This window comes from Muscardinus avellanarius (assembly GCF_963383645.1).
Source record: "Muscardinus avellanarius genome assembly, chromosome: 15".
NCBI lineage: Eukaryota > Metazoa > Chordata > Mammalia > Rodentia > Gliridae > Muscardinus > Muscardinus avellanarius.
The window spans coordinates 67,855,407-68,143,764 of record NC_137801.1 but is presented as its reverse complement, the minus strand read 5'-3'; the positions used below and the strand labels follow the sequence as shown (position 1 = coordinate 68,143,764).

Here is a 288,358-nt window from a genome sequence, read left to right as displayed (position 1 = left end):
GTTTGTTCCTATCTTTACTTGTAAGGTGTGTTTCTTGTAAGCAGCAGATGGATGGATTCTGGTTTTTAATCCATTTTGCCACTTTATGTCTTTTTATTGGGGAGTTGAGGCCATTTACATTCAGTGTGATTATTGAGAGATAATCTTTAATTCCTAACATGTTAAGATTTTATTTCTGTTTGTAATACTGTTTATTCTTCTTTGCTTAGTTGTCCACTGGATGGAAAATCTTGTTTCTCTGGTTCTGGCATGTATTACCTATTCTTTGTAGTTAATCTCTTTGAGTATTTTCTCTAGTGCTGTTTTTTTTATTTTCATTTATTTTTATTGGTGCATTGTAATTATACATCACATTGGAATACAAGACTTGAGAGGATATAGAAGCACACATCATCCAATTAGCCCTCATCCAGTCCCCATCCCATTCCCTCCCCCTCCCTCGATCTCATGCTTGTTTGGTGATTAACTTTGATACATATGTTTATGTACCTCCTGCTTTTTAAAGAGGCTCCATCCTCCCCTATTCCATACCCTGTGATTGGTCACTTTAATTGCTTCACTATAGGGCCCTTTCTATAGCTCAACCACTTCCTGTTGCCCCTTTCCTCCTAGTTATTGTTGATTAGGGGAAGCATCTGGTTTTAATTTTCTGCGATATTTCTCTGTGCATGCCGCATTGCAAATACCAATCCCACTCTTGACGGCTCCAGTTGTGGCCTGGCTACCTGGTGGACTGATCCAGACCTCGCTGGCTCAAGCAGCAGCCTTGCCTCATGGGAGGCCCCGATTCTGGTCTCGCTGGACCTGAAACTGGCCTAACCCCTCAGCTGGTTCCGATCCCGGCCTCGGAGGCCCCAGCACTGGCCTTCCTCATGACAGGCTCCAATGCTGGCCGATGGCCCCGGCATCGGCCTAACCCCTCGGCAGGCTCCGATCCAGACCTCGGAGGCCTCAGTAGTGTCCTTGCTTCATGGAAGGCTCCGATGCCAGCTGCTGGCCCCGGCACTGGCCTAACCACTCAGCAGGCTCCAATCCCAGCCTCTGAGACCCCGGCACCGGCCTTGCCTCGCGGCAGGCTCCAATGCTGGCTGCTGGTCCCAGCATCGGCCTAACCCCTCGGCAGGCTCTGATCCCGGCCTTGGAGGCCTCAATAACGGCCTTGCCTCGTGGAAGGCTCCGATGCCGGCTGCTGGTCCCGGCACCAGCCTAACCCCTCGGCAGACTTCAATCCCGGCCTCGGAGGCCCCAGCACCGGCCTTGCCTCACGGCAGGCTCTGATGCCGGCCTCGCTAGCCCCAGCACCGGCCTAACCCCTCGGCAGGCTCCGATCTCGACCTCGGAGGCCTCAATAGCAGCCGTGCCTCACAGAAGGCTCCGATGCCGGCCGCTGGCCCCAGCACCAGCCTAACCCCTCAGTAGGCTCTGATCCCGGCCTTGGAGGCCCCAGCACCAGCCTTGCTTCACAGCAGGCTCTGATCCCAGCCACACTGGCCCCAGCACCGGCCTTGTCTCACGGCAGGCTCCGAACCCGGCCTCGCTGGCCCCAGCACCGGCCTAACCCCTTGGCAGGCTCTTATCCCGGCCTCAGAAGCCTCAATAGCGGCCTTGCCTCACGGAAGGCTCCAATGCCGGCCGTTGGCCCCAGCACCAGCCTAACCCCTCAGCAGGCTCTTATCCCAGCCTCAGAGGCCCCAGCACCAGCCTTGCCTCACGGCTGGCTCCAATGCCAGTTGTTGGCCCCGGCACTGGCCTAACTCCTCGGCAGGCTCTGATCCTGGCCTTGGAGGCCCGAGTAGCGGCCTTGCCTCACAGCTGGCTCCGATGCCGGCCATTGGCCCTGGCACCGGCCTAACCCCTCGGCAGACTCCAATCCCAGCCTCGGAGGCCCCGGCACCGGCCTTGCCTCACAGCAGGCTCCAATGCAGGCCACTGGTCCCAGCACTGGCCTAACCCCTCGGCAGGCTCCAATCCCAGCCTTGGAGGCCTCAATAGCAGCTGTGCCTCACAGAAGGCTTCGATGCCGGCCGCTGGCCCCAGCACCAGCCTAACCCCTCAGCAGGCTCTGATCATGATCTCGGAGGCCCCAGCACTGGCCTTGCTTCACAGCAGGCTCCGATCCCGGCCACGCTCGCCCTGGCACCGGCCTGACGCCTTGGCAGTCTCTGATCCCGGCCTCGAAGGCCCCAGCACTGGCCTTGTCTCACGGCAGGCTTCGAACCTGGCCTCGCTGGCCCCAGCACCGGCCTAACCCCTCGGCAGGCTCTTATCCCAGCCTCGGAGGCCCCAGCACCGGCCTAGCCTCACGGCTGGCTTCGATGCCAGTCGTTGGCCCTGGCACCGGCCTAACCCCTCGGCAGGCTCTGATCCTGGCCTCGGAGGCCCGAGTAGCAGTCTTGCCTCACGGCTGCCTCCGATGCTGGCCATTGGCCCTGGCACCGGCCTAACCCCTCGGCAGGCTCCGATCCCGGCCTTGGAGGCCCCAGCACCGGCCTTGCCTCATGGCAGACTCCGATCCCGGCCTCACTGGCCCCGTCACCGGCCTAACCCCTCGGCAGGCTCCAATCCCGGCCTCGGAGGCCCCAGCATGGCCTTGCCTCACAGCAGGCTCTGATGCCGGCTTTGATGGCCCCAGCACCGTCCTAACCCCTCGGCAGGTTCCGGCCCCAGCCTCGGGGCCCCAGCACCAGCCTTGCCTCTTGGCAGTCTCTGATGCTGGCCGCTGGCCCCGGCACTGGCCTAACCCCTCGGCAGACTCCAATCCCGGCCTTGGAGGCCCCGGCACCGGCCTTGCCTCGCGGCAGGCTCCAATGCAGACCACTGGTCCCGGCACCGGCCTAACCCCTCAGCAGTCTCCAATCCCAGTCTTGGAGGCCCCAGCACTGGCCTTGCCTCATGGTAAGCTCCAATCCCGGCCTTGCTGGCCCCGGCACCAGCCTAACCCCTCGGCAGGCTCCGATCCCGGCCTCAGAGGCTTCAATAGCTGCCTTGCCTCACGGAAGGCTCTGATGCTGGCCGTTGGCCCCGGCACCAGCCTAACCCCTTGGCAGGCTCCGATCCCAGCCTTGGAGGCCCCAGCACCGGCCTTTCCTCATGGCAGGCTCCAATCCCGGCCTCACTGGCCCCGTCACCGGCCTACCCCTCGGCAGATTCCGGCCCCGGCCTTGGGGCCCCATCACCGGCCTTTCCTCATGGCAGTCTCTGATGCTGGCCGCTGGCCCCAGCACCGGGCTAACCCCTCGGCAGGCTCCGATCCCGGCCCCAGCACTGGCCTTGCCTCACAGGAGGCTCTGATTCCAGCTTCACTGGCCCAAGCACTGGCCTAACCCTTTGGCAGGCTCTGATCCCAGCCTCGGAGGCTCCAGTAGTGGCCTTGCCTCACGGCAGGCCCCGATGTTGGCCATTGGCCCCGGCACCGGCCTATCCCCTCAGCAGGCTCCGATCCCGGCCTTGCTGGCCCCAGCACCAGCCTTGCCTCACGGCAGGCTCCAATCCCAGCCTTATTGACCCTGGCACCGCCCTAACCCCTCGGCAGGCTCCGATCCCAGCCTCGAAGGCTCCAGCACTGGCCTTGCCTCATGGCATGCTCCGATCCCGGCTTCACTGGCCCCAGCACCGGCCTAACCACTTGGCAGGCTCTGATCCCAGCCTTGGAGGCTCCAGCACTGGCCCTGCCTCATGACAGGCTCCAGTCCCAGCTTTGCTGTGTCCGTCGCCGGCCTCACCTCTCGGCAGGCTCTAATCTGAGCACCCTCTTCACCCAACCATTTGTCCCACGTTCTCGAGGGTGCGTGGTGGTAGCATTCTGCCTCTGGGGTCATTACTTCAAAGGTTCCAGGTGTAATGCATCAGATCGCTGCCTCCCCTGAGTAATAGCCACTGCCATTGCCACTGCCTCCACCATTTCAAATCTTTCCCAAGCTCTTTTACCACTCTGAATGTTGTCTAGTGTTCCTAAGCATGTGCGATGGTAGCATTTGACCTTTGGTGTAATTTCCCCCTCCCCCAAAAATAAGGTTGGTAGGTTCCAATTTCTGCTTCTCCTGAATACAAGTCTCCACCGCCAACGCGAAGACTGCTTTCAGCACCGCCTTTCTCCTTGGTCTCCGCTAAAGTCTCTCTCCTTATAGGTGATGTCCAAGATTCTTAACAATGTAGAGAAGAAGCAGTCCTCCTTAGCGGGGAATTTTTCCAATAATTCCAGTTTATTTGGATAAGTTTTGTCTGCTTCTCTAGTATCCTGGCATCTTCCATGGCCTTCTTGACCCCTCTCTGATATTTTCCTTTTTTCTTTTTCTTTTCCTTTTTTACAGGGTCCTTCCAGGTGGGGAGGGGGTCGCCTAGGGGTGCCCCGCCAGTGCCTACCCACCCGCCCAGGGTCGGGGCCAGGGGCCCGGATCACAGCATCCTTCCGGGTGGAAAGGGGGTCACCTAGGGGTGCCCCGCCAGCGCCTGCCCACCCACCCAGGGTCGGGGCCAGGGGCCCAGACCACAGGGTCCTTCCGGGGGGAAAGGGGGTCACCTAGGGGTGCCCCGCCAGCGCCTGCCCACCCGCCCAGGGTCAGGGGCCTGAACCACAGGGTCCTTCCGGGTGGAAAGGGAGTCGCCTAGGGGTGCCCCACCAGTGCTTGCCCACCTGCCCACCCGCCTAGGATTGAAGCAAGAGGCCCGGACCACAGAATCCTTCTGGGTGGGAAGGGGGTCGCCGAAGGGTGCCCCGTCAGCTCCTGCCCACCTGCCCAGGGTCAGGGCTAGAGGCCCGGACCACAGAGTCCTTCCGGGTGGAAAGGGGGTCAGCAAGGGATGCCCCGCCAGCACCTGCCCACAGGCCGAGGGTCAGGGCCAGGGGCCCGGACCATAGGGTCCTTCCGGGTGGAGAGGGGGTCGCCTAGGGGTGCCCCAGCAGCGCCTGCCCACCTGCCCAGGGTTGGGGTCAGAGGCCCGGACCACAGGGTCCTTCCAGGTGGAAAGGGGGTCAGCTAGGGGTGCCCCACCAGTGCCTGCCCTCCCGCCCAGTGTCGGGGCCAGGGACCCGGACCACAGGGCCCTTTTGGGTGGGGAGGGGATTGCCTAAGGATGCCCCGCCAGCGCCTGCCCACCTGCCCACCCGCCCAGGGTCAGGGCCAGAGGCCCGGACCACAGGGTCCTTCCAGGTGGAAAGGGGTCAGCTAGGGGTGCCCCGCCAGCACCTGCCCACCTGCCCACCCTCCCAGGGTCGGGGCCAGAGGCCTGGACCACAGGGTCCTTCCAGGTGGAAAGGGGGTTGCCTAGGGGGTACCCCGCCAGTGCCTGCCCACCTGTCCTAATGCTGGTTTTGAAGACATAAATTCCTTCAGCTTCTGTTTGTAATGGAAGCTTCTTATTTCCCCATCTAATTTAAAACATAGTTTTGTTGGGTAGGAAATTTTTGGCTGGAAGTTGTTTTCTTTCATAGTTTGGAATATGTTACTCCAAGCCCTTCTGGCTTTCATGTCCTGGTTTGGGAAGTCTGGAGTGATTCTAACTAGTTTTCTTCTGAATGTCACTTGGCCTTTTGTTTTTGTTGCCTTTAAGATTCTCTCCTTGGCTTCCACACTGGTCATTTTGACAATTATGTGGTATGGGAAACTTTTTCTCTGATGTTGTCTAAAGGGAATTCTATAAGTTTCCTGGACCAGTGTATGGACCTCTTGCTCTGTTTGGAAATTTTTATGCTATTACTTCTTTGAAGAGATTATTGATCCTGTTGGTTTCACGTTCTTTTCCCTCCTCTATTCTGATTATTCTTAGGTTAGCTCTCTTAAAATGGGCCAATATTTCTTCAACGTCAAATTCCTGCTGATGGATTTTTTTCCTATGTTTTAAACCATGAGTTCATTTTTGGAGTGATCATCTTCTAGGAGCGAGATTCTTTTCTACATGTGGTCCATTCAATTGTTTATAGTTTGAATTGAGGCCTTTACTTGAATGATTGCATCCATTATTTCTTTTAGACTCTCTCTAAATTCTTTTCAAGGTCCTGTATTATTTCTATAGTTATATTCCTGATTTGATCATCTGGAGATCTCTGTATTTCTGTGTTATCAGGTTCTGATATTGTGGGGTTGTGGGCCTTCACTGCTCCACTGTTGTTCCTCTTTCCCATGATTTCAGAAGTTTGTGCCTTCTTTGGGTTCTTCTCCGGGTCACTACAACTTCACTTATAGTCCTCTGGATCTCAAGAGTTTGTGGTAATCTCAGCCGCCACTATCCTTTTCTGGATTGCATCATAAAGTCTCAGACCCAGGGAGTTAATCAAGGCTGCGTGAGACCATGGGGGTGCTGGGCTGGGCGTTTTCCCATGGGGAGCTGTGACTAGGGTGTGATATCTCTGCCACTGCTACTCCTTCACTGGGTTGGACTGCCAAATCTCAGACCCAGGGAGATTATCAAAGCTACACAAGTTCTTGGGGGTGCAGTGCTGGGATTTCTCCTTTAGGGGCCACAATCTCACTTATGGTTGTTGTGCACGCTGATCTGGAGCTGTTGCAGGCATGGTGAAATTGCCGCTGCTGCTGGCAATAAGGGGCTGCTGCCATGCCCTTGCCTGTGAGGCTGGTGTATTTCTTTTCTGGGTTTGAGCTCTATTCTGAATCCCTGGAGGGCGTGATGAGCTTGGCTCCTGCAATTTTTAGACATTCTTTGCACTGAAATTACTGCTGAATTATACCCAAGTGATCTGCAAATGCTCACTTCAGCTCCTTGTTTACCTTTCGAAACTCTCTGAAGCCTTGTGCTCTGAGGCAAGATGGAGCTGGTGCGGCATCTGCTGCCACACTGCGGGCTGGTTTCTTTTCTGGTCTCTGGTTGTTTTTCTAGTCTTCTTTTTCCTCTCTTCCTGTATTTACAGTTTTTATTTTTCTGCTGATAGTGTTTTATTGCTATGTAAAGTGCTGATTTTGTGGCAATAGAGATTGAATGTTAGCAGGACTCATAAATGCTGCTTTTTTTGATCACCTTCTTCCCAGAAGCCCTGCCAGGTGCTCTTGTGAGCATTCTGTACCCTGTACCTGGGGGCCAATCTCCGGCTCAGATGCTGACTTGATTCTGGGTGGATCCCATTCTATTCCTGCCTTTTCTGATATACTCTGTACAGGTAGCTCAAGTGATGAACACACAGACACACATGCTCACACACATGCATCATGTAACTCTCCACATGAAAGCATATCTGTGGCCCCTATTGCTCCTGGTATACAGTCCAAGCTGTAGAACCTTCCCACCAACCTGCATGGTCAGGCCCCTGCCATCCTCAGCTACTTCTCCCTGGCAGCTGTGTCATCCCTCCTTCCCCAAAAGCTTCATCATAACTTCCTCATGCCTCAGAGTCAGCCTCCTGCTCCCTCAGCCTGAAAACTCCTCTGCTTGAAGAGCATAACTCTCCCTGGATTTGGCCAAGCAACCCTCCCCAATCCAGGAAGCCTCATCACCCTCTCTGCAAGCAGCCTGGTACCAGCCTCCCTTGCTGTCCCTCATCACAGCTGGAGGGCTGTGCCTCTCATGTGTGTGTGTGTGTGTGTGTGTGTGTGTGTGTGTGTGTGTGTGTAGAGAAGCCAGAAACATGACGCCAAAGTATCAGACTCAAGCAGTTGAGACAGGTCAGTGGCCTCAAACTCAAGGCCATGGCTTCCTGGGCTCCTTCCCTACCCCACCCCATCTGGTACCCAGGGAAGGACTCCATACTGTTCCTCCAAGTTCCTATTCACCCACAGGAGAGAAATCCAGGTCCTTTGTCCCACATCTCTTCTGAAAAGCATCAGTGCCCTCTGGTAGCATGGCTACACACCTTCTCTCTTCTGATTCCAAACACTTGGGTCCCTTTAAATACTGATATTACAGGCATGCACCACCACCTCCTTATTTATATTAATGCCTTTCAATTCCAGTCAATGACCATAGCTCTCCTGCATTGTTCTATTGTCTCTCCTCTGAGGGCATTATCACTAACTTTTGGAATCTATGAATTCTAAATTCATCTAGAAAACCTGCCATACCACATGGTTGTAGGTGAAGGAAAAAGGCTTTTTTTTTCTGGTACTTGGGATGAAACCCAGGGGCATTCTACCTCCAAGCTACACCCCCAACCCTATTTTTTAATTCTTTATTTTGAAACAGTCCACTAAATTGCAGAGGGTCTCACTAAGTAGCTAAAACTGGCCGTGAACCTGTGAACCTCCTATCTCAGCCTCCCAAGCACTAGAATTACAAGCATGTGTCACCATGTCCAGCGGGTAAAAATATCTTTATGACATGTGATAGATTTCCTACTTTGGACACAAGTTATGCTTCTCACTCCCCATGACTTGGAGGTAGGGTGCCACTGCCCTTGCTGATTCTATTTCAGAAAGGGTGCCCAGGTCCCTAAAAGACTGATTATGGGTATGAAGCCTGCAAGAGGTTATTAGCTCTTAAGGTTTGCATACATCTCACAGGGGAAGCATTTACAGTGACATTTTTCTAGTGACAGTAATCTAAAAGGAGAGCAGATGTTTTCATCTTTAAAAATTACTTTTTGTTTTTGCAATATTGTGATTGAACTTGGGGCCTTGGACATGCTAGGCAAGCATTATACCACTGACCTTTATCCCCCGTTCTTTCTATTTTTATTTTATTTTATTTATTTATTTGTTTATTTGTTTATTTATGGTTATGGGGATGGAACCCAGGGGCATTCGACCTCCAAGCTACATCCCTTGCTCTAGTTTTTATTCTTTATTTTTATTTATTTATTTATTTATTTATTTATTTATTTATTTTGGTGGTACTGGGGTTCCTGGAAACCCTCTACCTCTGGGTTACACTCCCAGACCTATTTTTATACTTTTATATTTGGAAACAGGGTCTCCTGTTTTTCTTTCCCCTTACTCTGCTTCTGAGACCAGTTCTCTGAGACTCTTTCATCAGACTACTAAGAATTCCAGGTAGTGTTCATCATATTTTTGTTGCTATGACAAAATGCCTGATATAATAAACTTATAAACATTTAAGTGTCTCCTGGCTTTGGGGGTTCCATTCACAGCCACTTGACCCCATCATTAGGGGCCTGTTGTGAGGAGGAAAGCCATTGTGGGGACTGTGTGTTAGAGTGAAGCTGCTTGCCTCACTGGCCAGAGAGCAGGAGAAATGAAGAAAGGGCCAGGTCCCAAGATCCCTTCAAGGACATGCCCCCAGTTAGTGACTGAAATTCCTCCAACCTGGCTCTACGTATAAAAGCTTTCACCATCCGCCAGTAGTTTTACACACACACACACACACACACACACACACACACACACACACACACAGCTTCACTAAGTGAGGATTTGTTTTTTTTTGGGGGGGGGGTCTGGGGATGGAACCCAGGGGAATTTGACCTCCAAGCTATACTCCCTGCCCTGTTTTTTATTCTTTTATTTTTGAAACAGGTTCTCACTAAGTTGCAGAAGGCCTCACTAAGTAGCTGAGGCTGTCCGCGAACCATGATCCTCCAGTCTCAGCCTTCCAAATGCTGGGATTGCAATCATGTGCCACCACACCCAGCTACTAAGTGAGGATTTGGACACTCCATATCCAAAGTGTGACATAAGGCCAACACCAAACTGTGAATATCAGTACTCAGCAACTGCGTGAGACCCTGCTTCCAACTAAAAATACAATAGAGATGGGGTATAGCTTGAGATAGAATGCTCCTGGATTCAATTCCCATCCCCACAACAAACAAACAGTAGAGGGACAAGTTCTCCTAATTGGACACACACACACACGCACACACACACAACACATACATCTTGCTTGGTGTTTTGTATAAAATTCTGTATTTCTTTTAAGAAAAATAATACCTCAGAGGAAGTGAAATGAACTTGAGCTAAGCTCATTCAAGATGCTAGATTGTCCCTTTGCCCTGCTCCTGGCCTAGGCCTCATTAGTAACAAAATGCTGTCACAAGTCAAGATCCGAATCATAAAATTCTTATATCCAGGCTACATGATACCCTCTTATTATTCACTTTAGTGGGATATCCCCAAATTATCCCCAATTAGAGGTCAGATGCCCATGAGGTTCTAGGACCCCTCCCATTTTTTAGTAATGGACAGTGAACTAGAGATCTGGAAATGAAGACATTTCATAAATTATCTAGTTTGAAAACCTCATCCTTTTGCAATCACAAAATACTTGAAGATTTGAAACAAAAAGGGAACCCAGAAATTAGCCTCAAGAACACCAGCAACTTCACCAGGGCAGCAGAAGGGTGTCAGAACTCAGCTAGCGCACAGCTCCCTGAAATGTGAATTTTGGCATCAGGAGGGTTGGGCAGTGAGGCTGCCTTCGGGTTCAAGTGCAGGACCTTTGCACCTCCTCACTTGGCTTTGGAGTTCCCAACATTGCCATGACTGCCCAGCCTACTCAGCATCTGTGTTTGTCTCTATTCACCAGCAACTCAGGCCAGAAAGGACTTATCTCCCACCTGGAGACAGGGAGGCCTGATTGGACAGCGTTCTTCCACATATGTAGTTTGCACTATGATTTTGGCCCTTTGGTAATCAGCCTTTCATCACAGTAACCAAAAATACCTACCAGGAACTGTTTGGGGAGGACAGGTGTAGTTGGGCTCATGATTTCAGAGGCTAGTCCATGGTTTGCTGGCTCCTGTTCTCTTGGCCTGGGTGAGGCAGAATATCATGACAGAAGAGCAGGATGGAGGAAAGAGGCTCAGCTCAACTCAGCCAGGAAGCACTGGGAATGCTGGAGCATATATCCTCATCCTTCAGCTGGTGGTGAATGAGGAAGTCTACAAATTCAATCAGAGCTAGAGAGTCTTATATCCTATGATGTGAGTGTTGGAAGGAAGCTGACCCTCTACCCAGAGCAGCAAAAAGCCACAGGTTCAGCCCACCTGCAGGTGGACTCACCCTGTCTCTCTTCTGGACTTGGCAGTTTCAGAACTATTCCATCATTTTTCCTTAAGCCAGGGCTTGGCCATACCTGCAACCTGAAAGTTGTGACACATTCAGCATCCTACCAGAGTAATTCATGATTTGGATGTCCTTCAAGCACTTTGTCCTGGGCCTCACCAGGTGTGTGGCAGAAGGGGAGGCAGCCACACCTCCAGCACCTGTTGCCTTTATGCTAAAATGCAGGGTCTGGCATGTGTTTTCTTGAACAAATTAACAACATATATAAGAGCAATAAAGAGCTTACCATCAAAAAAAGCCCAGCATATAATGGTTTCCCAAGTGAATTTTATAAAACCTTTATAGAAGAGCTAAATCTGACACTCCTCAATCTATTTTGTGAAATAGGAAGTAGCAGGACTCTCCCAAATACATTATATGAAACCAACATCACCTTAATACCAAAACTAAATAAAGACAGCTCAAGGAAGGAAAACTTCAGGCTTATATCTTTGATGAACTTGGATGCGAAACTCCTAAACAAAATACTAGCAGCACACATTCGAAACCACATCAAGAAAATCATACCCCATGACCAGGTAGGCTTTATCCCAAGAATGCAAGGCTGGTTCAACATATGAAAATCAATCCATGTAATTCATCACATAAAAAACAAAACCAAAGACAAAATCACCTGATCATTTCAATAGACACTGAAAAAGCATTTGACAAAAGCCAATGTCCATTTATGCTAAAAGCACTGCTGAGAATAGGAATAGAAGGAACATAACTCAACATTATAAAGGCAATCTACAATAAGCCCACAGACAACATCATATTATGTGGGGGAAAACTTCAAGAATTTCCCCTAAAAACAGAAACAAGGCAAGGATGTCCATTATTTCCACTTCTCTTCAATATAGTACTTGAGACTCTAGCCAGAGCAATAAGGCCAGAAAAGGAAATCAAAGGAGTACAAATAGGAAAAGAAGAACTCAAGCTTTCACTATTTGCAGATAACATGATACTATATTTAGAAAACCCAAAAAACTCAACCAAAAGGCTTATAGAACTGATCAACAAATTCAGCAAAGTGTCTGGATACAAAAATCAATCTTAAAATATCAGAAGCTTTTCTGTACACCAGCCATAAATCCACTGAAAAAGAAATTCAGAAAACACTTTCACTCAGGATTTCCCACCAAAAAGTAAAATACTTAGGAATAAATTTAACCAAGGAGGTAACAGACCTCTACAAAGAAAATTATAAAACATTGGGAAAAGAAATAAAAAAGACCTTAGAAGATGGAAAGATCTTCTATGTTCATGGATAGGCAGAATACATATCATCAAAATGGCCATCCTTCCAAAAGTGACCTACAGATTCAATGCAATACCCATTAAATTAACAAGATCATTCCTCACAGACATAGAAAAATCAGTTCTTAAATTAATTTGGAACAACAAAAAATCCACAATAGCCAAAGTAATTCTCAGCAACAAAAACCATGCAGGTAGAATCACAATACCTAACTTTAAATCATACTACAAAGCCATAACAACCTGGTACTGGCATAGAAACAGATACATAGACCAATGGAGCAGAATAGAAGACTCAGAAACAAATCCACACACTTACAGCCAATTGATTTTTTACAAAGGGACCAAAAGCATACACTGGATTAAAGACTGCCTGTTAAAGAAATGGTGTTGGCAAAACCGGTTAACAATATGCAGAAAAATGGAAATTAATCCCACTTTCTCACCCTGCACAAGAGTCAATTCTACATGGATCAAAGTCTTGGAAATTAGACCAGACCTTGACGCTCCTCGAAGAGGACATGTGTTCAATGCTGAAACACATAGGTACAGATAAAATTTCTCAAGACCCAAAAGGCACAAGAAATTAAAAGGCAAATCAATACAAGGGATTTTATGAAAATGAAGAGATTCTATAAACCAAAGGAAACTATCAAGAACTTCAACTGAGAGCCAACAGACTGAAAGAAGATTTTTGCCACCTACTCCTCTGATAGAGGACTAATATCTAGAATATAGAGAGAACTCAAGAAGCTCAGCACTAAAAAAACAAATAACCCAATCAAAAAATGGGCAAGTGAATTAAATAGACACGTCATAAAGGAAGAAATTCAAATGGCCAATAAATGCATGAAAAAATGTTGACCATCATTAGCAATCAGAGAGATGCAAATCAAAACTACCCTGAGATTTTACCTAACTCCAACTAGAATGGCATCATTCAAAACACAAACAACAACAAATGCTGGCGAGGATGCGGAGAAGTGGCAACTCTAAAACATTGTTGGTGGAATTGCAAATTAGTGCAACTGCTTTAGAAAACAGGGTGGAGGATCCTCAGAAGAATGGGAATGAACTTACCATATGATCCAGCAATACCACCTCTTGGTATCTACCTTAAAGAAAGGATATCAAACTACCAAACCAATATGTGCATATCTATGTTCATACCTGCACAATTCACCAGTGCCAAACTATGGAACCAGCCAATATATCTATCAACAGATGAATAGATTAAAAAACTGTGGGATATGTACACAATAGAATTTTACTTAGCCATAAAGAAAAACACAATTACATCATTTACAGGGAAATGGATTGAATTGGAGGACATTATGCTAAGTGAGTCTAGTTAGTCACAAAAAATAAAAAAATTGGATGCTTTCCCTAATATGTGAAAGCTAGGGACAAATATGTCATAGGAGGTACTCTAGATGAAGAAGGAGATTCTATTGATGAGCAAATAAAGCACCCTGAGGGGATGAGAGAGGGGAAGAGGGAAATTCTCTAATGTACATGATGTACTTTAACAAACATATCACTAAGCCAAGTCAATCACTAAGCTAGTCACTAAGTCATTCACTAAGCCAAGTCAATCACTAAGCTAAGTCAATCACTAAACCAGGTCAATCACTAAGCATGAGAAGGAGGGAGGAGGAGGGAATGGGGCGGGAATTGGGTAAGGGCTAATGGAGAGATATGTGCATGTATGTCTCTACCATCTTGTATCCCATTAAGACGTATGACTACAATGCATCAATAAAAAAATTAAAAATAAATATTATAGTATCAAAAAAGAGCAGATGTCATCAATTGGTTTCCTTCTTTCTCTTTAATGCCACTACTCTTGGAATAACAGTGACTCTAAAATGCATAGTCAAAAGCCGAGCGTAGTGGTGCATGTTTGTAATCCCTGTGCTTGGGAGGCGGAGACAGGAGGATCACGCAGGCTCGAAGCCAGCCATGCGCACTGGCTTAGGAGACCCTGTTTCTAAATAAAAATATAAAATAGGTCTGGGAGTGTAGCCCGGAGGTAGAAGGGCTTCCAGGAACCCCAGTACCACCAAAATAAGTAAATAAATAAATAAATAAATAAATAAATAAATAAAATTTATAGTCACTTTTTTTGGTGGTACTGGGGTTCCTGGAAACCCTTGTACCTGCGGGCTACACTCCCAGACCTAATATATATATATATATATATATATATATATATATATATATATATATATATATATATATATATATATATATTGGAAACAGGGTCTCTTAAGCCAGCGAGGCTGGCTTCAAACCAGTGCGATCCTCACTGTCTCTGCCTCCCAATGCGGGGATTACAAGTGTGCACCACCATGCCCGGCTGAATAGTCACTTTTTATGATCAGTTCCTTATGGGCAATAAGTTAAAAAACAAATTTTCAAGATAATCTGTGACATCTATCTAATCTAAGTGTAATAAGTAAGTGACATTGTTAAATAACAAAGGTCAGCAATAAAAGTTCTTATTGGGAACTACAAGGGTTCCCAAGGAGGGAGCAGCTGCAAATTTCATCTGGTCAAGAGTAATCAGAAAGTCCAGCAGAGCAGGCAGGACTACACTGAGTCTTTAAGAACGAACACTGCTTTCATGGCATATTAGAATTTGGTCAAGTAGGGCAATAGGTCAGTCAAGATGGGGCTCAGGGTGTGAATCTTGCATCCATTTTGCCAAACACCTGCCTGTGGGGTTAGCATGCTTACTGAAAAAAGCAAAACAGTTCCAGTTGGAGGCCAGAGCTGCCTTGGTTTGTGTTCCCGCCTCCCACCTGGGGCTGTGGGTAGGATGCGTCAGCTTTCTGGATTTTGCCATTTGAAAAATGAGGCCATTGCTGGGCATGGTGGTGCATGCTTGTAATCCCAGTACTTTGGAGGCAGAGACAGCAGCATTGCAGGTTCACAGCCAGCCTCAACAACCTTGTGAGGCCCTCTGCAACTTAATGAGACCCTGTTTCAAAATTTAAAAATTGGGCTAGGGGTTTAGCTCCAAAGTAGAATGCCCCTGATTTCAATATTTAGGAAAGAAGGAAGGAAGGAAGGAAGGAAGGAAGGAAGGAAGGAAGGAAGGAAGGAAGGGAGGAATCCAAAAGTTTGGCTCAGCCAAACCAGCATCTTCACAATACAACAAGACTTCATCAGAAGGAGGCAGAACCACAGCTGCTTTCAGCCATGGACCATGGAGTTAAAGTACAAGAGAGGGTGCACGAGCCCCTTGCCATGCTCTGGGGAAAGAAGTGCTGAGCTTTGGCTCTAGTGGAGGGCCATGGTAAACCCCCTGCTGTGCTTGCTAAAGGCAGCCCTAGCCCCACCCACCCAGCAACTGTCTTCATCTTCCTTCACCCTCAGCTCCAGCACAGGCAGGGTTTATTTCCTCCCCGGCAGCAGGAAGGCACTTTTAGTCAACACTCTCTTGACATGCTGTTTGCACCAGGTCTTAAAACTTGGAAGCTCTCAATCCCAGAATGAATGCAGTAGTAGGGTCCCCTTAGACTTTGGCACTGAACAAACCAAAGAAGGACAAACAGATCACTTCACATTGTACAGCATTGTACACATCCTTAGTGTCAGAGTTCTGCACTTATAAATGGTGACATCAGTAAATCGCATGTGCTCTTCATTCTCTTCCAAGAACAGCAAGAAAATAACTGTCAGAGGTTCATAGCTCCTGCATCTCACTGTAGAAGCTGCTAACATTGTTTGAGCTCTGGATGGTCGTGTGGTCAGCATGAGAAAGGGACCAAAGAAAAGCAAGTCAGCCCTCATCGACTAAATGTGAGGCATGGAGTCAAAAGATATGACAGAGGTGCCAAGCATGGTGGGGCACACCTGTGATGCCAGTACTTGGGAGGCTGAGACAGAAGGCTCAAGGATTGAAGCCAACCTCAGCAATTTAGGGAAGCCCTCAGCAACTTAGCAAGACACTGTTTTATTATTTTTTATTTATATATATATTTTGGTGGTACTGGGGTTCCTGGAAGCCCTTCTACCTCCGGGCTAGACTCCCAGACCTATTTTTATACTTTTTATTTGGAAACAGGGTCTCTTAAGCCAGCACAGCTGGCTTCAAACCTGCGCGATCCTCCTGTCTCCGCCTCCCAAGCGCGGGGATTACAAGCGTGCACCACCACGCCCGACGACCCTGTTTTAAAATAAAAAGGGAGGACTTCCGGGAAGATGGCGACCGAGAAAAGCGGGGCTTAAGAGCCCCGCTAACAACAAATCTCCATTACCACAAAATCAGCGCCTTTCAAAGCCAGAAAACAACATCACCAGAGAAACAAAAAAAATCGCCAGGCTCCAGAGAGAAAGCGGACTGAGAACAGAGCCACAGAGGAGATCCTCACGCCCAAGGACGCGGCTTCACGCCCGAGGACGCGGCAGCAGTGCCATACTGCTGGCGGCACTGGCGAATTCACGGGACGGACACAGCAAGCCGAGGGGAGCCGCTGCGGAAAGGCAGGCGGGATTTCTCGGCGCAGAGGGCATCTAAAGCTCCCAGTGGCTGAGCTCAGCACACGCTGCAGGGATGCAGAGTGGAAATCAAAACCAAGAAAAAAAAAATGCCAGCCCCATAGCTGAGGGCGTAGCAGTGGCGCCATATTGACAACGGCGGCAGCAGCACCAAATTCACCGAATTCAGTACAGCTACATCTGCGTACTCAAGAACAGTGAGTCAAATTGTGGGCCACAGCGGAGAAATCCCAGTACTGTACTCACTGGGACTTGACCCAGTGGGAGAGGGGCGGTGGCAGTGATATCACACCATAGGAGAACGTGCAACCTGGCACCCCCCACAGTCTAAAGCAGCCTCTATCGACTCTCTGGGTCGGAGACTCTGTGATACAACCCAGTAAAGGAGTAGTGGGGTCTGCGATACTACTGACTCGAGATCCAGAGCACCTTAAGTGAAGTCATAGTGACCCAAGGGAAGAACCCAGAGAAGGCACAAACTTCCGAAATCATGGGAAAGAGGAATAATACTGGAGCAATAAATGCTCACAACCCCACAACATCAGAACCCGATAAAACAGAAAATCAGAGATTTCTAGAAGATCAAATCAGGAAAATAACTGTAGAAATAATAGAGGTGCTTCGAAAAGAACTCAGAGAGAGCCAAAAAGAGATAAAGGATGCAATTAATGAAGTAAAGGCCTCAATTCAAAGCACAAACAACCGATTAGACCACATGGAGAACAGAATCTCGCTCTTAGAGGATGATCATTCCAAAAATGAACGCATAGTTTCTAATCTAGGAAAAAATATCCGACAGCAGGAATCTGATATTGAAGAAATATGGGCCCATTTTAAGAGAGCTAACCTAAGAATAATTGGAATAGAGGAGGGAAAAGAAAGAGAAGCCAAAGGGATCAACAATCTCTTCAAGGAAGTAATAGCAGAAAATTTTCCAGACATAGAGCAAGAGGTCGATACGCAGGTCCAGGAAACGTATAGAACTCCCTTTAGTCAGGATCGGAGAAGAGGATCCCCACGCCACATAATTGTCAAAATGACCAATGTGGAAGCCAAGCAGAGAATCTTAAAGGCAACAAAAGCAAAGGGCCAAGTGATATTCAGAGGCAAACCAATTAGAATCACTCCAGACTTCCCAAACCAAGTCATGAGAGCCAGAAGGGCTTGGAGTAACATATTCCAAACTCTGAAAGAAAACAACTTCCAGCCAAAAATTTCCTACCCAGCAAAACTTGGAGAAATAAGAAGCTTCCATGACAAACAGAAACTGAAGGAATTTATGTCTTCAAAACCAGCACTAGAGAAAATACTCAAAGAGATTAACTATAAAGAAGAAATAGGTAACACACATCAGAACTACAGAAACAAGATTTTCCATCCAACAGACAACTAAGATTGGTTATCTGTGGAGATTCATTACTTATGTTAGTCTTTTACCTATCTGTAAAGGGTATTGTTTGCCTTTATTGTTGTTAATTTTTAGGATTTCTAGTTGGAATATTAATATACCTTCAGATATACCATTTGGAAATATTTTATCCCATTCTATTAGTAACTTTTAACTCTGTTTACATTGTCTTTGGATATACAATATGTTTTTTATTTTTTAGGGAGTTTGTATACTCTTCTGTTGCCTGTGCCATTGAAATCATAACCAAGAAATCACTGCCAATTTCAATGTTGTGAGGTTTTATGACCCAGATTTTCTCCTAAAAGTTTATAGTCTTAAGATTTATATTTAGGTCTTTTATCTATTTTGAGTTAATATTTGTATATGGGATTAGGTAAGGGTCCAATTTTATTCTTTTCCATGTAATTATTATTTTTCAACAATATTTAGTTAAAAGATTATTATTCCCACCACCAAATGTTCGTGGAAACCTTGTCAAAAATTACTTGACAATATAGGGAAGAATTTAGCTCTAGGCTTTTATTTAACTCCAATGGTTTATATATCTGCCTTTAGAATAGTACTACACTGTTTCAATTATTGTAGCTTTATATGGTTTGAAATCAGAAAATATACATCTTCTAGCTTTGTTCTTTTTCAAGATCGTTGTGGGTACCTAGAGTCTATATTCCATATTAGGATAGATTTTTTTTCCTGGAAAATAAATATATAAATATATGATAGTTTCACCTAAAAAATAGAAAAAAAATATTCTCTGGTAAGAAAGAAAGCAAAAAGAAATATTGAAATGTTATCTTTAAGTCATCAAAAGCTTGGTATCAGACAAATGAAACTGTTATGTGAAATTATCATTTTTAATTTTTGATAAATTGCTATAATACTAGATGTCAACTACTAAGCCAAGCATGGGAGGGAGGGATAGGGAGAGAATGGGGTGGGGATCGGGTGGGGGCTGACTGGGCAATGTGTGCATGTATGTCTACAAAAGTATGTATCCCACTATGATGTATGAGTACAGTGCACCAATTAAAAAAATTATTATTTTATCACATAGAATAAATTTTTAAAAAGTTAGCAAAAGTAAGCTAAAATATAATGGAGGGAGTGCAAAATAACATATACTGGTTCTAACTATCCAAAACTTAATCTAGCATGTAAAACAAAATTACTTTCTTTATTATCCAATCATTCCTCTTCCAATAATTTTAGCTCATTTTTATTATGTGATGCCAGAAAATGTCCAATAAAAATGAAATATTGAAAAAAAAATAAAAAAAATAAAAAATAAAAAGGGCTGGGGATAAAATTGGGAGATACAGTTCCCTTGAGTTCAATCAGCATTATTAAAAAAAAAAAAACAGGGTCCTTGTAGCCACAGTTCCAGGTCTAGCTGTGGTCTCCCAGGAAGTATAGCTGTGGTCTCCCAGGAAGTCAGGGTAACTTGATGAAGGCCATGGTCCAATTTTGCTCATACTAACTCAGAACATACATTTTTCTGGAAACAAATGGAGGTGACAAAATGATCTCACTTATTTCAGAAATCAGTAAGAAATTCACACAGTGTTCAAAGGCTGACACTTCTAACATATTCTCAAGTCTCCTCCAGATTCTTTCCCCATCGCCCATCACCACAACCTCCACCTCTGCCACCAGTCTGTCCCATGGTACGCTCAACCACAGAGGCAGGTACTCAGGGTATTTGCACTCTGTGGCTTTTTCCTCTTCTCAGGTCTACTTAATGTACAGTGTGCAGCACCTCCAGCCCAATGCCTGCCCACTACGAGGCACCAAAACCATAGGTGGTGGAGGACATGGCACAGCCCCTGGGTGTGGGTCCTATAGTGCCTGCCTGTGTCCTTATTGAGGAGCTGCCTCCTTGGGCTCCAGAGACTCCTGTCCTATGAAATGCCAGTATTCTCCACCTCCACATGATCCTGTCTTTCCACTGTGCTGACAAATTTTGACAAAAAAAGAACCCTTTTAAGATAACACCACGCTGGTTCCTGCAATGAAATGTCCTTTAGTCTCAGAAAATATAAATGAAATTGAGACTGCCACAGGGCCTAGTGTCACTCTGCTTCAGGAAGACATGAGAGAAGACAGCCGGGGCCTCCTGGTTGGGGAGGAGCAGGCAGATGGCAGAGGTGGAGCTGAAGTGGGAGGGAGGCTGCCTTTCCCTAGAGGAGAGAGAGGTCCGTGGAGAAGGCATTTTGCCCCCTTTTCCTTTTTTCCCAGTGACACAGGTACTCAGCCCAAGTATGAAGAAATTTGATGGAACTACTCCCAGCAAGCACCAGAGAGCTCAGCCCACTGTCTTGCACAGGTGCCCTGAGGCAGCCCAGCAGGTGGACTGGAGGATTCCTGAGCCAGTGACTGGAGGAGGAGAGGGGTCTGGTCCATCAGGGAAATGTTTGAATAGGTATGAGCAGGAGATGTCATCAACTGGTTTCTCTCCAATGCCACCATGCTTGGAATAACAATAACTAAAAAATGCATAGTCACCTCTCACAATCAGGTTCCTATGGGCAATAAGTCAATAAAATAGTTTTTCAAGATAACCTGTGATATGTTATCTAACTGTAACTGGTAAGTGACATGTTAAACAAATAACAAAGGGAAGAAATAGAAGTGTTTAGTGGGAACTACAAGGGCCCCTAAGGAGGGAGCCGCTGCAAATATCACCTGGTCAGAGGTCTAGCTGGAGCAGGTGGCACTACACTGTCTTTTTTTTTTTTTTTTTTTTTTTTTTGGTGGTACTGGGGGTGGAACCCAGGGGCATTTCTACCTCTGGGTATATGCCCAGACCTATTTTGTACTTTATTTGGAAGAGGTTCTCACTAAATTGCTGAGAGTCTCACTAAGTAGTTGAGGCTGGCTTCGAACCTGTGCAATCCTCCTGTCTCAGCCTCCCAAGCGCTGGGATTACAAGCTTGCACCACCACGCCCGGCTACACAGAGTCTTTAAAAAAGAACATTGCCTTTGTGGCATATTAGAATTTGGTCAAGTATGGCAATAGGAAAGGCAAGATGGGACTCAGGGGGTGAATTTTACATTGAACCTGCCAGATAGCTGGCTCTCCCCAAAGATAGCGCTTTACACTCATTCACAATTCACCCAACACCTACCTGTGGGGTTAGCATGCTTACTGGAAAAAAAGCTAAACAGCTCAGGTTGGAGGCCTGAGCTGCCTTGGTTTGTGTCACCACCTCCCACCTGGGGCTGTGGGTAGGATGCCTCTGCTTTCTGGATGTTGCTATTTAAAAAATGAGATCGTTTCTGGGTGTTGTGGTAGATGATTGTAATCCCAGTACTTGGGAGGCCAAGACAGGAACATCACAGGATTGCAGCAGCCTCAAAAAACTCATGAGGCCCTCTGCAACTTAGTGAGACCCTGTTCCAAAATTTCAAAATTGGGCTGGGGGTGTACCTCAGAAGTAAAATGCCCATGAGTTCACTCCTCAGTAACACACACACACACACACACACACACACACACACACAGTACTGGAGTCTGCACATTATATCTTTTGATTTGTCTATAGACTCAGGATTTAACTAGGGAATTTACTGAAGAAGAAATAAATATGGGGCAACTGAGAAAAGCGTGGCTTAAGAGCCCTGCTAACAACCAATCTCCATTACTACAAAATCAGTGCCTTTCATAGCCAGAAAACATCATCACCAGAGAAACAAAAAAATCACCAGGCTCCAGAGAGGAGGGGGACTCAGAACGGAGCTCAGAGCCACAGAGGAGATACGCCAGCCTCACGCCTGAGGACACAGCAGCAGCGCCTTACTGCCGGCGGCAGCGGGGACTTCACCGGATGGCTACGGCTACAGACCAACGCACTCAACAGCCCACCAGGCTCCAGAGAGAAGCGGCAGACAGCGAGCCGAGGGACTCAGAGCAGAGCTCAAAACCAGAGAAGAAATAGGCCAGACTCACGGCCGAGGGCACAATAGTGGCACCATATTGCCACCGGAGGCAGCAGCAGCGAATTTACCGAGTCCACTACAGCTCCATCTGCAAACTCAACAACTCAAGTGAGTCAAATTGCGGGCCCCAGAGGAGAAATCCCAGTACTGCACTCCCAGGGACTTGACCCAGTGGGGGAGTGGTGGTGGTAGAGAAACACACCATAGGAGAACGCCCATGCTGGCACTCTCCATAGTCTAAAGCAGCCTTGATTGATTCCCTGGGTCTGAGACTCTGTGATACAACCCAGTAAAGGATAAGTGGAGTCTGAGATACCACAGACTCGAGATCCAGAGCACCTTAAGTGAAGTCGTAGTGATCCAAAGGAAGAACCCAGAGAAGGCACAAACTTCTGAAATCATGGGAAAGAGGAATAACAATGGAGCAAGGAATGCCCACAACCCCACAACATCAGAACCTGATAAAACAGAAATTCAGAGATTTCTAGAAGATCAAATCAGGAAAATAACTGCAGAAATAATAGAGGTGCTTCGAAAAGAGTTCAGAGAGAGCCAAAAAGAGATAAATGATGCAATTAATGAAGTAAAGGCCTCAATTCAAAGTACAAACAACCGATTAGACCACATGGAGAATAGAATCTCGCTCTTAGAAGATGAGCAGTCCAAAAATGAACACATAGTTTCTAATCTAGAAAAAAATACCCGACAGCAGGAATCTGACATTGAAGAAATATGGGTCCATTTTAAGAGAGCTAACCTAAGAATAATTGGAATAGAGGAGGGAAAAGAAGGTGAAACCAAAGGGATCAACAATCTCTTCAAGGAAGTAATAGCAGAAAATTTTTCAAACATAGAGCAAGAGGTCGATACACAGGTCCAGGAAACTTATAGAACTCCCTTTAGACAGGATCGGAGAAGAGGATCCCCACGCCACATAATTATCAAAATGACCAATGTGGAAGCCAAGCAGAGAATCTTAAAGGCAACAAAAACAAAGGGCCAAGTGACATTCAGAGGCAAACCAATTAGAATCACTCCAGACTTCCCAAACCAAGTCATGAGAGCCAGAAGGGCTTGGAGTAACATATTCCAAACTCTGAAAGAAAACAACTTCCAGCCAAAAATTTCCTACCCAGCAAAACTTTCTATCAAATTAGATGGAGAAATAAGAAGCTTCCATGACAAACAGAAACTGAAGGAATTTATGTCTTCAAAACTGGCACTAGAGAAAATACTCAAAGAGATTAACTACAAAGAAGAAATAGGTAACATACACCAGAACCAGAGAAACAAGATTTTCCATCCAACAGACAACTAAGATTGGTTATCTGTGGAGATTCATTATTTATGTTAGTCTTTTACATATCTCTAAATTGTACTGTTTGCTTTGATTGTTGTTAATTTTTAGGATTTCTAGTTGGAATATTAATATACCTTCAGATATAGCATTTGGAAATATTTTATCCCATTCTATCAGTAACTTTTAACTCTGTTTATATTGTCTTTGGATATAAAATTTTTTTTATTTTTTAGGGAGTTTGTATACTCTTTTGTTGCCTGTGCCATTGAAATCATATCCAAGAAATCACTGCCAATTTCAATGTTGTGAGGTTTTATGACCCAGATTTTCTTCTAAAAGTTTATAGTCTTAAGATTTATATTTAGGTCTTTTATCTATTTTAAGTTAATATTTGTATATGGGATTAGGTAAGAGTCCAATTTTATTATTTTTCATGTAATTATTATTTTTCAACAATATTTAGTTAAAAGATGATTATTTCCCCACCAAATGTTCGTGGAAACCTTGTCAAAAATAACTTGACAATATATGGAAGAATTTAGCTCTAGGCTTTTATTTAACTCCAATGGTTTATATATCTGCCTTTAAAACAGTACTACACTGTTTCAATTTTTGTAGCTTTATATGGTTTGAAATCAGAAAATGTATATCTTCTAGCTTTGTTCTTTTTCGAGATCGTTTTGGATATCTAGAGTCCATATTCAATATTAGGATAGATTTTTTTCTAAAAAATAAATAAATAAATATATGATAGTTTCACTTAAAAAAAGAAAAAAATATTCTCTGGTAAGAAAGAAAACAAAAAGAAATATTGAAATGTTATCTTTAAGTTATCAAAAGCTTGGTATCAGACAAATGAAACTTATGTGAGATTTTCATTTTTAATTTTGGATAAATTGCTATAATACTAGATGTCAACCACTAAGCCAAGCATGGGAAGGAAGGATGGGGAGGGTATGGGGTGAGGATTGGGTGGGGGCTGACTGTGTGATGTGTGCATGTATGTCTACAAAAGCTTTTTTGCATCCCACTATGATGTATAAATACAATGCACCAATAAAAATTTTTTAAAAAGAAATAAATATGACTTTTGAATATACCAAAAAATAATCAATATACATGCAAAAATAGCTCATACTAAAAACTTTAAAAATCAAAAAAGACACAAGACTCACTTTTTATTCTGTAAATGAATTCAAACAATAGGACTTGAAAGCTAAGCTTTGTCATTTTGCAGTCAATGTGCCTCTATCCAGTTCCTGTGCTGCTCAGAATATACGAAGTGCGTATCTGTTGTGTAGTTATTCAACACACATTCACTGAGAACCTAACAGGGCCGGGGACCTACACCAGCTGTGACAGCAAAGCTGAGGGGGTAGGACATGGTCCAGAACTCCTAGCACATGTGCACAAGAGACCAAAGTCAACCACAGAGAAGATGCCATGTGTGCCAGATGGGAGATTTTGTCACCTAAGCAAATAGAAAGAGTGGTGTCCGGGTGCCCTCGACCATTCACGATGCCCTCACAGGATAGTTAACTAATGCTTCCAATGTGAATGGACTTTGTCTTCCTTCTCTGCAGAGCCCAGTTCCATGATATGTGGAATATGATTAATAAATGTCCAGAAGCCAGCCAATGAGGTGGCCCATGAGGTCTGATCTCCATAGGTAGAGAAGGCTGTGGAACAGGCTCTCCCAATCTCAGTTGGAGGCTGACAGCTGAGACCACGGTGCACACTCCCAGGTCTGTGGTGGCAGGTGAGAGGACTCGGGGGCAAGTCGGGGGTCTCAGGTGGGCCTGCTGCCCCGGCTCCTCATGGGGATCTCAAGCGGGGGCTGCTTTGGCAAGCGTCCCTTTGCCTTCATAGCAGCCTAAATCTTTACAATTGGGTGGGAGGAGGCTTGGCAGGAACTTCATCTATAGAATACAGGATTAGCGCCGGGCATGGTGGCGCATGCTTGTAATCCCCGCGCTTGGGAGGTGGAAACAGGAGGATTGCGCAGGTTTGAAGCCAGCCGTGCTGGCTAAAGAGAACCTGTTTCCAAATAAAAAATAAAAAACACATAAAATAGGTCTTGGAGTATAACCCAGAGGTAGAAGGGCTTCCAGGAACCCCAGTACCACCAAAAAAAAAAAAAAAAAAGGAATACAGGATTAGCCAGGTGTGGTAGCACACGCCTGTAATCCCAGTACTTGGGAGGCTGAGACAGAGTATCCCAGGTCTGCGGCCAGCCTTGCTACTTAGTAAAGCCCCCTGCAACTCAAGAGACCTGTTTCAAAATTAAGAATAAAAAATAGGCCCAGGGGGTATAGCTTGGAGGTAGAATTCCCCTGGACTCAATTCCCAGTATCTACACACACACACACACACACACACACACACACACACACACACTTCCTCAACATGGAGCCTGGAGAGGACTCAAAGGGCTGGGATGAGAGGTCTGGCATCCATGGGGGCCAGTAAAGGGCAGTGAGGGAGGAGGGGACTGCACTGCATTCAACACCGCTGGGTTGGATTTAGTCCTTTAAATCCTCAAAACATATCTAGAAGGGAGGTGTTATTTTACTATGTTCTGCAGAAAAGATATGCAGGCCTCTGGGTCTCAGACTGCCTTTTCCAATGTCCTGGGCTGGCTTAAGCCACAGGGCTTCATCTTATTTAGGCAGGGTTCAGAGTCTTTGCAGAGCAGCCCAAAAAAGGGCAGAAAGCAGTCAAGGCCTTCTCAGACACCTGCCAGTGTGCTTTTGGAAAAATATCCGACAGAAACAAAGCCAGCTCTGTGTTCTGGTCCCTGGGGTGGGGGGAGCTGGGAGAGTGGCATGTGGGGGGTGGTGGTCTTATGGGGACCCCTGAATATATCCACCCCTCAAGGAATTGGCTGGACAGATTCATGTGGGCTGGCAGGGCTGAAGGGAGGCCTGTCACAGTGAACACCAGAATGGTGAGTGCCCCAATCTGCCATCCTTGGAGCCAGCCTGGACCCAGCCTCTGCTGGGTATGTGTTGGTGTCACTGGGAATGTAACCCGGGAGAATTCTATCTCTGAGCTCTACCCCAACACTTCCTATTCTTTGTTTTAAAATAATAGGGTTTTACTAGGTTGCTGAGAATCTCACTACTCACTGAGACTGCCTTCCAACCTCTGAGAGGTTCCCCTGTGGCTGATATGGATGCCAGAGGGAACAGGGTGGGGAATGTTGGTTCCAATCTTGTTCCCTGCTGGGGGATACCCCAGGGACAATCCTCAGGCCTTGGAGAAATGGAATTACAGAGGACATGCCCTACTAGCCCAGAGAAGCCTCCATGCACGGGAAGAGAAAAGCTGATGGTTTCCTCGCTGTCTTCTGCTCCTCTCAGAAGACCCAGAGACTCAAAGGCAGAAAGAATCATGGCAGTAATGCCATGGACATGCCACACCAGGCTCTCCTGACAAACGATAACCAGTGTCCATTCCAGGACTCGCCAGCTCCACTGGTCACACAGCATTTCCCAAGAACTGTCCAGATACCTGCCCACCTGCGTTACCACGTGGCTGCAGTAGAGGAACAGGGATGCTTAACTTTATGACAGGGAGTAGACGTGCTCTTAGTACCTCAGTTAAGCGCTTTCCTCTCCTAGAGACCCAGATGAAGGGCACCAAGTCCCTTGATGATTCCATTCTAAAGAGGGCGCCCAGGTGAGAACACAGTGCCAGGTGTAACGTGGGCATCAGGCCTATCAGCTGTGAAGGCTCACACACAGCAGAAAGAAGCATTCACAATGAGCGCCTTTCTAAAGAAAACACTGAGAAAGAGGGAAGGAGGACACCTACTCATGGTGCTTGTGTTTGTTTGACGGGTGCTGGTTGAACTCTTGGCCTCATCACCCTAAGCAGTTCTTCCACTGAGCTCCATACCATTCCCTTCATTTCACTCAACAGGGAGACTGCAGCCTCTTGAATTCTTTTCATTTCTTCTTCCACCCTCATTATTGTGGTTTCTTCTTCTTTTTCTTCTCCTTCTCCTTCTCCTTCTTCCCTATCTTCTTCTTCTTCTTCTTCTTCTTCTTCTTCTTCTTCTTCTTCTTCTTCTTCTTCTCCTTCTCCTTCTCCTTCTCCTTCTCCTTCTCCTTCTCCTTCTTCTTCTTCTTCTTCTTCTTCTTCTTCTTCTTCTTCTTCTTCTTCATCACCATCATCATTTTTTTTATTGTATTGGGGGTGGAACCCAGGGGTTTTCAATCTCCAGGCTATACTCCCAGACCTTCTTTATACTTTATTTGGAAACAGGGTCTCACAAAGTTGCTGAGAGCCTCACTAAGTAGCTTTGAACCTTTGTGATCCTCCAGTCTCAGCTTCCCAAGCGCTAGGATTACAAGCATGTGCCACCACGCCCAGCTCATTACTGTGATTTCCAGGGCAGCCTTCTGAGACTCCTTGCCCAGGGCACTAGTACTTTTGGAGCCAAAAAACTGCACAGGCAAAAAACTTTCATTCTTACTACGTAGCAAAAAGTAAAGATCAACTTTGATGTATAATAGTTCCAATGGTTTGTTCTTAAATCCTAACCTGAAATGGACTCTACCTTAGATACCTTCTGGTGCTGAGCTGTTCACTGTCTCTGTTTCCTGGTTTAGGCCAAGATGGCAACCACTCACCTTCACAAGCCAGGTCTGCATGGCCAAAGCCTTCCATCCAGCTACATCTCACTCCTTATTATTCACCTTGGCATGACCCTTGGCAAATGGGCTCTGAGACCCCTCCCATAATACAGTAAATGTGGTGAACTCAGAGAAGGAAATCTCCAAACTGGAAGCCATCACACAATTGATGAAGGTTACTATTTGGACCTTTTAATTCAGAGACACATTTGAAGATGTGATTTAATATATGAATACAGAAATTTGGCTCAGCCAAACTGCATCTTCACAATACAATGCGACACCATCAGAAGGAGGCAGAACCACAGCTCCCTTCAGACGTGAAGCATGGAGTTGAGGTGCTGGAAAGGGTGCCCTGCCCCAGGGGTTGAGGGGGAGCCCTTGGGTTCTAGTGGGGGAGCCATGGTATCCCCCCTGCTGTGTTTGCTAAAGGGAGCCACAGCCCCACCCACCCAGCACCTGTCTTTGTCTCCCTTCACCCTCAGCTCCAACACAGGGTTTATTTCCTCCCTGGCAGCAGGAAGGCACTTTTTTTTGTGGTACTGGGGTTCCTGGAAGCCCTACAACCTATAGGCTACACTCCCAGACCTATTTTATATTTTTATTTGGAAACAGGGTCTAATAAGCCAGTGCACGCGGCTGGCTTCGAACCTGTGCAATCCTCCTGTCTCTGCCTCCCAAGCCCGAATATTACAAGCATGCGACATCACGCCCGGCAGGAAGGCACTTTTAATCAAAACCCTCTGGACATGCTGTTTGCACTAGTTTCTCCACCCTGAAAGATCTCAATGCCAGAATGAATGCAGTAGTGGTATCCCCATAAACGTGGGGTGGAACCTCCCACCCTGGGGCACTGAAAGAATTAAAGAAAGACAAACTGTAGGATCACTTCACACTGTACAGCATCCTGAATGTCCTTAATGGCGTTGCCCTCCAAGGCCAGGTGCTCTTGTGAGCACCCTGTACCCTGTACCTGGGGACCAACCTCCAGCTCAGAGGCTGACTTGATTCTGGGTGGATCCCATTCTATTCCTGCCTTTCCTGACCTCTGCACATTTAGTTCAAGTGATGCAAACACACGTGGATCATGTGGTTCTCCACATTAAAGTGTACCTGTGGCCCCCATTCCTCCTGGAATAGAGGCCAAGCTGTAGAACCTGGTCACCAACCGGCATGGTCAGGCCCCTGCCATCCTCAGCTACTTCTTCCTGGCAGCCGTGTCATCCTTCCTTCCCCAAAAGCTTCATCATAACTTCCTCATGCCTCAGAGTCAGCCTCCTGCTCCCTCAGCCTGAAAACCCATCTCTGCCTGAAGAGTGCAACTCTCCCTGGGTTTGGCCAAGTACCCCTCCCCAGTCCAGGAAGCCTCATCACCCTCTCTGCAGGCAGCCTGGCACCAGCCTCCCTGGCTGGCCCTCATCACAACTGGAGGGAGGCTGCCTGTCCCCCTCCTAAACCCACACCCAAGCCTTCTGAGCAACTCCTTCAATGTAAGACTCACCTGGGCCCAGTCTCTGCTTCATTCCAAGAGCCTGCTCAGACCAGCCCAGAATTAGGCAGAGATACATAGGAGAAATGATACCGGTGTCTGTGTCACTCTGCTTTAGAAAGAAGTGCGGGGAAAGAACGCCAGGACCTTCCTGGACCTAGAGGGATGGCCAGTGGCAGAGGTGGAGCTGAGTCGTGGCAGGGAGGCCGCCCTTCCCTGGAGGAGCTAGTTCTCAGAAGAGATGCCATATAGCCCCCTGTTGCTTTTGCCTCTCTCAGTGATGCACCTGCTCAGCTAAGTAATGAATAATTGAGACGTGCCGGCTCCCATGAAGCACCAGATGTGCATTTTACTTGGCCCAGGTAAAGCCTGGGCAGGGAGACTCCCAGCGTGAGATTCCTCATTGCTGGGTCCAAGGACCTCAATGGCAATCACACAGCCCCCAGACTCAGGAGGGTGGCCAGGACCAGGTGCGCCTCCAAGAGGGTCAGATGTGCTGGCCTTATGGAGATGCTGACATCTCCATAAGGGGACAGGAACAGGGGCGACAGGCCTCCTGGAGTGAAGTCACCTGGCCTAGGGAAGACCTGATTCCCCCTGCCGCTCATATTCATCTCTTCCCCAGAGAGGAATGAACTTTTGGCTCCTGCTTTGTTACATACAGCTCACTGAACTTAGCAAATATGACTATCAAACATTGAGGAATCAGCCAATGAGTGGCCACCCAAGTCCCCTCCCAGAGGCAGGGCAGACCTCAGACATTCTCTTCTGGGTATCAGGTGGAGGCTGAAGGCTGCAGCCACCCTGAATACTCCGGCTCTGGAGCAGCAGGTTAGAGAACATGAGTGCAAGGTTTCAGATCTAAGAGTGGGCTCAGGGTCCCAAAGCTTCCTGGGAGCTAGAGGCCAGCTGGTTTGGTGCTTGGCCCTTTGCCTTCTCAGCAGCCTAAACATTTGCAGATGGGGTTTGAGCTTTGCAGAAACTCCTGCTTTGAAACACAGGGTTTCTGCAATGTACTTTCCCTGGAGACACAAGTTCCCACTGACATAGGGCGTCATTTCAATGTACCAAAAGTTCACCGGGTCCAAAATAAAGGAAAAAGGGTGAGGGGAAGGGATGTATACATCACTGCTTGATTGTTGTTACTCTATTAAATTTCAGAACAACCTCAGAAGGCAGGTGTTATTTTACCCATTCTACAGATAAAGACACAGGTTCAGAGGGGTTAAGTGACATGATCACCAACACAGAGCTGGAAAGGGCAGGAGTCAGGGCTCTAATCCAGTGTTTCTGACACTATACCTTCTGTGCTGGAAGCCTGCTTGCTCTTGGGTGACATTGAAGGCATACACTTTAGCAGGGTCTCCAAAATGATGGGATGGCTATAGCCAGCCGGACCATTACCTGGTTTCCTTGTCTTCCCCAGGGCTGCAGGGAGGTATGCATGAAGATCCAGCTGTCACTTTTGGACACTGAGACGGCAGACACAGAGACTCCCCATGGCTCCTTGTCACATCCGCAAATACCAGGAGAGCGACCGCCAGAGGGTCCTGAGCTTGTTCTCCCAAGGAATGGAGGAGCACATCACCACTTCCTACCGCCACATGCTGAGGCAGGCCCCCATGCTCCTGTTCCTGCTGGGAGGACCACTCGCCCTTCTCCTGGTCTCGGGCTCCTGGCTCCTGGCTCTCCTCTTAAACGTCGCCCTCCTCGTCCTCCTGTGGCTCCTCACCAGCAGCCCCTGGAGGAAGTATGTGGATAAGTGTTTGCACACAGACCTGGCTGACATCAGCACAACCTACCTGAGAGGGGGTGGCTCCTGCTTCTGGGTGGCTGAGTCTGGGGGGCAGGTGGCAGGCATGGTGGGTGCTCTGCCAGTGGAGAATGCCCCGCGCGGGAAGCAACTGCAGCTCCTTCATCTCTCGGTGGCCAGGGAACACCGAGGGGAGGGCGTGGCTAAAGGCCTGGTCAGGACTGTCCTCCAGTTTGCCAGAGACCAGGGCTACAGTGAAGTTGTCCTTGAAACAAACAGTGTACAGTATGCTGCTCTGGCCCTCTACCTGCGCCTGGGCTTCCAGAAGACAGATGAGCACCTCTCTAACGTGTTTTTTAGACTAGCGACTACTTCCTCAGTCTCTCTGACATACCGCCTCCCTTCTGCTCAAGAAGGGGACCTGTGATCTTTTTTTTGTGTATCAGTCAGGAATAGATTGACTCTCCTGTACTAATAAACACACCTTGACATCTCAGTCAAACCATTAAAAACCCATTGCTGGTGAACATCTGAGTCCAACATGCTTGATAAAATGGAGTGGATACTGGGGTCCTGCTGCATCTGTCCTTTCGGGGTACCTGTCTTTCATTTGTCTACCACCATAGTAATGTTGCATATCTAACAACCAAGACAAGAAAATACATCTTCTATACACATAAAGCAATATACATAGCATACCATACACTGGGTATTATGTATGGCTAGTCTACAATTTAGACTTTGCTCATTGATATTTAGTATGTAATATATACTATTATTATTATTTAGTGTATGATAGACATGCTTTGCTTATGAGTGTGGATCACCAGCGTCTGCCTGGCTGACCTGGACAGCTCCCTGGGTTGAGCACGCCTGGGCGTATATCCTGGGTTGGCTGAAGGACTGAGGACACTGGTTTCATCCTGTCTCTGCAGGCCAGCTTGGGCAGGGTTTAAGGTCCTGGAAGAGCAGCTAAAACAAGAGCAGAAACCAGCAGCAGCTTTTCCACACCCTTACAGGTGTCACGTGTGGGATCATCCCAGCCTCGGGAGGGAAACAGACGTGACACAGCCTTGTGAGAGGGACTGAGGCAGTGATGCTCCATCTGGGCTCCTGTGTCTACTGATGGGAGGAAGGAGGGCTGAGCTACACTGAGGACATTTTCAAGGGAGAGCTGGATGTGGTGCAATCCTCCTGCAGCAAGTAGCATACATTCTCATGGACCAGCAGGGTCAAGGGGAAGCCTGGCATGGTGCCTCCTTATACCTGCAAGAAGAGCACAGGGGCAGGGGAGTGTCCCAGATCTGCCTGCCACACTTGGGATGCAGCTTGGACCCAGCATATGCCCCCAGGTGCACAGGAACTCCAGAATTTCATGTTTGTCTCAGTGAGTTGGAGTGTGGCCAATGCCTAAGATAAGCTGAGTGGCTGGTTGCTGAAATCTGAATGGGCCCTGTTCTTCAGGCTGCCCTGTTGTAACCTGTTGTGTTCCTGACCCTGTCATTGGTTTGAGGCCTGGCCAGTGCCCCAGTCTTGTTTCTGGACTGGCCTTGTCTGGGTGAAGAGCCTCCAGCAACATGACCCCATAGTATCAGGCCCCAGTGTTTGAGACAGGTCAGTGGCCTCAAACTCAGGCCATGGCTTCCTGGGGCCCTTTCCACACCCCACCCCATCTGGTACCCAGGGAAGGGCCCATGCTCTTCCTCCAAGTTCCTATTCACCCACGGGGGAGAAATCTAGGTCCTTGGTCCTACATCTTTTTCTGAAAACCATCAGCACCCTCTGGTGGCACAGCCATAGGCCTCCATACTTCTGATTCCAAACATTTGGGTCCCTTTAAATACGAATAGGAAAACAACCAAGGATCTGAAGTAAGCAGCTGCAAATCATTAGAATTGTAAGCTATCATTTCCCCTTGCGAAACACTGGCTACAATTTCCAGCAGGGCCGGCCAAGCTCACCACACCCTCCAGAGAGATCCAGAGAGGCACTCGACAAGCTCGACAATACTAGAAAAGAAACCTGCCTGTCTTGCAGCTGCGGGCGCCACAGTGGCACAATCTTGCCTCACGGCACCCGACTCCAGAGATGAACTGGAAAGCAAGGACTTGTAGTAAGCAGCTGCAGATCATTGGAATTGTAAGCCATCAGTTTCTCCTGCACAGACACCGGCTACAACTTCCAGCAGTGACGGCTGAGCTCACCACACCCTCCAGAGATCCAGACTAGTGCTCAGCAACACCGTAAGTGAAGCCACCATCCCTGTGGGAGAATGCCCAGTACGGTACCCCCAGGGACTCACTGAGCTGTGATAAACTCCCTGGGTCTAAGACTTTGCAGGTCAACCCAGTGAAGGTAGGGATAGAGTCTGCTGTTGGACATAGTATAGGCTCAGACAGACTCAGGCTCTGCATCAGTAAAAAGTGTGGGAGGAGACCTACACTTAACGTTAGATCCAAGTAGTAGGATCTCCGGGATTACCACAGACCACCCAATCATGGTGAACAGGGAGAAGTCAGACTAGACCAACCCTGGCTCTGGAGAACAAAGACTCTTCAATTACTTTTGGTCTCAGAGGCATCTGTCACCTACAGAGGCAGGGAGAGATAGAGACTCTACATTTGTGGAAAATGTGGAGGGTGCTTTACACTAGATCCAACCTCATTGACACCCTATCTGCATAGTCTGAGAAAGACTCAGAGAACCAGGCTTGCAGCAGGAAAAGTGCTAGTGGCACTTGGTGTCTTTGCAGAGAGAGACTACAGAGGACCAGTCTACTGAATACTTATATATTTGGTGGGTTGCATTATTTTGTTTTTGCTTTGTTTGTGTGTGTGTATGTGTGTCTGTGCATGCATGTGTGTGTGTGTGTGTATGTGTGTGTGTGTGTGTGTGTGTGTGTGTATGCTTGTTTGATTCCTCTATTCCCAACCCCTCTCCCAAGCTTCTTCTCTTGTACATACCTACTCTCTCTCTCCATCCCTTTGTGCTGGTATTGGAAAATTGCTTTGGTATTAATTTCAAAAATGTATAAACGTAGTCAAGGCCTGGGTGCTGTGCAGGCACTCAGGCAGGGAGGGAAGGCAACTGTTACAATGCAGAGTTCCCCTCTCTCTTTACCTTTCATTCTAATGATTAACCTACAGTAAAAGCCTTAAAGACAATTAAAGCCTTTAGCCCTAAAACTATATAGAGGCAATCAGTGCCTCTGTTTTCCTCCTCTCCTCTGTGACCTAACCTGGGTATAGGAAAGGTAAACTTCAGGTCCTGTTTTGAAGCACCTGATGGAGACTGAGCCTGTATTGATTGTTAGTAAGAGCTATATTAGTTGCTATTAAGAATAAGCTTTCATACTGCAAAACAATAAAATCCTTTTCTCTGCCTCTAAGCTGACAGCCAAGAGCAGCAGTCAATAGCAACCTCGTTCAGCTAAAATATATCTGTTAGCCCAGCTAAACATGGAATGTTAAACACTAAATTCTCATGGTAATTTAAAGTTAAGAGAACCCTATATTAATTGCCAAGCACACAAAACAGTTATAGCCCAAAACCTCCATACTTTAAAGACAAGTTTTCAACATAATAAATAACTTCTAGCAGATAGAGATTTTTAAAAAGGCTAAAAACTTCCCAAGGACACAGTTGTCTTCTCTACAAAGTAGGCACATACCTTGTAACCCCTGACCTTGTTAACCAAGTCATAAATCTAACAAGAAAGGCTTGCACCATGGAGATAATCGGTGGGCCTGCAGCTGCATTGGGTAGGGGGAAGTAAAAAGACTATTGGCTAAGCAGGATGGGAGAAAGTAGATAATGAATCCTTATTTTAAAAAAAATTGTTCTATGTTCAAAACTTTAGTGTCTTAATTTCAAGGCACTCCATTGCATCTCTCTAGTGCAGTGCTTTGTTCTGTCTCTTATTTCTACCTTTGTAATAATAAAAATTGCTTAAGCCTGCAGCAGTATAGTTCTAGCTATTTTTTCTAAACTAGTTAAGAACAAGAACCCATGTCAACATCTGACACAGTTACATGTTTTCCTTCTCTTTCTTTTTTCTCTCTGTACTTTTTCTTTGTCTTGTATTAAATTCACTTCATACCACTTTACCAAAAAATTTATATTGGTTACTAGAATACCACTAAATATTTACCATCTCTAATCTCTACTATATAATACTTTACTAAACTCATACTCTCATTCTATTTGATCCTATCTGCGCCTTTACCCTATTCCTGCATTTAAAACTTCACTTCCCTCCACACTCAACCTTCACTGTTGAATACAAAACAACTTGCCCTTGGATATACAAGCTGACACCTAGAGACTGAGAGAAATCTACCAAAAGCAACAGATACAAACTTCTAAAATCATGAAAAGAAGAAATAACAAGGAAGTAAGGAGTACCCACAACCCCACAATAACAGAACCTGACCACGCAGAATTGCAGAAGGTCAAATCAGGAATGTAACTGTAGAAATAATACAGGACTTCCAAAAAGAAGTTATAGAGGGTCTGAAAAAAATAAAGGATGCAATCATTGACATGAAGGCATCAATTCAAACTATAAACAATCTATTAGACCACATAGAGAACAGAATCTCACACCTAGAAGATGAACACTCCAAAAATGAACACGTAGCATATGACTTAGAAAAACAAATTTGACAGCATGGGTCCAAAATGAAAAATTATGGGCCCATTATATTTACTTTATTCTATATTTTTTTATTTTGAAATACTGGGGATGGACACAGGGGCATTCTACCACCAAGCTACATCTCCAGCTCTATTTTTTATTCTTAATTTTGAAATAGGGTCTCACTGAATTGAAAAAAGCCTCACTAAGTAGCTGAGGCTGGTTTCAAACCTGTGTGATCCTCCTGTCTCAGCTTCCTAAATGCTAGGATTACAAGCATGTGCCACCGTGCCTGACTTTGGGCCCATTTTAAAAGAGCTAACCTAAGAATAAATGACATAAAGGAGGGGATAGAAGGTGAAACCAAAGGAATCAACAATCTTTTCAAAGAAGTAATATTAGAAAACTTTCTAAACATAGAAGAGGTCAATACACAGGTACAGGAAATTTTTAGAACCCCCTTTAGACAAGATCAAAGAAAAGATTTGCCATACCACATAACAGTCAAACTGACAAAGGTAGAAGCCAAGGAGAAAATCTTAAAGGCAATAAAAACAGAAGACCTAATGATATTTAGAGACAAAACAATTAGAATCACTCCAGACTTCCCACACCAAGTCATAAAAGCCAGAAGAGCCTGGAGTAACATATTCTTAACTCTGAAAGAAAACTTGCAGCCAAAAATTTTCTATCCAGCAAACTATCTCTCAAATTAGACAGAGAAATAAAACTCTTCCATGACAAACAGAAGCTAAAGGAATTCATATCTTCAAGGCAGCACGAGAGAAAATACCCAAAGAGATTTACTGCAAAATAGAAATAATTAATACATGCCAGAACCAGAGAAACAAAAATTTCTCCCCAGCAAACAACTAATAATAGAAGAACAAACACTACCTCAAACAGAAGTTAAATCTCAATATGTCAGGAATTAAAAACCATCTCTCAATTATCACACTGAACATAAATGGCCTCAACTCCCCAATAAAAAGACATAAAGTGGCAAAATAGATTAAAAATCAGAATCCATCTATCTGTTGCCTGCAAGAATCACACCTTACAAGTAAAGATAGTCACAAACTAAAGGGAAAGGGTTGGAGCAAGGTAATTCATACCAATGGAACTTGAAGATAAGCAGGAATATCAACTATGTTATCAGACAAGTTAGACTTCATGCCCAAGTTTATTAGGAAAAAAAAAACAAAGAAGGTCATTTTTACTGGTAAAAGGAACAATCCAGCAAGAGGAATTAACAGTAGTTAACATTTATGCCCCAAACACAAGTGCACTACTTTCATAAAACAAGCTCTTTGTGACATTACATAACACATAAGTCCCAATACAATAATACTGGGAAGCTTCAACAGCACTTTTACACCATTAGACCAATCTTCTAGACAAAGGTCAATAAAGATGCCTCAGATCTAAACAACACCATCAACCAAATGAACCTATTAGTCATATACAGAATATTTCACCTAAGTAAACTAGCAGATTTTACTTTTTTTTCAGCTGCTCATAGAACCTTCTCCAACATACACCACATCCTGGGCCACAAAGTGCGCATTAGCAAATTCAAAATATGTGACATATTTCTCTGTGTCTTTTCAGACCATAATGGAATGAAACTAGAAATCAACTCTAAGAAGACCTAGAGAAACCACGTATATATGTAGAGACTGAATACCACACTGCTGAATGAAGAATGGGTCATAAAAGAAATAAAGGGTGAAAACAAAAAATTTATAAAAACTAAGAAAAATAGAGATGAAACATATCAATACCTCTGGGACACTTTGAAGGCAGTATTAAGAGGAAAATTCATAGCACTGAGTGCCCACATAGAAAGAACAGAAAATCACCAATAACCTAATGACACACCTCAAAGCCCTTGAAATACAGGAACAATCTAATCCCAAAGCCAGTAGAAGGCAGTAAATTGTTAAACTCAGAGCAGAAATCAACCAAGTAGAGAATAAAAAAAATAAAGAAAATCAACACCAATAGCTGGTTTCTCAAACAAATTAACAACATATATAAACCACTAGCCAACTTAACCATAAAAAATAGAGAATAAGCCCAAATTATGAAGATAAGAGATGAAAAAGGAGAGATTACCACTTGCAGTGTAGAAATCCGGAGTATTATCAGAAACTACTTTGAAAAACTATACTCCAACAAAATGGAAAATCTGGAGGAAATTGACAACTTTCTAGATAACTATAACCTGCCTAAACTGAGTCAAGAACATATAAAAAATTTAAACCAACTAATACCAATCAAAGAGATTGGAAGAGCAACAAAGAGCTTCCCGTCAAGGAAAAGCCCAGGATCAAATGGTTTCCCAAGTTAATTTTAAAAAACTTTAATAGAAGAGCAATCCTAACACTTCTCAATCTATTTCATGAAATAGAAGGTAACAGGACTCTTCCAAATACATTCTGTGACATTATCACATTAATATCAAAACCAAATAAAGACAGCTCAAGGAAGGAAAACTACTGGCCTATATTGTTGATAAACTTGGATGCAAAACTAATAAATAAAATGCATCAAAAGCACATCAAGAAAATCATGCACCATGACCACATAGGGTTCATCCCAGGAATGCAAGGCTGGTTCAACATATGAAAATTAATCCATGTAATTCATCACATAAACAGAACCAAAGACAAAAATCACATGATCATTTCAATAGACATTAAGAAAGTATTTCACAAAATCCAACATCCATTTATGCTAAAAGCACTGTAGAGAATTGTAATAAAAGGAACATACCTCAGCATCATAAAGGCAATATACAGCCAACATCATATTAAATGGTGAAAAACTGCAAGAATTCCCCCTATAATCAAGAATAGGACAAAGATGTCCATTATCACCACTTCTACCAATATAATACTTGAGGCTCTATCCAGAGCTATAAGACAAGAAAAGGAAATCAAAGGATCACAAATAGGAAAGGAAAAACTAAAACTTTCATTATTTGCAGATGACATGATACTAAGAAGACTCAACAAACTCAACCAAAAGCATTTTAGAACTGATCAAAAATTCAACATGGTGTCTGGATAAAAAATAAATTTAAAAAATCAGAACTGGGTGTGGTGGTGCACGTTTGTGATCCCAGCATTTGGGAGGTGGAGGCCAGGGATTGCAGTTCATGGACAGCCTCAGCTACTTAGCAAGGCCTTCGCAACTCAATGAGACCCTGCTCCAAAAATAAAAAGACTAAAAAATAGGACTGAAGGTATAGTTCAGAGGTAGAATGCCCCTGGGTTCCATCCCCAGAAAAAAAAAGATCAGAAGCTTTTTTGTATACAAACCATAAATACACTGAAAATGAAATTCAGAAAACACTGCCACTCAGGTTATCCCACCAAAAATATAAAATACTTAGGAATAAACCTAAAAAAGGAGGTAAAAGACCTCTGCCTAAAAATTATAAAACATTGAAAAAAGAAATTGAAGAAGACCTTAGAAGATGGAAAGATCTTCCATGTTCATGGATAGGCAGAATAAATATCATCAAAATGGACATATTTCCCAAAGTGATCAAAGATTCAACACAATACTCATTAAACTACCAAGGCTATTTCTTACAGACACAGAAAGATCAGTCCTTAAATTCATTTGTAACAACAAAAAATCCAGAATAGCCAAAGTAATTCTCAACAACAAAAACCATGCAGGAAGAACCACAATACCTGACTTTAAACTATACTACAGCCGGGCATGGTGGTGCACACTTGTAATCTCCGTGCTTGGGAGGCAAAGACAGAGGGATCGCACAGGTTAGAAGCCAGCCACGCTGGCATAAGAGACCCTGTTTCAAAAATATAAAAAAGGTCTGGGAGTGTATCCCAGAGGTAGAAGGGCTTCCAGGAACCCCAGTACCACCACCAAAAAAACAAACTATACTACAAAGCCATAATAATAAAAACAGCATGGTACTGGCACAAAAACATATACATAGACCAGTGGAGCAGAATAGAAGATTCAGAAACATATTCACACACTTACAGCCAATTGGCTTTTGACAAAGGGGCAAAAGACATACACTAGAAAAAAGATAACCTGTTTAATAAATTGTGTTGGCAAAACTGGTTAACCATATGCAGAAAAATGGAAATAAACTCCACTTTCTCACCCTGTACAAGAGTCAATTCAAGATAGATCAAAGAGTTGGAAATTAGACCAGGGACCTTGAAGCTTCTTGAAGAGGGCATAAGTCCAACACTTAAATACTTGAATAGGCACAGGTAAAAATCTCTCAACAAGACCCCAAAGGCACAAGAAACTAAAAGGTGGATCAATACTTGGGATTGCATTAAACTGAAGAGCTTCTGTACAGCAAAGGAAACTATCGAGACCTCAACTGTGAGCCAACAGAATGGGAGATTTTTGCCACCTACTCCTCTGACAGAGGACTAATATCTAGACTATACAGATAACTCGAGAAACTCAGTACCAAGAAAACAAATAACCCAATCGAAAAATGGGCAAGGGAACTAAATAGACACTTCATGAAAGAAGAAATTCAAATGGCCAATAAATGCATGAAAAACGCTTAACATCATTAGTAATCAGAGAGATGCAAATCAAAACTACCCTGAGGTTTCACCTAACTCCAACTAGAATGGCAGTCTTTCAAAACAACAAATGCTGGGCAAGGATGTGGAGAAGTGGCAACTCTAATACATTGTTGGTGGGACTGCAAATTAGTACAACCACTTTGGAAAACTGTACAGAGGATGCTCAGAAGAATGGGAATGAACTTACCATTTGATCCAGCAATACCACTTCTGGGTATCTACCCAAAAGAATGGAAAGCAAACTACCAAACTAATGCATGTGCATCTAAGTTCATAGCTGCACAATTCACCATTGCCAAACTATGGAACCAGCCAAGATGTCCATCAACAGAGGCATGGATTATAAAACTATGGGATATGTACACAATGGAATTTTACTCAGCCATAAAGCAAAACACAATTACCTCATTTACAGGGAAATGGATGGAACTGGAGGACATTATGTTAAGTGAGATTCGTCAGTCTCACACACACACACAAAGAAATTGGATGCTCTCCTAATATGTGAAAGCTAGAGAGAAAATGGATCATTTGAAGAACTCTAGATGAAGGAGATACTATAGATGAGCAAATAAGGCGACCTAAGGGGATGGGAGGGGGAAGAGGAAAATTCTCTAATGTTCATGATGTACATTAACAAACATAGCAAAGTCAATCACTAAGCCAAACATGAGGAGGGAGGGGAAGGGAATGGGGTGGAAACTGAGTAAAGGCTAGTTGGGTGATGTGTTCATGTATGCCTCCACCATCTTGTACTCCACTAAGATATATGATAACAGCCAGGTATGGTGGTGCACACTTGTAATCCCAGCATTCGGGAAGTTGAGTCCGGAGGATCACAGTTTGCAGACAGCCTCAGCTACTTAGCGAGGCCCTCTGCAACTTAATGAGACCCTGTCTCAAAAAATAAAAGAATAAAAAACAGGGCAGGGGGTATTGTTTGGGGATCGAATGCCCCTGGGTTCCATCCCCAGACCTGCAAAAAAGAGAGAGAGAGAGAGAAAAAAAAAGATAGATGATTACAATGCACCAATAAAAAGGTAAGAAAAAAAAAGAAAAAGGAAAAAATAAATACCGGTATTACAGGCATATACCACCACCTTCTTATTTGTATTAATGCCTCCCAATTCCACTCAATTACTACAACTCACATGTATTGTTCTAGTGTCTCTCACCTGAGGGCATTTCCACTGACTTTTGGAATTTATTTTATTTATTTATTTATATATATATTTTTATTGAAAGTAAATGTTGTACATTTAATCTGTATTTGGTGCCCACTCCCCCCTCGTTTTCCCTTCCCCCCTCCCAACAATTAATACCCAGGCTAACCTTGCTATATTCATACTTTTACACCTATTTAGAAGTAGCCCCTCATCAATCAAGTTCAGCCTCCTTCCTCTCTTAGCTTTCCATTCAATCTTGGCTGAGATTTCCCTTCCATTATCTGGAGTCCCTCTGGTATCCCCAATGCTCACTCATTTGGGCATATTAGGGGAAATATATGTCCCTTCTCCTTCTGTGTTTGGCTGATCTCACTTAACATAATGCTCTCCAGGACTTCTTACAAATGACATGATTTTGTTCTTCTTTATAGTTGAATAGAAGTCCATTGTGTGTATTTCCCATAACTTTGCATTCCATTCATTTGTTGATGGAGACCTAGGTTGTTTCCATATTTTGGCTATTACAAATTATGCTGCTATGAACATAGGTATGCATATGTTGCTGTAGTTCTCTGTTTTCAACCCCTTTGGAAAAATACCCAGGAGTGGTAAAGCTGGATCGTATGGTGGATCTATTCCCAGTTTTCTAAGGAATCTCCACACAGATCTCCATAGTGGCTGAACTAGTTTGCACTCCCACCAGCAATGTAAAAGAGTTCCTCCTTCCCCACATCCTTGCCAGCATTTGTTGTTGTTTGATTTCTTTATGCTTGCCAATCTGACTGGGGTTAGATGGAATCTCAGCGTAGTTTTGATTTGCATCTCCCTGATGGCTAATGATGAAGAACATCTTTTCATGAATCTATTGGCCTTTTGTATCTCTTCTTTTGTAAAGTGTCTATTCAATTTGATTGCCCATTTCTTGATTGGGTTGTTTGTTTTGCTAGTGTAGAGTCTTTTGAGCTCTTTGTAAATTCTGGATATTAGCCCCCTATCGGAGTGGTGACTGGTAAAGATCTTCTCCCATTCTGTAGGCTTCCTCTTTAGGTTACTGATGGTTTCCTTTGATGAGAAGAAGCTTTTTAGTTTGATGCCATCCCACAGGTTGATTCTTGCTTTAATTTCCTGAACTTTGGAGGTTTTGTTGAGAAAGTTACTGCCTGTGCCTATATGCTGTAGTGTTGAGCCTATGTTCTCCTCTAATAACTTCACAGTCTCAGGCCTAATTTCTAAGTCTTTGATCCATCTCGAGTTGATTCCTGTGCATGATGAGAGGTAAGGATTTAATTCCATCTTTCTACAAATAGATAGCCAGTTTTCCCAGCACCATTTGTGGAAAAGGCTGTCTTTTCTCCAGCGTATGAATTTGGCCCCTTTGTCAAAGATTAATTGACTGTAGGTGTGTGGATTTGTTTCTGTATCTTCTATTCTGTTCCACTGGTCAGTATATCTGTTATTGTGCCAGTACCATGCTGTTTTTACTACTATTGATCTATAGTATAGTTTGAAGTCTGGGATTGTGATGCCTCCTGCGTGATTCTTATTGCTGAGAATTGCTTTGTCTATTCTGTCTTTTCTTTCTCCATATAAAGTTCATGATTGCTTTTTCTAGGTCTGTGAAGAATATTGTTGGTATTTTAATGGGAATTGCATCGAATCTATAAATCATTTTTGGCAGAATGGCCATTTTGATGATATTTATTCTGCCTATCCACGAGCACGGGAGGTCTTTCCATCTTCCAAGGTCTTCTTCAATTTCTTTCTTTAATGTTTTATAGTTTTTGTTGTAGAGGTCTTTTACATCTTTGGTTAGGTTTATTCCTAAGTATTTTATTGGTTTTGAGGTTATAGTGAATGGAATTGATTGTTTTATTTCTTTCCTTGTGGATTAATTGTTGGTGTAAAGAAAAGCCACTGATTTCTTTAGGTGTATTTTGTATCCTGCAACTTTGCTGAATTTTTTAATCAGCTCCAGAAGTCTTTTGGTTGAGTTCTTAGAGTCTTCTAGATAAAGGATCATGTTATCTGCAAATAAGGATAATTTTAATTCCTCTCTTCCTATTTGAATTTCTTTGATTTCCTTCTCTTGTCTTATTGCTGCGGCAAGAGTCTCAAGGACTATATTGTTGAGGAGTGGTGATAGTGGGCATACTTGTCTTGTTCCCAATTTTAGCGGAAATTCTTGCTGTTTGTCCCCATCCAGTATAATGTTGGCTTTGGGTTTGTTATATATTGCCTTAATAATGTTGAGGTATGTTCCTTTTATTCCAATTTTCTGTAGTGTTTTTAACATGAATGGGTGTTGGATTTTGTCGAAAGCTTTTTCAGCATCTATTGCTATGACGATGGGTTTTTTATTCTTGATTCTATTTATATGGTGAATGACATGTATTGATTTGCATATGTTGAACCAGCCTTGTTTTTCCTGGATGAAACCAACTTGGTCATGGTGTATTGTTCTCTTGATATGGTTTTGAATGTGTATGGCTAGTAATTTGTTTAGAATTTTTGCATCTATGTTCATTAAAGATATTGGTCTGTAGTTTTCCTTTCTTGAGGTATCTTTATTTGGTTTGGGGATTAATGTGATACTAGCCTCAGAAGGAATTTGGGAGAATTCCATCTCTTTCAATTTCCTGGAATAAGTTATGCAGTACTGGTATTAGTTCTTTACTGGAGGTTTTGTAGAATTCAGCTAGAAATCCATCTGGACCTAGGCTTTTCTTTGATGTAAGAATTTTTATTGCCATTTCTATTTCATTGTTTGCTATTGCTTGGTTTAGGCTTGCTATGTCCTCTTGGTTCAGTTTAGGTAGGTTAACTGTGTTTATCGATTTCTTCCATGTTTTCTTGTCTATTGGAGTATAAATTTTTAAAGTAGTTTCTGATAATCCTTTAAATTTCTTCACTATCTGTGGTGATGTCTCCTTTTTCATTTCTGATTTTAGTAATTTGCATTGATTCTCTTTTTCTTTTGGTTAGGTTGGCCAGGGGTTTATCAATTCTATTAACCTTTTCAAAGAACCAGCTTTTTGTTTTGTTGATCCTTTGAATTGTTTTTTTGTTCTCTATTTCATTTATTTCTGCTCGAATTTTAATAATTTCCTGTCTTCTGCTGGAGGGGGGGGAGGAGGGGGAGGCGGAGGGGGAGAAGGGAGAGGAGGAGAAGGGGGAGAAGGGGGAGGAGGGGGCGCTTCTGCTGGCGAGGACACGGAGTTACGGAAGCAGTCCTGGAAAGTAGGTCAGTGGGTCAGCTGTGCAAACCTGCACAGAGAGGAAGTCCGTCTGACACCTGCGAGACCCAGACACCTCCACAGCCAGGGCGGAAGAGGAGAAGGATCTAAGGGTTCTGAATCCCAGGGAGAAAGAAAGCTAGAGGGAAAACCCATGCGGAGAGGGGTGTAGCACAGACAGGAGCAGAGACGTGCCCAAAGATGCAGGGCTCACCCTATGGCTTCAGGCTTGATGCTTGTGGCTTGGAGATTGCTTGTGGCTTGGAGATGCTTGTGGCTTGAATTGGATTGTTGCAGTCTTTCTAGGTCCTTGAGTTGTGCCAGTAGGATCTGAACTTGGGCACTCAATGCGATAAACTTTCCTCTTAATACTGACTTCAGTGTCCCATAGATTTTGATAAGTTGTGTTTCTGTTTTCATTTATTTTCAAAATTTTCTTTATTTATTTCCTAATTTCTGCTCTTACCCATTCATCATTCAATAGTGTATCGTTCAGTCTCCACGTATTTGCATAGTTTCTTTTGGGTTTCCTGTTTTGGATTTCTACTTTAATTCCATTATGGTCTGAAAAGATGCAAGGAATCATATTACATCTTTTGAATTTGCTGGTGCTTTCTTTGTGTACCAGGATGTGATCTATTTTAGAGAAGGTTCCATGGGCTGATGAGAAGAATGTGTATTCTGTAGTTTCTGGATGAAATATTCTGTATATGTCTATTAGGTCCATTTGGTTTATAGTTTTTTTTTAGTTCTAAAGAGTCTTTATTAATCTTTTGCCTTGAAGTTCAATCCAGTGGTGTGAGAGGCGTATTAAAGTCCCCCGGAATTATTGTGTTTGGGTCTATTTGAGATCTGATGTCCCGAAGGGTTTGTTTTACAAACATGGTTGCATTCACATTTGGAGCATAAACATTTACTATCATTATATCATCTTGGTGTACTGTTCCTTTTAATAGAAGGAAGTGCCCTGATTTGTCTCTTCTGATGTGTCTTAGTGTCAAGTCTGTTTTGTTGGATATCAGGATTGCTACCCCTGCCCTTTTTTGTTCTCCAGTAGCATGGTATATCTTATTCCATCCTTTCACTTTCAGTCTGTGAATGTCTTTGGCTGACAGGTGAGTTTCTTGCAAACAGCATATATTTGGGTTATGTTTTTGATTCACATTGCCAGTCTATGTCTTTTGATTGGTGAGTTAAGTCCTCTGACATTAAGAGTTATTTGAAATATGATTTTTGTGTTCTGTCATCTGTTTGGTAGCTTTTTCTTTCTTCTTTACTTAGAAGCCCCTCTGATCACTTTCCTCTCTTCTCTGGTTCTGAAGTCTGCTTCTTTTTTCTTCTTTATGGTTTATCTTTAAGTATTTTCTCTAGTGTTGACTTTAAATTCATACATTTTTTGAGATTTTGTTTATCTTGAGACACTTTTATTTCTCCGTCGACTTTGAATAGTAGTTTTGCTGGATAAAGCAGCTTCAGTTGGAAGTTATTTTCTTCCAAGGTCTGGATCACGTCATACCAGTCTCCCCTGGCATTCATGACCTGGGTTGTATAGTCTGGGTGATTCTTATTGTTTTGCCTCTATATGTCACCCAACCTTTTGTTCTCACTGCTTTTAAGATCTTTTCCTTGGCCTCTATGTTAGTCATTTTGACTATTATGTTGCGTGGGGAGGTCCTTCTTTGACCTTGTCTTAATGGTGTTCTGTATGTCTCCTGAACATAAAGATCTATCTCTCGTTCCATGTTTGGGAAATTCTCCAAAATTATTTCTGTGAAGAGATTACGGATGCCCCTGGTCTGTACCTCTATCCCTTCTTCAATGCCTTTTATCCATAAGTTAGGACATTTCATGTGGTCCTAAATTTGCTGTATGTTTAGGTTTTGTTGCTGTAATGACTTCTGTATGCTATTGACTGTGTTTTCGTTCTTGGATGAACTGTCTTCTAACAGTGATATTCTACTTTCCATTTTATCTAATCTCCAGGATTTCTTTCTATTGCTCACTTCATTTCATTAATTGACCCTTTCATTTCATTCCAGACCTCTTTCTGATTCTTTCTTAGTATTTCTAACTCATCTTTCATCTCTTCTAGACTTGTTTTAAATCCTTTCATCATATTGTAGATCAAGATTCGGAACTCGGGTGTACTCATTCGAGTCACCTCTCCATGCCAATCTGGGATGGAGCTTTCCTATTCTCTGTATTTCTATCTTTTAAAAAAATCTTCTTTAAATCTTAAGCAACTGTCCAAGCTATGCATATTTATTCTTAGCTTAGGACAAGAACCCATGGTAATTTTCTGTTTTTCATTGTTTTTGAATTTTATTATGGGTTGGGGGAAAGTGTGTCCAGGACCCTAGCAGGGGTCCCTGGGAAACAATTTCCCCAAGCCATATTCTCCCAATCTGTAACATATTTGGCGCCCACGTGGGGCTGATTTTGTTTTGGGTGCCAATATGTAACATATTTGGCACCCAACATCTTGGGGCAACGTGGGGCACGTGGCTCTGTATTTTTTTACGGGACTTTTTGGCCTGTGTGTGGGCAGCAGCAGTTTTAGCTCCAGCTGGTGAGCTGTTGAGCTTTAAAACAGCAATAGAGGAGCCTTTGCAACACAGCATCTCTGAAAGTGACTTCCAGGGCATCTCATCAGTGGTCCTAGTAGTGCACCCCAAAGGTATGTACCTTCCTGGAGTGATAAGGAGTTCCCCCAGAATGACCGTGATCGTCCGGCATCTGGGAGGCAATTCTGGCTCATGGGGAACCCCCGACCAAGGAAGTAGACCACGGTCGAATCCCCTCCAGGAAGAAACCCCTTTAAATAGTGTAGGCTTGATAGTCCCAATGAGTGCCCATCCATTCTGTCCACAGCATGGATGGGACACTCTTTAAAAGCCCTATACAGTTTATATATAAAAAGAAATGCCCATGGCCCACCTTCAGAAAGATCCGCAAACAGGAAATGCCAGCCAGCACCCATTTCTAAATAGCAGTGAGATTTTTGTCCCCTTGGCAATTGGAAACAGGTTCTAGGAAGATAAGCCAAAGGAGAGTAAACAGACAGAAAAAGTTCCCCAAACAGGAGACACAAGCCAGCAAATGATAGTAAGGTGTTTTTTTTTTGTTGTTGTTTTTTGGTGGTTAGAAACGGGTCTAGGAAGCGTGGCCATTAGCAACTGCGGCCACATGCACCCTGTTGGTCGCTATGGCAGGTCGTAGTCACCGGCAATTAATGGAAGCCATAATGGGTAAGTTTTTCCAAAAGCTCAAAAAGAAAAAGAAAAAAAAACCTAGTAAAAGTTTTAACCAGGCAGGTCTGCTGGGTCAATGGCCACACCCAGGAGTCCTTGTCTGGCATTCAATAGGCAGCTACAGCTCCATTTGCATAAGAAAAGCCCTCAGGGCGGAGGCAGCTCAGTAGGAGGCCACACCCAGCTGCTGGCAGCTTGGGATTCTTAGGCCTCTCAGAAATTGAAATAATTACAAGGAAGCAAGTTAATAAGATTTTTTGAAAATGGCAATCTTTTCAGCTAGAAAACTTCATTGAGAGAAAGGACAGGCACAGTGAAAGCAGCTGCAAGGCAGGAGGGAGGTGACTTTTAACTCCAAGCTTGTACTGGCTTTCTGGTGGACAGTGACGCCACTAAACTGCTCCATGCGGTCCACGCTGGACGCTCCCAGCTAGACCACTGGCTTTAGGAGTAATATCCTAAATGCTAGGCAAATCCATCAGTTTTTGAGTGGTAAGCTCTGGGGAGGCGGAGGCGACCCTGCCCAGACAGGCCACTAAAACCCCACCCTTTCTCTCTCAAGGGGATCCCAGAAGTGTTGAATCTACACTCACATGTGTTCTCCAAAGTGGAGGAAAAAGCTGGATCCCAAACGCAAGAGGAAATGTTTCCTTGAAAAGAAACTGGCCATTTCTCACCTTGCCTTGATATATTGGTTCTTTGTATACTTACTGATGTATTAATTCTAGAAAAAATTGTAAGAGTAGAATGTAGCCAAAAAAAAAAGTATAAAATGCTTGCCCAAACTGAAAGTAAATAGAGCAGCTTCACCCTCCATTGCGTCTGTGTTCTCTTTCTCCACTGAACTTCGCCAACTCCTCACTCCACTGCTCACAGACACCTGACTCTTGCTAGGGCTGGACCCCAGCAGGTGGCGCCAGTGTGGGACCCGAGTGGTCAGACTCTCGTTTTCCGGTGTAAGATAGGTTGCTTACCCAGGGTGCTGCAGACCTCTTGGTAGAGATAGACCAAATCAGGATGGGTAATAACATAAGAACATAAGAATCAAGACATGGGCCATGCTGAGTCTAAAGAGAGAGGACTCTATTGATATTATGAAGCATATGTTAAAGAAAAGAGATATTGCTGTGTCTACTAGACAGCTGAGACAATTCTTTCATTTTTTACAAGAATGCTCTCCTTGGTTTCCTGAAGAAGGAACTTTAAACTTAGAAACATGGAACAAGTTAGGAAAGGAAATGAAACTATACTAATCATGGATGCGAAAGGGTCAGTGTAGATGCTTTTTCTTTGTGGAATCTTTTGAAAGATGCTTTAGACCCAACTCATGAAGCACTTTGTTTGGATACTAGAGTAGCAACACCAGAGCAGACTCCATTACTATCTTCTGGTACAAAAAACTCTGTATGTAAAACTACTAAAGAGTCAGACTCTGACACTTCTTCCTCTGATTCAGACCACCTTTCAGAGGAGGATGAGCAGGAGTTAGAGGAAGCAGCAGCCCGCTATCATAATGACTGGCTGGATACATTTCTTAAAGCCTCTGTGCCACCTATGCCACTGAAAATAGTGAAAAGATGAAAACCGTAAGTATAGCCGAAAATTCCTCCTTTTCGCTCTCATTTTCTAGGGACTGTAGCAGAGGCAAGAGAGCAAGGAGATTTTTCACTCTGCTGTCCAGTGATCATATCTGAGGGTGAGGATGTCCCTCATTGGGAACCTATTCCCTTTAAGTTGATTAGAGAACTGAAAATGGCTGTTAAAGATTTTGGTGCTGTCTCCCCTTAAACCACTCGGTTGGTGGATTCCATAGCATCTGATTGGATTTCTCCATTCAACTGGCAACAAACTGCTAAGTCTTGCCTCCCAGCAGGGCAGTTTTTATTATGGAAAGCTGAATATGAAGAACAGGCAAGATGAGTCATACAGAAACAGTTTGTGCAAAAAACTAGAGGATAGCTTACTATGTCTATGTTGATGGGCACAGAAGAATATTTTTCTCCTCAAGCACAGTTAAAATTGTCTAAAACCGCTTTGAAAGAAGTTTTGTTGTTATTGTTGTTGTTTTTTTTTTTTTTTTTTTTTTTTGCAGTAGCGGCATGGCAATCTCTTCCTCTTTCTGATTTTAAACAATCCTTTTTAGCTAATATAAAACAAAAATCAGATGAGCCTTTTGAAGATTTCTTGGCTCGCTTGGAAGATAATGTTAATAAAGCCATTTCTAATTCGGAGGCTGCCGCTAATCTTATTAAGCAATTAGCCTTTGAGAATGCTAATCCTACATGTCAAGCTTTGTAAAGATCAGTAAATCAGGAACAATAGCAGACTACATAAGAGTATAGGCATGGATACTACTCCTGCTCATATACAGGGAATAGCCATGGCGGATGCATTACAGAGTCAGACTTATTCTCAGCTTATAAGGCATTACAGGCAAAATAAGAATAACCCTAAGGTGGATCAAAATAAGGGGTGTTTTTCTTGTGGTCAGCGGGGGCATTTTAATAAAGAATGCTCCCTCCGAAATCCCAGTGCTGCTCAAAATCCCCAGCAACCTAGTACTTTATGTCCTAGATGCAAAAAAAAAAAAAAAAAGTTTTCACTGGAAAAGGGAGTGTCGCTCTTAATTTGCCAAGGACAGCACTCTGCTTCCACCATTGATCCCATCCTCTGCCCCAATGCAAAAAAATGGGATGAGGGGCCCTCCCCGGGCCCGACACAACTATGGTGACACTCTCAAGCCCCGCCACAAGCCAATCCCACAACACAGTTGCCAACCTGGCCAGAGCCACTCTAGGAAGCACAGCATTAGATCTTGCTGCCACTGAACATGCTATACTCGCTTCTGACTCAGAGGTTCTATTAATGCCTACTGGAGTCTTTGGTCCTCTCCCTGAAGGCATGCTAGGATTAATTATAGGTAGGATCTCTGTGTCCTTGCAGGGTATTTTAGTGTCTCCAGGGGTAATAGACTCTGATTATATTGGGGAAATAAAAGTTATGCTTCAACTTCCTCATAAGACAATTCAGATTTGGCCTCATCAACGTATTGCTCAACTTTTGCTTCTTTCTTATAAAGGACCTAATCCAATTATAAAACAATATAGAGGAGACCAGGGCTTTGGCTCTACCAACTATGTAGCATGGGTAGAAAAAAATCAAAACTCACAGACCCATGAAAGACATCTTCATAGAAGGAGTGTCTTTCTCAGGATTATTAGACACTGGAACAGATGTATCCTGCATTGCTGGGAAAGATTGGCCTTCATCCTGGCCTACCGTCAAAACCCCTTCAACTCTGGTAGGATTAGGTATGGCTCCCAATGTTGCTAAAAGTTCTTCTATCTTACATTGGCAGACAGAAAAGTTAAAGGGTGACTTCCGGGAAGATGGCGACCGAGAAAAGCGGGGCTTAAGAGCCCCGCTAACAATCAATCTCCATTACCACAAAATCAGCACCTTTCATAGCCAGAAAACACCATCACCAGTGAAACAAAAAATCACCAGGCTACAGAGAGAAAGTGGACTGAGAACAGAGCCACAGAGGAGATAACCGGCCTCACGCCCGAGGACGCGGCAGACGCGGCAGCAGCGCCATACTGCCGGCGGCACCGGCGAATTCACGGGACGGCTACAGCAAGCCAAGGTGAGCCACTGCGGAACAGCCAGGCGGGATTTCTCCGTGCAGAGAGCATCTAAAGCTCCCAGTGGCCGAGCTCAGCACACGCTGCAGGGATTCAGAGTGGAAATCAAAACCAAAAAGAAAAACACCAGCCCCACAGCCGAGGGCGTAGCAGCGGCACCATATTGCCACCGGCGGCAGCAGCACCGAATTCAGCGAGGCCAGTACAGCTACATCTGCGTACTCAAGAACAGTGAGTCAAATTGCGGGCCACAGAGGAGAAATCCCAGTACTGTACTCCCTGGGACTTGACCCAGTGGGGGAGGGGTGGTGGCAGAGATATCACACCATAGGAGAACGTGCAACCTGGCACCCCCCACAGTCTAAAGCAGCCTCTATCGACTCTCTGGGTCGGAGACTCTGTGATAAAACCCAGTAAAGGAGTAGTGGGGTCTGAGATACTACTAACTCGAGATCCAGAACACCTTAAGAGAAGTCATAGTGACCCAAGGGAAGAACCCAGAGAAGGCACAAACATCCGAAATCATGGGAAAGAGGAATAATACTGGAGCAATAAATGCCCACAACCCCACAACATCAGAACCCGATAAAACAGAAATTCAGAGATTTCTAGAAGATCAAATCAGGAAAATAACTGTAGAAATAATAGAGGTGCTTCGAAAAGAACTCAGAGAGAGCCAGAAAGAGATAAAGGATGCAATTAATGAAGTAAAGGCCTCAATTCAAAGCACAAACAACCGATTAGAACACATGGAGAACAGAATCTCGCTCTTAGAAGATGAGCAGTCCAAAAATGAACGCATAGTTTCTAATCTAGAAAAAAATATCCGACAGCAGGAGTCTGATATTGAAGAAATATGGGCCCATTTTAAGAGAGCTAACCTAAGAATAATTGGAATAGAGGAGGGAAAGGAAAGTGAAACCAAAGGGATCAACAATCTCTTCAAGGAAGTAATAGCAGAAAATTTTCCAAACATAGAGCAAGAGGTTGATACAAAGGTCCAGGAAACTTATAGAACTCCCTTTAGACAGGTTCAGAGAAGAGGATCCCCACGCCACATAATTGTCAAAATGACCAATGTGGAAGCCAAGCAGAGAATCTTAAAGGCAACAAAAGCAAAGGGCCAAGTGACATTCAGAGGCAAACCAATTAGAATCACTCCAGACTTCCCAAACCAAGTCATGAGAGCCAGAAGGGCTTGGAGTAACATATTCCAAACTCTGAAAGAAAACAACTTCCAGCCAAAAATTTCCTACCCAGCAAAACTTTCTATCAAATTAGATGGAGAAATAAGAAGCTTCCATGACAAACAGAAACTGAAGGAATTTATGTCTTCAAAACCAGCACTAGAGAAAATACTCAAAGAGATTAACTACAAAGAAGAAATAGGTAACACACTCCAGAACTAGAGAAACAAGATTTTCCATCCAACAGACAACTAAGATTGGTTATCTGTGGAGATTCATTATTTATGTTAGTCTTTTACCTATCTCTAAAGGGTATTGTTTGCCTTTATTGTTGTTAATTTTTAGGATTTCTAGTTGGAATATTAATATACCTTCAGATATAGCATTTGGAAATATTTTATCCCATTCTATTAGTAACTGTTAACTCTGTTTACATTGTCTTTGGATATACAATTTTTTTTTATTTTTTAGGGAGTTTGTATACTCCTCTGTTGCCTGTGCCATTGAAATCATAACCAAGAAATCACTGCCAATTTCAATGTTGTGAGGTTTAATGACCCAGATTTTCTCCTAAAAGTTTATAGTCTTAAGATTTATATTTAGGTCTATTATCTATTTTGAGTTAATATTTGTATATGGGATTAGGTAAGGGTCCAATTTTATTCTTTTCCATGTAATTATTATTTTTTAACAATATTTAGTTAAAAGATTTTTATTTCCACCACCAAATGTTCGTGGAAACCTTGTCAAAAATAACTTGACAATATAGGGAAGAATTTAGCTCTAGGCTTTTATTTAACTCCAATGGTTTATATATCTGCCTTTAGAATAGTACTACACTGTTTCAATTATTGTAGCTTTATATGGTTTGAAATCAGAAAATATATATCTTCTAGCTTTGTTCTTTTTCAAGATCATTTTGGGTGCCTAGAGTCCATATTCCATATTAGGATAGATTTTTTTCTGAAAAATAAATATATAAATATATGATAGTTTCACCTAAAAAATAGAAAAAAATATTCTCTGGTAAGAAAGAAAGCAAAAAGAAATATTGAAATGTTATCTTTAAGTCATCAAAAGCTTGGTATCAGACAAATGAAACTGTTATGTGAGATTATCATTTTTAATTTTAGATAAATTGCCATAATACTAGATGTCAACTACTAAGCCAAGCATGGGAGGGAGGGATAGGGAGAGAATGGGGTGGGGATTGGGTGGGGGCTGACTGGGAAAAGTGTGCATGTATGTCTACAAAAGTATGTATCCTAATATGATGTATGAATACAGTGCACTAATAAAAAAAATTTAAAAAAAAGTTAAATGGTACTTTTCAGCCTTATGTTATTCCTGCTTTACCTTTTACCCTTTGGGGAAGAGATATACTAGCTCAGATGAATTGGTCCTTACTCATGAGCTCCCCTCGCCTTTTCTGTAGGGGCCATTGCAATTGACAGGCTGATACGATAACCTGGAAAAGTGACAACCCCGATTGTGTAGAGCAATGGCCCCTAACCAAAGAAAAGTTGGCGGCCACCGGTCAACTAATACAAGAACAACTAATGGCAGGACATATTAAAGAAAGTAGTATACCATGGAACACTCCCATATTTGTAATAAAGAAAAAATCAGGAAAGTGGAGGTTACGACAAGATCTCAGAGCTATAAATAAAATTATGAAAACAGTGGGAGCATTACAGCTTGGTCTTCCTTCCCCTGTGGCTGTTCCAAAGGGATATCATGTTTTAGTAATAGATTTACAAGATTACTTTTTCACCATCCCGCTGGCTGAACAGGATCATCCTAGATTTGCTTTTAGCTTACCTTCTCCAAATTTCCAAAGACCTTATCAGAGATTTCAGTGAAAAGTTCTCCCTCAAGGCATGAAAAATAGTCCAACATTATGTCAAAAATATGTAGATAAGGCATTGTTAGCTGTAAGAGATAAATTTCCTGATCTATATTTAGCCCATTATATGGATGACATTCTCTTAGCTCATTATAATAGTGTTAAATTACAACAGGCTTTACAACACATGGTCTCATCCTTGCAGGAGTAGGGACTTGTTGTGGCCCCAAATAAAATACAAACTCAGCCTCCTTTTAATTATTTAGGAAGAGTATTAAATATTCAAAAGGTGACTTCTTAAAATATACAAATTAAAACAGATAAATTAATAACATTAAATGATTTCCAAAAACTTTTGGGAGATATTAATTGGATCAGACCCTATTTAAAATTGACTACAGCAGAGCTTAAGCCTCTTTTTGATATCTTAAAAGGTGATTCATCTCCAAATTCATCTCATCAATTGACTGACCAGGCCAAATTAGCTCTTGTCACAGGTGAAAATGCCATATCATTGCATTTTCTCTCTCAGATAGATTATTCACAAGAATGGTCTTTAGTCATTTTAAAGACTACTCATTCTCCTACAGGATGTCTTTGGCAAGAGCAGCCCCTTCAGTGGCTGCACTTACCATCTACCCCTAAGAAAATTAATATTTCTTACCCCACCTTGTTGGCCAGTTTAATTATTAAAGGCCATCTGCGGAGTAGGGAATTATTTGGACAGGAAATGCATAATATTATATTGCCCTATAATAGTCAACAATTAAATTTTTTATTACAAAACAGTGATGACTGGATTGTAGTTTTACAATTCTTTACAGGAGTCATTCTTCATCATTTACCTAATGATCCTTTGTTACATTTTATGACTTACCATGAATGTGTTTTCCTGTTAAATATTCTTTACAGCCTTTTAGATGGAGCTCTTCTTGTTTTTACTGATGGATCCTCTAATGGAATTGCTGTTACTATTATAATGGATTCTCCCCCTATAGTTCAAAAAAACAAAAGAAACTTCTGCACAAAAAAACGGAATTAATTGCTATGATAACTGCCTCTTTCCAAGGTTTTTGAAGCTTTTAATTTATATACAGATTCTAAATATATTGTAGGACTTTTTCCTGCTATTGAAACATCCACCTTATCTAGTTCTTCTTCATTGGTAGCCAATTTACAGTCTTTACAAAATTTAATCAAACAAAGACATAATAAATTTTTTGTGGGTCATATTCGAGGTCATCCTGGATTACCTGGACCTCTCGCAGATGGCGATGCTTCTGCAGATGCTTATACTAAATCTCAAGTGTTTAACATCATAGACCAAGCTGCAAATGAACATAATCTTCATCATCAAAATGCAGCAACTTTACAAAAACAAGTTCTTATTTCTTGTGAGCAGGCAAGACAAATCGTGAGAGCTTGCTCCACTTGCCCTACCGTTATCCATGTTCCTGTTATGGGTGTTAATCCTCGAGGATTGTGGCCCAGTGAACTTTGACAAATGGATGTCACTCATGTTTCCACCTTTGGATGTCTCTCCTTTGTTCACGTCCCTGTTGATACCTAGTCTCATGTAATCTATTCCTCAGCTCGAACTGGAGGCCTTTAAAGACACGGCTCAACATTTAAAGGGAGGTTTTGCTTATATGGGTATGCCTATTCAAATAAAAACTGATAATGCTCCTGTTCGTGCTTCTAAGGCCTTTCAAAATTTTTTTTCAGTGTTTCACATCTCCCATTCCACAGGGATTCCATATAACCCCCAAGGACAAGCTACTGTTGAAAGAGCTAATCAGCTTTTAAAACCTCGGTTCCTCAAGCTTCAGCATTCTGAGCTCCAGCATAGCTCTCCTCATCATTTATTACAACATGCTCTTTTTGTTTTAAATCATCTTAATGTTACGGCTGATCATGTTAATAATCTATTCCATAATGTTTCCCTTGCATTGGCTACTCAAGGACAAATTGATAGAAAATTAGATGTTAGAATTACTGCACTGGATTTGATTACCTATATATAGGTAATCAAATTCAAAACATTAAAACCCAATTAACAACTAGGTGTCATGCTAATTTTAATGGATATGTGTAACTCCTTAGCCCCATAATGCTTCTTTGCATTCATGGTCCCAAATACAAGCACATTTATTAGAAATTTAAAATAATAGTGATTTGGCTCCTGATATTCACATGCTTCAAAGTCAGATTCGAGATATTACTCAGGTTCGTTTAAAAGTTGACTCTATAGCTTCATTAACAGATAATGTTTTTGCTGCAATAAAAAATACCATTTCCACCAATACTTGGTGGCCTTATTTAATTAATGCTGACATAGGATTCTACATATTATTTCTTGTCTTCTCTTTCCAGTCATCCCCTGAATAATTCAAAAATCTGTCAAAGAAGTCTCTATTCAAGTTAAAGCTTTGAAATTAAAAATAAAAAAGGGGGCAATGCTGTGCCTTCTTCCCAGTCTAAAACTGAGCAACACTCGTTTTAGCAGGAATGCTGCACGGCAGACATTCTCTGGAACATGTGCACGGCATCTCCTTCTGGGGAATAGGCATGGGGATTTGGGGATTTTTTGGAATTGGCCTTGTCACCAAAAAGATACTTGAGACTTATGTTATAAATGGCCCCAACTTGTTTAAAACAATGCAAGATTTACTCCCTGAAGCTGTAACATTTATGTATGAGTTGCACCTAAATTTCCAAATGACTGATCTAACAAGAATTTTATAAACTCAGGCAATAACAAGCAGAACAAGCCTTCAAGGCAACTGATCCTCCCCAGGCCTTTCCCAAGCAAATATTAACAATACACCTAAAACAGAACCAAGACAAGTTGTTCCCACCATCATGAATTCTAAAACGCCAGCATATTTAATCAGAGGTAGGCTATGGTGGAGTGGCCACTGACCCCCAGTAACCCTGCCCCCTTTGGTTGTACAATGGATACATGGACAGCAGCAGAATAGATGGGTACCAGGCACAGCTTGGGGACATGGGAAAGTATGAAATGTTCCTCTCCTTAGTAGTGCCTATTGATTAAAAGAAATGATGTGTATCAATCAGAGAATATAAAGCTTAGCATAGGATATTATTTTGATATTATATTAGTAGTTCATAATAAACTTCTCATCTTTTCCTTGGTTGCTTGTAAGAGGAAATGTTCCCTTGAAAAAGAAACTGGCCATTTGTCACCTTGCCTTGATGTATTAGTTCTTTGTATACTTACTGATGTATTAATTCTAGAAAAAATTGTAAGAGTAGAATGTAGTGAAAAAAGAAAGTGTAAAATGCTTGCCCAAACCAAAAGTAAATAGAGCAGCTTCACTCTCCATTGCGTCTGTGTGCTGTTTCTTTGCCAAACTTCACCGACTCCTCACTCCACTGCTCTTGGACCCCTGACTCTTGCTAGGGCTGGACCCCAGCAGAAAAGAGATTTTTATCATTCATGACGGGGTAGATTTTCCACTTTGGACCCAAGTCAGGCTCCCTCTTCCCTCTCAGACAGGGAGGTAGAGTGTCACTGCCCTTGCTGATTCTATTCCAGAAAGGGTGCCCAGGTCCCTAAGAGACTGGTTCTGGGTATAAAGCCAAAAGAGGTTCATTAGCTCTTAAGGTCTGCATACATGTCACAGGGGCAGAGGAAGCATTTGCAGTGACAGTTTTCTAGTGACAGTGCTCTAAAAGGGACAAGCAGATGTCTCTCATCTTTAAAAAAATATTTTTACTTTTGCAGTATTGCAGATTGAACTCAAGGCTTTGTATATTCTAGATAAATATTCTACCACTGCCCTATATCCCCTGCTATTTTTATTTTTATTTTAGTAAGGTTCTACCTCACTTGCACAATCTGCCCTCAGACTTGGGATCCTTCTGCCTCAGACTTCTTATCAAGTATGAGATATCACCAGCATTGTGCCACCATGCCAGGCTTCTCCCCCTCAAAAAAAACCAGAAAGAATAATTCATTTTAGTTTTTATTTTTCTTTCTTCATACTCTGTTTCTGAAATCGGTCCTCTGAGACTCTTTCGTCAGACTATTAGGAATAAACTTATGAACATTTAAGTTGCCTCCTGGCTTTGAGGGTTCAGTTCATGGCCACCTGCCCCCATCATTTGGGGCCTGTTGTGAGGTGGAAAGCCATGATGGGGACCATGTGGAAAAGTGAAGCTGTGCTTGCCTCACTGGCCAGAGAGCAGGAGAAATGAGGAAGGGGCCAGGGTCCCAAGATCCCCATCAAGGACATGCCCCCAGTTAGTGACCGAAACTTCTCCAACCAGGCTCCACCTATGGAACCTCCTACCACCTGTCAGTAGTTCTACCAAACAGAAACCATGCTTCACTAAGTGAGGCTTTGGACACTCCAGATGCAAAGAATGGCATATGTTCAACACAAAACCGTGAAGGGCTCAGTGTGGTGGCACACACCAGAATCCCAGATAAATAAAATAGGGTTGGGGGTGTAGCTCAGAGGTAGAATGCTCCTAGGTTCAATTCCCATCCCCACAACAAACAAACAAAGGGTCAAGGGTCAATTTCTTTTAACCTAATTACATACACAAGCACACAAAAAGTGCTTGCTTAGAGATTTGTATAAATCTCTGTATTCCTTTTAAGAAAAATCATACCTCAGAGGAAGTGAAATGAACTTGAGCTAAGCTCATTCAAGAAGATGCTAGATTGTCCTTTCGCCCTGCTCCTGGCCTAGGCCGCATTAGTAATCAAATGCTGTCACAAGGCAAGATCTGGATCATAAAATTCTTACATCCAGGCTACATGACCATCTCTTGTTATTCACTTTAGCAGGATATCCCCAATATATCCCCATTTAGAGATCAGATGCCCATGAGGTTCTAGGACCCCTCCCATTATAGTAACTGACAGCGAACTAAAACTCTGAAAATGAAGACATTTCAGAAATGATCTAGTTTGAAAATCTGTCTTTGCTACTGCAAAATCCTTGAAGATTTGAAACAAAAAAAGAATCCAGAAATTAGCCTCAACATCAGCAGCAATTTCACCAGGGCAGCAGAAGGGTGTCAGAACTCAGCTGGCACACAGCTCCCTGAAACATGAACTTTGGCATCAGGAGGGTTGGGCAGTGAGGCTGCCCTCGGGCTCAAGTGCAGGACCTTTGCACCTCCTTGCTCGGCTTTGGAGTTCCCAAAATTTCCATGACTGCCCCAGCCTACCTATAATGTGTTTGTATCTATTCACCAGCAGCTCAAATCAGAAAGGATTTATCTCCCACCTGGAGATAGGGAAGACTGTTAAACAGCGTTCTTCCACCTATGTGGTTTGTGCCAGGTCTTGGGCCCTGTGTTAGCTTTTCATCACAGTGACCAAAATACCTACCAAGGCCTGCTTAGGAGAGGACAGCTGTAGTTGGGCTCATGGCTTCAGAGGCTAGTCCATGGTTGGCTGGCTCCTCTCCTCTGGGTCTTGGGTGAGGCAGGATATTACAACAGAAGAGCAGGACGGAGGAAAGAGGCTCATCGCACCAAAGCCAGGAAGCACGGGGCTGCAAACAAGGACAAGACATGGTCCTCGAGGCTGTACCCCAGAGACTCCTTTCTCCAGCCATGCCCCACCTGCCTGTAGTTGTCACTACCACCTCCCAGTTAGTTCATCAAAATTACTAATCTGTTAAATGGATTGATCCACTAATGAGATCAGAGCCCTCACGGTCCAGTTAGTTCACCTCTGAACATTTCTGCATTGCCCAAAGCATGAGCTTGGGTGGGGGGAAGTTCCAGATCCAAACCCTAACAGGCCCACTCCTCCAACTGAGTCCTGTTGTTTCGCTTGGATTTGGGTGGAACCTGACACCCAGGGCTGGACTAACCAGGGGAAAGAAGGACAACTGGTAACCTCAGCGCTTGTTGTGTGGCATCACGACTGCCCTCACTGCTCCTGAGCTGTGCACCTAAAACTGGTTACATTAGTAAACTCTAGGTTCTCTATATTGTGGAAGTTGTCAGAATCAAACCACAGTCATTTTTTGTCAATACCTATCAAAAATAATTATATTAATAAATCAAGTTGTTTGATTATAAAGGAGAGATCTTGTGGGTATGTGCTAGATCACAAGAAACAGTTGCTGGTGACCCTGCTAGAGGTGCAACTTGCACAGAAGTCACAAAAATCTTCTACAGCAAATACTTATTTTATTTATTTATTTATTTATTTATTTATTTATTTATTTATTTTTGTGGTACTGGGGATGGAACCCAGGGTCATTCTTCCTCCGAGCTACACCCCCAGCCCTATTTTTTATTCTTTAATTTTTGAAACAGGGTCTCACTAAGTTGCGGAGGATCTCACTAAGTAGCTAAGGCTGTCCACAAACTGCAATCCTCCGGTCTTAGCCTCCCAAATGCTGAGTTTATAAGCGTGTGCCACCACGCCTGGCTTCTGTAAAGATGTCTGTCCAATGACTGATGATTCAATCTGGGAATGGCACCAATTCTGGTCACCGGTCCTTGAACCTCCCGAATTTTCATCCTTGGCTCAAGAATTACTGTTTCAGTAAGTTTTACATAACCATCCTCATTTTAGCTTAAGAATATCTCCTTGACTCAAACATTTGAATACACACATGGTCCACTGTGGCACACACATCTTGTTGCAGCACACTGCTATTCCCCATGAAATTTAATTCTTAAGAATATGCCTCCGTATGCTACTTTATCACCATAGAAAAAAGAAAGTGGTTCTCCCAGAGATGTACCTCCCACAGCATCTCACTGTGGATGCTGCTGTCATAGTTGAAGCTCTGAACTAGATGAGGATGTGGTGAGGATTAGAAAGAAGCCACAGGAAGGGGGGTAAGTGATCATCGACTGTGTGACTTGGGGTCATAAGAAGGGACAGAGGTGCTTGGGGTCACCAGCTCCAGGTCTGTCAGCACCGCTGTGGCCTCCCAGGAAATCAGGGCAACTCTTGGGGGCCAAGGTTCAATTTAGCTCATATGAATGTGGAACATGTATTTTCTCTGGAAACCAATGGAACTAAGTGGTGCAAATGATCCAGTTGCTTCCTGAATCAATGAGGTTTTTTTCTCAGATCTCAGAAGTCCTACAACTGTGATATGATCTCCAGTATCATTCTAATTCTTTCCCCATTGCCCATCAACAATACACCAGTTTTTCTTGTCTATCCCATAATTAGAGAGGTAGAGACTCAGAATATCCACATTCTGGAGCCTTACCCTCTTTGTAAAGCCAGTTGTGTAAATTTTACATCACACAAAGCCCTCTCAGCTTCATGGTAACCACCCTTGTAGCTCACATGTGACTCACTCCTCAACTCCTGAGCTCATAATGGTCCTTCATCTCTACTAGAGAACTGGTACCTTTTCTAATTCCTTAATAAAATTCTAACTCTCAGGGAAAAAAGTACAGATGCTACACAGAAGCATGTATCTAAAAGGCTGAATGAAAAACCAGTTTGAAGCAAGCCATGAAACAGAGCATATAGGGAGACAGAGGGCAGGGCCAGCCCACAAGCCTCTTGCTCTTCCCCTTGACCTGGGTTTCTGCCTGGTTAATATTACACAGACTACCATTAGGAGCACTGACCTGCACCCTGGAGACCTCTGCTCCCTTCTTGGAATTCCTGTTCAAGCCTTTAAACACAATATTCAAATGTACCCAGAACAATGTAATAAATGGCCAACCCATGGGCTGGCCATTCAGAATTGATGTTAAAAGTTAACCTGGGGCTCTGACCAGAAACCTAAGATCCCAAATTTCAGTAGCTCCCACCAGAGGTCCTGTATTCAAGTGGCCAGGCCCCAGCTTCTTTCCAAAGCAGCACCTTCAGGCAAATTCTCATCTTTCCAAATCTGGCCTCTTCTTACTATCCTCACAGGCACTCTTGCCACACACCTGGCCCTTACCTCTGACCTCTTCCTTGTCCCCATCCCCATGGGAATCAGTCAAACTCCTGCCATTTATGCCTCCAAATGCCCCTCCCAATGGCCCAGATCCTGATGGCATCTCTCATGTCCAAATTACCACTACATCTTCTGGGCCTCTGGTAGACCAGATGACTCCTTTGTGAACACTGACCAAGGTTCCTGCTTATAGCCACATGGCCATGGGATACAGGATAATGGCCCCCCAAAAAATTTCTTTCACCACTTAAAAATCAAAACATTTTCCTCCTGCCAACTCAACTGTGAGCCAGGCCTCCTGCCTTGGCAGTCGGTATAGGCTCTGTTTAGTTCCCACCAACCCTTTGGGCCAGGTGTTCCTGAAGTACACAATCCACACACCTCCACCTGGGGCTTCTCATCTCATTCCAGTACTTACCTCTTAGGGGCACTTACTGCCATTCCTGCTTCCCCAGTTTCATTCTCTATGTACAACCAGAGCGATGTATGTGTACACACACACACACACACACACACACACACACACACACCTTGGTCATGCCAATCCCCAGCTTAAAGCATATTCATACTGTTGCGTCTATGTTCTGGTAAATGGGCCCAGGCTGCCCTTGATTGGCCAGGCATCTGCTGCCCTCAACAACTCCCTCCTTTACCTGCTCCATGGTGACCATGTCAATCATCTGTCCCCCAAAGCTGTGCCTTCCTCCTGGCTCAGAGTCAGGCTCCTGCTCCCTCAACCAAGCGTCCTCCCTCGGTGTGGCTTCATCAGCCTCTCTCCCAGAAGCAAAAAGAAATATTGAAATGTTATCTTTAAGTCATCAAAAGCTTGGTATAAGACAAATGAAATGGTTATGTGAGATTATCATTGTTAATTTTGGATAAATTGCTATAATACTAGATGTCAACCACTAAGCCAAGCATGGGAAGGAGGGATGGGGAGGGAACGGGGTAGGGATTGGGTAGGGGCTAACTGGGCATTGTGTGCATGTATGTCTACAAAAGTTTTTTTTTTATCCCATTATGATGTATGAATACAGTGCACCAATAAAAAATTTTAAAAAACAAATGCATTAGTAATTATAATAATAAGATGAAAGATGATAGAAACATTGCTTATAGCTTTTAACTTGCCTTGCTGTTTGTGATATCTTTTGATTGCAACAGCTCTTTGAAAAACTTATCCATTAGTTGTATTTTATAAAAGAAAACAAAGTAAAGCATTGTATCTACTTCATTTATAATTGTATAAACCCTTAACATGATGTGCCGGGGTCCAGCCCTAGCAGAGTCGGGTCTGTGTGAAGGTGAGGGGGAAAAACCGAGGCCGATGAGAGAAGATGACACACGATTCAGATTCGATCTTCTCCATTTTATTCAGGATTTCTTACAACTTTTATACTTCTTTTGTTAGCAGAAAAGCAAGTGCATAGTCATGCAAGCAGGATCTTCAAGGACAGGAAATGTTATTATTTACATACATCAGGGCGGGTGTCAGACCTTTAATTAGTCACCGTATGCTTTGTCTCACTTCACAAGGCTGACTCAAACCTAATCTGATACAGTGGCTCAAACTAAGGTCAGTTTGAACTTAATATTTGGCCCAATAACTTTATCCTTGGGCCTTGCTGTCTGAGTCTCTCACAAGCCGCTGCCCATCAGTTTTAGTCAATGTTTATACATAAAATTCCAATTATACATATTAATCCAAATAATCCTAAAATAATTTTATGAAAGAAAGGAATGCCAGACATACTTCATGGGGGATCTACGCCTTTGCGGAAGCCCTGATCGAGCTTTCTCAAGATCTACATGAAATTGCTGTGGCATTTCTCCCTTTATTCGTTTTTAATTTGAGCATTTCTATTTTAATTATTGAGGCTTTTATTGTTCGGGTGGCGAGGTGGATGAGGACTGGAAGACATAAGCAAAGAAGGATGATTACTATGCTAAACATTCCCAAGGAAGCTGCATAGCTCCACCAACAATGTACATTTAAAATTGACTGGGCCGGGCAAGGTGGCGCGTGCTTGTAATCCCCGCACTTGGGAGGCAGAGACAGGAGGATCGTGCAGGTTCGAAGCCAGCCACGCGCGTTGGCTTAGGAGACCCTGTTTCCAAATAAAAATGTAAAAATAGGTCTGGGAGTGTAGTCCAGAGATAGAAGGGCTTCCAGGAACCCCAGTACCACCAAAAAAAAAAAAAAAATTGACTGGAATTTAGATACAAACTGAGAAGCTAGATCAGCAGTAGAACTAACATCTAAATGTGCTTTACTAAGTATTTGAATCTGTTCTTGTAACATCTTTAAATCAGGGGCCAATTGTGTATTATTCCATATTCCTAAGAGATGTGCTTGAACTTGTTCCCAAGTATACTCTGAATGATTAAAGGATAATGGAGTAACACAAATCCATTTATATTGAGCATGGCATTCAACTTGAAATCTAGTTTTTATATTTTTTATTTGATTACCTAAATAAATAACAGTTTCTTCCATCACTGACAATCTAGTTTCTAACTTTCTATCTATGATTTTTTGAGTAGCTAATGCTAAAGAAACATTATGAGACAAGGAATTAACATGATGAACAGTTTGTATATTAGTAACTAAAGCAGCGGAAGAAAGGGTTAAGGAAGTAATTATTGAAATTAGTGCTGTTATTTTTAAAATCAAAGATGCTGAGCAGCAAAAGTGAGTCCATGGCCATCCAAGGTGTTTCTATAGATGTTTATCTAGAATATTATCTGGAGCATCATCTGGAACTTGACAGCATAAGTCTGTGAGAAACAAAACTCATAATATAGTGTTAGGAGCCTTATTATTCATGAGGAACCATATAGATTTTTACAAGCAATTTGGTGGGTTGTTTTTGAAACAGTTGGCTTTGAGGCTGTTGACTTCAGGCAGCTGTGATAAACTAAAGTAGCTAAACCAATATTTTGTTTTAATACTGATTTATATGTAGATATTCATAGAAAACAGAAACAGGAAAATATTTTAATTTTACTGTAAACTTTTAAAATAATTTTTAAATATAACCATCTTATCACATGCATATTCCTTTCATAAACTTAATCCTACACAGTCATTCTTCAACATGCTCAGACTTTCTGCAATTTGCTTAACCTTCTGATTTTTTTTTTCCATTTGGGACAATCTTAGAATGAACTTTTTATCATGCAAGACACTTTTATTTTTTTCCTTTTCTTTTGTCTTTCCTTACCAAAATTTTTATAACTATATACCTTTTTTACATCTTTCTTTCATTCCTACATACTGGTTTCTTTCTGTTATAATTCCCTTCTTTGAATTTATATTTTAAAATAATTTTGTACACTTTGGCAAAATAAGAAACAAATTAACATCACCAATCTAAGTTTTACACTGGCTTGGACTTTAAAGAGTTACAATTTTTCTTTTTAGATGTTTACATTTTAGTCAGAACTGACAGAAATATCAATGTTTTAAACAACCTTGAACAGCAAAGTTTGGAATTCAAATGTGATTTTGTTTACCTTATTTCTGTTGTTGAGACACCCCAAAGGTTAAACTTAAAAGCTGATTAATGGGAGCTGGAGTCCCAGAAACACAATAAATATATTTGTTGAAATGCATCTTATTTTTTAGATTAAACATAGTAGCCAGGTTGTGAAATCTATTAATATATCCATCAAGGTTTTTTGCACATTGACCCATTTTTATATTAGACTACACATACTGGTAACTATAACTAATTTTATGCAAGCTAAAGTATTGACAAAAATCAGATAGCTTTAGATTTTATAATTTTAGGGAATAACATTAATAAAAATAAACTTGTTACCTGACAGATGATTTATTTTTATATAATAATGAGACATTTACTCAGTTAGGAGAAACATATTAATCAGGTCTTAATGCTGATTTTTTTAATTAAGATAAAAAATCTTATTGGTTAGCTCTCATATAAAACTCACACATTTTTAACTTTTAACTTTTGATCTTTTAGCACATTTAGATGATTCTAGATATATAATATATTTAGTTTTCAGATGTAAATATAGCTATGATTACTTGTACATATCTTATATTTGGTTGTTGATGTTTAGCTTTTTATTTAGACACAATTTGTTTATTTATATTTACCCATTAACACATCCCTTTTAATAATTAGCCAATAGATTAAACTATCATTTAAATAAAATAAATCCTCAGAAGGACATTACAATTTAAACATCTATTATCAGAAAGCCAATGATAATTGTCTTAGCCTGAAGAAAACTAAGTGTGTTCATCTTTAGTGACAATTTTGAAATTTCCAACAAACTTAAATCTTTAAAAATTTAAGCCACATGAACTAATATGTAATAAGAATAAACTTTTATACGTAGGCAAGGCAATAAAATCCTCTCTCTCTGCCTCTAAGCTAATAGCTAAGAGCTGCAGCCAGTGTTGACCTTGGTCAGCTAAAATTTGGCTGTTATCCCAGTTGAACTTCAGAAACACAAACACTGTTACTTAGAAGAAGTACTATATTTTTATAATAGTTAGGCTAAAGTTAAAAGATAAAAAGCAAGCTGTATTAATTCAATCTTAATTACCAATTACACAAAAGAGCTTTACCTCACAATTTTTATATATATATATATTTTTTTTTGGTGGTACTGGGGTTCCTGGAAGCCCTGCTACCTCTGGGCTACACTCCCAGACCTATTTTTACATTTTTATTTGGAAACAGGGTCTCTTAAGCCAGTGCGCGCAGCTGGCTTCGAACCTGCGCGATCCTCCTGTCTCTGCCTCCCAAGCGCGGGGATTACAAGCGTGCGCCACCACGCCCGGCCAATTTTTATATTTTAAAGAACTATTTTCCTGTATATTTTTTTTTATAAACTGAGCTTTTGACATAAAAATTACTTTTAGCAGATAGAGATGAACAAAAGGCTAAAACTCACCAACGACACAGGTGGACAGTACATGTCCCAAACTTCAAAGTGGCAATGTGTCTCCTGACTTAACATGTAACTCCTGACTTAACATGTTTTACCATAAATGCAATACAAAAGACAAAAATAATTAGCGGACTTGTAGTTACATTTGGAAGAAGAAAAACTTTTTGCCAAGCAGGATGAGAGAGCAGAGATAACTAAAAACATAAACCCATGTTGTAATCTTAAACTGTATAATTTTCAAGGCTTATTTTTATGAGAGAGGAAGGTTTTTTGTTCCAAGGCTGGAAGATGCTTTTCAACAGTTACCCCCAAGAAGGAATTTGTTTAACTCTGTTTCTGTTGGGCTTTTTGAACAAAGGAGAGACTAGGAAGTTATACAGCTTTAACACATACATATTATAAAACCTGAACAGAATGAGTGGATTTGTGTGGCGCTGTTCTCAAGTGCCCCTGACGAAGGGAGGAGGGAAGGAACTAAGGAAAATTCAGAGTGGGGGGGAGGATGATGAGAGCTCCCGCAGATCTGGACCTAGAAAAGAATCACAGGCAAGATATTCCCAGGAAAAGAAACAACAACAAAACAGAATGTGAGTGAGTTGTCTGAGCCTGTGGTGGTGAATGAAAATTAAGACTAGTAAATTTGTGTGGTGTGTGAAGATGGTCAGCCATTGTCCAGAAGGTCTGTGGATATGGGCGAGGTGAAATGAGAGGCCCGCTGCAGCAATGTAGCATAATGGTGAATTAATTGATCAGGAATCCACAAAGGTGTTTGAGCATCCTGTGGAAAAACAAAGGCATGCACTTGGCCAATGGTTAATAAAATATCAGGTGTTGTTTCAGAAGAGAGCAGAGGTGCTTGCTCCCAGGAAGCCACTCTAGTGGCCAGAAAAATTGCCCCATGAGTTATATTTAAGGCATCTTTTAAAAGATTCCATAGCGGAAAAGCTTTTGAAGGGACTCTTTCTGGTCCATGATTAGTATAATATAGTTTCATTTCTTTTTCTAACTTGTTCCATGTTTCTAAGTTTAAAATTACTTCTTCAGGAAAATAAGAACATTCTTGTAGAAAGGAGAGAAAGTTCCTAAGTTGCTGAGTAAAAACTGAGATACCTCTTTTCTTATGCTTAGCAATATCATATGCAATATCAACGAAGAATGTCCCATCTTTAATGTCATTGCCCGTCTTTACCTGTTCTACGCAACAGGGGGTCTGCAGCACCCTTGAGCAATCTGCCTGGCTCCCTGAAAATGAGAGAGACTACTCACCAATCTTACCCCACGGTAGGCACCATTCTGCCGCGCCGTTGGGCGCCATTCTGCCAGGGTCCAGCCCTAGCAGAGTCGGGTCCGTGTGAAGGTGAGGGGGGAAAACCAAGGCCAATGAGAGAAGATGACACACGATTCAGATTCGATCTTCTCCATTTTATTCAGGATTTCTTACAACTTTTATACTTCTTTTGTTGGCAGAAAAGCAAGTGCATAGTCATGCAAGCAGGATCTTCAAGGACAGGAAATGTTATTATTTACATACATCAGGGCGGGTGTCAGACCTTTAATTAGTCATAGTGTGCTTTGTCTCACTTCACAAGGCTGACTCAAACCTAATCTGATACAGTGGCTCAAACTAAGGTCAGTTTGAACTTAATATTTGGCCCAATAACTTTATCCTTGGGCCTTGCTGTCTGAGTCTCTCACAAGCCACTGCCCATCAGTTTTAGTCAATGTTTATACATAAAATTCCAATTATACATATTAATCCAAATAATCCTAAAATAATTTTATGAAAGAAAGGAATGCCAGACATACTTCATGGGGGATCTACACCGTTGCGGATCCCCTGATCGAGCTTTCTCAAGATCTACATGAAATTGCTGTGGCAATGATGGAAATAAACTTGAGTTCAAGATAAAAAAAAAGAAATAACGCAAAGTTTATCTCTGAAATAAACCAACAGACAGAAAATTAGGGAATTCATAAATATGTAACAATTTAAAAACATGATTGTAAATACTCAATGGTCAAAGAAGAAATCACAAGGAAAATTAGAAAATACTTTGAGATGAAAAAAATACCAAAATATGGAATGTAGTAAAGACAATGCTAAAAAGAAAATTCTATCTGCAAAAGCAGTGCTGAGCTGGAAGGATCACAGGAGGCCCTCTGCGACTTATTAATACCCTGTTTCAAAATAATAAATAAAATATAGGGCTAGGGGTATACCTCCGATGTAGAATGACCCTGGGTTCAAACCCTAGTTCTACAAAATCACAAAAAAGCAGTGCTCAGAGGTAAAATTATAGCTATAAATACCTACGTTTAAAAAATAATCTGATTTTTAAGAAAAGTAGTATTCAGAGGGAAAGTTATAGCTATAAAAGCCTATATTATTAAATAAGTTATAGCTAAAAAGCTTTATTAAAAAATAATCTGACTTACGCTGAAAAAGCATTTGACAAAATCCAACATCCATTTATGCTAAAAGCACTACAGAGAATCGTAATAGAAGGAACATACCTAAACATCAAAAAGGCAATCTACAACAGGCTCACAGACATCATCTTGTTAAATGGGGAAAAACTGTGAGAATTCCCCCCTAAAAACAAGAACAAGACAAGGATGTCCATTATCACTTTTCAATAAAGTACTTGAGACTCTAGCTAGAGCAATAAGGCAAGAAAAAGAAATCAAAGGAGTACAAACAGAAAAAAAAAACCTCAAACTTTCATTATTTGTAGATGACAATGCTACAATACTTAGAAGACCCCACAAACTCAACCAAAAGGCTTACAGAACTGATCAACAAATTCAGCAAAGTATCTGGAAACAAAATCAATCTTTAAAAAAATCAGAAGATTTTCTGTATACCAGCCATAAATCCACTGAAAAAGAAATCCAGAAATTTCTTTTTCACTCAGGATATCGTACAAAAAAATAAAATATTTAGGAATAAACTTAACCAAGGTAAAAGACCCCTACAAAAAATTATAAAACATTGAAAAAAATCAAACAAGACTTAGAATATGGAGATCTTCCATGTTCATGGATAGGCAGAATAAATACCATCAAAATGGCATTCTTCCAAAAGTGATCTACAGATTCAACACAATACCCATTAAATTATCCCAAGGTCATTCCTTACAGACATAGAGAAATCGATCTTTAAATTCATTTGGAACAACAAAAAAAGCAGAATAGTCAATGTAGTTCTCAACAACAAAAACCATGCAGGAATAATCACAATACCTGATGTTAAAGTATACTACAAAGCCATAGTAATAAAAACAGCATGGTACTGGCACAAAAACAGATACATAAACCAATGGAACAGATTAGAAGACTCAGAGACAAATCCATATACTTATAACTAACTGACTTTTGACAAAAAGGCAAAAAACATACACTGGAAAAAAAATAGCCTATTCAACAAACGGTGTTGACAAAACTGGTTAACCATATGCAGAAAAGTGGATATAAACCCCACTTTTTCACCCTGCACAAAAGTCAATTAAAAATTGATCAAAGACTTGGAAATTAGACCAGAGACCTTGAGGCTCCTTGAAGAGAGCATAGGTCCAACACTGCAACACACAGACACAGGTAAAAACTTTCTCAACAAGACCTCAACACCAGAACCAGAGAAACAAGATTTTCCATCCAACAGACAACTAAGATTGGTTATCTGTGGAGATTCATTATTTATGTTAGTCTTTTACCTATCTCTAAATTGTATTGTTTGCTTTTATTGTTGCCAATTTTTAGGATTTCTAGTTGGAATACTAATATACCTTCAGATATAGCATTTGGAAATATTTTATCCCATTCTATCAGTAACTTTTAACTCTGTTTACATTGTCTTTGGATATACAATATGTTTTTATTTTTTAGGGAGTTTGTTTACCCTTTTGTTGCCTGTGCCATTGAAATCATATCCAAGAAATCACTGCCAATTTCAATGTTGTGAGGCTTTATGACCCAGATTTTCTTCTAAAAGTTTATAGTTTTAAGATTTACATTTAGGTCTTTTATATATTTTAAGTTAATATTTGTATATGGTGGTAGGTAAGGGTCCGATTTTATTCTTTTTCATGTAATTATTATTTTTCAACAATATTAAGTTAAAAGATAATTATTTCCTCCACCAAATGTTCGTGGAAACCTTGTCAAAAATAACTTAACGGACTTCCAGGAAGATGGCGACCGAGAAAAGCGGGCTTAAGAGCCCCGCTAACAACCAATCTCTATTACCACAAAATCAGCGCCTTTCATAGCCAGAAAACACCATCACCAGAGAAACAAAAAAATCACCAGCCCCAGAGAGGAGGGGGGTCTCAGAACGAAGCTCAGAGCCACAGAGGAGATACGCTGGCCTCACGGCCGAGGACACAGCAGCAGCGCCTTACTGCTGGTGGCAGTGGCGAGTTCACCAGATGGCTACGGCTACAGACCAACGCACTCAACAGCCTACCAGGCTCCAGAGAGAAGCGGCAGACAGCGAGCCAAGGAACTCAGAGCGGAGCTCAAAACCAGAGAAGAAATACGCCAGCCTCACAGCCAAGGGCATGGCAGTGGCGCCATATTGCCACCGGCGGCAGCAGCAGCGAATCCACAAGTCCACTACAGCTCCATCTGCGTACTCAACAACAGTGAGTCAAATTGCGGGCCCCAGAGGAGAAATCCCAGTATTGACTCCCAGGCACTTGACCCAGTGGGGGAGTAGCGGTGGCAGAGATATCACATCATAGGAGAACGCCCAACCTGGCAACCCCCCCCCATAGTCTAAAGCAGCCTCTATTGACTCCCTGGGTCTGAGACTCTGTGATATAACCCAGTAAAGGAGTAGTGGGGTCTGAGATACCACAGACTCAAGATCCAGAGCACCTTAAGTGAAGTCGTAGTGACCCAAGGTAAGAACCCAGAGAAGGCACAAACTTCCGAAATCATGGGAAAGAGGAATAACAATGGAGCAATGAATACCCACAACCCCACAACATCAGAACCCGATAAAACAGAAATTCAGAGATTTCTAGAAGATCAAATCAGGAAAATAACTGCAGAAATAATAGAGGTGTTTCAAAAAGAATTCAGAGAGAGCCAAAAAGAGATAAAGGATGCAATTAATGAAGTAAAGGCCTCAATTCAAAGTACAAACAACTGATTAGACCACATGGAGAATAGAATCTCGCTCTTAGAAGATGAGCAATCCAAAAATGAACGCATAGTTTCTAATCTAGAAAAAAAATCCGACAGCAGGAATCTGACATTGAAGAAATATGGGCCCATTTTAAGAGAGCTAACATAAGAATAATTTGAATAGAGGAGGGAAAAGAAAGTGAAACCAAAGGGATCAACAATCTCTTCAAGGAAGTAATAGCAGAAAATTTTCCAAACATAGAGCAAGAGGTCGATACACAGGTCCAGGAAACTTATAGAACTCCCTTTAGACAGGATCGGAGAAGAGGATCCCCACACCACATAATTGTCAAAATGACCAATGTGGAAGCCAAGCAGAGAATCTTAAAGGCAACAAAAACAAAGGGCCAAGTGACATTCAGAGGCAAACCAATTAGAATCACTCCAGACTTCCCAAACCAAGTCATGAGAGCCAGAAGGGCTTGGAGTAACACATTCCAAACTCTGAAAGAAAACAACTTCCAGCCAAAAATTTCCTATCCAGCAAAACTTTCCATCAAATTAGATGGGGAAATAAGAAACTTCCATGACAAACAGAAACTGAAGGAATTTATGTCTTCAAAACCAGCGCTAGAGAAAATACTTGAAGAGATTAACTACAAAGAAGAAATAGGTAACACACACCAGAACCAGAGAAACAAGATTTTCCATCCAACAGACAACTAAGATTGGTTATCTGTGGAGATTCATTATTTGTTAGTCTTTTACCTATCTCTAAATTGTATTGTTTGCTTTTATTGTTGCTAATTTTTAGGATTTCTAGTTGGAATACTAATATACCTTCAGATATAGCATTTGGAAATATTTTATCCCATTCTATCAATAACTTTTAACTCTGTTTACATTGTCTTTGGATATACAATATGTTTTTATTTTTTAGGGAGTTTGTTTACCCTTTTGTTGCCTGTGCCATTGAAATCATATCCAAGAAATCACTGCCAATTTCAATGTTGTGAGGCTTTATGACCCAGATTTTCTTCTAAAAGTTTATAGTCTTAAGATTTATATTTAGGTCTTTTATCTATTTTGAGTTAATATTTGTATATGGTGTTAGGTAAGGGTCCAGTTTTATTCTTTTTCATGTAATTATTATTTTTCAAAAATATTTAGTTAAAAGATAACTATTTCCTCCACCAAATGTTCGTGGAAACCTTGTCAAAAATAACTTGACCATACATGGAAGAATTTATTTCTAGGCTTTTTATTTTATTCCACTAATTTATATATCTGCCTTTAGAGCAGTATTACACTGTTTCAATTATTGTAGCTTTATATGGTTTGAATATAGAAAATATACATCTTCTAGCTTTGTTCTTTTTTGAGATTGATTTGGGTTTCTTGAGTCCATATTCCATATTAGGATAGATTTTTTTGTGAAAATAAATAAATAAATATATGATAGTTTCACCTTAAAAAAGAAAAAGAAATATTCTCTGGTAAGAAAGAAAGCAAAAAGAAATATTGAAATGTTATCTTTAAGTCATCAAAAGCTTGGTATCAGACAAATGAAACTATTATGTGAGATTATCAACGTTAATATTGAATAAATTGCTATAATACTAGATGTCAACCACTAAGCCAAGCATGGGAAGGAGGGATAGGGAGGGGACAGGGTGGGGATCAGATAGGGGCTGACTGGGTGATGTGTGCATAAATGTCTACAAAAGTATTATTTTTATCCCATTATGATGTATGAATACAGTGCACCAATAAAAAAATTTTTAAAAAAAGAAAAAATGCCCAACATCATTGGCAATCAGAGAGATGCAAATCAAAACTACCCTGAGATTTCACCTAACCAACTATTATGGCATCATTCAAAACACAAACAACAACAAATGCTGGCGAGGATGTGGAGAAGTGGAAACTCTAATATACTGTTAGTGGAATTGCAAATTAGTGCAACTACTTTGGAAAAGAGGATGAAGGATCCTCAGAAGAATGGAAATGAATTTGCCATATAATCCAGCAAAACCACTTCTTGGTATCTACCTTAAAGAAAGGATACCAAACTACCAAACCAATGCATGCATATCTATCTTCATACCTGCACAATTCACCAGTGCCAAACTATGGAACCAGCCAATATATCTGTCAACAGACGAATGGATTACAACACTGTGGGATATGTACACAATAGAATTTTACTTAGTCATAAGGAAAAGAACAATTACATCATTTACAGGGAAATGGATTGAATTGGAGGACACTATGCTAAGTGAGTCTAGTCAGTCACAAAAAATAAAAAAATTGGATGCTATTCCTGATATGTGAAAACTAGGGACAAATATTTCATAGGAGGTACTCTAGATGAAAAAGGAGATTCTATAGATGAGAAATAAGGTACCCTAAGGGGATGGGAGAGGAGAAGAGGAAAATCCTCTAATGCACATGATGTACTTTAACAAACATATCTAAGTCAATCACTAAGCCAAGCATGAGAAGGAGGGAGGGATAGGGAATGGGGCGGGAATTGGGTAAGGGCTAATGGGGAGATGTGTACATGTATGTCTCTATCATCTTGTATCCCATTAAGATGTATGACTACAATACACCAATAAAAAATTAACAATAAATATTATAGTATAAAAAAAGAGCAGATGTCACCAACTGGTTTCCTTGTTTCTCTCCAATGCCACTACTCTTGGAATAACAGTGACTCTAAAATGCATAGTTACTTTTAATAATCAGTTGCTTATGGGCAATAAGTTAAAAAATTAAATTTTCAAGATAGCCTGTTATATCTAATCTAACTGTAATAAGTAAGTGACGTGTTGAACAAATAACAAAGGTCAGCAATGAAAGTTCTTACTGGGAACTACCAGGGCTCATAAGGAAGGAGCTGCTGCAAATTTCATCTGGTCAAGAGTAATCAGAAAGTCTAGCTAGAGCAGGCAGGACTATACTGAGTCTTTAAGAAAGAACACGGCCTTCATGGCATATTAGAATTTGGTCAAGTAGGGCAATAGGGCAGTCAAGATGGGGCTCAGGGGGTGAATTTTGCATCCATTTTGCCAAACACCTGCCTGTGGGGTTAGCATGCTTACTGAAAAAAGCAAAACAGCTTCAGTTGGAGGCCAGAGCTGCCTTGGTTTGTGTTCCTGCCTCCCACCTGGGGCTATGGGTAGGATGCCACAGCTTTCTGGATTTTGCCATTTAAAAAGTGAGGCCATGCCAGGCATGGTGGCGCACACTTGTAATCCCAGCGCTTGGGAGGCTGAGACAGGAGGATAGCACAGGTTCAAAGCCAGCCTCAGCTACTTAGTGAGGCTCTCAGCAACTTAGTGAGACCCTGTTTCCAAATAAAGTATAAAATAGGTCTGGGGATGTAGCCCGGAGGTAGGGAGCCTCTGGGTTCCACAACCATTACTACCAAATAAAAAAACAAAAAAAGAAACAAAAGAGTGAGGCCATTGCTGGGTGTGGTGGTGCAAGCTTGCAATCCCAGTACTTGGGAGGCAGCATCGCAGCATCACAAGTTCAAAGCCAGCCTCAACAACCTTGTGAGGCCCTCTGCAACTTAGTGAGACCCTGTTTCAAAATTTAAAAATTGGGTTAGGGGTACAGCTCAGAAGTAGAATGGCCCTGATTTCAAATCTCAGTAACACACACACACACACACACACACACACACACACACACACACACTGCCTGAGTCTGCGCATTCTTTATATCTTTTTACTTGTGTAAGGACTCAGGATTTAAGTAGGTAGTTCACTGAAGAAGAAGAAATAAATACAGCTTTTGAATATACCAAAAAATAATAAAAATCCATGCAAAAATAGTTGGAATGCACTTGGAATGAATTCTCACCTAGGTAACTTCTGGCGCTGGGCTGTTCATTGTCCCTGTTCCCTGGCAGCCACTCACTGTCACAAAGCCAGGTTTGAATCCTCAAAGCTTTGCATCCAGCCACATGCTCATTCCTTATTTACCTTGGCAAGACCTGCAGCAAATGTCCAATTCCAGGCCAGACTCCTCTGGAGCACCGAGACCCCTCCCACAGCACAGTCATGGAAATGAACTCGAACAAGGAAATCTCCATACTGGAAGACAACATGCAAATTATCTAGTGTAATCATTTGGACCTATTGGTTTATAGACACAGCTGAAGATGTGATACAGAAAATGAACCCAGAAACTGGATGTGATGTGATCCTAGTACTTAGGAGGCTGAGACAGGATTGCATGTTCAAGCCAGCCTCAGCAACTTTGCAAAACCCTATTCAAAATAAAGAAATAAAGAGGTTTGGAAGTGTAGGTTAGAGGTGAAATACCCCCGGATTTAATTCCCAGTAAAAAGAGAGAGTGGAAGGAGAGAAAAAGAGAGGAAAGAAAGAAAGAAAGAAAGAAAGAAAGAAAGAAAGAAAGAAAGAAAGAAAGAAAGAAAGAAAGAAAGAAGAAAGAAAGAGAAAGAAAATGTTGAACCCAAAAGTTTGACACAAAAATCACATTTTATTCTGTAAAAGAATTCAAACAATGGGACTTGAAGCCTAAGCTTTGTCTTTTTGCAGTCAATGTGTCTCTATCCAGTTCCTGTGCTGCTCAGAATATACGAAGTGCGTATCTGTTGTGTAGTTATTCAACACACATTCACTGAGAACCTAACAGGGCCGGGGACCTACACCAGCTGTGACAGCAAAGCCGAGGGGATGGGACATGGTCCCGGACTCCAAAGTCTATCACAGAGATGCCATGTGTGCCAGATGGAAGATGCTGTCACCTAGTCAAACAGGAAGAATGGTGGCAGGACTCTTAAAAGGTGCCCTTGACCATTCACAATGCCCTCACAGGATAGTTAACTAATGTTCTCAATGTGAATGGACTTTGTCTCCCTTCTCTGCAGAGCCCAGTTCCATAATATGTGGAATATGATTAATAAATGTCCAGAAGCCAGCCAATGAGGTGGCCCATGAGGTCTGATCTCCATAGGTAGAGAAGGCTCTGGAACAGGCTCTCCCAATCTCAGTTGGAAGCTGACAGCTGAGACCACGGTGCACACTCCCAGGTCTGTGGTGGCAGGTGAGAGGACTCGGGGTCAAGTCGGGGTCTCAGGTGGGCCTGCAGCCCCGGCTCCTCATGGGGATCTCAAGCGGGGGCTGTTTTGGCAAGTGGCCCTTTGCCTTCTTAGCAGCCTAAACCTTTACAGTTGGGTGGGAGGAATCTTGGCAGGAACTTCATCTTTAGAATACAGGATTAGCCAGGTGTGGTAGCACACGCCTGTAATCCCAGTACTTGGGAGGCTGATACAGAAGGATCCCAGGTCTGCGGCCAGCCTAGCAACTTAGTGAAGCCCTCTGCAACTCAACAGACCTGTTTCAAAATAAAGAATAAAAAATAGGCCCGGGGTGTAGCTGTGTAGCCCGGAGGTAGAATTCCCCTGGATTCAATCCCCAGTACCTCAACACACACACACACACACACACACACACACCACATTTACCCAACATGGAGCCTAGAGAGGGCTCAAAGGGTTGGGATGAGAGGTCTGGCATCCACGGGGGCCAGTAAAGAGCAGTGAGGGAGGAGGGGACTGCACTGCAATGCCACTGGGTTGGATTCAGTCCTTCAAATCCTCAAAACATCTCTGGAAGGCAGGTGTTATTTTACTCTGTTCTGCAAAAAAGATATGCAGGCCTCTGGGTCTCAGACTGCCTTTTTCAGTGTCCTGGGCTGGCTGAAGCCACAGGCTTTCATCTTATTCAGGCAGCATTCAGAGTCTTTGCAGAGCAGCCACACAAAAAAAGGCAGAGAGCAGCTTTCTCAGCCACCTGCAGCGTGCTTTTGGAAACATTCCCGAGACAGAAACAAAGCCAGCTCTGTGTTCTTGTCCCTATGGGGGAGGGGGGAGCTGGGAGAGTGGCGTGGGGGATGTTCTCATGGGGATCCCTGAATATATCCGCCCCTCAAGGAAGAGGCTGGACAGAGTCATGTGGGCTGGCAGGGCTGAAGGGAGGCCTGGCACGGTGGACACCAGATTGGGAGAGTGCCCCAATCTGCCATCCTTGGAGCCAGCCTGGACCCAGCCTCTATCCCCAAATGCTCAGGGACTCTGGAATTTCCTAAGTGCCTGAGCCCGACAACATCATCCTGGGAGCCTCTGACGCAGGGTAAGTGGCACGGGCAGTAAGAGATGAGCAGGACTGTCCCCTTTCCAGCAACTTCATCTCTCAGAGTGGGGTGCCCTGGGGGATCTCACTGACTCCCTCAGCCAGAGGCTGAGCCCCTGCTTCCCAGGAGTCCAGGCCCCCTCCACCAGCTTCCTGTGACACTAGAACAGAAGGTCCTCTCCCACCCTGGCTTCTCTGCACTGAGAGCAGGAGGGCCACAGTTTGCCCAGTCCTGCCAAGCAGCTTTGTGCATTTCACCTACATGGAGGCCTTTGCCATGATCACGGTGGTTCCCAACATGAGTCCCAAGCTGCCTGTGCCTCTCTCTGCCCCTGCCCGCCCATGCCCCTCCATGTACCACTGGCCCTGCTGGCTACCTGCAGTCCCTCTGCCAGCACCCCTCCTGCAGGACTGGAGCCCTGTTGCTCCTCTGAAAACTCAGGCCCGAATGCGGCTGGTCCCTCTGCTCACCCGCACCCCCACGGTTCAGGTCGGGCATCTGCTGCCTGCAGAGCTGCTGCTGAGTGACAGCACCTCCTTCATGGTGGGGACTCTGCACAGCATCTGGGAGGCAGGGAGGAAGAGGCCATGCAGCCTCTGCACTCTGCTACCCCCAGCGCCCTCCCTCAGCAAGGCCAGGGCCTAGAGAAGCCAGTCTCAGTGGGCAGGGGGCTGGGCAGCACTTGATCTGTGGTGCTTTGAAAGGTTCATTCAGGAGCAAGAAAATGCTTTTCCTACTCCTAGAGCACAGGGTCAGACCCTGCTGGGCTCAGAGCCGAAGGGGCAGAGAGAACTGAGAGGTACTCTGTGCCCTAGTGAGGGAATGGAGGTGTTCCTAGCACCAGGGAAGGCCATCCAAAGGCTTCAACCCTTTCACTGGTGGAGCTCCCTCCCCAGCCAGGGCCTCAGCCTCCAAAACCAGAGCCAGGCCCTCAGCCTGGCCTCCCTGCCCCTGCTCTGCACTTGCTCCCCAGCCCAGACACATACACATAGGGAAGACAGTGGGCAGATGGGCTAGGAGTGAGTTGCAGAGTGTGTGTGTGTGTGTGTGTGTGTGTGTGTGTGTGTGTGTGTGTGTTGGTGTGTGTGTGTTGGTGTCACTGAGAATTTAACCTGGGAGCATTCTACCTCTGAGCTTCACCCCAGCCCTTCCTTATTTTTTTTTTTTTTAATAATAGGGTTTAGCCAGGCGTGGTGGCGCACACTTGTAATCCCCGCGTTTGGGAGGCAGAGACAGGAGAATCGCGCAGGTTCAAAGCCAGCCGCCGCGCTGGCTTAGGAGACCTTGTTTCTAAATAAAAAAAAATATATAAAATAGGTCTGGGAGTGTAGACCAGCGGTAGAAGGGTTTCCAAGAACCCCAGTACCACCAAAATTAAATAAATGAATAAAAATAATAGGGTTTACTACATTGCTGAGAATCTCACTACTTACTGAGACTGCCTTCCATCCTGTAATCCACCTGTCCCAGCCTCCCACATACTGGAACTACAGGCATACTCCACCATGCCCAGCTGAATTGCTTTGTTGTTGTTGTTGTTGTTGTTTTGGTGTTGTGGATAGCACTAACTGAAAAGCTAGTCTCACATCAGAGCATGGTGGGAAAACCAGCCCCTCCAGCCGGCTGTGAGGGAGGGGTGCTGGAGCCATGGCAGCAGCAGGCAAGGCTCTGGCTCAGTACATTCGCCTACACCCTGGGCCAGGTGGTCCAGAGAAAAGATGATTCCATGCTGAGCATCCTCTAAGGAGGCTGCTTTACTGCTCCTCTGGAAGGGCCAAGCTATGTGGCCCTGATGTGCAGCCACAGCAAGTGTCATGAAGCAGGGATGTTTGAAGGGGACAGCTGCCCAGACAGGTGCTCCCCTGATGCAGAAGACACAGGCGACGAGAGGCTGAGGTGCTGTTGCTATGTGGGCAGAGGAGCTGAGGGTGCCAGCACAATGATCTGGGCTGGGAGGTCAGGGCTTGGCCACACTGTCTGGAGTCCAGGTGCAGACCAGTCAGGACAGGAAGCCATATCCCAGGTGCTGCTGTGGCCAGGTGTCCTGCAGACAGCTACAGCTACAGCTGCTCAGGGGACAAGAGCCCAGCAAATTTTTCCTCACAGATGCCTGGGGAGTCCTGGTCAGTGGGACTGAGGAAGGGCGAGAATGCTGAGACACACACAGGCCACACAGTCAGGCCTGCACTGTGCCCTGTTCCTCTCCTCCTCCTGTGGCCTCACACCCAGAAGCCTAGGTCCTGCCTTGGCCTCCAACAGGCAGGGGTGCTATCTGTGTTCCTGAATGGGGCATGGCTGATGAAGTGCCTGTGTTTGAGGAGGAGATATGAATGTGACCTCAAAATATCAGCCCCAAATATTTGAGACAGGTCAGTGATCCTAAGGCCACGGCTTCTTGGGACCCCCGCACCCTTCTCCATCCACATCGCCACCTGGTATCCTAGGAAGGGCTCCACGCTCTTCCTCTGTGTTCACGTCAACTGTTATCCAGACCGGGTCCCATCAGAAACCCAGGACCTTGGTCAATCCACAACTGTCCCCCAAAGGGTTGCACCCTCTGGCCATGAGGTCACCAGTTCTCCTCGAATGCGACTCCAAACAGAGGGTCCTCTTCTGGGAAGCACCTGAGCAGCTGGCCAGGCCTGAGGAGCAAGAGGGCACAGGGTGGCCCTAGAAAAAGGTACCTGATGCCTGCCCAGGAGACTCAGAAGAGAAAGTGCTCCGAATTCCTCTTCCCAGATGGTACGGAGTCCCGAGAAGCCTCTGAGAGGCTCCTCTGTTGCTGATATGGATGCCAGAAGGGAACGGGGTGGGGAATGTTGGTTCCAATCTTGTTCCCTGCTGGGGGATACCCCAGGGACAATCCTCAGGCCTTGGAGAAATGGAATTACAGAGGACATACCCTACTAGCCCAGAGAAGCCTCCATGCATGGGAAAAGAAAAGCTGATGGTTTCCCCGCTGTCTTCTGCTCCTCTCAGAAGACCCAGAGGCTCAAAGGCAGAAAGAATCATGGCAGTAATGCCATGGACATGCCACACCAGGCTCTCCTGACAAACAATAACCAGTGTCCACTCCAGGACTCACCAGCTCCACTGGTCGCACAGCATTTTCCTAGGACTGTCCAGATACCCGCCCACCTGCGTTACCACGTGGCTGCAGTAGAGGAACAGGGATGCTTAACTTTATGACAGGGAGTAGACGTGCTCTTAGTACCTCAATTAAGCACCTTCCTCTCCTAGAGACCCGGATGAAGATGTGCCAAGTCCCTTGATGGTACCATTCTAAAGAGGGCGCCCAGATCCCTGAGAACACAGTGCCAGGTGTAACATGGGCACCGGGCTTATCAGCTGTGAAGTCTCACACACAGCAGAAAGAAGCAAAAAGCACAATGAGTGCCTTTCTAAAGAAAACACTGAAAAAGAGGGAAGGAGCCGGGCGTGGTGGCGCACACTTGTAATCCCCGCACTTGGGAGGCAGAAACAGGAGGATCGCGCAGGTTCGAAGCCAGCCCCGCGTGCTGGCTTAGGAGACCCTGTTTCCGAATAAAAATGTAAAAATAGGTCTGGGAGTGTAGCCCGGAGGTAGAAGGGCTTCCAGGAACCCCAGTACCACCAAAAAAAAAAAGAGGGAAGGAGGACACCTACTCATGGTGCTTGTGTTTGTTTGATGGGTGCTGATTGAACTCTTGGCCTCATCACCCTGAGCAGTTCTACCACGGAGCTCCACACCATTCCCTTCATTTCACTCAACAAGGAGACTGCAGCCTCTTGATTTCTTTTCTTTTCTTCTCCCACCCTCATTACTGTGATTTCTTCTTATTATTTTTTTTTTTTGTGTGTGTGTGTGTGTGGTACTGGGGCTGGAACTCAGGGGCTTTCTACCTACAGGCTATACTCCCAGACATATTTTATTCCTTACTTGGAAACAGGGTCTCACTAAGTTGCTGAGAGCCTCACTAAGTAGCTGAGGCTGGCTTTGAACCTGTGTGATCCTCCAGTCTCAGCCTCCCAAACACTAGGATTACAAGCATGTGCCACCACGCCCGGCTCATTACTGTGATTTTGAGGGCAACCTGCTGAGACTCCTGGCCCAGGGCCTAGAACTTTTGGAGCCAAAAAAATGCACAGGGAAAATACTTTCATTCTTACTACATAGCAAAAAGTAAAGATGAACTTGTTAAGTATTTTGTATAAAAGTTCAAATGGTCTGTTCTTAAATCCTAACCTGAAATGGACTCTACCTTAGATACCTTCAGGTGCTGAGCTGTTCACTGTCTCTGTTTCCTGGTTTAGGCCAAGCTGGCAGCCACTCACCTTCACAAGCCAGGTCTGCATGGCCAAAGCCTTCCATCCAGCTACATCTCACTCCTTATTATTCACCTTGGCATGACCCTTGGCAAATGGGCTCTGAGACCCCTCCCATAATACAGTAAATGTGGTGAACTTAGAGAAGGAAATCTCCAAACTGGAAGCCATCACACAATTGATGAAGGTTACTATTTGGACCTTTTAATTCAGAGACACATTTAAAGATGTGATTTACAATATGAATACAGAAATTTGGCTCAGCCAAACTGCATCTTCACAATACAATGGGACACTATCAGAAGGAGGCAGAACCACAGCTCCCTTCAGCCATGAAACATGGAGCTGAGGTGCTGGGAAAGGGTGCAGGAGCCCCCTGCCCTGCACTGGGGGGTTGATGTGCTGCCCTTGGGCTCTACTGGGGGGGACCATGGCAAACCCCCTGCTGTGTTTGTAAAGGGAGCCACAGCCGCACCCACCCAGCACCTGTCTTCATCTCCCTTCAGCCTCAGCTCAAGCACAGGAAGGGTTTATTTCCTCTCCAGCAGCAGGAAGGCACTTTTAGTTAACACTCTCTGGACATGCTGTTTGCACCAGGTCCTCCACCCTGGAAGATCTCAATCCTAGAATGAATGTAATAGTGGGGTCCCCCTTAGACTTGGGGGACCTATTCAATTATTCAGTGCCTCCTACTCTGGGGCACTGAAATAACCAAACAAGGACAAACTGTAGGATCACTTCACACTGTACAGCATCCTGAATGTCCTTAATGGTGTCGCCATCCAAGGCCAGGTGCTCTTGTGAGCACCCTGTACCCTGTACCTGGGGACCAACCTCCAGCTCAGAGGCTGACTTGATTCTGGGTGGATCCAATTCTATTCCTGCCTTTCCTGACCTCTACACATTTAGTTCAAGTGATGCAAACACACGTGGATCATGTGGTTCTCCACATTAAAGTGTATCTGTGGCCCCCATTCCTCCTGGAATAGAGGCCAAGCTGTAGAACCTGGTCACCAACCGGCATGGTCAGGCCCCTGCCATCCTCAGCTACTTCTTCCTGGCAGCCGTGTCATCCTTCCTTCCCCAAAAGCTTCATCATAACTTCCTCATGCCTCAGAGTCAGCCTCCTGCTCCCTCAGCCTGAAAACCCATCTCTGCCTGAAGAGTGCAACTCTCCCTGGGTTTGGCCAAGTACCCCTCCCCAGTCCAGGAAGCCTCATCACCCTCTCTGCAGGCAGCCTGGCACCAGCCTCCCTGGCTGGCCCTCATCACAACTGGAGGGAGGCTGCCTGTCCCCCTCCTACACCCACACCCAAACCTTCTGAGCAACTCCTTCAATGTAAGACTCACCTGGGCCCAGTCTCTGCTTCATCCCAAGAGCCTGCTCAGACCAGCCCAGAATTAGGCAGAGATACATAGGAGAAATGATAACAGTGTCTGTGTCACTCTGCTTTAGAAAGAAGTGCGGGGAAAGAACGCCAGGACCTTCCTGGACCTAGAGGGATGGCCAGTGGCAGAGGTGGAGCTGAGTCGTGGCAGGGAGGCCGCCCTTCCCTGGAGGAGCTAGTTCTCAGAAGAGATGCCATATAGCCCCCTGTTGCTTTTGCCTCTCTCAGTGATGCACCTGCTCAGCTAAGTAATGAATAATTGAGACGTGCCAGCTCCCATGAAGCACCAGATATGCATTTTACTTGGCCCAGGTAAAGCTTGCACAGGGAGATACCCAGCGTGAGATTCCTCATTGCTGGGTCCAAGGACCTCAATGGCAATCACACAGCCCCCAGACTCAGGAGGGTGGCCAGGACCAGGTGCGCCTCCAAGAGGGTCAGATGTGCTGGCTGGGAGATGCTGACATCTCCTGAAGGGGACAGGAAGAGGGGCGACAGGCCTCCTGGAGTGAAGTCACCTGGCCTGGGGCAGACGTGATTCCCCCTGCTGCTCATATTCATCTCTTCCCCAGAGAGGAATGAACTTTTGGCTCCTGCTTTGTTACATACAGCTCACTGAACTTAGCAAATATAACTATGAAACACTGAGGAATCAGCCAATGAGTGGCCACCCAAGTCCCCTCCCAGAGGCAGGGCAGACCTCAGACATTCTCTTCTGGGTATCAGGTGGAGGCTGAAGGCTGCAGCCACCCTGAATACGCCGGCTCTGGAGCAGCAGGTTAGAGAACATGAGTGCAAGGTTTCAGATCTAAGAGTGGGCTTAGGGTCCCAAAGCTTCCTATGAGCTAGAGGCCGGCTGGTTTGGTGCTTGGCCCTTTGCCTTCTCAGCAGCCTAAATATTTGCAGATGGGGTTTGAGCTTTGCAGAAACTCCTGCTTTGAAACACAAGGTTTCTGCAATGTACTGTCCCTGGAGACACAAGTTACCACTGACATAGGGCGTCATTTCAATGTACCAAAAGTTCACAGGGCCCAAATTAGGGAAAGAAGGGTGAGGGAAAGGGATGTATACATCACTGCTTGATTGTTGTTACTCTATTAAATTTCAGAACACCTTCAGAAGGCAGGTGTTATTTTACCCATTCTACAGATAAAGACACAGATTCAGAGGGATTAAGTAACATGACCACCAACACACAGCTGAAAAGGGCAGGAGGCAGGGCTCTAATCTGTTCCTGACACTATACCTTCTGTGCTGGGAGCCTGCTTGCTCTTGGGTGACAATGAAGGCATACACTTTAGCAGGATCCCCAAAAACGATGGGGTGGTTACAGCTGGCCGGACCATTACCTGGTTTCCTTGTCTTCCCCAGGGCTGCAGGGAGGTGTGCATGAAGATCCAGCTGTCACTTTTGGACACTGAGACGGCAGACACAGAGACTCCCCATGGCTCCTTGTCACATCCGCAAATACCAGGAGAGCGACCGCCAGAGGGTCCTGAGCTTATTCTCCCAAGGAATGGAGGAGCACATCACCACTTCCTACCGCCACATGCTGAGGCAGCCCCACATGCTCCTGTTCCTGCTGGGAGGACCGCTCGCCCTTCTCCTGGTCTCGGGCTCCTGGCTCCTGGCTCTCCTCTTAAACGTCGCCCTCCTCGTCCTCCTGTGGCTCCTCGCCAGCAGACCCTGGAAGAAGTATGTGGATGAGTGTTTGCACACAGACCTGGCTGACATCAGCACAACCTACCTGAGAGGGGGTGGCTCCTGCTTCTGGGTGGCTGAGTCTGGGGGGCAGGTGGCAGGCATGGTGGGTGCTCTGCCAGTGGAGAATGCCCCGCGCGGGAAGCAACTGCAGCTCTTTCACCTCTCAGTGGCCAGGGAGCACCGAGGGGAGGGCGTGGCTAAAGTCCTGGTCAGGACTGTCCTCCAGTTTGCCAGAGACCAGGGCTATAGTGAGGTTGTCCTTGAAACAAGCCGAGTACAGTATGCGGCTCTGGCCCTCTACCTGCGCCTGGGCTTCCAGAAGAGAGACGAGTACTTCTACAATGTGTTTTTTAGACTTGCGGCTATTTCCACAGTCCTTCTAACGTACAGCCTCCCTTCTGCTCAGGAAAGGGACCTGTGATCTATTTTTTTGTGTATCAGTCAGGAATAGATTGACTCTCCTGTACTAATAAACACACCTTGACATCTCAGTCAAACCATTAAAAACCCATTGCTGGTGAACATCTGAGTCCAACATGCTTGATAAAATGGAGTGGATACTGGGGTCCTGCTGCATCTGTCCTTTCGGGGTACCTGTCTTTCATTTGTCTACCACCATAGTAATGTTGCATATCTAACAACCAAGACAAGAAAATACATCTTCTATACACATAAAGCAATATACATAGCATACCATACACTGGGTATTATGTATGGCTAGTCTACAATTTAGACTTTGCTCATTGATATTTAGTATGTAATATATACTATTATTATTATTTAGTGTATGATAGACATGCTTTGCTTATGAGTGTGGATCACCAGCGTCTGCCTGGCTGACCTGGACAGCTCCCTGGGTTGAGCACGCCTGGGCGTATATCCTGGGTTGGCTGAAGGACTGAGGACACTGGTTTCATCCTGTCTCTGCAGGCCAGCTTGGGCAGGGTTTAAAGTCCTGGAAGAGCAGCTAAAACAAGAGCAGAAACCAGCAGCAGCTTTTCCACACCCTTACAGGTGTCACGTGTGGGATCATCCCAGCCTCGGGAGTGAAACGGACATGACACAGCCTTGTGAGAGGGACTGAGGCAGTGATGCTCCATCTGGGCTCCTGTGTCTGCTGACGGGAGGAAGGAGGGCTGAGCTACACTGAGGACATTTTCAAGGGAGAGCTGGATGTGGTGCAATCCTCCTGCAGCAGGTAGCATACATTCTCATGGACCAGCAGGGTCAAGGGGAAGCCTGGCATGGTGCCTCCTTATACCTCCAAGAAGAGCACAGGGGCAGGGGAGTGTCCCAGATCTACCTGCCACACTTGGGATGCAGCTTGGACCCAGCATATGCCCCCAGGTGCACAGGAACTCCAGAATTTCATGTTTGCCTCAGACCTGATTCTGTCACCCAGGTCACCCCGACACTCAGTGAGTTGGAGTGCGGCCAATGCCAAGGAGAACAGGATTGGCACCTTTCTCCCCATTCACCTCTAACTCGGGGTCCCCACAGGGCCCTGGAGCCTTCTATTGGTCCCCAGACCCAAAGGCCGAGCTCCTGATCCAAGGAGTCCTGCTGCCCCTCAGCCAACAACTTCTGACCCGTGGGCAACATTGGAGGTTCTCTCCCCCACTGGCATGTCTCCTCTTGATTGAGGGGTTAAGGGGCCACCTCTTTCCAGTCCTAGCCACCTTCCTTCTTATGGGCCCACATGGGTACTCTTCTCACACATGGATACTCTTTTCCCTGCTCAACAGAAGTTCCAGGCACGGGTGACAATGTTCCCAGGACCCCGGTCTCAACTCAGTCCTCCTCCGGCCTTGCCTTTCTCTATGTCACTGTTCTTGATAACTATCAACAGTCCCCTGTCAGTAAAGACATTCCCCTCCATCAGGCCTGCCTCCCTTGTGATTTTATTAACTTAACCATCAACACACAGGTCCTGCTCATCCCACCTCCCTACCGGCCATCCACATCACACACTGCTGCCTCCTGAGCCTTGTCTCCAGCTTCTGGATCAACGGTGGGGTCGTAGGTCAGAACTGGGAGCTGGGAGGGGTGCTGTTCAGGCTCTCTCCTGCTCTGCTGCCAGTGACTCCCCTCACCCAGAGGGCCAATGACTCCAGGTGCAGCTCCAGTGCCCTGGGTAAGGAAGCCCTCAATGCACTGCAGGTCTCTAAGCTCCGTGTTCCCGTGTCCCACAAGTCTTCTCCTCACCCACACCTTGATTGGATCAGCAGTCACCATTTTCAGGTTAGGGGCAGGGATGACAAGCTTGGAAAGATAACTGGTGTGTGTGTGTGTGTGTGTGTGTGTGTGTGTGTGTGTGTGTGTTAAACCCAGGAACAATTCTACCTCCAAGCTTTACCCTACACATCCTTTCATTGTTGTTTTTGAAACAGGGTCTCCCTAGGCTCACTAAGTTACTGGAGCCAGACTTAAACCTGCAATCCTGTCTCAGCCTCCCAAGTACTGGGATTCAAGGTCTGTGCTATCATGTCAGCTGGAATAACTTCTTTTTTATTTTTTTTTAGTGGAATTGAGGATTGGACCCAGGAGTTCTACCTCTGAGCTACATTCCTAGTCCCATTTTTTATTTTTTATTTTGTTTATTTTTATTTTTTTAGTACTGGTGTTCCTGGAAACCCTTCTATCTCTGGGCTACACTCCCAGTACCTATTTTTATACTCTTTTATTTGGTCTCCAGCGCAGCTGGCTTCGAACCTGTGATCCTCCTGTCTCTGCCTCCCAAGCTCAGGGATTACAAGCATGTGCCACCCCACCAGCTGGAAAGATAACTCCTGAGCAGGGAGGAGCCAGCCCTCCATCCTGCTGTGTTCCGGACCCCATGGGGTTTAGGCCATTGCTCCTGGCAGTGTGGCCTCCCAGGCCAGCTGCCATGCCTGGATGCCTAAAAAAGAAGAGTGGACACAAGGCCCATTATGCACCCAAGACTAATGTTAGCACATGCGTGCTCATCCTGGCCACTTTCTTCCATATGAAGCAGGGAGGCCAGCCTCCAAGAAGGATGAGGAGGCAGCAGTCCCTGTGTCTGCTCTCTACTTTCACAGGCTTGGATGGAGGGGCTTCCCACCCTGACTGGATCCTTCCTCCAATCAAGACCAAATCCCCAGTTGGCCCACGAGCTATCCCAGTCCTCCTTAAGGGACTCCAGGAGGGTGCCATGCTGCGCAGGAGCCTCGCTGATGCCTGTGCACTGAGGAGGGGGCAGGGTTCAGAGAGGGCTTGGAAGCAGGAAGATAGAGTGTAGAGTGGACCTCTGACTGTGCCAATCTAAAAGATCAGCCAGATGTTCTGCCACAAGTAAACTGCAAATCCAAGGAGGTGATACAGCATCCCCCTATTTGGGGATAATGGACAGTGAGGGCTGATGGCTTCTGGGTATAGGTTTTCTCTTTAGCTGCTAAGAGTGTTTGGAGATTGGATAAAGATGGTAGCATAACACAGTGAGGGCACCAAATGCCACAGACATTTATCCTTTAAGCTGATCAATTGGTGAGATATATAGATTTCTTTTTTTTTATTTTTTATTGGTGCACTGTATTCATACATCATAGTGGGATACAAAAAAACTTTTGTAGACATACATGCACACATCGCCCAGTCAGCCCCCACCCAAACCCCACCCTATTCCCTCCCCATCCCTCCTTCCCATGCTTGGCTTAGTGGTTGACATCTAGTATTATAGCAATTTATCCAAAATTAAAAATAATAATCTCACATAACAGTTTCATTTGTCTGAAACCAAGCTTTTGATAACGTAAAGATAACATTTCGATATTTCCTTTTGCTTTCTTTCTTACCAGAGAATATTTTTTCTTTTTTTAAGTGAAACTATCATATATTTATATATTTGTTTTTCAGAAAAAATCTATCCTAATATGGAATATGGACTCTAGATACCCAAAACGATCTCGAAAAAGAACAAAGCTAGAAGATATATATTTTCTAATTTCAAACCATATAAAGCTACAATAATTGAAACAGTGTAGTACTGTTCTAAAGGCAGATATATAAACCATTGGAGTTGAATAAAAGCCTAGAGATAAATTCTTCCATATATTGTCAAGTTATTTTTGACAAGGTTTCCAAGAACATTTGGTGGTGGAAATAATCATCTTTTAGCTAAATATTGTTGAAAAATAATAATTACATGAAAAATAATAAAATTGGACCCTTACCTAATCCCATATACAAATATTAACTCAAAATAGATAAAAGACCTAAATATAAATCTTAAGACTATAAACTTTTAGAGAAAATCTGAGTCATAAAACCTCACAACATTGAAATTGGCAGTGATTTCTTAGATAGGATTTCAATGGCAAAGGCAACAAAAGGGTAAACAAACTACCTAAAAAATAAAAGCATATTGTATATCCAAAGACAATGTAAACAGAGTTAAAAGTTACTGATAGAATGGGATAAAATATTTCCAAATGCTATATCTGAAGGTATATTAATATTCCAACTAGAAATCCTAAAAATTAACAATAAAAGCAAACAATACAATTTAGGGATAGGTATAAAACTAACATAAATAATGAATCTCCACAGATAACTAATCTTAGTTGTCTGTTGGGTGGAAAATCTTGTTTCTCTGGTTGTGGTGTGTGTTACCTATTTCTTCTTTGTTTTTAATCTCTTTGAGTATTTTCTCTAGTGCTGGTTTTGAAGACATAAATTCCTTCAGTTTCTGTTTGTCATGGAAGCTTCTTATTTCTCCATCTAATTTGATAGAAAGTTTTGCTGGGTAGGAAATTTTTGGCTGGAAGTTGTTTTCTTTCAGAGTTGGGAATATGTTACTCCAAGCCCTTCTGGCTCTCATGACTTGGTTTGGGAAGTCTGGAGTGATTCTAATTGGTTTGCCTCTGAATGTCACTTGGCCCTTTGTTTTTGTTGCCTTTAGGATTCTCTGCTTGGCTTCCACATTGGTCATTTTGACAATTATGTGGCGTGGGGATCCTCTTCTTCAATCCTGTCTAAAGGGGGTTCTGTAAGTTTCCTGGACCTGTGTATCGACCTCTTGCTCTTTGTTTGGAAAATTTTCTGCTATTACTTCCTTGAAGAGATTGTTGATCCCTTTGGTTTCACCTTCTTTTCCCTCCTCTATTCCAATTATTCTTAGGTTAGCTCTCTTAAAATGGACCCATATTTCTTCAATGTCAGATTCCTGCTGTCAGATATTTTTTTCTAGATTAGAAACTATGCGTTCATTTTTGGATTGCTCATCTTCTAAGAGCGAGATTCTACTCTCCATGTGGTCTAATCGATTGTTTGTACTTTGAATTGAGGCCTTTACTTCATTAATTGCATCCTTTATCTCTTTTTGGCTCTCTGAATTCTTTTTGAAACACCTCTATTATTTCTACAGTTATTTTCCTGATTTGATCTTCTAGAAATCTCTGAATTTCTGTTTTATCAGGTTCTGATGTTGTGGGATTGTGAGCATTCATTGTTCCATTGTTATTCCTCTTTCCCATGATTTCAGGGGTTTGTGGGTTCTTCCCTTGGGTCACTACGACTTCGCTTAAGGTGCTCTGGATCTCAAGTCTGTGGTATCTCAGTCACCACTACTCCTTTACTGGGTTGTATCTCAAAGTCTCAGACCCAGGGAGTCAATAGAGGCTGCTTTAGACCATGGGGGGTGCCAGGTTGTGCGTTCTCCTATGGTGTGATATCTCTGCCACCACTACTCCCCCCACTGGGTCAAGTCCCTGGGAGTCAGTACTGGGATTTCTCCTCTGGGGCCCACAATTTGACTCACTGTTGTTGAATATGCAGATGGAGCTGTAGTGGATTCGGTGAATTCGCTGCTGCTGCCACTGGTGGCAATATGGCGCCGTTGTCATGCCCTCGGCCGTGAGGCTGGCGTATTTCTTCTCTGTTTTTGAGCTCTGCTCTGAGTCCCTGCAGCGTGTGCTGAGCCCAGCCACTAGGAGCTTTAGATTCTGCCTGCTCCAAAAAATCTGCCGAATCCCGCTAGGCTCTTCTGCAGCGGCTCACCTCGGCTCGCTGTCCGGGCTCTGCCGCAGCGGCTCACCTCGGCTCAGGGTCCGCAGCTCCTCTCTGCAGCCTGGTGGGCTGTTGAGTGTGTTGGTCTGGAGCCATCCAGTGAGCTCGCCACTGCCACCGGCAGTAAGGCGCTGCTGCCGTGTCCTCGGCCGTGAGGCTGGCGTATCTCCTCTGTGGCTCTGAGCTCCGTTATGAGATCCCCTCCTCTCTGGGGCTGGTGATTTTTTTGTTTCTCTGGTGATGGTGTTTTCTGGCTATGAAAGGCGCTGATTTTGTGGTAATAGAGACTGGTTGTTAGCAGGGCTCTTAAGCCCCGCTTTTCTCGGTCACCATCTTCCCGGAAGTCCGAGATATATAGATTTCATCTAAAAAAAGTAGAAGAAAAGGTTTAAATGGCTATAAAATTCACATGGAGGATTGAAAGCTTAGAGAGACTGAAGATGTAGGAGGGCTTTCTCATGGGGAGGAGGCTGCTGTACCCAGAGCCAGTGAGTGGTGCTATTTGAGTCCAGCTCCGCAAATTAGACAGGTTCAGAGAGGTGAAGACACATGCTAGAGGCATAGCAAGGATTCAAGCCATGGTCTGTTAGACCACAGAATTCATCTGCAACATGCAGCATTCCCTCACAGAATATCCTGTTGTATGGAGCCCAAGGCAGAGACGAGCACAATGTAAAACTGCAGGCCCAAAGGGGATTCTGTGCAAAAAGGAAGACTTTGACCCTTCATTTGCAGATTCACACTAGACCTGTCTCTTCCCAGCACCTGCACTAGTTGGATTCCACAAGCTGCCTGTCTGTTGTGTAGTCGTCCATCAACACACATCTATTAAGAACCTACTAGGGGTCAGGCCACCTTCTGGGAGGTGAAGATATAGCAGTGAACCAAAAAGAAAAGCATTTCTGCTGGTGGCATGTACTAAGGTAAAAAACACACAAACACACACAAACACACACACACACACACACACACACATTGGGGACAAGCTAGAAGATTATGACAAATCAAGAGCCAACAAGGGCCAGGTGTGGGTAGTTCGTTAGAGGGTACTGTGAGTAGCACTGAGAATCGGCGGGCCTGGCATAAGGCAATGATGGAAAAGTCAGCCCCTCCAGCCAGCTGCCAGGAGGGTGCTGGGGGCCTTGGCAGCAGCAGGCAAAGACTCTGGCTCAGTAGACTGGCAGACAGCACTCGGCCCACTGACGGCTCCAGCTACAGGTGGTCAGATGGACCAGATGTGTGAGAGAGCAGGACTGAGTCTTCCTAGCAAGGCTAGTGGGGAGGGGGTCCTGGAGAAAACCATACAAAAGGACAGAGAAGGAGGATTTCAAGACACTGGCTCAGCAAGATAAGCTGAGTGGTCGGTTGCTGAAATCTGAATGGGCCCTGTTCTTCAGGCTGCCCTGTTGTAACCTGCTGTGTTCCTGACCCTGTCATTGGTTTGAGGCCTGGCCAGTGCCCCAGTCTTGTTCCTGGACTGGCCTTGTCTGGGTGAAAAGCCCCCAGCAACATGACCCCAAAGGACCAGGCCCCAGTGTTTGAGACAGGTCAGTGGCCTCAAACTCAGGCCATGACTTCCTGGGGCCCCTTTCACACCCCACCCCATCTGGTACCCAGGGAATGGCCCATGCTCTTCCTCCAAGTTGCTGTTCACCCACGGGGGAGAAATCCAGGTCCTTGGTCCTACATCTTTTTCTGAAAACCATCAGCACCCTCTGGTGGCACAGCCATAGGCCTCCTTACTTCTGATTCCAAACATTTGGGTCCCTTTAAATATGAATAGGAAGAGAACCGAGGATCTGAAGTAAGCAGCTGCAAATCATTAGAATCGTAAGCTATCATTTCCTCTTGCGAAACACTGGCTACAATTTCCAGCAGGGCCGGCCAAGCTCACCACATCCTCCAGAGAGATCCAGAGAGGAACTCGACAAGCTCAACAATACCAGAAAAGAAACCTGCCTGTCTTGCAGCTGCGGGCACCACAGTGGCACAATCTTGCCTCACGGCACCCGACTCCAGAGACAAACTGGAAAAGAAGGACTTGTAGTAAGCACCTGCGGATTATTGGATTTGTAAGCCATCAGTTTCTACTGCACAGGAACCTGCTACAAGTTCCAGCAGTGACGGCTGAGCTCACCACACCCTCCAGAGATCCAGACTAGTGCTCAGCAACACCGTAAGTGAAGCCGCCATCCCTGTGGGAGAATGCCCAGTACGGTACCCCCAGGGACTCACTGAGCTGTGATAAACTCCCTGGGTCTAAGACTTTGCAGGTCAACCCAGTGAAGGTAGGGATAGAGTCTGTTGTTGGACATAGTATAGGCTCAGACAGACTCAGGCTCTGCATTAGTAAAAAGTGTGGGAGGAGACCTAAGCTTAATGTTAGATCCAACTAGTAGGATCTCCAGGATCACCACAGACCACCCAATCATGGTGAACAGGGAGAAGTCAGACTAGACCAACCCTGGCGCTGGAGAACAAAGACTCTTCAGTTGCTTTTGGTCTCAGAGGCATCTGTCACCTACAGAGGCAGGGAGAGATAGAGACTCTACATTTGTGGAAAATGTGGAGGGTGACCTATGCTTAACACTAGATCCAACCCCAATGACACCCTATCTGCATAGTCTGAGAAAGACTCAGAGAACCAGGCTTGCAGCAGGAAGTGCCAGTGGCACTTGGTGTCTTTACAGAGAGAGACTACAGAGGACCAGTCTGCTGAATACTTATATATTTGGAGGGTTGCATTATTTTGTTTTTGGTTTGTTTGTGTGTATGTGGGTGTGTGCATGCATGTGTGTGTGTGTGTGTGTGTGTGTGTGTGTGTGCTTGTTTGATTCCTCTATTCCCAACCCCTCTCCCAAGCTTCTTCTCTTGTACATACCTACTCTTTCTCTCCATCCCTTTGTGCTGGTATTGGAAAATTGCTTGGTATTAATTTCAAAAATGTACAAACGTAGTCAAGGCCCGGGTGCTGTGCAGGCACTCATCAGGGAGGGAAGGCAGCTGTTACAATGCAGAGTTCCCCTCTCTCTTTACCTTTTATTCTAATGATTAACCTACAGTAAAAACCTTAAAGACAAAGCCTTTAGCCCTGAAACTATGTAGAGGCAATCAGTGCCTCTCTTTACCTCCTCTCCTCTGTGACCTAACCTGGGTATAGGAAAGGTAAACTTCAGGTCCTGCTTTGAAGCACCTGATGGGGATTGAGCCTGTATTGATTGTTAATAAGAGCTGTATTACTTGCTATTAAGAATAAGCTTTCAGCCGGGCGTGGTGGCGCACGCTTGTAATCCCCGTGCTTGGGAGGCTGAGACAGGAGGATCACATGGGTTCGAAGCCAGCCTCAGCTACTTAGTGAGGCTTTCAGCAACTTAGTGAGACCCTGTTTCCAAATAAAATATGTAAACTGTCTGGGAGTATACCCTGTAGGTAGAAAAGCCCGTGGGTTCCACCCCCAGTACCACCAAAAAAAAAAAAAAAGAATAAGCTTTCATACTGCAAAACAATAAAATCCTTTTCTCTTCCTCTAAGCTGACAGCCAAGAGCTGCAGCCAATATCGACCTCGTTCAACTGGTACCATTTGTCTCACACTTTTCTCCATTTCTATTGGGATGCCAGTATTTTTGTATCATGGTGTTCTCCCATCTTTACCATGTGTAGGTTTTCTGTGTCCCCAGTGTTCATTTCTGCTGGAGTGCTTATGTGCTTGGGCTAAGAGTGGTACATTGTCTCTCTCAGTGCTAGTAACACTGGATTCTGGTGGTCCTGCCTCTTGATCCAGGTATAGCTATCATGGGCTCCTAGTGTTCTCTACTTCCATGTGGATGCCTGTGTGCCTGGGCACCCAGTGGTGTTCCAAATGCCCTGCAGTTCATGCAGACTGAGCTTACAGATGACCTCCCTTCCTATGGGCTATTGGTACCTTTGGGCTACCTGTGGTCCTCCATGTCTATTGAAGTTCTGTTTTCCTGGGATCACAACCAGTCCTCAATCTCCATCAGGGTGCTGGTATCATGTGGACACGACCCTTTTTCATGTGACCCTAAGTTCCCCCCAGCTATGAAAGTCACACATCTAGCATTTGGAAAATGTGAGAGAGCTCAAGACTAACCATTTAAATGTCTGCTGTCATTAGGAATGCTGGAGCATACGCCCTCATCCTTCAGCTGGTGGTGAATGAGGAAGTCTATGAATTCAATCACAGCTAGAGAGTCTCATATCCTATGATGTGAGTCTTAGAAGGAAGCTGACCCTCTACCCAGAGCAGCAAAAAGCCACAGGTTCAGCCCACCTGCAGGTCGCCTCACCCTGTCTCTCTTCTGGACTTGGCAGTTTCAGGAGCTATTCCATCACTTTTCCTTAAGCCAGGGCTTGGCCATACCTGCAACCTGAAAGTTGTGACACGTTCAGTATCCTACCAGAGTAATTCATGATTTGGATGTCCTTCAAGCACTGTGTCCTGGGCCTCACCAGGTGTGTGGCAGAATGGGAGGCAGCCACACCTCCAATACCTGCTGTCCTTTGTGCTAAAATGCAGGGTCTGGCATATGGCAGAGACAGTCACTTTGTGTTGAATGAAAAAATGAATCAGCTCTGAAAGAGAAAACCCAGGCTTCTTTAGAGGGCCTTTCTCTCACTTTAGGGGGTGGCCCATGTTATCCATTAAATGTACATTCTCTAATTCCCTAATAAAATTCTAACTCTCAGGGGGAAAAGTACAGATGCTACACAGAAGAATGTATTTAAAGGGCTGAATGAAAACCCAGTTTGAAGCAAGCCATGAAAATGAGAGCATTCAGGGAGACAGAGGGCAAGGCCAGCCCACAAGCCTCTTGCTCTTCCCCTTGACCTGGGTTTCTGCCTGGTTAATATTACACAGACTACCATTAGGAGCACTGACCTGCACCCTGGAGACCTCTGCTCCCTTCTTGGAATTCCTATTCAAGTCTTTAAACACAATATTCAAATGTACCCAGAATAATGTAATAAATACCCATGGGCCAGCCATCCAGAATTGATGTTAAAAGTTAAGCTGAAGCTTTGACCAGAAACTTAAGATACCAAATTTCAGTAGCTCCCACCAGAGGCCTTGGGTCCAAGTGACCAGGCCCCAGCTTCTCTTTCAAGGCAGCACCTTCAGGCAAGTTCTCATCTTTTCAAATCTGGCCTCTTCTTACCATCATCCTCACAGGCACTCTTGCCACACACCTGGCCCTCACCTCTGACCTCTTCCTTGTCCCCATCCCCATGGGAATCAGTCAAACTCCTGCCATTTCTGCCTCCAAATGGCCCCCCACTGCTGATGGCCCAGGTCTCACCATCCTGATGGCATCTCTCAGGTTCAAGCTACCACGATGTCTGCTGAGCCTCTGGTAGACCAGATGGCTCCTTTGTGAACACTGTCCAAGGTTCCTCCTTCCAGCCATGTGGCCATGGGGTGCACAGTAATGGGCCAAAAGAAATGCCTTTGAGCACTTAGAAATAAGTGCCTTTTCCTTCAGTCAACTCAACTGTGAGCCAGGCCTCCTTCTTTGGCAGACGGCATAGGCTCTGTTTAATTCCTTCCAATTATCTTGGGCCAGGTGCTCCTGCAGTGTACAATCTACACACCTCCACCTGGGCATCTCATCTCATTCCAGTACTTACCTCTTAGGGGCACTTGCTGCCATTCCTGCTTCCCCAGTTCCATTCTCTATGTACAGCCAGAGGGATGTATGTTTACACACACACACACACACACACACACACACACACACACATGCACGCATGCACGCACGCACACACACGTACACACACACATCCTGGTCATGCCAATCCCCAGCTTAAAGCACATCTATCCTCCTGTGTTCTGGGAATAGGGTCCAGGCTGCCCTTGATTGGACAGGCATCTGCCACCCTCACCAACTCCCTCACCTGCTCCATGGTGGCCATGTCAGCCATCCTTCCCCCAAAGCTGTACTTCCTCCTGCTCCCTCAGCCTGAGAGACTTCCTCTCTGCCTGCAGAGCCCAACTCTCCCTGGGTCTTGGCCAAGCGTCCTCCCTAGGGGGCCTCATCAGCCTCTCTCCCAGCAGCCCACACATCAGCCCCTCCTTCTCAGCCCACATCACAGCTGGGAGCACATCCTCCTGTCTCCCTCACCCCCAAAGCTCCTGAGCAGCTCCTTCAGTGTAGGACCCCAGGGTGCCCAAGTCTCTGCTTCAACCCAAAGGCCCACTCAGCTCTTGATTAGCCTGAGCTAAATAATACTACAGATGCCACAGGGGCCTAGTGTTGCCCTGCTTCAGGAATACACCAGAGGAGACAGCCAGGGCCCTCCTGGTTGGGGAGGAGTAGGCAGATGGCAGAGGTGGAGCTGAGGTCGGAAGGAGGCCGCCCTTCCCTAAAGGAGAGAGAGGACCGTGGAGAAGGCATCTTGCTCCTTTTGCTTTTGCCTGTGCCAGGTGACACAGGTCCTCAGCCCAAGTATGAAGAAATGTGATGGCGCTGCTCCCAGCAAGCACCAGAGAGCTCAGCCCATTGTCCTGCGCAGGTCACCAATGCAGCCCAGCAGATGGGGCCACAGAATTGCTGAGCGGCTGACTGGAGGAGGCGAGGGGTCCAGAGACTAACTATGGGGAACCATCAAGAAACCATTTTTCTTTGACCAGATAAAGTTCTGGCAGAGAAAAGTCCAGCTGTGAAGGACCTTATTGCTGAGCAGGGGCCCACGACAAGAGAGCCCAGAGTGAGTGACACAGACCCCAGGTTCCTGTCCAGTGTATGCAGGGGACCAGGGTGGGCCTTGGAATGCCAGGTGTTCTCGGTGAGAGATGCTGCAGCCTGAAGGGAGCGAGATGAGGAGGTGGGCATTCTGGTGTGATAACCCCTGCGCTGTCCCACAGCCTGCCTCCCACTCCAGGGACATTCTCTGGGGATCACAAAGGTGAATGTACTTGGACTCCCTCTCCTGTCACAGGGCAGCTCCTTGACTCTGGAGTTTATGATTACCAAAGTTCCAGAGCCAGCCAATGACGTGGTGACCTAGGTCTATTCCCCAATTGTGGGGCAGGCCCTAGACATTTTCTTCTGGATGCCAGTCTGAGGCTGGGTGCTGAGGCCGCCCTGGGCACTCTCAGGTCTGTGATAGCAGGTGAGTTGACATAGGGGTGCAAGGATGGGGTCATAGTGTGGGGCTAAGGGCCTGGGATCTTCCTGAGGACCTCGACTGGGCTTTTTGTCACTCCAGGATTCTAAACCTTTATGATAAGGGGAAATGAGGCTTTTCTGAACCTTCTGCTTGGGAACACACAATGTCTGCAATGTATGGACCCTGGAGAGGGCTCAAAGACATGGAGACTAGAGATCCAGCTGCCTCTGGGTGCCATAGCAATGTACCAAGGAGATCAGAGAGCCTGTAATTGGGCAATTAGAATGGAAAGGAAGACACTATATGTATTAGTACTTCATACAAGTTATTTTACTAAATCTTATTAAACTAGGAGGCAGATGTTATTTTATCTTGTTATACAGATGAAGCCACACAGGTTTAGAGAGTTTAAGTGATACGCCCAAAGCCACACAGCTAGAAATGAGAGGGACCAGGGCTCTAATCAGGAGCTGTGGGGACACTCACAAGACTTCTTCCCTCTTTCCAGGGCTGCCAGGAAGCCGTAGAAGCAGGATTTGCTGCCTCTCCTGTATCTTGGGATATCAGGCCCAGAAGACTCTCCATGGCTCCTTATCACATCCGCAAATATCAGGAGAGCGACCACAAAAGGGTCCTGGCCCTATTCTCCAGTGGGATGACTGAGCACATCCCTGCCACCTTCCGCCACATGCTGAAGCTGCCCCCAGTTCTCCTCTTCCTACTCGGGGTGCCCCTCGCAGTACTCCTGGTCTCCGGTTCCTGGATCCTGGCCCTCATGTCCAGCCTCATCCTCTTTGTTTTCCTGTGGCTCCTTGCTAAATACACCTGGAAGAAGTATATGGTCATATGTTTGCACACAGACCTGGCTGATATCACCAAATTCTACCTGAGTAGGGGTGGCTCCTGCTTCTGGGTGGCTGAGTCTGAGGGGCAGGTGGTAGGCATAGTGTGTGCTCTGCCAGTAAATGACCCCCCCTTGCAGAAGAAGCAGTTGCGGCTACGTCACCTCTCGGTGGCCTTGGAGTGCCGAGGGGAAGGGATAGGGAAAGCCCTGGTCGAGACTGTCCTCCAGTTTGCCAGGGCTCAGGACTACAGTGAGGTTGTCCTTAGCGTCAGTGTCCTGCAGTACGCTGCCCTGGCCCTGTACCAGCGCATGGGCTTCCAGAAGACAGGTGAGACCTTCTTCGCCTGGATCTCAAGGCTAAGGAATACTCCCCTGATTAATTTAACATATCGCCTCCCTTCCACTCAGAAAGGGAGCCTGTGACCCGTTTCTGTTGTGTACCAGTCAGGATCCAAATGAGTCTTCTGTAGTAAAAAGCAAACCCTGACATTTCACTGGTTAAGCAATAAAAGCTCCTTCTTGTGCACATCTGAGCCCCTCATGTTTAATGGTGGGCAGGGGAGGCACTGGGAGCGCTGCTCCATCCAGGCTTGCTCCTCTTCCTCTTCTTCTTCCTCTTCCTCTTCTTCTTCCTCTTCCTCTTCTTCTTCTTCTTCTTCTTCTTCTTCTTCTTCTTCTTCTTCTTCTTCTTCTTCTTCTTCCTCTTCCTCCTCCTCCTCCTCCTCCTCCTCCTCCTTCTCCTTCTTCTTCCTTTTTTTTTTTGGTGGTACTGGGATTTCTGGAAGCCCTTCTACCTCCAGGCGACACTCCCAGACCTATTTTATATTTTTTATTTGGAAACAGGGTCTCTTAAGCCAACGCATCTGGCTTCGAACCTGTGAGATCCTCCTGTCTCAGCTTCCCAAGCACAGGGATTACAAACGTGCGCCACCACGCCCGGCCAGGCTTTTTTGTCTAGCACCTGGTAATGTTGCATTACACACACACACACACACACACACACACACACACACACACACACACCTACCTTTATATAGCATTTGAGTCTGTGGACCAGCAGTTTCTGCTGGGCTTGGCTAGGAGGCTCTCTGGGTCTCAAGTTGCCTTTTTCAATGCCCTGGGTGGACTCAAGGGCCAGAACAGCTGGGCTTCATCCTGTTCCAGCTCAGGCAGGCTCAGGGTTGTTGCAGAGCAGCCAAAGCAGAAGCAGAAAGGAACGAAGGCTTTTCCACACCTTGGCAGGGGCCACATGTGGAGCCTTCTCTGTGATAGAGTTCTCTTGATCCTACTTGGGGTAGGAGTCAGGGAGCAGAAGAGTGGGAGGCAGTTCTGTGTCAAGGACTGAGGCAGGCACCTGCTTCACCTGCCCTGGTCCCTGGTCTCTGCAGAAGGTAGGAAGGTGGGCAGGGAGGGAGTAGGGGTTTTTTCACAGGGAGACCTGGAGATGGGCAGCCTTTGCAGTGCCAGCAGGATTCTTTCCTATGAGCCAGCAGGTCTGAGAAGAGGCTAGGCATGGAGCCTTCGTGTGTGTGTTCAGGAAGAGGACATAAGAGAGGGGACTATCCCAGATCTGCCTCCCTTGGGACCTGGCCTGGTCTCAGCCTCTGTCCCCAAAGGTTCAGGGACTCCAGATTTTCACAGGTGCCTCAGCCCTGATCACAGGTTTCTGCGAACCTACATTTCTTCAGGGCAATGAAGATGTTTTGGTGTCTGACACAGATAGTGGCTACAAAATATTATGTGTGGTATCAAATGTCCCAAACTTGTATACTCTAAACTGGTTTATTTTATTTTATTTTTGGTGGTACTGAGGATGGAACCCTTCTACCTCCGGGCTACCTTCCCAGACCTATTTTATATTAACTACAAAGAAGAAATAGGTAACACACACCAGAACCAGAGAAACAAGATTTTCCATCCAACAGACAACTAAGATTGGTTATCTGTGGAGATTCATTATTTTTGTTAGTCTCTACCTATCTCTAAATTGTATTGTTTGCCTTTATTGTTGTTAATTTTTAGGATTTCTAGTTGGAATATTAATATACCTTCAGATATAGCATTTGGAAATATTTTATCCAATTCTATTAGTAACTTTTAACTCTGTTTACATTGTCTTTGGATATACAATTTTTTTTTTATTTTTTAGGGAGTTTGTATATTCTTCTGTTGCCTGTGCCATTGAAATCATAACCAAGAAATCACTGCCAATTTCAATGTTGTGAGGTTTTATGACCCAGATTTTCTTCTAAAAGTTTATAGTCTTAAGATTTATATTTAGGTCTTTTATCTATTTTGAGTTAATACTTGTATGTGGGATTAGGTAAGGGTCCAATTTTATTCTTTTCCATGTAATAATTATTTTTCAACAATATTTAGTTAAAAGATTATTATTTCCTCCACCAAATGTTCGTGGAAACCTTGTCAAAAATAACTTGACAATATAGGGAAGAATTTAGCTCTAGCCTTGTATTTAACTCCAATGGTTTATATATCTGCCTTTATAACAGTACTACACTGTTTCAATTATTGTAGCTTTATATGGTTTGAAATCAGAAAATATATATCTGCTAGCTTTATTCTTTTTCAAGATCGTTTTGGGTATCTAGAATTCATATTCCATATTATGATAGATTTTTTTCTGAAAAATAAATATATGAATATATGATAGTTTCACCTAAAAAAACAGAAAAAAATATGCTCTGGTAAGAAAGAAAGCAAAAAGAAATATTGAAATGTTATCTTTAAGTCATCAAAAGCTTGGTATCAGACAAATGAAACTGTTATGTGAGATTAACATTTTTAATTTTGGATAAATTGCTATAATACTAGATGTCAACCACTAAGCCAAGCATGGGAAGGAGGGATGGGGAGGGAATGGGGTGGGGATCGGGTGGGCGATGTGTGCATGTATGTCTACAAAAGTTTGTATCCCACTATGATGTATGAATACAGTGCACCAATAAAATAAAATTAAAATAAATAAATAAATAAATAAATTTTGCTAATATGGGTATTTGTGTAAGAAGTTTATTTTAGGAACAATTATGCAGGAAACATGGTCTTGTGACCTGGTGGTCGACTAGCTGACTGGGCCAAATGGTAAGGTAAACACATCTGCTTTGTGCATTAGAGGAATAAAGAGGGCAATTGTGGGCCAACTGTCTACTGCTCCATATGTCTAGAGAAGGACCATAGGGAAGAGAGGGCAGTGCCTGAAGTGTCCTCTCTTCAGCCAGTGTCTTTCCTCTGCCACAACCTTAACTCAGGGGAATGTGAATAGGAGGAGGGGCTCATGCTGCTTCAAACAGCTGCCAAATGAGGTAGAGAAGCACCTGCTGGAACATGTGAGCACCTCTGTCATGGTTTAGATCTGGAGTGTCCAGTGTCCCCCAAAGCTCATGTGTTGGTGACATGGTCCCAAAGCAGCAATGCTCAGGGTTGGAGCTGATAGAAAAGTGGTTGATCACGAGGGTTCTGGCCTCACCAGTGCATTCATCCATTGAAAGCTGAATGGACTGGGAGGTAGTGGGAACTGTAGGCAGGTGGGGTATGGCTGGAGGAAGTAGGAGCATGCCTACTTATTTTGACCCTGGTTCCTTCCTTGCCCACTCCCTGGTGTTCCCTGGCTGCCACAGCTGAGCAGTTTTCTTCTGCCATGCCCTGCTGTCCTGCTACACCTCAGGCCCAAAGCAGTGGAACTGGCTGACAATGAACTGAAGCCTGTGAAACGATGAGCCAAAATAAACCTTTCCTCTTCTAAGTTATTCCTGCCAGGTATCTTGGTCACAGTGAATAACCACAAGTCCTTTGGCTGTGGACCTAGGAATAGACACTGGGACAGAGCCCTGGCTCTGATAGAAGGTTGTGGCTCTGGGGAGTGAGACTTGGCAGGAAGATTTGTACCAGTGGAACTCAGTCCAGAGGACATTGTGAGAGGTCAAAGAGGGAGAGTAGATCTATTGGGTGCAACATGGGGTCCTCTTCTCCCTACCACTGAAGATGTGAGTGCTTCGACTTGGAAGCACTGGATGACGATGTCGGGTAACCTGGGCATCTCTGATCGTGAACTCTAGTTGAGTAGGAGGGCAGAGGAAGTGAAGCTGCTCCACGCTCCCACACTGCTGCCCACTGTCGTTTTCTCTTCTGTCCCTTCTTTGTGACCACTTGTCTTTTATCCATCTTCTTTGCTACATTATGAAGATGTTGCTGGTAACCTTCTTGGGCAGGTGGTTGGTGAGTACTTTTTATCAGACTGCACACTTAGAATTGCTCGATTGTAGAATGAATACAAACTTCGTGTGGCCTGTGGATTTGTGACATGAAAAAGCAGCCCAACATTCCCTGCCATGCTTACCTACCTTCTCTGATGGGCTTACCTGTCTCCTTGGCTCCTCAGTTGTAGCTTGTGTTGCTGAGCTGCCATGGAGGCTGAGAAAGTCTCCACCATGTGTTTGCACAGCTCTAACTCCCCAGCTTTTGGTGTGGTTAGATTGATTTTGGGGGGGGGGGTACATCAATATTTTGTATTTATGTCAAGCTAAGCAATATAGTAAAACTATAATTACCCTTTCCTGCAAGTTTTTACTTTGTAGTCTATCCCTTGGAGTTGACAATTTTCTTTTTGCTGTTTCTATTTTCTATGTATCTATTTCTATTCCTAGGTATATTCTGGGTTCTGGGGTTAATGCCTGCCTGTCAAAAGATGGCACTGTTGTATGTGTCTACTGACCATGAAAGAGCTGCTCCCCAGTTTCCCACCTCAGCCTCTAAGTTAGGGACCAACAGTGGCCATGATCTGAAGCACCTTCCACCTTTTCTTAGTTGGGCCTTGGCTTGTAAAACAAAGCCGGGTAGGTTCTTTACATTTAGCCCCATGTGCCTCATGCTTACAGTTCTGAGCTTAGGTTACAGTTCTGAGCTTATGTAAGGAGTGGGTATGTGTGGTTAGGCTTTCATGTGTGGAACGATGGTGAGGCAGGACGAACACCGTGAAGAGACTGGATAGAAACTGCAGGAATATGTACAACTGGCCATCCCTCCGCGGAACATGCTGGAACTTTGGACCCCAAGCCACATGCAGAAGTCTAGAAAGTTGGGCTGACCTTTAAAGGCAGCTCTGCTTCTTTAAATCAAGAGTGAAGTCTTGCATCTGACCACTGCAACCCAAGTAAAGCTACCAAAATTGGAGGGGAGAGTTCCAGGGACAGAGAGAAACACACCTTCATATGTAGAGATTTTACCCCAATGCCTAAAGAGGAGACCACTTGGACAACTTAGTATTTCTGGGCCAACCACAACTCTGAAAGGTAGGAGAGGAGCAGATAGGCTTAGGGCTATTTTAAGGGAAAAAAAAAAAATATATATATATACACACACACGTGTGTGTGTGTGTGTGTGTGTGTGTGTGTGTGTGTGTGTGTGTATGTGTGTGTGTGTGTGTATTTATGCACCTTGTGACTGTAATTCCCATTAAGGGTGACAGATAGATGAGGATCTTCAGCTTGGGGAGTTGCCAAGAGGCAAAGGCCGCAAAGATGAGACAAGAGTGTCCCCTGGAGGTCAACAGTGTTAGTTTTACTTTCCCAAAGCTCTATTTTGATTTTCCTTATACATGTATCTTCAACCCCCAAGAGTATTTAATGAGAAATTGGGAAAGGGCTATATATACAAGGCTTCAGAGGCAGTAAAAACAAAACTAACACTGTAGGCTCAAATCACTCAGCTCCCAGGGCTGGGGATGTAGCTCAGTAGTGTCCCACTTGTCTAGTACATGTAAGGCATTGATCTGGGTTCAGTGTTCAGCACTGGGAAAGAAAATCACTCAGCTCCCAAACAGGTAAAGATGTAGCCCATGTTAACATTTTGGCTTGCCCTTTCTCATTGCCCAGAACAATCACGTGGGGTACACAAAATGCCCGTGAGTTGACACTGCGCTTTCACACACGCCCTCACCCAAACCGCCTGTGCTGGGGCTCACCAAAGGTCTATGCTCAGGGCAGGTAGAAACAGAAGCTGTCCTTGGGGAAGAAGAGTGGCCGAGGAAGCTAAAGGAAAGAGGGCCGAGAGTTCTCAGACTAAGAACTAGGTCTAGGAAGAAGCAGCTCAAGAGTGACTCCCAAGAAACTCAGAGCAGGGCTAATGTTCAGCCTTGGCCTGGGCTCCTAGCTTCTGTGTAACCACAAACTCCAAGTGGGAGGCTCACCATCCTGCCAGGCCCGGGCAGAGAATACTTTGAGAGAAAGGTCCTGGGTGAGGAGTGGGTATGTGTGGTGGGGTGAGCAGGCGGACGGTTGCAGGAGTGGCAGCATGGACTGGTGACTCGTGGCCAGGTAGGTGCTCAGCCAAAGTGGATGTATGGAGAGAGTAAGAACCACCCCGTGTCCTGAAGGCAAGACACTGGAAGAGTCACACTCAGCTGGAGGTCTCTGCATACAAAAGGGCATGAAGCCTGCAGCACTTCGTGTCCATTCTGGGCTTTGATTTTGCACCCTGGCCATCCCCCTAGATGGTGGCCTGAGGAAATACTGCTGTAATGAGAGGGCAAGTTGTGGATCTCCTGTTTAAATCCACCTCACTGAGTTGCTTCCAGGTTCCCTCAGTGCACAGCAGTAGCATTCTTGGGGCACGTTCTGGCTGGAACTGAGAAGAGCTAGCTGCTAGCTGCCACCAGGACTTCTCAGGCCTTGATCCTATGTATTCTGGAAAGATGTTTGAACAATACAACCCTGGGCCTCCCAAGTACTGGGATTCTAGGTATGCAAAACCATGCTCGGTTCTGAGCCCTGACTGTTTAAGCTCAGCTTGAATCTTGGAAAGCACTCCATTATTTCTCACTTTGTTTGACAAATTAGAAATGAGATGCTAATGCCAGGCATGATGGTACACACTTATAATCCCCGCGCTTGGTAGGCAGAGACAGGAGGATTGCGCAGGTTCGAAGGCAGCTGTGCTGGCTTAAGAAACCCTGTTTCCAAATAAAAAAATATAAAATAGGTCTGGGAGTGAAGCCCGGAGGTAGAAGGGATTCCAGGAACCCCAGTACCACCAAAAAAAAAAAAAAAAAAAAAAAAAGAAATGAGATGTTAAGATAAAAGGCATGGCTTCAAATATTTAATTTATAAATATTCTTTACTTATATCTAGGTTTCTAATAAAGATGATGAGCTAGCCTGAAGGGAATTTTGTTTATCTTTTTTTTTTTTTCAGTACTAGTGATTAAACCCAGGGGCATTCTACTTCCAAGCTATATCCTTGGCCCTATTTTATTCTTTATTTTTGCAACAGGTTCTCACTGAGTTTTGGAGTGGCTCACTAAGTAGCTGAGGCTGGCCACAAGCCTACGATCCTTTCTCAGCCTCCCTGAGTACTGGGATTACAAGCATGCACCACCATGCCTGGCTATACTTAACTTTTTTTTTTTTGCCGTACTGGGGATAGAACCCAGAGGGCATTCTACCTTTGAGCCACACCTCCAGTCCTATTTTTTTATTGTTTATTTTTTGAAACAGGGTCTCACTGAGTTGAAAAGGGTCTCACTAAGTAGCTGAGGCTGTCCACAAATTATGATCCTCCTGTCTCAGCCTCCCAAATGCTGGGATTACAAGCATGCATCACGGCGTCCAGCTAATCATTCTTAATTTGACTCTGTCCTGCCCTGGTTTCCTTGCAAACCCAGGTTTTGAGATAACCAGTACTATTCTGAATAGTAATCTCCCCTAAGACATATAAATACTATCTCATTTTATAGGTTGCCCAAAGTAGTAAATTACCTTGCCCACCAAGAAAGGGAAGACATTCTCTCTTCCGCCTCTTCCTGGCTTCCTTCAGGGTTTGGATGCTTGTGCTTAGGGTAGCATTGTTCTTTGATATGGCCTCTGGGAAGCCTTTGGGGGAGGCCCCTGGCCCTGAGCACCTCTAGTGCTGGGGGTCTGTTGAGTTCACAATGAGAATGTTCAGAGTACCCTACCCTCTCAACTTTGGGCCTGAGCTATAATTCTTCGGGAGAAAAAAATCTTCCTATACTGTGACCCAGGCACTGGGTTCGGGCTTTATGTAAATTAGCTGACTTATCAAATCATCTTTTTCAGAAGCTGTTCTCTAGATTGTAAATAGTGATTTTATGTGTGATGATGAATAATTTGAGGCTTCAAATCTGCAAACAGAGAGTGAGTGGAGGAAAATCCAGTAAATAAAACTGGTAGCCTTTCTTCCCAGCCCCCAAAGCCAACCCCTGGGGCAAGAGGAGAGAGGCTGAGAGGAGGCTCTGGTGCCCTACGTACACTGGAGGTTTCAGTGCACCCAGTGGATATCCTAACCAGACACGCTGCACAGAGCCCACAATGGGGCTCCTACCACCCCTGACAGAGCCTCTTAGCACATGATGTTGTATTTCTAAAGAGAAAGAGGCCACATTTAATTCTAAAAGTGTGATTCCCTTGACTGATGTGTTTAGACATATCAAGGCAGACACTGCACAATTCCCTGCTCCTCTCCAGATGGGAAAGAAATGACCCTCTGTTGCTTGCTTTACTATAAGTCAACCAAAGTTATTTATTTCTAAAAGTATAAAAACACATACAAAAAGTGGCTCACTCTTAGTTAGATTTCAGAAATAATGTCACTGTAACGCACAGCCCTGTGGGACAGGCTTCTCCCACAGGAAGGACTGCCTCCAAACCAGCAGTCATTCTAACCACCACTCTGCCCCACACTCCAGAAGTTACTATTTCTAAGTTTCACAAAGACAAGAGAAGGTTTATTAAAACAAACCCATAAAACTAAGAAGTGTGCTTTTCTGTGTTCATAAAATACAATTCCAAGGCTCTGAAGAAAATAATTTTATGTCAGTCCCAGGGAACTTTTCTTCCTAGGAGTTGATTGGTCACTTTCTGTGGAATAAAAAGCCAGGAAAGAAGTCAGGTAATTTTGCCATTAAAGGCAGACAGCCACTCTCTACCCTACTACTATTGCTGAAGAGAAACATGTAGCTTTACCCAAATCTTGTTAAGTGACTCAGTTATAGAAACCATGGCAACCAGGTCAAACATAGGTCTTGGAGTATTTAGGAAAGATGATCTGTGGACAATACCTATTATCTCTCCACAGATACAAGTAATCTTTAGTCCAGATAGACTAAATCCATCAGCTCACAGTGACCTCTAGGAAAGGCCCCGCAGAGCCTGGGCCTCCCCTGTGAGGCAGCAGCCAAGGGCTCTAGGGCACACTCCAGATGCTGCCCCAGCCCCACACTGGTCTGGGCAGGAGGATCTGCTCTTTTGGTTTCTGACTTTCAGAATCCTTTGAGTTACACTGAGGAGGTCTGGAGGGAAACAAGAACAGTGAAGGACCTGGCCCTTCAGGCCTAGTAGTCGGTCTGGTTTCTCAGGGAATTCACTGGTAGCAAGACCTCAGCCCCGTGAGGCTCTTGGACTTGCAGCATCACCACCTGCACGGGCTGAGGCCTCTGGCCTTCACCCACAGACACCTCTTAGGCAGCCCCTGGACCTCCTCCAGTTTATTTATACAGTTCTGGAGGTATGTGCCTTATCCCTGAGGGGCATAAAATCACTGCCTGCGTCTCTGACAACTGATGTTTTGGACAGTTCTACCGTGATATCTAAAATGCCTGTGTGAAATTTGGTTTCATCCCAAATGCGTGGAAAATGTCTTATGCAATTAAGGCTGAGGAACGATACTGATGTGAAACCTGACTCCAGGGGCCTCGTGTTTGAAATTACAGCACAGAAACAGCACATTTTGAGTTCATTCCACTTCTCAAACGTGGTTAATTCTGAGTGAATGTTCAAGTAAGACTGTTTCTCTCCAATTCTCTTTCCCTGATGAGCTTAATGCATCCTGCTCAAGACATAGTACTGACTCAACTGACCTTTTTGTATAGCTGAGCCCGCAGCCGGTAGGACTTATACTCCAATTTCCTCTTCTCCTCTTCTCTCTTTTTCTGTACTTCTGGAAGTTGCTCATAAATCCTTAGAAATAGTACCGGTGGAAAGACAGAAGGCAATGAGGTTACCGGGCACAGGGGCACAGGATCTCTTCTCACCACGCCGCTCTCCAGGCCTCAGTCCCTCAGCCCAGCCCTGCTGTGCACTTAGCTTCCTGCTAGACACTTGGCATAAAGAACCCTGTACAAGGGGTGCTTGGCATCAGGAAGGGACAGATAAATAAAAATATCATAAAACCTTGCTAATAGCAGTTACTTTCAGGAAAAAAGTGAGACAAGAAGGGAAAGAATGAACTTCTGTTTCCCACTTTATATATAAAATGTATATAGGTATTACAAATATATATTTTTTGTGTGTGGTACTAGGGATTGAACCCAAGAGCATTCTTCTGGGGGTGGAACCCAGGGGCTTTTCTACCTCCGGGCTATATTCCCAGACTTGTTTTTATATTTTATTTGGAAACAGGGTCTCACTAAGTTGCCGAGAGCCTCATTAAATAGCTGAGGCTGGCTTCAAACCTGTGTGATCCTCCTGTCTCTGCCTCCCAAGCACTGGAATTACAAGCATGCACCACCATGCCTGGCTGAACCCAAGAGCATTCTAACTCCAAGCTACACCCCCATTCCTATTTTTTATTTTAAATTCTGAAACAGGGTTTCACCAAGTTGCGGACAGCCTCACTAAGTAGCTGAGGCTGGTCGCAAACTTGGATCCTCCTGTCTCAGCCTCCCAAGTACTGGGATTAAAAGCATGAGCCACCACACATGGCTAACTATTATATTTTAAACACAAGGAAAATGATGAAAAAGGAAAATATCTACAAAATGCTAGTTACAGGGAAAAATAACTTATTTTGATGGAAGGAAGGATTGAGAGAGATTAGGCTTGAGTTGAAAAAAATGTGTTTTTTTTTTTTTGGTAGGGGCTGAGCCCAGGGTTATTTTACCTCTTAACTATACCCTCCTCCCATATCCCTTCTTCAAGTTTTACTTGAGACAGAGTCAAGTTACCAGGCTGGCCTCAAGCCTGAGATCCTCTTGTCTCAGACTCCCAAGTACTGGGATACAGGCATATGCCACAACATCTGGCTCTGAACCTTGACTTTTTTAAGTTCAATGTCTTGGACAGAACTACATTATTTCTCACTGTATTGGACAAGTTCCTAAAAATGGGATGCTAAGATAAAATACATGGCTTCAATAAATATTTTAGTTCAGAACAATTTTTATTAGCCAGGCATGGTGGTGCATGCCTGTAATCCCAGTACTTAGGAGGCTGAGACAGGAGGATTGCAGGTTCAAGGACAGCCTCAGTAGCAAAAGGAGGCCCTCAGTAACTTAGTAAGACACTGTTTCAAACTAAAAAAAATACAACAGGACTAGGGGTGTAGCTCAGATGAATGCCCCTGGGATTAATCCCCAGTAGCCCCCTTCCCACTCCCCACAAAGTAAAAATATTCTTTACTCCTATGTGGGTTTCTAATAGAGATGAGCTGGACTAAGGCGTGTAAATTTGTGGGGAGTTTTCATCTAATGCATATGCCTCACTTATACCATATCTGTTATCCATTTTTTTTGATAAGTGAGATTCTATTGTCAAAACATCCTTGTATTATTTCGACTTGAACACACTGCATTTATTCTTTCAAAATTACTCTTGTTCCTTTAGCCTTACCGTTTAGACCTCTGGATCATTTCCTTCTTTCCAATAGGCTTGTTTTTCTGGGTAGACAGGAAGACTAAGCAAGAGAAGAGTTTTAGAAGATTTTTTAAATCTTTTAAGAAGATTTGTAGTGGACAGTAACTTACTATGGAAAGGTGTGGCATTCTAGAGCTCTGAGAGGGTTTGCTGGACTTTGTGCCCTAACGTGAGCCTGCAATCCAGGCTGGCGAGGAACGGCCAAGGCCGAAGCCAGGATGGGACTGGGGTGATGACAGCATCCAATGAATCCCATCTTAATTAGTATAATTAAGAACACAGACTTTAGACCCAGCCTACTTGCATTCAAATCCTACGTCTTTTACTTATTAGATATATAATCTGGGGGAAAATAATCTGTTTGCCTTGGTTTTCTCGCTGTGAAATAAGAATATGAACAGTATCTACCTTAAAGAAGTTGTAACGGTGTCTGGAAGATTTAAGGGCTGGGTGTTTATTATTGTTGTCACTCTTACTACTGTGAGGTAAGCTAAGTCAGAATTGTCCCTCACCTTTATAGTTTTGGTACTGACTTGCTCATGGACACAGAGCCCTTTTATTAAAAAAAAAGAAAAAAGAAAAGAAAAGCCACTCCCACTGCAGTCTCCTCCTGAAGTTCCAAGAGCAGGACCAGGGGAGCTGGGCTTACGTGGATCACAAAAGTGCTGAAAGCCAACTTGGGCCAGTTCTTCTAGCTCAGGAGACTTGAGTCTCAGCACCCTACAAGTCATGTTCGTGCTCCTAACTGGCCTGGCATTCCGCAGTGCGTGCCAGCAGCTGTGCCTTCCCTAGCCACTGGCAGGAAAGTGCCACGAGTGTACCTCTCCTGTGCAGGGGGCGCGTGGTGTTGAACAGCGTGTCCCGCTCACTCTGGAGCATGTTCTGCAGCTTCCGCTCCTGGACTATCAACTTTAGGCGCTTTATCCGCTCCCCAGAGCGGGAGATGAAGTCAGGTCTGTGAAAGTGAAGTGATTCCTAAGGAGGAGATAAAGTTCCAACATCACATTAATGATGCAGTCCAAGTGCCCAGGAAAACAGGACCAGCCTGGAAGGCCTGTTTCTTTTCTTTTTTTCCTTGTGGTACCAGGGATTGAATCCAGGGGTGTTCTACCTCTGAGCTATGCCCCCAGCCCTATTTTATTTTTTATTTTGAAACAAGGTTTCACTAAATTGCAGAGGGCCTCCCTATGATACTGAGGCTGGCTTCCAACCTGCGATCCTCCTATCTCAGCCTCCCAAGTACTGGGATTACAAGCGTGCACCACTGAGCCCAGCTGGGGTGTTTGTTTCCAATGCTAAGGAAATATCCACAATCAAAGAACACTCTGACACCTCTCTACAAGGGATAACTCCAGGAGGAAATCAAAGGGATAAAAAAAAATGTTTTTAAAATAAGCCAAGAACTATGATTGTGGAATCACAACTATCCTTAATAGCGAATGGACAGTGCTCAGCCCACTGTACTATTTTAAATTTCTCTTCAAACAAATTTATTTTAAATTCCTTTTTAAATAAGTATTATTAAATAACATTTCCTTTAGCCTTCAAAGAAAAGGCTTGGTGAAAGCTGCAGATATAGTTCAGTGGTAGAGTGCTTGCCTGACATTTACAAGGCTCTGGGTTTGATCTCAGCATGAGAGAGAGAGAAAGAGAGAGAGAAAGAGAGAGAGAGAGAGAGAGAGAGAGAGAGAGAGAGAGAGAGAGAGAAAAGAAGAAGAAGAAGAAGAAGAAGAAGAAGAGGAGGAGGAGGAGGAGGAGGAGGAGGAGGAGGAGGAGGAGGAGGAGGAGGAGGAGGAAAGAGACCTGGTGCCTTTTGTGTCCTGAGTTAAGCAGGAACAAGCCTTACCTAAGGGGTGGAACAAATACAATGCCAACACAGACACCAGGCCTCCAGGTACTCCACAGGCAGGTGCCCTCAGCCCTGGACAGCCCTGCCATAGTACCTCAAATCCTGAGGGCGAAGAAGTACTTTAGAAGGTTAAGAGTAAGCCGGCCGGGGTGGCGCACGCTTGTAATTCCCAATGCTTGGGAGGCTGAGACAGGAGGATAGCACAGGTTTGAAGCCAGCCTCAGCTACTTATTGAGGCTTTCAGCAACTTAGTGAGACCCTGTTTCCAAATAAAATATAAAAAAGGTCTGGGAGTATAGCCTGGAGGTAGAAAGCCTCTGGGTTCCACCCCCAGTACCACCAAAAAAAAAAAAAAGAAGAAGGTTAAGAGTAAGGCAGCCTTTAGTTCATGGGGAGGTACCAGACGCTTATGAAGTGAAACAAACTGCTTCACTGTTGTTGTTTTTCTTTTAAAAATAAAGTGATATGACTAAACCTCAGAACGCCAAGTCACAGATGATAGCTTCTTTGGGTTTTGCCCTTTCTCCCCCTAACACCGGCTACAGTTAACCTCATGTCACTGTACCTGCAGGGTGGCTCTCACAAAAGGCTTCGGTGGGCCTCGGCCGTCATCTCCGCCTGGGCCTACCAGAGACACCCGGCTGGCCGTGCACTGTCCCTGCCAGTTCTGTTCCCGCAGCGGCTCTCTCCAGGGCTTGGTTTTGGTTATTGGTTCAAACCAGGAAATACCAGGGCCATAAGACTTGGGCAGGTTTTCCTTCTTAGATCCAGACTTTGCATTTTCCACAGGAACAAACCATGAAACTCCTACAAGAAATATATTTCAGAAGAAAAAAATTTGTGTGATTTTTACAACCCCACCCAGGTCTCATCAAAGACACATGTATAATATAGATTCCCAGGGGGCTCAGCTGTAGGAGCTCCTGGGGTGCCCTTGAATCTGTCTTACTTGTAGGTATGACTGTAAGAATGTAGTTCCAGATTCTGGAATTTTGCCAAAGTGGTGGCCAGGCAAATGGAGTCAACACAGTCATTCAGAAACAAAGAATCTTAGCATCACACGAGATTTAATTCATTGGTTTTTCTGCTATAAAGCCTAGAAGTAGAAACTGACCTTCACAGGGATTCTGCCTCTTCTTCCTTAACTTCTTGTCCCCAAGAAAATTGGTAAAGAGCTTTTTCTCTTCAATTTTTTCTTCTGACCAAGAAGTCACATCGCTGTCCTCTTCTAATCTAGCCTCACTAGAACTTGGAGTTGGGAAAGTCACTCCAACGTCACGAGTGTGTTTCCTGGCACCATTCACGATCTCCAAATTACCTGAGTGGAAGGATCACAGATGTCTCTGGGAGTATTCTTAAAGCTCAGTTGACAGGTTTACTGAATAGCGAATCTTTTTTTCTTCTTTTTGCTTTGTGGTACTAGGGGTGCACTCAGGGGCCCACTACCACTGAGCTATATCCCCATCACTTCTCTTTTTTTTTTTTTTATTTTAAAACAGGGTCTTACTAAGTTGCAGAGGCTGGTCTCAAACTTTTAATCCTTCTGTCTCAGCCTCCCAAGTACTAGGGGATTACAGGCATGCACTACCATGCCCAGAAGTAGATGAAACAGTTTAATAATTTAAAGACATGCTGCCCTTTTGGAGGTACATGGAGGAAAATGAAAGAAAGAAAGGAAAAGAAAGTAGAAAGATGTAGTAATGCAGGGAAGGAGAAGAATAAAGAGAGAGAATTTTAATTTCTAAGACAGTTTAAATACCAGAAAGAAGAACAAATAGGGTTTTGATGGGTAAAGGATTTCAGTTCTGATCCCAAGTGAAAAATAGAGTAAATACTTATGAGTCACCCAAGTAAGGAAGAGGTTGATAGCAATAAAGAGAGTACTTGACAGGAAGAAAAAAAGACATCAAGAAGGTTTACTTAATTTTGCTTTATAAAATTAAAAGGTATAGAAAGGCATAAACTGAACATCCTCCTTCCCACTCTTGTTTTCCATTCAGTCTGTTCACAACCCTGTGATTCCAAAGAATTGCTTTTGCACATTCAAGCAATTCTCTCCCCTCCTTTTTTTTTTTTAAACACATGTAGGGGTATGCTATATACTGTTCTGTACTTTTTCTTTTAAATTATGTATCTTGGAGATTTTCCAATGTTATCAAAGAGAACTTCCTTATTCTATGTAGGATTTCCTTGTATGAAAGTACAATAATTTATTTAACCACTCAGTCACTGAGAGATACCTAAGTTCATTTAAATTTTCTGCTATACCAAGCAGAAAATTGTTGATTTTCTATACTAGTAGTTTTGCACATTATCAAGCACATCTATAGGCTAAACTCTAAAAGCAGACATTTTGAATTCTGAAATAATTTTTAGGAGAAACTGCCAAGATGCTTTTTTCACAGGGATTGTAACAATTTACACTACCATTACAATGTATGAGGGTATTCATTTTCACATATTCTTGCTCATAAACTTGAATTTTTTCCAATTTAGAGATGGAAATTACATTTCAATATACAGGTAGTTTTAACTCATTTCCTTTATTATGGATGAGGATGACTATCTTCCACATTTTATAACCATTTTTATTTCCATGAAAAAGTTTAGATTCAAGAGATTTACCTGCTTGTACACCCTTATTTAACACGTGCACATTTTGCCCATTGCCAAGAACAGAGTTCAAGCTCAAAAAACTACTGGCAGATGAAATAGAATCAGAAGAAATCATACTGTTTTCCACCTGAAAAAAAAGAGAGAGACAGAGCAGGAGAGAGACCACATTATATTTACCTCATCGATGGTACAGTTATCCATAAGGAAAAAAAGCCTCTATGTCCCCCAAAAGTCCTCTCTAATCTAACTCATATTGTTTGGGTGTTGCTGGAGGAAGGTTGTGAACAATGTAAACATGCTACTACATATCTGTGACAGGGAAGAAAATGCTGTCGTAGTTGGAAAAGGCCAAGCTGATGCAAGAGAGTAAAACAGAAACAAAAGCCTAAGTATTTTCGGAGGGCTTGAAAAAACTTGATGCTAGCCAAACCCTAGCCTGATGCATCTTCAGAATGGAATTCTTAATTGATACCTGTGTATAATTTCAATGCAAGATAAAGGTCTGAAGACAGCAAGAGTGACGAGCAGAGAATGTTCTCCAATAAAAGAATATATGCAAACACCAAAGAGCTGCAGGCCCCAAGAAGTCCTGAATGAGTAGTGTATTGCAAAAACACACAAGAGCCCCAAAGTCCATTTTAGTTATGTTAAGAGCAAGCAGAGTGATGAAGAACTAGGGATTGAATGGGGGATGCTGCTGGGTGGCAAAAGGTCATCCAAATAGAGCTGGAACAAATAAAAATATAAAACAGTATTTCTTAAAACTTGCTTATCATAAAAATGTCCTGGGAGATGGTAGTCTAGAAAAATCAATTGCAATCTACATTTTTAATAAATGCCAAGTGATTTTTTTTTTAACTTAAGGGTGTTTTGTAGAGGTGAACTGAAGCCCAAGTCAGGAAAAGTATCTACTGAACTATTTAAACTACCTTCCAAGGATCCCAGGAAGCTTGAAACAGAATCTAAAGAAAAAGGAATCACTTAGAGACAGGAAATACTGGAGACAGGAGATACTTTTATTTTCCAAAAGGTAGTCTTACAAACTGGTGAGTTTGACACTGGCTCACTATAAATCTTAGAATTGATCACCAGTCCGGCAATTTGTAAGCACTTGAGAGTAAAAAAAAAAAAAAAAAAAAAAATCAAATTTCAGCTAGGACTCAGTAAGGCAGGCAGAACAGGCCCTACCAGGTTAACCTCATTTCCCTAGTGGATGTGGTCACTTGACTGGCAGCCCAAAAGAATGTGTAATAGAATATAGCCAGATTTAAACATAATGAACATAATGACAAAACATCTCATGGCATGCTTGAGAGCAAGATAGAGTTATATGGGCTGAATGCTAAGTTCGTAGAATCTGATTAAACCAACATTACCCAAGAATTACTGTCCATACAGAGAGGCCTTTACTGAGTGGTACATCTTGCATTTGAAGACAAATATTAACTAAGCATATGAGGTATTCTAGTCACTGTCTTTGGCTAACTATTCCTTCTTAGTATTTTACCTTATCAGAGTCTTAGAGACAGGGAAAACAGGAGGATCTCTGTATGATACGCATCTAGGAGTGGCGTGAATGGCTATCAGGATCCCAAATAATAACAGGAACGATGGACCAAATCAAATCAAAGAATGTTGAGTAGGGGTAACTGTAAAGGCCTGTACATTACGTAGGAGGGATGGTAGCAACTCAGATGTAGGAGAGAAAGGTCTGGGTCTGGGATCCAGAAACCTGAGCCAGCCTACTCTCTTCCCTTTATTAGTTGTTTCTCAAACCACAATTTCTTTGTACCACTTTTCCCACTAAAAGGAGGGGCAAATCTTTATTTCTGAAATTATACAAGTGTTAGAAAGAACAAACGATTTAAGTGGTAAGCTATAAAAAAAAAAAAAAACGGATATAAAACTATGAGACTACTAGGATGCTATGAAAAACCAAGATGCTCAAGTACAGAAAGGACAGTGGGGAAGATGTGGCTGCCGGGCAATGCGCCACCCTTCTCTGCAACTGCGAAAGAGAAAAGTATGGTAGGTGTTAAAAAGAACTGACTTTCTAGACATCTGGTTAGGTGAAAAATTCTCAGATATAACACCAAAACCACAATGCATAGAAGAAAAGCATTTTAAACTGAACTTCATTAGTCATCATTTGCATTTCAAAAGTGTGTGTGTTTACGCACGTGTGCACATGTGCACACACGTGTTACTGGAGATTGAACTCAGGGGTGGTGTATCTTAGAGCTACACCCCTAGCCTGATTTTATTTATTACTTGGAAACAGAGTCTCGCTAACTTACTGAAGCTGGCCTTGGCCTGTGATCCTCCTGTCTCAGTCTCCCAAATACTGAGATTACAAGCATGCGCCACTAAGCTCAGCTTCAAAAGACACCTTTAAAATGAAAAGATAGCAACAAACTGGAAGAAATTACCTGCAAATCACACATGTGATAAAAAATAATTGTAAACAGAATATTCAAAACTTTTACAATTCAGTAAAACAGCTGACCTAATTTAAAAATAGGCAAAAGATCTAAAAAGGCATTTTATCAAAAAACATAAAAAGAGTGACCAATAAGATAATGAAAAGACATCCAGCATTAGCAGTCATTAAGCAAATGCAGATTAAAACCACAAGATACTACTTTATAACCATTAGGATGACTATAACCCAAAATATGAACAAGTGTTGATAAAAATGTGGAGAAACTCGAACCCTACACTTATTATGCATGGGAATTTAAAGTGAAATAGCCACTTAAAAAAACACTTTGGGCTGGGCGTGGTGGCGCACACTTGTGTGATCCCCGCGCTTGGGAGAGGGAGACAGGAGGATTGTGCTGGTTTGGAGCCAGCCTCGCTGGCTTAAGAGACCCTGTTTCCAAATTTAAAAAATATATAAAATAGGTCTGGGAGTGTAGCCTGGAGGTAGAAGGGCTTCCAGAAACCCCAGTACCACCAAAAAAAAAAAAAAAAAAAAAAAAAAAACTAAAACAACAACAACAACAACAAAAAACATACTTTGGAAGTTTCTTAAATACTTAAAAATTTAACATGACTCAGTAATGACACACCTAGGTAAACACCCAAAAGAAAAAAGCACGTTATGTATGTACACACATTTTTTTTTTTCTTTTTATATACTGGGAATTGAACCCAGGGGCAGTCTACTTCCAAGCTATACCCCCAGCCCTATATTTTATTCTTTACTTTGAAACAGGGTTTCACTAAGTTGCAAAGGGCCCAAGTAGCTGAGGCTGACCATGAACCTGTGATCTACTGATCCTAGCCTCCTAAGTACTGGGATTACAAGTGGGTGCCACCACACCTGGCTCACAAAACTTTTACATGAAATGTCCATAGCAGCATTCAAATTATCAAAAGAAACAATCCAAATGCTCACCAACTAGTAAATAAAATGTGGCATGCCCATATAATGGAATACTATTCAGCAATAAAAGGAACCACTGATACATATGATGACAGGGATGAACCCTGAAAACAAGAGCCTCAAGAAAATAAGCCAGACGCAAAAGATCAGATTGTGTGGTTCTATTTATATGAAATGTCATAAAGAGGCAGACTACCAATTTCCTAGGACTGGAAATGAGGAAAGATTCCAAACAAGTACAAGGGACCTTTCTGAGGTGATATAAATGTTCTAGAAGTGTAAAGAAGTGATGATTGACCGGGCGTGGTGGCGCACGCGCACGCTTGTAATCCCCGCGCTTGGGAGGCTGAGACAGGAGGATCGCGCAGGTTCGAAGCCAGCCTCAGCTACTTAGTGAGGCTCTCAGCAACTTAGTGAGACCCTGTTTCCAAATAAAACATAAAATAGGTCTGGGAGTATAGCCTGGAGGTAGAAAAGTCCCTGGATTCCACCCCCAGTACCACCCCCACACACACAAAAGTGATGATTGCACAACTTTTATGTAAGAAACTAGTAACATTGCCTCTGGAAAGGAGAGCTGAACAGCAGTAGGAGGGACACTCTTAATCAAATATTTTTATACATTTTTAACTTTATGACAGTATTATCAATTCAAGAGATGAGAATAAACAAAAACCTGGAGGGAAGAGTGTGGCCATAAAGATGTAATGAGCTCAACAGTGCGTTCAGTAGGACTCAAATACATGTTAGGCAATAGGAATGGTCTATCCCGGCTCAGGATGGAGATACAGCTCAGTGGAACAGTACTTGCCTAGCAGGTCCTTAGGACCTGGGTTCAATCTCTAGTACTGCAAACAGATAAAAATTAAAAAGAAATGTTCCATCTTCAGAAATGAAGGTGCTAAATTGGCTCAGTCAACATGCTCTCACTACCTGAACCACAACACACTTAGTTCAGGGACATGCTTAAAAACAGGATATCAATGAACTCAGACCCCAGAAAACTGCTAGATTTAGAAAACCTGTGAGAAATGATTCAGGGTACAGAAAAACACATCAGGGAGGGAAGAGGGGCCCTGAGAAGACTAGACTTATTCCCCATGCCTTCAGAGAGCTATTTTTGGGAACAGAGCCAGAAATCCAAATGTGAGTTTGAATCTTCATAATTAAAAACATTTGACCGAAGCCAGCCGCACTGGCTTTAAGAGACCCTATTTCAAAAATATAAAAAATAGGTCTGGGAGTGTAGCCCGGAGGTAGAAGGACTTCCAGGAACCCCAGTACCACCAAAAAAAAAAAAAAAGACAACTGGAACCTTACAACAAATGAAAGGGCTCATTCAGGAGCAAAAAGAGAAGAGTGGCACTGCTGAAGCAGACGCTAGTGTGTTCTTCAGTGCAGACGCAGCAGAAATGTTGATCTGATGGAGGTGAGCAGGATCATAGACCTGAGGTTCCTTCCAGGCCTGAGATTCCGTGAACCTCCTGCAGTTCCAAAATACATGACCAGCCATAGTATGCTCCACAAAGCATGAAAAAACACATATTGTGTATTAGATGAGGAGCCTAGTAGGTGTTTTTATTTTTAATTCAAAGTCCTCTTTATTAATTCCATCATATAAAAAATAGACATTTTGTTTGCTTTTATAGAATTGATGTAGAATGCAAGAGCATTATACCTCTGATTTATATCCCCAGCTTTTTTTTTTTTTTTTAAACTTTTTCAGAAACAGGGTCTAAGTTGCTGAGGCTGGCCTCAAACCTGCGATCCTTCTGTTTCAGCTTCCCAAGTTCTGGGATTACAGGTGTGTGCCTTCATGCCCAGCTAAAGGAAGACTTCCCCCCCCCCCAGTACTGGGGGATGGAACCCAGGGACATTCTACCCCCAAGCTACACCCTAGCCCTATTTTTTATTCTTTATTTTTGAAACAGGCTCTCACTGAGTTGCAAAGGGTCTAAGAAGATGAGGCTGTCCATGAACCGCAATCTTCCTGTCTCAGCCTCCCAAATGCTGGGATTAAAAGAATGTGCCACCACATCTAGCTAAAGGGAGACATTTAAAAGTAGAAAATAGTCTAAAAATAAATTCCCTCTGAACAAAATACCTTTATTCAGACCTATATGATGATTAAAATCAAAAGGACAGAAAAGAAGTGTTAAGATGTGGAGAAATGAAAACCCTCATACTTTTGCTGATGGGGATGCAAAATAGAATAGGTGCCTTGGAAAAGAGTCTGGAACATCCTCAAATGGTTAATGCCAGAGTTAACACCTGATCAAATTCCACACCTAGGTATATACCCAGGCGAGGTGAAAAATAGTCACACAAGAAATTTGTACATGAATGTTCACTGCAGTTTTGTTCATAATAGCCAAAAAGTGGAAATAACCCAAATGTCCATGAACTGATGGCCAAATATGATATATTCACACAATGGAATGTTATTTGGCTATAAAAAGTAATGAATACATGCTATCATATGGTATGAAAACATGATAGATGAAAGTCAGTTACAAAAAACTACATTTATATGAAATATTGAGAATAAGCAAATCCATAAAAATAAGTAATTAGTTGTCTGTGGACTGGGGCAGGAGTGAGAGTTTGGGAAAATGAAGACTGTTGATGTATATAAAATGTTTTTGGATAGTGTAAAAAATGTCCTAAAATTAGGTTAGAGTGATGACTGCGCAATTCTATAAATAAAAACTAAAAACCACTAAACTACGCTTAGGCTTCTAAGTAAATTTTATGGCATGTGAATCATTGAAAAAACTCTAAAAGTTTATTCATGTATGCAAACAAATAAAAGTGGGTTATAAAGTTTTGTTTGGAGCAAAAAGCATACAATTGTTCTATGGTTGGGTATCTCCTATGTTACTGAAGCAGGGATATAGAAAAATGGAAGATGATCAATAGTGTTACTTTTATATAATAAGAGAGAGATAATCCTACCAAAAATGTGGGCACTTGATGCCATAGGTATGGTGAGGCACTACGCTCTGGAGCCAGAGCCCAGTGCATATAGTGAAAATCATGCAACTGTGCCATGTAATATTGACTTCTGTCCACTGATTCACAATAGTCCCAATGTACCGGCCTGAATTTTATCTGATAATTTGTGCTCAGGACTTACCATGGGATAGAACACCTTTATTTTTTCTTTACTTTTTAATTTATTACATTTGCTGCTGGTAAACCACAATAATCTACTTTCCTTAGTCCGTGGAGTGTCAGTCATCTCCTCATCCCTCAAAAATCTGAGTTTGAGCCGGGCGTGGTGGCACATGCTTGTAATCCCCGCGCTTGGGAGGCTTAGACAGAAGGATTGTGCAGGTTCAAAGCCAGCCTCAGCTGGTTTAAGAGACCTGTTTCCAAAAAAATATAAAATAAATTTGGGAGTGTAGCCCGGAGGTAGAAGGCCCCTGGGTTCCATCCCTAGCACCACCAAAAAAATAAAATATAGAAAAATAAAAAATCTGACTTTGGATCAGTCCACTCAGTTCTTTGCAATTAGGCTTCCACATAATGATTCAAGTGACTACAAATTAACTGAATTTATGAGCTACTATGGCTTAAGCTTTCTATTGTACTCAGTGGGGAAGCTTTCTGTTGGCATCAATTTTAACTTCTATTATTATGAGAGTAAGCTCACCTACTGATGGCTTATTCTATATTCAGAAATTAAAAGCCACTGTCTCAAAGATGTTTCAGAACTTTTGTTGTACATGACTCATTCTCATATTTAGTGATTAGAAACATCAAGTAGATCCAGAAAATAAAAGGATATAATCTACAGCACCAAAAGTATCTTGTGAAAACTTTTTAGAAATGTCCAAATCAACTGATAATTCTTGTTTTCTTTTTCTTTTTTGGACGGGGTACTATGGATCAAACCCAGGTATATTTTACTTCTGAGTTAATACCCCCCAATGCTTTTTGTACTTTTTTGTTTTGAAACAGGATCTCTTTAGGTTGCTGAGAGTGTCCCTAAGTTCCTGAGGCTGATTTTGAACCTGCAATCCTTCTGTCTCAGGCTCCCAAGTATTGAGATTACAGGCGTGCTCCACCAAATCTAGGATATTTGTAGTTTAATAATTAAGGAGTGACACAAAGTGTCTTTATAATAAAAGCTAACATTCTGACATATATTTAATTGCTAGAGACAAGAAAACAACTTACAAAAGCAGGAACTCAGTGTGGTAACTATCAATAATCTTAAAAAATTAGAACTTATTCATCAAAATGGCCATTCTGCCCAAAGTGATCTATAGATTCAATGCAATTCCCATTAAAATACCAGTGACATTCTTCATAGACCTAAAAAATCAATCATGATCTTTGTATGGAGAAAGAAAAGACCCAGAATAGCCAAAGCAATTCTCAGCAATTAAGAACCATGTAGGAGGCATCACAATCCCAGACTTCAAATTATACTATACAGCAATAGTAGTAAAAACAGCATGGTACTGGCACAACAACAGGTAAACTGACCAGTGGATTAGAGTAGACGATACAGAAACAAATCCACACATCTTTAATCAATCTTTGACAAAGGGGCCAAACTCATATGCTGGAGAAAAGACAGCCTTGTCAACAAATGGTGCTTGGGGAATTGGCTATCCATTTGTAGAAAGAAGGAACTAAATCCTTACATCTCACCATGCACAAGAATCAACTCGAGATGGATCAAAGACTTAGACCTGAGACTGTGAAGTTATTAGAGGAAAGCATAGGCTCAACACTACAACATATTGGCACAAGCAGTAACTTGTGCTAAACTTCTCAACAAAACCTCCAAAGCTCAGAAAATTAAAGCAAGAATTAACAAGGGGGATGGCATCAAACTAAAAAGTTTCTTCTCATCAAAGGAAACCATCAATAACCTAAAGAGGAAGCCTACAGAATGGGAAAAGATCTTTACCAGCCACCACTCTGATAGGGGGCTAATATCCAGAATATACAAAGAGCTAAAAAAAACTCTACACTAGCAAAACGAACAACCCAATCAAGAAATGGGCAATTGAACTGAATAGACACTTTACAAAAGAAGAGATACAAATGGCCAATAGATACATGAAAAGATGTTCTACATCATTAGTCATCAGGGAGATGCAAATCAAAACTATGCTGAGATTCCATCTAACCCCAGAGTGGCAAAGATAAAGAAATCAAATAACAACAAATGCTGGCGAGGATGTGGGGAAAGAGGAACTCTTTTACACTGTTGGTGGGAGTGCAAACTAGTTCAGCCACTATGGAGATCTGTGTGGAGATGCCTAAGAAAGCTGGAAATAGGTCCATCATACGATCCAATTCTACCACTCTTGGGTATTTTTCCAAAGGGGTTGAAATCAGAGAATGACAGTAACATATGCATACCTATGTTCATAGCAGCACAGTTTGTAATAGCCAAAATATGGAACCAACCTAGGTGCCTATCAACAGATGACTGGATTGCATAATTATGGGAAATACACACAATGGAATTCTATTCAGCTATAAAGAAGAACAAAATCATGTCCAAAAAGATGGAAAGTCCCGGAGAGCATTATGTTAAGTGAGATCAGCCAAGCACAGAAGGAGAAGGGACATATGTTTCCTCTAATATGCCCAAACTATGGAGCATTGGGGATACCAGAGGGACTCCAGATAATGGAGGGGAAATCTCAGCAAAGTCTGAATGGAAAGATAGGAGAGGAGGAAGGCCGAACTTAATTAATGAGGGTCTACATCTGAATATGTGTAAAAGTATGAATATGGTATGGTTACCCTGAACAATCATTGGTGGGAGGGGGAAGGGAAAACGGGGGCGGGGAGGAGAGGGCACCAAGTATAGTTTAAATGTATACCATTTATTTTCAATAAAAATTGTATTAAAAAATAAAGTATGTTCACCAGAAAAAAAAAATTAGAACTTATGTATTCTTGCAGGTATGGTAGATCAGGCAACTATGAAAAAAAATCTCCCCATTAAATTGTAAATGCATTTTCCCTGCATAATAGGGTTAAAAAAAATGTTTGGTTCCAAATGTGTAAAGACTGTGGATAAGAAAACAATCCTGGGTGATGCCAAAATTCAAAATATGGCTATGAGAAAGAATGGCTAAAATGAAATGGAATTCACTTTGGCTAATGGTCATCAAAGCTGAGGTCAAGAAACTAACAAGATAAAAATTCCCAGATAATGGCATAGCTTTGGTAAGAAGAAGAAGAAAAAAAAAAAAAAAAAAAACTAGGGCTAAAATAATTAACACATGGGAAAAACCACAGAGTTCACAAATGAACATAAAAATCTTGTAAATGATAGTAGAGCTATATGGCATGGGTTCCAAAAGTTTTCTACCAAGTCTGGAAAATTATGGTCTGGAAGTAGCCCTGTTGTATTTTTTAATTCTTTTCATTCTCGCAAATGTCTTTTTTACTTTAATATCTATGAGAATTATCATTACCCTTACATGGATGACACTAAAATCTGTATTTCACTCATGAGGCCTCATACACATAACTTAGTAGATATTTTCACTTGGATGTTCTGATTCAACTTCAAGCTTAATACATAAAATCCCTTTCTTCATATTTCACTCAGAATTAGTTTCTTATTCAGATATTTGCATTTTAATAAGCTGTCTACACATTATTCAGTTGTTTTGGACTAATATTTCAAAAGAAATGTGATAATTAACAAGTACAACTGATTAGGTTCCAGCTTAAAAGAACATTAGATTTTTTAATAATTTAATAATATTACTTTATTTAAAATCTCCATTGATAAGCAGCTAAGGTTTGTTTAATACTAGGGAGTGAATGCAGGGGCATTCACTGTGTGCTTGGTCTGGGTTTTTGTTTTTACGAGCTAAGTATTTGAAAATAAAATTATATCTACACACTTAAAATACATATGCCTTATACATGTAAAGGCATTGCTTCTCTATCCAAAAAATGTATTAAGACAAAAAAAGGAGAAGTACTGAGGTTGGGACAATGTTCCATTATCCTGTAACAAAGAAATCTGGTACATGCTAGCCCATGAAAAAAATGTGTAATACAATAAAGATCAGAAATAATACAAGGCACTCAACAACCCACCAGGCTCCAGAGAGGAGGGGCGGAGAGTGAGCTGAGCACACCCTGCAGAGACTCAGAGCGGAGCTCAAAACCAGAGGAGATATACCAGCCTCACGGCCGAGGACGCAGCAGCAACACCTTATTGCCGGCGGCAGCGGTGAATTCACCGAAGGGCTCCAGACCAATGCACTCAACAGCCCACCAGGCTCCAGAGAGGAGCGGCGGTAAGCAAGCAGAAGTGAGCCGCTGCGGATCAGCCGGGCGGAATTAGGCAGATTTTTCAGCACAGGGAGCATCTAAAGCTCCCAGGAGCCGGGCTCAGCACACCCTGCAGGGAGTCAGAGCAGAGCTCAAAAACAGAGAAGAAATACGCCAGCCTCACAGCTGAGGGCATGACAGTGGTGCCATATTGCCACTGGCGGCAGCAGCAGCAAATTCACCACGTCCACTACAGCTTCATCAGCGCACTCAACAACAGTGAGTCAAATTGTGGCCCCCTAGAGGAGAAATCCCAGTACGGCACTCCCAGGGACTTGACCCAGTGGGGGAGTGGCAGTGGCAGAGATATCATACCATAGTCACAACTCCATGCAGAAAAACGCCCAACCTGGCACCCCTCCATGGTCTAAAGCAGCCTCGACTGACTCCCTGGGTCTGAGACTCTGCAATACAACCCAGTAAAGTAGTAGTGGGGACTGAGATACCACAGACTCGAGATCCACAGCACCTTAAGTGAAGTCGTGGTGACACAGGGAAGAACCCAGAGAAGGCACAAACTTCCGAAATCATGGGAAAAAGGAATAACAATGGAGCAATGAATGCCCACAACCCCACAACATCAGAACCTGATAAAACAGAAATTCAGAAATTTCTAGATCAAATCAGAAAAAGAACTGTAGAAATAATAGAGGTGTTTCTAAAAGAATTCAGAGAGAGCCAAAAAGAGATAAAGGATGCAATTAATGAAGTAAAGGCCTCAATTCAAAGTACAAACAACCGATTAGACCACATGGAGAATAGAACCTCGCTCCTAGAAGATGATCACTCCAAAAATGAACGCATAGTTTCTAGTCTAGGAAAAAATATCTGACAGCAGGAATCTGACATTGAAGAAATATGGGCCCATTTTAAGAGAGCTAAGCTAAGAATAATTGAAATAGAGGAGGGAAAAGAAGGTGAAACCAAAGGGATCAACAATCTCTTCAAGGAAGAAATAGCAGAAAATATTCCAAGCATAGAGCAAGAGGTCGATACACAGGTCCAGGAAACTTATAGAACTCCCTTTAGAAAGGATCAGAGAAGAGGATCCCCACGCCACATAATTGTCAAAATGACCAATGTGGAAGCCAAGCAGAGAATCCTAAAGGCAACAAAAACAAAGGGCCAAGTGACATTCAGAGGCAAACCAATTAGAATCACTCCAGACTTCCCAAACCAAGTCATGAGAGCCAGAAGGGCTTGGAGTAACATATTCCAAACTCTGAAAGAAAACAACTTCCAGCCAAAAATTTCCCACCCAGCAAAACTTTCTATCAAATTAGATGGAGAAATAAGAAGCTTCCATGACAAACAGAAACTGAAGGAATTTATGTCTTCAAAACCAGCGCTAGAGAAAATACTCAAAGAGATTAACTACAAAGAAGAAATACATTGTCTTTGGATATACAATATTTTTTTTTATTTTTAGGGAGTTTGTTTACCCTTCTGTTGACTGTGCCATTGAAATCATATCCAAGAAATCACTGCCAATTTCAATGATGTGACGTTTTATGACCCAGATTTTCTTCTAAAAGTTTATAGTCTTAAGATTTATATATAGGTCTTTTATCTATTTGAGTTAATATTTGTATATGGTCTTAGGTAAAGGTCCAATTTTATTCTTTTTCATGTAATTATTATTTTTCAAAAATATTTAGTTAAAAGATTATTATTTCCTCCACCAAATGTTCGTGGAAACCTTGTCAAAAATAACTTGACAATATATGGAATAATTTAGCTCTAGGCTTTTATTTAACTCTAATGGTTTATATATCTGCCTTTATAACAGTACTACACTGTTTCAATTATTGTAGCTTTATAAGGTTTGAAATCAGAAAATATACATTCTAGCTTTTTTCTTTTTCGAGATCATTTTGGGTATATTCCATAATAGGATAGATTTTTTTTCTGAAAAATAAATAAATAAATGTATGATAGTTTCACCTAAAAAAAAAAAAAAAGAATATTCTCTGGTAAGAAAGAAAGCAAAAAGAAATATTGAAATGTTATCTTTAAGTCATCAAAAGCTTGGTATCAGACAAATGAAACTGTTATATGAGATTATCATTGTTAATTTTGGATAAATTGCTATAATACTAGATGTCAACCACTAAGCCAAGCATGGGAAGGAGGGAAGGGGAGGGAATGGGGTGGGGATCAGGTGGGCGATGTGTGCATGTATGTCTACAAAAGTTTTTTATTGGTGCACTGTATGAATCCAGTGCACCAATAAATAAATTTTTAAAAAAAGAAAATAATACAAAGTTTATCTCTGAAATAAACCAACAGACAGAAAATTAGGGAATTCATAAATATGTAACAATTTAAAAACATGATTGTAAATACTCAATGGTCAAAGAAGAAATCACAAGGAAAATTAGGAAATACTTTGAGATGAAAAAAATACCAAAATATGGTTTGTAGTAAAGGCAAAGCTAAAAAGAAAACTTTATCTGCAAAAGCAGTGCTGAGCTGGAAGGATCACAGGAGGTCCTCTGCGACTTATTAATACCCTGTTTCAAAATAATAAATAAAATATAGGGCTAGGGGTGTACCTCAGATGTAGAATGTCCCTGGGTTCAAACCCTAATTCTACACATACACAAAAAAAGCAGTGCTCAGAGGTAAAGTTATAGCTATAAATACCTACATTTAAAAAAATAATCTGAATTTTTAGAAAAGCAGTACTCAGAGGGAAAGTTATAGCTATAAAAGCCTATATTATTAAATAAGTTATAGCTATAAAATCCATTATTAAAAAATATTCTGACTTACGCTGAAAAAGCATTTGACAAAATCCAACATCCATTTATGCTAAAAGTACTGCAGAGAATCGTAATAGAAGGAACATACCTAAACATCAAAAAGGCAATCTACAACAGGCTCACAGACATCATCTTGTTAAATGGGGAAAAACTGTGATATTCCCCCCTAAAAACAAGAATAAGACAAGGATGTCCATTATCACTTTTCAATAAAGTACTTGAGACTCTAGCTAGAGCAATAAGGCAAGAAAAAGAAATCAAAGGAGTACAAACAGAAAAAGAAGAACTCAAACTTTCATTATTTGTAGATGACAATGCTACAATACTTAGAAGACCCCACAAACTCAACCAAAAGGCTTACAGAACTGATCAACAAATTCAGCAAAGTATCTGGAAACAAAATCAATCTTTAAAAAAATCAGAAGATTTTCTGTATACCAGCCATAAATCCACTGAAAAAGAAATCCAGAAATTTCTTTTTCACTCAGGATATCGTACAAAAAAATAAAATATTAGGAATAAACTTAACCAAGGTAAAAGACCCCTACAAAAAAAATTATAAAACATTGAAAAAAAATCAAACAAGACTTAGAAGATGGAGATCTTCCATGTTCATGGATAGGCAGAATAAATACCATCAAAATGGCATTCTTCCAAAAGTGATCTACAGATTCAACACAATACCCATTAAATTATCCCAAGGTCATTCCTTACAGACATAGAGAAATCGATCTTTAAATTCATTTGGAACAACAAAAAAAGCAGAATAGTCAATGTAGTTCTCAACAACAAAAACCATGCAGGAATAATCACAATACCTGACGTTAAAGTATACTATAAAGCCATAGTAATAAAAACAGCATGATCCTGGCACAAAAACAGATACATAAACCAATGGAACAGAATAGAAGACTCAGAGACAAATCTGTACACTTATAACCAACTGACTTTTGACAAACATACACTGGGGGGAAAAAATAGCCTATTCAACAAATGGTGTTGACAAAACTGGTTAACCATATGCAGAAAAGTGGATATAAACCCCACTTTTTCACCCTGCACAAAAGTCAATTAAAAATGGATCAAAGACTTGGAAATTAGAGAGAGACCTTGAGGCCCCTTGAAGAGAGCATAGGTCCAACACTGCAACACACAGACACAGGTAAAAACTTTCTCAACAAGACCTCAAAGGCACAAGAAACTAAAAGGTGGATCAATACCTGGGATTGCATTACTGAAGAGCTTCTGTACAGCAAAGGAAACTAGCAAGAACCTCAAATGAGAGCCAACAGAATGGGAGACAATTTTTGCCGATGAAGGATTAATATCTAAACTATACAGAGAACTCAAGAAGCTCAGCACTAAGAAAACAAATAACCCAATCAAAAGTGAACTAAATAGACACTTCACAAATTCAAATGGCCACTAAGTGCATGAAATAATGCTCAACATCATTGGCAATCAGAGAGATGCAAATCAAAACTACCCTGGGAGGTCACTTAACTCCAACTATAATGGTAATCTTTCAAAACAGAAACAATAACAAATAGTGAGCAAGGATGTGGAGAAGTGGAAACTCTAATACATTGTTGGTGGGATTGCAAATTATTGCAACCACTTTGGAAAACAGAATGGAGGATCCTCAGAAGAATACGAACGAACTTACTATATGATCCCGCAATACCACTTCTGGGTATCTACCCAAAAGAATGGAAACAAAACTACCAAACTAATGTATGTGTATCTATGTTCATAACTGCAAGCTTCACCACTGCCAAACTATGGAACCAGCCAAGATATCCATCAAAAGATGGAATGGATTACAAAACCATGGTATATGTACACACTGGAACTTTACTCAGCCATAAAGAAAAACACAATTATGTCATTTACAGGGAAATGGATGGAACTTGAGAACATTATGCTAAGTGAAAAATAATCTCAAAACCAATAAAATACCTGTGTGCAGAAATAAAACAAAAAGTCCATGAAAAGGCAGTCACATTGCCAGATGCAATCTGTAGCCATGTACCTGGATGTGTCTCCTTCTGGTGTGCTCAGAAGTCATTTGGGGATGACCTACATTCAGTGCTTTCCTGCTGTGCTTGCACCGCTTCTCAAGATATCTCCTCTGTTGGTTGGTGATGCTGCTATATAATTTAATTCGTCTGGGTGACATACATACTCTTTCATGGCCAAAAGCTTGGATCAGTCGGGCAGTGTCAATGGTGGAAACAGAGCTACTCCTCTCGTGCAAAGCCACCTCTCTATCTGTTTGGATCAATATATCTGACTCCACAGGAGACGGGGTGGTGGAAAGAATGTTGGTGGGAGTATCTGTGAACAGCTCACTTTCCTCTGAGCGTCTAGAATCTGAAGAAGTGTTGCTGATATCAGGGGATAGTAGGAAGGAAAAAGAAGTGACTGCTTGATAAGTATGGGGTTTCCACTGGGGTGATAAAAAAAAAAAAATCTGGAACCAGACAGTGGTGATGGTTGAAACCCCCTGTAAATATACTCAATGCTTCTGAATTATTTACTTTAAAATGGTCAAAACTGCCAGGCGTGGTGGAGCATACTTGTAATCCCAGCGTCTGGGAGGCTGAGACATGAGAATCGCACAGGTTCGAAGCCAGCCTCAGCTACTTAGTGAGACCCTGTTTCCAAATAAAGTATAAAATAGGCCTGAGAGTAGAGCCTGGAGGTAGAAAGCTCCTGGGTTCCACCCCCATTACCACCAAAAACAATAAATAAATAAATAAAAAGGTCAAAACTGTAAATTTTATGTTGTGTGTTTTACCATACATACTTTCTACCTGGATCTTTTTCTCTACTTCCCCTATATTCCCAATTTTCCATTACTTAAAAATCATATTAATATATGTCATTATTGTAATTTAATACATAGCAAAAGTCCAATTATGAGAAGTACTATTTTTGGTACCTTGTCTTGCGCCTCATTTTTTCTAGACTCATGTTCTCATATAATTTTGATCATGCAATCCTACTGACAAAATATTTTAGCACAAATTGACAAAATGGGTATTTATTTTAAAAGTATGTTACTACGTCAGCCATTATTTTATAAAATATACAAAAATATGTTGAGTAAAATGAATGCAAGTTCTAATATTTTCCTTTTCTTATTTCAATGTATACAGCTTCTCTCTTTGGAGAGCATTTCTCTGGATATTCTAAATTTCACTATTAGGTAAAGCAATGATCTATATGTGTTGACCCCTTGAGATCTACTTTTACTAATTCTAATTCAAGGAATAATCGCCTTATCATCTTTATTATCGTGTCTATTGTAAGGAAGTTGTAGAGGGCTCCATTTGTTATACGTAGTTTCTTCTTTATGAAGGCAGATGAGGAAATTTTTCTTAGAAGTTTGTATCAGTAATGCTTTTGAAAATTTGGTTTGCTTTTATATAACTGATCACAAAATCACTGTGTGCTTGAAAACAGAATGCCAACTTTGTTGCTAACTTCTATCAAACATATCCTCCAAATAAATTTATCTCCCTTCTGTTTTCAACTGGCCTTTTCATCATTCACAATTCTTCCTTTATTTTTTTAAAATTATGTTGTTCATCCCAGCTTCAATTTTTCTATCATCCCAATTTATTTATTTATTTATTATTTTTTGCGGTACTGGGAATGGAACCCAGGGGCATTCTACCTCCGAGCTACACCCCCAGCCCTATTTTTTATTCTTTATTTTGAAACAAGATCTCACACTGAGTTGCAAAGGGCCTCACTAAGTAGTAGCTGAGGCTGTCCTCAAACCGTGATCCTCCCATCTCAGCCTCCCAAATGCTGGGATTACAAGCGTGTGCCACCATGCCCAGCCAACTAATTTACTTTAAAAAAATCATACTGGTGTGTGTGTTTGTGTGTGTTTAAAAGCACCACCAATACTTCTCAAAAGACAGAAGAATAAAAAAACAAACAAAAACCAGGCAACACTGTTCAGAATAGAGGTCATTCTCAACTTGAAGTTCCCCCGTGTGGGTGGCATACTTTGCAGATTCTGAAGCATTGAGCAGCAAAGCCCTTCATCCAAAGGGTAATGGTTAAATGAGTGTTGATGGAAAGAATGACAACTCACAATAGCACTGTACTACACTTTCTCACTCTTTTTCAGTTGGTAAGAAATGTTATAGTGAGGAAAGGGCAAATGGCTTTTTTTTTTTTCACCTGTGTGCAGAAATAAAACAAAAAAGTCCATGAAAAGGCAGTCACATTGCCAGATGCAATCTGTAGCCATGTACCTGGATGTGTCTCCTTCTGGTGTGCTCAGAAGTCATTTGGGGATGACCTACATTCAGTGCTTTCCTGCTGTGCTTGCACCGCTTCTCAAGATATCTCCTCTGTTGGTTGGTGATGCTGCTATATAATTTAATTCGTCTGGGTGACATACATACTCTTTCATGGCCAAAAGCTTGGATCAGTCGGGCAGTGTCAATGGTGGAAACAGAGCTACTCCTCTCGTGCAAAGCCACCTCTCTATCTGTTTGGATCAATATATCTGACTCCACAGGAGACGGGGTGGTGGAAAGAATGTTGGTGGGAGTATCTGTGAACAGCTCACTTTCCTCTGAGGGTCTAGAATCTGAAGAAGTGTTGCTGATATAATTTAAATCTGGCCGTTTTCTCAGAATATATTTATCAAATTTAATCTGTTCGATCTTAATCTGATTGGACCTCCCAGTTTGATGAGGAGAAAGTACCTTGCTTTTTTTAAGATCACTTATGCATTTATGGCCTTTCTCTACACTTTTACACCGCTTCTGTTTCTGAAGCTTGCTTTTGTGCTGCTGCTGTTTGTTATTCCATTCTTTGACTCGCTCCCCTCTGCTCTCGTCTTGCGTACTTTCTGAGGCCTGGAGAGAATGTGTGATGGGGTTCTGAAGAAGTTTAGCCAAACGATCAAGTCGTTCCACCAAAGATAGTTCTTTCTTGTCACCATTATCAGGTGGTTTCTGTTGCCTCTGTCGCTCCTGGTACTTGTTCCAGAGATCATTCAAACTCATACTATGCTCAGTTGTTGGCTGTGGGGTAACTTTATGATCCCCTTTTGGATCATTTATCTGTCTGTTATTTTTTGGATGACTGCTGGCCTGACCTTGAGTAGTATGCTTCACTTCTTTGTCTCCTAAATTCACATTAATGCTGAGTCTCTTTATTCTGGTATAATCTGTCACAGTCTTGTCCACTGTTTGATAAGGGGAAGGAAGACAAGCATATTCTCTATGTTTGTCTGAATGATGGTGAAAAAAATCTTTCCAAGAATGTCTCATGAAAACACTCCTTCCCAAAGATTCATGACAAAAATCTTGATCACTTGGTAGGTGCACTGGATGGTGAAAGTAAAACTTGGCTGACCTGAAGACAGAATGAGTGGTGTTTTCAAATTCTGAATGACATTCGGACTCTGAAAGGGAGAAAAAAAATATTTTGAAAGAATTTAAAAATATTTAAATTACCTTTAGAAATACTATTCAAAATGGCAATCATCAAGAAGTCAAAAAATAATAGATGCTAGCAAGGATGTGGGGAAATAGGAACTCTTCTACACTGTTGATGGGATTCCAACTAAGTGCAGCTGCTATGGAGGATCAGTGTGAAGATTGAATCCACCATATGACCCAGCTATACCACTCCTGAGACTCTTTCCAAAGGAACTTAAATCAGAATATTACAATAATATTTGTGTATATTTACATATTTATAGTAGCAGCACAGTTCACAATAGCCAAATTATGAAATCAGCCTAGGTGTCCATCAACAGAAGAATGAACAGAACAAAATTATAGGATATACACACAATGGAATTCTACTCAGCAATAAAGAACAAAATTATGTCATTTACAGAAAAATGGATGGACCTAGAGAACATTATGTTAAATGAGATTCGCCAGGCACAGAAAGTGAAGGATCATATTTTTTCTCTCATATGTGAAAGCAAGGAATGCAATCAGGATAACCAGAAGGACTTCAGATAATGAAGGAGAAACTCCAGTGGAGCTAGAGAGGTGGTCTAGGGGAAACGTAGGTCGGACAGGAGAATCAATCAATGAAGGAATCACTTCCACTGATACTATGTACATATGTAAGAATACCAATGTCAATCTCAATACCCTGCATGGGGAAAAGAGGAAATAATGAAGGAGCTGGCGCGAGTGCTATTTGTCATCATCACTATGAACTGGGTTTTTTTTTTGTTGTTGTTGTTGTTTTGTTTTTGCAGTACTGGGGATGAAATGCAGGGGCATTCTACCTCCAAGCTACATCCTTAGCCCGATTTTTCATTCTTTATTTTGAAACAGGGTCTCATTAAGTAGCTGAGGCTGGCCACAAACCCATGATCCTCCTGTCTCAACCTCCCAAGTACTGGGATTACAAGCATGTGCCACCACCTGAACTGCATTATGATGTGAGACTATAATATGTCAATTAAAGTATTTTTTAAAAAGAAATACTATACATACTGAGTTAAGATATAGAACAAAAATTGAAAGAACAATTTATATAAAGTTTCAGAAAGCCAGATTGGCATCATAAATAGGGGGGTCTCTGGGTCAAAACATTTGGATTCTGGCCTAAACTGACCAGCTATGTGACCTCAAAAAAGGCACTTTAGTTCCCAAAATTATAAGTTCAACTGCTATACACATTCACTGGCTGCTGTGTGTGAGGTGTTATGATATGTGCTCTCTCCTGTTAAAGAAATTTTATTCTTTCTCAAAAAACTAGATGTGTATTAGTTACACCATTTTCATAAAACCCCCAGACTTTATTTTCATCACCAGCAATCAGATGGTGGCATGAAAAAGTCTTCTTATATGTCTTAAACTTCTTTACTTTTTCTGTAAACCACCTTTACTTTTTCCCCCTAAATGTTCATGTGGTAAAATATACATAACATAAAATGCATCACCTTCCAGATTCACTTTTGACAATAGTTACTCTATAATAAAAGAGACAATTTTAAGTGCAATAATATCTTATAAGGGACTATGGCTTGAAAATTGAATCCTGCCACGGCAAAAATAGTATTAGGAGGTATGACCTTTAGGAGGTGATTAGATCATAAACATTCCAGCTTCACAAATGGAATCAGTGCCCTGATAAAAGGGCTTAGGAGCCTGTAGGGCCTTTTCTGTTCCATACTATGTGAGGACGTAGCCTGTGTCTTCCTCCATCTGAATGCAAAGCATGAAGGAACCATCTTAGAAGCAGAAAGTGAGACCTCACCAGATACCAAATCTGCCATCTTGATCTTGGACTTTTCAGGCTCCAGAACTGTTGAGAAACAAATTTCTGTAACAGCAGCAGGAATGGACTAGGACACTCATAAGCCTTAACTGTATATTTTCTGGAGCCCAATTCCTCTTCTTTTTCAGACCTTGATTCCTTTCCTGATCATCTCTCTCTTATATCCTCAAATTGTTCCTCTTTACTGGGTCATTTCCAAAAGCTTGAAGACACAATTTAGTGTATCATATCAAAACCCTCACATCCTCCTCCAGGTACTGGCCCATTTCTGGTGTGTGTGTGTGTGTGTGTGTGTGTGTGTGTGTGTGTGTGTGTGTGTGTGTGTGTGTGTGGTGTTACTGGGGATGGAACGCAGGGGCTTTTCTACCTCTAGGCTACCAGACTTAATTTATACTTTATTTTACTACCTTATTATTTTATAGACTTAATTTATACTTTATACTACCAGACTTAATTTATACTTTATTTGGAAACAGGGTCTCAGTAAGTTGCTGAGAGCCTCACTAAGTACCTGAGACTGGCTTCAAACCTGTGCGATCCTCCCTTCTCGGCCTCCCAAGCGCTGGGATTACAGGCATGAGCCACCACACCCGGCTTCTCTGCTCCTTTTTACGGTCAGACTTCTAATATATTGTTTTCTTTGGTTCCTTCCCTACCCAATTCACTCTTCTAATTACTCCTGAGTACAGCAACAGCACTAGACTAAAATTGCTCTTGTAAGTATGATCAATCTCCATGTATAGCCAACTCAAAGGTTATGTTCTCATTCTATATTCTCTAGCTGATCTCATCTCATCTCATCTGACAATATTATCTTCATGCTGATAACTACTCTCAAATTTACATTTCAAGCTATGATTTCTCTCTTGAGCCCCAGAGTCATATACTTACTACATATCTGATATATTTACTTAGATGCCCTGGCCATCTCAAATTAAAATGTTCCTAAATGAACTCTATTACGGCTTCTTCTAGAAAACTCAAAACTTTCAGAACTTTAATAAAGGAGTTCAGTAAGATTTCAAAATAAAAAATATTTATAAACTGGACTTTATTCACCCGCAATAAATAAGCTGAAAATGAAATTAAGAAAACAATTCTAGCACAAGCAAAAGGAGGCAAATATATACATCAAATACGCAAGTATAGCTCTAATTACCATATGACTATCTTCACCATAACAACGAGTTTTATGTAATTGTATATATGCACAGGTACAGATACTGAATTCTAAGAAAAATACTTATCTATAAAAATATACTGATTTATTAATATAGAATTACAAAATTAATTACCTATGCCCAAATTAGATAAAAACTATTCTAATCATACCATAAAAATAAAATACTTAGGAATGAATTTAACAAATCAATGCAAATTCAAAACTCTGAAAACAACAAAGCATTGACTTAAATGGAAAACACTCCATATTATGAACTGAAAGACAACATCATTCAGAAGGTAATATTCCTCAAACTGCTCTACTGGTTCAATGTAATCCCTATTAGAATCCTGGCTTGCTTCTTTGTAGAAACTACCAAGATAATGCTAAAATTCATAGAATAGTAAGGACCCAGAAGAGTGGACAAGATTCTGAAAAATAAAACAACATTGAAGGACTCACACTTCCTAATGTGAAAACTTTCTATAAATAAACAGTAAATAAGACAGAATGGTTCTGTCACAAAGATAAACATATATGTATCATGAGATTCTGTTGATCTCAAAAGGATATTATTGAGAGTCCAGAAATAAAAGTATACATCTATGGTGAACTGATTTTTGGTGTGGTTACCAAGACTATTCAATGAAAAAAGAATTGTCTTTTTTACAGTGTTGTGATAAAGGATATCTAATTCTATCCTTACCTCACACCATGTAACATCATTAATCACTAAGGTAATATAAAAAAGCAAAATGAGACCCCACTATTCCACACATTCAAGGATGGCTACAATACAGTCAGATAATAACGAATGCCTATGAGGTTGTAAAAGTATTAGAATCTTCACAAATTGCTGGTGGGAATGTAAAACGAAGGAGGGTAGCTGCTCTGCAGTATGACAGTTCCTCAAATGACTAATCATTGTTATCTTATGACTTAGAAATTCCACTCCTGACAAAGCAACATACCACTTCTGGGTATATTGTCAAGACAAAACAAAAACATATGTTCACACAAATACCTGCTACATGAATGTTTATAAAAGCATTACTCATACTAGCAAAAAGCTATAAACAGCTCAAGTGTTCATTATTAGACAAAGTTAATAAACAAAATGTGGTGTATACATACACTGGAATATTATTCAGCCATTAAAATGAAGTACTGATACAAGTAACAATTTGGATGAACCTCAAAAACATCAAATTAGGTTAAAAGACACTCCCACTCTACTACTATTCTACATTTCTCTTTGAGGGTGAGTCTAGGATTTTGTTAGTTTTTCATCTGTCTTACCCTTTTTTTCCCTACAAGAAAATCCCACTTTCCCTCTCTCTTAAGCATCTTTTCCTATTAAGCCAATTTTAGACGGTTCCATTTGTTTTGAGACAGGGTTTCACTAAGTTGCAGAGGGCCTCACCAAATCACTGAGGCTGCAATCCTGCAAGCCGAGAACCTGCAACCCTCCTGTCTCAGTTTCCCAAGTAATGGGATTACAGGCATTACCACCATACCCAGCATATCTCTTTTTTAAAAAACAAATAATTTCACCTGAGGGGAGGGAGGGAGGGAGGGAGGGAGGGAGAGAGAGAGAGTGAGAAAGAGAGAGAGGTGTGTGTGCAGAGGACTGAACCCAGGCCTTGTGTGTACAAGGTAAATACTTTTCCACTGAGTTAATCCTCAACCCCTAAGACAATTTCATTTTTATGGTCTGTCATGAACTATGTGTGTTCAAGCTCCATCCCTACTACTTTATATTTGTCCATTCTTTTGAAAATTATAGATTTTGTTAATTTATGGTCTGTTTTACTTTTTCCGACACACAAATTCCTCTTTCCTTAAAACATCTTTTACCTAGCCAGGCATGGTGGCGCATGCTTGTAATCCCCGCGCTTGGGAGGTGGAGCCAGGAGGATTGCGCAGGTTTGAAGCTGGCCTCGCTGGCTTAAGAGACCCTGTTTCCAAATAAAAATATAAATAATAGGTGTCTGGGAGTGTAGCCCGGAGGTAGAAGGGTTTACAGGAACCCCAGTACCACCAAAACAAAAAACCAAAACATCTTTTGCCTGAAAATAATCCTGAGTGTTTTCGTATCATTCCATATCTTCAGTTTTATTTATTTTTTGGTGGTACTGGGGATTGAACTTGGGCATGCCACTTCGGAGCTGCACTCCTAGTCCTTTTTACTTTTTATTTTGAAAAAGAGTCTTGCTAAATTGCTGAGACTGTCCTCAAATCTGTAATCCTGTCTCAGCCTCCCAGCTACTGAAATTACAGGCATGTGACAACACACCTAGCTCTTATCTTTATTCTTTAAGGCAACATAAACTTCCTTATTGATAGAGCTCCCAGTTTTCATTTTATGTGTTTTTATGCTAAGTTATTTAATATTTAAAGAGTTGTACAAGGTATTCTTATTGTAGACTGCAAATCAGTATAAAATATTCCTTTAATTTCTGCAAAACTTTTGGTGTTGAATTTAATCTCATCTATATTAATGTCCCCGAATTTCTTTCTAATGTCTCTAAGTTTTTCTTTTAATCTTTCTGAGTCATTTTACTTTCAAAGGGCACAAGAATGAGTTTGCTTTTAATTCAATTACAGAATTTTTTCTATAGGAAACTTTATTTAAATATATCTTGTATGCTTTTTATTCCCTCATTTTATGTACTTTTCTTTTGTTACAAATTAACTTTCTTTTTGCTTTTTCCTCCCTCTACCCCCATGCTTACTACCCTCTGCTGTTTTTCTAAGTATTTAGAGTGTTTTATAGTTTAACTATTTTAGGGATATTTTTTATAATTTCAAATACAATACTTACACATGCATTTCTTGATATACCAGCTTTTTAAAGATGAAGGTAACTCAAGTACACCTCCTTTTGACTCCCTTTCCTCTGTCCCATTTCTGATTTTCTTTTTGCTTTTCTAAATTCACTCATTTTTCCTTTGGAGTTCAGTACTATCAATATTCATCTCAGTAGATAATAAATAAATACACACACACACACACACACACACACACACACTTCACCTAGAACATGGCATGTCATTCTAAGCTACAGGTTAAATTCCTTCTTATATAAATTTATTTTACTTTTTATTTTATTTTTATTTTTTTGGTGGTGGTACTGGGGTTCCTGGAAGCCCTTCTACCTCCGGGCTACACTCCCAGACCTATTTTTACATTTTTATTTGGAAACAGGGTCTCCTAAGCCAGCGCGCGCGGCTGGCTTCGAACCTGCACAATCCTCCTGTCTCTGCCTCCCAAGCGCGGGGATTACAAGCGTGCGCCACCACGCCCGGCTTACTTTTTATTTTTTAGAGACAGCAACAAACATTGTGTTGGATTTTCACTGTCAGTCCTCAAATCCCATTATTTTCTCAAATTGCTTTCATTTCATCTCTTAATGAGTACAAATACTTCACTTCAACTTGTTCTTCTATCTTCTAAATCTCCTTTTTCATCAGCTTTAATTACATATATTTTTTGTCTTCTGGAATTATTCAAAGTATAAAACATTAAGAACAAATTTTCTTGTCTTTCTGAGTATGCTGTTACAGATTACATTTTCATCTTTTTTTAACAAGCAGTCTCCCACACTACCATGACCAAGTTACAGTGTTCTGTTTCTTCATCTTATGCATTTTTTGTGTGTATGTGGTTTTAAAAAAATGTAACATCAAAATTACCATCTTAACCATTTTTAAGAGCGTAGTCCGATGTTAGACACATTCACATGACTGTGCCAACTTTCGACTTTGTTTCTATAATTTCCTCTACTTTATTTATTTATTTTTGTGATACTGGGGGTGGAAATCAGGGGCTTTTCTACCTCCGGGCTATACTCCCAGACCTATTTTATACTTTATTTGGAAACACGGCCTCACTAAGTTGCTGAGAGACTCACTCAGTAACTGAGGCTGGCCTCAAACCTGTGTGATCCTCCTGTTTCAGCCTCCTAAGTGCTGGGATTACAAGCATGTGCCACAATGCCTGGCTTAATTTTGTCTACTTTAAATACTTGATGTGAGTGGAAACAGTATTTGCTCTTTTGTGGCTGGCCTATTTTGCTTAGTACAATATCCTGAGGTTCATTCATGTTGCAGCATATAAGAGGATTTCTCTTTATCAAGATTGGGTAATATTTTATGTCTCTGTCTCTGTCTCTCTCCCATTCTGTGAGCACAGTTTCCTTTGACAGATAGAAGTTTTTTAGTATATGTGCTGCTGAAGCGAGCATGACATATAGAAGTTTTTAAGCTTGATATAATTTTGTCTTTTTTTGCTTTTGTTTCATGTGTTTTTGGTGTGATATCCAAGAAATCACTGCCAATTACAGTTTCTTGGAACTTTTTCTTCAAGGAGTTTTATGGTTTTCAAGTCAATGTTTATGTCTCAAATCCAGTTTTAGTTAATATTCATATACAATGTAAAAGTATGAATTCAAATTCATTCTTTTGTATGTGTTTATCTAATTTTCCCAGCACTATTTGTTGAAGACATTATCCTTTCCCTATTGTATAATTTTGACACCCTCACTGAAAATCATTTATTTTATACTTTTTTGGGGGGGGGACACTGGGGACTGAACCCAGAGGCATTCTACCACTGAGCTACAACCTCATTCCTTTTTTAATATTTTTAATGATGCACTATAGTCTCACAGCATAATGTAAATCAGATTGACAATGACATACATGCACACAGTCCTTGCTGCCCCCCACCCCGACTCCCTATTTCTCTCCCTCCCAATACCAAGTACTGAGATTGCCACTGGTATAGTCACATGTATAAACACAGTCAACGGTAGTATTTACATTAATGAAACTCAGTCTCCCTCTTCCCCCAACCCCTCTGACTCCACTGAGCTTTCTCCTTCATTATCTAGAGTTTCTCTGGTAGTCCAAATACTCCCTAGCTCATGCATATTAGAGAAAACATATGGCCCTTCACTTTCTGTGCTTGGCTAATCTCACTCATCATAATGTTCTAACCTCATCCCTTTTTATATTTTGTTTTGAAACAAGGTCTCTCTCCATTCCAGAGAGGCTTGTTATGTTGCTGGGGCTGTCCTTGAACCCGTGATCCTCCTGTCTCAGCATCCAAAGTACAGGGGATTATAGATTCTTAGCTGGGTGGCATTTGGGAGGCTGAAACAAGAGCATCGTAGTTCACAGACAGCTTCAGCTACTTAGTGAGGCCCATTGTAACTCAGTGAGACCCTGTTTCAAAATAATAAAAAATAGGGCTGGGGGTGTATCTCAGAGGTAGAATGCCCCTGAGTTCTAAACCCAGTACCACACACACACAAAAAGAACTTCACACTTTCTTGATGTGAGTAGTAGTAGCTCTTTGGCTCCTTTCTCTCATCTAGATACTCTGTCTTCCTCTAAGGGGAAAGCAAGGCAGTAACAGCTCATGTTCTATATACCTGCTCTTTATGTAATAAAAATGGGGTCATGGACAAACTCACGTTGGTTTGATTGACTCTCTTACTACAATTTTTAAAAAGTTTGTTTTGATGGTATCAGTGTCTGTCACAACCTTCTGGAATACCTTTAAGCTTTAAGTTTTCAGTACAGACATGATGTTTCGCTTGTTTGTTTGTTTGTTCATTTGTTTGATTTTTGTGGTACTGGGGGTAGAACCCAGAGACTTTCTACCCCTGGGCTATACTCCCAGACCCATTTTCTATTTTATTTGGAAACAGGGTCTCACTAAGTAGCTGAGGCTGGCTTTGAAACTGTGCAATCCTCCTGTCTCAGCCTCCCAAGCACGGGAATTACAGGTGTGCGCCACCACTCTGGGCCTGATGTTTCACTTCTAATACTACATAAGTAAACTTAGTATCCTTGAGGGACTAAATACAGGAACTGCCACAGATGCCAAAATTTGTGGATGCTCAAGTACCTTATACAAAATGGAGAAGAATTTGCTATAATCTAAGAACATCTTCCTCTATACTTCAAATCATTGTTACCTTTTTTTCCATACCGGAGATTAAACCCAGAGGCATTCTACTTATGAGGTATATCCACAGCCCTTTTTATTTAATTTTGAAATAGAGTCTTACTAAGTTGCTGAGGGTCTCACTAAATTAATGAAGATGGCCTTGAACCTTCAATTCTGTCTCAGCCTCCCAAGTACTGGATCATGGGTGTTTACCACTGCATCCAGCTTATACTTCTTGTAATACTGAATATAATATAAATGCTATATAAATTGTTATAGTGTACATTTTATTTTGTGTGTGTGTGTGTGTGTGTGTGTGTGTGTGTGTGTGTGTGTGTGGTCTGGGGGTGGAACCCAGGGGCTTTTCTACCTCCAGGCTATACTCCCAGACCTATTTTCTATTTTATTTTAAAACAGGGTCTCATTAAGTTGCTGAGAGCCTCATTAAGTAGCTACGGCTGGCTTTGAACCTATGAGATCCTTCTATCTCAGCCTCCCAAGCGCTGGGATTACAAGCATACGCCACCAGGCCCAGCTATAGTGTACATTTTAGAGCCCAAAGTAAAGGGGAAAAGTTTGTACATGTTCAATGAAAAAATCTTTAAATTAAGCTGCACTCTCATCAGAATGAAACAGAAGCACACAGGTGTGTGCACATGCACATACACAATAAATCCCATTACCTGAAATATCTATCTGTAAGGACTTTTTCTCTTCTGGCCAAGCTTCCTTATAAGTAGTCCTATTATCATAGATCTCTTCTTTCTGCTTAATGGCTTCAGTGTCTGGTAGGTCTTCAATCTTTTTGTCTTGCACTTCAATAGAAATCTCCCCAGCAGGAGCACCACTGGAACCTAAGATAAGAAAATTATCACAATGTACAGACAGGAAATTGACAAAAATTTTTTTTTAAGATACCGCTAAGCATCTACTATGTGAAAGGCATATGAAGGCATTGTTACTGGTATTAAAAAAGTAAAAAGATCAATCAGAAACATGTACAGAAAATTATCTAAGCTGAAGTTAAAAAAAAAAAAAGAACATGCACATTAAACTGATGGCATACAAAGTTAAAGAATTATACCACGAAGGAGACTATAAGTATTAAAATTAAGAAAAACTAATTCTAGCAAGAAGTATCAGAGAAGAACTCTGGACAACTACTTGATTAGGACATTAGAATATGGGCTATACCTTGAAGTAGAGAAATTGATTAGGACATTAGAATATGGGCTATACCTTGAAGTAGAGAAAGAAAGGCATTTTAAAGAAAATAATTACAAAACAATAGCGTCAGGAAAGTAAATGAGCATCTAAGAACTAGAGCACATATATGGTTTGATTACAGAACTACAAGGAAAAAGGGTGAGAACTAGCCTTTGAAATGTTCTTTGGGAACTGGCTCTAATGTTCTAGAAGACTATTTTAAAAAGAACATAGATTTTATTCTTATGGTCAATGAGACTAAATCTTATTAGGAGACTAACAAGATAAAAACTACTTCTTCATTTAGCAACAGTAAAAAAGGAAAAAACATTTTTAAAGTGTTTTCCAGAATATAATATAACTTCTTAAAAAAAAAGCAGTATGTAAAAAAGAAAAGTGGCTAATTCTGCTAAAAAATGTTTCTAGTTTATAATTACAGCAGAAATACCAGCTGTCGTATAATATCCGTTTTCCTTTTCAACTAAAATAGGGTCCTAATTTAGCTGGGCATATGGTTATGAGAATAAAGACTCTCAGACTTCCTAACAATGTGGTGTGGTAAAATTGTGTGACTCAGTCTGGCAAGTACAATGTAAAGGGAATGATATATACATATAACTTCTGAGAAGTATGGACTCATAGCTAGAGCTTGAAAATGGCAGTAAAAAATGTCAGAGCAACAGAAGAAAAAGAGCATTTGATACTCTGGAGCATGTCAAACCTAGAGGATGCCTTCCTCTGAATTTTTTGAGAATGAAATATGTTTTCTTCATTAAGCTGATATTTTATTTTCTCTTTCATCTCTCAGTGCCAAACATAATCCTTACTTAAACTATAATGCTAATTATAAAGAGTCTTAATCTGCATAATCATATTGAATTAAAATAAGTAGATATAATTCAGAAGTAAACAAAATTAATTCCTAAACAATAAAGACTTAGGTATAACAAAAGTATTAGAGTATATTGCCTGGAATGAAAGTATTTACCAGTAAATGGAAACAGTTTATTAAGTGAATTTCTGACAATGTGATTAATTTCCATATTATATTAAATATTCTCCAGGAATACCTCAAAGAGTTATAAAACTGTCAGTTTTATACTTGCCAAAGTATACTAAAACTGTAGCTAGAAATACCTTAACATATGAACAAGACAGAGGAGGGTCAAGAAGAGACTAAAAATATGTTTCTGATCCAGGCATGATGGTGCATGCTTGTAATCCCAGCATTTGGGAGGCTGAGACCTGAGGATTGTGGTTCACAGACAACCTCAGCTACTTATTGAGGCCCTTTGCAACTCAGTGAGACCCTGTTTCAAGATAAAGAATAAAAATTAGGGCTGGGGGTGTAGCTCAGTGGAAGAATGTCTCTGGGTTCCTTCCCAGACCCACAAAAAAATAAAAATAAAAATCTGTTTCTGTTTATATTCTTGAGGGAATGGTCTCATTTTAGAAAACTAGAAGAAAGTAATACATGGACAATTCCATTCATCTACCTGCAGTGTCTTTCGGCAAGGGTTCTTGTTTTTCAAGGCAGGCAGTCTTGGTTACTGCCTTTTCACTGATGGTCTCCTCTTTCTGTTTTCCATCTGAAAGATTCTCATCTCCAGTGATGGGCATCTGAACTGGGACTTCTGTAATGACATCATTTAATCTCACAGAGAATGAAAATATAATAAACAGAAAAGACAAGCAAGTGTGGGCGTGGTGGAGCACGCCTGTAATCCTAGCATTTGGGAGGCTGAAACAGGAGGATCTCAGTTCACAGACAGCCTCAGCTACTTAGTGAGGCCTTCTGCAACTTAGTAAGACCCTGTTTCAAAACAAAGAATTAAAAATAGGGCAGGGGGTTGTAGCTCAGTGGTCAGATGTCCCTGGGTTCCAAACCAGACCCGCAAAAAAAAAAAAAAAAAAAAAAAAAAAAAAAAAAAAGACAAGCAACCCTCCTACCTCCAATAAATAAATCCCCAAGCCCTTTATGTATTAGGGGAAGAAAAAAAACCTCTTAGGCCCCACTATGCAAAAATTTATAACATGAATTGGAAAGTTTTCAGTATTTTTCTATATATAATAACATTTAATAAAATAACACTTTAGAATTTGTTCTTTGATGGCTTGATGCAAGTTTTTTTAAAAAAGTTTATTATTATGTTTTTCAAAGTCTAAGCATTTGAATAACACTTTGGAACTCTCTGACCTATTCAAAAAAAATTTTTTTTGTTTATGAAGTCAATTTTGCAATGTCATACATACAGCCCAAAAAAAGCACTTACAGGACATCTAGATTTTAGATAGCATTTTCATATAACTTTTAAAAATCCCATGTAGTTATATTCTTTTTTTAATTGCTTATTATTCTTATTTTAATTTTTATTTTTTTATATGTGGAACATATTGAGAGTGGTGTACATTTACATTGTGCTTCATGCCCTTCCCCCTCCCCCCCAATAGAGAGTGTCCAGGTTAACCATGTGATATTTAGCCTATTACACATATTCGCATGTAGCTCCTCCATTGAACAACCTCAGCTTTCTTCCTCTCCTATCCTTCCATTCAAGCTTTGCTGAGATTTCCCCTCCATCATCTGGAGTCCCTCTGGTATTACCACTACTCCCTAGCTTGAACATATTAGAGAAAACATATGTCCCTTCTCTTTCTGTGCTTGACTAATCTCACTTAACATAATGTTCTCTAGTTCCTTCCATCTTCTTGCAAATGCTATTATTTTATTTTTCTTTATAGCTGAATAGAATTCCATTGTGTGTATTTCCCATAATTTTGCAATCCATTATAGAGAACTACATTAACATATGCATACCCATGTTCATAGCTGCACAGTTTGTAATAGCCAAAGTATGGAACCAACCTAGATCTCCATCAACAGATGAATGGATTGCAAAATTATAGTTATATTCTTTTAAACTTGTCTAATACTTTTTCTTTTTTAATTGGTTATACTTCATTTTCTACCTCTAAGCATGAATATTTTTCAACAGAGAAATCCAAAATGCAATAAAGATGACTAAAAAACACACAATTAAACTTGTCTAATACTTTCTCTTCTTTTTTTAAAATTGGTTATACTTCTCTTCCTACCTCTACACATGAATATTCCCAACAGAGAAATCAGAAAGGCAATAGATTACTAAAAATACAACAAAGAATCAGTCTTAGTTTCATTTATCAAGCTGTTTTTAGTTCATTAATTTTTATTTCCATTACTTCAATCCTCTTAACCTCTTTACCTATCTTCTGAAACTTTTAGAACATTTCATTCATTTATTTGTTCATTCACTCAGTGGTACTGGAGATTGAACCCAGGGGCATTTACCTAAGTTATCTTTTTATTTATCTTTATCTATTTTTTGTTTTGAAACAGGGCCTTGCTAGGTTGCTGAGGCTGTCCTCCAACCCGTGATCCTCCTGTCTTAGCCTCGAAAGTAATGGGATTACAAGCATGCAACACTACCCCCACCTTAGAATACTTTTAAAAAGTTAAGGGTGTATTCATTTCAAGTCACCCCTCCATGCCAGTCTGGTATGGAGCTGTATTTCTATCTTTCTAATAAACGTCTTTAAATCTTCAAAAAGAAGTTAATAAAATATTTTAGGCATACCAAAAGTATAAATAACAATGAATACCCAGATATCTGCAACTGAGCTTAAGAAATAAAACAGACAGTGATTTTTGTGTGTGTAAAGTCTCAATAATATCATTCTCTCAATAGCAACCACTGTACTGAATTTAGTTTATCAATCTCAAGGATGTTTTTGAGTTCTTTCCTACCTCACATTAATTAATATTAATAACAATAATTAAGATAATATTAAGCAGTAATAAAACCTTATTTTGACTCTGCGCTTTTAAGGGTACATTACTGTATGTTCCTTCAGCAACATGCCTTTCTCACTCAGTATCATGATTTGGAGATTTAGTCATGTACCTCTAACTGATTCTCAAGTTAGTGTACTGTTCTATCATATTAACATATCCACTCACTTGCTGAGTAACAGAACATTATTTCTAATTCTTTTTTACAAAACACTATAATGATTACTTCTATAAAACTTCCCATAGGCCGTGAGTTGCAAATATCTTATTATAAGTCTGTGCCTTTTTTTTTTTTTTTTTTTTTTTTTTTTTTGCTGCAGGTCTGGGGATGGAACCCAGGGGCATTCAACCTCCAAGATATACCCCTTGCCCTATTTTTATTCTTTATTTTTGAAACCGGGTCTCACTGAGTTGCAGAGGGCCTCACTAGGTAGCTGATGCTGTCCGCAAACAGTAATCCTCCAGTCCCAAACTCCCGAATGCTGGGATTACTAGTGTGCGCCACCACACCTGGCTGTGCCTTATCTTTTAATAGTTCATGATTTCTTTTAGGCATGAAATTTTTCACTTTAACAATGTCAGATTTATTTATTTTGCCTCAGGACCTGTGCTTTCTGTGTCTTAAGAAATCCTTAACTATAACATGGTCGTAAGAATAAATCTTCTAAATTTTCAAAGTTTACAAATTTTCCTTCTTACATTGAATATGCCTAGAATACATTTTTGTTCAATATGTGCCAGATTTATCGGATTTCATTTTTCCTACATATATCATCTAAGCACTACTAAAGAGTTCTTCTTCATCCTTTCACCATAGACTTTTATACCATCTCTGTATATATTAAGTTTCCACATTCATGTGTGTGTTTCTGGGTCACCACTATGCTTCATTTTTCTGTTCATTCCATTAAAAAATATATTGTAAATAAGCTACATATATAATAATTCTCCTTGTCTGATATGGCAAGTTCACTTACTTTATTTTTAAAATATACTATACAATTTGCCATAAAAATTTTTAGAATCAGCTTATCAAGTTACATTTTCAATACCATATGGAATTTTGAGTAACAACACAATGAATTTAAAAATTAATTTGATTACCCAGGCTTGGTGGCACACGCTTGTAATCCCAGCATTTGGGAGGCTGAGACAAGAGGTTCGCAGTTCAGGGGATACCCTCAGCTACTTAGTGAGGCCCTTTGCAACTCAGTGAGACCCTGCTTCAAAATAAAGAATAAAAAATAGGGCTGAGGGTGTAGCTCAGAGGTAGAATGGCCATGGGTTCTATCCCCAGTACCACACACACACACACACACACACACACCCAAAAAAATTAATTTGGTTAGAACTGACACCTTTAATTTATTATGGCTATAATGTAATTCTCTATTTTAGGCCTCTCTTCATATATTTCGATGTAGTTTGTAATTTTCTCTACAATGTTCTTTCATGTCCCTTTGGCTTCATTTCTTTTTTTTATTTTTATGTAAATCATATTGAAAATGGCATACATTGAGACTGTGTTTGGTGTCTTCTCAACTTCCTCTCCTCCCCAACTTTCCCTCCCCCTTCCAACAATGAGTGTCCACATTGACCATGCTCCATTCATACTTTTACACATATTTGAATGTAGCTCCTCCATTAACCAACCCCAGCCTTCTTCCTCTCCTACCCTTCCATTCTAGATTTGCTGAGGTTTCCCCTCCTTTACTGGAGTCCCTCTGGTATTCCTAACACTCCCTAGTTTCAGCATATTAGAGAAAACATATGTCCCTTCTCTTTCTGTGCTTGGCTGATCTCACTTAACATAATGTTCTCCAGTACTTTCCATCTTCTTGCAAATGACATGATTTTGTTCTTCTTTATAGCTGAGTAGAATTCCATTGTGTCTGTCTCCCATAATTTTGCAATCCATTCATCTGTTGATGGAAACCTAGGTTGATTCCATATTTTGGCTGTTACCAATTACGCTGCTATGAACATGGGTATGCATATGTTACTGTTGTTCTGATTCAAGCCCTTTGGAAAGATATCCAGGAGTGGTATAGCTGGATCATATGGTGGATTCATTCCAGTTTTATAAGGAATCTCCACACTGATCTCCATAGCGGCTGAACTAGTTTGCACTCCCACCAACAGTGTAAAAGAGTTCCTCTTTCCCCACATCCTCGTCAGCTTTGACTTCTTTATGCTTGCCACTCTGATTGGGGTTAGATGGAATCTCAGGGTAGTTTTGATTTGCATCTCCCTGATGACTAATGATGTTGAACATCTTTTCATGTATCTATTGGCCATTTGTATCTCCTTTTGTAAAGTGTCTATTCAATTCAGTTGCCCATTTCTTGATTTTGTTATTTGTTTTTGCCCTAAGTTAATGTTCAATATTCACATATTATATAAAAAGTGGGAACTAGCCGGGCATGGTGACACACACTTGTAATCCCCGCGTTTGGGAGGCGGAGACAGGAGGACAGTGCTAGTTCAAAGCCAGCCACGCTGACTTAAGAGACCCTGTTTCCAAATAAAAATATAAAATAGGTCTGGGAGTGTAGCCCAGAGGTTGAAGGGTTTCCAGGAACCCCAGTACCACACACACAAAAAAAAAGTGGGAACTAATTAAGCAATTTCCTTTTAAACCAACATCCAGTATTTACATGACCAGGATATGAAACTAATAACCATTGCCAAACAGTATTATATACTTACACAATTTCTATTTTAGAAACCTCTGCTTTTCCTTAGGAATAGCTACCCTGTTTGTGCATTTGCTAAGTTAATATGTACCAATTCCCACTTCATCCTTATAAATGAAATTGAAAATATCTACATATATCAATTTGACCTTTTTTTCCCTCCATCATTAATCTAAACTAGTTCAAGACCTTTTATCATAAAACAGAGGCCTATGTTTTCTTTTGGGGAACTTTTACAATCTCTTCTCTAATTAGTGGCTTGAAATTACAAGGTTTTGTGCCATGATAGTCTCTTTCAAATATAGAAAGTCAGATCCTTGAGTTCTGGGATCTATTCCTTATCTTCTCCTTTCTATGGAATAATTATTTTTAGATATTGAAGTTTTGGAGCCAATCTCAAAAAGTCTTAAAAGTCTTTTCCTTCTCTTTATGTTCTATGCTCTAAAAGATGTCTCACTTTTGTATTCCAAACCTTCTACGAAGATCTTTACTTTTAATATCTTATTTAATGGGCTCACTTAGCATACATAAGTCACTGATCAATTTCCCGCAGGTGTTCTACCCTATGTGCTGCTGCTTTAATCCTCTCAGGTAGGAGCTGTGAGGCTGGGCTTCCTCCAAAACGACTACAAAGCATTCAGCCAGGAGGAGGGCCTTTCCTTACAAAGTATACAAGGATTATCAACAGATGGGAGATTGTGGGAGCCCTCCAATACCTGAGCCCAGTTTTATTTCAAATGTGCCATCTTTACACCAAACAAAGCCTTGGAGTGGGATACAAAAGGTGAATTTTTTAGTTCACTTAACCATCACTTTGTTCCCTGCCAATTTTTTTTTTCCGTATCCATGACCTCCTGAAGTTTCTAAGATTTCTGAACCTTGGGGGTTATCTGTATCAACCTAACTGCCATTAGCATACGGATAGTGCAAACAGGTAAGGGATACCTTAGTGCATCCGAGTTTTCATTTATAAAACATTTTATAAAAAAATATTTCTACTTTTATTAGAGTCTCAATATAAACTGAGAAATATGCCTCCTTTCTCTTGTTTCAAAAGAGATTTACACACAGCTTTCAACATGCTTTGCAGTGAAACAATAGTTGTCTAGAAGAATAAATGTCTTGGCTTTAGCAAGCAAGACTTCAATCCGTTTTTTTTCACAAAGGCATCGATACCATTATACAAATCATTAACCTGAACACAGAGCCATTCTATGCTTTTACACTATCCTGGGATCAGTAGTACTCTGACTAAGTAATTTGTAATTTGTAAATGTAACATAAACGCCAACTACACACAAGGAATTTTCAGTAGCCACTGAAGTTTTCATTTAATAAATATTACCATGTATTAAATAAAGAAGTACAATGCTAGAGATGAAGAAGAAAAAAAAGTAAGTGGATCCCTAAAGGGTGAAAGCTTCATAAAACAATAGGTCCTACATTCAGAATAAGGTTCAAAACACAAATACCCACAGAAACAAGACAAATGTGGCGAATGAATAAAGTAGACTGGTCCCATGAATTACAGAGGGAGACGGAAGCAAACAGGAGAAAGGAGGCTCTATCTGTAGACTCAATCATGCTCAGAGCAGCTGACTACGGCCATGGAGGAGTGTGAGCTGGGCATGACTAGATACTGTGGTGTTTTAAGGGGGTGGGGTGTGGGTAGGGAAGGAGCGCCAAATCTTATTTTAAAATGTTGGCAGCAAAAGCAAAAAAACTTTAAGACATCATATGAGAACATATCTCCCTATAGAATCCAACATGTTTGTTTGCAATATCTCATAGGAATAAATTCATGAGGCAATTTAATCAATATTTTCTATAAATTTCAGTCTATAAGACATTTCAAATTTGTAGCATATTCCCCATGTGAAAACAAAGTTTGCAGTTTTCAAAAATTTTTGAAACATTTTAAAAGACTTTATAAAAATTTTACCTTCTTGAATATGTCCAATAAAATAATAAGAGAAAATTTTATGTAACAAGTCAGAAAACAAATAAAGACTAGACAATACTCTTATTTAGAAAGAAAAGGGGAATGCAAGTTACAAAACACAGAAAGCCATTCCAGTTACCTGCATTATCTTTCTGAGAGGGTTTCCTCTCCACCAACAGTGATGCTTTGGTTGCTGCCCTCTTACTGTAGATTCCTTCTTTATGTTTAATGTTCACAGTGTTTGAGAGGTCGTCATCCCTTGTGCCGAGCACCTGAGCTGGGAAATTTGGAGCAATAGCATCGTTGGACCCTACAGAAAATGAAAAAGTAATACAATTAACACAAACATAGGACTTGGAGTTAAGAATGACTTAAAAATTTTACCTGTTAGACCATTTATCCGAAAGAGTCATTATAATGAAAGCACTGCAGAGAAATGAGATGTCAATCAAACTGAAGCTATGAGACATGTAGAATAAATGCCAACAATAAAAGGCAGAGAAACCAACAGCAGAAGACATATAAATTGGAGCATTCATTAGTTCAAGAGGGAGATTATTTCCAGCTCAGAAAAGTTTTGGGGAAAAGGAGAAACGTTTACCTACAATAGAAAAAACAGGCTTTAACACCGGGCGTGGTGGCGCGCGCTTGTAATCCTCGCGCTTGGGAGGCGGAGACAGGAGGATCGCGCAGGTTCGAAGCCAGCCGCGCTGGCGTAAGAGATCCTGTTTCAAAAATATAAAATAGGTCTGGGAGTGTAGCTCGGAGGTAAAAGGGCTTCCAGGAACCCCAGTACCACTAAAAAAAGAAAAAAAAAGAAAAAACAGGCTTTATGGTATGCAAAGAAAGATAGAAAGGTATTTAGGCAGAAGTGGTTAGGCTGGATTACAGGATACATTAAAAAGTGAGATTACAAGCATATGCCACCACACCCGGATAGATGCTTCAGTTTTTATACTTTAGTGAGTGCATTCTAATTATACATCATTCTTTATGGCTGAACAGAATTCCCTTGTATGTGTAAACATTTTTATTAATTCATCTGCTGATGGGTACCTAGATTGGTTCCATAATTTGCTATTGTGATTATGCTGCTAGAAACATGAATATTTATGTGCCATTATACTATTCTGACTTTCTTTTAGAAAGATGCCAAAGTGGGGTATAGCTAGTGGTCCCATTTCTAGTCTTTTGAGGAACTTCCACACTGATCTCCATAATGGTTGTATTAATTTACAATCCCACAACAGTATGTAAGAGTTCCTGTATCCCCAAATCTTCATACTCATTATTACTTGTATTCTTATTCTTGCCATTCTAACTGGAGTTAGATCAAATCTCAGTAAAGTTTTGATCTGCATTTATCTGACTGCTAATGATGAACATTTTTCATTGGTCATTTGTGTTTCTTCTTTTGAGAAGTGTCTGTTTAGCTCAATTGCCCATTTTCTGACTGGGTTGTTTTCATGTGAGGTCTGAGTTCTTTACATAGTCTAGCTATTAGTGCTCTATCAGAGAAGTAGCTAGCAAAGATTTTCTCACATTCTTTAAGCACTCTCTCTTCTTTTTTGCATAGAAGTTTTTTAATTTGATGGCATCTCATGTATTGATTCTTGGTTTTATTTCCTGAGCTTTAAAGGTCTTATTAAAGAAAGTCTCTATCACTGTCTAAGTGCTAGAAAGTTGATTCCATGTTTCCTTTTAGTAACTGCAATTTTTTTTTTGTCTAGTTTCTAGGTCTTTGATACACACTGAATTGACTTTTATTCACAGTGATAGAAAGTTCTAATTTCATTCTTCTATATATAGATATCCGGTTTTCCAAGCACTATTAAAAAAGACTATCTTTGCTGGGCATGGTGGCACATGCTTGTAATCCCAGCATTCGGAAGGCTGAGACTGAAAGGATCACAGTTCATGGACAGCCTCAGCTACTTAGTGAGGTCCTTCACAACTTAGTGAGACCCTGTCTCAAAATAAAAAGAATAAAAAATAAGATTGGAGGTGTAGCTCAAGAGGTAGAATGTTCCTGGGTTCCATCCATAGTACAGCAAAAGGCTATCCTTGTGTGTGCCTCTGCCATTTTGTACCCCATTAAGATGTACAGTTACCATGCACTAATAAAAAAAAAAAACTTTTAAAAAATTTTTCTTAAATCTTTTCTCTAGCATTTATTTCTATTTTGGCTCCTTTGTCAAAAGTCAAAAATTCTTTCAGCATTTAAGTTGTGAACATAGCCACCATCTATTTTAAGTAGCAGTCAGTTTTGGAGAAATACCTTTTGGCTTAAAAGGCCCACTAGTGAAGAATATTTTAAGTACAGTTAATAGCTGTGGCTTACCTAGCCTGTTGATAAAATGTGTTCATTTATATGAGCAGCTAGCAACTGTTCATTGTTAAATCTCTGTTAATATAGACCAGAGAAGCCGGCCTGCTTCCCTGCAGTAGTAGATGGGCTGCTGCTATTTCCTATCTAATACTAGCTTAAATTAGATTCTTAGAAATATAGTTTTTTGGTTTTTGTTTTTTTGTTGGTACTGGGGTTCCTGGAAGCCCTTCTACCTCTGGGCTACACTCCCAGACCTATTTTTATATTTTTATTTAGAAACAGGGTCTCCTAAGCCAGCGCACGCGGCTGGCTTCGAACCTGCGTGATCCTCCTGTCTCCGCCTCCCAAGCGCGGGGATTACAAGCGTGCGCCACCACGCCCGGCAAGAAATATAGTTTAAAAAATTACTTTGTTTCTTGCAAAGAAAACATTCAAACTTCAAAAACAGAACAAGATTCAAAAACAGAAATATTGGGCTATTCACACCCCAAATGTTGATCTCTTAATAAATATGCACTGCTTACATCTATATATAGCATCTATAGCTTATCTGAAATATGAATTTAAACTTATAAATACCACTTGGTCAATAAATATTGGGGGATCCACAAATAAAAATTTACACTAAGTATTGACATGGATTAAGTCCTAAAAATGTTTATAATCGAGACGCGGCAGCAGCGTCATACTGCCGGAGGCACCGGCGAATTCACGGACGGCCACAGCAAGCCAAGGGGAGCTGCTGCGGAACAGCCAGGCAGGATTTCTCGGCGCAGAGGACATCTAAAGCTCCCAGTGTCTGAGCTCAACACACGCTGCAGGGATTCAGAGTGGAAATCAAAACCAAGAAAAAAAAAACGCCAGCCCAACAGCCAAGTGCGTAGCAGCGCCGCCATACTGCCACCCGCGGTAGCAGCACCGAATTCACTACAGCTACATCTGCGTACTCAAGAACAGTGAGTCAAATTGCGGGCCACAGCGGAGAAATCCCAGTACTGTACTCACTGGGACTTGACCCAGTGGGAGAGGGGCGGTGGCAGTGATATCACACCATAGGAGAACGTGCAACCTGGCACCCCCCACAGTCTAAAGCAGCCTCTATCGACTCTCTGGGTCGGAGACTCTGTGATAAAACCCAGTAAAGGAGTAGTGGGGTCTGAGATACTACTGACTCGAGATCCAGAGCACCTTAAGTGAAGTCATAGTGACCCAAGGGAAGAACCCAGAGAAGGCACAAACTTCCGAAATCATGGGAAAGAGGAATAATACTGGAGCAATGAATGCTCACAACATCAGAACCCGATAAAACAGAAAATCAGAGATTTCTAGAAGATCAAATCAGGAAAATAACTGTAGAAATAATAGAGGTGCTTCGAAAAGAACTCAGAGAGAGCCAAAAAGAGATAAAGGATGCAATTAATGAAGTAAAGGCCTCAATTCAAAGCACAAACAACCGATTAGAACACATGGAGAACAGAATCTCGCTCTTAGAAGATGATCATTCCAAAAATGAACGCATAGTTTCTAATCTAAGAAAAAATATCTGACAGCAGGAATCTGATATTGAAGAAATATGGGCCCATTTTAAGAGAGCTAAGCTAAGAATAATTGGAATAGAGGAGGGAAAAGAAAGTGAAACCAAAGGGATCAACAATCTCTTCAAGGAAGTAATAGCAGAAAATTTTCCAGACATAGAGCAAGAGGTCGATATGCAGGTCCAGGAAACTTATAGATCTCCCTTTAGACAGGATCGGAGAAGAGGATCCCCACGCCACATAATTGTCAAAATGACCAATGTGGAAGCCAAGCAGAGAATCTTAAAGGCAACAAAAGCAAAGGGCCAAGTGACATTCAGAGGCAAACCGATTAGAATCACTCCAGACTTCCCAAACCAAGTCATGAGAGCCAGAAGGGCTTGGAGTAACATATTCCAAACTCTGAAAGAAAACAACTTCCAGCCAAAAATTTCCTACCCAGCAAAACTTTCTATCAAATTAGATGGAGAAATAAGAAGCTTCCATGACAAACAGAAACTGAAGGAATTTATGTCTTCAAAACCAGCACTAGAGAAAATACTCAAAGAGATTAACTACAAAGAAGAAATAGGTAACACACATCAGAACTAGAGAAACGAGATTTTCCATCCAACAGACAACTAAGATTGGTTATCTGTGGATATTCATGATTTATGTTAGTCTGTTACCTATCTCTAAAGGGTATTGTTTGCCTTTATTGTTGTTAATTTTTAGGATTTCTAGTTGGAATATTAATATACCTTCAGATATAGCATTTGGAAATATTTTATCCCATTCTATTAGTAACTGTTAACTCTGTTTACATTGTCTTTGGATATACAATATGTTTTTTTATTTTTTAGGGAGTTTGTATACTCTTCTGTTGCCTGTGCCATTGAAATCATAACCAAGAAATCACTGCCAATTTCAATGTTGTGACGTTTTATGACCCAGATTTTCTCCTAAAAGTTTATAGTCTTAAGATCTATATTTAGGTCTTTTATCTATTTTGAGTTAATATTTGTATATGGGATTATGTAAGGGTCCAATTCTATTCTTTTCCATGTAATTATTATTTTTCAACCATATTTAGTTAAAAGATTATTATTTCTACCACCAAATGTTCGTGGAAACCTTGTCAAAAATAACTTGACAATATAGGGAAGAATTTAGGTCTAGGCTTTTATTTAACTCCAATGGTTTATATATCTGCCTTTAGAATAGTACTACACTGTTTCAATTATTGTAGCTTTATATGGTTTGAAATCAGAAAATATATATCTTCTAGCTTTGTTCTTTTTCAAGATCGTTGTGGGTACCTAGAGTCCATATTCCATATTAGGATAGATTTTTTTTCTGAAAAATAAATATATAAATATATGATAGTTTCACCAAAAAAAAAAAATAGAAAAAAAATATTCTCTGGTAAGAAAGAAAGCAAAAAGAAATATTGAAATGTTATCTTTAAGTCATCAAAAGCTTGGTATCAGACAAATGAAACTGTTATGTGAGATTATCGTTTTTAATTTTGGATAAATTGCTATAATACTAGATGTCAACTACTAAGCCAAGCATAGGAGGGGGGGATAGGGAGAGAACGGGGTGGGGATCGGGTGGGGGCTGACTGGGCAATGTGTGCATGTATGTCTACAAAAGTATGTATCCCATATGATGTATGAATACAGTGCACCAATTAAAAATAAATATGAAAAAAAAATAACTTGACAATATAGGGAAGAATTTAGCTCTAGGCTTTTATTTAAGTCCAATGGTTTATATATCTGCCTTTAGAATAGTACTACACTGTTTCAATTATTGTAGCTTTATATGGTTTGAAATCAGAAAATATATATCTTCTAGCTTTGTTCTTTTTCAAGATCGTTGTGGGTACACTATGATGTATGAATACAGTGCACCAATAAAAAAATTATATAAAGTAAAAAAAATGTTTATAATCAAGTATTATTTAAAATATGTAATCAGAATTCTTACACTCAAAAAAACTTAATTTTACTTGGTGTTTCCTTCCTTATTTTAAGCCTAAAATAGGTCTAGAGAAATAACAAATGAATTTAGAAAGCACTGATAGCTTATGTGTGGTTTAACTTCTGAAATTATCATTTTGTTATGACCTAAGAATTACAAATCTCAACACAATGGTTTTTCTTTTTCTTTGCTTTGCTTTGGTTTTGGTGGTACTGGGATTGAACTCATGTATTCTTCCACTGAGCTATACTTCTAGTCTTTTTTTATTTTGAAACAGAGTCTCACTAAATCATTGTATACTGGCCGCAAACCTGCAAATGCCCTCCTATGTTGGCCTCCCAGGTACTAATTTACTTTTTCTGCAAATTAATCACATATCCTTGCAGTACTTTCAGCATACATCACAATACGAAATCATTTATATTTGTAGATTTTGAGTAAAACATTTAAATATGTTCTGGTTAGGGACATCTATTTTAAAAAGAATGCTTTTAAATTGAAAAAGGGTTTGATACAGTAAAATTTAAGGTTTTAGTTGGGCATGGTGGCACATACAATCCCAATACCTGGGAGGCTGAGACAAGAGGATCACAGGTTCACAGCCAGCCTCAAAAACTTAGTGATGCTCTCAGCAACTAAGACTATTTCAAAAAATAAGAAATAATACTGGTCTGGGGGACATAGCTCAAAGATAGAGATTTATGGAAAAATCATGAAGAGAATAATCTGTCTAGAGTGAACCCTGCAGAACACCCAAAATGCCATCCCATGGGTCAAAATCTCATAGTATTCCCAATCAGTACTCTTGCCTTAAAAAACCCATAGGAAGTCCTTACAGTCCTCCAGAAGTTGCTAACATTAAGTCTGTAGTTCCTCTACAGTCAATTCATAGGGGTGCTGCAGGATATTTTACAATTTATAGGGAAACAAAAATATTAGTTAATATTTGGTGTACTCCACGATCTTCAAGCTAACAACAGTTCAATATCTCAACATCAGATAATATTCTATTCCTTTCAAAGCTGTCATGTCTTTGCAAAGTTGGATTTTTTCATTACCTACTAAAAAGTAGGTAATAAAAGTGGCTGTAAAATTTCATCTCAAAAGCCCAGAGTGGTGGTGATGCTTGTAATCCCAGCATTTAGGAGGCTGAGAATGGAGGATCACAGTTTGTAAACAGCCTCAGCTACTTAGTGAGGCCCTCTGCAACTTAGTGAGACCTTGTTTCAAAATAGAGAATAAAAAACACAGGAGGGGGTGTAGCTTGGAAGTCAAATGCCCCTGGGTTCCATCCCCAAACCTGGAAAAAAATTTTTTTTTATCTCAAGGTATGAGAAGTTGTATGGTGCCCAGCAGCTGTACTTATTTCATTAGTAACTGGTTATTTATAGCAAATATTTTATTATTTGAAAAGCCTAAATCAAAACCAATACTTGTTGTACTTACATGAATTATACATAGGCTAAAAGAGAAAGAAAAAAGACACTGAAACACTATGAGCATTGTGAATTAAGAAAACATAGAAACCTTTTCTCTACATGGAATCTACTAACCCAAACAAAAGTCCATGTAGCTTTCTTCATCAAATATTTATTAAGTGTTTAATAGTATATGTCTAATCAAATAACTTACCTACCTGAATCAGAGATCAAAGCATGAAAAGGTCCATATTTCAAAGAAAGATTTAAAGAGCACTGAACTTTGATTTTCATTTAAGAACCAGCCAGCAAACATACAATAAAATCTCAAAAGTTAAAATTTTGAACAATTTCTACATAATACCTGAATGTGAGCTCTCAATGGTGGTGTCAGATTTGGAATCCGGAATTGAAGGGACTTTTTCTAATTGTGGGACATAGTACATCCTTACACTACCAGATGGCTTATATGGCAACAGTAAAGGCTGTGCTGAGGAGGTAAAATAAGAACAATTAGTAAGAACAGTCATCAATTCACTGAATACCTCTCAAGTACCGTCCATGTGCTAGCCGGTGCACAGGTTTCTTAGAATATATGAGTGAAATAAACAGAAATGAATCTTTGCTTTCAAAAGCCAGATTTCTAGAGGTGGGAGATACATAGTATACAACAAATGAGCAAATTCTCTGGTAGTTTAACAAATTATAAATTACTCAACAATTGCATCTAATAAATTATGTTAATTTTATTTAATAAATTATTGTTTAATAAATTGTATTTACTAATTATTAAAGAAATTATAAATTAGTGATATAAAAATAAACAGAAAATACTGCAGATTAGGCATATGGGGAACTGGAGCAGGATGCAGTTTAATCAGGATAATGGTAAAGCAAGCTTTCAGTTAAATTAGGATGATAGAAATCGATTTCATTGAGAAAATGAGTTTTTACCATTTCATTCCATATACAAATAGCTCTAATTTTAAAAGTTTATCTCATATTAATCCCAAATCTGGTTACTGATAATCCTTACTACTAGTTTTATTCTACTCCTAGAGTCATAAGAAATAAATCTAATACTTCTTGTGACAGAGCTCTGTAACAAAGTTTCTGTTATAAAAGTATAAATTCTCAACATTAGGAAAATGCATGTAAAAAACACAAGGTCTACCACTCAAAATTAATATTATTATTAATAATTATTATTACTACTATTATTATTATTTGGTGGTACTTGTGTTCCTGGAAACCCTTTTACCTCCAGGCTACACTCCCAGACCTATTTTTTTTACATTTTTATTTGGAAACGGTTTCCTAAGCCAGCGCGCATGGCGGGCTTCGAACCTGCGCGATCCTCCTGTCTCTGCCTCCCAAGCACGGGAATTAAAGCGTGCGCCACCACGCCTGGCTACTCAGAATTATTTTAATGGATACTGTACCCATCTCTTCCCTCTATTTCTTACTTGTTTACATAAGTATAATTTGGATTGAGTATAATTTAGAGTTCAGCTTTTCTAGTTTATATTAATATTCATTTTATCCTATTCTCACATTTCTTATGGCAATACCACAGATTACCCCTAGTGTTAAAAATGTAGGCTGAGTTAAAAGTATAAAGAACTCTGTAAACCCAGGTGGTGGTGCATGCTTGTAATCCCAGTACTTGGGAGGCTGAAACAGGAGGATCACAGGTTCAAGGCCAGCCTCAGCAACTTAGTAAGGCTCTCTGCAACTTAGTGAGACCCTGTCAATAAAAAATAAAATAAGTCTAGGGCTAGTAATAGAATGTCCCTGGATTCATTCCCCATAACCACAAAAAATAAAAAATAAAAAGAATTCTGTGAATATTTTTCTGTTTATTAGCCTACTTACTCCCATCTGCTAGTTATACCACTTATGAAGTTTAAACATTTCAATGGAAAAATACTTTTTAAAATGTGCCAATTTATTCTTTCTTCCAAAAGTGAGTACAGTCATTTTAAAAAAATCACTTTGGTAATAGGGGTAATTCATTATTCAAATGTGCCCTTATTTGATTAGTATAGAAACTGAACTTGTTTCTATATATTTCTAGGTTCCAGGATTCCCCCCCCCCCAACCCCCAGACACTAAAATCTGTGGATGCTCAAGTCCCTTATATAAAATGGGACAGTATTTGCACATTCTCTTATATACTTTAAGTCATCTCTACATAACTCCTCAGACAGAGATGGTAGAGCATAGCTACCTGCTCTAATCCACCATGTGCTTGCAGCTTGGAATTTCCATGATAACTGGGAACCTATTAGAATTCTGAAGTTATGTTAAGAGTATATGCTTACTGGGAAATAAGTGACATCTTTACAATATTCAGCTTTCCCACCCAGAAACATAACTTTTTTAGTCAACTGTTATTTCTAGTCTCTACAAAAAGGACTAGTATTTCTTGCATATAGGCCACATAAAATGTTTGTTTAGATTTATTTTTTTTAGTATTTTATGAGGTTATATTGCTCATATCAATAGAATTCTGAAGACAGCTACCATTTCTTCTGGCTAAACAATTTATCCTTACATCTGACTACCACCTCTAGAGGGACTTTTATCTAGTTAATAAAAATCAAAACACTCTTGATAAATTCTGATAGTCCTGAAACTGAATGAGATCTCCTTCATTACAAAGTAATAACCTTTGTATTACTTAGAATTATGTTACCTTTCTTTTCTTTTTCTTTTTTTTTTTTTTTCAGTACTGGGGATGAAACCCAGGGACATTCTACCTCTGAGCTACACCTCCAGCCCTATTTTTTTATTCTTTATTTTGAAACAGGGTCTCACTGAGTTGCATATGTCCTCATTAAGTAGCTGAGGTTGTCCACGTACTGCAATCCTCCTCTGTCTTAGCCTCTCAAATGCTGGGATTACAAGCGTGTGCAACCACGCCTGGCTTATGTTGCCTTTCTTGATGGTTCTTATGTCTTATTTTGACATTGAATTCAGTAGTTAGTACCCTGTTTCCAAGGAATTTCAATTCAAAGTGATGGAAATAAGACAAAATGCTGCACAAAAACTTTTCAATTTAATGCTATCCCATTCATTGATTCTCTTTTCAATTCCCTTGGCTTTTGGGGTCTTATTGAGGAATTTTCTACCTGAACCTATATGTTGGTCAAGCCAGGCATGGTGGTATACACTTGCAATTCCAGTATGTAGGAGGCTGAGACAGAAGGATCGCAGATTTATTTTATGGCTAGCCTCAGCAACTTAGTGAGGCCCTTTAAAACTTAGTGAGAAGCCGGACGTGGTGGTGCACGCTTGTAATCCCCGTGCTTGGGAGGCAGAGACAGGAGGATCGCGCAGGTTCGAAGCCAGCTGCACGCTGGCTTAGGAGACCCTGTTTCCAAATAAAAAAATGTAAAAAATAGGTCTGGGAGTGTAACCCGGAGGTAGAAGGGCTTCCAGGAACCCCAATACCACCAAAAAAAAAAAAAAAAAAATTAGTGAGACCCCTGTTTCAAAAATAAAAGAATAAAAATAGGGCAAGGGGTATAGCTTGGAGGTTCAATTGCCCCTAGGTTCAATTCCCACTGGACACACACACACCCAAAAAATAGTCATTAGAAATAAGACTAATACTTGGAGACTAATTTACTATGCCTGATGAAAGAAATAAACAAAAATGATCTTAACCCTATATTACATGCAGGGCTAGTGAGTTCTCAGATGACTTACGAATTTTTTACTACTCTTATAAGAAAAAATAACAAAACAGAAAAGAAAGTTGGCCTCCATATATATTTGGTTATTGCTGTTAAATAATAATTGCATTTATCATTAGAACGCTGATTAATTTTATCTTTCTACCACTATATGTAAAGCTTGATCTCAATGGTCCAATTTACCAGTTAGTTCAAAGGTTGCAGAAACTTAATAACGACAAATGGAATTTGGCTATCATATGGTGATGGAGCATTATGAGACAGATTAGTGGTTTTTTTTACATTCTCAGCAACTTTATTTTTGATGGTCTTAAGGTAATTTGGACTGTTTGCCTAAAGGAAAGGAAGTACATATAGAGAAAATGATGGTTGCTTCTAGGAAAGAAAGGACTGGAAAAGGTTAGAGAAGAAAGTTCAACTGTGAAATATATTTCTTTAAAAAACTGAAAATCAAACCAAATATAAACATATAGTGTATGCTCTCAACTTTTATATTCATAGTAGGTAAATAGTTTTATTTTTAACAGACAATTATTTGTACTTTAAGGTACACATTTAGCCATATGTGGTGGCACAAACCTATAATCTCAGTACTTGAGAGGCTGAGACAGAAGGATTGTAGGTTCAAAGCCAGCCTCAGCAACTTAGCAAGGCTTTCAGAAACATACTGGAACCTATATTTCAAAATAAAATAGGTCTGGGACTGTGGCTCAAAGGTAAAAAGCCCCTAGGTTCAACCCCCACTACCACACACACACAAAAGTACTTTTAAAATACACTCTTTTAAAAAGTCTCAAAAATGTTTACTGGACACATAATATTAAAAATAACATTATATTAGTATACTAAATAATACCAACCTTTGAATAAAAGTATATAAAAACCATTAATCATAGTCTCTGTATGTTTGATCCATTTGATGTGAACAGAGATTTTAAATATGTTTTCACAGCCGTTCCTCCTCCTGTGTTTCTGTCACCATTAAGAGAACATAATCCCAGGCAGCTATTGGCTTATTAGCCTGGGTCTCAGAATGAAGGCCTTGGAACATGCCCACACCATGTCTGCAGTCTGGAGTCAAACCCAGCCAAACTCCAATAGACTCAAAGAAAATGTTTGTTGTTGTAAACCACTGAGACTTTTAGGGTTGTTTGTTATACAGCATCAAGACACTCTTTGTAATAACTTATTAAATTATATTTTTCTATATGTTTTATGTCATAATAAAAATGCTTAAGAATTATAGCCATCTTACTCTACAAATGTACTTACTTATTTATTTTTTTATTTTTATTTTTTTGGTGGTACTGGGGGTGAAACCCAGGGGCTCTTCTACCTCCGGGCTATACTCCCAGACCTATTTTATATTTTATTTGGAAACAGGGTCTCACTAAGTTGCCAAGAGCCTCACTCAGTAGCTGAGGCTGGCTTCGAATCTGTGCGATCCTCCTGTCTCTGCCTTCCAAGCGTGGGGATTACAAGTGTGTGCCACCACACCCGGCTCAAATGTACTTATTTAAAATCAATGCAATTTAAATGCTGAAGCAAGCAATTTTCTTTACATTTAGGCATATCCATCTGTAGGTACAGATGAAGTTTTTGCATCTAGAAAACTAAAAATGTATTTTTAATAGATTAGTAAAGTTTACACCTTCATTTGCAGAACAATGCTTAATTTTCCTGTTGTTTATCAAAAAAGAAAATAACTTATATTTTACTTTAATTCTAAATGTTACATGGCATAAAATGCTATCAAAATGTCACTGAATTCTCCTACATGTGTTCCTGTATACTTTTGTTCAGGTTTTACATTTTAAAGATAGCAGGGCAAATGGCCAATCTGAGTTAACATGTAATTGTTTTATAAACAAGAAATAAACTGCTATTGTGTTTGTACTATTATATTTTTTCATCTATTTATTATAGTACATAATGTAACATTACTATAATCCAAAATGCCAATAACTGTTTTTAAATTACTACAAGGTACCTGCATCTTATTATAAATATCATGAAACATAAGTCAACCACAAGCAGCATGAATTGCACATGTTAATTCTTCTAGAAATTAAGATAAAAATAAAATAAACCATATTCTTCATAGCTGCTTAAATAAAAGAGGAATATGATAATCATGTTAATCCTAATAATTTAAAAATAGAGTTAGTGACTTGAAAGCCACAATCACAAATCTCTAAGATAATTGCACCCAAAAGTTGGTATAATGACCTGAAATGCAATCCCAGTCTCTTACCATCTGTTTCACGAGAAGTAGTAATCTGTTGCAATGAAGTGGATGAAGCAAACTTGACAGGACCTTTGTTGGGCTTCTTCGTACTTGGTTCTAGGATTTCACCTCCATCATCATCAAGATTAATAAAAATCTCAGATGAAAACATGGTCTTTTCTGGACTTTCTGTTGTTATCTGAGTAACTGCATCAGATGATAACTTTCCAGGGAGGGAAGATAATGGGGTCTTACTCTGCTCTAGTGAACTAAACAAAAAAGAGAAGTTATGGCAGATCATATTCCTTGCCAAGAATAGTTAAGTAGCAAGCTGGGCATGGTGGTGCACACTTGTAATCCCAGCATTTGGAAAGCTGAGACAAGAGGATCGCAGTTCGTGGACAGCCTCAGGTACTTAGTGAGGCCCTTTGCAATTCAGTGAGACCCTGTTTCAAAATAAGAATAAAAATAGGGCTGGGGGTGCAGCTCAGAGGTAAAATGTCCTTTAGTTCCATTCCCAGTACCATTAAAAAAAAAAAAAGATAAATAGCTATGAGGAATATTTTGTGAGCCCAGCAATCTCAAATGCTAAGTTATTTCTATAATACCCTTCATTTTGTTAAATACATATTAAAATGTGATTATGTTTATTTTTAAAACTAATTTTAATCTTTATTTTATAATGGTTTTATATAGTTTAGCTAAGAAAATGATACCTTTCAGTTGAAGTAAATATAGATTAATTTATTCTTTTTTGTGAGTGTGTGTATGCATGCATGCACATGCACACCCCTGGGGATTGAATCCAGAGGCATTCTACCTTTGAGCTACACTCCCAGACTAACTCAATTTTATTTCTTATTTGGAAATATGGTTTCACTAGATTAATGAGTCTCAATACCTGCTGAGGCTATCCTTGAACCTGCAATCCTCCTGTCTCAGCCACCCAAGTACTGGGATTACAAGCATGTACCACCATGCCCAGCTCATTTGTTCATTTGTAATTATTAGAAGGACACTATAAATTGGAAGACTATGCAAAATGCCTAAGGCATACAAAAACAAACAAGAACCAGAGCCTTCCCTCAAGGGGGTTATATTTCAATGTGTAACCTGAAGTTTTTAAGGTCATAGTTTTACATAGTTTATATATGTTAGATTATAGATAATTCATACTAAATGGAATGGAATAAATGATTAAATAAACAACTGGGGGAAAGGGACAAATTTTACTTAAAAGTCCAAATAGTATATATGTAAATACCTGTCACCAAAGGAGATAAAGCTTAATCCTTACTTCTCCTCTTTAGTGAATTTAAAAGAATGGAATATAAGAGAAAAGAGACAATAACTTCAGTGGAGAAACTGGTAAACACTACCTTATTCAAGGTTAACATCACCATGATGACATGTAGGTATCACATACTCCTTACATGATGTGAAAGGAAGGCACTTTACCTCTGTAATATTTTCCCCAAACCTGCAACTCCAGTCTAATCATGAGGAAACATAAGCCAAACCCAAAACTGAGTTACTATCTACAAAACATATGACATATACTTCTTAAAACTGCCAAGCTCATGAAAAACAGGGAAGGAATAAAGAACTATCATATGCCACAAGGGGCTAAGATAAGATGCATGTTGACTATCTCGGTGGCTATAACAAAATACCACAGGCTGGTTGGTAGTGCATGCTTGTAATCTCAGCACTTAGGAGGATGAAACAAGAGGATTCCAAGTTCAAAACCAGGCTCAGTGACTTAGCAAGACCCTTTTTAAAATAAAATAAAATAAAATAAAATAAAATAAAATAAAATAAAATCAGGCTGGGGGTATTGCTCAGAGGTAAAACACCTCTGAGTTCAATCCCCAGTATCACACACACACATACACATAAAAAAAGATCAAGCTCTCAGCCAAGTTAAGAGTCAGTTCCAGCAAAGGGGATGGCTCAAGAAGCTGTAAAATCACTTATAATCTTAGAATGCTTATGAGATGAATTTCCATCAAGAAAGTGTTAACTATAACCTTACAAAACGGCAACATTCTAAAGCTATTTGGATGGAAAGTGTAAACAGCAGAATTCAAACACCTGAAAGACTTAACTGAACATCTCATAATATTTAATTTTTTAAAAATTAAAGACTTGTCAGCCCTGTCAGAGCTGGACTGAAACTTTAGTTGACTCATTCTATCCATGGTTTGTCCTAATTCATAGATTCCCTGCAGGTCTGCTTTAAGTCTGACAAGTAGAACAGAAATATTTGACAACAAAAGCGCAATACCAAGAACGGGTAAATGGAGTGTTTATAATATTTTTTTGTTGCTCATAAAGTTAATAGTAGTAATTTAAGGTAAATTATAAAATCAAGGAACTATATTATACTCTCTAGAATACCCACTAAAAGAATGATAGGAAACAGATAAAAACTCAGAGAATATAACAAGGAGTAAAACTAATTTATTAATGTAAAATAAATGGATTAGAAAATAAACTATCTAGGGCCGGGCGTGGTGGCACACGCTTGTGATCCTCACGCTTAGGAGGCGGAGACAGGAGGATCACACAGGTTCAAAGCCAGCCGTGCTAGGTTAAGAGACCCTGTTTCCAAATGAAGTATAAAAATAGGTCTGGGAGTGTAGCCCGGAGGTAGAAGGGTTTCCAGGAACCCCAGTACCACCAAAAATAAATAAATAAATAAATAAATAAATAAATAAATAAATAAATAAATAAATTCTTAATAGTTATATTAAATGTAAATGAACCGTATATCACAATTAAATGATTAACAGAGAAGACTAAATATGAATAAGATTCAATCATATGCTATTCACAAGTGATGCAATTTTTTTCTTTTTGGTGTTGTTAGGGATTGAACCCATGGGAGTCCTACCTCTGAGCTACCCCTTCCCAGCCTTTTTTTTTTTTTTTTTTTTGGTGGTACTGGGGATGAAACACAGAGGCTTTCTACCTCCGGGCTATACTCCCAGACCTATTTTATACTTATTTGGAAACAGGGTCTCACTAAGTTGCTGAGAGCCTCACTAAGTAGCTGAGGCTGGCTTCAAACCTGTGCGATTCTCCTGTCTCAGCCTCCCAAGCACGGGGATTACAAGCATGCACCACCACATGCACCACATGCACCACCACATGCACCAGCCCTCTTTTATTCTGAAACAAGATCTTGCTAAATTATGGTATGCTGGCCTTGAACCTGTGATCTTCCTGTCTCATGTCCCGAGTACTGGGATTACAGGTGTGTGCCACTGCTCCTGATTCCTACAAACAATACAATATAATGTAAAGTCATAAATATGTTAAAAGTAAAAGAAGAGAGAGAAAAAATATACAAAGTATAACACTAATTAAAAAAATAAGCTGTTTCTTCTCTTTCCTTTCCCTTCCTAAGCAATTCATCTTAAAACCAATGGGTGGGCAGAACACGGTGACCATCTATAAGATGTAAAATGACAGAGGCCAGAACAAGGTGTCATGAGTCTCATCATGGTGAGGAAGGTAAAGACATAAAGGAGTAGGCTAGCATAGGCTAGCAGAACTCAAGCAGGGCAAGGAGATACTACCTGATCAAGATAAGAAGGGCATCCATGGAGAAGCTAGGATGAGGAGGGCATCTCCACAGTGGGGTAGTATGACACATAACAGTAAAGCTAAAACAAATAAGAAAAATATCTACATAGAGAGGCAGGCTGGGTTGGGAAGTAAGATCCTTTGAAGGTATCATAAGGAGTAGTTCTATGTGGTGAACTACTGCACAAGCAGGATAAGAGGGACATCTTCTATGCCAGATGTAGGCAGGCAGTCTGACCTGGGATGTAAGAACCAGGGTGAGAAAGTTGTCCACACAGGTTAGACTGGCATCTTGGGCCAGATCCTACACAGGATGATGGTATCTAAGAGAGGAGACCCAATATAAGGTGTCAAAAGTCTAAGCAAGTCAGGCTTGGTGGTACATACTTGTAATCCCCGTACTTGAGAGGCTGAGATAAGAGGATCACAGGTTTGCCACCAGCCTCAGCTACTTCTGAGGCCCTCTGCAACTTAGTGAGACTCTGTTTCAAAATAAAGAATAAAAAAAAAAAAAAACAGGGCTCTGGTGTAGCTCAGAGTTAGAATGCCCCTGGGTTCAAACCCTTATACCATTAAAAATGTAATAAATAAAACTACATAAAAATCTGTGCAGTATAGAAAAGAATGCTAAAAGTCAATGTAAACTAATAAACACATAAAAATTAAGTTTTTATTCTCAGAAAGGTAGAAGCCAAAAGAAGAAAATCAAGTTAAAACCCAAAAGAAGAAAAAACAAGCTAAAGTAGAAATTACTCAAATGAAAAACACACTAGAAAGCATTAGGAAACCCATATTGTTAAACCTTTAGCAAGTGACCAAACCAGGAGAAAACTCATATTACCAACATTACAAATAAAAAGGCTAATGGTGCTAGGAATCCAAAATTAAGATGTTATTTAAAATAACCAATGTCAACAAGTTTTGAATAAGTTTAGAGTAGACATTTCTGAAAATCATTTTTCAAAACTAACCCCAGAAAAAAGAGAATCCACAGAGTCATACCTATTAAAGAAACTGAATCTGGAATAGAGAATTTCAATCCAAGATATCTGCACTGGTGAATCTTGCCAAACATTTAAGAAAGAACATCAATCTTACATAAACTCTTCCTGAGCATGTCAATACATTTTATGAGGTCAATTTAATCCTCATATCAAAATCAAGTATGTTAATCCTCATTATCAAAATCAAGTATAAAAAGAATGTTATAGGTAAATATCTCTCATGAATACAGCTGTAAAAAAAATCTCAAAATAATAGGCAAAGGGTCTCTAGAAGGATAATGCATACAATAATAACCACAACAATCACTGTAATAGAGTCCAAGTCCACTTTTGATGTTTGATCATTCACTCTCCCTTTCTCCTTTAGTCCCACACCTGCACCAGCAGGAAATTTAAATCTTTTATGAATGCAAACTTTTTTCCCAGTTCCACACCCTAGCCATTATTAAACCCAACCCACACTTTTTGCTCTGCTCAGGCCAGCCTGGACCTGCTTGTGTCTACCCAGCTCTCCTTGGGAGTTCCTACTGTGAATAATAAACCTCCTCTCAAATTTTCTTGATTTGAGGAGGGTCATCAGCCTTATATGAATCAAATTATAGATGGAAGTCCATCCTACTTTTGCAGGGTATCCACAAACAACCACTAAAAATTATACAAAAATGTCTACTAAAAAAACAGTAAGAAAATAAAATAGAATACCAATAAAAGATAAATGGCTAATATAATAGCAAGAAAGAACAAGCAAAGAACAGATGGTACAAGTAGAATGCAAAATGCAATCCAGTAGATATAAACCAAATACCAATCTAATATAAACTCTTTCAGAAAATAGAATGTAAACATTTCCTAATTATTTTCTAACCTATCATAATTTTGATATCAAATGAATCTTCAAGAAGATTCTCTTTAATTTCCAAGAAGACGAGGCCAACATTAACAAGTTGAGTCTGCTCATAAAATATGAGCCACCACACTTGGCTCTGCTCATATATTCTTAAAGGACAATATGTCATGATCAAGTGGAGTTTATCCCCCTAATTCAAGATGAATCAAACAATCAAAATCTAATCAATGTCATTCACCATGTCAAGAGAAGAAAAAGAGAAAACATATATAATCATTTCAATAAAGCAGGAAAAGCATTTGACAAAACACCAACCCATGATAAAAACTTTGGGTAAACTAAGAATAGAGGAGGAAATCTCAATTTGACAAAGAGCATCTATTAGAAATCTACAGGTAACATTAAACTTAATGATGAAACACTAAATCCACTCTCCCATCCCCCAAGGATGAGGGACAAGGCAAGATGTCTGCTCTTACTTTTATTTGATATTATATTTAGCATCCTAGTTTGCTCATTATTAGGCAGGAAAAAGAAAACAAAGGAAATAACAACTAGAGAAAAAGGGATTAAACTGTTGTTCCTGGCATCATGATTGTTAATTAAAAACACATTAAACTTGAGAGTAACACTATATTTAAACAAGATACTCCCAAAGTATTAGGGAAGTTACAGAACATGAACTAAAGGAGAAATAGATATGTCTCAACCAGTGGAACTATTTATTGCCTTGTCTAAATTCCCTATAGAATCTAGTGTACTAAAATATCCCACAGTGGACAGGAACTGGTAACCCAAAGAACAATAGATTAAAATTAACTTGTTGGCACTTGTGAGTTGACTTCATAACTATATTCCTATATATAAGAAACAAACCTGAAAATGCAAATTTTTAATATGCCATCTAAAATAGTTATCAAAAAAGCTGGGTGTGATGGCACACTCCTGTAATCCTAGCACTTGAGAGTCTGAGACAGGAGGATTACAGGTTCAAGGACAGACTCAACAAATAGCAACCTAGTTGACTTCAATAACCTAGTGAGACCCTGTTTCAGAAATTAAAAAAAAAAAATTAAAGAGGGCAGGGGATATAGCTTGGAGATAGAATGCCCCTGGAATTCAAGCCTACCCCCCCCACACACACACACAACCCCTATCAAAAAAAACATAAATTACTTAGGAATAAATATAAGAAAAAATGTTGCAAGACCTCACACTGAAAATTGTTTTATGCTGAGAAACATTAAAGAAAATTTAACTGAGTAGGGAAAAAATTGTATTTATGCAAGAAGTCTCAATATTATTAAAATGTTAACCAATCCCCAAATGATCTATAGATTCAATACAATTTTAAACAATATACTCGGGCAGGCGTTTGTTGATAACTTTATTTTTTTTTAAGATTTAAAGGAGTTTATTAGAAAATAGAAATGCAGAAGACAGTTACAGCCCCATACCACTCGGCATGGGGGGATGTTTCGAACTAAATCACCCTTGTTGAGAACTTTAGAATGTTATTCTAAAATTTATATGAAAATGCAAATGACTTAAAATAGAAAAAAATAATTTTGAAAAGCAAGATTGGAGGATATAAAATTATAATAAGCATGATATTGTAGTACTGGTATAAACATAGATTAAAATAAAGAACAAAGGAACAAGGTAGAAAATTCCAAAATAAACCCACATACATACAGCCAATTGATTTTGACAAAGTGAGTTCAATGAGGAAATAACCATTTTTCAAAAGTAATGATGGAGCTGGGCATGGTGGCGCACGCTTGTAATTCCCATGCTTGGGAGGCAGAGACAGGAGGATCACGCTGGTTTGGAGCCAGCCTCGCTGGCTTAAAAGAGACTGTTTCCAAATAAAAAAAATATAAAATAGGTCTGGGAGTGTAGCCCGGAGGCAGTACCACCAAAAAAAAAAAAAAAAGATGGAAAATCCATATGGAAGAAAATTATCCTCATTACTGAACTTATATCATATATAAAACTTAATTTGTGAGTGTCTTGCTTTCAAAGAGGACACAGTGCTTTATTGTTCTGTCCCTTCTTTCTACTTTTGTAATAATAAAATTGTGTAAGTTTGCAGCAGTATAGTTCAGGCTATTTTTTTCTAAACTAGCTAAGAACAAGAACCCATGTTGACATCTCAAACCGTTACTGTTGGCACCCAATGGCAGGGCTCCAGCCAACAGTGACCTAACGCCACTGCATCTTGAAGGTTAGTGACTCTGTCTAAAACATGATCTGATCCTGGCGGATGACTGGGTAACCAGCACCAACAGGCTCTCCATGATCGTGGAGACTCCCCTGCCACCGCTTAGCTACAGCAGACTCTCCAGGGGAGGGGGAAAATCCCCTTTAATTAGAGTAGGAGACAAGAAGGGACTCCAGACCCTCCTCAAGCTTACTATATGAACTCATAGGCAACCAATCAGTGACTTGGGAGCCTCACACCTTTCTAGGTAACAGCTCATGTTGTCTTACGTTCTCGTAAGTGAGGCTAGACCTGTACCAAGATCTATATTGGGATTCTGGGGAAACCTCTGGGAAATAGAACCCAGGGAAAATGCTCGCATTTTCATATGCAGGCTATGTCCTCAGAAAAATCTATGCCCCTACTGCACACAGACTCTGTATTGGAGGTTATAGAGACATCTGTTCTCTGGTTCCTGGGCTACCCTCCACTATCATCTAACTAAATACTACCCCTATATGCACCAAAAAGCCCTCGAGGTAAAAACTGGAAAGCAAGAGCACCCATGGTGGCCATTTCAGACCTCCTGTCAGCCTTGGATTTTTATCCCCACCTAAGCTGTGGCTCATTCTCAGTGAGGCAAATTAATGAGGATGTCAGGATGCTCCCACACTTGCGACTTTGGCTTTAATGGCCACAATCCGTCTGTGGATAATGAGAGTATTTTGGAAGCTACAGTTTTTTTAATTGAAAATATCAAAAATACCTAGGGTACAGACAAAGCTATAGGGAACCTCATCCGGATAGAGAGAGGCCTCGTATCAGGCAGAGAAGGGTGGAGGTGGGGCAGGGGCAAGAGTGGCAAAGCCTCAAGCCCATAGAGATCCTCCCTGGTGGGCAGTGAGACCACTCTCACCAAGTCCACACACACAAACTGCCAGCTGGACGCCCCCAGGTGGGCCACTCAGTTTCACAGGGTGCCAGCAAGGAGGGCAACCTTCTACACACCATCCAGTTATACCCTCTCTCTCTCAGATGGGATCCCAGCAATCCAAAGTGGAAGCTGGATCTCCACTCACATGACTTCTCCAAAATTGGGAAAAATTCTACCCCAAAACTCTAAGGAAGAAAGTTCTCATTTCTTTCTGTACTCAAGTATAACTACAATACTCACTGGCCACCAGAGGGAAGCTTAAATTACAACATTATTCGGCAATTAGATGTATTTTGTAAAAAGGAGGGCAAATGGACAGAAATAGCTTATCTCCAGTTGTTCTTTTACCTCTGGGACCACCCAGATTTATTTAAAGATTGCAGAGTTGAGATAATTTTGGCAGCCTTGGCTAAAACAGAATCTAAAGATTAGCCCAGGAAAAACAATATAATGGCACTGTAGGAGCCACCACAGAGCTCCCTCTGACACCCAAGGGATCACACCAAAACAGGGCCCCCTCACATCATGGTGCTGCCTCTAATAATCAGGACACCCGGGAGATGCCCTATACTGAAAAACAGCAGCCAGGGGCAAGGGAACAAAGAGAAATGTTTCCTCTCTACCAGTAGGGAGAGGAAGAACCGCATCCAGTATTGTCCATCAGCCATTCTCACTAGCAGAGCTAAAAGAAATTAAAATAAATCTTGGGAGTTATACCACTGACCCAGACTAATACATAAAAGTATTCAAATTACTTAGCTCTTTGCATGATCTTACCTGGAGAGATGTTAAATTGCTTCTTGAGCAGACCTTGACTTTGTTAGAAAGAGATCAAGCATATAGAGAGGCTAGAGTAGAGGGCGATGATTATTTTGCTGCCTCCACAAATGAGGACTCAGATGATAGATGGTATGTTCCCACAGGAGAGCAGACAGTACCACTCACTGATCCCAAGTGGGACCCCAACATCCCCCCAAAAATGAAAGGAATAAAGTCATTATCTGTACTGAATACAGGAGGGATTAAAGCGAGCTAAGGTTAAGCCCCTCAATTACGGCCAATTAGCAACCATACATCAAAACCCCAATGAGGCTTCTATAACCTTTTTAGAAAAACTAAAGGAGGCTATGATAAAATTCACTAACCTAACTCCAGACTTGAAAGAAAGGGAGGCCATCTTCAGGGACAAGTTTTTAACCCAATCTGCACCAAACATAAAAAGGAAACTCCAAAAACTGATTTGGGGAAATACACACTGGAACAATTAGTACAGGCTGCTAACTCTGTCTACTATAACAAAGAGTTGGAAAGAAAGAAATAGGAGAAAAAACGCCATGGGGAAATCCTAGCGGCCATGTGTCTAAATGCCAATTCTACAAGAATCCCGGTACAGGTGCATACCAACCCCAAGAAAACCCAGGCTCAGATCAGCTTCAGGTGCGGAAAGCCAGGGCATTTCAAAAGCCAGTGCCCTTGATCAGGATGCTACAAACATGCTCTAAGGCCTTGCCCAAAATGCAGAGAGGATCAGTAGAAGTCTGAGTGATCCCAGATCTCTGTGGATCTGGGCTCCTCGGTGCACGCTCCCAATGACAGGCCCAAGAGCCAGCTCTCCAGGCTCCCACCACCTGGGTTAAGACTGAGGAACTCTAACAGTGGGCTCACAAGCTGTCTGGTTCCTAGTGAATACAGGTGCCAGGTTTTCTGCTCTGACAGTCTCCTGATCCAAGATCCTCTCATAAAGTAACAGATCAGAGCATTTTGGACCAGTCCTTAGAACGCTTTTTTACTCAAGAACTACCATGCTCCTGGGGTGACCTCCACTTCTCCCATTCTTTCTTAGTTATACTAGAGACCCCAGCCCCAATGTAAGGAAGAAATAGGATAATATCAGAAGGCTAAAATCAAGTCACAGAAGATTTGAGCCTGTTGAAAAATGATTGTGTAGAATAAGGTTTAAGAAAGAAATATCGCATGTGATAGATGGCTAGTTATATTTTAAAATTGTTGAGCTGGGCGTGGTGGCGCACACTTGTAATCCCCGCGCTTGGGAGACAGACAGGAGGATCGCACAGGTTCAAAACCAGCCTCAATGGCTTAAGAGACCCTGTTTCCAAATTTTAAAAAAAATAGAATGGGTCTGGGAGTGTAGCCTGGAGGTAGAAGGGTTTCCAGGAAACACAGTACCACCAAAAAAAATAATAATAATAATAATAATTCAAAAGAAATACCCTAACGATATAACATATAGTCGTCAAAGATCTTTATTCTTATTCAAATCACTCCAAAGACTATTTCTGCACTACACAATGCTAATTTCTAGATTCACATGGCACACAATATACCAAATGCATCTTACTTTTGTATACTTAAGCCTAGCTCAGCTAAACAGGTTTTAACTTCTCATTTAATTGGTTTGAGCCTAATAGAACAGGGAATTCAAAAACAAACCTTAATCCAATGTCCTTCTTGGGTTTTAATGGCTATAACTCTCATTTTAAAAAAACTCAAATGGGCCAGGCATAGTGGCACACACTTGTAATCCCAGTGCTTGGGAGGCTAAGGCGGATTGCATAGCCAGCCTCAGCTACTTAGTGAGGTTCTCAGCAATTTAGTGAGACCCTGTTTCCAAACAAAGTATAAAAAAGGTCTGGGAATGTAGCCTGGAAGTAGAAAGCCCCTGGGTTCTATCCCCAGTACCACAAAAATAAATAAATGAATGAATAAACCCTCAAATGTCAGGAAACCACATCCCAATCTCAATGATTGTCCCGGGGAAACTGTCTGCAGGAGGGACCAATGCCTTGCAATCTCACATACAATCACACTATACAGTCCAGTCCCAGTATCAGACATAAATCCACCCCAGGTTGGTCGGCGTTCTGTTTTAATTTCTCTTATTCTATCTTCCCTAAAGGCTTCCAGGGCTGCTGTTATATTGGCAAACTCAGGATGATCTTACCCATTCCACCATTATCCTCCCATTTGTGAACCACACAATCTTTCTTTACCTCCTGATTATAATGATAATTTACATCTTTAGTTTCAAAGCCTTGTTGCAGGGTTGTCTCTCACTTTAGTAGTTAACTCTGGATTAATGTTAGGTGCTTATATGCAAATTAATCAGCTGGCCTGTTTAGTCACTAAAACTGTTAATGACACAGCCTTAGCTTTGGCAGCCATCAATACAGAACTAGGCAAAGTACGTCGAGCCACTGTTAAAAACAGAGCAACAACTGATTACTTGCTTTTGCTCCACCATCTAGGATGTCAAGAATTTCCTGGAATGTACGTTGTTTTAACATCACTGATAATTCAAAAAAGATTACTACTTTAATATCTGACATGCAAGAACAGCTAACACATATCCATCAATATAAAGGCCTTTTGGGATATGGTTCCTCATGACTGGCATGGCTCCCACCCTTTCTAATTCCTTTTCTTATTCTCTTTTTCATTTTAATTTTTGGGCCATTTCTGTTAAACTGTATTGTGAGTTTTGTTTCTCATAGAATTGTAGCTGTCAAACTTTAGATGGTATTACAAGTGGAACCTAGAATGAACATTTATTGAAGCCCCTTGGATGGCCATAGAAACTCAAGACACCCACCCATCTGACTCCCTCAAAGACAAGTTGCTAGCCGGGCGTGGTGACACATACTTATAATCCCAGCATTTGGGAGGATGAGACAGGAGGATTGTGCGGGTTCAAAGCCAGCCTCGGCTACTTAGAGAGGCCCTTTGCAACCCAGTGAGATCCTGTTTCAAAATAAAGAATAAAAAATAGGGCTGGGGTGTTGCTCGGAAGTAGAATTCCATCCCCAGTACTGCAAAAAAAAAAAAAAAAAAAAAAAAAAAGACAGGCTGCTTGCTAAAGCTGGGGCCCCACTCCAGCAGGGGCCCCACTCCTTCTTAGCATGGAAATAATAAAAAAAAGACCTCAATGACACTATTCCCCTGCTACGAGTGTGTGTACGTTAATAAGAGGAGAAGGGATTGCTGGGGAATGAGCCTGTACTGATTGTTAATAAGAGCTGTATTAATGGTTGATAAGAATAAGGTTTCAGACTTAGGCAAAAAAAAAAATCTTTTTTAGAGAAAAAGCCTCTAAGCTGTCAACCAAGAGCTGCAGCTAATATTGACCTCAGTCAGCTAAAAGTTAGCTGTTGGCCCAGCTAAACATGGAATATTAAAATAAATACTAAATTCTCATAGTAGTTTAGATAAAAGTTAAGAAAACCCTATATTGATTACCAAGTACACAGAAGAGTTGTAGCCCAGGGCCTCTATAAAGACAAGTTTACATAATAAATAACTTCTAGCAAACAGAGATGAAAAAGGCTGAAATCTCCCCAAGGACGCGGGAGGATGATACAGGCCTTCTTCAGAGAGGGCATATTACCTTGTGACCCCCGACCTTGTTAACCAAGTAACACATCTTGGTCATAACAAAGGCTTGCAATGAGGAGAAAATAGGTGGGCCCTACACCTGCATTAGGTCAGGGGGAGGTAAAAAGACTATTGGTTAAGCAGGTTGGGAGATAATGAATCCTTATAAAAACGGTTTTGTGTTCAAAAACTTCAGTGTCTTTCTTTAAAGGCACTCCATAGCATCCTCTTTGACGCGGTGCTTTATTGTTCTGTCCCGTCTTTCTACCTTTGTAATAATAAAGTTGCTTAAGCTTGCAAAAAAAAAAAAAACTTGATTTGAAAGAAATCACAAACTTAAATATAAAATAAAAGCTTTATGTAGTTGTTGTTAACTTGTTAACTAGGAATTACACCCATAGGTGTTCTATTTCCAAGCTACTCTTCTAGGTCAATTTTATTTCTTATTTGGAAAAAGGATCTCACTAAGTTGCTAAGGCTGGCTTTGAGCCTGCAATCCTCCTGTTTCAACATCCCAAGTACTGGGATCACAAGCATGTGCCATCACACCCGGCTAAGCTAAAGCTATTCTAGATGAAAACATGAAAGAAAAATTTTGTAACACCCAAGCAATGCATTCTTAAGACATAAAAAAGTAATAATCACAGAAAAAATGATCAAAGTAGATTTCACAAAAATTAACTTTCTACCCTTCAAAAGACACCATTAAGAAAACAAATATAATACTACAGACTGAAAAGGCATTCATAATACACAAAAATATTTATATCCTAATATAAAAATTTCTACTGAGGTAATGGCAGTGCACACTTGCCAGGAAGAACCTAATATTTTGAGGGAGGTAAACTTCCTTATTTACAGAAGAGATGTGAACGCCCATTTTCTTCCTTACAAACAGCATCATTTACCTTAAGTAGCATAGTCAGTGTCTATTTCCCAGCAAATATAAATAGGGGTATCATCACCTATTTCACAGGGTTGTAATGAGGACTGACATAGCACATATTTTTGAGTAAAGATAATTTTCCGTTCCTCCTTTCCAAGCCCAGTGGTATCTACTATGGTATATGCTGTTTTCTCACCCATAAAATAGAAACATTAAACACATTTAACTATATTGTAAAAGATTCATTAAAGTGAAACTGAATTAATGACACAGTTCTAAAATTAGACTGAATAAGGTCAGTGTAATCTGATCCTTGAACTGAGTTTTCTTCCATATAATATGAGGTGAAATATCCTATCAGGGAGCACACTGTATTGTATGCATTACTGGTGATCCTAACCTCAATCACCTGGATAAAGTGGTTATCTGCCAGGACTCTCCATTGTAAAGTTAATTTTTTTCTTTTATAAATATTGGAGGGAAAGTATGACATGGAATCAAAGGGGGAGGTAGAAAGAGACACAAAGAGCACACATCACACATGCATATCTCCAACACAAAATAATTTAGTAATTTATACCACTGAATGATCAAAGATTCTTCTCAAAGTAATTAATTTTCTTACAAAAACTGATGTCATCTTGCCAAAAGCTCTTTGTTAATAATAAATATATTTCTACAGTTCTTCCCATGTTTTTCTTTTGGGGGGTGATACTGGGGGTGGACCTAGAGGGTTTCTACCTCCATGCTATGCTCCAAGACCTACTTTTTTATATTTTGTCTGGAAACAGGGTCTCACTAAGTTGTTGAGAGCCTCACCAAGCAGCTGAGACTAGCTTTGAACCTGTGCAATCCTCCTGTCTCAGCCTCCCAAGCACTGGAATTACAAGCGTGCGACACCATGCCCGGCTCTTCCCATGATTTTATTTTTGTATTTTTGAAAGACTCCTGGTAGATTACTCAGATACAACCTCCCTTAAAAGAAATAATGCAGCCTTTCCCCCAAGAGTTTGACTTTTAAGTATTTTAAACCCTTTACCATAAATTCCATCAGCTCATTTGTCATCACAAGACTCACCGATCTGCAGATACCGGAGTCCCCTCGGGTTTGGAATATCGTTCCAAATCTGAAATGTTCATTTGTGTTTGCCTTGAGGTTACTATCTGGCTATTCTGAGAAGGTATGGTTTTCAAGTCCTGAGTAACAGTATTACTATCTGGAAGAGGAGACTGTACAACTTGGAAGTCCAGTGGAGATTTAGGTCCTAGAAAATCTAAAGATTCTTGATTCTGTGCTACAGGTTTACTGGTCAATAACTTGGAGGTTGGTTCCAATGATCTCGAAGATATAGTTTGTAGGTCAGAGTTAAACTCACTATTCATCCTTGTTTTAGAAGCAGAATCCAATGAATCAAATCTGTTATCTAAGGTTCCACTATCCAACTTGGAAGGTGTCTTGGGACAAAGAGTTATACGAACACATGAAAGTGCTTTTCTATTTGAAGGTGGAGTAGATGCAGATGTTGCTAATGAACAGGGATCAGGGGCCGATTGGCAAATCACATTATCAAACTTGGCTTCAACATTTATCATGTCAGAAATGTGTGATTTAGGTGTATGTTGATTCTTTTCTACTATACAATCCTGATCTTGAAAAGGGGGGAAATGGTGTTTTCTCATATGGTCATCTACATCTGGGGCTTCACTTTGACATTCATGAAAAAAGGGAGAGGGAATATCTGGAGCTATATAATCCTGACACTGAGGAACAGGAGAATGGCATTCTCTCATCTCATGGTCTACATGTGGGGCTTTGCTTTGTTCAAATAGTTCTCGTTGTTCAAGAAAAATGCAAGAAGGAAGGTCTGGACACAGGGGAGGGAAGGGCTTTCTCACATGGTGTTCTGCAAGTGGGGCTTTGCTTTGTTCAAAGAGCTCTCGTTGTTCAAGAAATATGTGCGAAGGAAGGTCTGAAGTTATAGTTACATTCTTCTCTTTTACTCCTACTATAGAACTTGGTCTGCCCATGCTAATGAGAGTATGGTTATCAGAAAAATGAACTTCCTTGCAAGTACTACGATTTCCACTGGTACTGGGCTCAGAATGACTGATTTTAAAATCTGATCTTTCTAAGACTTTTTCTTCTTGATAAGAATGCTCAAAATCAACAGGTAATTTTTGGCTTTGCCTATTACCTTCTCCTAAAATAGTCACAACTTTATTTGGTGAACGACTAGGCATTTTAAGTGATGAAGGGGAAGAGGTTTTCTGTTTAAGATCTCTAGGAGAATTTTTCTCTTCAGTGACATGAGAATTAAATACCCCCACAGATGATCCAGTACACTGGCTACCTTCAGTAACACCAACCTTAAAAACAGAGGAATCTGAAATGCATTGAGAATGTCGGTGAGATGAAACAGTGATGGAAGTAGTAAACTGTTTCATGGGTTCTGGGGGTAGTATTTGTGATGAAGAATGAAAATCCACTTCTTTAGGTGGCATACAAGCAGGTTCTACTAATTCTGAGAGCCAAGGATCCATCTTTTCACGGAATGGCAGTCGAAGGCCCTTGTTAATTTTGAAGTCATCAGGCATAAGTTTTTGAAGTGGGGAATGACTTTGAGACTGCAAGGAATCCCCAACTTTAAAATGGGGGTTATTCTGGTCTAGTGATTTGGAAAGGTTGGTGTGCCTGGCTCTCCACGGCGATGGGCTTTGTCGTTCTCTGATCATTTCTGAGGGTTCAGCATATCTGAAAACACAAGGACGGCTGTCCAGTTGTGGTTGTTCAGCAGTTAGAGTCCTGAAACATCCTTTTTCATGGCTCTCAATAATAATGTGACTACATACAGCTTCAGGCTTGCATCCAATTCCCCGTGGACTCTGTAAACCCTAGAAGATATAAATGAGATCTTACTTGAAATAATCCAAAGATATATACTATACAAATCAGATTTACATCCAGGCTAAGATTTCATGATGAAAGTCATGTCATTCCAAGATAGGTCAAAGGACATGAGCAAGAAAATGACAGTTAACTACAGAATTAAGTGGCTCATGATAACTGAGACCACTCATTAGAATTATTTTACTAAAGTACCAGGGCAAAGATTACTATTGTTCTTCAGTATATATTCTCACCTTTTCTTTCTAATACAAAGGTACCTCAAACCGGGCATAGTAGGGCACACTTCTAATCCCAGTACTTAGGAGGCTGAGACAGGAGGACCCCAGGCTCACAGCCAGTCTCATCTACTTAGCGAGGCCTTACATAACTTAGTGAGACCCTGTTTCAAAATAAAGAACAATAAATAGGGCTGGGGGTATAATTGAGGTAGAATGCCCCTAGGTTCAAACTACAGGACTGAAAAAGAAAATGGTGATACTTGGAATACCCATGGAAGCCATACCTAAGGAGAGATCTGTGGCACTACTAGACTGGGTCTTTGGATGAGCTCACTTTCCTACCCTGGACTATAACATAAAAAAAATGGAATTCTAACTCATTAGACCCACTCAAACCTCATTTTAGCTTATTTTTTACTCTATTACAGAAGCTTGACCTAAAACTACTACTTTGCCCTGAAAAACAGGAAAAATAACAAGTACTTTTTCCTAAGGTGTAGAATCAATGCTCAAAGCTACCATAAATATAAAATTTCTTTGAGTTTTCTATGATTTACTTATAAAGATATTACAATTTGGCATTCTATTTAGTAATGTAGTTCATTTTGTTTCATATAAAAACATTTTAAATTATGATGTCTTTTTCCAGATGATGGGAGTAGATGTATTTTTCCCTATTTCTCCTGCAAAGTACAATGAAGCCCTACTAGGCATTATAATGAAACGAATCTAAAAAAAATCTGAAAGATGTAGAGAAGAAAGATGGATTAGGATCTTGAGATTTGAGGAATGATATGGTGGTGTGATCCCCAGGTTTTCTTTTTGTCACATATATCTAAATTTGGAGCCAGAAACTCAGGAACAACAGACACAGACAAATATCTGCTAAAAGAAACAAAGGACCCTTAGAGAAATGGCCTACTCCAGGGCTGAGAATATCTTCCTAAAACAGACAGTAAGAATGATAACATATAAGAAAGACAGAAGCCAGCTTAAAAAGGCTCTCACTAGCCAAGTATGGTGGCACAAAATCTGTAATCCTAGTACTTGGGAGGCTAAGAGAGGAGGACCAGAAATTCAAGGATACCTTCAGCAATATAGGGAGACTCTCAGCAACCTAGCAAGACTGTTTCAAAACAAAAGCAAATAATAATAATAATAATAATAATAATAATAATAATAATAATAATAAGGCTAGGGTTATAGCTTGGAGGTAGAATGTCCCTGAGTTCCATCCCCAGTAAAACACACACACACACACACACACACACACTCTCTCTCTCTCTCTCTCTCTCTCTCTCAATGATATTTGTGGGGTAATTTTAATATCAATATAAACTCATAGTACCCCATTATGCGTCTTTGAATGAAAGAAAAAATCCAAAAAAAAAAGATGAATAAAGGAGGATGATAATCTCTAATTTACCATAGAATTCCAAATTAACAAATCTACACGAAATAATGATTTTTTAAATCACCAATTTTTGCTCTTATTAATGAAAGACTCTGAGCCAGGCATGGTGACTCACACACATTTGTAATCCAGTACTTGAGAGGCTGAGTACTTGGGAGGCTGAGATGATAGAAGGATTTTAGGTTCAAGGTTACTTAGTGAGGCCCTCTGCAACTCAGTGAGACCCAGTTCAAAAATAAAAATTAAGACTTCCAGAAATATGGCGACTGAGGGAGGTAGCACACACCAGTCCTGGTGACACCCAAACTTCACTGACTTAAAAACAGCATTCTTACAAAAGCCAGAAAACATAACTTTAAAAAGAACAAAGGCGGCAGCTAAAAAAGGCTAGAAGACTGATCAGAAGGCAGAAAAGAAGGCTGCCTGCCTTGTAGTGGAAAGCACCACAATAGTCCCAATCTTGCTTCCAATGCACCTGACTCCAGAGATGAACAGGAAACAACCAAGGACCTAAAATAAGCAGCTGTAAGCCATGAGTTTCTCCTGTGTAAACACTGGCTACAACTTGCAGCAGTGGTGGCTGAGGTCACCACGCCCTCCAAACATCAAGAGCGGCACAACACCAGAAAAGAAACCTGCCCGTTTTGCAGCAGTGGGCACCACAGCATTGTCATCTTCCCTCACTGCACCTGACTCCAGAGATGAACAGAAAAACAACCAAGGACTTGTAGAAAGCAGCTAAAGACCATTGGAATTGTAAGCCTGCTACAAACACCTGCGACAACTTGTAGTGGTGGAGGCTGGGCTCACCACACCCTCCAGAGATCCAGAGCAGCGCTAAACAACACTTTAAGTAAAGCCATCATCTCCAAGAGAAAACGGCCAGCAAGGCATCCCCAGGGACTGGAACAGCTGTGATAAACTTCCTGTGTCTGAGACTTTGCGGTTCAACCCGGTGAAGATGGGTATGAAGTCTGTTGGACATAAGGCTCAGACTCAGGCTCTGATGAGTAGGAAGTGTGGGGGGAGACCTACACATAACATGAGATCCAACTAGTAGAATCTCTAGAATTACCATAGACCACCCAATCGTGGTGAACAGGGAGAAGTTAGACCAGCCAAGGCCTAACTGTGCAGAAGGGACTCTTCGATTTAATTTGGTCTCAGAGGGATCTGCCATCTACAAAGGCAAAGAGAGACCAAGACTTCACATCTGTGGAAAGCATGGAAGGCAATCTATGCTTAACACTAAATCCAGCCCCACTGATACTGGTCATCTGCATAGACTGAGAAAGACTCAGAAAACCAGGTTTTCAGCAGGAAAGATGTTGGTGGCACTCAGTATCTGCAGAGAGAGACTGCAGAGGCCCAGTCTGCTAAATATATTAGTGGGGTTGCATTATTTTGGGGTGTGTGTGTGTGTGTGTGTGTGTGTGTGTGTAGGCTTGCTTGATGTCTCTATTCAAAAAATGTGACATGGTTCCCTCTGTCTTTTCAGACCATAATAAAATGAAACTAGAAATCAACTATAAGAAGACCCAGAGAAACCACATAAACATGTGGAGACTGAACACCACACTGCTGAATAAAGAATGGGTCACAGAAGAAATAAGGGGTGAAATCAAAAAATTTCTAGAAAGAAACAAAAACAGAGATACAACATATCAAAACCTCTGGGACACATTGGAGGCAGTGTTAAGAGGAAAATTCATAGCACTGAGTGCTCACAGAAGAACAGAAAACCACCAAATAAATACCCTAATGACACACCTCAAAGCCCTTGAAAAAAAGGAACAATCTAATCCCAAAGCCAGTAGAAGGCAGGAAATTATTAAAATCAGAGCAGAAATCAAGCAAGTAGAGAATTTAAAAATAATTCAGAAAATCAACAAAACCAAAAGCTGGTTTCTCGAAAAACTTAAGACTATACTCCAACAAAATGGGAAATCTGGAAGAAATTGACAACTTTCTAAATAAATAAAATCTTCCTAAACTGAGTCATGAAAATATAGAAAATTTAAACCAACCAATAGCAATCAAAGAGATTTAAATAGCAATAAAGAGCCTTCCATCAAAGAAAAGCCCAGGATCAAATGGTTTCCCAGATGAATTTTATAAAACTAAATAATGAGAGCTCAAAGAAGGAAAACTTTAGGCCTATATCTTTAATGAACTTGGATGCAAAACTGCTAAAGAAAATACTAGCAACATGCATTCAAAACCACATCAAGAAAATCATACACCATGACCAAGTAGGGTTCATCACAAAGATGCAAGGCTGGTTCAACATATGAAAATCAATCCATGTAATTCATCACATAAACAGAACCAAAGACAAAAATCACATGATCAGCTGGGCATGGTGGCACACGCTTATAATCCCAGCGCTTGGGAGGCTGTTACAGGAGGATCATACAGGTTCAAAGCCAGCCTCAGCTACTTAGTGAGGCTCTCAGCAACTTAGTGAGACCGTGTTTCCAAATAAAATATAAAATAGGTCTGGGAGTAAACCCTGGATGTAGAAAAGGCCCTGGGTTCCACCCCCAGTACCATAAAAAAAAAAAAAAATCACTTGATCATTTCAATAGATGCTGAAAAGCATTTGTCAAAATCCAACATCTATTTATGCTAAAAGCAGTGTAGAGACTCGCAATAGAAGAAACAATACCTCAACATTATAAAGGCAATCTACAATAGGCCCACAACCAATATTATATTAAATGGGAAATAACTGCAAGAATTCCTCCTAAAAATAGGAATAAGACAATTATCACCACTTCTTTTCAATATAGTACTTGAGACTCTTAGCCAGAGCAATAAGGCAAAAAAAGAAAATCAAAGGAATACAAACAGAAAAAGAACTTGCAGATGACGTATCATACTTAGATGATCCAACAAATTCAACCAAAAGGCTTATAGAACTGATCAACAAATTCATTTGAGCCCTCCAAAAAAATTTATTATATCCCATTACTATTCATAATAGCAGGTCAAATATCTTATCCAAGAAGAATAAATAAACCAGATTACAGTCATATATGGTAATACTATAGAATAATAAGAAATAAACTAAAACTATAATCTGCCTAGAAGAATCTCAAAAACCTAAGATTGTTAAAAATTCAATTATCAAAAGAAGATATATATCATGCTGATTCCATCTATATAATGTTCAAAATGATACTAAAGTACAAGGAGCTCAATGCATGTCAGGATAAGAAACAGAAAAGCCATGACAGGGGAAGAGGACACAAAGAAATTCAGGGGTACTTGGTAATGTTCTATTTCTCAAGTGAGAGAGTAGATATACAGAAATTGTTTGGAGCCAGCCGCGCTGGCTTAAGAGACCCTGTTTCCAAATAAAAATATAAAAAATAGGTCTGGGAGTGTAGCCCAGAAGTAGAAGGGTTTCCAGGAACCCCAGTACCACCCAAAAAAAAAAGCCATTTTTATATAACCTATAACAACTATGTGTTCTTAAGTAGAAAATACTTTAAACTAGCTGGACTCTCCCTCTGTACTTGTTATTTTTCTTCATGTTTCTAGATATTTTTCTAGAGATAAATACTTTTAAAAGATATATTTGTAATTAATCAAAATTTACAGAATCTAATCCTTAAATCTTAATTCTGAACAATTAAGACTTTTAATATTTCAGACCAAGATTAGCAGCAATATAGCTGGAATAGTCATGTCCATGTAAGAGATCCAATTTCAATCATCATTTCTTTCACAATTTGTTTTCATTATTAGATTTCTTTTGTACCTCAGACAAGTGAGTCATTCGCCCATGACCAAACAACTCTGCTTTGATCTCTTCTACTTTTCTCCTGTCATCTTCATTTAATTCTGAAATGGAGTATCCATAGTCATGTGCTAATTTAAACTTTAGATTCCATGCTGGGGGAAAAAAAAAATCATAGAAAACACTTAAGATAATACAATAAAAAGTGCTAATTTTTCAGTGATTATAGTAACAAAATTCTCAATATATGCAACTTAACACCTACCACAATGCCTAGTATTTGCTCTCAAATCATGACAACCTAGTAAAGATTCTTGAGATAAATCATTTCACTGAAAAGTCTTGTTAAAAGCCATACTCTATAGATATTTTTCCAAAGAGGCTACTTTAAATATGATATTCAAAATGGACATGTGACACACACCTGTAATCCCAAGATTTAGGAAGCTGAGACAGGGAGATTACAGGTTTGAAGACAGCCCCAGCAATGTAGCAAGACCCTGTTTCCAAATAAAATATTTTTTTAAAGGGCTGGGGTAGAAATTTTTGTTATTTTTTTCTGTTCAGAAGTAGAATGCCCCTGGGCTTAATCTCTAGTACCAAAAAATAAATAAAATATAAATATATATGATAGTCAATCATTTTTAGCTCAATTTTCCTTCAAATCAAGAGTCTCTTTATCTCCCTATCTAAAGCCTACGACAGTTACTGCCACTTCCATGACAGCAGATATTTTAGAATAGTAAATAAACTCGGGAGATTTTTGTAAAATCAAAATGTCCAAGAAAAATGTTATCAATTAATCTCAAGGGTAGCTGGCCAGGTAGGACTAAATTCTTTATAAGTTACTCCAAAAAATATATTCTTCATGCCTTAAAGATTTTTACTTTCTCTCTTACTAGAATTCTGTAATTACAAATGAATTGGATTAGTAAATATTCTCTTTGTGTGGGAGGGGGTTGCTGGAAATTAAACCCAGAGTTATTCTACCTCTTAGCTACACCACCCCCCAGCCCTATTTTTTAAATTTTGAAATAAGATCGCATTAAGTTGCTGAGGGCCTCAGTAAATTACTGCGGTTGGCCTTGAACCTGCAATCCTCCTGCCTCAGTTTCCCAAATATCCCAAGTCTGAGATTACAGGCGTGTGCCACCATACCCAGCATATTCTTTTAAATCTCTAACCCAAGTTTACTGTAAAATATCTTAAGCCGGGCGTTGGTGGCGCACACTTGTAATCCCAGCATTTGGGAGGCTGAGACCTTAGGATCGCGGTTCCAGGACAGCCTCAGCTTCTTAAGTGAGTCCTCTGCAACTAAGTGAGACCCGGTTTCAAAATAAAGAATAAAAAATAGGGCAGGGGGTGTAGCTCAGAGATTGAATGCTCCTGGGTTCCATCCCCAGACCCGCAAAAAAAACAAAAACAAAAAAAAAAACCCAACAACAACAACAACAAAACAACAATATATATATACGTATATATATACATATCTTAGACTTTTTTTCTACCATCTGAGATCAACTCCAGAAATTTTATTAGAAAAAGGGAAGAAAATATATGTAGTTTTAAAACACAAAACAATTTAGAACAGAGAAAATAAGAGGTTGTTTTTTTTTTTTCTATCCCCCCCCAAATAAGTTTACTATAATTGGAGGATTAGGGAAACATGAGCTTCGGGAGCTTGAAGGTACTACCTTCTAATTCTATGATACCAGAATCTAATTAAGACCGTAAACTCAGACAAGAACTATTAGTACTGTAAATTCGCTCTACATTATTAGATAAATGAGTTTTTCAGAACTGCTGGCAGAAATAAAAGAACTAGCCGGGCGTGGTGGCAGACACTTGTAATCCTAGCATCTGAGAGGCTGAGACCGGAGGATCATAGTTTGTGGACAGCCTCAGCTACTTAGTGAGGCCCTCAGTAACTTAGACGTGTTTCAAAAAAGAAAGAATAGCCGGGCGTGGTGGCCCACGCTTGTAATCCCAGCATTTGAGAGGCTGAGACTAGAGGATTGCGATTCGCGGACATACTCAACTACTTAGTGAGGCCCTCCATAACTTAGTGAGACCCTGTTTCAAAATAAAGAATAAAAATCAGGGCAGGGGATATAGCTCAGAAGTCAAATGCCCCTGGGTTCCATCCCCAGACCCACAAAAATAAAAAAAAAAAGAATAAAAAAAAAACTGGGTGTGGTGGCACATGCTTGTAATCCCCGCGCTTGGGAGATTGAGACAGGAGGATCGCACAGGTTCGAAGCTAGCCTCAGCTATTTAGTGAGGCTCTCAGCAATTTAGTGAGACCCTGTTTCCAAATAAAATATAAAATAGGTCTGGGAGTATAGCCCGGAGATAGAAAGCCTCTGGGTTCCATCCCCAGACCCGCAAAAAAAAAAAAAAAGAATAAAAGAACTTTTAGAATAAGTATTACGCATTATAATATATAAATTTAAGATTCCAAACATATATCTTTAAACAAATTATTAAAATATAATGTTATAAGCCTGGAGATCCTGTATGACAAATAATCAGTTCTTACCTCGTGCTCGTACCCGGCACTCCTCTTCCTCTGCATTTCTAAGTATTTGCTTGGCATGGTTCAATGAGGATTCACACTGCAGGAGGTTTTTCACATGTGCAGCCAGTGAATCTATACTACCACCACCATCTTCACTCTCTGACACACCCTCTTCCTCTCTGCTATCTGTTATGCTTGTCTTGGTTGATGCATATGGAAGGAAATTTAGAAGAACATCAGAAACTGATTCAAAGGATTCTGGTAAATTGCTATCCCATGAGCAGGAACCATTTCCATCACTTATATCACTACTTGAATCACTTCTTATGATAGTCATCATAGGGATAATAATTTTATTCCCAATGGTTCTACTATAACCTTCAGGTTCCGACCTCATGACAGATTTGGCTGCTTCATATTGCCTAACGGTTTCACTGAATGCCATCCTGGCTTTGCTTTCTGCTTCCTGCAGAGGACTTCTAATTGTAGTTGAACTAATAAACTCCCAATTTTCAATGCCTCTTTGGCATTTCGAATTTGTCTGTGTGCCAATATCCTTCTGTATACACCTGTTGCTTGGACTTTCTTCAGTAAATGGCTGTCTCTGAAGCAAATCACCCTTAGATTCATCAGTTGTAGAGGGTTCTTTGAAGCAAACCACCTTCTTAGATTGTATATATGAAACATCACTAACATCTCTGAAAGGAACAAGGGGAGCAGGAAAATTGCATCGTTTCAGTGCTATATTTTCTGCTTCCATTAAAAGTGTCCGAATTTCTTTAAGAGTTTTAGAACTATTATCTGTATCCTGGATTTCCTCAGAGCCAACATCTCCAAAACCTAAAGATTCTGGCTCAGCTATTACAACTCCATCAGCTTGAGAATTTAAAGGCATATGACTTGAGCTAGCACCAGAATTAAAAGTATTCAAATACTGGACTTGTTCTGAAACAAGTTTCTGCTTCTTGCCATGTGAATAAATACCAGAGGAAACTGTTGATGACCTAATAATTTGATCAGATTGCTCAAGATCACTAGAGACTTTCAGAGCATCTTCAGTTAGGTATTTGTCTGGCAATTCCTGAGAATAAGAAATAACAGGTTTCTCTTTGTGTAAATAAGAACCTGAGAGAGGTATTGGTGTCCCAGTATTTATATCAGTTGGTTCCGAGACAGTTGAAATCTCTAGAATATCTCTACCAGGCACCTGCTGTTGAACGAAAATACCAGATTTTACTCTTTGAGAATAAGGACTATCAAAAACTGTCAGTGACGGAGTTTTCTGGTCATCTGGTCCAATCACAGTTGAAATCTTGGGCTTCTCTCTTTGTGCGTATGAACTATAAGAAGTTGTAGGTAACTCAGTCTTCTGGTCCTCTGGTAAATTCACAGCTGAAATCTTGAGTTTCTCTTTATGTGAGTAGGAACTAGATGATACTGCAGGTGTCCTATTCTGGTCAGCTGGTCCAGGAACAGTTAAAGACTTCAGAGATTCTGCAGTTAGATCACTGTCAGGTAAGGCCTGTGGATAGAAACTACTAGGCTTTTCTCCATGGAAATAAGAACCAGAAGGTCCTACTGGTATTCCAGCCTTCTGCTGTGCTGGTACAGAAACAACTGAAACTTTTAGAGCCTCTTTAGTGTGATGGCCACCTGACAATTCCTGCTGAGAGGAAACACTGGGCTTCTCTCTATATGAGTAATAATTTAAAGGTACGGTTGATATCCTAGTCTTGTCAGTTGGCTCAGGAAAAACAAAAATGTCTAAAGCTTTGTCAATATTTGGCAACTCCTGCTGATGAAAAATACCAGCATTCTCTCTATGTGAATAGGAACTAGAAGACACTATTTGTATCCTAGTCTTCTGGTCAGCAGATCCAGAATCCTCTACTGCTTTTAAAGCAACTTCAGTAAGATTTGGCAACCCCTGCTGGGAAGAAATGATGGATTGTTCTCCCTGTGAGTATAGGGTAGAGGACAATATTTGTATCCCAGTTTTCTGATCAGATGGTCCAGGTATATCTACAACTTTCAAACCTTCTTCACTCTGATCTGGAAACTCTTGCTGGTAAGAAACACTAGGCTTCTCTCTATGTAAGTAGGAAGTAGAAGGTACTCTTAATATCCCAGTTTTCTGGTCAGTTGGTCCAAGAACAATTGAAACTTTTGCAGCCTTTTCAGTTAAATGACTATCTGTCAATTCTGGCTGGTAAGAAATAATAGTCTTCTCTCTAGGTGAATAAGAAGAGGTTCCAGGAGGTATTATGGTCTTCTGGCTAAATGGACCAGGAACAACTGAAAGTTTCAGACCTTCTTTACTTAGCTGAGTATTTGATGGGGCCTGTTGGTAGAGAATAATGGGTTCTTCTTCAAAGGAGTAGGAAGTGGAGCCTACTGTTGGTTTCCCAGTCTTCAGTTCAGCTGGTCCGGAAGCTAAAACTTTCAAAGCCTCTTTAGGTAGATGACTATCTGGCAAGGCCCGTTGGTAGAAAATAATGGGCTTCTCTCCAAGTGAGTAAGAACTTGGAGATGTTGGTTTCCCAGTGTTCTGGTCAACTGGTCCAGGAGCAACTGAAAGGTTCAGAGATTCTTCAGGTATATGACTGCCTGGAAATTCCTGTTGATAGAAAATGCCAGGCTGGTCTCTTTGTGAGTAGGAAGTAGAGGTTACAGTTGGAATGCCAGTATTCTGGTCAGTGGGTCTAGAGGCAGCTGAAACTTTCAGAGTTTCTTTGGGTATATAACTACCTGGCACGGCCTGATGGTAGAAAATACCAGACTTCTCTCTTTGTGAGTGAGTAGTAGATATTATAAGTGGTATGTCAGTCTTCTGGTCAGCTGTGCCAGAAACAGCTGAAAATTTGAGGACCTCTTCAGGTAGATGACTATCTGGCAAGGTCTGTTGGTACAAAATAACAGGTGTCTCTCTATGTGAGTAGGAAGTAGATGATACCGTTGGTATCCCAGGTTTCTGATCAGCTGGTCCTGAGACAAATAAAACTTTAGGAGACTGTAATGTTGGATGACTATCTGGCAACTCTTGTTGAAGAAAAACACCAGGCTTCTCTGAGTGGGAGTGGGAAATAGAGTGTCCTGTTGGTATGCCAGACTTCTGGTCAGCTAGTCCAGGAATAACTGAATCTTTCAGAGCCTCTTTAGGTAGATGACTATCTGGTAACTCCTGCTGGTAGAAAACACTAGATTTCTCTCTCTGTGAATAGGTACCGGAAGACCCTATTAGTATCCCAGCCTTTTGGTCAACTGATCTAGAATCAGCTGACGATCTCAAAGCTTCTTCAGTTAGATGATAGTCTGGCAGGGTCTGTTGAGAGAAAATAATGGGCTTCTCTCTAGAGTAGGAACTAGAAAATTCTGATGGTACACCAGTCTTCTGGTCACCTGGTACAGAAACAACTGAAACTTTCAAAGACTCTTCAGCTAGATGACTATCTGATAATGTCTGCTGGTAGAAAACATTAGACGTTTCTCTCTGAGAATAGGAAGTAGAGGTTACTATTGGTATCCCAGTCTTCTTGTCAGCTGACCCAGAAACAGCAGAAACTTTCAGAGTCTCTTCAGTTAGATGATTGTCTGGCAATTCCTGTTGGTAAAAAATACCAGACTTAACTCCATGTGAGTAGGAAGTAGAAGGGACTGCTACTGTACCAACCTTCTGGTCAGCAGATCTAGGAAAAGTTGAAACCTTCAGAGCCTGATCAGTTAGATGACTCTCTGGCAAAGCCTGATGATACAAAGTATGAGACTTTTCTCCCTGTGGGTAAGAGGAGGATACTGTAGTTATTCCAGTCTTCAGGTCAGCTGGTCCAGGAATAGCAGAAAGAGACTCTTCAGTTAAATGACTCTTTAGCAACTCTTGTTGGTAGACAATGGCAGGCTCCTCTCTATATGAGTAGGAAGTAGAGGTTACAGTTGGTATGCCAGTCTTCTGGTCAGCTGGTCCAAGAGTAGGTGAAACTTTAAGAGACTCTACAGGTATATGACTACTTGGCAAGGCCTGCTGATAGGAAATAGTTACAGTTGGTATGACAGTCTTCTGGTCAGCTAATCCAGGAGTAGCTAAAACTCTGATAGTCTCTTCAGTTAGATGACTACCTGGTACAGTCTGCTGATAGAAAATACCAGGCTTATCTCTCTGTGAGTAGGAAGTAGAGATTACAGTTGGTACACCAGTCTTCTGGTCAGCTGGTTCAGGAGTAGCTGAAACTTTGAGAGCCTCTTCAGTTAGATGACTACCTGGCACAGCCTGTTGATAGAAAATACCAGGTCTATCTCTTTGTGGGTAAGTAGAGATTATAGTTGGTATGCCAGTCTTCTGGTCAGCTGGCCCAGGAGCAGCTGAAACTTTCAGAGACTCTGCAGGTATATTACTACCTGGAAAGGCCTGCTGATAGGAAATACCGGGCTTATCTCTTTGTGAGTAGGAAGTAGATGTTACAGTTGGTATTGCAGTCTTCTGCTCAGCTAATTCAGTAGTAGCTGAAACTCTGAGAGACTCTTCAGTTAGATGACTATTTGATATAGCCTGTTGATAGAAAACACCAGGCTTATCTCTTTGTTGGTAAGTAGAGGTTACAGTTGGTATGCCAGTCTTCTGGTCAGCTGGTTCAGGAGTAGCTGAAACTTTCAGAGACTCTTCTGTTAAATGACTGCCTGGGACAGCCTGTTGATAGAAAATACCAGGTCTATCTCTTTGTAGGTAATTAGAGGTTATAGTTGGTATGCCAGTCTTCTGGTCACCTGGCCCAGGGGCAAGTGAAATTTTCAGAGACTCTTCAGGTATATTACTTTCTGGAAAGACCTGCTGATAGGAAATACCAGGCTTATCTCTTTGTGAGTAGGAAGTAGATGTTACAGTCTTCTGGTCAGCTGATTGAGTAGTAGCTAAAACTCTGAGAGATTCTTCAGTTAAATGACTACCTGATACAGTCTGTTTATAGAAAACACCAGGTTTATCTCTTTGTGGGTAAGTAGAGGTTACAGTTGTTATGCCAATCTTCTGGTCAGCTGGTCCAGGAGTAGCTGAAACTCTGAGAGACTCTACAGGTATATTACTACCGGGAAAGGCCTGCTGATAGAAAATACCAGGCTTATCTCTTTGTGAGTAGGAAGTAGAAGTTACAGCTTGTATGCCAGTCTTCTCATCAGGTAATTTAGAAGTAGCTGAAACACTGAGAGACTCTTCACTTAGTTGACTACCTGGTACAGCCTGTTGATAGAAAATATCAGGTTTATCTCTTTGTGAATAGGAAGTAGATGTTACAGGTGGTATGCCAGTCTTCTGGTCAACTGGTCCAGGAGTAGCTGAAACTCTGATAGCTTCTTCAGTTAGATGACTACTTGACACAACCTGCTGATAGATAATACCAGGCTTATCTCTCTGTGAGTGGGAAGTAGAGGTTACAGTTGGTATGCCAGTCTTCTGATCAGCTGATTCAGTAGTAGCTGAAACTCTAAGAGACTCTTCAGTTACATGACTACCTGGTACAGTTTGTGGATAGAAAATACCAGGTTTATCTCTTTGTGGGAAAGTAGAGGTTCCAGTTGGTATGCCAGTCTTCTGGTCAGCTGGTCCAGCAGTAGCTGAAACTTTGAGAGTCTCTTCAGTTAGATGACTACCTGGCACCGCCTGAGGATAGAAAACACCGGGTTTATCTCTTTGTGGGAAAGTAGATGTTACAATTGGTATTCCAGTCTTCTGGTCAGCTGGTTGAGGAGTAGCTGAAACTTTCAGAGACTCTTCAATTAAATGACTGCCTGGCACAGCCTGTGGATAGAATATACCAGGCTTATCTCTCTGTGAGTAAGAAGTAGAGATTACAGTTGGTACACCAGTCTTCTGGTCAGCTGGTCCAGCAGTAGCTGAAACTTTGAGAGCCTCTTCAGTTAGATGACTACCTGGCACAGCCTGTTGATAGAAAATACCAGGTCTATCTCTTTGTGGGTAAGTAGAGGTTACAGTTGATATGCCAGTCTTCTGGTCAGCTGGCCCAGGAGCAGCTGAAACTTTCAGAGACTCTGCAGGTATATTACTACCTGGAAAGGCCTGCTGATAGGAAATACCGGGCTTATCTCTTTGTGAGTAGGAAGTAGATGTTACAGTTGGTATTGCAGTCTTCTGCTCAGCTAATTCAGTAGTAGCTGAAACTCTGAGAGACTCTTCAGTTAGATGACTATTTGATATAGCCTGTTGATAGAAAACACCAGGCTTATCTCTTTGTTGGTAAGTAGAGGTTACAGTTGATATGCCAGTCTTCTGGTCAGCTGGCCCAGGAGCAGCTGAAACTTTCAGAGACTCTGCAGATATATTACTACCTGGAAAGGCCTGCTGATAGGAAATACCGGGCTTATCTCTTTGTGAGTAGGAAGTAGATGTTACAGTTGGTATTGCAGTCTTCTGCTCAGCTAATTCAGTAGTAGCTGAAACTCTGAGAGACTCTTCAGTTAGATGACTACCTAATAAAGCCTGTTGATAGAAGACACCACGTTTATCTCTTTGTGGGTAAGTAGAGGTTACAGTTTGTATGCTAGTCTTTTGGTCAGCTGGCCCAGGAGTAGCTGAAACTCTGAGAGACTCTGCAGGTATATTACTACCTGGAAAGGCCTGCTGATAGGAAATACCAGGCTTATCCCTTTGTGAGTAGGAAGTAGAGATTTCAGTTTGTATGCCAGTCTTCTCATCAGCTAATTCAGGAGTAGCTGAAACTCTGAGAGCCTCTTCAGATAGATGACTACCCGACACAACCTGCTGATAGGAAATACCAGGCTTATCTCTTTGTGAGTAGGAAGTGGATGTTACAGTTGGTATGCCAGTCTTCTGGTCAGCTGATCCAGGAGTAGCTGAAACTTTCAGAGACCCTGTAGGTATCTGACTACCTGGAAAGACCTGCTGATAGGAAATACCAAGCTTATCTCTTTGTGAATAGGAAGTAGAGATTGCAGTTTGTATGCCAGTCTTCTCATTAGCTGGTCCAGGAGCAGCTAAACCTTTCAGAGCCTCTTCAGTTGGGTAACTATCTGGCAATGCCTGCTGGTATAAAATACTGGGCTTCTCTCTATGTGAGTAGGAAGTAGAGGGAACTGCTGCTGTTCCAGTCTTTTGGTCAGCAGATTCAGGTATAGCTGAAATTGTCAATGATTGATCAGTAAGATGACCCTCTGGCAAGCCCTGCTGGTATAAAATATTGGGTTTCTCCCCGTGTGGGTATGAAGCAGAAGGTGCTGTTGGTGTCCTAGTCTTCTGGTCAGATGGTTCAGAAATATCTGAGACTTTCAGACTTTCAGTCAGGTAACTATCTGTCAATGTCTTCAGTTTGAAGGTATCGGTGTGTTGACCAATAGTATTCTCTTGATGAGAACTTACAGCCAACTGAGGCAAGTCCTCAAGGGACGAGGATAAGTGAGATCCAATGTCTGAACCTCCAGGAGTGGTAGAGATACCAGATTTCAACTTAGATTGAGTAATTTCAGGTATGCCTCCTTTAGAAGTGTCTCCTAAAAAAAAAAGAGAGATGTTAATATATTTTTCTGATTTTAAAAATCCCTCTTCACACTGAAAAAAATAAAACAAGGTTCACTATATTGAGCTTAAGGTTTTACAGTTTTACAAATGAAAGTATGGAAATAATCATCAAAGGAGACAAATGTGCATTAACACATTACAAAGAAAATTAAAGTGAAAAAAAATCAACACTGAGTGTTACTGTTTTTCAGAGACATAGAGATTTATTTAGGAAGGCAAGAAATACACAGTAAAGAGGGAATATTGACCACCTCAAAAGTAATGGTTTTAGGGGTTTTCTGTGGGGTATTTTTGTTTATTTTTATTCTTTATTTTGTGTGTGTGTGTGAGTGAGTGGAACTGGGGATAAAACCAGGGACCTTCTACCTCCAAGCTACACATCCAGCCCTATGTTTTATTCTTGATTTTGAAATAGGTTCTAAGTTGTAGAGGACCTCACTAAGTAGCTAGGGCTGTCTAAGAACCTGTGATTCTCCTATCTCAGCCTCCAAGTACTAGGATTACAAGCATACACTACCACGCCTGGCCAGTAATGGTGTTTTGGTTTTAGTGTGTGTGTGTGTGTGTGTGTGTGTGTGTGTGTGTGTGTGTGGTACTGGGTGTGGAACCCAGGGGCTTTTCTACCTTTGGGTTATACTCCCAGATCTATTTTATACTTTATTTGGAAACAGGGTCTCACTAAGTTGCTGAGAGCCTCACTTAGTAGCTGAGACTGGCTTCGAACCTATGCGATCCTCCTGTCTCAGCCTCCCAAGCATGGGGATTACAAGCATGTACCACCACACACCAGTGTAATGGTTTTTAAATAGCAGTAAATCCAGGCAGGAGTGGTAGGGCATATCTGTAATTCTGGTTCTTGGGAAGCTGAGACAGGAGGATGGCAGATTCAAAGCCAGCTTCAGCAATTTAGTGAGACACTGTTTCAAAATTAAATATTTTTTGAAAGGGCTGGAAGTGTAGCTTGGAGGTAGAATGCCCCTGGGCTCAATCCCCGGTACCAAAAAGTAAAATAAATAAAAGTATATCTACTTATGGAATATTATATGATTTTTAAATTTGTTTTTTAAAGAATTTTCAGTGGGATAGGAAAATACATTGGGTCTGAAGTTTTATTTCATCCCTATAAGCCAATAGCCTGTTATTGTGCCACAAATGCTAGCAGAAGATATGAGCTTTTCTATCAGAGACAAAAGACTTTATTACTCCGGGCATAGCAAAGGGTTTCTCTTGCCACCATGCCTGGCTTATTTATTCATTTTTCAAATGAATGCTTACTATGTGCCAAGGACTCAGCACATAGAGATTCAGCAATCAGCAATAATCCCTACTTCACAAACCTTATCTTCTATTAGGAGGAGGTACACAATAAATAAATAGACAAAACATGGTATGTCAGATGTTGGTAAGATAGTTTCTATATCAAGTATTACCCATACTTTACATAAAAGGGAAACTGAGTTTCCAAGATAACACTATCACACTCTTTCTCAATCTTAACTTTCAGATTCTGATTCACCAAATCTGCAGTGAGACCTAAAATTTTGCATTTTTGCAAGCTCTCTAGTGATACCCAATGTTAATGGTCCTTAGACCACAGTTTGAGTAGCAAAGATAATTAATTTTTCTAGAGTTATAGAGTAAGTGACAATAACTGGTACCTTAACCCTTTAATTGTAACTCTGAATTCTTTCCACTACAACTCAATGCCCTCTGTTAGGTTATGGATAGCTTAAAAAAAAAAGTAGCTAAGCCAGGTGTGTTAACACAAGACTACCATCTCAGTATTTGGGAGACTGAGGCAGGAGGATCACAGGTTTATAGCCCAGCCTCGGCTACTTAGTTTAGCCCTCTGCAACTTAGTGAGACCCTGTTTCAAAATCAAAATTAAACACCAGGTCTGGGAATGTAGCATGGAGGTAGAATGCTCCTGGGTTAAATCCAAGTAACACACACACACTCACACACACACACACACACACACACAGAGCTAAATATAGAATTAAATGTGTTGAGCAGTGACTTGTAAGGCAGAAATGAAATATCAACATTAACTCTTCAAGAAAACTAAAAATGAAAGAAAATGTATAAATTATATTGCAACCTGAAAGGAATATAAATTATGAATACTTTTGTGGGGACATCAAACACATTCAAAAAGTCAATAAAACAGGTTAACAAAACAAAATCTTATTTTTCCAAGTGATTTCATAATTTTTTGACATCTTTACATTCTTGGGAGGGGGGTACAGAACTGCTGATTGAACCCAGGGGCATTCTATCTCCCAGCTACACTCATTATTTTTTTAATTTTGATTTTGAAACAGGGTCTCACTAGGTTGGTGAGAGACTGTCACTGCTTGCTGGGGCTATCCTCAAACCTGCAATATTCCTATATCAGCCTTCCAAGTACTGGGATTCTATGCATGTATCACTACATGTGGCTTCTTTATATTCCTTTTTTCTTCTTTTTTTTTTTTTTTTGTAGTACTGGGGATGGAACCCATGGGTATTCTACCTCTGAGCTACACCCCCAGCCTGATTTTTTATTCTTTATTTTGAAACAGGGTCTCACTGAGTTGCAGAGGGCCTCACTTAGTAGCTGAGTCTGTCTGAGAAACTTGATCCTCCAGTCTCAGCCTCCAAATGCTGGGATTACAAGCATGCGCCACCATGCCTGCCTTTGATCATTACAAACTATTAGTGAACTTGTGAAGGAGACAGATGAAATAAATGGCCAAAGAGTTAAGATACTATAGCCCAGATTCGTGAAAAGCTTTCGTAAGACAGCAAGACCTTAAGTAGGAAGGCCCTAGGAAGAAGAAAAAGATTAATAAAGAAAACTTGAACTACAGGACAAGCTACAAAATTAAAAAGACTCAGGGTATTAAAGAAGAAATCCCTTACAGTTCGAAGTAAATTTAAAGGCATGTACTTTCAACTGTCAGAAGCAACTGAGGTCATAAATCTACTAATTACCATTTTGACCTGTCATGATCATTATCATGATGATGAATGGCATAGTTCTGGAGTACTTATTAACCTCTCAGCCCTGAAAGAAAGAAAAAACACACGAAACATGTGTGCTACAATATTACTACATGCCTACTGGATCTCTAGAGATTCATTTTCAGAACTGGAAGAAAGTAGAAGAGGACAATTTTGATCATGGAGAAGAAGAGATTGCCCAGGAAAAAAAAAAAAATGGAAATATGCTAAACTTGTGTATTGATGGGAACTGTGTGCCTAATAGATCAAGACAAGCAACATTAGGATTTGCTGAAAAACTCATAGGAGCCAGTTATTAATATAGATGGCTTCCTAAGCAAGACAGCATTATTTCCCAGTCCACTATGAAATGTCTTGATGAGATTAACAAGATTTCCTCAGACAAAATAAGATGGAATTCCAGACTTTCATTGTATATGACTAAAAGTTTCTTACCAGTAATAATTAAAAGTGAATTATTATGGTATATTAATACCAACATACAGGAACAAATTAGTATTTCTGAATGTTCAAGCCTCTAATTCTGTCAAAACTGAGAAGTACTGGTTGTCTGTAAAGTACCTACTATGTGTATACAAGAAGACTAAAATTCTTGCAGTTTTTTTGTTATTGTTCTTTTTTTCTTTCCAGTACCGGGAATGATGGAACCCAAGGGCATTGTACCTCTGAGTTACAACCCCAAGACTATTTTTTAGTTTTTTTATTTTTGAAACAGGCTCTCACTGAGTTGTGAAGGGCCTCACTAAGTAGCTGAGGCTATTTGCAAACAGCAATCCTCCAGTCTCTACCTCCCGAATGCTGGGATTACAAACCACCTTGCCCAGCTTCTTGCAGTTTTCGTTGGTGTGTGTGTGTGTGTGTGTGTGTGTGTGTGTGTGTGTGTGTGTGTGTTTTACTGGGATGGAACCCAGGGGCTTTCTACCTCTGGGCTATACTCCCAGTCCTATTTTATATTTTATTTGAAAATGGTCTAAGTTGCTGAGAGCCTCATTAAGTAGCTGAGGCTGGCTTCGAACCTGTGCGATCCCCTTGTCTCAGCCTCCCAAGCACAGAGATTACAAGCGTGTACCACCACGCCTGGCTTTGCAGTTTTAAAAAGGACACTGGTGACCCGGGTGTGGTGGTGCATGCTTGTAATCCCCGCACTTGGGAGGCGGAGACAGGAGAACCGAGCAGGCTTAAGAGACCCTGTTTCCAAATTTTAAAAAAGCATAAAATAGGTCTGGGAGTGCAGACCAGAGGTAGAAGTGTTTCCAGGAACCCCAGTACCACAAAAAAAAAAAAAGAAAAAAGAACATTGGTGATATTTTACATTAGTCTTTGTCTTCACTGGTATTCTTGCTTTCCAATTAAAAATTATTGTAACTACCATTTTATAAGTGCTTAGTTATTGATAATCAAATTTTTATTGAATTATTTGGCTAATCCTTCAATAAATTGATAGTCTCACATCAATATTATTTCAAATTTATCTAATCTCTTAACTATAATACCTGCATATTATGGTACAAACAAAAATTCCCGTTGGCGTGGTGGCATACACTTACAATCCCCGTGCTTGGGAGGCTGAGACAGGAGGATAGCACAGGTTCAAAGCCAGCCTCAGCTACTTAGGCTCTCAGCAACTTAGTGAGACCCTGTTTCCAAATATAAAATAGATCTGGGAGTATAGCCCGGAGGTAGAAAGCCTCTAGGTTTCACCCCCAGTACCACACAAAAAAAAATTCCTGGTACCTTTTTTAGCAAAATATATGTTAGTAATACCCTTTCAAAGTGCCTGCACAGTGATACTTCATTAATTCCATCATTGTGATTAAAGTATGCCAATTATTAAATAACTCATACACAATATCAAGTTAAAATGTAATAAAATTGCTAGGTTTTAATAGTTAATAGGGCACTCTTTGGGTATATACAAATCACATATACAAGCTCATACAATAATTCACATATTATATTCCTCTTTAATTTTTTTTATTATCACTAACTTCTTTGTCTAGTGGGAACTGGAAAAATTGTAGACTCTTCTGCACTCCTAACTAGGCAAGAATTTCAAAAGGCTAAAGAACTACTGGTGTTTTGGAAAGTTCATGACTATGCATATGTGTGTTTGGTACTGGGGATTAAACCCAAGGGCATTCCACCTCCAAACTATACCCCCAGCTCTATTTTGCATTCTTTATTTTGAAACAGGATCTCACTAAGTTGTGGAGGGCCTTACTAAGTTAGTTGAGGCTAGCCATGAACCTCTAATCCTCCTTTCTCCACCTCCCAAGTACTAAGGATTACAAGCATGCACCACCATTCCTGGCTCAGACATAAAAGTTAAAATAAAACTATTTCCTAATAGAAGAACTTTGAAAATGTTGATTTCTTCATCATTCACCCTCACAGGATGATAGTGAAGACAGGGAATGCACTCTTAGAGAAATCACCTTTGAGATTGGAGAAACATAATTTCGTATTGTGCTTCCACACTCTTAGAGATCTCCCCCTCCAAAGTCCTGCCCCAAACCAAAGTCCTCAATTACTCTAAGCTACACTCACATTCCCTCCCTTCCCTCAGTAATTTGCCTCTAAAAGAGAGGATACCCAAAAATTAACAAACTAAGGTAGTGAGGCTAATGCAAAGAGTGTGCTTTAATCAAAATTATGACAGAAGCCAGATATAACTCCTGTACTCAGGAGGCTGCTGAGACAGGAGGATTGCTGGTTCAAGGGCAGCCTTAGCAACCTAGCGAGAACAAAAAATAAAATAAAAGGGCTCGTTAGAGGTACAGCTTAGAGGTAGAATACATGAGTTCCATCCCCAGTAACACGTGTATGCACAAACATACAAGCACACAAACTGTGGCAGAATCCAAGCACAGTAATGCAGGCCTATAGTCCCAGAATGTGAGAGCCTGAGATTGAAAGATCACAGGTTCCAGGTCAGCCTCCACAATTTAGTGAGACCATCAACAACTCGGCAATACCTTATTTCCAAATAAAAAATAAAAAGGCCTGGGGGTGTAGCTCAGAGGTAGAATGCCCTTAGGTTCAATCCCCACTACCAAAAAAAAAAAATAATATTAACTGGCAAGAATACTAACAAAAAGTTAAATCAATTAGAGGAAGAGAGCACACACTCCAATACCTACTAAAGATAAAGGCATACATACTATCTATGTCACTGAGATGTTGCTATGTCAATCAGAAATCAATAAAATAGTGACAAGAAACTAACCCATCAGCCTTCATGACAACACAGAGAAACTAATTCAACTGGATCTTTTCATTTTCATTTGATTTTTTCTTGAGAAGTAAACCCCCAAAAAAATACAAAATAAGCTTTTATTCTGCCTTTCCCCTCATTGAGTCTACCCAGATATGTTAATTCATTTAACATTCAACAATTTATTGTCATTCCACAAATATTTATTGAATGCCTTGCATGGCTAGACACAAATAAAATACTACCAACGTCCCAATTCTACTCTCAAAGACCTTAACATCTTATGAGAAATTAAAAAGAAGGCAATTATTATACTCAGCATTAAATACAGCAGATAGAAGGACTGTTTACAGGATACAATGGCAAAACATAAAGAGTATCTGACTTTTTCTTAAAAAGACCTGGTTAGTGGTAGAAACCAAAAAGGGTTTCCTGAAACATAAGCAAGGAATAAAAGGATAAAGAACAGGAAATGGCCGGGCCTGGTGGTGCACACTTGTAATCCCAGCATTTGGGAGGCTGAGACCAGAGGATCATGGTTCGCAGACAGCCTCAGCCACTTAGTGAGGCCCTCTGCAACTCAGTGAGACCTGTTTCAAAATAAAGAATAAAAAATCAGACAGGGGGTATAATTCGGAGGTTGAATGCCTCTGGGTTCCATCCCCAGACCTAAAAAAAAAAAAAAAAAAAAAAACAGGAAATGGAGGGCCAGGCAGGGTGAAGCACACTTCTAATCACATCATTCGGGAAGCTGAGACCTGAGATTGCAGTTCGTGGACAACCTCAGCTACTTAGCGAGGACCTTTGCAACTCAGTGAGACCCTGTTTCAAAAAGGAAAAAGACTTGCCAGGCTTGATGGCGCAAGCTTGTAATCCCCGCGCTTGGAAGGCTGAGACAGGAGGATCACATAGGTTCAAAGCCAGCCTCAGCTACTTAGTGAGGCTCTCAGCAACTTAGTGAGACCCTGTTTCCAAATAAAGTATAAAATAGGTCTGGGAGTGTAGCCTGGAGGTAGAAAGAAGCCCCTGGGTTCCACCCCGAGTACCACCAAAAATAAAAAGTAAAAAGACTAAAAAATTAGGACTGGGAGTATAGCCTGAAGATAGAATGCCCCTGGGTTCCATCCCCAGTACCAAAAAAAAAAAAAAAAAAAAAAAAAATCACAGGAATTGGGCAAAGATTGGGGCATAAAGGGTGAGGAAAGAAGGCTCCCAAACAAAGAGAAGAGTGTCTGCTCGGTTAAGGAGATAAGAAGGTCTAACAAAAATGAAGAAATGACCACAGTTCAATATGATTAAGTCAGCAAGTAAGTGCAAGGCTAAAGTCAGGAGCAGGGACCTTCTATGACATGCTACGGTATTTGAAATTTATCCTGAAGATAAGGGTTTCAGACTAACAGTGACACTATCAAGTCTGCCACGTAAAAACACTATTCTGGCTTTATAAAGAGAATGGGTAGGAGGACAGAAAAGATGACTAATTTCTATTACTAATATAGTAATCCAAAAAAGAAAAATTAGGGTCTAATGATCAGAATCAACAGAACTGGGTAACTAAATGAGGGTGAGACAAGAATACAAGTTTCTGACTTGGCTGTTAAGTAGATCTTGAAAGAATGGCAGAAAATACAGAAAGAAGGGTAAGTTTAAAGAGATGACTGGTTCAGTTTTTGAAGTTCTTTCTTTTTTCTTTTTTTTGGTGGTACTGGGGGTGGAACCCAGAGGCTTTCTACCTCTGGGCTATACTCCCAGACCTTTTTTTATATTTTTTATTTGGAAACAGGGTCTCACTAAGTTGCTGAAAGCCTCACTAAGTAGCTGAGGCTGGCTTCGAACCCGTGCGATCCTCCTGTCTCAGCCTCCCAAGCGCAGGGATTACAAGCGTGTGCCACCATGCCCAGTTCAGTTTTTGAAGTTCTGAAGTTAAGGTATCCATGAGACATCCAAATGAAGATATTTCAGATACAAACAACTGAAGTAATACACTGCTGGATAGAGACCTATATCTGAGTATCATTAGCCATAGGAAAAAAAACTGGGGATATAGATAGTATCTCAGAAGTTAAGATCCTTCTTAGCACAGAGCAGTATCTCCTATCATGCTTCTACACGCTGAGGGCCACCAATCCATGCAATGACTGAAACAATCATCAGGACCCCATTCTTTATGATGTGCCATCATCTATGTAAGACAGTAAGACCAAATGTGGTGTCCTTTCTGAGGAAGAATTTCAATGAACTGGAGGTGTGCTTTGTTCACATGAAATTTTAAAAAGAGAACAGTATGGAATTAAATAATCAAAATCCTACTACACAAACTGGCATTTGACCTAAACCTGAAATTAAAAGAAGAATGCAGAGATACTAAAAAGCCAGAAAATGACATTCTAGGGAAGGGAAAATAAGTAAAATATCATAGGAAGGAATGAATGTGACTCTAGAGAAGGAAACATCAACAACAGTAACAAAATAGCTTGCCTGCCATAACCAAAATATGCATGAAAGAAAATTAAAGTTGGTTAAATGTAAAGTCTTGATAATTAGTCAGAAGAGTTCAGATTTTATAGAAGGAAAAGACATTATCATCAGGATTCTAGGAAAATATGAGTCGAGTTTAGGAAAGAAAAAAAGTAGCATAATTTGGTGATTAAGAATAGAGCTCTCATTGGGTATGGTGGCTCACACTTGTAATCCCAGCATTAGGGAAACTGAGACAGGAGTATCTGGCTTTGCAGCCAGCCTCAGCTACTTAGTGAGGCCCTTTGCAACTCAGTGAGACCCTGTTTCAAAATAAAGAATAAAGAATAGGGCTGAGAGTGGAGCTTGGAGGTAGAATGCCCCTGGGATCCATACCCAGTACCACACACACACACACACACACACACACACACACACACACACACAAAAAAAAAAAAAAAAAATACAGCTCTGAGCTGGGTGTGGTGGTGCACCTTGTAATCCCAGTATGTGGAAAGCTAAGACAAAGGATGGCAGGTTCAAGGACTCAACGAGTAGTGAGACATAAGATATGTACATATATTTAACATATGTATATACCTATGTATATATTTATCAACCTAGTGTGACCGTGTTTCAAAATAATGGAAAAAAAGGAGGTCTGGGGGTGCCGCTCAGAGGTAGAATGCCCCTGGGTTCAATCCCCAGTACACACACACACACACACACAAAAAAAATACAGCTCTAGGGCTCATTATGTAGCTCCATGAAAAGGCACTTGCTTGGCATGTGAAAGGCCCTGAATTTCATCCCCATATACAGAGAGAGAGAGAGAGAGAGAGAGAGAGAGAGAGAGAGAGAGAGAGAGAGAGAGAGAAGCTGCTCAGCTCATGGCAGCTGGGAGGGAGGGAGGGAGGGAGGGAGGGAGGGAGGGAGGGAGAGAGAGGGGGGGGATCCCAGTACTTGGGAAACAGACAGGAGAATCACAGGTTTTTACTAAGCAACATAGCAAGACCTTGTTTAAAATAAAAAAGTATAAAAAAAAGGCTCAGAGGTAAAATGCCCCTGAGTTCAATCCCCAGTACCATACACCCAGTAAAATAAAAAATTCAAGGTGCAACTATATGAAGCATATGCATTTTAGATTAAAAAATATAAATAAATTGAATGTAAAAGGATAAAGAACCATATAAGCAGCAGCTGTAAGATCTAGAATCTACACTAACATATGACAAAATACATATTAAGCCAAAGCAAGTTAAAAGAAAAAGGAATAATTTGTAGCAATGAAAAGGTCAAAACATTGGGAAATATTTTATAAATATATACATAAGTATGTATATATGTTAAATATATGTACATATCTTATACATATAAAAGAACTTAACATCATAGTCTCAAAATACATGAAGCAAATCTGAAAGAAAATAAACAATAATTAAGATTCTAATACCCTACTTTTGAAAATGAAGAAAATAACTAGGCAGATCAACAAGAACAGACTTGAACACATAAACCCCCTATAGCTAAGAGAACACACCACGTAACAACAGCAGAATACACACTGTTCTCAAGCATAAACTACACGTTCTGAAGGAGAAACTATATACTAATACATAACACACACCTCAATAAGCTTAAGGATTAAAATCATACCAAGTATGTTTCCAAAAAAAAATTGAAATAGAATGACATATCAAAAATAAGAAAATTCTCCAGGTATGGTGGCACACGCTTGTAATCCCTGCGCTTGGGAGGCAGAGACAGGAGGATCACGCAGGTTTGAAGCCAAATAAAAAGTATAAAAATAGGTCTGCTATTCCTTCCTCTCCCTAGTTCCTTCCTCTCCCTAGTTCCTGTTTCTGTTCCCTTTTTTTTCCCCTTTGGTAATCCCTAGAACCCAAAGGCATTCTACCTCTGAGTTACACCCCCCCCCTTTTTTTTTCTAGGTACTAGGTATGGAACCCAGGGGCATTCTACCTCAGAGCTATACACCCAGCCCTATTTTTTATTCTTTATTTGCCTCCCAAATGCTAGGATTACAAGCGTGCACCACCACACCCGCCTAATCCCTTTTTAAATTTTGAAACAGGGTCTTGCTAGGTTGTTTAGAGTCTCTTTATATTACAGAGGTAGTCCTAAAACCTGCCATCCTCCTGTCTCAGACTCCTACTATGCCTGGCTAAGCATTACTTTTCACAGGTACAGTTTCAGTTTTGCATGATGAAAAGAGTCCTCAAGGAACAGTGGTGATGGCAGTATGTACGTAATGCTACTACCACGAAAACCTTTAACATGATTAAAAAGATAACTTTGTTAAGTATATTTTACCACAATTTAAATTATTTTAGCTGAAAAAAATCAGAAGAACGTGGGTTTCATCAAAACTAAAAATGTAAGCCGGGCATGGCGGCGCGTGCTTGTAATCCCCGCACTTGGAAGGCTGAGACAGGAGGATTGCACTGGTTCGAAGCCAGCCTCAGCTGCTTAGTGAGGCTCTCAGCAACTTAGTGAGATCCTGTTTCCAAATAAAATATAAAAAAAGATCTGGGAATATAGCCCAGAGGTAGAAAGCCTCTGGGTTCCACCCCCAGTACCACCAAAAAATACAAAATAAAAAATAAAAAAAATAGGGCAGGGGGTGTAGCTCGGAGGTCAAATGCCCCTGGGTTCCATCTCCCCCACAAAAAAAAAAAAAAAAAAAAAAACTAAAAATGTAGCCGGGCATGGTGGCGCACACTTGTAATCCCCACGCTTGGGAGGCGGAGACAGGAGGATCGTGCAGGTTCGAAGCCAGCCACGCTGGCTTAAGAGATCCTGTTTCCAAAAATTAAAAAGTATAAAATAGGTCTGGGAGTGCAGTCCGGAGGTAGAAGGGCTTCCAGGAACCCCAGTAGCACCAAAAAAAAAAAAAAAAAAAAAACCTAAAAATGTTGTAGACCAATCAACATTATCAAGTAAGTTAAAAAGATAACCCACAAGCTGGGAAAAAACTTTTGTAGATAACAGACCTAGTAAGGAACTTGTATATAGAACATATAAAGAATGATAAAGAGGTAAATAATTAAAAATGATGAAAAATAATTTAAATGATAAAAATAAGCCAGGCACTGCTATGAATGTTCATAGCAGCAGTGAGGCCCTTTGCAACCCAGTAACACCCTGTTTCAAAATAAAAAATAAAAAAATTGGGTTGAGGGGGTGAAGCTCAAAGGTAGAATGCCCCTGGGTTCCATTCCCAGTACCGCAAAAAAAAAGATAAAATAAAATAAAAATGATAAAAATTATTTAAAATGATAAAGAGGTAAATAATTCAAAAGTAGGCAAAATTATAAACTGACATTACTTTAAAAAAATATATAAGCAATTAAAAGCACACAAAAAAGATGTTCAATGTCATTAATCACTAGAGTAATGTAAATCAAAATCACAGGAAGATCTAAATACACAGTAAAGTGGCTGAAAAAAAATCAGAAGAACGTGGGTTTCATCAAAACTAAAAAAAGACAAGGCTACTATGAAAAAGACAAGAAATAACAAGTCTTGTTGGGATGTAGACGGAGCTATTTTTTTTTTTCTTTTATATGACTGGGAATTGAACCCAGAAGTGTTCTACTTCTGAGCTATACCCCCAGCCCTATTTTATTTTTTATTTTGAAACAAGGTCATACTAAGTTCTTAGGGGACTCACTAAGTTGCTGTGGCGGGCTGTGAACCTGTGATTCTTCTGTCTCAGCCTCCCAAGTACTGGATGACAGTGCTGTGCCACGATGCCTGGCTTGTTCCATGAACAAGTAATTTTACTACTAGATATATACCAAAGAGAAAGAAAAACATGTCTAAGCAAAGGCTTGTACATGAATGTTTATAGCAGCACTATTCATAGCAGCCAAGTGGTTATGCCCAATCAACTGTGGAATAAAGTGTGATATACCTAAGCAATAGAGTATGATTTGTCAATAAAGAAGAATGAGTACTGATACATGCTGTAACACAGAAAAACCTTGGAAACATTGTTAGCCAGGTGTGGTGGCACATCCTTGTAATCCCAGTACTTTGTAGGCTGAGAGAGGAGGATTGCAGGCTCACAGCCAGCCTCGGCAACTTAGTGGGACCCTGTTTCAAAATAAAGAATAAAATAGGGCTGGGGGTGTAGGCTAGAGGTAGAACGCCCCAGGGGTTCAATTCCTAGTACCGCAAAGCACAAACCCTGATTCATTTACATGAAAATGTCCAAAATAGACAAGGTTATGCAATGAATTAATGGTTGCATAGAGATAGTAGTGCTAATAAGCTATGAAATGGGGAGTGAGAGCTAATAAGTATGGAGTTTCCTTTGGGGGAATGAAAAAGTTCTTAAATTATACTAATGTTTGCACAGTTTTGTAAATTATACACTTTAATTTTTAAGGGTAAATTGTACTGTGTAAATTATGTCTTAACAAAGCTATTTTTTAAAGTGACAGATGGTTTTCTCATTTTCACTCTAAATACACCATTTTCCTTCCAAAGCTCTAGATATTTCTTACTTGTATTTATTATCTATCTGAACACTTTAAAAATTAAAGGTTTCTCTGGATCTGTATGTAAAGAGCTTAGAAGTCATTCCTATCCTGAAAATGGAAATTTATTTCTCACAGTTCTGGTTGCTAAAAAGCCCACTTCTGGGGTTGGTGAGGGCCTTTCTTCAAAGACAACGTCATCTTGCTGTGGGGTCATATTGTAGAAGATGCAAAGGATCTAAGTTTGTGTTTATAATTGCCACTAAAGCCCTTATGATCTATTTACCTCCCAAAGGTTCCAACTTTTAATACATTACCTTGGGGATTAGGATTTAGATATATACATTTCAGAGAGACATCAACATTAAGACCATAAAAAAAAACCTAGATCTTTTATTAGATGGGTATATTGTATAACTTCGAAGGAAAAAGAAACTGAGCCCAAGAAGGTACGAGTGAATATGAATAATGTAGAAAGGAAATCACAAGAGAACAATTTTGAGGTAGAGAGCAAAATACTCTGATGAAGGAGGTGGCAAGTAGCAGAAATAGGTTAGGGAGTCTGAGGAGAATGGCTCAGTGAAGAGTTACAATTCATGTCAGAGTGGACATGAAATGGAGCTGACTTGAGAACAAGGATTGGCAAGTTGTTCTGAGGAGTAACCTGAGGCTGGAGATAATGTTTTTATAATGTTGTTAGCCTAGAGAAGCTGGTGGTATGCCTCAGTCCATGACAAAAGGCTTCAGAATCAGGAAAGCCAATGGTGTAACTCTCATCTAAAGCCAAACACCCGAGACACAGGAAGAGGACAGAGAACCCAGAGTTGTGATGTTCAAGGACAGGTATCCATCCCAGCTCCAGAAGAAAAAGAGCAAATTTGCCTTTCCTTTGGCTTTTTGTTATATCCAGGCCTCAGCCCATTAAATGGAGTCACACTGGAGAGGGCAGATCTTCCGCACAGAGTCCATTTATTCAAATCTCTTGCTATAAACACCCTCACAGATATAACCAGAAATAATGCTTTATCAATTATCTGGGTATCCTTAATCTAGTCAAGTTTCTCAAGCGATGGCAAGATATTTTACATAACCTACCTCTACATGAGGAGGATATTTAATACTGCCTTTTTCTACATACCTGGTAATTGTTTGATAGTCTTTGGCAGAGAGTCAGGAGATACCCTCAACATTCTGAGATCTGAAGAATGATATTCCAACTCACTGGTTGGCTCATGAGGAACAAATGGAGGCAGTATAGATGAAAAAGACTGATTAATGCCCACATTAGAATGACCTACCTGTGAAAAGAAAAAAAAATGAAGAAAATAAGATCATATTAATTAATACTTCCTTGATAAAAACAAACCTCATTATTATAAAAAGCAAAAAAAAAAAAAAGGATAAAACATACGGCTGGGGGCATAGCTCAGAAGCAGAATGCCTAGTACCACAAAAATAAATAAATAAATAAATAAATAAATAAATAAATAAATAGAAAGCATTATTGGTGAAATTAATACTTAACATGCACAACTTTACACCAAATTCACAATTTATTCATACAGAAATATATACTACTATATCTACTACTTTTAGGCTTCTATTTGTCCCCTAAAAATTAGTCCAGCCATGCCCTTTTCAGAAAGGTTCTAAAAACGAAACATATGCATGAATTGTTCTATCCTTTTTTATTATATTTTCTTCTCCTCCTCCCCCAATTCTCAGAAATTAGCAAGATGTTGAAATAAACATTTTATGTCTATTGTCCATATAGGTTTCTCTGGACTAGAAGTTCTCAACTGAGGAATATCTTGCACTCCACAAAGGGACATTTCACAAGACTAAAAAATGTTTTTCACTGTTATAACTTCGGGGGTAAGGAATATGGCTGGTACTCAGTAAGTAGAGGCCAGAGATACTGCAAATTATCCTAATATACACAGGACAGCCCCCCACAACAAAGAATTATCCAATCCCCAATATTAACAATGTTGAGGAGCCCTGGTCTAAACACAGCACTAAGTTGTTTAAGTTTTCGATTATCCCACTCCTATAGAAATGTTTTAAAGTATAGCTCATTTATATACTTTTTTTTTGGGGGGGTACTGTGGATATAACCCCGGGGCCTTCTACCTCTGAACTATACCCCTATACCTATTTTGTATTTAATTTAGAAACAAGGTCTCTGTAAGTTGCTGAGAGCCTCACTCAGTAGCTGAGGCTGGGTTCGAACCTGTACGATCCTCCTGTCTCAGCCTCCCAAGTACTGAGATTACAAGCCCAGCTAGCTTGTTTATATTATAATTGCATACACATTTACATATGACTGCTATATGTCTCAATATTAATGATATACAGATACTGTTAGAGAAACTGTGTTTAATAATTTTCCCCACAGCTTCCAAATGTAGAAAGAAAATAGCCTATTACAACCTTGACTTCCGCAAAATTTCAATAAAATTTCAATATATCAGTTTCAAAACGTAAGAACTGTTAAAAGTATGTAATACAAAATAAATTGTAGAATGAACGCTAAGTTTAAAATGGATTATATTTTGTTTCTCATTCTTATTGAAACTGACAAAGCAATTCCCTTTCAAAAACCTTCACTCTTAGCAGGGCATGGTGGCACATACTTGTAATCCAAGTGCTTGGGAGGCTGAGATGGGAGGATTGTGTGGTTCAAAGCCAGCCTCAGCTACTTACTGAGGCTCTCAGCAACTCCATGAGACCCTGTTTCCAATTAAAGAATAAAAAATAGGGTTGGGAGTATGGCTCAGAGGTAGAATGTCCCTGGGTTCATCCCAGTACCACAAAAAAAAAAAAAAAAAAAAAAAAAAACTTCACTCTTAGCCCAGCATGGTGATGCATGCTTGTAATCCCAGCATTTATTTGGGGGGCTAAGACAGGAGGATCACAGTTCTCAGACAGCCTCAGTTACTTAGTAAGGTCTTCTGCAACTCAGTGAGACCCCGTTTCAAAATAAAGAATTAAAAAGCCGGGCATGGTGGCACACACTTGTAATCCCAGCGCTTGGGAGGCTGAGACAGGAGGACTGCACAGGTTTGAAGCCAGCCTCAGCTACTTAGTGAGGCTCTCAGCAACTTAGTGAGACCCTGTTTCCAAATAAAATATAGAATGGGTCTAGGAGTGTAGCACAGGAGTAGAGAGCCCCTGGGTTTCAGCCCTACTACCACAAAAAAAATAATAAAATAAAAATTTAAGGCTCCCATGGTGGCGAACGCTTGTAATCCCCGCGCTTGGGAGGCTGAGACAGGAGGATCACAGAGGTTCGAACCCAGCCTCAGCTACTTTGTGAGGCTCTCAGCAACTTAGTGAGACTCTGTTTCCAAATAAAATATAAAATATAGGTCTGGGAGTATAGCCCAGAGGTAGAAAGCCTCTGGGTTCCACCCCCAATACCACCAAAAAAAAAATTTTTTTAAAGAATTAAAAAAAAAAATAGGGCTGGAGGTGTAGCTCGGAAGTAGAATGTCCCTGGGTTCCATCCCCAATATCACAAATAAATAAATAAATAAAAAACCTTCACTCTTACAAAATAATGCAAGTGCAAACTCTTGACCAAAAATAAAGAACAAACAGGAAGACAGTTTGTGGTAGTTATTAAGTGCATAAATGTGAGTTTCCTACAGGTGTCCTGTCTGGAGAACAGGAGCAAATTCCTTGAAAGTTGCACTGGAGAGGGGAGATAATAATAATCTTCAATAATCCTACTTGATAGGCTGGACTACGTGGGCTGGTGTATATATGTAAACCTCTTAGCACAGTATTTGAGAACAGAGTTCTAGCTTACTCTTTTCATTCTCTTTCTCATCAGGTTGAAAATGAGAATTAAACAATGCTGACTTTAGAATACTGAAGAAAATATAACTTTCATGATTCTGCATTTTAATTTTTCTTATAAATTTAACAAATTACAAATAAAAAGGAAAAGCTCATTCATAATCTTTCTTCATTTTCTCATTAATTGTCTGAACATAAAGGGTCTAAATATGGTTATAACCCAAACTAGTAGCTTTATAATGACATTCTAATCTTATACTTAGGGAAATAGGAACAGGGAAGTAACAATAAGTACATCAAATATAGTTTCTAGCTCCACTTAATGTCACACAGGACATAAGAGATATATTAAAAGTAAACAGGAAGCCAGGTATGGTGGCACACGCTTGTAATCCCAGCATTCAGGAGGCTGAGACAGGAGGATCGCAGTTCGCAGCCAGCCTCAGCTACTTAGTGAGGGCCTTTGCAACTCAGTGAGACCCTGTTTCAAAATAAAGAATAAAACAGAGGGCCAAGGGATGTAGCTCAAAGGTAGAATGCCCCTGGGTTTCATCCACAGTATCACAAAGAAATAAAAAATAAAAAAAAGTAAAGAGGAACCAACTTGTTGCTGACAGTACCAGACAAAAAGGGACGTGCAATAGAACAAGAGGAACATTAAAGACAAAACACCGAAGGAATCAATCAAATTAAATCTTGTAAAAAGGATTTTTTTTTTTTTTTTTTTTTTTTTTTTTTTTTTTGCGGGTTTGGGGATGGAACCCAGAGGCATTTGACCTCCGAGCTACTCCCCCTGCCCAATTTTTTATTCTTTAGTTTGAAACAGGGTCTCACTGAGTTGCAGAGGGCCTCACTAAGTAGCTGAGGCTGTCGCAAACCACAACCCTCTGGTCTCAGCCTCCCGAATGCTGGGATTACAAGCGTGCACCACCATGCCCAGCAGTAAAAAGGAATTTTGATAAGAGCCAAGGTGTCATTTTTAGTACATAAACACAATAATAATGACATAAATGGAGAAACACACACACACACACACACACACACACACACACACACACACACTTTCATGGGTCTGTTGCTCATTTGGGAAGGAGTTAGTATCCTAACTAGTTTGAACATTAAGCACCTCAATTACCTGAGGAAACAGTGTCAGGGATTCAGACTTCCCGGAAGTAAAATCTTTGAGGAATGTCTAAGTAGAAGTATTTGAACAGTCCAGGGCCTATTCAAGGTGTGTACACTGGAAACCAGAACTGGGAAAAATCACAACCACTTGAATGTCTCCATGATTTTCTCTATCCTTTTAGAGAGAATTGGGTACTGAACATAATGGCATTCTCCCTCAAACTACACCCCCAGCCCTTTTTTATTTTGAAATAGGTTCTTGCTAAGTTGCTGAGAGACTCACTAAGTTGCTGAGACTGGCCCAAGATCCTCCTATCTCAGCATCCCAAATACTGGAATATAAGCATGGGCCACCACGTACAACCTGCACCTATTCTTCAACACTCCCAAAGATTCTTGCTGGCAAGTCACGGAAGAATTAAGATACCTCAAGATAAAAAGGCTAGGAGCTCCAAATATTGCTCTTTTTCAAGAAACCAAAGAATTCACAAAGTCTTATGGCCTCTGAAACATAAACATTTCCTTTATGTCAATCTCTAACAAACTAATGGAGCATATTCCTGGGTATCAAGTGAAGTCACAAGTTGGTGTTAGGAAAAATATAATGGGCCATTTACTTTCATTCCAATTTTTTACTAAAATATTCCTTTCCCAACCATAAAAAAAACTTCAAATAGAAAAACTTACAGGCTTTTCAGAATTGCTCTCCTCCTCACACGGTGACTGTAAAGGAAGTTGCCAGTGCAAAGAGCTGTCACAAAGATCATCAAGCAAATCTTCTAAAGCTGCTAGTTCAATGCACTCGCCAGTCAAGTCATGTTGATCACTTGTCTAGAAAACAGCAAAAAGTTTTAAAATACCATTTTCTGAAACAATACTAGAAAAGACTATCCCCACAACTCTGGGTTTATTGTGTCTTACCTCTCTCTGTAGTTCAGCAGCTCTTTCACTGCACACATGAGGATTTTCATCTAGGCTACAGCACTCAGTATCATCATCAAGAGTAATGGCATCAGACTCAGCCTTCCCCTGCAGGCCCTCTACAAAATAGGAGTCATTTTGCATAATTGTATGTATTGAAAAACTGGTCTCAGCGCCCAAAGACCGAGAAATTTCACCTTGGCCTACATCAGCTTTCAGCAATGTCTCTTGGCCAACTGCAATTAATGATGCATCACAAGACAGTGGTAAATTACCTTGTGACTGTGCATCGCATGCCATCAAGTTTGCTGAAAAGCTGCTTCCTACAGCTGCAGGTGGACCTTCAATGGCATTACTAGAGTTTACATTCTTACCCAAATTAGAGTCTGAGGAATGTGCAACTTCTTCAAGAATTTGCTGCTTTAAATCTTGGAAAACCAAAGAATCTGAGGTTGATACTTTCATTGAATAAATAATGTTTGAAGATCTTACCTTCTCTGCAACATCAAGAGAAGAAACAGACTTTATCTTCCCAGCGGGAAGAAAGGGCTCATTGTACATATCACACTGAAATAAAGCTGGCTGTATTTTGTCAAAACCAACAGCCTGCGTGCAAGGTTTTTCATTTAAAGATGACTTAAGCTCTGGAGTAAAAGAAAGTGGCTTAATGAACATTTTCTGAGGAACATTAGGGGAAGACTTTAAATTTGGATACCAATATAAGGAGCTATCATCATCATCATCATTTTTATGCAATAATGGTTTTGAAGCTGCTGATTCAAACACCCCAGGAGTAGATTGATAGTTTGGATACTCAAGTGTATCAAAGAAAGAGTTTTCATCATCACATTTTAATGGGGAAAAATCTGGACTTTCTGATTCTCTCTCGTAGCTGTCATCTGATAAAGATTTACTGATGTCAGTTTGAATTTCACTTACTGTACTCTCTTTCTCAGAAGGTTCTATAGAGGCAATAACTGCCTCAAAAGCTACATTTTCCGTAGCATCAACATTTTTCTCACCAAAACCAGAAGTTTCTTTTTGGTTTCTTTCCTCTTGAAAATACGGTTCTTCTGTTGTCTCATCCAAGTTGGATGTGGTTGTCTGAAGAGGACCGCCAGAAGCCTCCATCTCAGAGATATCATGTCCCCTGGAGAGTATATGTGCTTCTGAAACGCTTACCGATTTATCAGGAACCATAACATTCCCAACATACTTTATCTCTAAAGATCTGGGATGCACCTCTGGAGATGCCAAGTTGTTTCTAGTTTTCTCTTGTTCACAATATTGAGATACTTCTTTGCACAGAACTTCTTCATTTCTTCCATAACCATCCGAAGAATCTATTTTTTGCTTCTTATCATTCTCAGCTGGAGCCCTTAAACAAACACTCTCAAAGTAACGACTATCAGAGGCCAAGGGAACCCCTTTTCCTCTTCTTTCCAACGAACACCGCAAGTAAGAATATGATGTTTTATTGTTATGAGGAGCAACTTCACGTGGAAAAGAAACGTGGTCCTTTGTGGTTAGAAATGGTTCTACCTCCTGAAAGGCCTCCGGTTTCCAATGCTGCTGCACACATGAATGGGAAGCATCACTTCTTTTAGTAACTATGTTTTCATCACTAATATCAGATAAAGCTGAAACTGAAACTTGATCTTTATCAGCTAAATTGCTTTTGGGTTGCTGTGTATCTTTTTGTGTCTTCCATGACATATATGAACAAAGAGTATCATAATTATCAGAGTCTTTGGGGGTGTTCAGTTCATCAACAATATCAGTTGGAATATTCTCTTGTTCAGTAGGTAAAAAAGAGTGCTGAGACCCAAGAGTTGTGCTACCCATAAGTGGGTGCTGAGATATACTAAAGCAACTGTTAACTAAGTCTGAAGAGACTTCTGAGGTAGCCTGGAACAAAGCTTCACTAACTTCTGATGGGCGAGAAAACCATTCAGTGTCTTCAGACTTATCAGGAATTGCCCTGGAAATATAGTTATGTATAATAAATATATCCATATATATATGCATATATTAATAAATAACACCTTAACATTTAATTTTAAGTACTAATATAAAAATACAAAACTAATATTAAGTTCACTTGAAAGTATTCATTCTAATTTCAAAATGTTGAAACTTCTATTTGAATTCCATTAAAGTGGCTAATTACTGAACAAAGCAAATTATCTAACCATAGGTGAATTGCCACCCTACAATACAATTATCTCAAAGCTCTCCTAAAACAAGAGACAAAAACTGATTTCCACATTATCAAAAAAAAAAAAAAAAAGAATGAAAGAAAAAAGGTTCTGCTGGGCGTGGTGGCCCATGCCTGTAACCCCAGCATTTGGGAGGCTGAGACAGGAGAGTCGCAGTTCTTGGGCAGCCTCAGGTACTTAGTGAAGCCCTTTGCAACTCAGTGAGACCCTGTTTCAAAATAAAGAATAAAAAATAGGGCTGGGAGGTGTAGCTTGGAAGTACAATGCCCCTGGGGTTTTATGCCCAGTACTGAAAAAAATATTTTTTAAGCTTTACTACTTTAAATATTATTTTATCACACACACAATGATTTAATATTCATTTAATCTGCATTAGCTCTTTTACTTATTATTTATTAAGATTGTGAAAACTACTCAAAAAGTGATCTACTAAAAATATAGCAGTAATTTAACCACTGGTTAACAATCAGATACATACAAAGCACTTTTCATAAAAGTAATTAGAAAGGAATATAATGCATAGCATTAGTTCAGGGGTTACTTTCTAACTTTCTAAATATCTATAGTTTTTAGTTTAAGGTGGGTTTTTATTTTAGTTCTAAAAGAGACAGACATATTCTTAGATAATTTCAAATACATTTTGAAGAATTCCAGAAAAGAGAGAGAGAGAGAGAGAGAGAGAGAGAGAGAGTGTGTGTGTGTGTGTGTGTGTGTGTGTGTGTGTGTGTGTGTGTGTGTGTGTTACTGGGGATGGAACCCAGTAGCATTCTACCTCCGAGCTACATCCCCAGCCCTAGTTTTTATTCTTTATTTTGAAACGGGTCTCACTGAGTTGCAAAGGGCTTCACTAAGTAGCTGAGGCTGTCCAGGAACCACAATCCTCCTGTCTCAACCTCCTAAATGCTAGGATTAAAAGTGTGTGCCACCACGCCCAGCTCCACATTGCAATTATTCTAAAGAACATATTTGGATTATAAGTTATAAACACTGTGTTACTGCATATTCACAGCACTAAAAGGTAAAGAGAGCTAACTAGGCAGATGCAAAAAGTGTTTATCGAAATAAGAATGCAAGCCGGGCGTGGTGGCACATGCTTATAATTCCAGCATTTGGGAGACTGAAACAGGAGGATCATGGTTCCTGGACAGCCTGGGCTATTTAGTGGGGCCCTTTGAAACTCAGTGAGACCCTGTTTCCAACTAAAGAAAAAAACAAAAAGGCTGGGGGTGTGGCTCGGAGGTAGAATGCCCCTGGGTTCCATCCCTAGTACCGCAAAAGAAAAAAACAACAGTTCAGAGCAAGCTAGTAACCTAGAAATGAATGCTTTTTTTACAGAATGAGACTGAGAAGGAAAAAAGGGATAATGACAACATAAGAAAAATTCAGTGTGCCTGTAATTAAAATATGCCTGAATTACTACAATACATCAGAAATTGTTTTTCAACACACTATCACCTGGCACATCACTATACTTACATTACTGTGGCAAAAAAGCATCATTCAGCACCTTGCTACCACCACAATATCAACCTCTACTCTAGTCCCTCCTTAGCCTAGTCATTAATATTAATAACGACTTGTAATAAGACAGAATAGAAAGATTGGAGGCAAATAAGAAATCATCCTACCTCAGAGGTGCAAAATCTAGTTCACTTTGGTGAAATAAGGAATCCTGGTCTTGTGTCAAACATGTCAGCAAAGGCAAGTCAGGAGAAGCAAAGTTATCCTGTATGACTATAAAGTATCAAATATAAGAATGTTGAGCATCTGAGATTTGATTGTTTAGCTTACTCATATATTATGTTGCAGGGTTTTCATTGTTCTGGGTACTGGGAATTGAACCCAGGGGCATTCTACCTCCAAGCTAAACCCCCAAGTCTACCCCCCCAACAGTCTAAGTTGCTGAGGCTGGCCTCAAACCTGCAATCCTCCTGTCTCACCCTTCCAAACCTGGGATTACAGGTGAGCATCACCACACCTGACTTATTCATGTAATATTTTAAAGCACCTAAAAATATACTGCTATCTACAAGTTTCGACAAGCATAACATTATACAGTAATAAACAGCTACAATTTATTAAGCCTGACAAGGTCCAGGCACTTAACATACAATATTTCAATAAATCCTCATGACAATTTTTAAGGATAGGTACTATTATGCCTGCCTTATAAATGAAATATTAAGTAGTCTGTCCATATTCACATAGCTTAAGTGCCAGACTGAGATTTGAACCTAAATATTCTCACTTTTTAGCAAGTGCTAACTATTTGAGTTTTCTTAACTATTATGAATGTCTCTTTTAGTCTTAAGAAATATAAACATACTCCTATGTCAAAGTGGATAAGTATAGTGGGTCCAAAGACACTCTTAGGAGGTACCTAGGGTCAAAATTATATTCAAATACCATTGCCTTATTCACTCATTCTCCTAAAAGGGAATAGTAGCATTTCACAGAGGCTACATCAAATATGATATAGTAACACACTGAACTGAACGCAGAAGCATACTGAGTATCATATTGTCTTCTGAGTCAGGTATTATAGAGTGGTTGCTGTTGTTTTAAGTAAAACAAGACCATTCTTCTAAATATTTTGTTTTAGAAATAGTTATTTTTCTAGAAAACTATTTACTTTTTGTTAATATGCAAGAGGTGATTGTTATTTTTAAATATAATACATATTTTTAAAATTTATATTTTAACATAGGAAATACCAATAACCCACATAAACAAAAGCTCTTTGGAGTCATCAGTAATTTTAAAACATGTAAAGGAGGCCTGTTAACCTAAAAGTTTGAGATTGCTCCTGCTTTAAAAAAAAAAAATTCTTGTGACTTCCTGTCAGATTAAGTAATTCTTACTTTAATACCCTGAAATATGTACAAACTAGAAGCTAGGGGTGCAGCTCAGTGGTAGAACACTTGTCTAGCATGCACAAGGCTCTGGGTTCAACCCCTAACAATAAATATATATATATATATATATATATATAATATATATATATATATATTATATATATATTCAGTCTTACAAAACTAGGTTTAAAGTCTTTAATCCTTAAAGCACTGTACAACCACAAAAACAAAAACAAAAAATAAAAAGAACTTTAAGCTTGGGCGTGATGGCACACGCTTGTAATCCCAGCATTTAGGAGGCTGAGACAGGAGAATCGCGGTTCACGAACAGCTTCAGCTACTTACTAAAGCCCTTTGCAACTCAGTGAGACCCTGTGTCAAAATAAAGAATAAAACAATAGGGCTGGGGGCATATCTGGGAAGTAGAATGCCCCTGGGTTCCATCCCCAGTACCACAAAAAAGAACTTTATTATAAAACCAACAATATTCTATTTAAAATTAATTTAAGCTGAGCATGAGGGCACACGCTTGAATTCCCAGTACTTGGGAGGCTGAGACAGGAAGGTCACAGATTCACAGCCAGCCTGATACTGAGTGAAGCTCTCAACAACTTAGTGAAAACCTGTTTCAAAACAAAGAATAAAAGGTAGGGCTGGGGATATAGCTTGGAGGTAGAATGTATCTGGGTTCAAACCCCTAATACTTTAAAAAATTAAATTAACTTATAAATGATTTTTGCTAAAACTAAGTTGTTTTTTAAACATGAATATAATACTGACTGCTATGGTTTTAATTCCTTGATTTCAGAATGCCTACACTACTGTGTACAAAGTGAAGAGCTCCGCCTTCTCCCCACTGTTCTTGAAATGACTGCAAACTATGGTTCACAGAACTCACCATGGGTCATCTGCCTTCATTTGTGCACCAGTGTACTCTCTCTGTTCTCATGCCCTGCACATAATGCCCCACATTGTTTTGATCTTTAGTCTGTTTCCCATTAAAATTGCCAACATCAGTCTGCTTTACTCACAGCTATATCCTCAATGCCTAGCAAGTTATCTGCTAAACTTAGTAAATACTCAAAATAGAATTATGTACTGATTGCACTAATTAATCCCTGCGCTTGGGAGGCGGAGACAAGAGGATCGCGCAGGTTCGAAGCCAGCCTTGCTGGCTTAAGAGACCCTGTTTCCAAATAAAAAAGTATAAAAATAGGTCTGGGAGTGTAGCCTGGATGTAGAAGGGTTCCACAAAAAAAAAAAAAAAAAAAATTAGAAAATGCTAGATAATGATAACATTCCATCCAGGAAAAACTGAAATGGTTCTTCTTTGGCCATGGCTTAGAAAAATTAGTTTTAAACCTTCAAGCCAGATGCCCTTTGCCCCCTCAAAGAATCAGAAGGTTTGTTTTTGATAACAGGAAATGAACCCAGAAGCGTTCTACCTTCAAGCTACACCTCCAGTCCGATTTTATTTCTTATTTGGAAACAAGGTCTCGCTAGGTTGATGAGAATGTCACTATTCACTGAGGATGTCCTCGAACCTACAATCCTCCTGCCTCAGCCTCCCAAGTACTAAAATTATAGGCGTGCACCACCACACACAGCCAGAGGATTTTTTTCTAACAAAGTCATCTGATATACTCAGACTACAAGAGGATGAAACCTTGAACAAATATAATAAATATACTGTTTCAAATTAACCATATAGTAAGCATTTTAAAAAATTCAGAGGCTGAGTGTAGTGATGCATGCCTGCAATCCCAAAACTTGGGAGGCTGAGACAGGAGGATCATAGGGTCACAGCCAGCCTCAGCAACTTAGCAAGAACCTGTTTCAAAATAAAACAAGGGCTGCTGGGCATGGTAGTGCACGCTTGTAATCCCTGCGCTTGGGAGGCAGAGACAGGAGAATCGCGCAGGTTCAAAGCCAGCTGCGCTGGCTTAAGAGACCCTGTTTCCAAATAAAATATAAAATAGATCTAGGAGTGTAGCCTAGAGGTAGAAGGCCCCTGGATTTCATCCCCAGCACCATAATCATCATCATCATCATCATCAGGGTAAATATGGACATCTGCTTTTGTTGGTAGAAAGCCCAGTCTATCCACTGCTATGGAAATCAAAGAATCACAAGAACAACTCTGCCAATAAGGGCTGAGGAGGCATACCCCTAGAGAGACGTTGCCACCTTCCAGAAAGCCTTATCAGCAACAGGCCACGATGAAATGAGGACAACTGCACATTTCATGCAACCAGACCAGCGGCAGGGTCAAAACCACGCATAAGTCCTTTCAGTACTTCTACAAGCTCCTCAACCCAATAAGGGCTGAGGAGGCATACCCCTAGAGAGACGTTGCCACCTTCCAGAAAGCCTTATCAGCAACAGGCCACGATGAAATGAGGACAACTGCACATTTCATGCAACCAGACCAGCGGCAGGGTCAAAACCACGCATAAGTCCTTTCAGTACTTCTACAAGCTCCTCAACCCAAAGAGGATTTAGTTACAGACAGGACCAACCACACTGACAAAACTACTTAACAAACATGAAGTATTACTACTAGTTAGACATTTAAAACATTACCTAGCAATGGAGAACACATGAGATCTCTGTCTGGGCGTTTAACTTGATCTTCTGACTGGGTCAATTCACCTTCCTCCAAAGAGGGGAAGTCCATCATGTGTGTCCCTTCCAGTCCAACATTAATCCTGGTCTGCGATGTATCCAAGGTTTGGGAAGAGTCCATTTCTTGAGGAAGATGATGCCAAGATTTTGTTTTCTGAAACAATAATTTTAAGGGAAAACATGCTAAGTCATTAGATGAGTTGACATGCATATCAACATTGAAATGTCCACTCATAGAGTAGATAAGTTTCCTGTTTAATTACTTTCTCATAAAAGCCTACATTTCCCACATTCATAACTACATTTTAGATCTCTTCCTATTACTTTTTTTTTTTTTCTTGCAGTACTGGGGATTAAACCCAGAGGCATTCTACCTTCGAGCTACAGCCCCAACCCAATTTGATTTCTTAGTTGGAAACAGGGTCTCACTAGGTTGATGAAAGTCTCACTACTTCCTTAGGCTGTCCTCCAACCTGTGATCCTTTTGTCTCAGACTCCCAAGTACTGGTATTACAGGTGTGCATCACCATGCCCAGCTAGATCTCTTTCTATTACTAACCATCTCCTACAGTGCTAAAGAATCAAATTTCTCAAATTCCTCCATAGTAATCCTAGTCCACCTTTATAAAATATAAAGTCTATTGCACTCAATTTTTATTTTCTTAACTATAAGGGGATTACAAGTGTGCGCCACCACGCCCACCACGCCCGGCAACTTTTATTTATTTTAAAACATTCCATCATATTGATGGAAACTTCAGATATACAATGTATTGGCTTTCCTTATCTTATAGTGTGTTATTCTGTAAAGAGTCTATTATTTTAAAGCAGGCGTGGTGGCGCATGCTTGTAATCCCAGCATTTGGGAGGCTGAGAGGAGATTCCCAGACAGCCTCAGCTACTGAGTGAGGCCCTACTTAACTTAGTGAGACCCTGTTTCAAAATAAAAAAATAAAAAATAGGGCAGGGGGTGTAGCTCAGAGGTCGAATACCCCTGAGTTCCATCTCCAGACCCCCCCCCAAAAAAAAACGAGTCTATTATTTTATAGTCTGTTTCTTTTTCTTTGACCAACTTATATGGTTTTTTTTTTGGGGGGGGGGTTGTGGTACTGGGGGTGGAACCCAGGGGCTTTTCTACCTCCAGGCTATACTCCCAGACCTATTTTATACTTTATTAGGAAACAGGGTCTCACTAAGTTGCTGAGAACCTCACTCAGTAGCTGAGGCTAGCTTCAAACCGGTGCGATCCTCCTTTCTCAGTCTCCCAAGTGCTGGGATTACAAGCATGCACTACCATGCCCGACCAACTGAAATGTTTTTAAAAGACGATATCTTTTAATTCCCATTTAGATGATGCAAAAATCCATAAAAACAAGGCATATTATAATTTTTAAAGATTTTCACATTTTCCAATGAGATTTTTCTCTTTGATGAGGTATTTTCAGTATTTAAATTTTATTGATGAAATGCTTATACAGTAAAGTTTAAAAAGATATCCAACTATTGCATAAGATCACATAAGTTACATAAGTATGTACAAAGAAAGTAGATTGAAGAAAAATATTCTAAAATGTTTCTAAAATGTTAAAATTACTCATGTATGGCTTGTGGGATTACAGAATAGTAGACCTTCAACAGTCTAAAATATCTCAATCCATTCGCTGCCAAATTTATCACATCAAATAAGTGCTAAAAATATGCTTTTTACCTTTCCAATACTTGAATTTTTTAAAAAATCTGAGTATGATTAATCAATTTTTTTCCTCTCCTTATAGAAGATAGCAGGCCAATAAAAGGTTTTAAAGCAAGGATATTCCAGTCATTTTTCTGGCTCTCACTCTAACAAAACTTCTAGTTTCCACTCCTCTCTCTGCCTTAGACCATGGTTTGAAACTGGGTTCCTTAGATTATTCCTCAGTTCTGGTAACAGAGGTATCCCTGGATCATCCTGCCCATCCTCTGACCTCCACAGCAATAATTTTTAACTTCATTAAGACAACTATCCTACAACATTTACACTTTTCATCATTTTCTCATATATAGTTTAATTGATACGTAATAGTTTTACATGTTTATGGGTACAATGTGACTATACGTGCGCGCGCATGCGCACACACACACACACGTACTTATTGCATCAACTGGCATATCTAACACCTCAAATATTTATCCTATCTTTGTATTAGGAACATTCAAAACCATCTCTACTAGCTATCTTGAAATGTTCGATTAACTATTATCATAATTATCCTACTGTAATAAAAAACATTAGAAATTATTCTTCCTATTCAACTGCACCCCTATATCAGTTAATTATTCTCACGCTCTTTCTTCATCCTCTCAGGCTCCCAATCTCAGGCACTATCAACCACTACTTTACTCTCTGCTCCTTTTAGCTACTATATATAAATGGGAACTTGTAATCCTTTACAAATTTGTAATTCTTTAACTTTGCACAGACAACTAGCCTATCACATTTACACTTTTCTCTTTTTTTTTTTCCTTTTTTTCTTTTCCCGGTGTGGGGATGGAACTCAGGGGCATTCAACCTCCGAGCTACACCCTTGTCCTATTTTTTTTTTTTTTTTTTTTTTGGTGGTACTGGGGGTGGAACCCAGAGGCTTTCTACCTCCGGGCTATACTCCCAGACCTTTTTTATATTTTATTTGGAAACAGGGTCTCACTAAATTGCAGAGGGCCTAAGTAGCTGAGGCTGGCTTCGAACCTGTGTGATCCTCCTGTCTCAGCCTCCCAAGCGCGGGGATTACAAGCGTGCGCCACCACGCCCAGCCCTGTCCTATTTTTTTTATTCTTTATTTTGAAACCGGGTCTCACTGAGTTGCAGAGGGCCTCAGTAAGTAGCTGAGGCTGTCCGCGAACCATGATCCTCTGGTCTCAGCCTCCCAAATACTGGGATTACAAGCGTGCGCCACCACGCCTGGCACATTTACACTTTTCATCATACCATTCTTATCTATATTTCATTCTTTCCAATTCATAATTTTTTCATTACCACCTTGCAAAAAAACTTAACTTTCTTGCCTCTTTCTCCCACTGCTCTATTTGCCAGGCAAAAGCTAGCACTAGCTAAACAGTCTCCTTGCCTGAATCCAAGTAGCAGAACATGGCTGAAGAAATCATATACTAGATTCGTGTCTCTTTAAATTAATGGCATTAGGGCTCAAGGGTACTACGTATATTGCCTAAAAATCCTAATAACATTTTTCTAGTGAGTTAACTTTTCAAAGAGTACTTTATACCTTCTCTCCTCAGAACTAGTGAACTCTCCTCATTTCCATCTATGACCTCATGTCCTACTTTATTATGGGATAGCCAGGAACAGAAACTTCCTTGTCTTCTTATAATCAGATCTACAACCCCATTATCTACTTAGATTTCAGTCTTATGACTAAGAAACGAGGCTGCTCTTTACCAAAGGCCTTCCCGTTTAGTCATAGTTTATTAATGATTTCTTTTCTATGTTTTTTAGAATAAATTTCATTCTTACTTTCATCCATTTTTTTCATTATTGAATTATTTCTCTCCCCATTCAAACATACACATAATTTCTCATAGAAGCACATGTTGATATTATCTAGAAGATTGATTCCAGATTTTTATATTCTTCTTTTTTTTTTGATGTATGTACATATATGTTACTAGAGATTTAACCCAGGGACATTCTACCTCTAACCTACACCTTTAGCTCTTTTTCATTTTTTCAGAGTCTTGCTAGGTTTCTGAGAGTCTCACTATATTGCTGAGGCTGGTCTCAAACCTGCAATCCTCCTATCCCAACCTCAATCTCCCAACTACAAGATTACAGTTGTGTGCCACCACACTCATCTTATACTTTTTCTTTTTTTTCCCCCACTGGACATTGAATTTGTAAACAACTATAACATTTGCTAAGTTAATTAATCATGTATTTATTAAACATCTTACAGTATCCTCTTGGTCTCTTCTTTGAATTCTTTCTCTAGAGCATTTCCAAAGTTATATTCTTGTGAGGCTTGTTCCTGAAAATATCCTTATTATAGTTGCATATTTTGATTAAAGTTTAGAAAAAATTCTAACTTGAAATTTTTTCTTTAAAACTTTAAAATTATGTCTTCATTGACAGGTGTGGTGGCACATACCTGTAATGCCAGTACTTGGGAGGCTGAGAGGAGGATCACAGGTTCGAGAAGGGCCTCAGCAACTTAGTGAGGCTCTTCACAACTTAGTGAGAACCTGTTTCAAAAAAATCAAAAAACAGCCAGGCATAGTGGTGCACACTTGTAATCCCAGCGCTTGGGAAGCTGAGACAAGAGGATCACACAGGTTCAAAGCCAGCCTCAGCTAGTGAGGCTCTCAGCAACTTAGTGAGACCGTTTCCAAATAAAGTATAAAATGTATAAAATAGGTCTGGAATTACAGCCCGGAGGTTAAAAAAAAAAAAAAAAAAAAAAAAAAAAAAGCCCCTGGGTTCCACCTCAAATACCACAAAATAAATAAATTAAATAAATAAATAAATAAGTAAATATAGGGCTGGAGTATAGTTCAGAGGTAGAATGCCCCTGGGTCTAACCCCAGTACCACCAAAAATAAAAAATAAAAAAATTATGCCGGGCGTGGTGGCACACGCTTGTAATTCCCGCACTTGGGAGGCAGAGGATCGTGCAAGTTCAAAGCCAGCCTCGCTGGCTTAAGAGACCCTGTTTCCAATTTTAAAAATATAGAAATAGGTCTGGTAGTATAGCCTGGAGGTAGAAGGGTTTCCAGGAATCCCAGTACCACCAAAAAAAATAAAAATAAAATATTAAAATAAATAAATAAATAAATAAATAAATAAATAAATAAATAAATGGCTTCACTGACTTCTTGAATTCACTTTTTTGGTGAGAAAACTAGTCAATATACTCTTGTTCCTTTGTAAATGAGAGGCCCTGGAGGCTCTTTGTCTTTGATATTTCCTCTAGATTTTACATTTTTCTCTTTATATTCAATATTCTTAATTTCACTATAAGGTACCTAGAAGTGATTTTTGTCTTAACAATCCTGCTTTGCATGCAATGAATCTTTTCAGTTCTAGAAACTTTCTCATCATTATTACTTCAAATACAGTTGAAAGGGCCAGGCATGGTGGCACATGCTTGTAATCCTAGTACTTGGGAGGCTGAGACAGGAGGATCACAGGTTTGAAGCTAGCCTCAGTAATTTAGTAGGGCTGTCGGCAATTTAGTGAGACCCTGTTTTCAAATAATAAAATAAAAAGGGCCGGGGATGTGCCAGAGGTAGAATGCCTCTAGATTCAATCCCCAATACCACAAAAAGAAAAAAAAAATACAGTTGAAAGGGCCACACCCTCAGCCCTATTTTTTATTCTTTTATTTTTGAAACAGGGTCTGAGTTACAAAGAGCCTCACTAAGTAGATGAGGCTGTCCACGAACCGTGATCCTCCTGTCACAGCCTCCCAAATGCTGGGATTACAAGCATGCACAACCACACCAGGTTACCTGTTATTATTATTAATATTAGTTTGTTTCTTAATGTGGGCAATTCATTTCCAATTTATTTGGGGGGGCGGGTCTGGGAGTGGAACCCAGGGGCATTCGGCCTCCGAGCTACACCCCCTGCCCTATTTTTTATTCTTTATTTTGAAAACAGGTCTCACTGAGTTGCAGAGGGCCTCACTAGGTAGCTGAGGTTGTCCGCGAACTGCGATCCTCCGGTCTCAGCCTCCCGAAGGCTGGGATTACAAGCATGCGCCACCACACCTGGATAATTTCTAATGTTTTTGATTTTTAAATTTTTTAACGTGGGCACTCAATTTCTAACCCGAGTAACTCAGGGTTATAAATTTTCCTCTTGAAAAACTGCCTTCACAGCTAAGCATGATGATGCACGCCTATAATCCCAGTACCTATGAGGACAGGGACAGGGAGATTGCAGGTTCTATGACAGACTGAGCAACACAGGCCCTCAGCAACATAAACAGACCTTGTTTCAAAATAAAAAAATAAAACAGGGTAATAATTAGGAGGAAGAATGCCTCTGAATTCAATCCCCAGTACCAAAAAAAAAAAAAAAATGCTTTTATGGTATCCCAGAGATTTTGGTAAGTTGTGACTATTTTTATTTGATTCTAGAAACTATGTAATTCTTCCCCTTATTTCTTCTATGATGCAGTTCTTATTCAAAAGTGTATCATTCACAGCTGGACACGGTAGCACACGCTTATAATCCGTAGCACACGTTTATAATCCGTAGCACATGTTTATAATCCCAGCATTTGGGAGGCTGAGACAGGAGGATCGTGGTTCACAGACAACCTCAGCTACTTAGTGAGGCCCTTTGCAACTCAGTGAGACCCTGTTTCAAAAATAAAGAATAGAGCTGGGCATGGTGGCACACACTTGTAATCCCTGCGCTTGGGAGGCTGAGACAGGACAGTGGCACAGGTTGGAAACCAGCCTCAGCAACTTAGTGAGACCCTGTTTCCAAATAAAGTATAAAATAGGTCTGGGAGTATAGCCCAGAGGTAGAAAAGCCCCTGGGTTCTACCCCAAGTACCACCAAAAAAAAAAAAAAAAAAAAAGCCTGATGTGGTGGCGCACGCTTGTAATTCCCTGCGCTTGGAGGCGGAGAAAGGAGTATCGCTCAGGTTTGAAGCCAGCCATGCTGGCTTAAGAGACCCTGTTTCCAAAAATAAAAAAGTATAAAATGGGTCTGGGAGGATAGCCCGAAGATAGAAGGGCTTCCAGGAACCCCAGTACCACCAAGAAACAAAGAAAGAGATAAGATATAGTTATAAAGGTTAAATTTATCAAATGGATTGGGTCATATGATGTACAGATATTTGGTTAAAAACTGTTCTGGGGCCAGGCATGGTGGCGCACGCTTGTAATCCCAGAATTTGGGAGGCTGAGAGAGAAGGAACGCGGTTCTCAGATAGCCTCAGCTATTTAGTGAGGACCTTTGCAACCCAGTGAGGCCCTGTTTCAAAATAAAAAATACAGCTGGGGGTGTAGCTCAGAGGTAGAATGCCTCTGGGTTTCATCCCCAGTACAGCAAAGTTAATTAATTAATTAATTGATTGATTGATTCCATTTAGAATGCTTTTGAAGAATGTAAAGAATTCTGAGACAATAAAAAAAGTTTTACATAAAGGTTATAAAGATCTTTTCGAAAACTGGAATAGTAATATACTTCTTCACAATCATAATTCTTCACAGCACAGAATTTCTTGTGTTCCAAATCAAAAGAAAAATAGTTTTCCATTTCATCCTCAGACATACCTGATCATCCTCAGGACTCCAGTTGGCTGTCGTTTCCACTGAGACTGCATTAGTTTTGGGACTTTGTGTTCTAACGTTGCCTTGATATAATGGTTGCTGCCACACATGACAGGTCAATGGAATAGCCTAAAAACCAAAAGCAGACTTAAAAAGAGTAATACCACAACCACTACAGTTATACAATAAAATTAGCTTAATACTTAGATATATTTATCAGTTTACAAAGCACTTTCACGTATGTAACATTCTGACTTCCCAACTACTATCCAAGTTATTATCCTCTCCTAAAAATAAAGGATTTAAAGTTACCCAATTAGGAACAAATATACTTTCCCATAAACCATCAGTTCTTAACCGCCTCTACTCAAAGAGATAAAAGAAACAATTAGACACAAGCAAGTAGTCTATTTTCAAATCTTACTGCTTACAGCTAAGCAATTAACTCTGAGAGAGACTAAAATCAACTCATAGCATAAAGAGGGAACAAAAATAGAGCCTTTTGTAAAGTCAGTGGTCTGAGCAGAGCTCTCCAACGTGTTAAAAAAAGACAAGAAAAGTTGCGACCACTGTTCAAGGCTAAAGCAAATGGTAAATATCAAAGCCAATCAAAAAAACTGACCTGGGTCAAGATACCCACTGGTTTAGAAACTGGTTCTGTAACAAGGACTTAGACTCTTCACTTTTGTCTGAAAATGTCTGATACTTTGCCAAAAGCAGGATTAAGGGCCTGGCATCTCTGCCTCCATTTTGAAGTCTCCCTTGCTTTGAATCACTTTAGAGTCCAAGGACAAAGTCTGATCAATAAACATCTTATGAGGAGTCCAGGCTACACCCTTGGTAATAGCTACTTTCTCACCCCAAACAAGGCCCAGAAAGACCAAGCCAGAGATGACAGATCATCACATGCTGATCAAGATCACATGCTCTGTCAGCTGTGAAAAGTCTTCAGCTATGCGAACCCCCAAACTTTGCCTCCTTTCTATAAAATCTCAAAGTCACTGTCAGCTTCTTGAAGACAGGGCTAAGGACGTGGGTCCCTTGTCTTCCCAGTACAGCTACAATGATTAACGTTTCTTTCATGCGTGTCACCATTACTTTTTCTGTTTTGATTTTGGGACAAGTGGCTGAACCTGATATGCTGGATCCCCAAAGTCAGGCCTCACTGCAGTAACAGTTCTAGAGACTTTCCCAGGAGCCTTGCAGAATAATAACTCAAAGCTTCTACTATACTATTTTCTACTTCTACATTTCTCAACTCAATTATAGTTGAAATTGGAAAATAAAAATCAGCTAAAATTTTAAATGAATAAAAATTGTTATAAGAAACACTATCTCTTATGTAAACCAAGAAATAAGGGGGGATCACAAATGAAAATAGAAAGTAAAGTATTTACAACTGAAAAACTAAGTATTACATATCAAAATCCATAGGGTACAACTAAAATGGCACTTACAAAGAAATATACTGCCTTAAATGCATTTATTAAAAATAGAAGAGGGCTGGAGATGTAGCTCAGTAGTAGAATACTAGCAAGGCCCTGAATTTAATCCCCAGTACCACAAAATTAATTAATTCATTCATTCATTAAATGGAACTCAGTAGCCAGGCACAGTGGTGCACACCTATTATCCCAGTACTTGGGAGGCTGAGACAGAAGCAGAGCAGGTTCAAGGCCAGCCTCAGCAACTCAGTGAGACCTTGTTTCAAAATAAAAAATAAAATAGAGCTGATCATACGGCCCAGTGGTAGAATGTCCCTGGGTTCAATCCCCAGTACAAAATGAAAAATTTAAATAAATAAAAGGAACTGAATACTTGAACTGAGCATGGTGACACCTGTAATCCTAGTACTCAGGACGATGAGACAGGAGAATTACAGGTTCATGGACCGTCTCAGCAATTCAAGGCCCTCCACAATTTAGTGAAACCCTATTTCAGTCCTTCCCCCCAACCCAGGTACTGAGGGTGGAACCCGGGGGCTTTCTACCTCCGGGCTACACTCCCAGACCTATTTTATATTTTATTTAGAAACAGGGTCTCACTAGTTTGCTGAAAGTCTCACTAAGTAGCTGAGGCTGGCTTCAAACCTGTGTGATCCTGTCTCAGCCTCCCAAGTGCGGGGATTACAAGCGTGTGCCACCAGGCCTGGCTAATGAGGCCCTGTTTCTAAAAAAAAAAAAAAAAAAAAATAGAATTACAGTTGAAGCTCAGAGGCAGAATCCCCCTGGGTTCAATCCCCAGTACCACCAAAAAAAAAAAAAAAAAAAAGGAACTGAGAGTATGGAGGAGCGTATAAAAACACAAGCACATGTCCATGGAAGACACATTCCCAGAAATGGTTTGAAGACAATGGGCAGTGAAGGTCTTTCCCTGGTCAGAAGGTCAGAGGGTATATATATACTAGGCCGTAAAGACCCCTGCCCAAAACCAGTCTGCAAAGCCTAGGAAAGGTGGCTAGTTTTTGTGTCTTTTACAAATGCCCAATTTTCAACAACAACAACAAAAAAAACACACACACAGCATACAAAGAAGCAAGAAAATATGACCCACTTAAAGGGACAAAATAATCTATAGAAACTAACCCTAAAGAAACACAAATCTCGCCAGGCGTGGTGGTGCACGCTTGTAATCCCCATGCTTGGGAGGCTGAGACAGGAGGATCACACAGGTTCGAAGCCAGCCTCAGCTACTTAGTGAGGCTCTCAGCAACTTAGTGAGACCCTATTTCCAAATAAAATAAAAAAAGCCTGGGAGTATAGCCTGGAGGTAGAAAGCTTCTGGGTTCTACCCCCAGTACCACAAAAAAAAAAAAAAAAAAAAAACCACAAATCTCTGACTGATTTGACAAAGATTTTTAAACAACTATCTTAAACCTGCTGAATGAGCTAAAGGAAAACATGAACTAAATGGTATCAAGAAAATTATATAGGAACAAGGTAAAAATATCAACAAAAATATAAATATTCTAAGAAAAGAGACAAATTCTGGAGCTAAAAATCAAACTGAGTTGAAAAATTCAAAGGGTTTTAACAGAAAATATAAACAGAAAGAATTAGCAAACATTTTTGAGGGGTGTATGTTTGTGTGTTTTTACTGCAGACTGAACTGGGGGCATTCTACCTCTGACCTACACCCCCAGACCTTTGATTTTTTTGTTTTGAAACAAAGTCTCACTAGTTTCTATGCTGGGTCTCCCTAGGTTGCTTAGACTATCTTTGCACCTTTGATCCTCCTGTCTCAGCCTGCCAAGTACTGGGATTACAGGTGTGAGCTACCACGCCCAGCTAAAGTTAGCAAACGGGAATACAGCAATACAGCACATTAAAAATTATCTATTCTGAGGAGCAAAAGGATTGTGGTTCGCAGACAGCCTCAGCTCAGCTACTTAGCGAGGCCTTCTGAAGCTAAGTGAGACTTGGTTTCAAAATAAAGAATAAAAAATAGGGCAGGGGCTGTAGCTCAGAGGTTGAATGCCCCTAGGTTCCATCCCCACCCGCAAAAAAAAATAAAATAAAATAAATAAAAAAATATTAAGGAACATAACAGAAATGAAGGGAAGGAAAGAGAGCCTAAAGGACTTCAGGACATAATTAAGCATACTCCTTATGGGAATTCCAGAAAAACAGAAGAGAGAAATAGTCTTTTTTATTTTATTTTATTTTATTTTATTTTAGTGGTACTGGGGATGGAACCCAGGGGCCTTCTACCTCTAGGCTACACTCCCAGACCAAGTTCACATTTTATTTGGAAACAGGGTTTCACTAAGTTGCTGAGAGCCTCACTAAGTAGCTGAGGCTGGCTTCAAACCTGATCCTCATGTGTCAGCCTCCCAAGTACTGGGATTACAAGTGTGCACCACCACACCTGACTATTAGAGTCTTTGAAGACAAAGTATTTGTACACATTCCCTATTTGAGGAAAAAATCGCAAGCTTAATGAACTACATGTTCCTGGTAACCCCAAAGGAACCTATACAATGAAATATTACAAACTATTTAAAGAGAAATTTGAAAGCAACAAAAAAGCAACTCAACATAAGGTAGCTCCAGCATGATGATTAATAGATCTTTCAACAAAAAATCCTGCAATCTAAAGAGCAATACTATGATATATTTAAAGTGCTGGGGACAGGGGTGTCTGTCAACTGAAAATACTATATCCAGTAAAACTGCCCTTAAAAATTGAAAGGGAAGCCAGGCATGACAGCACACACCAGTAATCCCAGTACTTGGGAGACGAAGGAGGACTGCAGGTTTGAGACCAGCTCAACAACTTGGCAAGACGCTCAGCAACCTATCTAGACCCTGTTTCAAACCAAAAATAAGAAGTGGTGGGAACAGAGCTTAGAGATAGAATACCCTGGGTCCCCAGTACCACCAAAAAAAGGGGGGGGGGGATCAAGACATTCACGGATAAATAAAAGTTGAGAGATCTTATTACCACTAGACCAACCCTCAACAAAATGTGAAAGGCATTAATTACTTGAACCCAAGGAAAAATATAAAGTTCTCTAATAAAGATAAATATACAAACAAAAACATGTACTATTGGCATTCTGGTAACTCCATTTCTAATTCCTTTATAGGATTTAAAAGACAAACTAAAAAGTAACTATAAATCTATGTTAGAGTAAACAATTCTTAAAGATGTAACTTGTAATGTCTATAAAATAAATTGGGGGCAGAGCTATAAAAGACTCATTTTCTTATTCAATCAAAGTTGTTATCACTTTTTTGTGTGTGTGGTACTGGGGTTCCTGGAAGCCCTTCTACCTCCGGGCTACACTCCCAGACCTGTTTTTACATTTTTATTTGGAAACAGGGTCTCCTAAACCAGCACACGGCTGGCTTCGAACCTCCAAGATCCTCCTGTCTCTGCCTCCCAAGCGCGGGGATTACAAGCGTGCGCCACCACGCCCAGTCTCAAAGTTGTTATCACTTTAAACAAACTGTTCTTCTCCAAGAAAGTTTTGTGAAATTCCCATATAGAAATAGCTATAGAGAAGCTGGGCACAGTAGCACGTGATTATAATCCCAGTACTTGGGAGACTGAGACAGGAGGATTGCCGGTTCACGGCCAGTTTCAGGTACTTAGTGAGGCCTCAGTAAGACCTTATTTCAAAATAAAAAACAAAAAATAGGGCCAAGGATGTAGCCCAGAGGTATCCCCAGTATCACAAAAAAAGAAGAAAGAAATAGCTATAGAATTTACACAAAAGGAAATGAGAAAGTAATCAAAACATAACTACAAAAGAAATAACTCAACACAAAGAAAGGTAAAAAGAGAGGAAAAATAAAAAGTTATGAAAGAATGAAGAAATTACAAAAAGAAATAAAGATAGAATTTAAACAGTACCAAACAATATGCTATGTAAGATATTTACTTTAGAACAAAGAAAACATAGGCTGAAAGCAAATGATAAGCAAAAGTGAGCAGGAGTTGCTATACTAATATCATACAAACATACATTGAAATAACTATAAGAATAGATAAAGAAAGACATTATATAATGATGAAAGGGTCAGCCAATAAGATATAACAATTATACATATGTTTGCCAAACATCACAACTGCTAAATATTTTTAAGTAACTGACAAAACTGAAGAGAAGTCTACAATAGCAGTGGGAGACATCAATGAATAAACTGTGAAACTAAAGATTAAGAGAGGAACAGAGGACTTAAACAACATTAAAGACCAACCAAATTTAATATACATATAGAAAATGCTCCACCCAATACCAACAAAATATACATTCTTCTCAAGTTCACAAGGAATATTACCAGACTATACCATATGTCAAGCCACAAAAAAAGTCTTAAATTCAAGATGACTGAAATTATCAGCCGGCATGGTAGCACACTCTTGTATTCCCAGTACTTGGGAGGCTGAGGCAGGAGGATCGCAGGTTCATGGACAGCCTCGCCAATTTCTGGTGCCCTCCACAACTTGGTGAGGGATCCTGTCTCAAAATAAAATAGGGATAGGAGTATAGCTCAGAGGTAAAATGTCCCTGAGTTCAATACCTAGAACCACACACACACAAAAAAAAAAGGCTAGGGATATAGATCAGAAGTAGAATGCCCCTGTGTTCAATCCCCAGTATCACAAAAAAAAATTTTTTTAATAAAATTAAGAAAATAAATACATTTAGGATAGTATCAAAAAAATCAAAATATAAAATTTTCTTAAATTATCCTACTTTAAGAAAATTAAGACAATTATTTCTAAAAATTAGGAAATTTTAATTAGTTTTAATATTTTATTTAATTAGGATGTTAAATTCTGGAAAGTACAAACATTACTGAACAAACTTAAAGATCTCAGATGGGTATGGTGACACATACTTGTAATTCCAGTACTTGGAAGGATGAGACAGAAGGATTGCAGGTTAAAGGCCATCCTTTGCAATTTACAAGGCCCCTCGGAAACTTAATGAGACTCTGTTACAAAATACAAAATAAAATAGGGCTGGTGTGTAGCTCAGAGACTGAATGTCCCTAGGTTCAATCCCTAATACCAAGAAGAAAAAAAAATCTAAATAAATGAAAAGATAGTCCATGTTCATGAATCAGAAGAATTATTAAAATGATTTTCCCAATCTGATCTAAAGTCAATGCAATTATTATCAAAATACTAGCTGTCACAAAGGCTTGCAAATGGCAAAAAAAAAAAAAAAAAATTATACTGGAAATTGAACCCAGGGGCATTCTGTCTCTGAGCTACACCACATCCCTTCAGCCCTTTTTAATTTTTATTTTGAAATAGGGTATCACAAAGTTGCTGACAGTCTCATTAATTTGGTGAGGCTGGCCTCAAACCTGCAAGCCTCCTGTCTCAGCTTCCACAGTACTAAGATTCCAGGCATTCATGTTTTTGCCCTTTACTGCTTCTTGATTTCCCCAGTAGATACAAACACAAGAATCAATTGTCTCCCATGTTGACACTTAAACAAACAAACAAATAAACAAAAAATACAGGCTAGGTGTGGTGGCGCAAGCTCTCGTAATCCCAGTACTTGGGAGGCTAAAACAAGAGGACTGCATGCTCCAATCCAGCCTCAGCAACTTAGTGAGGTTGTCAGCAATTTAGCAAGACTCTATTTCCAAATAAATTAGGGTTGAGGGTACAGCCCAGAGGTAGAAGGCCTCTGGGTTCCATCCCCAGTACCACATACACACACAAACAAAAAAAAAACAAAAAAACAAAAAAACGAACTGTACATTAAGTTTCCTAACAGGACCTGTACCAACCACTGATAACTTTTTATAAGAGTCAAATATGACTATTAATGCAGTAAATACAGACACCCCATTCTGGAACTAAGCTATAGGGACATCCCAACATCTAGCCTACTGAGATCCAGAAAAATACCAAAAACCAAAGTCCTCATTTTTTTAGTCAAAACAGCTTTCCCTATCCCATTCTCAGCCCTTTCCCCCCACTTAAGAGCAGCCTGCAAGTGCATTATAACCTATTTTCCAGTAGGTGTTGCCTATTTCTTCCAGTCTCCCTTGGTGTCCTATCTGGTTTCTTACCACTTTCATCTACCTCTCAGGAAGCCACCTTTTGCATGCTGAGTTTGGGACATACCTTCACTCCCATTTCATCTTTCGAGGGATTTGGAGGGCAGCTGACTCCTCTTCCATCTCCTACCCTCTCCTCTACAATACTAACAGGCATTAAGAGGCAGGCAAAATACAGCCAAGCAGTCACAGCAAGATGGCATGAATGTCTGGTTGCAGGGGACTACAACTGCAGTTTTTCCTAGAAACAGAGTATAAGAAAAACTTAGCCAGGCGTGGTGGCACACACTTGTAATCCCAGCATTTGGGAGGCTGACAGAGAAGAATCAAGGTTCAAGGACAGCCTCAGCTATTGCTTAATGAGGCCCTTTGCAACTCAGTGAGACTGTTTCAAAATAAAAAATAAAAAATAGGGCTAGGGGTGTAGAATGCCCCTGGGTTCCATGCCTAGTACTGCAGACAGACAAACTGACAGACTGAATGAATGATTGACTGACTAACTGACTTAGGAAACTCCTTATTAGAATTTTTTTAAATATTTGTATTGGTGCATTGTAATCATACATCACATTGGGATACAAGACTTGAGAGGATATACAAGCACACATCATCCAATTAGCCCTCATCCAGTCCCCATCCCATTCCCTCCCCCTCCCTCGAGCCCATGCTTGAATGGTGATTATCTTTGATACATTTGTTTATGTAGCTCCTGAGTTTTAAAGAGGTTCCATCCTCCCCCCTCCCATCCCCTCTGATTGGTCACCTTAATTACTTCACTATAGGGCCCTTTCTACAACTCGACCTCCTCCTGTTACCCCTTTCTTCCTAGTTTTTGCTAATTAGGGGAAGCATCTGGTTTTTATTTTCTGTGATATTTCTCTGTGCATGCTGCGTTGCAAGTTCCGATCCCACTCTTGACAGCCCCAGTTGTGGCCTGGCCACCCGGAGGTCTGATCCTAACCTCGCTTGCTCCAGCACCGGCCTTTCCTTATGGGAGGCCCCAATTCTGGCCTCGCTGGCCCCCACACCAGCCTAACCCCTTGGCTGGCTCTGATCCTGGCCTCAGAGGCCCCAACACCAACCTTACCTCAAGGCAGACTCCAATCCCAGCCTCGCTGACCCTGGCACCAGCCTAACCCCTCGGCAGGCTCCTATCCTGGCCTCGGAGGCCCCAGCACCGGCCTTGCCTCACAACAGGCTCCGATCCTGGCCTCGCTGGCCCCGGCACCAGCCTTACCCCTCGGCAGGCTCCAATCCAGGCCTCAGAGGCCCCAGCACCAGCCTTGCCTCACAGCAGGCTCTGATCCCAGCCTCACTGGCCCCAGCACCGGCCTAACCCATCGGCAGGCTCCTATCCCGGCCTCGGAGGCCCCAGCACCGGCCTTGCCTCACAGCAGGCTCTGATCCCAGCCTCACTGACCCCAGCACCGGCCTAACCCCTCGGCAGGCTCTGATCCCAGCCTCAGAGGCCCCAGCACCGGCCATGCCTCACGGCAGGCTCCAATCCTGGCTTTGCTGTCCCCATCACCAGCCTCACCCCTCGGCAGGCTCTGATCCAAGCACCCTCTTCACCCAGCACGTTCCCGAGGGTGCGTGGTAGTAGCATTCTGCCTCTGGGGTTATTTCTTCAAAAGTTCCAGGTGTGATCCATCAGATCTCTGCCTCCCCTGAGTACTGGCCACTGCCATTGCCACTGCCTCCACCATTTCAAATCTTTCCCAAGCTCTTTCTCCACACTGCATGTTGTCCAGTGTTCTTAAGCATGCATGACAATAGCATTCAACGTTTGGGGTAATTTCTCCAGAAGATAAGGTTGGTAGGATCAGATTTCTGCCTCTCCCAAATACAAGTGTCCACCGCCATCGCGGCAACCGCTTCCAACACCGCCTTTCTCCTAGGTCTCCGCTAAACTCTCTCCTTACAGGTGATGTACAGGATTCTTAAGGATGTAGAGAAGAAGCAGTCCTCCTTCACGGGGAATTTTTCCAAAAGTTCCAGTTCAGTTGGATAAGTTTTGTCTGCATCACCATTATCCTGGCAGCCGCCATGGCTATCTTGACCTCTCCGATATTTTTCTTTTCTTTCTTTCCTTTTTTTTTTTTTAAATAAGAGAAGACAGTATGTATGGTTTGAGGAGGTTGTGGGATCAGGCACTCAGTAGCAATGAATTTTTTTTTCTCTCCTCCCTTCCAAGACCGGAGTCCAACAGTCTCACCGCGCAGAGCAAAATCTGCTTTTCTATGCGCAACACGTCCTGGCACAGCACAGCAGTGCTGGGTTCCTCTGTACCCACAGCTGTGCCTCCTGTTTGGTACCGGGCCTCCAAGAACTCGGGCGCGGCCTCCTACCCGGCACCATGCCTTCCCGGGGGTAGGCCGGGCTGCCTGGCCCCCGCCCAGGGCACTGGACCTTTCAGCCCGGGCCTCCGGACCCTCCGGGGGGCCACCGGGTCCTGCGCGACCCCTGCCCAGGACCCAGGGCCTTGCGGCCCAAACCCCGGTCCTTCCGGGGAACCGGCGTGCCCTGCACGACCCCCGCCCGGGGCCCAGGGCCTACAGCCCAGACCCCGGTTCTTCCGGGGGGGGGCCAGCGTGCCCCATGCGACCCCTGCCCGGGGCCCGGGGCCCAGGACCTTGCGGCCTGGGCCTTCGGGCCTTCCTGGGTGCCAGCGTGCCACCCGCAACCCCCGCCCGGGGCCCAGGGTCCTGCGGCCTGGGTCCCGGTTCTTCCGGGAGTCCAGCGTGCCCCGCGCGACCCCCGCCCAGGGCCCAGGATCCTGCGGCCAGGGGCCCTGGTTCTTCCAGGGGTCCGGCGTGCCCCGCGCCTCCTTATTAGAATTTGAAGCAGTCACAAACAACAAAGCTCTGCTTGCCCTCAGAACTTCACTTTGGCTCCGTAACCAGGCTGGTCTGACTACCACTGGCACACCCTTAAAAGGAACCTGAAGCCAGGTGTGCTGGCACAAGCCTGTAATCTCATAAACTGCTAGTAGGAACTTAAAATAGTATAGCCACTTTGGAAAATAATCTGGCAGGTCCTTAAATGGTTAAATATAAAATTACCCAGCAATTCTACTCCTAGATACATGCCTAAGAGAGGAATGAATCTGTATTTCCACACAAAATTTGGACACAGATGTTTATAGCAGCATTATGTCTAATAGCTAAAGACAGAAGAAAAAAATGTCTATCAACTGATGGATGGATACACAAAATACTCTGTAGTCATACAACAATTCAGCCATTAAAAGAAATAAAATGCTAACACTAATACATACTATATGAAGGATGAATTTTCTAAATGAAAGATGGTCACATACATTAAAAAATGATGATTCCATTTATATGAAATACACAGAATACATAAATATGTAGACAGAAATAGATGCTCATCAATCTAGCTGAGACCCTGTTTCCAAATAAGAAATAAAATCTGAGCTAGGTGTGGTGGCGCATGCTTGTAATCCTAGTACTTGGAAGGCTGAGACAGGAGGATCACAGGTTTGCAGCCAGCATCAGCTACTTAGTGAGGCTCTCTACAACTTAGTGAGACATTGTTTCAAAATAAAGAATAAAAAATGGGGCTATATGTATAGCCAAGAGTAGAATGCCCCTAGGTTCAATGTAAGTACCACAAAAAAAATTTTTAAAAAAGAAAAAAAATGGGGTTGGGGTTATAGCTTGAAGATAGAATGCTTCTGGGTTCAATCCCAGTACTCTGGGTTCAATCCCAGTACCACAAAAAGTAAATAAATAAATAAAATAGGGCTGGGGATTTAACTCAGAAATAGAATGACCTGGGTTCAATTCCCATACCCCCCCAAAAAAAAAGCCACAAGATTATCAAAGTAAAAGGTACAAAAGCTATGTTCTCTCCCTCTTCTGTGAAATGGTAATCTGCTAAAATGGTAACCTCCTGAATGTAAGAATGAAGATGGGATGCCAGGCATGGTAGGTCACACTTGTAATCCCAGCATTCGGAAGGCTGAGACCGGAGGATCGTGGTTCGCGGACAGCCTCAGCTACTTAGTGAGGCCCTCTACAACTCAGTGAGACCCGGTTCCAAAATAAAAAATAAAAATAATAAAAATAAGGCAGAGGGTGTAGCTCAGAGATCGAACAGCCCTGTGTTCCATCCCCAGACCCACAAAAAATATAAATAAAAATAAAAATAGGGCTGGGGGTGTATCTCAGAGGTAGAATGTTCCTAGGTTCCATCCTCAGTACCACAAGAAGAAAAAAAAAGAATGAAGGTAGGGGGTGAGAAAGAGCTGACAGAGGAAACTTAAAAAGATTTTCAAGCACCGTTGATGACATAAAGACCAAGAATTTTGAGATGCAACCCACAGAATTGAATTATTTTCCTAAACACAGCTCAGAAACCCAGGGGCATTCGACCTCCGAGCTACACCCCCTGCCCTAGTTTTTATCTTTCTTTTGAAACCGGGTCTCACTGAGTTGCAGAGGGCCTCACTAAGTAGCTGAGGCTGTCCGCGAACTGCGATCCTCCGGTCTCAGCCTCCCGAATGCTGGGATTACAAGCGTGCGCCACCACGCCCGGCTCTAGGTATAACAATTATGAGAGGTGATTACAGTGTTGTCTATAGAATGGTCTGTAGGACCAGCATGAGAACAAACCAGCAAAGGCTCTGAATCATTCACTTCCTAAAATCTAAAGAGGTCTTTAGTTGTTAGACTAAACAGTTCCATGGCTTAGCTCAGTCCCAATAGAGGACTACCAACTTAATCACTGCCTCATACATCACCCTAAAACACTCATTGCTTTAGTGAGAGTAAACTCTATTACTTTATAAGAGAGTAAACAGAATATTAGAATTTTGCCACTTGAGTCTAGACTGAAATTTGTTTCTTATTATTTGATCTCACCCTCTGAGCACGTTATATCATACTAATTGCTACACAACAAACACATCTTAAAAAATATCAAGGCTGGAAGTGTAGCTCAATGGCTGTGGGGTTGCCTAGCATGCAAAAAGGCCTAAGTTCCCTAGTACTGCAAAAATAAAAATAAAAAATTTTCATAAATCTCTGGTGAGAAAGATTGAACATTTTCTCCTTTAAAAACTTTCCAGCCGGGTGTGATGGCTCATGTTTGTAATCCCTGCGCTTGGGAGGCTAAGACAGGAGGATCACACAGGTTCAAAGTCAGCCTCAGCTACTTAGTGAGGCTCTCAGCAACTTAGTGAGACCCTGTTTCCAAATAAAGTATAAAATAGGCCTGGAAGTATAGCCCGGAGGTAGAAAAGCCCTGGGTTCCACCCCCAGTACCACCCCAAAAAAAGAAAAATTCCTATTTCTGCCAATAAATTATGTCAGTGAACTAAAGGGAAAATGTACTCAATATTCATTAGGTCGTCTTAACACTACCTTTAATACAGAAGAACACCTATGCCTTTTTTTTTTTTTTTTTTTGCAATATTGAGGATTGAATTAGGGGCATTCTACCTCCATGCCACACCCCCAGTCCTATTTTTTATTCTTTATTTTGAGACAGAGTCTGGAGGGCCTAAGTAACTGAGGCTGGCTACAAGCCCTTGATCCTCCTGTCTCAGCCTCCCAAGTACTGGGATTAAAAGCATGCTCCACCATGCCCAGCCATCTACACCTTCATATATATATATATATATATATATATATTTATTTATTTTTTTTTTTTTTTTTTTTTTTTTTTTTTTTTTTGGTGGTGCTGGGGTTCCTGGAAGCCCTTTTACCTTAGGGCTACACTCCTATTTTATATTGTTTTTATTTGGAAACAGGGTCTCTTAAGCCAGCACCTTCATATATTTTCTGAGGTAAAGAAATAACTGGTATCTCAAAAAAAAAAAAAAAAAAAAAAAAAACCAAGGAGAAAAACCCTAGAATCTAAGAAGCAAGATTTCTGTCCTATACATAGTTAGGTCACTATTAAGCAGTATAATAATATTTTGGGCAGTATTGAGGATTGAACTCAGGGGCATTCTGCCTTTGACCTACATCCCCAGCCAATTTTTTAATTCTTTACTTTGAAAGGGTCTCACTAAGTTGCAGAGGCCCTCACTAAGTAGCTGAGATGAGACTGGCCGCGAACTACAATTCTCCTGTCTCAGCCTCCCAGGTACTGGGATTACAAGCATGCACCACCACACCCGGCTTGTATAATGATTTTTCACAATGACTACAGTAAGAGTTAAAGTGGACTAATTTAGGAATTCCTCATCCAGACTTGAAGATATAAATTCAAATACTCATAGATATTCAAACAAAAATTTATAGAACAAATAAGTTTAAAGATTTCATTCAAAAGTATGGTTTTAGCCGGGTGTGGTGGCACACACTTGTAATCCCTGCGCTTGGGAGGCGGAGACAGGAGGATCGTGCAGGTTCACAGACAGCCTCAGCTACTTAGTGAGGCCCTTTGCAACTCAGTGAGACTCTGTTTCAAAATAAAGAATAAAAAATAGGGCACGGGGTGTAACTTGTAGGTAGAATGCCCCTGGGTTCCATCCCCAGACCCACAAAAAAATAAAAAATAAAATAAACTCATAATCTTAGCATTCATCTAGCCAATTCCATCACTACACACACACACCCACCACCACCACCACCACCATACTCACTACCCCACCATAACCATGGCCATATCTCAATATTAGCACAAACATTCATTCAATAACCTACCACCTAGACACTTTACCCTCTACATCCAATCCACTATTACATGATGATTTTGCCTTTTAAATACCACTTGAATCAGTCCACTTTTCACTATATCCACCAAAACTTCCCTATTCCAATTATCTTCTTTTGCCTGGCAATATTTCGGGGTCTTCCTAGTTAGTGTCCCTCACCTATTAATGGTGCTCTCCATGCACCCTGCTTTCACAGTTGTCCACTCTGCTAGTGATCTTTCTGAAAGACAGATCATATCACATATCTCCTTTTTTTATATCACTTCCACTGTTTTTTCAAAGCTCCAGGGATAAAGACTCTAAATCTCTGGTGTAACACAAAAAACCTGGCAGTCTGTACCTCAAACCACATAGGTCTTTAGTTCCTTGAAAATACCATATATTCTTTCTTACCAACAGTATCTTCCTATTTTTTTTCTCAACTAGAAACCTTCTTGCCCCTTTGCTTAATTAACCTTTATCTGTCTTCAGATACCAGCTTTATCATAACCTTCTAAAGGAAGTTCCACCACTTTTGAAAAGGCCTGATTATCTTACTCTGTTTTTGTTTGTTTGATTTTGTTGGGGTTTTTTTTGGGGGTGGGGGGGTTAGTGTGTGTGTGTGTGTGTGTGTGTGTGTGTGTGTGTGTGGTGATGGGACTCAGGGGCATTCTACCTCTGAGCTACATCCCCAGCCCTATTTTTATTCTTTATTTTGAAACAGGGTCTCACTGAGTTACAAAGGGCCTAAGTAGCTGAGCCTGTCCATGAACTGAGATCCTCCTGTCTCAGCCTCCCGAATGCAAGGATTACAAGCATGCACCACCATGCCCAGCTTTACTCTAGGCTTTCACAGTATTTTAGCACTGTATCTCTGTACCTATTTGACTTTCATTTATGTAATCTGACCATCAGAATTTTATCCACCTCCCTCTCTAGACTTCAAATACTAAGAAGGCAAGGACCAAAAATGCTTGTGTTCAACAAAGGTTTCCTTAAAATCAAGCACTAGTGATTTTTTTTTTTGGGGGGGTACTGGGGCTTGAACCCCTGAGCTTTCTATCTCAGAGCTACAATCTAGCCTTTTTTATTTTGAAACTGGGTCTAAGTTGCTAAGGCTGACCTTGAACCTGGGATTCTCCTGTCTCAGCCTTTCAAATACTGGGATTACAGGACACCGTACCCAGCCGATGTTTAATGCTTGTTCAATAAATTAAATAACCACTGGGATATTTACAAGGCAAAACAAATACTGCTCTCTAGTGATCACTGGTCTACAGCATCATTTTGATAATGAAAAGTCCTGTCTGTTCTGTCCAATATGTTACCCCCCATTAGCCAAATGTAGCTGAGAGCTTGAAGAGAGATTAAAATAATGAAGGCACATTATTTCTAATTCTACTTATTTATTACTCCCCTTCGGTGCTGGAAAGTGAACCCAAGTTACTAGGTTACTCTAGTACAGAGCTACACACCCACCACTCTAATTTTGAGTCTTTTTTTTTTAATATGTGTGTGGTCCTGGGGATCAAATGCAGTTCTACCTGTGAGCTACACTCCCTGCCCTATTTTACTTTTTATTTTGAAACAAAGTCTCACTAAGTTGCTGAAGGCCTCTTTAAATTGCTGAGCTGGCCTTGAACCTGCGATCCTCGTCTCAGCCAATCCAAGTACAGGGATTACAGCCCTGGCGATTTATTCTTAAAATGCAAAGAGCTACACGGGGCTAGTGGCTCCTGTACTGAACAACACAGGTCTCGCTTCCAGAAAAGCAGTAAATTGAATGCATAGTGACTTTCAAAATGATCTTCGAGGGCCAACCACAAAATCGGCTTTCTCCATTCTGAATTACTTTGCGTTTTCCAGTTTTCCCGACTATCTGGGGCTTCACCGTAAGCCTCTTGCGCTCTAAACCAAAGGCTAAGGGGACACTTTTACTGCTACAAATGAGAGTCCTGAGACACACATGCGGCAAGAAAACCTGTCAAAACCAACTGATGACACTGCGTCCAGCAACCACACTCTATCTTCAGAAAGTCCTGCGCTTCAATAAAACCGGTCTGCTCATGGTCTCCCCAACAAGCTATTCCCAGGGCAACCGCGGCCTCCCGCCCCGTCCCGCCCTCCTCTCCCAAAGGGCATGGGTATCCCCACCTCCTCCCAAAAGCGTTTCTCCGCGACGCCGCTCAGGGAATTCCCGCTCCTGCGACCATCTGCCGTAGTTCCAAAGGCCTGGGACCCACCGAGAGGGGGGACACCCGAGATGCAGGGGCGGGAAAGGCCGAGCCCCGCGCTTCCTTCGGGACCGGCTCGGCGGCAGGCGGCGCGCAGCTCCCGGTCCCGCCGCCCTCGCCCTCGCCCTCGCCGCGCTCACCCTCTCCGGCGACGAGCGCTCCGCCTGCACGTAGCGGTGCCTCGGGGGCGGCGGCTGAGGCACGGTCACGCCGGGGTGCGCCTGCAGCCAAGCCTTGGCCTCCTCGTCCTCCTCGTCGTCCGAGCTCTCGGCGGGCTGGTACTCGTAGTTCACTTCGGAGTCCAGCCCCGGCCCCGCCTCCTCCTCCTCCTCCTCCTCCTCCTCCACCACCACGACCTCCTCCGAGCTCGCTGCCTCCGCTGTCTCCGCTGGCGCCGGCGCCCGCGCCTCCTCCGCCGCCGCCTCCTCCTCCTCCTCCAGCTCGCCGGGCCACGGCAGGTCCTCGGGCTCCATGTTGGCGGCGCGTTCCGTGTGGCTGGGGGAGGGGCGGGGCCAGGGGAGGAGGAGAGCGCTGACTGGCTGTTGTAGTCTCGCGCAGGCGCAGACGACGGCGCCGCCGCCGCCGCCGGCGGGGCGGGGCCGGGAGCTGGAGCGCGGGTTGCTAAGGACGCCCCGAGGGGCGGGCTGGAAGGCCCCGGGACGGGGAGATCCCCCAGCGGCGGCAGCACCGCCTCGCCCCGTCACGGGCTGAGACCTTCCTCATAGTACTGTAAGCTCACAATAAACCCAGACTAGGCTCCTCTTGGGGCGCAGATGGCCCCGCCAAGGAAGAATTTGGCCCTTACATTTGCCCCTGCACTGGGAGATCTGACCCTAAAATAAACCCAGGAAAAACACCCTTGCAAAATTTGGATTTTTTTTAAAGGTTTAGTGACTGTGTGAGAGGCTGTATAGGGGGCGCTTGAAACCTACTGTGGAAAAGTGCAGAGGGTGGGGTAGTTAAGGTGTTAAGAACAGCACCACTTACAGTGGTGTGGCTTTGAGGATCTATAAAATGATAATAGGCCGTCGCATTGGATGGTTGTTCTAATTAAAAGAACTAACCAATATAGAGGATTTAGTGATCAGTATTGTTGATTATTGTAGAATAATTCATTAAATGCTCACAAGTCTTATTACCAGATCAGCATAAACTCAGCAATGGTGAAAATCCTAGATTAATATCTTATAGCCTGACTTTGTCTGCTCTTGAGTAAAAAGAGGAGGGTCAGGGATTGGTTAGACACTGACTAAACCTCAAAGTTGTTAGGAACTAGCGCGGCATCCACAACTATGCTGTGGTATTTTCTTAGTGAAAATAAATACTCTCACTGGATGATGTCTTAGTCTGTTTTCTGTTGTTAATAATACAATACCACAAACTGGGTATGCTTTAAAGAAAAGAGGTTTATTTGGGCTCACGTTTCTGGAGGTCCAAAGCCAAGGGTGATGGCCTTCTTAGCAGAGTCCTGAAGCAGTGTAGGTGTTCAAACACTGGAGTCTCCAGCCTGATGACTTATCTAATCCTTATCACCTCCCAAAGGCCCCACCTCAAAACACCACCCTCAGATTGTTTCCACTCTCTTAATACCTCACAATGGGAATTAAACTCCAACCTAAGTTTCAAAGGGAACAAATCACATTCAGACCAGAGCAAGCACCAACATCACACAAGGTCATTCTGTGACTGTCATGAAGCAACACAAAAATCAAGACCACTACACCATCTTGTCTAAGCATAGACAAAAACATTTGCTGTACAAATCACAAACATACCAAACATCCTTTTCTTCCAACTCATTTGAGTATCTACTACTTCTTTTATCAACAGATAGCTCTAGCTTCACTGTATTTTTCCTTTCTTCTAGATAAGATTCATCAAGATGTCTAGTCAGAGTTGCCCTTCACCATGACAGCATCCAATTCAGATCCCTACTTCTTTAATTCCTTAAACCTTCCCCCCAAATTACCTAACACCACCCCAAACCATATAACTCCTTAATGGTTTGGGTTTGGAATGTCCCCCCGCAGAAAGCTCACTTGTTGAAAGCCTGGTCACCAGTGCAGCAAGGTTCAGAGGTGGGACATAGCTGATGGAGTTGAGTTACTAGGGCCATAACCTTGAGGACTATACCTGGCCCTGGCCCCCTCCCCCCCCCTCTCTCTTTCTCTCTCTCCCCTCTCCTCTCTCTTCTCCTCTCCTCTCTCTTTCTCTCTCCCCCCTCTCCTCTCTCCTCTCTCCTATCCTCTCCTCTTCTCTTCTCTCTTTCCTTCTCTCTCTCTCTCCTTCCTGCTGCCATGAGCTAAACAGCTATACTCTGCCACACCCTTTTCCATCACGTGTCTACCATGGAGCTGACCAATGGTGGACTGAATCGCTGAAACTAGGAATTAAAATAAACCTTTCTTCCTCTAAGTTGTTCCTGTCAGGTATTTTTGTCATAACAACCAAAAAAAAAAAAGGCTAAAACAAATTAGTACCAGGAGTCAGGTTGCTGTGACTAACCTATGTGGTTCCAAAGCCTATGGAACTGGTTTGCAAGAGGATTTTGGAAGAGTCTAGAGATGTGCTACAGAAACTTTAGAATGTTGTAATCAGATCATAAAGGAAGGTTCTGGAGGGAGCTGGAAAGATCAAAATGCTGATAAGAATGTGAATATATTTGGATTCACCTTCTACTGTTATTTAAATATCGCTCCATACTCTGTTTTATATTCAGAATAAAATCTAAATTCCTTAGCATACATTGTGTTCTTGTCTCTTGCCTATTTCTCCAACCTAATTCAGCACTTCTCTTCCCCTTGCACAATAACCCTAGTCTCACTGGCCTCCTTTCTGTCCATGAACATTCTTCTTACAGCTGTTCCTTTAGCTCCTAAGTCAGATTTCAGCTTAATTTAACTCAAGTGAGTTGTCCCCTAGTTGCATCATGACACATATTCTTGTAGCATATTTTACACTCTGGAATTACTCTATTCTCTTAAGTTTTTTTATTTTTTCTCTTAGAATATATGTCACATGAAGGCAGCATCTTTGTTATTCTTTTCTACTAATTTATCCCCAGTGGCTGGCATATTATGAATACTTAACACACATTCAAAAATATGTATTAACAATTTTTTTTGAAAGTAGAGAAGTTAAGCAAAGAATTGATCTAGATGAGGGACTGTAGAACAAATATGGCAGAAAAACCATGTACAAGAAAGAGATTAAAGTGCTTTAATAGCCGGGCATGGTGCCGCAAGCTTGTAATCTTGGGAGGCGGAGACAGGAGGATCACACAGATTCTAAGCCGGCCTCACTGGCTTAAGAGACCCTGTTTCCAAATAAAAATATAAAACATAGGTATCTGGGAGTGTAGCCCAGAGGTAGAAGGGCTTCCAGAAACCCCAGTACCACAAAAAAAAGTGATTTAATAGAGGATTCAGAGTAGACACTTGTCATATTTTTGGCTGTCCAGATGCCAGATTTTTTTTCCTATTGTATGGCTCTAGCAGGATGCAGTACTCCCACTACCCACTTCAGAATTACCCAGCAGCCTAAGCACATAACCAAGCACGTACATGACCTAAATTCATCCACTTAGATGCTCTCATCTGTGACTTTGACTCTCCAGGGCTGAAGTAGGAATAGTTCAACTAGCTCCTCAGAGCATTGTCTGGAACCAGCAGCATTGGTGTCATCTGGGAGCTGTAGAAGTGCAGAATCTCAGGGCCCAGCCAGACCTCCTGAATCTGAATTTTAATAAGCTCCCAAGCAATTCATGGGCACATTAAAGACTGAAAAGCACTGGCTTGGAACATATTCATAGTTCTGAAGATGAGGGTCCAGCAGTAATATCGGCCAAAGGAATGAGCAGAGATACTCTCAACATCTGGTCCTTATAGCACGAAGTTAATCATGAGTCCTGCTCCCCTTCCTTGTTTTTACAGACAATCACACTAAGGGCTGTGGAGCTAACATTTCACAAAACCTCAGTGACTTACAGGAAAAAGCATTGTTTCTTGCTCATATGCTGAGCTGACCACTATACTGCTGAAGTTAACCAGAGTCTGTCTCTTGAAATTCAGAACTCTCACTAATCATGGGAGAGAGTTTAAGTCACATGGGGAAGGAGGTGGAACCCAGGGTGCAGCCATCAGACTGGGAGAAGGAACACTTGGAAAAAAGATGTCTCTAAAGAGAAAAGGGAATGGTATAAAGAAAGGGAGGAGATAGCAGGTTTTGCTGGGAGACTAAAATATTGGAGTTTTAAAGGTATTTTCATGGGAAAGCATGACAGTTCTGTAGGGTTTTGGGCTTATGTGTCAGAAAAGAATTTCAGCACATGCTGGTCAGAGAAAAGACAGAAGTTTTATTTAGGAAAGTAAGGAATTCTAGGGGGAAGGCAGGCCATCTTAAGACGTAGAGAGCGTCCAGACAAGAGAGTCTTTTTGGCTTTTTCAATTCTTTTATAGAACTCCCATGAGCGGTGGGTGGGGTCCCAGAGGAGATGTCTAGACTTTCATGTCTAGACTTCCTCTTGATCTTCAGTTTCCCCTGTCAGTGAGGGGTGGTGAGTGGCTGGTGTCCGACCTTTATTCTCCACATGGACTCTTTGTTTACTAAGCATTTCAGGAATCACAGGTTAGGTAGAGGGACCATTGTGATTAAAAGTATAGGGAGAGGGAATATTGTGATTAAGAGTGTAGCTCACTGAGGCTTCTGCCTGAAACAGAACACACTCCTCTATAGGATGGAGTGGTAGAGTTAGAGATTATGAACTTTCCAGATTTTAAAAGTATATTTTTCCTTTTGTTCCCAATACATCTCCTTTCTACCTAATAGTTTGCTTATTCTATCCTACCTCAGTATGGCTATAGGAGTGAGTTCTAGAAATAAATTTCCTGTGTAGTTATTAAAAGATCCATATAGCCAGGTGTGCTGGCGCATGCTTGTAATGCCACATTTGGGAGGCTGAGCAGGAGGATTGGGTTTCAAGGACAGCCTCAGCTACTTAGTGAGGCCCTTTGCAACCCAGTGAGACCCTGTTTCAAAATAAAGAATAAAAAATAGAGCTGGGGGTATAGCTCAGAGGTAGAATGCCCCTGGGATCCATCTCCAGTAACACACACACACACACACACACACACACACACACACACACAGATCCCAATATGGGGACAGAATCTAGATTAGAGAGAAGATGAATTAGATGCCACTTTATATGTGTAAGTAACACTGAAGGCCAGATAGATCAAAGGGACAGGAGAAAAAAGATGACTAGGATGTTTTGAGTGCCAGGCGCTATAATGGATATTTTACAATCATTGCTTCCTCTTACCTTCACAATTCAGCAATGCATTTCACAGATGAGAAAAGTAAAGCACAGATCATTTAAATAATTTGCCTAATATAATCCAGCAAGAAAGAAGGGGCAGTCAAAGGGTATTCAAGCCCAATCTCTCTCTGGTCCTTCCCACTGACCCACACAGTGTAGAAGCTTCCAGGGGGAGCAGTCGGAGAAAACCTAGTTCAAGCCAGCCCTAGTTCAATTATAAGTGGAACACAGAAAAATATACCAACCTCCCTGCAGAGACCACAAGGACAATCGCGTCCCCAGAGCAACACAGATGTCAGCTGTGGGTGAAAGGAGGTGAGAGGCTATTGAGCAGGGACATTTGTCTACAACTGCAAGACAGGTGTGGAAGGAAGAGGCCAGCAATAGAGGCTGAGCCAAAGACAAAGCTTTGCAGGACTAGGCAGATGAAAACCCTGAGAGAGGAAATGGGAGGAGCTCACATTTTGGGATTGTGGTTGCCGGTGAAGCATAGTGGCATGGAACTGGTGTCCACCATAGATCATTCTCTACAGGGGAGTGAGAGTGCCATGGTTAAATCACTAATCAGAGCACTTCATGTCTCTATTCAAAATCCCGAAAGGGCTCTTAACCGTACTTAGAATAAAACACAAAGTTCTAGCCAGGGCCTCAAAGAGCCTACATGGTATGTATCATATCAGTTAGATACCTCTAAATCTAAATTGCCCCCCATTGCTTACCCCACTCCAACCATGCTGATTTCCTTACTGGTCCTCAACAAGCAAAGTACACTCCTGCCTCATGTGTATGCTTGCTGTTCTCCCTGCCTGGAACTAACTTCCAGAGACTCTGCTCACTCTATCAGAGAGCCCTTCTCTGATAACCCCATATACCCCTACCCTTACCCATGCTTTATACTTTTTCTTAGCCCTTATCACAAGCACACATTTATTTATTTATTGTCTGTTTCCCTCTGCCCTCCCCACACACATATTAGAATGCAGGTTGCATGGGAGAAGAAATTTTGACTGTGTGTTTTTTTTTATGTAATACCATTTGCCTAGTGCCTAAAACAGTCTCTGGCAAATAAAGTGGTGCTTGGTAAATATTGTTGAATAAAACGAATGGAGACCAAACTGAGTTGGCCAGTTGAACGATTCTGAATAGAACCTAGGAATCAATTTGGTTTCCACTGGAGCTGATATAGATGTCTGCCTACTGGAGAATTTTTGATTTTCTCTCCCAGCTGGCTCCTGGGGCATTAGGTGGGCAGAAAGAAAAGTGCTTCTCCAGGTGTTTGTGTGGGTGGAAGGGAAGCTGATTATGACTTGCAGTTGACTCCTGGTAGCAATCCCTCCCTTAGGATGAATCATTTCCACTGACAGCTAAATTAATCCATTAATAACTGCATTTTTATAATCAGAAAAAAGTTATAAAAGTTAATATACGGCATAGAGAAAGAATTTTTGTTTTATATGTACATACATCTATGTCTCTATCTGTATTATATAGCTAGATAGACAGGTAGGTAGCTATAATATAAACCAATAAGGACAACACTGACTATGCAGTAAGCTCCTGTTTTTGAGAGTATAAAATGTCTCATGCATGGCCCAAGGGGATCCCATGTTCTTAACTCACTCATCCTCTTGGTCCTGCTCACAAAAGGAAGCTGTAATCAGCAACCGAGTACTTAAAAGAGGTGATAACCAGCCGGGCGTGGTGGAGCACTCTTGTAATCCCCGCGCTTGGGAGGCGGAGACAGGAGGATCGCGCTGGTTCAGAGCCAGCCTCGCTGGCTTAAGACTCTGATTCCACATAAAAATGTTAAAAAATAGGTCTGGGAGTGTAGCCCGTGGGAGTGTATACCGGAGGTAGAAGGGCTTCCAGGAACCCCAGTACCACCACCAAAAAAAAAAAAAAGGTGATAACCAGATCAAACTTAGTGAAGTCTAATTTTTAGTTTATCTATAGTATCCACGCCTGCCACCAGCAGCACTTTGATAAGGTGCCCAGTTGACATTGCTCTGGAGTATATTCCAGATCCCTGCTCCCCGGTTCTCTGGAACTCTGCTGCTTCTCCACTGGATTCCATGGGCTCTTCGTTTCCTCTCCCTATACAAATTAGAGTCTCACTCACTGCCTTTTGACTTATCTAGCCTGATGATCAATTTCAAATATCCTTTTTTTTTTTTTTTTTTTTTTTTTGGTGGTACTGGAGTTCCTGGAAGCCCTTCTACCTCCAGGCTACACTCCTAAACCTATTTTATACGTTTTATTTGGAAACAGGGTCTCTTAAGCCAGTGAGGCTGGCTCTAAACCAGTGCGATCCTCCTGTCTCCGCCTCCCAAGCTCCGGGATTACAAGCGTGCGCCACCACGCCCTGCTAAATATCCCATATTTTGAGGGCCTTTTGCTTGGAATCCATTCTCAGGAATCAATTCTGTTTCAATTAGTGTTCTTTTAATAAACAGTAGAAGTGACTCCTCTGGTCAACTTAATTTTTAAAAAATGTATTGGGAAGATGCAATCTAGCTCACATAACATGCAAATTAAAAGAACTTCTCAGTGGATTCAAAGAATTGTGAAAGCTATCAGGCAAGGTGGTGCACATCCCTAATCCCAGGATTTGGGAGGCTGAGACAAAAGAATCACATGTTGAAGGCCAGCCTCAACAATGTAGCAAGGCCTTCAGCAACTTAGACCCTGTTCTGAAATAAAATAAAATAGACTGGGAGTGTAGCTCAGAGGTAGAATGTGTCTGAGTTCAAGTCCCAGTTCCACCACCACACACAAAAAAATTTTTTTGAAAGCCAATAAATTGTTTTTATTATATTATATATTTTATTTATTTATTTATTTATTTTTGTCCATGAACCACGATCCTCCGGTCTCAGCCTCCCAAATGCAGGGATTACAAGTGTGCACCACCACGCCCAGCTTAAGACATTATATTTCAAAGTGGTTTGTTACACAGCATCAGATAACCAAAACATTTGCCTTATATAAAATAACAAAAGAAGCCAGGCATGGTGGCGCACACTTGTAATCCCCACGCTTGGGAGGCTGAGACAGGAGGATCGCACGAGTTCAAAGCCAGCCTCAGATACTTAATGAGGCTTTCAGCAACTTAGTGAGACCCTGTTTCCAAATAAAATACAAGAAAGGTCTGGGAGTATAGCCCGGAGGTAGAAAGCCTCTGGGTTTCACCCCCAGTACCAATAAATAAATAAATAAATAAATAAATAAATAAATAAAATAAATCCAGGCATGGTGGCACACGCTTGTAATCCCAGCATTTGGGAGGCTGAAATAGGAGGATCGCGGTTTGCAGACAGCCTCAGCTGCTTAGTGAGGCCCTTTGCAACTCAGTGAGACCCTGTTTCAAAAAAAAGGATTAAAAATAGGGCTGGGGGTGTAGCTTGGAGGTACAATAACCCTGGGCTCAATCCCCAGTACCGCGAAGAAAAAAAAAAAAAAAAAGACAGTTACAGCTGGGCATGTTAGCATACTCCTGTAGTCCTAGTACTTGGGAGGCTGAGTTGGGAGAATTACAGGTTTAAGGCCAGCCTCAGCAACTTAGACCCTGTATTAATAAAAATATAAAAAGGACTGGACTTTTAGTTTGGAGGTAGAATGCTCCTGTGTCCAATTTCCAGTACAGAAGAAGAAGGAGGGGGAAGATGAGAAAGAGGAGGAGGGAAAGGTGGAGGAGGAGGAAGAGCAGGAAGAAAGGAGAAAGAGGGAAAGAAATTTATAAGGTAAATTAAAATGTATAACTCAAAATAGATAATTACATATGTATAATTACATATGCAAATGCATAATGTAAGGAGCAGTAACACGACTCCAAAAATCCTCATATCTGAAACTGATCATAAATTATAAAACATTATTGTAACATTAAAATGTCTACCTTATGTTTTCTTTCTTTTCAGCCTGCATCTCACTCAGTTGAATCTTTTACCCATTTAGTGACCCAAAAATTCCGTATCTGAGGATCCTTAACCTATGTAGAATTTTTATAGTCTTGCAGTAAACCTTATTACTAGATTTGCCATTGCTAGAAAGTGTCCCAGATGATTATTTATGTTCCAGATAGTTTTCCTTTATTCGATATGGTTGAAGTACTCTTATTTCCCTTTGATAATCAGAATCAACCACCCCAGGCAAATAGAAACCCTCCTTTGCGCCCATTAATCCAGGAGTATAAACAATACAAAGTGATCAGATGACAGCTCCAGCTGTCAGTGGAGCCCTCATGTCCAATGGTAACAACATTAATTTTTGGGTACAGAAGCCTCTAAATCAAAAGGGCCAAAAAATTAAACGAAGAAATCATTGTTTTGCAAGTGGGTCATTAGATGTAATATTGAAAAGCAATATGCCAGGCACAGTGGTGCACACTTGCAATCACAGTACTTGGGAGGCTGAGAAAAGAGGATCGCAGGTTCAAAACCAGCCTCAGTTTAGTCAGCCCCTCAGCAACTTCACAAGACCCTGTTTCAGGTTAAAAAATAAAAGATACTGGGAGTGCACCTCAGAGATAGAATGCCCCTGGGTTCTGAAACGTTGAAAATGGAGCTAGGGAGTCGCGAAGGAGGTATAATACCAGGCAGGTTATCAAAAGCTGCTGCTTGCCCGGCGTGATGGCGCACGCTTGTAATCCCCGCGCTTGGGAGGCAGAGACAGGAGGATTGCACAGGTTCAAAGCCAGCTGCACGCTGGCTTAGGAGACCCTGTTTCCAAATAAAAATGTAAAAATAGGTCTGGGAGTATAGCCCGGAGGTAGAAGGGCTTCCAGGAACCCCAGTACCACCAAAAAAAAAAAAAAAAAAAAAAAAAAAAAGCTGCTGCTTTGCTGCTTTGTTGGACCCGGCACCCTCGGGGAGTCAGCAGGCCGTGGAGGAAGGGACCAATGAGCCACATGTTCTGAGAGTCACATGTAGTCCAGCTGAGTCACATGGCAGAGCGGGAGCACCAATGTTTTATAGGCATGCTGATTCTCACATGACATCTGTAGTCTCCAACCTCTGGAGTCTTTCTCGCGATGTTTGGAGTCTTGAGACACCTGGAGTCTCAGGATATCTCCTCTTCTGGCTGCCAGGGTCTGCCTCCTGTCCCCACTGAGGGGTCACATGAGGGTAGGGGAGGGGGGGACCCAACCTATCAGGTTCAATTCCCAATATCTAAATAAATAAGTAAACAAACAAACAGAAAAATAACCATAACTACTTCTGCCCCTTTGGTTCCCAGATCCATGAATTCTGACTATAAGAGAAATAACACCATTTATCAGCTGGGTTCGTGGCCAGCAGCCTCAACAACTCAGTGAAGCCATCTGCAAATTAGTGAGACCCTGTTTCAAAATAAAGGGCTGTGGGTATAGCTCAGAGATAGAATGTCCCTGGCTTACATCCCCAATACCACAAAAAGAAAAAAGAAAAAAAAAGAAAGAAACTAGGCATGGTGGTGCATGCCTATAATCCTAGTACTTGGGACACTAAGACAGAGGATCACAAGTTTGAGGCCAGCCTCAGCCACTTAGCAAGACTTTGTTTCAAATTTTTTAAAAATGCCAGGCATGGTGACGCATGCTTGTAATTCCAGTACTTGGAAGATTTTGATAGGAGGATTGCAGGTTTAAGGACAATCTCAGCAAATGGTGAGACTCGCATCAACCTAGCGAGACTCTGTTTCAAAATAAAAATAAAATAGGCCTGAAGGTGTAGCTTGGAGGTAGAATGTCCCTATGTTCAATCCCCAGTACCAAAAAATAGTTTCATTTTCTTGGGGGTTTTTTGGTTTTGTTTTTGTTTTTGTTTTTTTTTTTCAGTACTGGGGATGGAACCCAGGGGCATTCTACCTCCGAGCTACACACCCAGACCTATTTTTTATTCTTTATTTTGAAACAGGGTCTCATTGAGTTGCAAAGGGCCTCACTAAGTAGCTGAGGCTGATTGCAAACGCAGATCCTCTGCCTCCCAAATGCTGGGATTACAAGCGTGTGCCACCACCCCCAGCCAAAAAAAAAAAAAAAAATATTTTTGTTTTTTTCTATATGGATCATATTAAAAATGGCACACATTCAAACTGTGCTTGGTGTCCTCTCCCACCCCCTACATTCTCTCATCTCCTCCCAACAGTGAGTGTCCAGGTTAACCATGCATTCATACTTTTACACATATTCGGATGTAGCTCCTCCATTAATCAACTTCAGCCTTCTTCCTCTCCTACCCATCCATTTCAGCTTTCCTGAGGTTTCCCCTCCATTATCTGGAGTCCCTCTGGTATTCCTATTAGTCCCTAGTTTGAGCATATTACAGAAAACATATGCCCTTTCTCTTTCTGTGCTTGGCTGATCTCACTTAACATAATGTTCTCCAGGTCTTCCCATCTTCTTGAGAATGACATGATTTTTTTCTTTTTTATAACTGAGTAGAATTCCATTGTGTCTGTTTCCCATAAGTTTGCAATCCATTCATCTGTTGATGGAGACCTAGATTGGTTCCATATTTTGGCTATTAAGAATTGTGCTAAAGCCGGGCGTGGTGGCACACACTTGTAATCCCAGCATTTGGGAGGCTGAGACCAGAGGATCGCGGTTCGCAGACAGCTTCAGCTACTTAGTGAGGCCCTCTGCAACTCAGTGAGACCCAGTTTCAAAATAAAGAATAAACAAATAGAGCAGGGGGTGTAGCTCAGAGGTCGAATGTCCCTGGGTTCCATCCCCAGACCTGCAAAGAAAAAATTAAAAAAAAAAATTGTGCTAGCTGGGCGTGGTGGCGCATGCTTGTAATCCCAGCATTTTGTAGGCTGAGACAGGAGGATCCAGGTTCGTGGACAGCCTCAGCTACTTAGTGAGGCCCTCTGCAACTCAGTGAGACCCTGTTTCAAAATAAAGAATAAAAAGTAGGGCTGGGGGTGTACCTCAGAGGTAGAATGCTTCTGGGTCCATCCCCAGTACTAAAAAAAAAAAAAAAAAAAAAAAGAATTGTGCTGCTATGAACATGGGTATGCATATTTACCATAGTTCTCTGTTTTCGACCTTTTTGGAAAGATACCCAGGAGTGGTATAGCCAGATTATATTATGGATCCATTCCTAGTTTTGTAAGTAATTTCCACACTGATCTCCAAAGCTGCTCAACTAGTTTGCACTCCCACCAACAGTGTAAAAGAGTTCCTCTTTCCCCACATCCTCGCCAGCATTTGTTGTTGTTTGATTTCTTTATGCTTGCCACTCTGACTGGGGTTAGATGGAATCTCAGCATAGTTTTGATTTGCATCTCCCTAATAGCTAATGATGTTGAACATCTTTTCATGTATCTGTTGGCCATTTGTATCTCTTCTTTTGTGAAGTGTCTATTCAATTCAGTTGCCCATTTCTTGATTGAGTTATTTGTTTTGCTAGTGTAGATTCTAGCCAGGTGTGGTGGTGTGCGGGAGGACCACGATTCACGGACAGCTTCAGCTGCCACTTAGGCCCTCTGCAACTTAGTGAGACCCTGTTTCAAAAATAATTAAAAATAGGGGATGTAGAATATAATTTCAAAAATAAAGAATAAAAATATTGGGGGTATAATTCAGAGGTAGAATAAATAAATAAATAAATAAATAAATAAATAAATAAATAAATAAATGGCTGGGATGTAGCTCACTTGTAGAGTGCCCTTGGGTTCAAGCCCCAGTATCACACAAAAAAGAAAGAAAAGAGGGAGAAAGAAAGGAAGGAAGGAAAAGAAAATCCCGTGATGGCTTCTGGAAAGAGGGCAATAGGAGCAGCAACACAGATTTTCATTCTCTACAATCTCCACAGAAAAACAGCAGACCAACAAGAAAGCAAAGTCAAGGCACATGGAAAATATTTACAGCCAGAGTTGCCAGACTTAACAAATAAAAATGCAGGGTGCCCAGTTATATTTGAATTTCAGATAAGCAATGAACAATTTTTAATAAAAGTACGTCCCAAATATTACAAGAAAATACAAAAATTAGACATAAACCTGGGAGGGAAACAGTGTCTCAGAAAAGAAACCACCATATTTTTAGCACTACACAAAAACAACAGAAGAGGGAGCTCTGTGAAATTAGAAATGCTTTCCTGAACTCCGTGTGTGTGTGTGTGTGTGTGTGTGTGTGTGTGTGTGTGTGTGTGTGTGTGTTTAACATCCTGTACTTTTTTTTCTTTTCTTTCTTTCTTTCTTCTTTCTTTCTTTCTTTCTTTCTTTCTTTCTTTCTTTCTTTCTTCCTTCCTTCCTTCCTTCCTTCCTTTCTTTCTTTTTTGTGGTACTGAGGATTGAACCCAGGGGCATTCTACCTTAGAGCTACATCCCCAGCCCTGTTTTTTATTATTTATTTTGAAACAGGGTCTCACTGAGTTGCAAAGGGCTTCACTGAGGGTAGCTGAGGCTGTCTAAGAACCCCAATCCTCCTGTCTCAGCCTCCCGAATGCTGGGATTACAAGAGTGTGCCACCACGCCCAGCTCTTTTTTTTCTTTCTAATTTTTGATTAACACATAATAATTGTACATATTTTAGAATACAACGTGATATTTCAGTTTATGTATACAAGGTATAAAAAGCAGAGGCATGTCATCCCCATCATCTTAAATATTTATAATGTTTATATAGTGAGAACACTCAATGCCTATCTTAAGCAGGGTGTAGAAATGCCCGCCTGTGACCCAGGTACTTGCGAGGCTGAAGCAGGAGGATTACAGGTTGGGGCCAGCCTCAGCAACTTATCAAAACTCTATTTCAAAATAAAAAGGTCTGGTGGTATAGCTCAGAGGTAGAACACCCCTGGGTTCCATGCCCAGTGCCTCAAAAAAATTCTTATCTGCTAGTTATTTTGAAACATACAATGAACTATTGTTGACTATAATCACCTTATTGTGCAAAACTTTTTTCTTCTATCTGACTGTAATGCTGCACTCATTATATCCATTGACCAATCTTTTTCCTTTATTTCTTTTATTTAATTTTTTTTGGTGGACCTGGGGATGAACCGAGTCTCCCACACATGGGGAAAGTGCTGCAGCATTGAGCTACATCCCCAGCCCCCCATTACCAATCTTTCTCCATCCTCCCAAGCCTCTGGTAACCACTATTTTTTTTTTTTCAAACAGGGTTTCACTAAGTTGCGGAGGGCCTCACTAAATAGCTAAGGTTGGCTGCAAATCTGTAATCCTCCTGTCTCAGCCTCCCAAGTACTGAGGTTACAAACATGTGCCACCACGCCTGGCTCTGGTAATCACTATTCTACTCTCAACTTCTATGATATCATCTTTTTTTATTTTATTTTTTGTGGTACTGGGAGTGGAACCCAGGGACTTTTCTACCTCCGGGCTATACTCCCAGACCTATTTTATACTTTATTTGGAAACAGGGCCTCACTAAGTTGCTGAGAGCCTCACTAAGTAGCCAAGGCTGGCTTCGAACCTGTGCGATCCTCCTGTCTCAGCCTCCCAAGCGCTGGGATTACAAGCGTGCGCCACCACGCCCGGCTTGATATCATCTTTTTTTATTTCACATGTGAGTGAGATCATTCAGTATTTATGTCTCTATGCCTGACTTATTTTGCTTAACATAATATTCTCCAGATCCGCTCATATTGTCATTTATTTATTATTTATTTTTAACTCAAGGTTGAACCCAGGATCATTCTACCTCCAAGCTATGTCCCCAGCCCTTTTTATTTTTTGTTTTGAAACAGGGGCTTGCTAGGTTACTGAGTCTCGCTAAATTCCTGGGACTGGTCTTGAACCAGCGATACTCCTGTCTCAGCCTCCCAAGTACTTGGATTACAAGCATGTGTCATCATGCCGGGATTCCTGTTATTCTTTTTTAATCCAGAACAAAGAGAATATAGAACAAAATCACATCCCCCAAAGCAACAAATGCATCCCCAAAAGATGTGCTCACAAAAGAGTAAGAAACTACAACCTCTATGGGGCACCTGAAGACACTCTTGTAATCCCAGTAACTCCGTAGACTGATGCAAAAGGGTCTTAAATTCAAGGCCAGCCCAGCAACTTAGAGTGACCCAGTCTCAAAATTTTAAAATTTTTAGACAGGGCTGGGAATGTAGCTCAATGGTAGAGCACTGCTGGGTTCAATCCCCAGTGTCCCCACCTCCAAAACTGTAACCTGCTATTTCAGGATAAGCTAAAAGATATTAAGAAAGAACAACAGAAAGCCAGGCAGGGTGATGCGCACCTGCAATCCCACTACTTGGGAGGCTCAGACAGGAAGATCACAGGCTGGTGGCCAGCCTCAGCAATTTAGTGAGGCCATCTGCAACTTAGTGAGACCCTGTTTCAAAATCTAAAATTAAAAAATACAGCTAGAAGCCGGGCGTGGTGGCGCACACTTGTAATCCCAGCATTTGGGAGGCTGAGGCCGGAGGATCACGGTTAGCGGACAGCCTCAGCTACTTAGTGAGGCCCTCTGCAACTCAGTGAGACCTGGTTTCAAAATAAAGAATAAAAAGTAGGGCAGGGGCTATAGCTCGGAGGTCGAATGCCCCTGGGTTCCATCCCCAGACCCGCAAAAAAAAAAAAAAAAAATACAGCTAGGGGTGTAGCTCAGAGGTAGCATGCCCCTGGTTCCCTAGTTCCAATCCCTAGTACCCAGAAAGAAAAATAAAATATATATATATTTTTTCTGATATATATATATATATATATATATCAGAATTAGCAAAAAAATCAGAAATGAGATGACAGAATTCAAGAAAGGATAACAATTAAAAAGAAAATAAAGCTGAGTGTGGTAGTACAAGCCTATAATCCCAATACTTCGGAGGCTAAAATGAAAAGATCACAGGTTCAAGCCAGGCGTGGTAGAGCACGCTTGTAATCCCCCCGCTTGGGAGGTGGAGACAGGAGGATCGCGCAGGTTCGAAGCCAGCCGCGCTGGCTTAAGAGACCCTGTTTCCAAAATTAAATAGGTCTGGGAGTGTAGCCCGGAGTAAAAGGGCTTCCAGGAACCCCAGTACCACCAAAATATATATATATATATATATATATATATATATATATATATATATATATATGTATGTATCACAGGATCAGATCAGCCTCAGCAATTTAGCAAGATTCGCAGAAACCTAGCAAGCTCCTGTTTCAAAACAAAAAAATAAGAGCCAAGCATGGTGGCACACACTTGTAATCCCAGCATTTGAGAGTAAAAGCCTGAGACGAGAGGATCACTGTTCACAGCCAGTCTCAGCTAGTTAGTGAGGCCCTTTGCAACTCAGTTAGACCCTATTTCAAAACTAAAAAAATAAAAAAATAGGGCTGTGGGTGTCACTCAAGGGTAAAATGTTCCTGGGTTCCATCCCCAGTACCACAAAATAAATAAATGAATGAATAAATGAATAAATAAATAAATAGGGCTTGAAGGTATAGCTCAAAAGTAGAATATCTCCACATTCAATCCTTCATACCACACATAAGAAAAGGAAAAGAAATATTTCACAGATGAAAACTGGAAAGAGTACAAAAGCAAGTAGAAGCAATGGGTCATTCCCAAAGAGAAATATGTAAAGGTAAAAAGAAGAATTTTTTTTTTTTTTTTTTTTTTTTTTTTGGTGGAACCCAGGGGCTTTCTACCTCCGGGCTACACTCCCAGACCTACTTTATATTTTATTTGGAAACAGGGTCTCCCTAAGTTGCTGAAAGTCTCACTAGGTATCTGAGGCTGGCTTCAAACTTGCACTATCCTTCTGTCTCAGCCTCCCAAGCACTGGGATTACAAGTGTGTGCCACCCGCTCAACTTGAATAATTTTTTTTTTTTTTCGGGTCTGGGGATGGAACCCAGGGGCATTCGACCTCCGAGCTACACCCTCTGCCCTATTTTTTATTCTTTATTTTGAAACCGGGTCTCACTGAGTTGCGGAGGGCCTCACTAAGTAGCTGAGGCGAACCGCGAACCACAATCCTCGAGTCTCAGCCTCCGAAAGCTGGGATTACAACTGTGCGCCACCACGCCCGGCTTAAAAAGAAGAATTTTTTTTTAAACAAAAAGAAATGAAGACTAAAAAGGAAGAGAGAATAAAAGAAAGAAAATGCACAAGTAATAGGAATCTCTAAAAAAAAAAAAAGAAAAGAAAATTAAGTCCAGGGCATAAAACAAATGTCAACACTTATGAATGAAAAAAAAAAAAAAAAAAAAAACTTCCCCCAAATAAAAAGGACTTGAAATTGCATATTAAAAGAGCACACCACATAACTAAGATTACTGACCTAGAACATCCAACAACACAACATATTCTGTGTGTGTGTGTGTGTGTGTGTGTGTGTGTGTGTGTGGTAGTGGGGATGGGACCCAGGGACATTCTAACTCCAAGTGACACCCCCAGCCCGAGTTTTTATTCTTTATTTTGAAACAGGGTCTCCCTGAGTTGCAAAGGGCCTCACTGAGTAGCAGAGGCTGGCTGGGAACTTGTGCAATTCTCCTGTCTCAGCCTCCCAATGGCACAATGCTTTCTTCCAGGGAAAAAGGTAATATTTAAGATACTCAAGAAAAAGTGAAACAAGAATTTTATATCCAACAATTCTTACTCTCAAGGATAAGGACACAATCGGTTTTCAACATATAAAAACTGGGGAATAGTATTCTCATGAGCCTTCCTCAAGAACGAGCTTCAGACCATCAAAATAGAGGGACCAGGGAATAAAGACAGGTGATAGAGCAGCGCGTGGTGGCACAGGCCTGTAATCCCAGTACTTGGGACGCTGAGACAGGAGGACTGTTATTTTGAATCCATCCCCAGCAATTGAGTCAGGCCCTCAGCAACTGAGACCATGCTTCCAAATAAGGAATAAAATTGGTCTAGGAGTGTGGCTCAGAAGCAGAATGCCTCTGGGTTTAATCCCCAGCACCACACACATATACAAAAAAGAGAGGCACGGGATCGGAGCCTGCCGAGGGGTTAGGCCGCTGCTGGGGCCAGCGAGGCCGGCATCGGAGCCTGCCGTGAGGCAAGGCCGGTACTGGGGCCTCCGAGGCCAGGATAAGAGCCTGCCGAGGGGTTAGGCCGGTGCTGGGGCCAGCGAGGCCGGCATCGGAGCCTGCCGTGAGGCAAGGCCGGTACTGGGGCCTCTGAGGCCAGGATAAGAGCCTGTCAAGGGGTTAGGCCGGTGCTGGGGCCAGTGAGGCCGGCATCGGAGCCTGCCGTGAGGCATTACCAGTGTTGGGGCCTCCGAGGCCGGGAGTGGAAGCCTGCCAAGGGGTTAGACTGGTGCAGGGGCCAATGGCCAGCATCGGAGCCTGGCGTGAGGCAAGTTCACTCCTGCGGCCTCCAAGGTCGGGACCAAAGCCAGCTTAGGGGTTTGACCGGTTCAGGGGCCAGCGAGACCAGAACTGGGTCCTCCCATGAGGCAAGGCCGCTGCGTGAGCCAGTGAGGTCTGGATCAGTCCACTGAGTAGCCAGGCCACTACTGGGACCATCAAGAGTGGGATTGGTACTTGCAACGCAGCATGCACAGAGAAATATCGCAGAAAATATAAATCAGACGCTTCTCTTAATCAGCAATAACTAGGAGGAAAAGGGCAACAGGAAGAGGTTGAGCTATAGAAAGGGCCCTATAGTGAAGCAACTAATGTGATCAATCAGAGGGTATGTAATACTGGAGGACGGAGCCTCTTTAAAATGCAGGAGGTACATAAACAAATGTATCAAAGTAAATCACCAAAGAAGTGTGGGATGGAGGGAGGGGGAGGGAATGGGACGGGGGCTGGAGGAGGGCTAATTGGATGATGTGTGCTTGTATATCCTCTCAAGTCTTGTACTCCAATGTGATTGATATATGACTACAATGCACCAATTTAAAAAATAAATTAATTAAAAAAAAAAGAGAGGCAATGGGCAGTTCGTGTATATTTTATCTGTTGAGCTAGGTGTGGTGGCACACACCCGTAATCCTAGTACTTGGGAGGCTGAGATAGGAGGATTGCAGGTTCGAAGATAGCCTCAGCAAGTAGTGAGATGCTCATCAACCTAGCGAGACCTTGTTTCAAAATAAAAATTAAATGGGACTGGAGGTGTAACTCAAAGGTAGAATGCTCCTGGGCTCTAATCCCAGTAACACACACACACACACACACACACACACACACACACCAATGTATAGTTAGTTACCTGTAGAACTACAGTTGAATCATGACCAAAAGACCAAGAGTAATAAATAAATAAATATATATGCAATATATAGTAATACATTATATATAAAGGCTATGTGCTCTGAAACTATATATGGTACAACTTTTTAAATATTTACTTTTAAAAGCAGCTTTAGTGAGATATAATTCACATGCCATATGCTTCACCCATATAAAGTATACAATTCAGTGTTTCTTACAGTATTTACAGAGTTTTGTATTCATCACCACAATCAATTACTGAGCATTTTCATCACCTCAAAAAGAAACATCATAGCCAGGCATGGTGGCGCACGCTTGTAATCCCAGCATTCGGGAGGCTGAGACTGGAGGATCGCGGTTCGCGGACAGCCTCAGCTACTTAGTGAGGCCCTCCGCAACTCAGTGAGACCCAGTTTCAAATTAAAGAATAAAAAAACTAGGGCAGGGGGTATAGCTTGGAGGTCAAATGCTCCCAGGTTCCATCTCCAGACCTGCAAAAAAAAAAAAAAAAAAAAAAAAAAATCATGCCCCTTAGCTGTTACCTGCTAAACCCTTTGTCCTTACTCCTCAGCCCTAAGCAACCGCTGATCTCTGTAGATTTGCCTACTCTGGACATTTTGATATTAAACATCTATCGCATAGTCCTTTATGACTGGCTACTTCACTTAACAAATTGTTTTCAATGTTTGCCCATGGTAAAGCATCTATCAGTATTTCATTTCATTTCTGTGGCTGAATAACATACCATTATATGGATATACCAGTTTTGTTTATTGTTATTTTTTAATTTTTTATTGGTGCATTGTAGTCATACATCTTAATGGGGTACAAGATGGTGGAGGCATTGGATGTACCGTGCTTCATGTATTCATCCATCCATTGACTGACTTTCTTGTATATTTTGGCTATTATGAATAATGCCACTATAAGTGTTTAAATACAAGTTTTTGAATGAATATATGTTTTCATTTCTCTTGGGTAGATACCTAGGAATGGAATTGCTGAGTCATACGGTATCTCCGTTTAACTTTCAGAGGAACGGCCAGATTGTTTTACAAAGACGCTACCCCATTTTATGTTCTCACTAGCATTGTATTGTGGTTCTAATTTCTCCATCTTTTCTTATTGTAGCCATCCTACTAGGTATGAAACAGTATGACATTATGGTTTTCATTTACATTTCTTTGTTGTTGTTTTTCCTGTGATACTGTATGTAGATTGAACCCAGGAGCATTCTACCTAGAACTACAGCCCCAGCCCTACTTTATTTTTTTTTTAATTTTGAAACAGAGTCTCACTAAGTTGCTAAGGCTGGCTGTGAACCTGCAATTCTCCTGTCTCAGCCTCCCAAGTACTGGGATTATATGCGTGGACTACCATATCAGGCTTATTTACCCTTCTTTGATGGCCAGTAATATTGAATATTCTTAATTGTTCTTAATTGTCCCTGTATACACTTTATTTATTTAGAAGGATTTCTATTCAGTCCCTTTATTTTTTTAAATTAAATTATTTGGGATTTTTATTACTGAGTTATAATATTTCTTTATATAATATTCTAGATGCAAGCCCCTTATCAGATATATGACTTGCAAATATTTTCTACCATAATATGGGTTATCTTTTCACTTTGTTCATAGTATCCTTGAGCCGGGCACGGTGGCACATGCTGTAATCCCAGCATTCAGGAGGCTGAGACTAGAGGATTGCGATTTGCAGACAGCCTCAGCTACTTAGTGAGACCCTCCGCAAGTTAGTGAGACCCTGTTTCAAAATAAAGATTACAAAAAAAAAAAAAATAGGGTGGGGGTGTAGCTCAGAGGTCAAATGCCCCTGGTTCCATCCCCAGACCCACACACACACACACACACACACACACACACACACACACACAAAAGAATAAAAAATAGAGCAGGGAGTGTAGCTCAGAGGTCAAATGCCCCGGGTTTCATCCATCTCCAAACTATACCCCCAGTTCCTTTTTTTTTTTTTAATACTGGGGATGGAACCCAGGGGCATTCTACCTCTGAGCTACACCCTCAACCCTATTTTTTAGTCTTTTTATTTTTGAAACAGAGTCTCACTGAATTGCGAAGAGACTAGCTAAGTAACTTAGGCTGTCTCTTCACCGCCCCCCCCCCATACTGGGATTACAAACAGCCATCATGTCCAGCCTTAAGAGCTTTATTGCTTTACTCTTTTGTTGTTTTTGTCTTTGAACCGTTAACTTTTGTTTGGGGTTTTTTTTGTTTGGGTATAAAAAAAGGGCCCAACCTCATTCATTTGCATGTGAGTTGGAGATCTACATGTGAAAATTAAGCATTAGATTTACACAGAATATCTTCATGACCTCATGGTAGGCAAACATTTCTTAAGCAGAAAGCACTAATTAAGCAAAAGCACTTAATTAAGAAGGAAAAGATTTATGGGCACGGTGTTACATACCTGTAATCCCAGTACTTGGGAAGCTGAGACAGGAGGATCACAGGTATGCGGACAGCTTCAGTACCCTACCAGTTTCAAAATTAAAAATAAAAAGGGCTGGGGTTCTAGCTCAGAGTTAGAAGGCCTCTGGGTTCAATACACACACACACACACACACACACACACACACACACACAGAGAGAGAGAGAGAGAGAGAGAGAGAGAGAGAGAATTAATAAATTATATTCCACTATGATTAGGGACTGTTATTCACCAAAGGACATCATAAAGACTACAATAATATAAATCACACACTGGCATATGATAGAAAAGCTCTTAGAATGAAAAAGGAAAAATGCTCAAGGGACTTGAATGGGAACTTCACCAAAAATCCAAATAGTCAAGCCCGGTATGGTGGCGCATGCTTATAATCTCAGTGTTTGGGAGTCTGAGACAGGAGGATCACAGGTTTACAGCTAGCCTCACAACTTAGGGACACCCTGTTTCAAAATAAAAAATTTAATAGGGTTGGAGATACACCGTAGAGGTAGAATGCTCCTGGGTCCAACCAATCTCAGTACCAAAAAAATAAATAAAAATTGAAAATACACACTGACTCAGCAATTCAACTCTATATACTCTACTCTAAAAATGTATACATACATGCTCTATAAGACATGTAGAAGTATGTTCATAAACAACATTTTTCATAGTAGATAAGAACTGGAAATAACCCAAATGCCCATTAAAGATAAAATGGAAGCCAAGTATGGTGTCACATGCTTGTAATCCTAGTACTTGAGAGGCTTAGACAGGAGGATCTTAGGTTTGAGACCAGCTTCAGCAACTTAGCAAGACCCTGTTTCAATATATTCTTGATATTAATCTTCTATAGGAGGAGAAGCTATCAAAGATCTCTCATTCTGACAGCTCTCTCTTGAGGTTCTTGAGTTTTTCCTTTGCTGCACAGAAGCTCTTCAGTTTGATGCCATCCTATGTATTAATGCTTGTTTTAATTTCTTGTGCCTTTGAGGTTTTATTGAGGAAGTTTTTACCAACGCCTATATGTTGGAGTGTTGGTCCTATGCCCTCTTCAAGTAACTGCAGAGTCTCTGGTCTAATTTCCAGGTCTTCATTTCATCTTGAATTGACTCTTGTGCAGGGTGAAAAAATTGAATTTATTTCCATTTTTCTACATATGGATAATCAGTTTTGACAACATAATTTGCTGAAAAAGCTCTCTGTTCCCCAGCATATGTTTCTGGACTCTTTATCAAAAACCAATTGGCTGTAAGTGTATGGATTTGTTTCTGAATCTTCTTTTTTGTTTGTTGTTTTTTGTTTTGCGTGCAGGTCTGGGGATGGAACCCAGGGGCATTAGACATCTGAGCTATACCCTCTGCCCTATTTTTTATTCTTTATTTTGAAACAGGGTCTCACTAAATTGTAGGGGCCCTCACTAAGTAGCTGAGGCTGTCCACAAACTGCGATCACCCAGGCTCAACCTCCCAAATGCTGGGATTACAAGTGTGCACCACCACGCCCAGATATTTTTTTATTCTTTATTTTGAAACTATCTTAACTGAGTTGCAGAGGGCTTCACTAAGGAGCTGAGGCTGTCTGCGAACTGCGATCCTCCTGTATCAGCCTCCTGAATCAGCTGGGATTACAAGCATGTGCCACAACGCCAGGTTCTGAATCTTCTATTCTGCTCCATTTATCAGTGTGTCTGCTTTTGTGCCAATACCATGCTATTTTTATTACTGTGGCTCTGTAGTTTTGTGTTTTGTTTTGTTTGTGGTAGTATAGTTTGAAGTCAGGTATTGTGATATCTCCTGCATGGTTCTTACATAAAAAATAAAATTGGGCCTGGCGTGGTGGCGCACGCTTGTAATCCCGGCGCTTGGGAGGCTGAGACAGGAGTATCGCGCAGGTTCCAAGCCAGCCGCGCTGGCTTAAGAGACCCTGTTTCCAAATAAAAATATAAAATAGGTCCGGGAGTGTAGCCCAGAGAAGGCCCCTGGGTTCTACCCCCAGTAGCACCATTAAAAAAAAAAAAAGAATGTTCCTAGATTCAATTCTCAGTACTACAAATCATCATCATCATCATAGTAATAATATTAATAATGTTTGTAGGAGACTTTAACAACATTTTGCTAAGTGGAAAAAGTACAAAATGGTATATTCAGTGCAAGTCTATTTTTTGAAAAAATGTATGTGGTATATTTCTAGACTTATTATGCATGCATGTATGTATGCATGGGTTTTCAAACAAATTAACTGGAAAATTCACTTCAAAATATCAATAATGAGCTGGGTGTGGTGGCACACGCTTGTAATCCCAGCATTTGGGAGGCTGAGACCAGAAGATCGGAGTTTGCAGACAGCCTCAGCTACTTTGTGAAGCCCTTTGCAACTCAATGAGACCCAGTTTCAAAATAAAGAATAAAAATAGGGCTGGGGGTGTAGCTCCGAGGTAGAATGCCCCTGGGTTCCATCCCCAGTACCACACACACACACACACACACACACACACACACACACACACACACAAATTATATAATAATAATAAATTAATTTTAAAATAAATAAATTAATTAAATAATAATATTTGTTTCTGGGTTGCATGATTACAGGGTTATTAAGTTTTTTTATTCTTCTGAATTCTTTGATTTTTTCATAATAAACATGTTCCACTTATGCAAAAAAATGTTTAAAAAAAGAAAATCTATTCAAAGCTTTGTTAGCACTCCATTAAATACGCTTTTATATATTCTCTAATTCTATCAAAGTAATCTTTTATTCTCCCCATGGTATCTGAATCACACAGAATGGCAAAATCAATCTACCATGTGGAGCATTAAACTGAACTCTGAAATGGCTTCAGTCCTCAGCTTTCCTGTTGTGTGATCTTGTTTCTCACATCTGATCTCTCTGTACCTAATATTCCCCTTTCAGCGGCTTGCTGAAACTTGGATTTAAAATTATCCCGTTTGTCTTAATTTTTCCTCTAGCATTTGGATTTCTTTTTTTTTTTTTTCCCTGCCTACAAGAGACACAGCTACAAAATCTCTAAATACAAACCAGGAGAGGTGAGGTCTATTTTTTATTTTATTCTTTTTTTTTTTTTTTACAAATTTTTTATTGAACATATATGGTTTACATTTAAACTATACTTGGTGCCCTCTCCCCCCGCCCCCGTTTTCCCTTCACCCCTCCCACCAATGATTTTCCAGGGTAACCATGCCACATTCATAATTTTACACATATTTGGATGTAGACCCTCATTAAACAAGTTCAGCATTCCTCCTCTCCTATCCTTCCATTCAAACTTTGCTGGTATTTCCCCTCCATTATCTGGAGTCCCACTGGTATCCTCTATGTTCCCTAGTTTGGGCATATTAAAGGAAACATGTGTATCTCCTCCTTCTGTGCTTGGCTGATCTCATTTAACATAATGCTTGCTGGGTGTGGTGGCGCACGCTTGTAATCCCCGCTTTTGGGAGGCAGAGACAGGAGGATCGCGCAGGTTCGAAGCCAGCCGTTCGCGCTGGCTTAGGAGACCCTGTTTCCAAATAAAAATGTAAAAATAGGTCTGGGAGTGTAGCCCAGAGGTAGAAGGGCTTCCAGGAACCCCAGTACCACCAAAAAATTAAAATAATAAAATAATAAAATAATAATCATACTAGACCCTATGTATAAAGTACCTACTATTCACTAGACATAAAATGAATAGAAATGTTTAACATTAGTGAATCCTCACAACCTTCAGAAATAGGCATCTTTATATTTATTTTACACATGAAGAAACTGAAGCTCAGATTGCTCAAGCAACTTGGCCGAGATCACCTGGTTAGTGGCACAAAGGAGATCCAAGAGCAGAGGAGAGCCATGGGGAGGGAGTACCAGCAAAATTGCTTGGGACACAGATTCCTGCAATAAGCAGCTTAGATGCCACATCTTTGGCTCTTCCCTGTGCAAGTCCGATATTGGGACAGTAATGGTGAAATTTCAGGAATAAACTCTCAGGGGAATATGACAATCTTCAGAAACATCTGGCTGTCTTTGGCACTGGAGGTCCCACTCCTAATCATGCACCTACCTCTTGGCTGGACAGAATGAGGCTCTCCCTTCCCCAGATGGTCCAGAGGAAGCACCTTAGCAAATACTGAGGCCTGCTTGGAAAACATGACTACTGAGAAATCTGTTTTGGTTGGTAAATGCAGCCAGCTATTATCCAGATGAACTGTAGCCACTCAAGACGCTGATCATTAAGTGCCAGGAAATGTCTACGGCTCAGCCTAAACTAAAGAGCGTCATGGCAGCCAGTCATGGTGGCACGCGCCTGTTATCCCAGTACTTGGGAGGCTGAGACAGGAGGAGCATAGGTTCAAAGCCAGCCTCAGCAACTCAGCAAGACCCTGTTTCAAAACAAAAATAAAATAGTAGAGTGCCCTTGTATTCAATCCCTAGTAACACACACACACACACACACACACACACACACACACACACAATCATGCAAAGCCAAATTAGCCAAAGTTTTCCAATCACTGCTTTTCCAGCTACTAAGGGGAAGTGCTCCCAGAGGTATAACCACATAAGTGAAGATACTTTAATTGGTTAATTAGGAGTGGAGAGACCTGAAGTAGTGATTCTCAAGCTTGAGCTTGCATCATAAACACCTGGAGGGCTTGCTAACACACAATTTCCTGCAGGATTTCTTATTGAAAAATCTGTTAATCATCTTACTGGAGCCCCCCTGTGTTGAGTTGCCCCGGAGTTTCTGATTCAATAGATGTGGACTCCATTAATTTACATTTTACCAAGTTTCCAGATGATGCTAAGACAGCTGGTCCAGGACCACACTTCAAGAACCACTGGCCTAAGAAATCGGTCCAGTGAACTGCAACTGTATGGGATTCAGATTGTAATGGCAACCTATTCCTTTATGGCCAGGAGGAAGAAGATTGTTGGGATGTTCAGCTGGTTTAGACAGGGGAGGAGACAAACCAGAACAGTGTGTATAGAAACCAAGGAACAAGAGAATTTCAAGGAGGAATACTCTAAGAAGTTACATAAAAGAAAGATAACGATCCTCTGGATTTGGCTTGCAGGAAGTCATCAGTGATGCAAGAAGAGTTTCACTGGAATAGTGGGGACAGAAGTGTGGGTCCAGAGGTTTTTGAGTGAAGCAACAGGTGCCAGTACTCACAGATGACTCAAGTAGCCTGGAGAGTTGAGGGATAGAAACCAAAGAGACTTGACTGAACAAGTATTGACGGAAAAGAACCACAAGTAAAAGGAGATTAAGTGTACAGAAGGAGCCAGGGGTGGTGTCACACGCTTGTAATCCCAGCATTCGGGAGGCTGAGACCAGAGGATCATGGTTCACAGACAGCCTCAGCTACTTAGTGAGGCCCTCCGCAACTCAATGAGATCCTGTTTCAAAATAAAGAATACAAAATAGGGCAGGGGATGTAGCTTGAAGTTTGAATGCTCCTGAGTTCCATCCCCAGACTGAAGAAGAAGAAGAAGAAGAAGAAGAAGAAGAAGAAGAAGAAGAAGAAGAAGAAGAAGAAGAAGAGGAGGAGGAGGAGGAGGAGGAGGAGGAGGAGGAGGAGGAGGAGGAGGAGGGGGAGGGGGAGGGGGAGGGGGAGGAGGAGGAAAAAAAGAAGAAAGAAAGAAAGAAAGAAAGAAAGAAAGAAAGAAAGAGAAAGGAAGAAAGAAAGAAGGAAAGAAAGAAAGAACAGTACAGAGGGAGAGGAGCTGGTAGTAAACATGTTCCTGCGAAAATGAGAGGGATTCCAAGCCTGGTGGATGGGGAAATTCCTTACACTGAGTCAGGAGGGGCGAAGAAAGGATAGTCCAAGAGAGAGCGTTTGTAGATGGTTGGAAAAGAAGTTGAGAAAGCCAGGCGTGGCAATTACACTTGTAATCCCAGTACTTGAAAGGTCTCAAGACAAGAGGATTGTAGATCTGAGGCCAGCCTTAGCAACTTGTTTCCAAATAAAAATAAAAAGGGCTGACCATATAGCTCAGAGTTAGAATGTCCCTGGATTCAACTCCCAGTACCATAATAAAAAAAAAGTAGTTAAGAAAGTTCTCGTCTGCCAGTCATGGTGGCGCATGCTTGTAATCCCCGCGCTTGGGAGGCGGAGACAGGAGGATCGCGCAGGTTTGAAGCCAGCCGCGCTGGCTTAAGAGACCCTGTTTCCAAATATAAAAAAGTCTAAAATAGGTCTGGGAGTGTAGCCCAGAGGTAGAAGGGCTTCCAGGAACCCCAGTACCACCAAAAAAAGAAAGAAAGAAAGAAAGAAAGAAAGAAAGAAAGAAAGAAAGAAAGGAAGGAAGGAAAGAAAGTTCTCGCATCTGATGGGCTCAATCTTCCCAGGGAAACAGGTGAGTCCTTACCTGAAAGAGAAATGGTGGGGGAGGTCACTTGAGGAGAGGACAAAGAGGTCATATAGTTCTATTAACTGCCCAAGAAATAGAAAATGGCATAAAATTTTTGACATTCAGAAAGATTATGGTGCAGGTCTGAGGCACACATGAAGTTGGAGATGTGATTGGAAATCACCCTTGCATGGATCTTGCAGCAGCACCACCAACCTCAGCGATGGAATGCTCAGATTAACGGAGACTTCAGGTTTTGTAGGTCACCAACTCTGGCAGGGCGGGAGCAATAGAGTAGAGGGAAAAGGGAGACTTCCGGGAAGATGGCGACCGAGAAAAGCGGGGCTTAAGAGCCCCGCTAACAACAAATATCCATTACTACAAAATCAGCGCCTTTCAAAGCCAGAAAACAACATCACCAGAGAAACAAAAAAAATCACCAGGCTCCAGAGAGAAAGCGGACTGAGAACAGAGCCACAGAGGAGATCCTCACGCCCGAGGACGCGGCAGCGGCAGCAGCACCATACTGCCGGCGAATTCACGGGACGGCCACAGCAAGCCGAGGGGAGCTGCTGCGGAACAGCCAGGCGGGATTTCTCGGCGCAGAGGACATCTAAAGCTCCCAGTGTCTGAGCTCAGCACATGCTGCAGGGATTCAGAGTGGAAATCAAAACCAAGGGAAAAAAAAACGCCAGCCCAACAGCCGAGGGCGTAGCAGCGGCGCCATATTGCCACCGGCGGCAGCAGCACCGAATTCACTACAGCTACATCTGCGTACTCAAGAACAGTGAGTCAAATTGCGGGCCACAGCGGAGAAATCCCAGTACTGTACTCACTAGGACTTGACCCAGTGGGAGAGGGGCGGTGGCAGTGATATCACACCATAGGGAGAACGTGCAACCTGGCACCCCCCACGGTCTAAAGCAGCCTCTATCGACTCTCTGGGTCGGAGACTCTGTGATACAACCCAGTAAAGGAGTAGTGGGGTCTGAGATACCACAGACTCGAGATCCAGAGCACCTTAAGTGAAGTCATAGTGACCCAAGGGAAGAACCCAGAGAAGGCACAAACTTCCGAAATCATGGGAAAGAGGAATAACAATGGAGCAATTAATGCCCACAACCCCACAACATCAGAACCCGATAAAACAGAAAATCAGAGATTTCTAGAAGATCAAATCAGGAAAATAACTGTAGAAATAATAGAGGTGCTTCGAAAAGAACTCAGAGGGAGCCAAAAAGAGATAAAGGATGCAATTAATGAAGTAAAGGCCTCAATTCAAAGCACAAACAACCGATTAGAACACATGGAGAACAGAATCTCGCTCTTAGAAGACGATCATTCCAAAAATGAACGCATAGTTTCTAATCTAGAAAAAAAATATCCAACAGCAGGAATCTGATATTGAAGAAATATGGGCCCATTTTAAGAGAGCTAACCTAAGAATAATCGGAATAGAGGAGGGAAAAGAAAGTGATACCAAAGGGATCAACAATCTCTTCAAGGAAGTAATAGCAGAAAATTTTCCAGACATAGAGCAAGAGGTCGATACGCAGGTCCAGGAAACTTATAGAACTCCCTTTAGACAGGATCGGAGAAGAGGATCCCCACGCCACATAATTGTCAAAATGACCAATGTGGAAGCCAAGCAGAGAATCTTAAAGGCAACAAAAGCAAAGGGCCAAGTGACATTCAGAGGCAAACCAATTAGAATCACTCCAGACTTCCCAAACCAAGTTATGAGAGCCAGAAGGGCTTGGAGTAACATATTCCCAATTTTGAAAGAAAACAACTTCCAGCCAAAAATTTCCTACCCAGCAAAACTTTCTATCAAATTAGATGGAGAAATAAGAAGCTTCCATGACAAACAGAAACTGAAGGAATTTATGTCTTCAAAACCAGCACTAGAGAAAATACTCAAAGAGATTAACTACAAAGAAGAAATAGGTAACATACATCGGAACTAGAGAAACAAGATTTTCCATCCAACAGACAACTAAGATTGGTTATCTGTGGAGATTCATTATTTATGTTAGTCTTTTACCTATCTCTAAAGGGTATTGTTTGCCTTTATTGTTGTTAATTTTTAGGATTTCTAGTTGGAATATTAATATACCTTCAGATATAGCATTTGGAAATATTTTATCCCATTCTATTAGTAACTGTTAACTCTGTTTACATTGTCTTTGGATATACAATATGTTTTTTATTTTTTAGGGAGTTTGTATACTCTCCTGTTGCCTGTGCCATTGAAATCATAACCAAGAAATCACTGCCAATTTCAATGTTGTGAGGTTTTATGACCCAGATTTTCTCCTAAAAGTTTATAGTCTTAAGATTTATATTTAGGTCTTTTATCTATTTTGAGTTAATGTTTGTATATGGTGTTAGGTAAGGGTCCAATTTTATTCTTTTTCATGTAATTATTATTTTTCAACAATATTTAGTTAAAAGATTAGTATTTCCTCCACCAAATGTTCGTGGAAACCTTGTCAAAAATAATTTGACACTATATGCAAGAATTGATCTCTAGGCTTTTATTTAACTCCAGTGGTTTATATATCTGCCTTTAGAATAGTACTACACTGTTTCAATTATTGTAGCTTTATATGGTTTGAAATCAGAAAATATATATCTTCTAGCTTTGTTCTTTTTCAAGATCGATGTGGGTACCTAGAGTCCATATTCCATATTAGGATAGATTTTTTTTTCTGAAAAATAAATATATAAATATATGATAGTTTCACCTAAAAAATAGAAAAAAATAGATTCTCTGGTAAGAAAGAAAGCAAAAAGAAATATTGAAATGTTATCTTTAAGTCATCAAAAGCTTGGTATCAGACAAATGAAACTGTTATGTGAGATTATCATTTTTAATTTTGGATAAATTGCTATAATACTAGATGTCAACTACTAAGCCAAGCATAGGAGGGGGGGATAGGGAGAGAACGGGGTGGGGATCGGGTGGGGGCTGACTGGGCAATGTGTGCATGTATGGCTACAAAAGTATGTATCCCACTATGATGTATGAATACAGTGCACCAATTAAAAATAAATATAAAAAAAAATTAAAAAAAAAAAGAAAAAGAAAAGGGAAGTATTCTGGGTTCTGGATCCACTAGGAAATGAATAATGGTATGAGAATACTGATTTCATCTGGGAGGGTCAGGTCATGGCCAAGATGGGAATATAATGGAAGTGTATCACAGGAAGGGCTGGATTCTACTGCCATGCCCTTGGAGTATAAACTGCATGAGGTCAGCGTCACCTCTGGAGATGCCTTAAATCACTCACAGACTATATTTTGCATGGATACTCCAACATACTGCTTTTCAGTAAGAACGATGTGGCCAGTGTTTGCCTAGAACTGACTAAGGCCGAGAAGCACATGAAGTAGTTTATAGGTGTTTCGAAGCGATATTGACAAAGAAGCAGAGCTTTTTAGATACTAGAATCACAGTAAAGGGCACAAGATGCTCCCATAACAAGAGGTCCAGGGAACTGAGGTCGGCCCAGGAAATCCGTGGCTCCCACCCAACCCTCACTCGGAGGCTCCCACTCTGGAAGGGAATGGCAGCGAGGCGACTGTGCTATTTAAACTCTTCTTTCTTTCCCGTTCCCATTTTTCCCCAGACTGTAGAACCAAATTTAAATTAGTTAAAAACATGAATGATGTGATTCCACTATTTTAGGAATAAGAGAATGAGTGAGCTTAAATAATCGGAGGCTGTGGTCTATGTGAGTCATGAGAGTTTAAGATCACAGAGGTGCAGAAGATTGATAAAGCCAAAGGACAAGTATTCAAAAAGCTGTCACCAACCAATATGGTGCCTCCAAAAATCTACCTCTGACCAGCAATTTTTTTTTGGCTTGCTGAGACCTTCCATGCAGTTACTGCCCTGTCTCACTCCCCCTTCCCCTGTATCTCTTACCTCTGGACCCAGACTCCTTCCTGGGTTCATTTGCAAGCAACCTTAATTTCCTGTCCCTCTCTTCTTCCACCACATTTACCTAGTCAAGACCAACTGCCCAGCAGCACATGGTGGTGACCACCCGTAATCCCAGTTCTTGGGAGGCTGAGACAGAAGGATTGACGGTTTGAGACTAGTCTCAGCAACTCAACAAGACCCTCGGCAACTTAGTAAGACCCTATTTAAAAAAAAAGCTGAGGGTATGGCTTGAAGGTAGAATGCCCCAGGGTTGAAGCCTCAGTAACCTCTTCCAAAATCAACTGCCTACTTATACACCTGAGGTGTTAAAAATTATTGTTTCTTTCCTGTGTTTCTGTGTTACAGTCAGGACTAGTTTCACTTTAAATTCATGAGTGCAAATCTAAAGTGGGAATGCAAATATGTGCTGAATGGCAATCTTACATCTCTTTACTGAGATACGGATGCTTCTCCTAGAGGAGTCTGTTTTAATATTTTTCCTATCGCCTCAAACCTCCAGCATCCTTTCCACCCGCTTTTCTCAGCTGAAGACCTCATGTCATATGCCACTGATCACAGTGACAGACAGGAATATTCCCATCTTTCCACCACCAGAGCTGCCACCTCTTACCCACATCCATACATCGACTTCCTTCCTCTCACTGTGGATAGATCTCTAACCCATCCTAGTCTTCTATTGAGCTTTGAATCTCATCCATGTTTACCTTAAGATCGTATTTCTGCAACTAGCCCCTTGTCTTCTACCATCATTAATTTCTCCCCTCTACTGAACTATTCCCATCAGCTTACAAGCATTTCCAAGAATCCTCTATCTTTAAAAAACCCACCCAGATCAGCTGGGCGTGGTGGCGCACACTTGTAATCCCTGCGCTTGGGAGGCGGAGACAGGAGGATCGCACAGGTTCGAAGCCAGCCGCGTTGGATTAAGAGACCCTGTTTCCAAATAAAAAAGTATAAAATAGGTCTGGGAGAGTAGCCCGGAGGTAGAAGGGTTTCCAGAAACCCCAGTACCACCAAAAAAAAAAAAAAAAGAAGAAGAAGAAGAAAAGAAAAGAAAGAAGAAAGAAAAGAAAAAACCCACCCAGATCTTCCTCCAACTATGGTCCCATGTATCTTTCTTCAATGCAAAACTCCTCGAACAAACTGCCTGTACTCACCTTACCAGCCCCTCGTATCCTATTCCCTCCTCATCCTTCACATCTGGCTCTTATTTCATTTTTCCCTTCTGCTGAAATTGATTTTATTATGATCACTTGTGGCTTCCATATGTAGCCAAATCCAATGACCGCTTCTTCTGCCTCATCTAATGCAAAGTCTTAGCAACTTCAACATAGTTCTTTTCTTCTTGGCTGCCAGGAACCCTTCAACCTCTCCAGCTGCTTCTCTTCTCTCCTTGAATTGCTGCTCTCCTCTGATCAACTGCTATGTGTTGGTGGATCCTAGTGCTCCATCTGGGCCCTCTCCTTTTCCTCTCTTCGCTCTTCCTGTAGAGAATGCATCCACTTTCATGACTTTAAATGCCATCTTCCGATGAGTCCCCAAATTGTATTCTAGTTCTGTCTCTCCCTTAAGCTCTAGGGTTGCATATCTTATTGCCTGCTTGAAATCTCATTTAGATATTTAATAGGAAGCTAAAGTTTAACATGACTAACACAGAATCTTTATTCTATATAATGTCCCCCACCTGTTTTTCCCATATTTTCTACCTCCAAAATTGATGCTAGCACCATCCAGAGTGTATTGCCTGTTCTCTCTCCTCTCTCCGTTCTTGTTCTCTCTCTCCTTCTGTGGATTAAATTCCAGAGGCATTCTACCTTCGATCTACACCCACAGGCCTATTTTTTTTTAAACAGGGTCTTGCTAAACTATGAAGGTCTTGCTGATTGCTGAGGCTATCCTTGAACCTGTAATCCTCCCGTCTCAACCTCCTAAATACTGGGATTACAGGCTTGCACCACCACGCCCAGATTGAGTATATTGATTTCCTATTGCTACATAACAAATCACCACAAACTTAAGAGCTTAAAACAACACATATTTATTACTGCAGTTTCTGTAGCTCAGAAGTCTGGGCATGACTTCTCTAGGCTCTCTGCCTCAGCACCTTACCAGGCTACAATCCAAGTGTCGACTAAGGCTGCAGTCTCATTAGAGGTTTAGCTGGGGAAGGATCTGCTGCCAAGTTCTCATCAGTTGTTGGAAAATTTCATTTCTTTGCAGCTGCAGGACTATAGGCTTCCATTTCTTGGTGGAGGCTTTACTCAAAGAGGCTGCCCCAGGTTCTTTGCCATACAGCCATTTATTTGTGGCAGCTTGCTTCTTTAAAGCCGGGAAGGCGAAGTCTCTATGGTATGAGCTGGATAGAAAACAGGACTGTTATATAATAGGATGTAATCCCAGGTACATCCCAATATTCTATTGGTCAGAGACAAAACACAGATCCCATCTATATTCAAAGGAGGGGTTACCAAAAGTGTGGACAAGCAGAACTCAGAAATTGTGGAGTCCCCCTTACAGTCTGTCCACCACATGGTTACGCTTTTTTTGTCTTCCTGGTATGTAACTAGGTAACTAGTGAACACACACACATGCACGCACCCCCACATGCATGCGCACATACACACACACACACACCTGCATATATTTTCAGAGGACAAGGACTGATTTCTTAGAGACAACACGGTCTAAATTTGTATTGCCAAATAAGAAGTTTTGCCTTAGCATCACGTAAATTTAGTGGTGTCCTAGCCTCAAGGGAGAAAGCTTCTGACATGCAGAAGAGTGTGACTGTGAGCTCCTGTTCATCTTATTTCCCACTCCCCCACGCCCTTCAAACCAGAAATGTTCTAGGCCCAAGGTAAAGGCCGGCTACTAAACCTATTACCTTCTAGTAACCACTGCTTGACTACACCAGGAACTGCCTTTGGGACTGCCCTTTCTCTTTAGCCTTGGTATAATGACGCATTAGCCAAGGCCTAGCCTCCTTCTACGCCCCACCAGTGAAAGAAAGGGCGAGAAAGGGCGTTTCCTCTTCCTATTACATAACCAATTCCTTGATTGACATTTTAAGCAATCTTGATTTCCTTTTCTAAATCTGTATCCTGCTCTGTCATGAGTGTTTTGCTATTTCTATCCTTCTCATACTGGTTTGGGAAGTAGGTGAACTGAAAGGAACCCACTAAAAATAAATAAACATCTTGATTCTTAACTTGCCTGAGTCTGAGCTGCTCAGGCTGGGTAGGAACTGAAGTGAGACCAGGAAACACTTGGTCAACAGTGAAAATCAGTAAACTGAGACCTCGGGGAAGTAAAGAATTTCTGGTGTGTTACTAGAGCAAGCTCCATGGAGGTGAGAGTCATAGAGAGGGATGCTTGCAATTGAGATACCGAACATGTATAGAAATTGATGGTGACACGTGTTTAGAGACTTTTCCTTTGACCCATCATTGTTTCTTAGGCTTTTTTGTTTTTTTCCTTTCTTTTGGTGGAAACCCAGATGCATTCCATTTAATTTTTCTATCTTGAAACAGAGCCTGGCTAAGTTGCTGAGGCTGGCCTTGCACCTGCAATCCTCCTATCTCAGCCTCCCAAGTATGAGGATTATAGGCACATACTACCACGCTTGTAATTTTTTACATTGTCATTGTTCATTATTATTTATACATTGTTTGTCATCGGCTCCTAACTCACCAATCTTGCCATGATGAAGCTGACCAACACCTGCTTGGTTCATTTTCAGTTTTACTCATCATCTTCATCCTGTTCTGGATACTCTGATACCCACGACACACTTTCCCTGAGAAAGAAAAGTGTGTGCAGAGAAAGTATTTAGGGGGCTTCCGAGAGTCTTCCTGGTGGCCTCTGCCAAGAGGGAGTAATGTGGATGCAGGCTTCGGGGCCACACAGTCGCTTTTCCCCTGAGGACTGCGCACCTCTTCACCTCCTACACACCCTCTCTTTAGTATGCTGGCGCTCAGAAGGATCAGAACCATTCTCACGGTGGTACAGGCACTTCTCATTGGGTTCCTTGAACAATTAGGAGAAAGTGCCTGGAGGAGAAATAGAGCTCTAATTGTGGGTTGGCCTGCTGAGATAATGTGTGCAGGCCTAGTTTCCATGATTGAATCAGAGGCGCACCGTGGAAAAGAGATATTTCTGTTCTTGCCTCTTTGGAAAGTGGCTTTTCTGTCGCTAAATTATCTGTCCCAATAGATCCTCTTTGACTTCAGGAAAACTGCGTCATAAAGAATTGAGTTGTTTTATTTATTTTTCAGCACTGAAGATTGAACTCAGTGGTATTCTACCACTGAGCTACACTCCCTAGTTTAGGCCCTTTTTATTTTTAAATTATTGTCTAATTTTTTTTGTGTGGTACTGAGAATTGAAGCTAGGGACATTCTACTTCCTACACTCTCAGCCCTATTTATTTTAAATTTTAATTTAAATTTTTTTTGTGTGTGTGTATGTGTGTTACTGGGGATTGGACTCAGGAGCATTCGACCGCTGAGCCACACCGAGCCCTATTTTTATTGTTTACTTTGAAACATCATCTCATTGAGTTAGTAGGACCTCCCTAAATTGCAGAGGTTGGTCTGCAAACTGTGATCCTCCTGTCTCAGCTTCCAAAGCACTAGGTTTATAGGAATGAGCCACCACTCCTGGCAAAGTAAAGCTCCACACCACGGTTGTTTGGCTGTTCAGTTTTTGAGTCTTCCTTGCTATCTGCCTGACTTTTCCTTTATTCACTTTGCAGAGTCGTTTTGTGCTTTTTCTAACGATTTTAGCTACAATCGATTGGAAAGATGAGCCAGAGGGGGTTTACACCACCATCTTGGAACTCAAAACCTGTTGTAATGTTTAAACATTGATTACTGATCTAATGTTTGTGTTTATTCATTTAGTATTTGAATGTCTCTATTAGCTATGAAACCACCTGTGCAAAGTACTTGATTTATGTGATTCTTGTCTAGTTTCTTCATATGTAAAATGAGATGATATTGAGAGATGTATGAGGATTGATTGGAATGACACATGTACAGTACCTGACTTCTGGTACTTGCTTTATACACATGAGATCCCTTCTACATTGGCATAGTAGGTTTCAACATTTTAAGTCAACCCTGTTTTTAAAAGAGTTCTCAGGAACAACTTTGTTTACATAAATGGATAATGTTTATTTCAAGATCTTTCTTTAAACTGGGTATGGTGGAATATGCCTTTAATCCCAGTTCTTGGGAGGCTGAGATAGGAGGAACCTCAGCAATTTAGCAAGGCCCTCAGCAACCTATCAAGACTATGTTTCAAAATTAAAAATAATAAAAAGGCCAGTTGTGGTGGCACACGCTTGTAATCCTAACATTTGGGAAGCTGAGGCAGGAGGGTCACAGTTCGCAGACAGCCTGAGCTACTTAGTGAGGCCCTTTGTAACTCAGGGAAACCCTGTTTCAAAATAAAGAATAAAGGCCGGGCGTGGTGGCACATGCTTGTAATCCCCGCGCTTGGGAGGCTGAGACAGGAGGATCGCGAAGGTTCAAAGCCAGCCTCAGCTACTTAGTGAGGCTCTCAGGAACTTAGTGAGACCCTGTTTCCAAATAAAATATAAAATGGGTCTGGGAGTGTAGCCCAGAGGTAGAAAGCCTCTGGGTTCCATCCCCAGTACCAGAAAGAAGGAAGGAAGGAAGGAAGGAAGGAAGGAAAGAAAGAAAGAAAGAAAGAAAGAAAGAAAGAAAGAAAGAAAGAATAAAAAACAGGACTGGGGGGTGGAGTTCGAAAGTTTCATCCCCTGGATTCCATCCCCAGTACTGCAAAAAATAAAATAAAATAAAATAAAATAAAATAAAATAAAATAAAATAAAATAAAAATAAATGAAAAGGCTGGAGGTGTAGCTTGGTGGTAGAATGCCCCTCGAAAGTTTCATCCCCTGGGTTCCATCCCCAGTACTGCAAAAAATAAAATAAAATAAAATAAAATAAAATAAATACAAATAAAAAGGCCGGAGGTGTAGCTTGGAGGTAGAATGCCCCTGGATTTGATCCCCAGTACCAAAAAGGGAGAAAAAGAAGATATTTCTATAATACAGGATTATCTTAGTCACTGAGTACAACAAAAGCAAATAAATACGACTTTTTGGTGTATGTATGGTACTGCAAATTGAACCCAGGGTTATTCTACCTCTGAGCTATACCCTTAGCCCTATTTTATTTTTTCTTTGGGGATATATATATATATATATATATATATATATATATATATATATGGTGCACTGTATTCATACATCATAATGGGATAAAAAAATACTTTTGTAGACATACAT

At 41.3% G+C, this 288,358-nt stretch overlaps 4 protein-coding genes across 4 annotated transcripts; 3 read left to right on the top strand and 1 right to left on the bottom strand.

Moving 5' to 3' along the window:
• Window positions 1-30,954: 30,954 nt before the first annotated feature.
• On the top strand, window positions 30,955-31,669 carry LOC308274392 (N-acetyltransferase 8-like; the record flags this gene model as incomplete). The annotated part of the gene is made up of 1 exon (XM_080712060.1): window positions 30,955-31,669. Exon 1 carries the CDS (start codon window positions 30,989-30,991, stop codon window positions 31,667-31,669), a length of 681 nt encoding a protein of 226 aa, XP_080568186.1. The 5' UTR covers window positions 30,955-30,988.
• A 54,408-nt stretch (window positions 31,670-86,077) lies between these two features.
• LOC308274012 (putative N-acetyltransferase CML1) lies at window positions 86,078-86,758 on the top strand (the record flags this gene model as incomplete). The annotated part of the gene is made up of 1 exon (XM_080711411.1): window positions 86,078-86,758. The coding sequence occupies one exon, from the start codon at window positions 86,078-86,080 to the stop codon at window positions 86,756-86,758; it is 681 nt and encodes a 226-aa protein (XP_080567537.1).
• A 13,315-nt stretch (window positions 86,759-100,073) lies between these two features.
• LOC308274011 (N-acetyltransferase family 8 member 3-like) lies at window positions 100,074-100,757 on the top strand (the record flags this gene model as incomplete). Its single annotated transcript, XM_080711410.1, has 1 exon — window positions 100,074-100,757. The coding sequence occupies one exon, from the start codon at window positions 100,074-100,076 to the stop codon at window positions 100,755-100,757; it is 684 nt and encodes a 227-aa protein (XP_080567536.1).
• An 8,422-nt stretch (window positions 100,758-109,179) lies between these two features.
• Window positions 109,180-250,298, bottom strand: ALMS1 (ALMS1 centrosome and basal body associated protein; the record flags this gene model as incomplete). The annotated part of the gene is made up of 23 exons (XM_080711409.1): window positions 109,180-109,224; window positions 110,223-110,322; window positions 111,973-112,036; window positions 112,818-112,971; window positions 114,411-114,652; window positions 114,960-115,163; window positions 116,471-116,588; window positions 134,215-135,377; window positions 145,025-145,195; window positions 147,044-147,181; window positions 154,157-154,327; window positions 161,629-161,754; window positions 167,220-167,461; window positions 182,125-183,938; window positions 189,353-189,486; window positions 191,871-194,051; window positions 194,169-199,361; window positions 213,707-213,866; window positions 218,185-218,328; window positions 218,419-220,399; window positions 222,266-222,371; window positions 226,076-226,271; window positions 249,966-250,298. The coding sequence occupies 23 exons, from the start codon at window positions 250,296-250,298 to the stop codon at window positions 109,180-109,182; spliced, it is 15,180 nt and encodes a 5,059-aa protein (XP_080567535.1).
• Window positions 250,299-288,358: the final 38,060 nt, after the last annotated feature.